Source organism: Hemibagrus wyckioides, linkage group LG21, assembly GCF_019097595.1.
Source record: "Hemibagrus wyckioides isolate EC202008001 linkage group LG21, SWU_Hwy_1.0, whole genome shotgun sequence".
NCBI lineage: Eukaryota > Metazoa > Chordata > Actinopteri > Siluriformes > Bagridae > Hemibagrus > Hemibagrus wyckioides.
In genome coordinates, this window is record NC_080730.1 from 3,798,843 (window position 1) to 4,087,200 (window position 288,358).

General features: G+C 38.4%; 13 protein-coding genes across 28 annotated transcripts in view; 9 read left to right on the forward strand and 4 right to left on the reverse strand.

Moving 5' to 3' along the window:
* Nucleotides 1–2,328, forward strand: part of ppp1r3db (protein phosphatase 1, regulatory subunit 3Db) — a 2,838-nt gene extending 510 nt beyond the window's left edge. The window contains exons 1-2 of one of the 2 annotated variants that reach the window (XM_058372914.1): nt 1–177; nt 660–2,328. The exon at nt 1–177 is cut by the window's left edge and continues 510 nt beyond it. In XM_058372914.1, coding sequence (XP_058228897.1) covers nt 671–1,588 — 918 coding nt within the window. In that variant the 5' untranslated portion in view covers nt 1–177; nt 660–670 and the 3' untranslated portion in view covers nt 1,589–2,328. The remainder of the gene's footprint in view (nt 178–659) is intronic. The other variant, XM_058372915.1, reaches the window with a different exon arrangement.
* An 11,872-nt stretch (nt 2,329–14,200) lies between these two features.
* Nucleotides 14,201–76,330, reverse strand: phactr3b (phosphatase and actin regulator 3b). 2 transcript variants are annotated; one of them, XM_058373925.1, is made up of 13 exons: nt 76,078–76,330; nt 42,455–42,616; nt 41,841–41,915; nt 40,927–41,076; nt 39,252–39,497; nt 38,962–39,160; nt 38,218–38,411; nt 37,262–37,415; nt 17,965–18,020; nt 16,215–16,276; nt 15,937–16,077; nt 15,424–15,500; nt 14,201–14,846 (listed from the first exon to the last, which is right to left on the reverse strand). In XM_058373925.1, exons 1-13 carry the CDS (start codon nt 76,181–76,183, stop codon nt 14,831–14,833), a joined length of 1,638 nt encoding a protein of 545 aa, XP_058229908.1. In that variant the 5' UTR covers nt 76,184–76,330; the 3' UTR covers nt 14,201–14,830. The 2 variants fall into 2 exon arrangements, with proteins under 2 accessions (XP_058229908.1, XP_058229909.1); XM_058373926.1 differs by lacking the exon at nt 76,078–76,330 and adding an exon at nt 49,175–49,370.
* A 941-nt stretch (nt 76,331–77,271) lies between these two features.
* On the forward strand, nt 77,272–82,141 carry acot8 (acyl-CoA thioesterase 8). The gene is made up of 6 exons (XM_058373927.1): nt 77,272–77,433; nt 77,686–77,822; nt 78,610–78,835; nt 79,214–79,371; nt 79,532–79,723; nt 80,936–82,141. The coding sequence occupies exons 1-6, from the start codon at nt 77,297–77,299 to the stop codon at nt 81,049–81,051; spliced, it is 966 nt and encodes a 321-aa protein (XP_058229910.1). The 5' UTR covers nt 77,272–77,296; the 3' UTR covers nt 81,052–82,141.
* A 937-nt stretch (nt 82,142–83,078) lies between these two features.
* Nucleotides 83,079–87,306, forward strand: srsf6b (serine and arginine rich splicing factor 6b). Its single transcript, XM_058373271.1, has 6 exons — nt 83,079–83,305; nt 84,251–84,411; nt 85,791–85,912; nt 86,016–86,218; nt 86,310–86,387; nt 86,740–87,306. Exons 1-6 carry the CDS (start codon nt 83,199–83,201, stop codon nt 87,134–87,136), a joined length of 1,068 nt encoding a protein of 355 aa, XP_058229254.1. The 5' UTR covers nt 83,079–83,198; the 3' UTR covers nt 87,137–87,306.
* Nucleotides 87,307–89,048: 1,742 nt separating this feature from the next.
* ift52 (intraflagellar transport 52 homolog (Chlamydomonas)) lies at nt 89,049–95,272 on the forward strand. 2 transcript variants are annotated; one of them, XM_058373269.1, is made up of 14 exons: nt 89,049–89,196; nt 89,548–89,703; nt 89,819–89,906; nt 90,527–90,656; nt 90,748–90,823; nt 90,913–90,984; nt 92,122–92,248; nt 92,346–92,432; nt 92,532–92,600; nt 93,097–93,251; nt 93,331–93,418; nt 93,520–93,628; nt 94,593–94,738; nt 94,835–95,272. In XM_058373269.1, the coding sequence occupies exons 2-14, from the start codon at nt 89,585–89,587 to the stop codon at nt 94,877–94,879; spliced, it is 1,311 nt and encodes a 436-aa protein (XP_058229252.1). In that variant the 5' UTR covers nt 89,049–89,196; nt 89,548–89,584; the 3' UTR covers nt 94,880–95,272. The 2 variants fall into 2 exon arrangements, with proteins under 2 accessions (XP_058229252.1, XP_058229253.1); XM_058373270.1 differs by having other exon boundaries at nt 92,349–92,432.
* Nucleotides 95,273–98,260: 2,988 nt separating this feature from the next.
* Nucleotides 98,261–106,372, forward strand: mybl2b (v-myb avian myeloblastosis viral oncogene homolog-like 2b). Its single transcript, XM_058372876.1, has 15 exons — nt 98,261–98,506; nt 99,271–99,358; nt 99,479–99,550; nt 100,005–100,097; nt 101,123–101,343; nt 101,741–101,888; nt 101,977–102,033; nt 102,267–102,470; nt 103,487–103,759; nt 104,198–104,340; nt 104,425–104,524; nt 104,611–104,721; nt 105,038–105,154; nt 105,239–105,391; nt 105,595–106,372. Exons 1-15 carry the CDS (start codon nt 98,487–98,489, stop codon nt 105,721–105,723), a joined length of 1,929 nt encoding a protein of 642 aa, XP_058228859.1. The 5' UTR covers nt 98,261–98,486; the 3' UTR covers nt 105,724–106,372.
* A 610-nt stretch (nt 106,373–106,982) lies between these two features.
* rpn2 (ribophorin II) lies at nt 106,983–116,058 on the forward strand. 2 transcript variants are annotated; one of them, XM_058373915.1, is made up of 18 exons: nt 106,983–107,096; nt 107,767–107,954; nt 108,047–108,142; nt 108,231–108,406; nt 109,051–109,126; nt 109,319–109,453; nt 109,999–110,175; nt 110,551–110,669; nt 110,826–110,931; nt 111,343–111,434; nt 111,526–111,640; nt 112,173–112,367; nt 112,457–112,543; nt 112,694–112,789; nt 113,104–113,179; nt 113,277–113,406; nt 114,137–114,231; nt 115,873–116,058. In XM_058373915.1, exons 1-17 carry the CDS (start codon nt 107,084–107,086, stop codon nt 114,186–114,188), a joined length of 1,929 nt encoding a protein of 642 aa, XP_058229898.1. In that variant the 5' UTR covers nt 106,983–107,083; the 3' UTR covers nt 114,189–114,231; nt 115,873–116,058. The 2 variants fall into 2 exon arrangements, with proteins under 2 accessions (XP_058229898.1, XP_058229899.1); XM_058373916.1 differs by lacking the exon at nt 114,137–114,231.
* A 110-nt stretch (nt 116,059–116,168) lies between these two features.
* On the reverse strand, nt 116,169–125,129 carry ghrh (growth hormone releasing hormone). The gene is made up of 6 exons (XM_058373917.1): nt 124,643–125,129; nt 124,138–124,237; nt 121,126–121,230; nt 120,032–120,136; nt 117,062–117,193; nt 116,169–116,777 (listed from the first exon to the last, which is right to left on the reverse strand). Exons 2-6 carry the CDS (start codon nt 124,215–124,217, stop codon nt 116,705–116,707), a joined length of 495 nt encoding a protein of 164 aa, XP_058229900.1. The 5' UTR covers nt 124,218–124,237; nt 124,643–125,129; the 3' UTR covers nt 116,169–116,704.
* Nucleotides 125,130–127,041: 1,912 nt separating this feature from the next.
* On the forward strand, nt 127,042–133,564 carry cdk5rap1 (CDK5 regulatory subunit associated protein 1). Of its 2 annotated transcripts, XM_058373580.1 has the most exons (13): nt 127,042–127,671; nt 128,621–128,724; nt 128,811–128,845; nt 129,675–129,775; nt 129,869–130,073; nt 130,333–130,453; nt 130,545–130,766; nt 131,877–131,974; nt 132,067–132,122; nt 132,212–132,342; nt 132,739–132,888; nt 133,040–133,180; nt 133,341–133,564. In XM_058373580.1, the coding sequence occupies exons 1-13, from the start codon at nt 127,383–127,385 to the stop codon at nt 133,404–133,406; spliced, it is 1,719 nt and encodes a 572-aa protein (XP_058229563.1). In that variant the 5' UTR covers nt 127,042–127,382; the 3' UTR covers nt 133,407–133,564. The 2 variants fall into 2 exon arrangements, with proteins under 2 accessions (XP_058229563.1, XP_058229562.1); XM_058373579.1 differs by having other exon boundaries at nt 133,040–133,564.
* LOC131342546 (bactericidal permeability-increasing protein-like) lies at nt 133,513–139,452 on the reverse strand. Of its 2 annotated transcripts, none has more exons than XM_058373581.1 (16): nt 139,301–139,452; nt 138,055–138,175; nt 137,750–137,861; nt 136,613–136,741; nt 136,375–136,530; nt 135,787–135,850; nt 135,641–135,701; nt 135,425–135,516; nt 135,175–135,351; nt 134,856–134,915; nt 134,544–134,711; nt 134,390–134,457; nt 134,237–134,279; nt 134,090–134,153; nt 133,936–134,012; nt 133,513–133,854 (listed from the first exon to the last, which is right to left on the reverse strand). In XM_058373581.1, the coding sequence occupies exons 1-16, from the start codon at nt 139,382–139,384 to the stop codon at nt 133,792–133,794; spliced, it is 1,539 nt and encodes a 512-aa protein (XP_058229564.1). In that variant the 5' UTR covers nt 139,385–139,452; the 3' UTR covers nt 133,513–133,791. The 2 variants fall into 2 exon arrangements, with proteins under 2 accessions (XP_058229564.1, XP_058229565.1); XM_058373582.1 differs by lacking the exon at nt 139,301–139,452 and adding an exon at nt 138,266–138,400.
* Nucleotides 139,453–141,378: 1,926 nt separating this feature from the next.
* LOC131342548 (bactericidal permeability-increasing protein-like) lies at nt 141,379–151,771 on the reverse strand. Its single transcript, XM_058373583.1, has 17 exons — nt 151,544–151,771; nt 150,585–150,672; nt 149,492–149,612; nt 149,122–149,236; nt 148,222–148,353; nt 147,989–148,144; nt 144,825–144,888; nt 144,690–144,750; nt 144,519–144,610; nt 144,271–144,447; nt 143,847–143,906; nt 142,783–142,950; nt 142,619–142,686; nt 142,491–142,533; nt 142,352–142,415; nt 142,193–142,269; nt 141,379–141,547 (listed from the first exon to the last, which is right to left on the reverse strand). Exons 2-17 carry the CDS (start codon nt 150,597–150,599, stop codon nt 141,506–141,508), a joined length of 1,455 nt encoding a protein of 484 aa, XP_058229566.1. The 5' UTR covers nt 150,600–150,672; nt 151,544–151,771; the 3' UTR covers nt 141,379–141,505.
* A 313-nt stretch (nt 151,772–152,084) lies between these two features.
* Nucleotides 152,085–154,690, forward strand: LOC131342549 (bactericidal permeability-increasing protein-like). The gene is made up of 7 exons (XM_058373584.1): nt 152,085–152,758; nt 152,859–152,926; nt 153,012–153,054; nt 153,130–153,193; nt 153,276–153,352; nt 154,324–154,379; nt 154,469–154,690. The coding sequence occupies exons 1-6, from the start codon at nt 152,576–152,578 to the stop codon at nt 154,366–154,368; spliced, it is 480 nt and encodes a 159-aa protein (XP_058229567.1). The 5' UTR covers nt 152,085–152,575; the 3' UTR covers nt 154,369–154,379; nt 154,469–154,690.
* Nucleotides 154,691–174,063: 19,373 nt separating this feature from the next.
* LOC131342293 (band 4.1-like protein 1) lies at nt 174,064–268,303 on the forward strand. Of its 10 annotated transcripts, XM_058373016.1 has the most exons (27): nt 174,064–174,222; nt 225,279–225,418; nt 225,823–225,990; nt 234,907–235,011; nt 236,955–236,997; nt 237,292–237,367; nt 238,375–238,593; nt 240,811–240,898; nt 242,430–242,582; nt 243,510–243,607; nt 246,536–246,711; nt 248,261–248,427; nt 250,045–250,068; nt 250,507–250,542; nt 251,775–251,924; nt 255,487–255,573; nt 255,704–257,239; nt 258,716–258,766; nt 260,202–260,507; nt 261,295–261,420; nt 262,538–262,630; nt 263,129–263,176; nt 263,283–263,372; nt 263,619–263,699; nt 263,897–264,013; nt 264,167–264,212; nt 264,500–268,303. In XM_058373016.1, exons 2-26 carry the CDS (start codon nt 225,299–225,301, stop codon nt 264,173–264,175), a joined length of 4,167 nt encoding a protein of 1,388 aa, XP_058228999.1. In that variant the 5' UTR covers nt 174,064–174,222; nt 225,279–225,298; the 3' UTR covers nt 264,176–264,212; nt 264,500–268,303. The 10 variants fall into 10 exon arrangements, with proteins under 10 accessions (XP_058228999.1, XP_058228996.1, XP_058228997.1 ...); XM_058373013.1 differs by lacking the exon at nt 264,167–264,212; XM_058373014.1 differs by lacking the exon at nt 264,167–264,212 and having other exon boundaries at nt 262,541–262,630.
* The last annotated feature ends 20,055 nt before the right edge of the window (nt 268,304–288,358 follow it).

Sequence of the window (288,358 nt, forward strand, 5' to 3'; positions counted from 1 at the left end):
AACTGTTAGATACGCAGCAATATGATCTACACTTCTGAAGGATATCTGAAGGGTAAAAATGCAATCTGTGAGGGAAAAGATTTTGCTCACATGATGGGGAAGTTAGAGTAGACAGTCCAACTGCATGTTATGGGGAGATAAGAGGAAACCGGAGAACCAGAGAAGAACCCTGAAGAGGTGAGGCCGCAAAATGGTTTTTAATAAATGTAAACCAAGTGTGTTCTTTAAGGAAAAAAAATTAATCTCCAAAAAGGAGATCTGTTCAAGATCCTGACAAAATGGTGGAGAGGGGGTGCCAATACTTTTTATGCATGAGTTTAGTATATACAAACAGACAAGTACTGTTCAAACACAGCATTAAAATGTAATGCAGAGAGTTTGCAACAGCTTGAAGACTGGCATCATCATTAATTATCATTAATATTAACATCTGGTTGCTTCTGCCAGGAGGTTAAGATGACATTTTAATTGGGGGTGCCAATATTTTTTAAACTAGTACTAGACAAGCTATGATTGAAAGTGATATTAAAGTGAAACTATACATTTCATGAGAGGTGCCAATCATTTTACACTTGACTGTCTCTATAATTTATAAAATATATAATATATGATCAAATCTTTAGATTTTAATCTGATGAGATCCTTGTCATATTTCAAAGCTGCAGCGAAGATGTCGACGTCTAGCAGTAACCGGTCTTCTGGAGATTCAGAGCCGTTTACGAGCGCGCTCGCTGAAGTGTCACGACCTGCGAGGACCATCCGCCTCCGTGACATCTACAACCCTCTGCCTCCACCTCAAAGGAAACCGGTGGCAATACGACCCCCAAGTCCTCGTCCTCCTCCTCGTCCTGGTCCTCATCCTCATCCTTCTGCACTGACAGAATGTCTCTCGCGGCGGAGTTTCTCCTGCAAACCTGAGCCGAAAGCCATCATGAGGAGAAGAGCGCACTCTCTCCCTCCCTCGGATGAGACCACGACTCGCAGATCCTCTCAAGTCCGGTTCGTCGACTGTTTGGGCCTCGAGCTGGAACGTGTGAAGTTCTTCCAGGCCGGGGAAGACCCCAAAGTTCCTGATCATGTCATAAACATGTTACTAGCCAGCTCTGAGCTTGCATCCGGGAGACATTTAGAGCTCTCTCTGCCATTCTTTCAGCCATATTTTCCTGAGAACATCAGCACCGAGCCTGATTTCCTGGAGCGGTTGTGTCATCGACGTGTTTGCCTCGAGCAGGTCCACTGCTCTGAACTGGGCATCACAGGAACGGTGCAAGTTCTCAACCTGGCTTTTGAGAAGCAGGTCAGTGTTCGGTACTCGTTCACGGACTGGAAAAGCAGCGCTGAGTGTAAAGCATGCTGGGTTTCTACTGTGCACCGAGACGATGTGCAATCAGACGTGTTTCATTTCCGCTTACCCGTGCCGCCGTTCATCCTGAAACCAGGAGCCAGTCTGGAGTTCGCTATCTGTTACCGAGTCCTCGGTTCGGAATACTGGGACAACAATGACGGACATAACTACAAACTGGCCTGTCATGCTTACAAGCTGATCGTGCCTAAGGAGTGTGAGGACAGCATGGTGCACTTCACCTAAAGCCTTACTCTTACTGCATTTTTACATCAACGGCTTCATCATTTTGTGTCAGATTTCTATTTTGTACATTTGTGGATTAATACAGTATCAGGTTCTAGATTTTCAAAGAGTTTTTAATGCGTATCACATTCACTCAACTGCTCCAATCCTTTCTGTTTATTGCATGCTGCCGCTCTGGCGGAATGATTGCGATTTCCTTTCCCTTTATAAGCTGAATCTGTTGTGTAACAGTTGTCATTTCCTCTCTGTGACTTCTTCACTCAGGAAGAATTCAGATTATCTCAGCTTGCAAGCACGCATTAGGAATTTAATCAACCGTCAGCATGCTGATGCTGACCCGGCTTCAGGACTGACCTTCAGGACGGCTATGAGGAATGAAATGTAATTCTGCCTAGCCGAAAGGGTTTGTTTTTTTCGTCCTGGACAGTGTACTGAAGGACATTTTCCGATAATTTTATGTTTAATGATTTCAAATCTTGACCTCTGGGAACACTATGTAGATCTGAGGGCTGTCCAGGAGAGCAAAACTGGGTGGGTCTGAGATGATTTAAATCGTTCTTTAAACCCTTAATTATTAAAAAGGAACCTATTTTCTTTGAGTCTAGTTGCCTTTTGTTGCTTTGTTCAATCTTTTTTACCCACAATGCTCTTGTTTAACGATTAAGTTTCCTGACTTCCTGACTTCCGAATTCCTGTATTTATGTATTTCAACCACAAGGTGGTGCTGCTGAGTATTTTGGGTACACCCATATATATATATATATATATATATATATATATATATATATATATATATATATATATATATATATATATATATATATATATATATATAGTATAAAAGATTTAATCTAGCATGTTATTTCGTCCTGCAGGTGGAATCCTAGTTATTTATTTATTTATTTAAACAGTGTTTGTCATACCAAAAGAATCCTTGTAGAAGCATTTTAGAAGCCTAGAACTGCTAAACATCCCAAGAACCCATTAAGAACCAGTTTAGTAGATATAGCAACTTTTATTAGTATTGTTTTTTTTTTTTTACTTTTATTAGTATTTATTAGTGATGAAACGTGGAAAATGCTTTATATAGAACCTTACAACATTTAGAAAGCTAGAACTTCCAAGAATCCATGAATAATATTGTAGTAGACTATGTACAACCTTATTTTTTAATATAAAATTGATTTTTATGTGAAACGATGTGAAAAAGGGGATTCTATTTGGAACCTTTCTGAATGAGAGCCCTTTGTTATACACTTCTAAACAGAAGAATTCAGGGTTTTCTCAGAGGAAGAAATCAAAGATCCCTTTAAGGTTCTAGATGGAACCTGTATAGTAGTTGAACTGACCTAAAAAAAAAAAAAAGGTTCTTCAGGTGTCTGAAATGTTGTAGATAGAACAACTCTAACTCTAACTACCACAGCCTCCATCAAGCACCATAAAGGAATCGCTTTAAATAAGAGTTCCCAAACAAAAGGGTACTATGTGGAACCTGTATGAAGAAGATGACCTGAACCAAATAATGGTATGGAATTAATTAGGTTTAAAAGAAATTGTTAAAATGCCTGTGAGTACATGTATACTGTTAGGAGAAAAGGTGCTGTGTGACCTTCTGAAGGTTCTTTGGTTTGTTCCTGTGGAAAAGGTTTGATCATAGAACCCTCAGGGTGCCACATGGGACCTAAATACAAATTCATACAGGTATTAATAACTTTTTAAAATTAATTAGGTAATTCTTTTTTGGTTCTGTTGATTGTCATCTTCACTGCTACAGGTTCCCTGTAGAAACCAAAACAAATATTTGATGCCTCCCTTATGAGCTGGAACAAACCAGTGAATCCTTTAGGGTTCTATATGGAACCTATAGCAATGAAGATGACTTCATATCATATTTATAGTGTATATAGGCTATGATGAATCATCATCATCACCAACATGATCATCTCAGGGATGTAACAATGACTCTGCTCTCATATCCACCACATGGTTGATTATTTTGGTCAGGAGGTACTGGGACAGTTCCCTGCCAGACCACCAGATAGATAGATAGATAGATAGATAGATAGATAGATAGATAGATAGATAGATAGATAGATAGATAGATAGATAGATAGATAGATAGATAGATAGATAGATAGATAGATAGATAGATAGATAGATAGATAGATAGATAGATAGATACTTTATTCATCCCAAAGGGCCATTCCTATTGTTCCCGTTCTCTTGCCACATCACCTGTTCCCCATTTACCCTAATTGTCCTATATATATATATATATATGCCAGCTCTTTTGTATCTGTCTTTGTCAGTCATTGTTGTTGTTTGTTGTTCAGTCAGATGCCGTTGTGTTTTTCAGGTCGCCATGTTACTGTTACTCACGTATTTGTCCCCTAGTCTCTGTAAGTTCCGTGTAGGTCTTGTTTTAGTCGTCTTAATAAAGCATCACTCTTAATTCCTCCTGCTTGTGGGTCTGATAAACTGCACACTGGTGATAGTGACTACCACAGAGATAAGAGATACTTATATAAACATGACTACTGTAAACATGGCAATTTCTGTGATCAGCTCTGCTATCTTAAAAATGTATAGCAACTAAAATAACAAAAGAGAATAAGGCAAGTGACATTTTTAAGGAAGGGAACATTTATTTCAAGGCAGCAATGTGCAATAAATAGCAGTCGATTAATGTGTTTAGAAAAAAGAGAAGGCCTGGCTCGCAGTCTCCGCTCTAATTCATCCCAAAGGTGTTCTATGAGGTTGAGGTCAGTCAAGTTCCTCCACACCAAACTCGCTCATCCATGGAGTTTGCTTTGTGCACTGGTGTTCAGTCATGTTGGAACAGGAAGGGGTCATCCCCCAAACTGTTCCCACAAAGGTGGGAGCATGAAATTGTCCAAAATGTCTTGGTATGAAGCTGAAGCATTAAAAGTTCCTTTCACTGGAACTAAGTGGCCGAGCCCAACCCCTGATGAACAACACCTGAATTCAATGATTTGGAGGGGTGTCCCAAAACTTTTGGCAATATAGTGTATATGCATCACTGGTCTACACCGATAAAAGAAAAACAGTATGTTTGCTGTTAGGATTTCTTAGCTATAATTCAATAACGCTGGACTTTTTCTAATTACATTATAGAATATACACAGTCTCCGCTTCTCATTTTATCGTACATTCGCATTGATCTGGAGAACCTGCAGTGTGTAGACATAATCTCTTCATTAGTTTAGCACAGTCTAAACAGAGCATTTGAATCTTTGCTAATCAGATCCGTTTCATTCCTGCGATACGGTTATACGGTTATTTGACCCGCCGGACGCTGACATTAGATTGTTGAAGCCTGACCTCCATTTAACCGGCAGCGATTTCAGCACTGAGTCGATTTTCTTTCTCGAGTGAGTCATGAGTCTCAGGGCTGATGGTGTTTCCTCACACAAATCTGTCCTGACCTGGAGAACTGGGGAAAGATTTGAGCTGCAGGTCAGGTCAGGTCAAGGGTTTGGACACGGATTAAAAGTCGCACTTGCACTTGTTCGGGTATAAAAATAGAAGCGGGGGAAATAGTCGAGGCAATAGATTTTGTGTTCTGTGTTGAGTGTGGAGGACATATTGTATGATTGAAAACGTTTCCATCCTCCAGCAACAGTTCAGTGCCTTGTTTGGGGGGATGGGGGCGGAGTCATCCTGGAAGAGACCACGCCCACCATGATAGAAACGTTGTAGTTGGAAGAACTACCCAAAAGATTTGTGGGGACAAAATGAAGCCAGGAAACAACTGAACACCTCTAGAGCATTACAGAAACACTATTTATTTTTGTTTTCATCTAAAAATTAAAGCTAGCATTATTCATTTTGTCACGAAATATGTTTTGTTCTACTAATTCATGTATAAAATAAATACTTTCATGAGTCGAATAGACTCATGGGCCAGTTACAGTACGAAAATGACCATAATAGCAAATGAATGTGTCGATTTTCTGAAATATTGATCAAATATAATTATTATTTGTCATCTGTCAGTATATAATATACACCAGTTTGGCAAATCTATCCAAATTTCAGCCTCATTGCTATCTAATAACGTCTTCCTCAAACATCTGTGTATGAACTCAGTGTGAACATATTCATATTCTCTTTTTCACTTCCACTTTATCAGCTCCTCAGTTCCAGGAAACATGACCAATATGAAATCTGGAAGTTTCTGTAATTTACGCTAATTTTTTTTGCTATTTTTTTTTTACCAAGAAATAGATTGTCCTCCTGTCGCTTTGAAAGAAAGTTGGATTTAACTCAGTCAAAGTCGACGAATATCAATACAGGACTTTAAAGCTGATGTCATGCATATTATACTGTTTCTATCCGGCCGAAAGAAAACACTTAGAATTGGAATAGACTCAGTGCTTATAGTCACTTTCGTATGCAATGACAAATTTCCAGTAGTAATGAGTCAGCACCAGACAGATTTCTGGGTCAGTATCTGCCCACGCCTCCATATGACGAGCTGACTGACCTGGTTAAAAGGATGAAGACTAGATGTAAGTCATACGCAAGTCTTGTATTAATATTAATCAACTCTGATTCCTATGAAGTCACCAGCTACATGTTTCCTGTATGAGTGATGACAGAAGAGATAGACAAGAGACTTAAATGTCAAAGCTATCACAAATACATAAACACTAAACAGCACGCCTTTGTGTAATGGAAGGTTCGCAAATTAGAGACTTACACACACACACAAACACACACACACACAACAAACCTAAGTCTACATCATGTAATTTGACTCAAACGTCACCTTCGTTAGACTGCAGTGTGGGACGCACACCTTCACCGTGAGCTAAAAATAAAGACCGAACCTGAAAAGGAACCACAGCAAAAGTTTGGCCTTGTCGAAGAAAACAGATTAAGAGAACCGCTAATGTAGGATCGGCTACACAAAGACGAAAACAGAGACGGCAGTGAGAATTTTTAGCGCATACAAGACGGAGGCAAACAGTTAAAGCCTGTCCTGCTTAAAGCTGTGAAAATAAAATAGCTGTTTTTCTGTAACCGAGGAACGTAGAGTTGGATGTATAGCTTTTTACTATTAATTAATCCTGAATTTTCTATAAATAATAAATTTTTTTACTTTTTTTTTTAAGAAATGAATGTTGTAAATTATATAAAAATATATTAAATAATATATATTGAGTATATAAAATATATGAAATAATAATGATATTATTATTATATAATAATATTAAATATTTCTTATTACAAGATTATTTCATGCAAATTGTAGTTCATTGAACCTATTCAACATTTTTTTTTTTTTTACAGATTTTAAGTTCATTTTATTCCATAGATATACATTTATTTTTAAAGAAATAAGTTTTGCCAAATTAAATGTGCAGAAAATGTTGAAATAATCTCATAATGAGAAATATTTCATGACTTTATTAACTTATTTGCAAAAGACTATTTCTTACCATTTACAGACAAACTTTCTAAATAAAAGTAATAACACGTTTAAAATTCAACTTTATTATTTATTCGTTTTGTTAACTTGATGAACATGAAGTTTTGATAGACATGATCTAGTTTTGCTGGTGTTTTTTCTCCATTTTTAACTCCACTTTAGATTGTTTGCTTTTGACAAAAAGTCTCAAAAGTGGATTTTTGTCCAAGCGAGCACAACATCGCCACCAACACTGGGTCATTGGTTCATTGGTTTTAAGTTTTAAGTTTTACTGTAAACATTAGAGAGGAACGACAGGAGTGTGGAATGGAGAGAAAATACAATTCTCAAACATTTAAATATAAATTTTATGGAATTTTAATCTGAAGATGAAGTAGCGTCATCGATCATGGTCATCTGTCACAGTGACGTGATCACGATCATAAAACACCGCTTAGCATTACGTGTCGTCTGTTCATTAGTGCGACAGCGTACGTTCGGTTTGCGTCACGTCCTATTACCTGGTATCAGATGTTGGTATTTGTATGAGCATGAGTAAATGAACACAGTATACATGATACACGTGTCTGTATTATATATACACCGATCATGCAGAACATTTTGGCCTAATATTGTGTTGGTCCCCCTTTTGCTGCCCTGACCCGTCCTGCACTGTGTATTCTGACACCTTTCTATCAGAACCAGCATTAACTTCTTCAGCAATTTGAGCAACAGTAGCTCGTCTGTTGGATCGGATCACACAGCCCAGCCTTCTTCACTCCCCACGTGCATCAATGAGCCTGACTCCAGTTCACCACTGTTCCTTCCTTGGACCACTTTTGATAGATACTGACCACTGCAGACCGGGAACACCCCACAAGAGCTGCAGTTTTGGAGATGCTCTGATCCAGTGGTCTAGCCATCACAATTTGTCCCTTCATCAAACACGCTCAAATCCTTACACTTGTCCATTTCTCCTGCTTCTAACATCAACTTTGAGGACAAAATGTTGACTTGCTGCCTAATATATCCCACCCACTAACAGGTGCCATGATGAGGAGATCATCAGTCGTATTCACGACACCTCTCAGTGGTCATAATGTTATGCCTGATTGGTGTAAATGAATAAAGGCCTTTTTAACTCCAAGGGGGTGTAACACTTTTGCATATGACTGATGAAATGGAATGATCTGTAGTTATTCGGCCCACAGTGCAACAGCATAAAAAAATCAAATTTAATAAAATATGATAATAAAATATAAAAATATTAATAAAATTAAAAAAAATTATAAATATAGAAGTCTAGTAACTTAATAGCTCCTTTGAGACAATGTCCCTTGTTAAAAGTGCTGTAGAAATAAACTGCATTAAATTGAATATGGAGAAATATTCAGAACTATACAGGAAAAAGGCATACGCACTACAGTGCACGTGTTTTACACACAAAATTACACCGAATTTCCCTTTTCTAGTGACTTTTTGCTCTGCTTCTTGTGTAGTTTTAGAGAAGTAGCACAGCTGCAATGCTGCTCTCAGGTATAACGAATGCGAGAATAGGTGACGCTCGATTGTATTTAGTTTATATATTGCATGTTTCCCCTTTCTAAGAAATGACTTAGAAATGTGTTTTTTGGCCCAAACATGAAGCTTGAAATGACTAACATTGTTCAACTCTAGTAGTTTCTTTATACAGCTATTGAAATATTGTTTCATGCTAGCTTTTATATCTGTCACAAACATGAATATAACCAAGTCTTTTGCAGCTGCTCTGTAAGACATTTCTTTCCATGATTTTACGTGTGTCTGAATTCTTTTTAGGACATTCTGATCAATCCCGGTCTCATCTTGCTGTTATATAAGCACCACCGAGACACAGTGATGTGCTTCCACCAGACCGAGACATCAACAGTAAATCAGACACTGATGAGGCTTATGTAACACATATTAAAGAGGTACTCTGTTACACAAACAGCTGATGACGTGTCCCAAACCCTTTTTTATAAGCACAATACTGTGCATTTCCTGAAGTTTCTGTGTGTGTGTGTGTCTGTGTGTGTATGTGTGTGTGTGTGTCTGTGTGTGTGTGTGTGTTTGTGTGAGAGAGAGAGCGAGCGAGAGAGAAGGAGTGTGTAGGTGTTCTTTTTAGACTTTATGGAAGGAAAAATAAAAAACCCTATTAGCTTCCCTTCAGGGAGAAAAGAGCGTGACGGTGGTGGAGATTCAATCTGAAATGGTCACTGACATTTTTGGGCTCTACAGCTCGCGGTTATATAAGAGAGTCAATATGCGTGTTCTTAAAAGAGGACTCCCTGCTGAACCGAACCATGGGATTAAAGTAAAAGCAATAAGATTACATTAAAAACATCCTAATAAATTCACTTCCCCGTTTGTCTCAAAGCCGGATTACAGAACATACACCGATCAGCCATAACATTATGACCAGTGAGAGGTGAAGTGAATAAGACTGTTGATCTCCTCATCATGGCACCTGTTAGTGGGTGGGATATATTAGGCAGCAAGTCAACATTTTGTCCTCAAAGTTGATGTTAGAAGCAGGAAAAATGGACAAGCGTAAGGATTTGAGCGAGTTTGATGAAGGACTAAATTGTGATGGCTAGACCACTGGATCAGAGCATCTCCAAAACTGCAGCTCTTGTGGGGTGTTCCCGGTCTGCAGTGGTCAGTATCTACCAAAAGTGGTCCAAGAACCGGCGACAGGGTCATGGACGGCCAAGGCTCATTGATGCACGTGGGGAGTGAAGAAGGCTGGTCCGATCCAACAGGCGAGCTACTGTTGCTCAAATTGCTGAAGAAGTGAATGCTGGTTCTGATAGAAAGGGGTCAGAATACACAGTGCAGGACGGGTCAGGGCTGTTTTGGCAGCTAAAGGGGGACCAACACTATATTAGGCAGGTGGTCATAATGTTTTGCCTGAAAAGTCAAAGTTTAATGATAGACAAAAAGTTTAAGATTAATTTTAGACTTATATTTAAATTTATTTGTATTAATCCCTAATCCCTCTGGGTTCTCCGGTTTCTGTCCCAGTCTAAAGACACGTGTTGTGGGATGATGTTTTTTGTACATCACACACTGAATGCTGCAAATGATTCATGAGTCATAACTGCTGCTATCATGTGTTTACAAGAATCCTTTTATTCTTTTGCACAATGGTCCAAACAGACTGTATTCTGGTCAGTGCTATTTTATGTATCTGTCCTGTAGCATATTGAATTCTCTTCCGTCTTGCACTCTTTTGTCTTGCTCTGTTTGCACTGCTAGTAACGTTAACGCACTTTTTACTCCTCAGTTCTCCTTAGTGTTATTTTATGTAACACCATGGTTCTAGAGGAGCGTTGTTTCATATCACTATGTCTTGCTTCAACTATATAGCGTCGAAATGACAATAAAAGCTTCTTGACTCTTGACTTGACTAGCATCTTTAAATTGCCTGCAGTGTGTGATTGTGGATGTGTGTGAAGTACTGGCACCCCCAGGTTTCCCATGACCCTGTGTAGGATATGTGGTACTGAAAAACGTCTGGATGTTTTGTTTTTACTCTGAATCTGCTAGGACTAAGATGTACCTTGCTAAGATTGCTTGATGCAGTTATCAGATATCGATGCATCCTGAATATACATATCAATTGTTTCATATTTTATATATGGAATGAGTTGCGTCTTTATAGCAAGGAATTATTTTTCTACGGTTTAATCTGAGACGAGGAGAATTCTGGGCTGGATGGCAAAGCTAACTAGCTAACTAACTAACAAACTAATCTGCATAAGCTTGCATTACTTTAGAGGATTTGATTGTTGGAATTGAGATTCTTTCTCTGAATCATTTGAATGCCTTGTTTTGTTGAGAACATGTTAAACAGACTCTGTGTTAGTAGCTCTAAGCTCTTCTTAGCCGTGCTGCTTTGCTAGTTAAGTCTCTAAAATGTTTAATATTTGTTGTTTTGTCCTCACTGAACATTTCACCCTAAGTTGGTTAAATAAACCGGGAAGTTGATCCTCTGCTCTTGGACACTGCTCTAACTCAGACTACATGGAGCTGTCAGACATTAGCTTTTTTAAGTTCATCAGTCACCTGTTGATGTTTTAGAAATGATCCAGCTTCCACTTTCAAAATCAGAACCTGTCATAATCTCAGTATCAAACCCTCACCATCATAGTCTGCTGAACGGCTTAATTAAGGAATAAACTGCTGTGCTTTTATGGGAAACTAATCAACAGCAGAGATACTCCTATAACAAAAGGTCGATTATTTTCCTATAACAACACATAATGTATATCTGAGAAATCTATCATTTTTATTATTCATATGACACATCATGCATTTTATCCATTTATAGTTACATTTTTTTGGTCAGGAATATCCGTAAATCTAGTTAATTCCTGTTCTCACTTACGTTAAAGCAGATTTAAGCACTCGTACCATCACCAGCGTCTAATTTCCTCTCTCAGTTTCTTCAACTCCAAATCTAGAGGGGTGTAAACTTTTGCTCCAGATTGTTTTGCAAATTTAGAAGGACTTCAAAGCCTAGAATTTTTGTAGATCAATACAGAGACCTTTACTCCTCTAAATCATGCTTCTGTGTCCACTTTTTACTGTGTGTCTTCACCAGATTTGATCACATGTGCCTGTTACCCGAGACACGTCCCAGACTCTTATTATCGCCCTTGTTTGCTTCCTAGAAAGTCTCTGAACGACGCTGTAAATAAATGATGAAACACGGCAGCTCTGTCCTCGATACACACAAAGGAGAGGATAAGAGATATGTTCCAGCTGAGGTCATGCTGCAAAGGTCGACTGAGAAGCAAACAAAAGCAGTTAAAGTGGATCGACGCTGATATGATTATGTGCGACTTGAGACTTTTACAGCACAGGTGATTGATTTATGGCTTTAAAACTTCGTTAGAATGTTTTCCAGAGTTTTATATTATTGATTAAACCCGAATCAAATGATTTAACTGCTTTATAGCACTGTTCGGTCATTTAACTCAGTGTGTGGTCATCTTTTGTTTAGTGCATTTCTGAAGTCATTCATCCATCTATACCTGCTTTATTCATAATTAGGGTCACGGGGATCTGCTGGAGTCTATCCCAGCACACTTTGGGCAAAAGGCAGGGGTACACCCTGGACAGGGTCACATATATAGACAACCACTCACTCCTATGGGCAATTTAGAATTACCAATCAACCTAACATACATGTTTTAGGACTGTGGGAGGAAACAGGAGAACCCGGAGTAAACCCACGCAGGCACGGGGAGAACATGTAAACTCCACACAGAAAGGCCCCTGCCTGTTCGAACCTGGGATTTGAACCCAGAACCTTCTTGCTGTGAGGCTAACCACTAAGCCACTAACCACTAAGCCACCATGCTGCCCTCTGAAGTAAAAACAAGTTTAAAGGATTAATCTTAAGACTCCTTGAGAAATAAAAAAGCTTTAATACCGACTGCATTACTTACAGGACGTCCTGCAGCTTCCACAAAATGCACTAGTGAGAAGATAAATTCATGCTATTAAACAAGATCACCGTTTTAGATCGGTTTTGGGATCACACCACTTCCTTTTTGCCCTGAACTTCAATTACTAGCATTTCAGTCTTTTATTTAATCCTTCATAATTCTCTGAATGTCTGATAAACCTTCTTCTCCAAAACCTTCTTCAAGATCATCTTGTGCTAGCCTTCTCCATATTTCATGAATGAAGCTTAAAAAGTGGTGGGTGGTGGAAGCGAAGATCTGGAGCACTTTACCATGAAACATTCATCAGCCTCCATTTACATAAAAAAAGAAAGCTAGAAACATATTTTTTCACTTTAGCTTTTTTGCTAGGTTTTGCTGCTTCACCGTTATTTTTAGATTACTTTTATATTAATTATTTCAATTCACATATATTTATTTTATTTGTATGCAAAATTTTTAAATTATTTTTTCTATATTTTATATTGTTTTTATTTTCTGTCTTCTGCAAGTTTTTTCTTGCATATGGCTTTTTAATATTTGAAATTTTTTATTTTATAAATATTTTTTTATGTACCCTTTATTCTATTTGTATGAACTTTTTAGAATTATTTTTTCTATATTTTATATTGTTTTTATTTTGTCTTCTGTCAACATCACTTTTTTTCTTGCATATGGTTTTTTAATATTTGAATTTTTTTATTTTATATTTTTTTCATGTACATTTATTCTATTTGTATGCATTTTTTTTTAGAATAATTTTTTCTATATTTTATATTGTTTTTATTTTGTCTTCTGTCAACATCACTTTTTTTCTTACATATGGCTTTTTAATATTTGAATTTTTTATTTTATAAATATATTTTTTCATGTACCTTTATTCTATTTGCATACATTTTTTTTTTCATTTTTTTTATATTTTATATTATGTTTATTTTCTGTCTTCTGTCAGCATCACTTTTTTTTCTTGCATATGACTTTAATATTACATTTTTTTATTTTATAAATATTTAATATTACTTCATGTTTTAATTATTTTATTAATTATTTTTACAATTTATTTATTTAGGATCACTTCTTGAAATGGCAAGATATGATAATACTGATATTATTAATATTATTTATATTTTTATTATTAATGCACTTATAAATTAAGGTAAATAAATAAAGGTTCTTAAGTGGTTCTTTGTCAGTGTTTATGGTTCTATAATGAACCTTTAACATCCATGAAATGTTTCCATTGCACACAAGATTCATTGTAGAGGAAAAAGGTTCTTTGGACTATAAAAAGCATTTATTGAAAGGTTCTTCTGAGAACCAGAAATGTTTCTTCCATGGCTTGCTGCTGGTTCTTCCTGGCATCTTTATTTTCCAGATTGTGTAAATGCCTCCTTCTTTAAAACATGTTAGAAAGTGAATCTTTTGAATGACCTGGACTGAGTTTCTGTGTAGTTTCCAACACTAAAAATGATTACAAGGTGAATTTTAAACCATAATTCTTTCTGGAAATACATTTCTGAAAGCCGGATCTTATGTATAGATCATTTAATGTGTGATTATTTCACCCATAAATTAAATCATCCCTTTTATTTATGAAGTACATTTTTTAGTTCACCAGTGCTTAAAGATGAATCAATTGAATCGTTCAAAAAATGATTCATGAGTCATAATCCTTACGCATCCCTTCCCAAGCCACAGAAACAACGACAGACACTTTTTCCTTTTTCGTAAAAATCCAAGTCTTGTATTGTGCAGACAATAAATAATGCTTACAAAGGTAAGACATGAATTTCAGACATATATACAGCAGATATGAAACTGGAGTCAAGTTTTAGTAAGGTGTGACTACAGTACCATCACCGGGGAGGGGAAAACGGTTCACATGCAGGACCTCGTCATCCCTCATCCCTCCCTTTTATTGGCACTGAAAGGTGTTTTTTCTTCTTTTTTTTGTTTTTAAAAAGAGTCTTTAAGAAAAAGGACCTGGGTTTGTTTGTTTGTTTTGTTTTTTTTTCTTCAAATCAATGTTCTTCTCAATCAAGATTCTTCTTAAGAAAGAAAAGAAATGAATACGAAACAAAGCCAGGTAGAGAAAAAAATAATCTACAGGTGTAGCTTGGCTGAGGAGTTTTTGGAGTTGCACGAGATTTTCCAGAGACACAGCCTCCGAGCTTCCCGAGATAATGCCCAAAAAATAAAAACACAAACCAAAACCTAAAACAAACAAAAAAAAACAACAGCAGGCCCTCCAGGGACCCATGGGCCACGGCACAGGATGGACCCTCCTGAGGTCTTCCTTCAACGTCCAGCATGTTCTTCACAGAAGAAACCTTGCTATGGCCGGTGGAACCTGAAGAAGAGGAAGAGAAAGAAAAGCACACATCTGTGAGGACTTCATAAATCACACAAGCTCCTAGGGGCTATTTTTAACCGGACGTAAGCTAAATATGAGGGTGCATTTGTTATCCGTGTCATGGGGTGCTAATGTGTGCAGAAATTTCAGCAGAAGGGGACGGGGCCTGCTAAAGCCACATAACACCCATAACACGTGTGTTTAGTAACAAAGGAGAAGTGAAACCCGAGCGGTTTATGACGTGGAGGTGTTTACTTCATCGTAATGACAAGAAAAACCCCACTTGCTCATTAAAATTAGTGCTGGATTCAATTTAATTTTGATTTTTTGTTATGATCAAATAAATCTGAGATGCAGAAATCTCATGGCTGGATATCACAAACTCCTAAATTAATTAAGAAGATTAACTTCAAATGTGTGATATCTTACGTCCATCTGATAAAATTCCTTTATATGAAATAAAGTTACCGGTCTAGATTTTTATAGGGGTCTGTGTCAATTCTCTCACTTTTAACTTTTTATACCCCAGCCCTATGTATGACATATGTATGACACACGTATGACACACACTAACCTGGTGAGGTGTTTGCTCGACGCGTGCACCTCCATCTCATTGCTCTTGAACTCGTTCAGCTCTTTCCGTATCGCCGCCTGCGAAGAATAAACCAAAAACAGCCTTTGAGAGACGGCAACGACGTGGGAAACAGCGATCAGGAGAATGATTAGTAACCAGTTAGTTATCCATCTGATGGGATTGTTTATTATAGTTAATGTGATTTATTTATTGTCATCTATATCCCTGTTTTTGTGTTGTATGTTGCCAATTTCTGAAGTTTTAAATCCTCCACTACATAACGATCACATAATCTAATATATAATATATTATGAATTGTGCATTGTTGGCCAGGGTTGCCATATTGTGCACGTTAAATCCCCAATTCCATTTCTCTAGCGTAAAAAAATTTAAGCAACAGTTTGTTATGGTTTTTTGCTCAAGTTTTATATTGTAATTGGATTGTTTACAATCTGGCAACCCTGATTTCTACACAATGTTTTTTGTTTTTTTTTTTTAAAGAGGAAGTTGTACCTTGTCAGCAGCAGACAGTCTGGTCCAGGGCTTGTCCGCTCTCCTGTCGTAGTCCTGAGCTTTGGCTACTTCGACGTAGTCGCTGAAGCGGATGAGGATCTTGCGGTCGCGTAGCTCGTCTACTGTGGGACGTTGGTTGAGCTGCACAGTAAAAACAGACATGTGTTTAGTAACTTGTTCGCAGTAGATGGCACTGTTTAAACATTTGTGTTCTTTGTCATTGCGTTAATCGGAGCACCTTGAGTCAAAACCACAGCGTGAAGAGAGAGAGCTCGTACCTTTCTGTTCAGTCTCTGTTTAATTTCCCGTCTCTCCTCCTGCTCTGTCTGGTCATTTCTCTCTGCGAAGAAACACAACGAGCCACGTTAGAAAAACACATCAATACAGAACAGAGGTAGGATCAGACAAAGACCTCGGCCTTTAGAGACAGGAATGACATCCTGTGTGTGCGTTTCATGTTTCTCCTTATCCCTTACTTATCAAAATAACTGAGATATTGTATTTTTTAATTGATTATTCAATTAAAACTCGACCACCAGAAGTTAAATGCTGTGGAGTTTCAGTGGACGTAGCATTTCTATGAGATAAGTAGTCATGCTCCGTCTAAAACAAGCCTCAGACCCAGAAGCTTAGCAAGGCATGTCAAACGTCACACAGAGAGAGGGACAGCTGCCCGGGCCATGTGCCCAGCAGCTCATGACTGACAGAGAGCGATGAATGAAAGCTTCAGCTACGTCAACAAAACCTCAGCACATGGTTACAGCGAGGATCTGCTACATAACTGAGAGAGCAGACACACAGCTGCTGGCTAAAAATATATATATATATATATATATATATATATATATATATATATATAATTCCATATAGAGACCACGTGACTTTGTTTTCATACCTTACATTTAAAACCAGTGAGTGATATCTATAATAAATGTTTATGGTTCTTTTCATTCTTAAACTATTTTTAGAGATACTTCTTTGGATCAAAGCAAAGCAAAAAGAGGTCCAGATTTAAAATAGGTGGAATAAACTACATCACTTCCTAAAACTAAAATCATGGAATAGTATCTATTTACATCGTATACACACGAGTCTATTCGATTTTATTCACATTATGCTCTTTATTATGTGTTTATTATATTTTATATATATATTATTCTTATTATGTGTGCTTCTGTTCTTTGTTGGTTCAGTTCATTGTTGCAGTGTGGGATGAGGAACTAAGGGAAAAAACATTTCATTACATCACATGCATGTAATATGTGTGGGATAAACAAAGAACCTTGAACCTTTTAATTTTTATTTTTTACTAATTTAAAGGCGATTAATTTTACCATGAGAAAATAACTGTTCAACAATCTTGATATTATTTTTATTTATTTACATTTTTTTGGTGAAGTTTATGCTCCACATACATCCCTCTGATGTAAACAAAATATAATTTTCTATTTTCCATGTCACAATTATGGACTTCTAAACTCTCTCAGAAATAAAATACTTGCTAGTCTGGTGCTATGAGTACTTTATATATACATTTGTACCTTTAGTATGTATTTTTCACTTTTTATTTCAGTATCATATACCTTAGAATTAAATATACACACACACACACACACATATATATATGTATATATTTAATATATATATATATATATATATATATATAGATATATATATTTATATATTTAGATATATTTATATATTAAATATATATATATATATTTAAAGCTTCTGGTATGTTTATTTCTTTTATTCTCAGTATTGGCATTGCCTTGTATGCATGATTATAAAGAGGAAGGTATTTCTGTAGAAATTCTATTATTTCATGTTCATTTCTTGCGTAATTAGTCTGTAATAACATTAATAAAATATTTTTTAGTTATTCCCGAAAGCATGATCCATTCCATCAAGCTCTAATGACTTTTTTTGTCGTTGTTATTATGATTATTTTTGGATGTAGTGAAATGGAGGTGTTCATGTCATTCTGCGTGGATTTGGTGCGCCTCTTGTTGCGCGCTCGGGACTTACGCTTGAGGATGTTTCTGCTCTCCAGCTCCTCCACCGCCGGTCTTTGGCTCAGTCTCCTGCGGAAGAAGACCAGAATCACGTTCTGCACCATCTTTACAATCTTCTCTCACTCTCAGACAATGTCTCTCATCAGATCAGACGCGTATTATTAAAGTCGGGAATTCCCGGCGATCTGCGCATCCCGAAACCTCTGAAAGTCCGGAGTATTTCCATCCACAGTGGGGGGGGGGGGGGGACACAGCTCCGGTGTGTATTATCTCCCTGATTTTGCTACAAAGCTCATGCTCTTGGGTAGAAAAATACTCGACGGCATTAAGAAAAGGCGTAAAAATGCTGAAAAAGGCGTTAGAAAGAGTATAAAAAGAGAGAGAACGGGAAAGGAGACGCGCGGTGCTTCGTTCTAACCCTGAGCGCTTCGCATTGTGTCGCGGCTGTAGTGATAGTGGGGCGGAGCTCCGCCAGCGGAGTCTTTTATCCCCCCCTCCCACGCATATGTAATGAGGGGGCGGGGCCTGAGAAATTCCCAGGCGCGCGCGGGTTGTTGCTGCAGTAAAGGGAAGAGCATCTCTCTCTCTCTCTCTCTCTCTCTCACACACACACACACCTTCTTTCTCTCTCGCTCTCTCTCTCTCACACACACATACTCTCTCTCTCTCTCTCTCTCTCACACACACACACACCTTCTTTCTCTCTCGCTCTCTCTCTCTCTCTCTCTCTCTCACACACTTTCTCTCTCTCTCTCTCACACACACACACAGACACACACAGAGACACTCTCTCTCTCTCTCTCTCTCTCTCTCTCTCTCACACACGCACTCTCTCTCTCTCTCTCACACACACACAGACACACACTCTCTCTCTCACACACACACACACTCTCTCTCTCTCTCTCTCTCTAACATAAACACTCTCTCTTTCTGTCCAAATCCACTGTTTCAGATCTAACCAACATTTTCAACATTCCTACTTAAACTACAGATGTTAAATATTCCCGAATGTTTCTCCTGGTCGGTGGAGTAGTGTTTGGATTTCTGGAAAATGGTGTGCTATATTTTTAACACACACACGTGTACGCTTCCCACGTATATTCCCTTACTCATACGAAATTACATAAACGTTGCGAAATTACATGTAAGCATAAGGCCAAGTCAACAGTTTCCAGACAATTGTTGCTCTGTATTTTTTCTCCATACAATGCTGTATATATATTTTTTTGCATTGCAGTTATTGTGTATTTTGCACTCATCTTACACTGTCCTATATTTCTACCTTCCATAGTCTTGTGTACTGTGCTGCACAATAGTCTTTAAGAAACGGCATTTCACTTCAACGTATATTGTATAGAGCTGCATGAAGGAACACACAAAGCAATGAAAAACCGATTGACCCTGAAGTCTAAAAAACACATTTCATACAGATAGTCTAGGCAAAAACTGCAAAAGAGACCACAAATTAAAGAAAGAGCAATCAACACGCATGTTTATATATTTTAATATATTAAAAAAATAGCTCCTTTTAGGCGAATTTCATTTTAAGAACAAAAATCTACAGATAATTTCCTCACCCCCTTGTCAGCCAAGATATTCATGTCTTTCTGTCTTAAAGAAATGATGATTTTTGAGGAAAACATTTCAGGATTTTTCTCCATATAGTGGACTTCAATGGTGGCCGTGAGTTTGACCTTCCAATGCAGTTTAAATGCAGCTTCACGGGGCTCTAAACCTCCATCCCAGCCCAGGATGAAGGCTCTTAGCTATCCAAACGATCGGCCATTTTCTTCGAAAAATAAAAAATTGTATACTTTTTAACTACAAAAGCTCGTCTAGCGCTAGCGCCCACGACGCTACGTACTACGTAATCACGTCAGAAGGTCACACATGACGTAGGCCGGAGCTACAGACCCAGTGTTTACTAGTGTGGAGCAGGAGGAGCGCTCCGAAGTTGTTGCGTGTGGAATGACACAAAGTTCTATGTACCTTTTTGTTAGTAAAGTGCGTTTGATTTTATTTGCACTTCCTTTGTCTTTGCACGTTCCCCTGTGGGTCTGTAGGTCATGCGTGACCTTCCGACGTGATTACGTAGCACGTAGCCTCACGGACGCGCATCCCAGAGCTAGCGCTAGACGGGATTTGTGTTTAAAAAGTATACAATTTTTAATTTTTCTAATGAAAATGACCGATCGTTTCGCTAGATAAGAGCCTTCCTGAAATGTTTTCCTCAAAAAACATCATTTCTTCATGACTGAAGAAAGACAGACATGAACATCTTAGATGACGGGGGGTGGGGTGGGGGGGGGATTATTGGTAGATTTTTGTTCTGGAAGTGAACTTCTCCTTAAATGTCAGGAATCCTAAAAACCCATACAACCCAAAAGAAAGTCTGTCTCAAAATTCGGACAAATCAAAAACAAAGGACCTTATAAAAATCCACGGACCGTGTATAATATCAAGAAGATCTCGAAAACACAGCATGGACAGCAGAAGGTTGCGGAAGCATTTGAAGAATATCTGATTTGTTCCTCGCATAATGGAATTACTGTATCACCCAAGGACTGGACAAGAATACCGAATAAAACAATATGAAAATTGATATGCAGCTGCTTGTTTCCTGTACATTCTGTGCTAGTATCCTGTTTCGAGATTGTTGTCTCATTTAAATCTCATCCTGCTCTGATCAGAAGAGTAAATGGAAAATGACTAAATGGGTACATTCGGGTTAATAAGCTAATATTCCTATTAACGCTAGAGAAAAATCATCCACACACACCCATACGCCCATCCTAAAGTAACACTGCTTAATCGGTGGCACTTAACAAAAACAGTCATATACCCGAATAAAAATGTTTATCATCCCAACGTTGTTTTCATGCTCCTATTCCCCAGTGACAGAATGATAATTAAGGCCAGTCATCAGCGCTCCATTGAACATTTTGTTCTCTTCTTCAATTGACAAGTGATACCAGACCGTGACAAGGATATGATGGCTATGGTTTACATGATGCATGTAGACAGCATGCATGAGCTGAGGGGGGGAAAAAGAAAAAATTGTGCTCACTAGCAATAAAATAAATCAAGACATGCAGGATATTTTTAGACTGCTTGCTGGCTCGGGTCCTAGTACATACTAGATGTATGATGGGACACCTGGGAGCTTAGTGCAAAAAAAAGAAAAAGACAGGGCCATGTGGGTGACGGCTCAGCTGTGGCTTTTCACAAGAGCTTTAATGTGATAAAGGAAAAAAATATCAAAGAAGAATGAGGCAGAGGCTTGTACGTCTTGATGGAGTGAAATTTATTGGGTCTGGAAGCAAAGTGTGAATCCTGAGTCTATTTAGTTGGCCATCATTTTCCATAAAAGTGTACAAAATTAAAAAGAAACAAAAGGTGAGTTTTGCTTTTTAGGGTACAGCTTGTTTTTTAAGCAACAAGATTTTCCATCCATCCATCTTCTATACCCGTTTTATTTCTAATTATAGGGTCACGGGGATCTGCTGGAACCTATCCCAGCACACATTGGGCGGGATACACCCTGGACAGGTCACCAGTCCGTCACAGGGCCCAGGATTTACCCTAAATGGATAATTGAAATGGTTGTTGAATTGAGCTGGAAATCAGAGGAACCTATACAGTTATAATGGAGAATCCTGGGAGAACCAGCGCAAGATCCATTTCAACAGTGTAGAAGTACAATCCTGGATAAAAAAGCCATTTAAAAGTTCTTTGGGTTGTTATTTATGGCTATTACAGCCTTAAAATAAACCAGTTCTGTTTAAAACCCTTGTTATGGAGTTGTAGGGTTCTACGTAGGGGGTTCTAGATGCAACAACGTTAAATTGCTGTGGTGGAAGAGGAATAAAACACCTCAGGATGTGCTGTTCTAGGATTGGTAGCTTCATCACATCACCTCGTCGCCGATTGTTTTCCTAAAACATCACAAATGTTCTATCCCGTACAAATCCTTCATCCTAATCGCCTCAACCACATTCCAAACGGAGAAGCTCCTGCTCTTTCGTTGCCGTCCTTGACTCTTCGACCCTGCTCCTTTATACAATCAGCCTGGATGTGCTTCACTTTTCAAGCATTAACCCTCATGCATTAACCTGTCAGAGCGATGAGACGGCTGTGCAACGCGGGATCTGAAGGGAGCGTCAGATGCGACTCAGTGAACTATGCCTTAATGCCCCGGCTCGGAAGCGCAGGAAGTCCGAGAGAAAGAGTACGCCGGAGAAGGAGTGTGTGCTCATGGTTTTGGGATGCCCGGAGGGCCGAATGTGCCGGGGACAATTAAAGGACCACCTACGTGACGAGAACAACAGGGACTGAGCTTTTATGTAACGTCGTAGCAGCGTTAAAGCATGCCGAGGATGTAGCCACATCGTTTTCATCCAGATTTTAGTCTTTCTTTCTTTCAACACAACATCCTTGATACAGAGATTTTTATTTCAGTGAAATAACGACTGCATGCAAGGCTTTCAGTCTCTTTCACTACCACCTCCGTACAGCCAAGGTCACAACGGCGGGCCTGTACCAGCAGGACAGGCTAAAAATTTCAAAAGGCATCCTCATGAAAGCCCACCTATTCTGAGCCAGAGCTCAATAATTCATCAAATCTTCTGGGCGACCTCGGGACTGCCCTTTACTGCGCAGCGACATGAGAGAGATCAAGGGCATCGAGCCTCGGTCTCTCTTTGTGTCACCGAGAAACGGAGACGACGTGAGTCCAGGTTCAAACGATTCCAAATCGCCAGTCACATTGCTGCGTCTTAGAAATGTGAAGACTTCTGAAAGGCAGGCTGAAAGGCCAAAACATGAAGCTTCGTTTAGGATTCTGTTAGCAAAGTACTTTTAAAATTCCTAGCACATTTCAATAACAATGGTTTTCTTTATATTTGCATGCGTACGCTAATCAGGTTCAAGGCTGATTCACGGTTTAGCGATACTCACAAAACTCCAGAGAAGTTAAAGGTGGCTAAAAAGCAAGAGCTCCTCCTAATCACACCAAATTATTGCCATAATTTTCCATATTACTTTTGTCCTAATGGAATGGCTAGACTTTCTGAATTTGTCCTGTTTTCTTTCTTTCAAGTCTTTACTATCGAATCCCATTTTTCTTCAAATGTTTGTGTTTTTCTGAAGTAAATAACAGATTTCAGCTTGACAGAATAGTCCATAGTTAAAGTTGCAGTACGTCACATTTATGGCCTTTTATACGATCTGAAGCCAATGAATCAAGACTCAAGTTAAAGAGTCCACTGAGGTTTCGTGTGTACAAGGACATTTGTTTGTATCCAGGTTGATAAATGAGGCCCGTCATTATCATATACAGACGTGAACAAAACAAAAAAAAAAATCGAACCCAGGGCCTTCTTGCTGTGAGGCAACAGTGCTAACCACTAAGCCACATTAAAATACTGTAAAAATAATCAATTATTTTGGCTTTATAAACATGTCAATAATTTACCATATAGTTCAATATCAATATGATGAAATGTAAGTGTTTACTTGTGGGGGAAGGACTTCTCCCGCGCAAGGCTGTGATGCAATCAAAATACGCAAAACGCACAGTAGCAACATTATGGCATCTAATTATTAGCAACCGCTTTCAAATGCAAATCTAGTACAGTGGATGTGGGCTGACAAAATGGCACACTGACAACGTGCAATTCCAAGATTTGGATTTTTTTTTCTTTTATCCGGCGATGGCGTCACTAGCGATACTACACATGGCGCCTGTGCTGTACAGGGTATTAGCTCGACTTGTGTTGGGCTGCTGCCTGCTTGTGAGGCGGCGCTTTATTTAGCCGGAGAGTACAAGCCAGGGGCACACCAGCTGATAGAGAGATAGTGTTGCTGTTCAGCCGGCCCAAGCTAGCGTAGGCATGAGACACCCGGCGAGTGAGAAGGATAGGGATAGGGTGTGCTTATTAAAACAAAAACAGGGCTAAAGGACATGAATCTGAGATCCCGACCCGCCCTTAGGATCATCCTCCAAGCCACGGCCGTGACTTTTGAACGGGAGAACGGCAATGAAAAAGTCATGAGAGCCAGGTTTTGTGGTTCGGTTGTTAAAAAATAAATGAGTCTCCTGGGTATCGAACAGGCTGTAGGACAAGACGCATTAAAACGCAATGAGCCGTGATTCTGGATTCACGACACATCCTTAAACAAGACGGAAATAAAACGTCAGAACGCCAGGAAACGAATTGTTTCGAAAAAACCTAATTGTTCCCAGGGAAGAACAAAGAGTGTGTCTATCACATAATGTGCTCTGATATCAGCCTACTTATGAAAGTCAATGTGTTTTTAAAAAAAACAAAAAGCACACTGTGACAGATGACCACAGATCACTCACGATCTGTGTGAACTCTACGTCCATGGACATTAAGTCCACATTCCTAGTCCTCTCTCTCTCTCTCTCTCTCTCTCTCTCTCACACACACAAACACACGCACAGAGGAATGTTTTCAGAGCTGATCAGCATGGGATGTGCTGTAGTATAGTACACTTCGTAGGGAAGATGTTACCCAGTGAATCCTTCATGAATATTTCAGCAACCTGAAATGGAGAGGTGTCGACCGCATCGCCAACCAAAAAAAAGGGAAATGAAAGAAGAGAAAGAGAGAGAGAGAGAAAGAGAGAGAGAGAGAGAGAGAGAGAGAGAGAGAGAGAAAAACACGACTACCCATTACTGACCCAACTCTGTTGCTTAGCAACTCCAGTTGCCAGAGAATGTGGCAGAGATGCTGATGATCGTAGAGGGGATTCGAGAGTCGTGAGTTGGGGGGGGGTTGACCGGGGGAACAGAAGCTGCACTGTGCTTTTTTTAGCAACACAACGTACTCTTGGGACTTCTGGATGAGGATAATTATAGAAAAGACACCACCTTGGAAATCACAGGCTTTTACAGATTCATAGAGAGAGGAAAACATATAAACACAACACAGATACAAGTAACAGCCCACAAAATCATTAACCTGCTGCTCATTTGCTGCATCAGTTTGTACCAATTACCAAGAAATATTCTTTAATTATTTCAAATAGGGCTTAGAAAATATGTGGAAAAAATCTTGTGATATTGTGTTAAGATATATCTTTTTTATCACAGATATAAGAATCGATTCCACTGTTACTCCAACTGCACTGTTTTCAAAATAATGAGCATTAAATGCAGTATTTAGAGCAGCAACTATATATATATATATATATATATGAGACTATATTTTTGTCAGAATTTCCGAATTTCCATCTAAACGATATTTAAACCCAGGCATTTTTCAAGTGATCAAAAATATTGGGACATGTAACCGATAGATATTTCTTTTTCAGCCAGGTTACGGTGATTGTTTAAACTATTAACAGCTCTGAGCAGCTCATCTTGGTACCTATTTTCTTTATCCTCTGAAGACTGCATTTGCTGTTAAAAAGGATACACCAACATGATGACCAGAGAGCTGTCTATGGGAAGCCATTTAAAAGGGAAATCAATTTTATGATCACTGAGCGCCAATTTGGAAAGTCTTGAAAAAGGAAAGTCTTGAAAAAGGAGGAAACCACTGGTGTAGTGACCACTGGTGTAAAAATCGCACAGGTCAGCCATGGAAACTTGAGCAGATGATGACAGAAACATTGTGAGAGGTGTGAATAGATCCCAGAAAACACTTAGTGACCACTAATAACATCTGCAGTGCAGAGGTGAAGGTCTCTAAATAGCAATATCAAAGGCCATACCACAAGATGCATCAGCAGTAAGAATCAGAAGATCAGACTGGAATTCAGAAGTATAGGAAGTACAGAGCTGAGACTTAAAAGTTCTGAAACCAAGATGAACCTTTACTGAAGTAAAGGAAAGGACAAAGTGTGGAGAAAGAAACGATCCAAAACCACTATAAAGCACGGTGGTGGTAGCATCACAGCTTGGGCTTTTGCATGGCTGCTTCTGGAACCTTTAATGATGATTCACGTAACTGGTACGAATTCTACTGAAAAACAGAAATACGTCCAAACTAACCGAGAGAAACTTTGAACCAAAACGCAGCAAAGGACTTCATCACAGGGCGAAAACAGTGGAAGGTTTTAGACTGGCCAGGTCAATCAGCAGATGGAGAGCAGATTTGAGATGAGTGAGCTTCAACAGCAGGAAACCACATCAGATTCCTCTCCTGACAGCCAAGAACAGGAAGCTGAGGGTACCGTGGGCACAGACTCACACGAGTGACCAGTGGGTTTAACAGTATGTTATTTCTAACATATTGCCCATCTCTAGATTAGGATTATGTGAATTTAAAGAATCATTTTTCATTAATAATTAATAAAAATTTGTTTTAATTCATTTAAATTTAATTTACTCTTCTTGATGTTTATTAGCTATATACATTAATAATAATTTTTAAAAAAATACATTAATCCTGTCTTTTTAATAAATAAGCTGAATTAATAATTAAATAAACTACATCAAATAATATTTATAAATTAAAATCATACAGAATGTTGACTGGAATGTCTGTAAAAGATTATCGAAAATTCCTGGGAGTGTAAAATGTTTACACGATAAAGTTTTTTCCTCTTTCTGTAACAATAATGTTTTAAAATGTTCTAGTTTTCAATTTAATTAGCACTAAATTGACTATCAATTCACAAAACTGACTAAATATTATTAGTTTTTCATTAATAACTCCGATCATTCTAATTCGCTTTTTATTTTATTTAATTGTGATACATTATTTAGCTCTTTTTGATGGTTATTAGCTACATACATTAATAATTAAAAATTTAAAAAATCTATTAGCTCGGTCTTTTCCATAAATAAGCTGAATAAATAATTAAATAAATTGCATCAAATAATATTTATAAATTAAAATATTTATTCAAAATGTTAACTGCGATGTCTGTAAAAAAATATCGAAAATTCCTGGGAATGTTAAATGTTGACAGGATAAAGTTTTTCCCTCTCTCTGTGGCAATAATGTTAAAAAACGTTCTATTTTTACATTTAATTAGCACAGACATGATTAATATTAATAGCAGTAGCAATAATAATAATAATGCAGTGATTGGGTTGTGTAGGTGTCCTATACATGGAAGTTCTTTACATGACACATCACCGTCTTGCCTGCACTACAGAATAGTGTGTAATTGCACGTAATTTAATACAATGCCGCTATATATAGACGTAGAATATTCTATCTTCTGCTTGAGCTAATATTAGCTATCAATTGCTAATCCCAGGCTGGTTAAAAACCCCTCAAAGCCAATGTGTCTGATTGTGTCGTTTGAAAGAACAGCTGTGAGTGGGCGCCTTGATATTTCGACGCCTTCCTGAAATGCCAGCAGGCGCAGAAACCCAGCTGCTTTTGTCTCTGCAGAGCCCTGTGCCGATTTGTGGCGGATTTCTCCATCCTCAGCTTGTCTTCGTCCTCCTCCTCCTCCTCCTCCTCCTGCTTCCACGTCTGAGGATGCATGGCGATGCATAAAACATCGAGTTATTTTTAGCTCATCGTGGAGAAAGATGGAGAAGCCGCTGACAGAAGGTCATCCCAGGAGGAGCTCAGGGATCTCAAGGTCTCTCTTAGGTTTGCTCAGAAGAAAAGCAGGACTAGGGGAGGAGGCTGGGTGAGTAGGTGGGATGCCGTTTTTTTTTTTTTTGCCTCGCCTTGGGTAGCAACAGCTTTCGTGATGTAGAGGATCGATCAGCCATCCTGTTGTAGGGTTTTTTTGCCTCGCCTAGCGACGCAGAGAGCTAAATATAGACACAGAGAGGGATCCCCCCTCTCTCTCTCTCTCTCTCTAAGCCCATCCCACACTCTGGTGCATTGTGCCACAATAAAACTGCTGATCTGCAAAATGTGTGTGAGAGAGAGAACCCATCCATACGATGCGCAGAACAAAAAAAGCAGGCCGCTGGAAAAAGATATTGATTGAAGCTTTAAATAGCCAGGAGTTCGCTGTTGCTATTTCAGACAACAAAATGTGCAGAGCATCAGCTCTACAAAGAGATACGAGGAGATAACAAGCCAGGATGGAAATAGCAGAACCCGAAGCACTGCGGTTAAACAACAGAATCTTAATCGAGAGCAGAATTACTGGCACCCTTTGGGAATGTAAAAATGTATAAGACAGGGATTTCTATATAAAAATAAATAAATCATCTGAATGCTGTATGCAGTGTATATTTATTCTGCAAATAAAATTCTATTACATTTTTTATTTGTATAGCTTCTTCTACGGGTGACATTGTCTCAAAGCAGCTTTATGGACATATAGAAATTCAGAATAAATATGACAATGCTTAATATTTATCCCTAAAACATTAATATCTTTCTGTCTAAAACTGTTCTCATGTCTAAAATGTCAGCTTCTTTAAAATGAATACCACAATTGATGGTTTTAATATTAAAATAATGACTTTAAGCTCTTAACCTCCAACCAGAAGCAACCAGGTGTTAGGACTAACACTTGCTTTAGTGTTATATTTTGTGTTTTATTTTGTATGCTCCATTTTTTTTTCTTTATTATACCGTGCATCTTTGTTACCTGTCTTTGTTTTGTTACCCTACTGTGTTCACGTGTTTCGTGTTAGTCTTATTTTCAAATGATTCTTGGAAAGCATTTTAGTTTACAGTCTTGTGTACTGCTTCGTATCAGAGACTACAGAACGAATTATAGCTTCATTACTAAGGTGAAGTGAATAAGACTAATAAGTGTTAGTGGGTGGGATATATTAGGCAGCAAGTCAACATTTTGTCCTCAAAGTTGATGTTAGAAGCAGGAAAAATGGACAAGTGTAAAGGATTTGAGTGAGTTTAACGAAGAGCCAAATTGTGATGGCTAGACCACTGGATCAGAGCATCTACAAAACCGCAGCTCTTGTGGGGTGTTCCCGGTCTGCAGTGGTCAGTATCTATCAAAAGTGGCCCAAGGAAGGAACAGTGGTGAACCGGAGAGAGGGTCATGAACGGCCAAGGCTCACTGCTGCAAGTGGGGAGCAATTAGAAGGCTGGCCCGTGTGATCCGATCCAACAGGCGAGCTACTGTTGCTCAAATTGCTGAAGAAGTTAATGCTGGTTCTGATAGAAAGGTGTCAGAATACACAGTGCAGGACGGGTCAGGGCAGCAAAAGGGCGACCAACACGATATTAGGCAGGTGGTCATAATTTTATGCCTGATCGGTGTATAAAGCTGCTCAGCTGACAGAGATGTACAACAGCTTATGTTATACAACAGCGTGAGCTTCTTCCCAGACTTTACTGCATAAAAATGAACAGATTGAAGGCAGACTGCACTGCATGTTCCAGCCAGTCCTTTTCAAAAGGCAAAGGATCGTGCTGTTCCATCTTTTTTATTTTTTTTCTTACAAAAACAAAACAAACAGGCAATACACAAGGCTAGGTCATCTTTACAAATAAGAACAGAACAGCTAGAAAAGAATATAGTGTGAATAAAAATGTGACTGAACCTCACGTCTCACTTTAGTCGTGCTGCAGGACAACGTGTCGCAGTATTCCATTATTATTATTATTATTATTATTATTATTAATACATTAATTTTCCTGTATATAGTTATAGTTAGGTGTTTAGGGTTTCAGTATGGTTTAAATGGCTAGAAACAGAATCCAAGCAAAAACAAAACCTGCCTGTTCAACCACATCATTCATCTTCCTACTGACAGGTCTGCCTTAAAAACAACTCGTATCCAAGCTCCTGCTGTTTTCAGATCCAGTTAAACAGCACCTGTGTTTATTCACTGCATGTAGCGCGCACACACACACACACACACACACACACACTAGACTCCACTCACGCAGCAGGTCTGACTCACTTTGGGGTCTTTCCCTGTTCCTCTGCCTCTGCCTGATAACTCACTCTGACATAACAATCGAGCGTGACACACTTTCAGCATCGATTTTAACTGTCCACTCCTAGGATTGCCAAAAAACGTCACTTTTTGCGTATTTTTAAAGGAATACTCCGCTCTTTTTTATTTCATTTTACTTGACCAGATCTATAGTACACACCTACCAGGCATAACATTATGACCACCTGCCTAATATTGTATTGGTTGCCCTTTTGTTGCCCTGACCCGTCATGCACTGTGTATTCTGACACCTTTCTATCAGAACCAGCATTAACTTCTTCAGCAATTTGAGCAACAGTAGCTCGTCTGTTGGATCGGATCACACAGGCCAGCCTTCACTCCCCACGTGCATCAATGAGCCTTGACCGCCCATGACCCTGTCTCCGGTTCACCACTGTTCCTTCCTTGGACCACTTTTGATAGATACTGACCACTGCAGACCGGGAACACCCCACAAGAGCTGCAGTTTTGGAGATGCTCTGATCCAGTGGTCTAGCCATCACAATTTGGCCCTTTTGGTCAAACTCGCTCAAAGCCTTACGCTTGTCCATCTTTCCTGCTTCTAACATCAAATTTGAGGACAAAATGTTCACTTGCTGCCTAATATATCCCACCCACTAACAGGTGCCATGATGAGGAGATCAGGTCTTATTCAGGTCACCTCTCAGTGGTCATAATGTTATGTTTGATTGGTGTATGCGATTCCCAAAGACAGGAATATCACTGTTTACATGATTTGAGAAATAAAAAAAAAAACTAAATATGTGTATTTCTATTATGTAACGAGTGTTTAATAATAACACTGATGGAAAAGGGTCTAACAGCTGACCAGTGGGCGTGTCCTCATGAATCCACCTGAAGACTCAAGGACTCGCCCATCTGCCCATTCAATAAACAGGGTTTTACAGCTGAACTCAAACAGGTTTTCTGTAATATCCTGTCAAGCTAGCTTATGTGATAAGGGGAAGGTTTTTGTGGAAATTCCTGAACAAATGGAATAAGACTTAATTTATAAATAAACATTGTATTTAATTGCATATTGTGCTGCTGGGGAATAAACAATTAAATTGAATTAAAGAATAAAATAAAATAAAATAAAATAAAATAAAATAAAATAAAATAAAATAAAATAAAATAATGCATGCCCTGTTTATCTATTTATTTTTTCTTTAAAATCTGACTTAACCACTAAGAAGAATATATATGGAATATAACATATTATATATGGAATCACCAAGACACGCCCACTCAGAGTTTCCTAATTAAATAAACCTTTATTTTATTGTCTTATATGTTGTATTGTTAGAGTGGAACTGCTGTAGGTTTGGATATAAATGTGCATCTAAAAATGTACAGATATAGAGATAAAAATAAATACACATAAAAGTTTAGTGTGCTCTGTGACAGTCCTGTTTTCTCGTGTCTTGTAAATATGTCGAATTGCATGTTTGTGGTAATCACATGTTCACTTCTCGTAGGTCCAGGGTTGGGGGTTTGATTCCTGTCTCTGCCGTGTGTGTGTGTGTGTGTGTGTGTGTGTGTGTGTGTAGAGTTTGGATATTCTCCCTGTGTTTCAGAGATTCCTTCCAGTTTTCTTCCTGATTGTAGGCTGACTGTCGTCTCTAAATTGTCCATAGTGTGTGTGTGTGTGTGTAATTGTTGGTACCTGTGTAGGATAAGCAGTACAGAAAATAGATGGATGGATGGTCCTTTCGAATGGACATACTTGAGCTGTTTCTCGCCTCCTCAGCCATCATGACCCCCATGTATCAGAAACCTTGCACGATTTTAACGTGTTGCTATTCTCAGACTGTTTAAAACACCGTATGCTATATTTGTACTCTGGTGTTCCGTGACATGAGACCGTGTGACGTAGCTTCATGATGCCTGTTTGCTGTCACGACGTGTTCCTCATTCAGACTGGCTGAAACCTGCAGTGATTTATCCTCACAACACCAGTCCTCATTCTATTAACAATCTCGACCCGAGCCGCTCCGCTCCACTCTGCTCTGAGTTGATTGATTACTGGGCCACTGGTTGTGTAAGCTGCAGCAGGGCAGGCACTGACAACTGTATGTGTGTGTGTGTGTGTGTGTGTGTGACACAGAGAGAGAGAGAGAGAGAGAGAGAGAGAGAGGGGCTGTTATGGATCACAGTAGGCCTGCAGTGAACCTCTACAGAGCCTGAGCTCCAGTTGCACCTGTGATAACATGACACAGAGTAAACCCCTGACCCGAAATCAGACATCAAGTTGTGTTTTTAGTTTTGAGCTCAACATTTTCACCATCTCTCACGCATCCCTGCATTTAGAATGGACTTGTGACATAATCCCCCCCCCCTATTTTATCCCCAAATCCCGCCCACCAGCCAGCTCTACGATGGCCGAGAAGTGCAAAACAAAATAACAAATACGAAAAAAATAATAATAATCCAAAAACAAAATATAAAATCCAAAAAAAAATAAAAATCAGAAAACAAAATATTAATTCCAAAAAAAATTAAATAAATAATAATAAAAATAAATGCAAAAACAAAATAAATTCACTAACAAAATAATAAATACAAATAAAAACAAAATAATGAATCCAAAAACACCATGATGTAAGGGTAAGAGAGAGAGAGACAGAGAGAGAGACCAGAGCGGCTGGTGAGTGTGTTAAAAACGTGTGCTTTTTTGCAGAAAACTACTTGACTTCGGTGAAACTGCCAGCACAGGATTCTCCTTTTAAACTCCTACACATACTTAGTGATCTGTACTCATTATTCACTCGTAAATGGAGGAGGGATTTGGCTGAATTTGGTTCGTCGTGTTGACATCATATGACACGTCTCGCTCAGATCTGCAAAAAAAAACCTGCGGTCATTTTGGAAAATTTCAAGTTCCTCTATATATCGCAGAGTTTTTACGTGATTTTGCGTTCACAAAATCGTGAAATCCTGAGGAAGCTTACAGTGCTGGTGCATTAGCATCACTGTTGTCTAATCGTGCTAGCATGACGAGAAAAAAGGGTGTCATCTAGCAGGAGCGCACACTTATTGAGTCTGTCTGCTAAGTGAGATTGTTTAACGCTTACCGGAGAGGAAATACGCGAAAATACGAAAATATTAGTAACGAAGGTGTGAAATGCTCAGGGTGTGGATCCAGGAAATCTCTCCCCCTTACGGCATCACGCAATTCCAAGGTGTGAAACTGCGAGCGTGGCTGATGTGAGACGGTGCGAGTGTTAAAGTGATCAATTTTCAAGATTTAACCCCCCCCCAACCCCCCTGGCCCCACCTTGCTCAGCTGAAACGTCCCTGCATTCTTTCTTTCTTCTGGATAATTCTTCTATTTTGCACTGGAGCAACACGGCTAATGAAGCTAACAAATAATGCTAGCTTATAGCTACCAGTTTAGTGTTAAGCACATACATTGTTTGCCACAGTTATTTATGTGGCTTTTGAAAAAAAAGACAATGCAAAATAAAAAACAATTTAGACTGAAAAATATCAGTATATTCTGAGCTGCATAAGTATTGGCACCCTTCACTATATATGAGTGGGACAAAAATTACAACAATAATTTTTGCAATAATTTTTATGTTACGTTAAAAAAAAAACACAAACATGACAAACATTCAAAAAGAGATATTTTTTGAAACATTTTTACAAAACAAAAATGCTGGTTTCGAAATAATCAGCATTGTTAAAATAAATATTTTAGAGGAGTCTCAGCCTTTAACGCCTAAAAAGTTCTTCTGTAATGAAAATAAAAATTAAAAGCTGTCTCCTATAGTGCTGTCATTGAGAGCTTATAATTTCATTCTAAGATTAAATAATGTCTACTATAGTTTGAACGGAAAATATGAGATGAAATTTTATATGATCCCTTATTTATTTCATACAACCATTTTTAATCAAGGGTGCCAATATTTATGGAAATCTGATCTTATCTGAGCTTAATGGTATTAGGGTGAGTTCTGAGATGAAATATTGTTTTTTGAGGCACTAAGTCAGCAGTACATCACTAACCTGACAGCTATATATTTTGCTTTTCTGTGTACGGAGAACCCAGGCGTCCAGCATGAAACAGTATAGATGATGATCTCTGAGCTCAGAGAGCCGAGCGTTCCCGATGAAGCTGACCGCTTCTGTACTCACACACAGCTGACTCTTCATATCATAAACCAGCCATAAAGGTTACTGCTGAGTGTATAAAACACAGTCGAGGTAAGCGCAGTACGTTCTCCTACAACCCCAGCCTCCCTTCTGTTTAGCTCTGCATATTTTTTCACTCACGCTGACTGAAATTCGTTTTGTCTCGGATTATTTTTAGCGCAACACTGACCGTGCAAATATTCGATGCCGCATCGAGGTGGACGTTCGTTACGACTGAATGCGAACTCGTTAGTTTACTCGAGTGGTTAAGGCTCTGGGTCGTTGCCCGGAAGATCAGGGTTCAAGCCACAACACCGCCAAGGTGCCACCGTTGGACCCTTGAGCTAGGCCCTTAACCCCACCTGCTCCAGAGGCACTGTATCATGGCTGACCCTGCGCTCTGACCCCAACCCCCAAGGATGGGATATGTGAAAAAAGAATTTCACTGTGCTGTAATGTATATGTGATAAATAAAGACAACTTAACTTAACTTAGTAGGTCGGTCATTTGGGTTGGTCATAGTATTAAATGTTGTGTTGTGTTTATAAGGAGATTAACAAGAGTGTAATCAGTTACATTTCTAGTATTTGGAAGATGCCCTTATCCAGAGGGTCTTACATTTTATAGCATTTTATTACACAACTGAGCAACTAAGGGTTAAGGGCCTTGCTCAAGGGCCCAGCAGTGGCAGCTTGATAGACCTGGGATTCAAACTCACAACCTCCTAAGCAGTTGTCCACCACCTTAACCATGAAGCTACCACATCACGCAATAACATTAGATTGGAAACAAATACTAAGAGATGATACATTTCTGAAAGCTGTAAGTACAGATAGATGTGTTTTTATTTTTAGTGATAATGTAATAAAATAAATAAAATAATTGTTTACAAATTCATATGCCGTTTTTTTACTATATTTTGTCTATTTGTTTTTCCTTGTACAGCTAGTTCCACTTTATTTCATTCATTCATTCATTCATTCATTCATTCATTCATTCATTTATTTATTTATTTATTTATTTATTTATTTATTTATTTATTTATTTATTAATTATTGTTTATTTATTGGTTTGTTTGTGTGTTTTAAAAATGTAAAAATGTATTCTATTTGTGATTAGTTTTATTTCATTCATGAATTTTATTATTACTGTATTTTTTATTATATTTTTCATGTTTAATGTTTCATTTTTTAAAAGTTAAATCAGTATTCAAGAGCAAACACAAAATAAATAAAAATAAAAAAGTAAAAAAATATATTAATAAAAAAAAAAAAAAATAAAAATAAAAAATAATAAATAAAATAAACTACAACAGTGCTAAAATGATGTTTTTGTACATTTTCCCCTTTCTGACAAAAAAAACTAAATGAGTATTATCTGGATTGTTGAACTATTAAATTAGCTGTCAGAAGTAAGACTGTTAAAATGGCCATCGTTACACAAAAGCCTATACTTCAGTTTTAATTAATTGACTCGTTGTGCTCTGAAACGTGCCACTGACTCTAAATCACTGCTGTTTTTCATAACACTTCAACAACTCCCTTAAATCTCTTCTCTCTGTGGGCGTCACTCGTTTAAACACACCGCCTGAGTGTGTGCTGTCTGAAATGAAACCAGATGAAAACGTGTGAAGCAACGTGGGCAGGAGGAATATTAATCACTCGCAAACGCAGATGTCCTCAAATTTACACACAACATTAAAGCAAATATTTGACTGTAGTATTCATAAGTGTTAAGATGCTTTAGTTATTGTATTCGAATCCTACAAGGTTGCCAGATTGTCTGTTTTGCACAATTTTTAAGTTTTATTCGAGAAAAAAATGTCAGCAAGCGACTGGGTGAAGACATCACGAGACCAAGGATAAAGCGTGATATGATGCTAACACCACCATGCTTCACTGTGCTTAGTTCGGTTCGAATCCTACAAGGCTGCCAGATTGTCTGTTTTGCACCCTTTTTTTAATGTTTTATTCAAGAAACGAGGTCAGCAAGCGACTGGGTGAAGATCTCAAGAGACCAGGGCTAAAGCTTGATATGATGCCACCACCATCATGCTTAGTTTTGGGTCTGATCAAACCAGAACCTTTTCCTGAATGTTTCCTGAGTATCCGATACGTCTGTATGGCAACCAGAAATCATTCAGCCTTATAATTGTGCATACATGTATTAGACAGCTGTATTTTTATATTTACTAACGATATATCATTTTAACATTAAACAGGTAGAAAAGTTGAAAGGAGGTCAATACTTATGGACTTAGTTTGAGATTAAACCTGTAGCTCCACCTACTGGCCACAAGACGACCTGCATGTCTTAAGGTCAATACACAACTTTATCAGATTGATCCGAATCAACTTTAATTTACAAACTCGACTTAAAATTTTCCAGATTTTATTTTGAGCTTAATTTTGAAGAGAAATAATCACTTTTAAGCTACACACTTTAATAAACAACCTGAAATCTCACTAACACTTCCAGCTCCAAACACAAATCTGGATGCTGTGTTCAATTTGACACCAACAACCTGCGCTGGTGTCACGGCAGAACAGTACGTGTCAGCGTTCTCACGTGTGCTGAGCTCGGATACAATGTTAGAGCCGACGACGCTAAATCATCTGTCTCCCTCTCCCTCTCTCTCTCTCTCTCTCTCTCTCACACACACACACACACACACACACACACACACGCACACACACTTTTCAGAAATCACAGTCAATCAGAGAGCAGTAAGGCCGAAGTGGAAATAAAATAACAAAACCAATGACACTCTGGAGACAGAGAGAAGGAGACAGAGAGAAAGTGAGAGAGGGAGAGAGATGGAGAGAAAGCAGAAAGCGTAAAGATAAAGCGACAGGAAGAGGAAGAGAGTGAGTAGAGGAACATTAGAAAGATGGAGAGGGGGAGCGTGAGACAGGCAGACAGATAACAGAAAGATGGAAAGAGAGAGAGAGAGAGAGAGAGAGAGAGAGAGACAGGGAGTGAGAGACAGACTGAGAGATAGACAGACCGACAAAAAGATGGAGAGAGAGAGTAGGGGAGAGACAGACAGAAAGACATAGACAGTCAGGCAGAGAGAGAGGGTGAGAGGGTAAGAGAGAGAGAAAGGAAGAGGGGAAGAGGGGGAAGAGAGAGAGAGAGAGAGAGAGAGAGAGAGAGGGAGTGAGGGGGAGAGAATTAGAAAGAGTAAGAAAGAGAGAGAGGGTAAGAGAAAGAGAAAGGGGGGAGAGAGAGTGAGAGAGAATGAGAGAGATAGCGAGAGACAGTGTGAGAGATAGAGAGGGTGAGAAGAGAGAGGAGACATCTCACTCACTTGGCCAGTTTCATCTCTATCTGCTGCCGGATCTCCTGACGCTCCTGGTCACTGCGCACAGGGAAGATGTTCCGGTCCTCCAGCTCCTGTTTACTGGGTCGGTTACGCAGCTTCACCGCCAACAGCTCTTTCCTTATCCGCCGTGGTAGTGTCCCTGCAAACCACACACACACACACACACACACACACACACTCATTGTAATGAGCTGAAAGAATATCGCTGCCCTTCAAATTTGCCAAATTGCTGTTTTTCTTTTTTTTGAAAAACATTTTAAACAGCAGTATGAAGCAGCAGACAGATTATTACACGTCCTGCTTTAATATAAAAAACACAGAAACACAATTTATAAAATATAAATAAAATTCTGTTAATTAAAGAATGACTTAATGGGAATAATGCAGATATCCCAGGACTGGCTGATATGACGATACGATATAATATCAATATAAAGTTAAATTACATTACAGTGACATTGCTATATATATATATTTTAATCTTGGCCAGGGGCAGTAGACTGGTCATTAAATTCTGATTTCATTTTTTAAAATTTTTTCTTTTTATGATGTAATTTTTCAAGAAAATATTTTACAGACATTTCTATTTCACAGTAAAATATTTTTTAAATATTACAAAAAATTACATAAAAATAATTAAGCAATTTATTCAAATAATAATTTATTTAGATTTTGTAAAAATAAAATTTAATGTCATTTTAATTGAATTTTATTTTACTTTTTAAAATTGAATTCCTTTTAAGTTATTTTTTATTCTGTTTTTTTCTTAATTTAAAAAAAAATACATTTATTTTTTCCTCATTATTTATGATTTATTATACTGTATTATTTATTACTGCTGTATGTATTCTCAATAAATTATTCTTCAGCACCACTGATATAAACAGCTTCAGCAGTGAGGAAGTTTTCGTATGACATCACGCAGTAATTGGCGTTCGTACCCGAGATCACAGACTCATTCCAGCTGTCCTGATCGCTGTAGTACTCGTCCAGACCCATGTTCTCTTTATTCTCCTCCGCCTTCTTCTTGCTCTCCATCTCTCCTCCCTGCTGCTCGCTGTCCATGTTGACGGTGCGAGAGACGTGACCATCCGAGCGCCGCTTCGGCGAACAGCGCACCTCTTTACTGTTGAAACTGTGTGAGAGCAAGCAAATAAATATGTTCAGGAATTCACAAAACTCCACCTACTTAACAGAATAAACGCACATGTGACTGAAAAACAGATAAAAATAATAATGTGTACTTCTTTAATATTGTATTTATTATAAATAACAAAAGTTAATCTACAGAGAGTAACTTTTGTTCATTAAGTTGTCTGAGTTTGGTTCGTCTGCCATTTTTTTTGGAAAGTATGACGTAAATTTCCTCTATGGGATGCTCCCTGTTTCGTTTTTTTATGGTGTATTGTGGGATTTTTTCAGGGAGCAAACATTCTGGAAGGATTTTGCGACTGAGAAAGACAGAACTCAGTATGGCCGACTTAATATGACTGATCAGTGCCCTGACTTGTGATCTAGAGAGCTGATTGAGACACACCGAATTCCTGTTAGATATTTATCAGAAGTGTGTGCACATGACACTGTTTCAAACCCAGAGACTAAGAGGAAGAAAAATCGTTATAAAAACATTCAATTCTGCAGTCTTTCTGTTGTTCAGGATGTGTTTTGATGATGTAACTCCTCACCTGTCCTGCCGGTGCTTGGTGGCCAGCGCTCGGTGCAGTTCCTCGATGATGCAGGTAGGGGGCAGCAGTGGGTGCATGTTGCCCAGGTGTGGTGAGCCTGTAGGGGTGGATATCCGGCCTCTTAGAGTGTCTTTGGGAAGAGTGAAGTTCCTGGGAAGCGTGGCTGGAGCTGGACGTGTCTGGTGTGTCGGGTGTGAACCTGTCATGCGGTGGGAGAAAAATCAACCTCAAGAAGAATCAAACATTTAGTAACTAGCTGGTCGACATTCTGAGCATCACTTGGTACTCACTGTCCAGACTCCCCAGCCTGGGCAGGAGTTTTGCAGGCACTCTTGGAGGCGGAGTGCGGACTTCTCTTAGCGTCGGCTCGGCTTTCAACTCCTCCACACACCGGACGACCTCGGCAACCGGAACTCTGTCATTGATGGCTGGTTCACACGCTGAAACCTCTTCCTCCTCCTCCTCCTCCTCCTCGTCTTCCTCTTCATTGTGGCTGTTCTCCTCAGCGGTCTCAGTGTATTCTGTGGTGTCTTGAACTGTTAATAGAAACGACGGCGGATTTTAGGATTCTGTGAGATTTGTCGCCACCTAGTGGCCAATGTTTACACTGCCGAACATCATCACATGCAATAGATTCTTCTTTTCTTCTGTGGTATTTCTTTTATTTTTATTTTCTAGTTTTACATTTTTATTTAAATTATTCTTCATATTTTCTATTCTAGTTTTACATTTTTATTTCAGTTGTATTTCTTATATTTTTTAAATTCTAGTTTTTACATTTTTATTTCCATTATAGGAGAGTCGTAAAAACATTTCACTACATGTTGTACTGTGTATGATTGTGTATGTGACAAATAAAATTCGAATTATAGAATACACCTATCAGGCATAACATTATGACCACCTGCATCATATTGTGTTGGTCCCCTTTTTGCTACCAAAACAGCCCTGACCCGTCCTGCACTGTGTATTCTGACCCCTTTCTATCAGAACCAGCATTAACTTCTTCAGCAATTTGAGCAACAGTAGCTCGCCTGTTGGATCGGATCACACGGGCCAGCCGGGCACACGGGCACGCTCCCCACGTGCATCACTGAGCCTCGATCGCCCATGACCCTGTCGCAGGTTCACCACTTTTTCCTTCCTTGGACCACTTTTGATAGATACTGACCACTGCAGACCGGGAACACCCCACAAGAGCTGCAGTTTTGGAGATGCTCTGATCCAGTGGTCTAGCCATCACAATCTGGCCCTTCGTCAAACTCGCTCAAATCCTTTTTCCTGCTTCTAACACATCAACTTTGAGGACAAAGTGTTGACTTGCTGCCTAATATATCCCACCCACTAACAGGTGCCATGATGAGGAGATCATCAGTCTTATTCACTTCACCTCTCAGTGGTCATAATGTTATGCCTGATCAGTGTAAACACCCTTTTGAGCACTTAAGTCACGACAAACTAAACTCATAATTAGCCATCGGTATCTCTGAGTCAATGGAGACTGACGTCGCATTAATACACACACCATTGTAAAGACGCCCATGACTTCCACAATATAATGTTAAAAATTTTGAAGGAAATTGGAGAAAATGCAGCTTGTTCTTGAGAAACTCTAAACTGTAAAATTGACAGCTCTGACTGTTCCAAAGCACTGACACTGGAGGCTCCTTCCCTAAACGTTAACTCTGTTACTATAGAAACCATAATGCATAAGAACGAGTGCATTTCTATAAACATATTTGATGCTGTCAGAGCTGCTGGCATAGAAAACTAATCAGCAACCTCTGACCAGTCAGACTGGAGAATTGAGCAGCACTGAGTTATAATGTATTTATCTTTGAAAGACTTTACAGTGGTGTTTTTGCGTTTCCATAGAAACAGCTCCAAGCTGTAATCTCGTAATTACTCTAATCACGACACGCGGACTCGTGATGTTCCTAACTCGGAGATCTACACCAGTCTTACTTGTGGAAGGATTATCCTCGTCTGACCCCAGGTCCTCTGTGTTACTGGCCAGCGGCGCCATGGCCTCCTCCTCTCTCTCCTCGCAGTCCGAATATTCCTGAGTCGGCATTTCTGGTTCCTCACAGTTCCCACCACACGCCAGGCCAGACCCTAAAACAACAGCCACAGGAAATAATCTCTAACAAAACAATTTCTTTTTTAAAATGACTTTTTCAGCAGAACGTTTTTAATTAAAGCCTTTTAAATGAATATTGATTGTGCTTCTTACCTTTTAAACCTATAAACATTATTTAAAAGGATCTTAAAATAAATGTTAAACTTTTATCGCTATAAAACTGGACGAAAAGAGAAGATCGGATCGGAGGAGATCAGGCGACGTTTGCGTCCATGAGAAGGACGACAGGTGTTCCTATTAAAGTGCCAGGTAGAATTAGGTTTACACTCTACGTTCCCTTACCTTGACTTACATTTTTATCTCATTTTTATACAACTGAGCCCTTAATTGAGGCTCAAGGGCCTTGCTCAGGGGCCCGGCAGTGGCAGTTTGGTGTACCTGGGATTCAAACTCACCATTTTCTGACCACTAGTCCAACATCTCCTCCATTACATCACTGTAACAGCAAGCATTATCTTTTATTTATTAACGTTATCGTAAAACAATAAAAATCAGCTGCTGGTAGTTATTATTCACACAACTGTGTATTCTTCAGTCTGGCGTCGGTGCTAAACGCCGCAGGAGAGCAGAGCGGACCTGCCTCCGCTGCTGCTGCTGCTGCTGCTGTCATCACTCTTTAATAAAGGTGTAACGACTCCCTCGGTGGCTGTAGTGTGAAACGAGTTGGCTCGTGTCGCTTCCCTGTACAACAGCGGAGAGTAACGGACACAGCTGGAGCTGTGAGGATGAGATTTCTCACCTGTCCCCGTCTCTGCTACGCTCTTCCTCGCCGGATCGTCACGGCTCTGCCGTGCGGACACTTTCCTTTCCGTGCCTGCAGGGGGCAGCACATACATAACATTGGGTTATGTGTGTAGGAGGTTTTTATATACACCGCATCCTCACAGCTGGGCTGAAAACAAAACTCAACAGCCACAAAAACCTGACACTGGTGACTTTTAGATCATTCCGTGTAGCTTTATGGAGTAAAATGAGCTTTCGTAACCAGTATGTAAGGAATAAAATACTTGGGGAAGTGCTGTTAAAGGAAAATAATCAGCAGCCAAGTGACGTGACAGTTGTTGAATCCCATATTTCTTTCTTCTTATTTCACCACAACAATTTTCTCAGTGAACAGAGTTATCATTATTCATTTATTAATGAACATGTTAGAACTTTTTTTTATCCATTTATAGTTACTTGGACCTTCTGCGAGACAAAATCTGTGATGCTAGAAACATGTTGTTCACTCAGTTTTGTATCTAGATCTCACACACACACACACACACACATTACCCTGTCAGTGTCATTGCTGTACGGAGAATGAACCCGATATAAAGTGCAGTCACTGAGTCTCCATGGATCTGCCCTCACCTGTCGAGCCTTGCCTCAACTTCTCGTTTTTCTTTTTCCTCCACTTCCATGGTTTAAAGATGCGCCCCAGACTGGCCAGCCTGCTGTTGCGGCGGATGGGCGGAGTTCGGACCCCGGTCACCAAACATCCAGAGTGAAGCGTTCTCGGCTGCTCCATGACATCTACGACAGAGACGGCGAGAGAGAGAGCGAGACAGAGAGAGAGAGAGAGAGAGAGATGAGTCGAATATGAGCACAGGAATTCATCAGATCTTCATCAGAGGGTGAAGCACATCATCACGAGGGCTTGAGTGCTGTTTTTAAAAAAAGAGTAGGCGTTAATTAAATATCAGGACGCTCAAGTGAGAAATGTTCTACTATAAGGACGGCACATCTGGGTCTTCTCCCCGAGGAGAGATTTGCTGTAATTAAGCATCAGACGTAACAAGTCCCTCAGCGAGATTACCAAGTGTCTGGAGAAAGAACTGTTAGAATACGGTTTGCTTAAATCCAGACAGAGACACAAGGACATTGAGAGCAGTAACACATGACCTCACATACCAGAGGAAAAACTTTCTCGTCCTTAAATTAACCACGGGAATCGAATCAGCTTTAGGTATGTGCAGCAAAATCGGTTATACCAGGGGTTCTCCAGCTACAGACACATGAAGACATTATTTTAAATCAAGTTATCCTTAAAATCTTAGCGTCTTTGACCTGCCAATAATTCCTTACGGAACTGCATGATGGTTTTTTTGTTTTTTTTTTTCATTTTTTAAAACAAAAAGACAAATTCTGACTTAATTTAACGATTCATTTGTTTTTGATGGATTGATGCTTGATAGAATAAATATTTTACATTTAAATAATTTTTATTTCATTTCTGAAGGCATCTTTGCACAATAATGACAAAAAAAATTACAAATCCACTTTTTCTATTATTTTTTAAATTAAATTAAATTTATTTTTGGAATATGAAAGAAATATTTTTAAATACATTTCCCCCCTTAAATCTCTTCAAATCAGGCTCGGAAACACAGAAGGTAAGAAAAAAAATCTTTTTTATTTTGTTTTTAAAAATTTTTCCTTTACGTTTTGTTTTGTCTTATTCCTAAGAAATATAGCATTACCTTTTTTGTAAATTCTTGGTATTATTTATTTAATTTTTTTTTAAAACAAAGGGTTATTTTTCTTTGGTTACCCCCTGGGTGGGGTGTGGATGGGGAGGGGACAAACTTTTGCACTGTATAGCAAGTAAAAATAAATAAATAACACATCTGTCATGTTGTGAAGTCAAACTCTACTCCCTCTTTTTCTCTCAGCAAACCGAAAGCTTTCCCGTATCAATCCCAAACCCTGTGTGCCAATCCGGAATACCAGGAATTCTCAGAGATGGATTGGAGAATGAGCCTGTGGACTGAGCAGCACCACAGGAACCCGGTTAAGTTGAGAGAAGCGAAGTGAGTTGAGGAGGGAGGGGAATGAAGCTCTTCAGCGGCGCTGCTGCACGATGAGGGACGGCAGCTCAGACAGAAATAGTCTCTCCCACGCAGTCTGACTGAGACAGAGAGCTGACGCTTTGGGAACACAGCAGATGAGCTGTGGGCTGCGCCAAGAGCCGACAGTTCTATCTCCGTCTCTGGCTTTGCATTATATGTCACACCTACTGGCTCATGGAGACAAAAACAACACCTGTTTGGATCTAATGAGAGGCTGGGATATGACAACAGAACTTATGAGACATTTAGTGAGAGATTGTGCTGTGGAAAAAATCCTAACCGTCCCCTAGACACTAGGGCTAGGGTTAAGCTAGCATTTTGTTAGCAAACTATTACAGATCATCATTTTGCATCTTTAAAAATAAACTAAAAACTCAAATCATCTCACAGCTCCACACATTTATTTCCTCTTGCTAGCGTAATGGAGGCCAGCGGTAGGTGCTGTGCAGGTAATCCTCACTCCCCTGATCTCAAGAGGCAAACTAGCGACTGACGCTAGAGGCTGCAGTCTTCAGCTTACTTGTTGGAGCACCCGCCTCCAATGCTGGAGACCCGGGTAGGACAAGGGGGGCTTTCACTGGTGCCGTGATCCGGATGGGAGTAAGGATCAGGGGGTTGAGTGTAATGGAGGCCAGCGGCAGGTGGTGTGCAGGTAAACCTCACTCCCCTGATCTCAAGAGGCAAACTAGCAACTGAAGCTACACTAGCATTTATGAATATACAAAAACTCCCACAAGTGTCATCCATAATAAACAAATATTGCTAAGATTAGCTACGTTTACTATTGTCACTACTCGATCCTTACCGGAAACGCGATTTGTACTCAGGTTTTGTTTAGTTGCTGCTGACAATGCATTATAACATTACATTATTAATAGTATTACATTAGTATTATTAACACCTGCTGTATAAATAAACTGCTGTAGATCATTTCGTCACACTTCAGACAAGAAGGAGACTAATTTCTGCACATGTGCAGTAAAAATCAAGTAGTGGCAACCACTGAAATTATTTCAAATGATCAGACAGGATTTTCTGATTTTGTGGCAACGCAAATAAATATAATAGAATGAACCACAGCAAATATTTTTCTTCACACTGTCGCGTTCTGTGAAGAGAAGCACAGAACATTGCAGAAACTGTAACTCACTTATATTAATTTAACTGACACTATATTTATTTACAGATATTTGTTACAGATGTTTACTCAAAGCTTTTTGCACTAACGGAATTATCCCGTTTATCATCATTACAACAACTGTATTTTGTTTATGTTATTTTATTTTATTTTGTATTTGCACTGATCTTTTTTAACTACTCTGTGTGCCTTAAATTGCCCCCTGGGGCTAAATAAGGTTTCTTTAATTGCACTAAATTGAATTCAACTACAACAATACCAAAGCGCTGTCCAATTCTCGAATCTGATTGGTCAGAATTTTCTAGAACAGCAATCTAGAAAGAATCTGTTGCAGAAACTCGAACTCGTCCCAGCAGAATAACGTAACCACATCCAATTGGACGAGACAAAACTCATTATATGTATATATAAAATAAGTGCAAATCAAATATATTTCATTAACTGACACTATAACAATACCAAAGCGCTGTCGAATTCTCGAATCTGACTGGTCAGAATGTTCTAGAACAGCAGCTCTGGCAGTGCAGCTGCAAATCACAGGTTTATGTTAATGCACAGGATTTTAATAAGGTTTCGATGGTTTCTATAGTAACAGCTCCTTCACAGGAACGTGTATAACGGACACTAGACATAACTTAACACTAATAATAAGCAAAATGATCAGTAATCAATAATCAATAATCCAACGTTTATTTAACATTATGGGAGGAGTCTCCAGTGTCAGTACTTTGTAACACTCAGTAGGTTTTCCACCTCACTTTGCTTTTTTTTTTTTTGTCTTTTTAACTGGAACTGGAACTTGCACACTGACCACAATCTAAAATATAACAATAAATGGATTTTTTGGTAAAAAAACCAAAACAAATCCAAATACACAAGGACAAGTCAGACAAACCGGAAAAGCTAGGTATAGTTTGTGAATGGAATTCTTGCCGCTAATTGGACGAGACATCGGTCACTCAGGATATACAGGAAGTCCAGCAGGCTGCAGCAGTAGATAGTGGATTGGTGTGTGTATGAACACAGCTCAGCTCTTATAGCACTCCTTACATCCTTTAATCTGGAAGTTTTGTCTCTGAAACATTCCTGCGTTCTTTATGTGTGTTTTAAGAGATTGCAAACCTTTATGCAATCTTTACGCCATGATACGCTATCAGTATATCCAAAATCACAGCATATGAACGTCCTTCCTCAAAGTAGCGGTGAATGAAATCCATTTTCTTATAAATGTAAATATATAGGTTTGTTATTTTCTTCAAGATTTATACCCCACACATGAACAAGAAATAAAGTTAGATACACAATTTCCTACTTCTTGTATATCCTGAGTGACAATCAGCGGTAATTGTCCTTGTGTTTTTGGATTTGTTTTTTGTTTTGTACTTCTAGGCCACCGTAGGTACGAGATGAATACAATGATTTTTCTTCAAACGGTGTCCAGTTATGGGAAAATAATTCAGTTCTACACTAACGCTGGCTTCATCACACCACCTCAGCGTTGATTATTTTCCCATAACAGCATTCCTTACTCATGTATCTACTGAAAAGGTGTCTTTAAAAATATGAACCAAGTTAGAGAACCTTTTTTTTTTTTTTTAAATAATGTGTAGTTCATTCAAAAGTCCAAGAATAGTCTGAACACAGTGGTCACTGATCCGTAACTCTGTCGCAAGGTTACTTTTCCTCCAGCCTGCCGCCAGAAAAGGACGAACAGTGCAAGCATCAGCATTCGCTGCTAAATTTCCAGCCTCTGCTTTTTTTTCCCCCCCTAAAGGACCCCCGTCTCACCTACACAGCTGCAGCTCATCCAGACAATCCTGTTCAAATCATTTCTCTAACCCAGACTGACCCAAACTGTCCAACCAAAAACACGGGAAACATGCTTCACGGAGCACGAATCAGCATTGCTAATTGATTTAGCCGGGATGAGTGGAAATGCCACACTCTGAATATGATGATGAATGCAGTCACTTCAGATTCGGTGATATTTAAAGTGCATCACCAAACACAGACAGATGCATGTTTCGCGCTGGTCTTTCTCATGAAGATGCTTGCGTGAAACACGATTTCGTTTGAACTCAGAAACCCTGATGGACAAGCGTGGAGTCAAGCAATTAAAAAAGCATGTCGAGTCAAGGCCGGAGTGTAAAGCAAAAATACAAACAACAATAAAAAAAAATCCAGGTCAAGCCTTTTAGCCGCAGCAGCCTGGGTCAGAGTGCCGTTGCCGTGGCAACCACTCTGGATGCTGCAGAAAAGCCCCTTGGAGGCACAGAAGCATGAGTGCATAAGGAAAATGGGGGGGATGTAGAAAGGGGAAAGAGAGAGAGAGCGAGAGAGAGAGAGAGAGAGAGAGAGAGAGAGAGAGAGAGAGAGTCGGGGGGTTGCTGGGTGGACGGAGAGGCTGTTGCCACGCAGAGTGACAAGGAAGGCCTGTGCAGCCAATCAGACGCCGGGAAGTCAGGAATACCTCTATTTTTAATCCGTGCATGGTCAGTGATGTTGGTTTGAAAGATGTGTAGACGTAAAGAATAGTGCCGACTTCTTCTTAATATTAGGGACAGGACTGTGTATGTAGATAATATTTAAAACATTATGTGCTGCTATTAGGTTACGATACTGACACACATGATTAAAAAATAATAGTGAAATAAATGGACAAAAACAATAAATATTGCAACTATATGTACATAGATGATAAAAGATCAGGAACGATGTATATTCGAATATTTGTTGTCATTTTTTTTTAGTTTGTATTACAGTTCTACAACAGACATAAAAAAAATTTTACATAGAAAATATTAGGTTTTATTCATTTCAAGATGGAGGGAGGAACAAGCTAACATGAATACAGTTAGCAGCCTAGCATTTTTATTTAGTAGATGAACTGATGAAGTCTTAATAAAGACCTGAAACCGATAACATCTATATTACGCACCAATAGTCAATAATAATCAATCAATCAGAGAAAATTCAACCACTCAACCATCACTAACGAACCACTGAACCATCATGTATGGCCATAGATAAGATTTCAGCATTTCCTACAAGAAGAAGCATCACAAGGTGAAGCAAACTATAACCGTCAAGGCCGAAACATTCAATTCATACTGCTTCAAAGCTGAATATCATTGAGAAGCTCAAAAAGTCCAAATAATGACCAATACCACTCTCACTCACTCTCACAATCTTCAGTAACCATTTGTCCTGGTCGTGATTTAGGAACACTGGGGGTGATGCGGGAAAACACCCAGTCCATCACAAGGTGTCATGGACACCCACAATTACAACTAGGAGCAATGTATCACAGCTAATCCACTTGTATAATCAGTACATCAGAGCTGCTGTGCCTATTTGGTGGTGTTTTCTTAATAACACAGCATTGTTGAATTCTCAAATCTGGTTGGTCGGAAGCTTGTTGAGTGATTGGTGATGGGTGCTCCAACATATTTGAGCACTAATGTGTTTTATGGATGTCGTTTTATGATGTAATGCTGTCCACAAATTTCCGTGATATACAAGGATTAACAAAATTTCCTCAAACAATGTTCCGTTATACAATTACAGCGCAGTACAAATGACCCAAACAATAACACTGATTATTTTCCTTTAACAGCATTCCTGTTTACATTTATTCTGTCTATAACTAGAGGAAGAAATCCTGAGAACCCTGAGGAAACCTTTTTATTTATATCTTCTCTACACTTACTTGCATTTCACTACAAGTTGTACCCTGTATATACCTGTGTTTTGTAACCTCAAACCTCAAACTCAGGCTCAAACCTGCGACCTTGGAAATGCGAGGCAGCAGCGCTCGCTTCCCACTGCACCTAACCACTGCCACTCAGTCAGAATAAATATAGCTCACAGACTAACTGTCTATTCAGCTAGAATAAATATCCATACAACCAGAAAATAAATTCACTCAGACTAAATAAATATCCATACACTCTTCCAGACATCCAGAGTATCTCCATAGACTAAATAAATATCCCCAACAATACCAACAAATAACCTATAAGCTGTCAAATTAAATATGCAAACATGCATGCAATAAATAAATGCATGCGTAATGCAACAAAATAAGAACAAAAACAAACTCACGTGCCCTTTGCATGCTCGTCTCGCGCGTATTAAAGCCCGAAGTTTTCTAACTAATGTACTCGAGACATTTTAATCTCCCTGTGCTCGGTTCGTCCCTGCTTCACGGGTTTACACAAAGATAATACAATCAATCAATAAATAAATAAATAAATAAATAAATAAAATAATAGTCTGCTACACAAGAGGAAGATATCGCCTCTCCTCTCTCCCTCTGCTTCGCGCGCGCGCGCGCATGTGATGCACGAGTCGCGAACGAATCGGTTCTTTTTCTCAGTGATTCTTTTAAGCGAGTCGAATAAAATAATCGATTCACCAACCTTACCACCAATTAGCAGTTAGAAGGAGCTGTCCAAAAAACTAGAGATGGCCTGCGTCGTGTATGCACTGATTTTACAAGATACTTATTATATTTACTTTTATTGTGTAAAAAAAAAAAAAAAAAAGATATAAAATCCTTATGTAAACTGTAGCTGTAAAACTTGAACATTTTATCATGAAATTAATTACTAGCATTAAATTCACTTAAATTTAAAACATATTTCTGTGGGGGGAAAAAGCTAATCTGAAGACAGTGAGTAATTTTCTGATTGCAAACTAATCACAGGTTTATATAAAAGTGCTTGATCTAAACAAACGGTGGTGGATCAAGTGGTTAAGCCTCTGGGTCGTTGACTGGAAGATCGGGGTTTCAAGCCCCAGCACCGCCAAGTTGCCACTGTTGGGCCCTTGAGCAAGGCCCTTAACCCTCTCTGCTCCAGGGGCATTGTATCATGGCTGACCCCAACCTCTAAGGCTGAGATATGCAAAGAAAGAATTTCACTGTGCTGTAATGTATATGTGACAAATAAAGGATATTTCTTTTCTTTTTTCTAATAAGTTAGCATTTCTGTAGACATTTGTGTTGCAGACATTTGGCAAAAAGTGTTTAATTGCCGATCAGGTGAATTTTTTGGTGAGGATATGTTTATTTAACATTCATGGTAGGTGTCTCCAGTGCCCTTTTTTGAGAGATAAGTCACAGATAAAGCTATTAATTTCAGGTTTTCTGTGTTGGGAAGTCTTCAAGACAAAGAGACTGGTAAAGGAAGCTTCTAAAAACTAACCAATTTGTTTTATGAATATTCCAACCTTAAAAATATAACCTATAAAGTAAATTTGAAACAAATCATTGTTGGCAACCTGCTGTGGTATAAGAAGAATAAAACATTTCAAAACCTGCTGTTGTAGAAGAATGAACTTCATATACATAATAAAGCTCATCATTGATTATTTTTCTACATTCTTAAGTGTTTTATTCCTAATATAATAATCCATAAGTTTAGGTGTTTCATTTATACTGCAAATCTTACATGAATTTATTTATTTTGAAGAATACAGGCATTTTATTTGCTAACGTCCAGTACGTGAATAATTATGGGACTACCACATTGCATATTTCTCTGGAATTCACTAATCAACTAAAATTGAATTTTGACATGTGACCAAGATGAAAACGGCAAAACGAAGCAGGGTATAAGGAAGCACTGATTCTTAGCCGAATCTGCACATTTCAGCACATCTTCACAGCATCAGTTCTCACAATGCCTGGCTGCAGACACACTGCCTACAGCGTTTCCTTTATCCCACACTGAGAGCGACTTGTAGCCATGGCACATAATGTTTCCCATTCATCACACATCTGGCCAGACACTGAAGACGGGTGCGTTAGTAAAATCCAGTCGTATTTGCAGTTGTGACTCTCAATGGCTATATATTTTTTTTGGATATCTAGCACTGTTTGTCTTGTTTACTTCATAATGTACAAAGCCCGCAGCTGCAGATCAGCAGGTCACATGGTTTAACCCAAATCGCAACCAACAGCAGGTCAAGAGGTCATGCGCTCACTTATACTTTGTGATCAAATGTAATTTCTCTCGCATTAGCTCTTCATGGTCATGTAATAGCCGTGTAAGCGTTGCTCGCTTAACACGTCTGGCCATGAACGCATTAACCGAATGTTTATTGTGACGGCGATCGATGCGGCTCTTGAAACGGGATCCTCTGTGGCTTTTTTAGGCAGCTTTCCAGCCGGCCAGCGTGAACGTTACTGACAGTGCCGAAGTGGCATCAAATATATACGAAACGAAAGGAACCGAAAGGTTGAATTAGTCTCCGGGGAAAGAAATGAAGAGGAGAACAGTTAATAACCGCAGTATCGCTTTCTCAATAGACTTGTGATCGTCTCGGTGCTGTTTAATGGTCTCATATAGAGAGATTAATCAGATCAGGGAGGAGGCCGGGGTCGTGTGGACAGGCTCGGGAGAACGCAGACGTCTTAAAGTGCTCCGTGATTGATTTTCCTGCACATGGGCCGCACAGTTTAACCGAATAACCACTTCGGTTATTGATAGTGCGTGTTGTATGTGGAGGGAAACAACAATTTTGATTACATTCTGCATTAAACATTTAGAATTGCTGAGGTTCTGAGTGTCTTTCCACGGAACCCAGGGGACTGAAGGTCATTTCTTAGGTCATTTTTCATGAAAATGTACAATGAGTACCCAGCATTTACACACTACTACTACTACTACTACCACTAAAAAATACACACAGCCTCAAAAGACATGTTTAAAAAACATCGGTATTGAATTCTGACCGGTTTCTGATCGGTCAGACGGTGTTAATTAGTTGTCTTTAACAGCAGTGGTTTTGATAGTTTAGCTACATTTATATGAAGGTGTTTATTCTGATATGTTATTGTTTGTATACTGCAGTAACAACTCACACTCAGGGATGATCTAGATAAATTTATATATAAAAAAGAAAACTAAGCAGGTATTCCTTGAAGATTTCTGGAAAGAGTTTCCACAAAGGTCAAACATCAAGTCCAGATTGATTCACTAAGACTTTCTAAATATTTTAAAATACAAACACGTGTGTCTTAACAAAGGTGTACGAAATTAGCCTCCTACAGTACGCAGTACATTAGCTGAATTTTATTGCTTGCATTTTTATACATTTTTTAATTAAATAACCTGTGCTTGTATAGTGAAAATGACACATATTTACATGTAAACAAAATGAATAATTATTAATTTTATTAATTAATAACTTGAATCACCCCTAAAGCATCCCACACGTTACCTTGGAAACTCAAAAACCTCTTACGGCACTATTAATTCAGTTGCTGAGATCAGTGCAAAATTGCTATATATTTATAGCATTTGGTTTGGTTTGTTGCACAAAAAATATAAGGTTCTCTGTCCTGTGTGCACTTAAACTTCCACTCGGTCCTTTCTCAGCTTGAGATTGCACCAATGCATCTTTCTGTCGCATCATCCCACCACTGCAATTCCTCCACTGGAGCTGCCCACATCAGATGCATATCTATAAATTCCTCTGAGCCACACGTAAGGCTGGATTTGACTCGAAAATTCCTTAAAGCATCTTGGCACCAAGGTGGTGTTATGCTCTGAGACATTGTCTGCATTTACATAAAAAAACCCGAAGACCTTGTTCACTAAATGCTTAAGCAAGCAATAAAGCTCCCTTTTAATAAAATCATAATTACTCCCCCATAATAAAATCCTCTCTTACAGAGATTTGGCTTTCTTTTATACCCTGGCCTTTTTTTTTCTTCATGACCACAAAACACTTCTGCAAGTTGCTTTGGATAAGGGCATCTGCCAAATGCTATAAATGTCAACATGCACTAGAGGCCATGTGAAGTTCACTTCTCTCATACACACTGCTTGTTCCCGTTCACAGCACTAGCATTAGTATTTACTGTATGAACATACGGCGTTTAGTGGTTTAGGAGTTCACAAAGCTGCATTTTATTAAAAGAAAATCTGTAATAATTCTAGAATATTTTAGGTGTTCAATAAAATAACTTCCCATGGAAGCTATGCATCTTAATATGGCTTTAACAGTATTGCACAGCCACACACTCAAACTGTTTGCTGGAATATAAAATAAACCCTGGTGCAAAAGTTGATCATCTATTAATTAGAGATCCTATTTAGTTCATATTACTGAATGGATTGTCATAGCTGCTCTTTATTATATTTATAAGATAAGAAGTACAGGCCCGTCTCAACACCGTTTGATGGTTTGTACAGTTGTAGAAGTGGATCATGTTTTAAATGGCGAGCCAGCCAGGAGTAGCAGGTGACAAGAAGAATAATCTAAGCTGATAAAGCTGATAAATGCCAATTACAAAGCTGTTTATAGAAACTGTGTGTTTTTAATACTGCATAGTATTACACAGTGCCCACACCCCAGCCACTGGACGCAGTGCCGGTCCCAAAACCAGATAAAATGGGACGGTTGCGTCAGGAAGGGCATCCGGTGTAAAACCTGTGCAATGTTGTTGTGCGGACCAGTTGGTCCACTGTGGCGACCCCTCTTACACGTAGGGAGCAGCCAAAAGATCAACAACAACATAGTATTGCACTGTGTGTTGCTATTAAGTTAAGAGTAATTTGGGTTCTGGTATTAGACTGTTTTTTGCAACAGAGATCTGCCAACCTTATCTCTAAGGAAAGCACACAGAGAAACTGCCACCATCAGTCACTCTGTCATGTCCGCCGAAGAAAAGTTGTGAAAGGTGAGTCAGAAAGTGCTGCTGTGCTGCATTACAGCAAAACCACAAGCTGACACACACACAAACATGCTGGGAAGGCTTTCTAATGAACCTCCAACGCTGCATCTCTTTAGAGGATTGGAATCGATTGCTGTTACAAAATATATCTTGTTCTATCCAAGGTGTTTATGTCACTGGCGTAGATCTGGGTCAGACTTTTTCCTACACAGTGAGGTTTAAAAGTGGAAGGAAAAGCCCTAAAGACTAAAACAGTCATGTGTTAATGCTAACACACAATGCTAGACTCGTGAAGGAAGTATCCTGGATCCTATTCAGTATCCTGGATCCTATTCAGTATCCTGGATCCAACAAATCAAAACATCGTATTCCTAATCCAGTATTAATTAATACTTGACTAGACTAACGTTGCAGCATTAACCTCTTAGCATCTGGGCATTTGAAAGAATCTTTTTTTCCTAATGCAAACAAGACCTTTCATAAACTTTTATAGCCAGTAGAACAAAGTAACACATGTAATAAATTTTTGAATTTTAGTACATAAACTCTGCAGTGAGTAGAAATAAATTTGTTGATTGGTGAGCCAGCCAGGAGTAGTATATCCAGTGTAGCATACTTTATGCTCTTTAGTGCCTTGAGACTTTCTCTTTCCTTAGAGCTGTAATTTTAATTTCTGTCTCTCCTCTATATGTTCGTAATTCCTGTTTCTCTCTCTCTTTCTCTCTCTCACTTACTCTCTCATGATCTCATCCTCTATGCCAGCAGCTGCTGATGGGTGGAAGCCTTCTGGTCTAATTACAGCTGGAGGAAAGGAAGAGGGATGCTTTTCTTCATCATTAAAACAAATACCCTCCATTTTACACTATTAGCATTTCGGTTTACTCCCTGTGAGTCACCAGAAAAGAATAGCGACCTGTGGAAATCTAAGAAATAACAGTCAAAATAAGCAGCAACTTTGACACGATATTTTTTACAGTATTGAATGAATCATATGAAGGATTAGATTCAAAAATAAATACAGTAACACATTTAATTAAATAAATAAACAATAAATATTTAAATATTTTTTATTTAATTTTAATATAATATAATTTAAATATTATATTATATATATTATTATATTAATATTATTAAATATTATTATATTCTAAATATCAGATTTTTTTTGTTATGGTTTGACTATTTGGGATGTTTTTCACATACAACAAATAAAGCAAAAACAAATTTACTACAGAAAGTAATAAAACAAAAATAAATAAAGCTGCAGTAGTTATTGCTTTGTTGTTTTTTAATCAGTTATATCTCATCCTCTAAAAAACACCCCCCAAAGACTCCACCTAGAATATAAATATGATTATAAATGAGACCACTGGATTTTGCTTGTCTCGTGTGGTGTTTTGATGTTTTTCAGCTCTGCACACAATTAGGTCAGCGCATAAAACATTGATGGGGAATATATTTTCTGGGATCATGTACACATGCGTGGACAAGAGGGAAACATCTAGTGTGGAAACGGTGTATATATGCGTATATATAAGCCATTCATTTACACAAATAAGGCAATTTGGCACAAATTTGATGGACAACATGAGGAAAAATCACCATATGGAGCTCTTTACCACTGAACTCAGTGACCTGAAAAGCAGTTATACCACTGGTATCTTAACGACCACCTTTACCCTATTCACATATATACACTATATTGCCAAAAGTATTCGCTCACCTGCCTTGACTCGCATATGAACTTAAGTGACATCCCATTCCTAATCCATAGGGTTCAATATGACATCAGTCCACCCTTTGCAGCTATAACAGCTTCAACTCTTCTGGGAAGGCTGTCCACAAGGTTTAGGAGTGTGTTTATGGGAATTTTTGACCATTCTTCCAGAAACGCATTTGTGAGGTCACACACTGATGTTGGACGAGAAGGCCTGGCTCTCAGTCTCCACTCTAATTCATCCCAAAGGTGTTCTATCAGGTTGAGGTCAGGACTCTGTGCAGGCCAGTCAAGTTCATCCACACCAGACTCTGTCATCCATGTCTTTATGGACCTTGCTTTGGTCACTGGTGCACAGTCATGTTGGAAGAGGAAGGGGCCAGCTCCAAACTGTTCCCACAAAGTTGGGAGCATGGAATTGTCCAAAATGTCTTGGTATGCTGAAGCATTCAGAGTTCCTTTCTCTGGAACTAAGGGGCCAAGCCCAGCTCCTGAAAAACAACCCCACACCATAATCCCCCCTCCACCAAACTTTACACTTGGCACAATGCAGTCAGACAAGTACCGTTCTCCTGGCAACCGCCAAACCCAGACTCGTCCATCAGATTGCCAGATGGAGAAGCGCGATTCGTCACTCCAGAGAACGCGTCTCCACTGCTCTAGAGTCCAGTGGCGGCGTGCTTTACACCACTGTATCCGACGCTTTGCATTGCACTTGGTGATGTATGGCTTGGATGCAGCTGCTCGGCCATGGAAACCCATTCCATGAAGCTCTCTGCGCACTGTTCTTGAGCTAATCTGAAGGCCACATGAAGTTTGGAGGTCTGTAGCGATTGACTCTGCAGAAAGTTGGCGACCTCTTCGCACTATGCCCCTCAGCATCCGCTGACCCCGCTCCGTCAGTTTACGTGGCCTACCACTTTGTGGCTGAGTTGCTGTAGTTCCCAAACACTTCCACGTTCTTATAATACAGCTGACAGTTGACTGTGGAATATTTAGGAGTGAGGAAATTTCACGACTGGATTTGTTGCACAGGTGGCATCCTATCACAGTTCCACGCTGGAATTCACTGAGCTCCTGAGAGCGACCCATTCTTTCACAAATGTTTGTAAAAACAGTCTGCATGCCTAGGTGCTTGATTTTATACACCTGTGGCCATGGAAGTGATTGGAACACCTGATTCTGATTATTTGGATGGGTGAGCGAATACTTTTGGCAATATAGTGTATATAGAACAGCAGGAACAGGGTTTGCGTCATGCGGCAGTGCACGTACTGCAGAATGTACTCCATCATATTTGAAAGCATTTACATTCGAGCTAATATACAGTATTCAGACAGACAGCTTTGAATGACAACTTCAACATGTAATCTCATCGCTCAGGCTTTGCGAGTTGCTCAGCGTTTTCCCTCTGCGTGGCGTTCCCCTGCCATCGATTAGCAACTGACCCATAGACTCAATCTCTCCTTCCTTCTGTCACTTAACTGAGTTAGTCGATCGCTGAAGCCCCAAACTCTAGTATTTGTGTCTAGTTATGGGGCTTTTTATTAGAATGGCTTAAAGAAAAAATCAATATAAATGTATTCTTTCAAGGCTTCCTTGAATGCATGCTTGCTGATTTTCGTAAAGGAGGATCGACTGATTCCAATCCAATCACAAGTTAAAATTAGATGACTGCAAACCATCCTAAAACGACTGCCGAAGTCATTACGTCTTTCAGCACTGTTGTTCATGCTGCATTACACGGCAGTTGAACCCACTTATGGTAGCTACCCACAATTGGCTGTTGCTGCTGTGATTGACAAGAGAGAGAGAGAGAGAGAGAGAGAGAATGTCTTCTTTCTTCTTCCCACTTACAGAGTATGGTCAATTTTCTTCCCATGGCTTGTCAGATTGTAATAATTTATTGTCCTTAATTACAAATAACGTATCCGTCGGTCATCAGGCATCTCATACACAAGGGCCATTCACTCTGCTGCCATGTTTACTATTCAGATTCGTCACGGCAATGTCACAAGATACTAGAGTTGAGAAACATGATGCTTGGGAATGAATATTACAGCCGCTTACTGTGAAGGAGAAGCTGAATTAGCTATATTTCCTCTGAACAGGTTATGCAGTCATATAAGTGTTATAAATGTATATAATCAGTGAAAGTACCAACCAATCAGTTGGTTATTTGCATGCATTGCTTATAGCCAACTTTGCCATAACTTGTCATAGCCGTGTTTGCTAAAGACAAAATAAATCCCAGTGTCAATAATCAAGGTGTGACCACAGCCCTGAGACGGAGCGCATCGTGCCGTCTGCCATTGCATCAGTCAGCTTTGTGCTCAGGTCTGTGTACATTTAAAGACTTTGTCAGGAAGGAATTAGTGTTAAATCTATAGTGATCTTAGTAACTACACTGACCGATTAGTTCCTCATGAGCTCTTGGTTGCACAATTCCAGGTGACTATAAGCTGTTGTAGAAAGAACATTATTTATATTTACATTATTTACTGTCCAGTGTCACCCAAACAAGGATGAGGTTCCCTTCTCAGCCTGGTTCCTCTGAAGGTTTCTTCCTCATATCATCTCAAGGAGCTTTTCCCTCCCAACCGTCGCCTCAGACTTGCTCATTAAGGATAAATGTTAGAAATAAATAGCTTAATTTTAAACTTTAGAATGTTTCTATACTTCTGTGAAGCTGCTTTGAGACAATGTCCACTGTTAAAAGCGCTATACAAATAAGTTGAACTAAAAGAACTGTCTTTACATTCACTAATTCCTCTTCCATTCAAGTGAACTGATATTAATTTCAGCCGGTTGATTTGAATCATTTCCTATGCGACCTCTGCTTGAAAGTTTTGCATGAGAATGAATTTTTATTGAACTACATTGTGGCACAGCGTTTTTTTCTAGGAAGTAATCAGTCAAAATTTTTTAGTGACAGGAAGGTTTGAAAGCTGCTGTCCATGGTCCTGGATCGTTACATAAATCAGCGACGTCTCCACATCGTACTGAGAGAGACACATAGAGGCTTGGACTTGCTCTTCTACTACAAGGGTGCATATTCAGCTCTGCAACAGTCTGTCAGCTTGACAAACCGCACCGATTGCAGAGAAAAGTGCCATTGTTAAGCCAAGAGCAGAGAGCGACAAAACGAGGACACTGACTGACACAGAGGTCAAAATGCATGGCACTCAAAAATGAAATTTGTTTGTGAATATACAGGGGTTGGACAATGAAACTGAAACGCCTGGTTTTAGACCACAATAATTCATTAGTATGGTGTAGGGCCTCCTTTTGCGGCCAATACAGCATCAATTCGTCTTGGGAATGACAGATACAAGTCCTGCACAGTGGCCAGAGGGATTTTGAGCCATTCTTCTTGCAGAATAGTGGCCAGGTCACTACGTGATGCTGGTGGAGGAAAACGTTTCCTGACTCGCTCCTCCAAAACACCCCAAAGTGGCTCAATAATATTTAGATCTGGTGACTGTGCAGGCCATAGGAGATGTTCAACTTCACTTTCTTGTTCATCAAACCACTCTGTCAACAGTCTTGCTGTGTGTATTGGTGCATTATCATCAATGTTTGAACCACTGGGTGCGCATGGTCCTGCAGAATGGTTCGGTAGTCCATGGCAGTGACGCGCCCATCTAGCACCAAGGATTGGGCCTAGGGAATGCCATGATATTGCAGCCCAAACCATCACTGATCCACCCCCATGCTTCACTCTGGGCATGCAACCGTCTGGGTGGTACGCTTCTTTGGGGCTTCTCCACACCGTAACTCTCCCGGATGTGGGAAAGACAGTGAAGCTGGACTCATCAGAGAACAATACATGTTTCACATTGTCCACAGCCCAAGATTTTCGCTGCTGGCACCATTGAAACTGACGTTTGGCATTGGCATGAGTGACCAAAGGTTTGGCTATAGCAGCCCGGCCATGTACATTGACCCTGTGGAGCTCCCGACAGACAGTTTTGGTGGAAACAGGAGAGTTGAGGTGCACATTTAATTCTGCAGTGAGTTGGGCAGCTGTGGTTTTATGTTTTTTGGATACAATCCGGGTTAGCACCTGGACATCCCTTTCAGACAGCTTCCTCTTGCGTCCACAGTTACTCCTGTTGGATGTGGTTCGTCCTTCTTGGTGGTATGCTGACATTACCCTGGATACCGTGGCTCTTGATACATCACAAAGACTTGCTGAACTCTGATATCTCACCCATAATGTTGTGTGCATTGCAATATTTTAAGCAAAACTGTGCTATTACTCTACTAATTAAACCTCAACACTCGGCTCTTACTGGTGGAATGTGCAATCAATGAAGATTGGCCACCAGGCTGGTCAAATTTAGCCATGAAACCTCCAACACTAAATTGGCCAGTTTTCAGTTTCATTGTCCAATCCCTGTATATCCACCATGCTCTACTGGTCATTGCTCATACTCAAGTTCATTTTAGACCGAGACTTTCCTTCTAACTACTTCGTCCTTCAGGTCAGGTTCAATTAAGTCTGCGTTTCAATTTGATCAGGGATCCCAGATGCCGTTATCGATATTGTGTACAGTATATACAGCACCACTTAGGGCTCAGGAGACAGTTTTAGTTTGCACAGCACCAAATGAACTCTGGCTATCGATTCGCTTCATTGAATTCCAACAAACCCTGAGTTCATTCTTTAAATTAGGCTGACGGCAGCAATTTAAGTATGCTTACTTACATCAATGCATTTGGCATCTGCTTTTATCCTAAGGTTTATTTAGGTTTTTTTTAAAAACCAAAATGGGGTTCTGTAAGGGTTTGATGGAGAGTTAAGGGTTCATCGATATCTTCCTTATCAGCTCGGAGGTCTGATAAGGAAAACTCTTTAACTGCTTTAAGACTTCTCCACAAGGAGAAGGCAAAAGATAACAGATAAAAAAACTTTCTAAAGGCCCACCTTAGCTCCACGTTCCATCCATCCATCTATTCTCTGTTCCACTACACAAACTAGATGCACAACCGTTTAACTAAGACATTTTTTTCTTCTCTTACTTTCTAACATGACAAGCTATGTTTTTCTGTATCTTATTAACCTCAAGAGGAAGAGAAATGCAAGACTGGTGAGGGAACAATTAAAAATTGATGCAGTACAAGACGAATAAAACACTTCGAGATGTGCTGTTATTAAAAATTCATTTAATAGTTTTAGGTTGATCACAAATACTTTGCTCCATCACACCAACCTGTGGTTGATTATTTTCCTATCACAGCATATCCGCATGTATCCGTCCTTCCTTATCTGTGTCACTCCTAGGGGTGTACATATTTTTGCACTTAAAGTCTACGAGTGGGTCAGCCCTGTGGGATCTTTTCAATGCACTTTGAACCGGAGGAAATGAATAAAATATTAAAAAACTAGTCACACATCAGTCTGGTGATGTACTAAAATTGCAGTAGCACACTTTTTCAGCATCTTTATTTAGGTATTGCGGTAAAAAAAAAAAGGACAAAAGGACAGGCAGTCTGGTGGGAGCAGAGACGACCTTGGTCAGGACTAAATGTAGCACACACACACACCATGTAACCATTGCTACGACGAAAAACGCTGCATTTGATGCTGATCCAGGCGGCCTTCAAGTTCTCTGTATGGGTCACTGCATTACTTCCTCTTTTCCCTAAAAGCCAAAGTGTTCAATACCCCGTACGAGCCAACAGCCATAACCACACCCCTTGTCTTATTAGTTTAACTGCATGAACTAAATAGTTTATAATACGACTTGTAAACAAAAAGCCTCAATAACAAGCAGAACCTTTAAGGGATTTGACTTTGCAGTACATTGTCTTGCTGTTACCTAATGCTAAAAAAGATGAGCCTTGTCATGTTCTTGGCCTTGTGAGGACATTATTCATCGCTGGCAGATACATTTTCCCTCTTTAACCCCAATCTTTAGCTCCGTTTTATCAGGAGACCAAGCCGGCAGGTGGCCCAGCAGAGTAGTTCTTTTTAGAGCAAGGTCCTTTTTTTTTTTTTTTTTGCTCATCCTCAGACAGATGACACTGCACTTTCATATACCGAGAGTATGACTAAGCATATAGAACCCTGGAATAAAATTACAATTCATAAAACCTTCTTATTTCAAGGCATTTTGATATATAAAGCACATCTCAACTCGCTTTTCCCATAATATGTAGTCTCCTGTAGTATATATAGTTGAATGCTTGGTTCTGATTACTCAGAATGTGATTCATTTTCTTTAATAGTGGCCCTGACATGAGCTGTAATTTCAATCCCAGGTTTATTTTTAATGTACTCGCTCTAATAAATGAACTTTTCATAGTAAATGACTTACACAGAGATTTATGTTGGAGGAGATTCCATAAATGGGTCAAAAAATAACGGAACTGCTTATACAGTGAAGGTTTCCTGTGAGATTTAACATTTATGAAAGAGTATGTAGGTACACATATATAAGGCATAACATTATGACCACCTGCCTAATATTGTGTTGGTCCCCTTTTTGCTGCCAAAACAGCCCTGACCCGTCGAGGCATGGACTCCACCAGATTCCTGAAAGTGTGCTGTGGTATCTGGCCTTCTCTCCCCACGTGCATCAATGAGCCTTGGCCGCCCATGACCCTGTCGCCGGTTCACCACTGTTCCTTTCGTGGACCACTTTTGATAGATACTGACCACTGCAGACCGGGAACACCCCACAAGAGCTGCAGTTTTGGAGATGCTCTGATCCAGTGGTCTAGCCATCACAATTTGGCCCTTCGTCAAACTCACTCAAATCCTTACGCTTGTCCATTTTTCCTGCTTCTAACACATCAACTTTGAGGACAAAATGTTCACTTGCTGCCTAATATATCCCACCCACTAACAGGTGCCATGATGAGGAGATCATCAGTCTTATTCACTTCACCTGTCACTGCTCACAATGTTATGCCTGATCGGTGTATATAATTATTACCTACAGCATTTGTACGTTACGTAATTTGGGACGTATATATTTTTTTTGTATTAATCACAGCCTTGAACTAATCACAGCTGAATTGGCCCTGTTAAATTCTCACTGCAGTTTAGGTAGAGCTTTCACATTTTTCTCTCTTGTCTTTTCCCCTTAAAGTCTGTTAAAAACCACACAGCAGACCAAGAGATGTCAGACAAATGACCCGCTTCCAACTGGCTGGACCTCATACAGACTCCTCAGTGATGCAGCCAAGTCAGTGGTGCACGTCTGTTCAGACTTTAGAAGCAATCAGGAAAGACAAGACCTAGATTTTTCTGCTGACACACAGGGTTAGGATCTGACTGGAGAAACCTCAACACGGCTGGCAATTTGCACAGATTGGAGAGAGAACATTGATATTCATGACGCGTTTATATTCAGAGCGATATTCTGAGATCGGCAACACGTCCTGCAACTCAAACAAACGAGAAATTACAATAGGAATACGGTGTACACTGTAATTATAAAAAACTGCTGCGTTACTGTCAGAATGTAGTTAAATTGCCAGGATGAGATGGTGCTCGGTGTTGTAATTCTGTCCAGGAGAGGATACAGCAGGGCGCTCTTATTACTCCTTGGACTGCACCGCGCTCCCTTAGACCTTCTAGCACTGCTTGACTAGTCCCACCATCTCTCAGGCTAATAGGTAGGTCTACATCAAGACTCTTTTCTGTTCTGGCACCGAGGTTGTGGAATGAACTTCTCCTAGATGTCCGATCAGCTGAGTCACTGCATTAGAGACCTACCTCTTCCTGAAACACTTAAACTAGCTCTTATGTTAGCTAAATATGAAAAAATAAATTGTGCTATATTTCCTTTCAATGCAGTTTTTAGGCTGATGGTATCCTAAGTCTGTGACCTGTTGAAACAGTGTTGATGTATTCATTGAGAAAGACTTCAGAGCACTTTTGCATGTCGCTCTGGATAAGGGGCGTGTGCCAAATGCCGTAAATGTAAATTTATAGGAGGTGCCAATACTTTTGCATTCAGGGTTTGGATTGAGGGGAAAAATGCACTTCAGCTGAAGTCAATGCTAGTCTCAGGTTTTGATTTCAGATCATTGCATATCCTTTTTTTCTACATTGTCATTGTTTTGTTTCAGTCTCCACACCTGTCCTGTCCTGTCTCTGCTCTGTTACCTAATCTCTTCACCTGTTCTGCGTTCATCCCTTGGTTAGTTTGTCTTTATATACCACAATGTCCTAAAGCATTTCCATGGTCAAGGCACGTTTCTGAGCCTTATCCCAATTTCCGCTGTAACTTCCTGGTTTCTAATTTTGACCCTTTTGTTGTATTCACGAACAAAAAACAAGCTAAGCTCAAGCACTTGCCCATCTCTTCCGTGCTAAAGATTTAGCAGATTAATTTAGCTTTGCTCATTTCCAGAATGGGGGCAAACAATTTTCCTGACTCAGACTTGAATAATAAGTCTCTAGCCCTTTTCTAGTCCTATTCCTATTCATCTTACCCTGTGCTCTTCTCAGAATATTACCAATTAATCACCACTGAATATCCACACGATGGCTAAACATAGCGCTCTGATGAATAAATCATGAATACTAGCTATTAGATTAACTAAAATTAGCCAGCTCAGGTTATGATATGAATTATAAAGTGGAGTACAATGGATTCATGACTGTGGAGAACAATGCGGAGAAATGTACGAGTGTTTTTTTTAATGTGTATTCAGTGTCCAGTCGGATCAAACGGAAAATTGAAGTCGGGAAGTTAATCCGAGTGAAAAAGCCCTGGAATATTAGTGCAATCCCTTTTACACTGATCTCGAAGGAAGGTTTATAGTTTGGCAAAAACCAATTTGGTTCATTTGATCTACACCAAATGTTTGACAGTGGCAGACCGTCAGGGCCAGCAAGGCCTTCTCTGCTGGCCTAAACAGCAGTGATCTGAATCACTAACTTGCATTTTAATATATTTAACATATTTTTCCATGAATGTGTATTAAATTATTCCCAATAGTCTATTCTCTACATTCCATAGCTTTTCTCTTGGTTGCGCTGCTTCCAGTAGTGTATATTTATGATAAGAGTATTTATCCAATCATATTTCAGCCAGTGGCTGACATCATGTGTTCCCAGAGTGAAAATCTGCCTTAAGGCCTTCAGAATCAATAGTGCAGGCGCCCGTAGCTTAAAATAAGTGGCAATGGAATTGTTACCTTAACCAATCAGATTTCGAGTTGGCGTCACTGGGGCCATCTAGCAGGCATACGATTACGTCAGCAATTTCCCATCCTTTGATTGGATAATTGGAGTAGTCAGAGGCAGCGACCCGCCCATATACATTGTTTCTATATTCACTCAGTCTCATTTCGGATGCTGCGTCCTCCGGAGATCGCAGTTTGCTGCATACTTCATCAAGAATGTCTTTTTTGAGAAAAGTAACCGTAATAAAATTGACTATTTCTTTTTTATTTTGTTATTTAACGGTTGATTAGTATCTATTGCCGTGGCGTCCAGGGGCGATTCTAGAATTTTCATTTAAGGGGGGCTCAGCCCCCAATAAGGGTATAATTGTAAAAAATAAATAAATAAATGAAATAGAATAAAGGTTTGACTAACAGGGTAGGATGGTAAACTTATTGCAGCATTCCACTGTATTGCATAGATGTGTATAACATTTGAGTACTGAACAAGCCAAATACGAGTCTTACTGATCACACACACATACACACACACACACACACACACACACACACTTGTCCTCTGATCCTCGCTCTGCACCACTGCGGTCTGTGGATTGAAGAACGCGCTGAAAGATGGGGAAGAGCCGAAGTCTGCCACCGTTTTCATATGAAATTTAAAGGGGACTGAGGTGATCACGAATTTGTCTAGAGTTTATGGAGAATCGCAGACTTTTAGGAGGGCTGAGTAGAAAATGGCCTAGCAATGCCCATGGTGGCGTCATAATGATGGTATAGAGGTGGCTTCATTCAGGATGGACCCCAGTGAAGGCCTAGGTGTGAAATGCACGGCCCGCCACTGATGTTTGATATCCAGTGTTTACATGCTTGCTTTTTTCTCAGAAGCTATAATGCTAATGTAGATTTAAAACCAAAGTAATGCATGAACATTCATCTCAACTCTTCATCGATGTCATACAGATGTGCTGATACTATTTAGGATCAATCCAAAATTTGAACTAGAGACGAATTGTAAGAGACTTCAGTAAAATTATGCGTTAAAAATGTACAAAATAAAGAGACTGCGGAGTTGGAAGCTTGGCTACATTGAAATACATAACTTTTACCTCAGCGAAATGCTGTAGCTAACTCCTCTAGCTAGCTAGTTCCTCTAGATTTGTTTCTGCTGTTGTTGTTTGCTTTTCATATACCATTAGAATGTTTTGGAAGATTTATAATTAAGTGAAAGAAAGATAAAATTCATCTTATCCCTGCGGAGATTAAAGTTCACTACCAGAAAAAAGACCCCCACAAAACTAGCCAGCTACATTGTAAAACATGCTAGCTTGGTTAAGTTCTGTGAACTTACTTCTTCTCAATTTCCATGATTTGCGTACTGAACTCATAACCAAAAATATAACTTGAAGTCTTCAAATGAGTTTAGTCACATTTTTAAGGCAGCAGGTGAACCTTTGTTTCTAAGTTTAACAGTCTAGACATTTTTTGCCGTGTAGCTCCTTAGCCAACAATGTTCACATAGTTTAAGCTTTGTTTTTGGTCTGATTATTTATAGACAATAACATCTAAAGTGATATTACATACTGATATTTATTTACAGATTAGAAATATAGATTTTTCTCAGATTTTTTTAGCCACAAAGATGCCATTTTTTCCCTTCTCAGATCAAAACTCTATACTGTAGCATTAAGAAGGCAGCCATTTTGGAAAGCTGGAAGTAAAATGTATGCTAAAACTGCTAAGATATGAAGATTAGGCACTGTATTTATCCACATTTGTACAATATCAGCCACACAAGCCTGATAACACACTAAACGTGTGTTTGTTTTCTTCATTTTGCGGTAAAGTAACCGATATAGATATTATATTGCTAAATATGCAAAGAATACACACACAATTGTCTGAACCTGTGCACTTAAGTGGTGTCTGAATGAATGCTTTTGCTTTAATTGTCATGGCTCTATGTAATTTCCTGTTTTGGCTCCATCTCTTCCCTTTCCATTTCATTTTAAATTATTTATCACTTATGTATTTAATGTTATTGTCATCAAATGTGGTGATATTTGTGTAATTTTACCCCTTTAAGTTAGGTTTACCCTTTTAAGTCTGGAAATTGGGGCACATGGCAGTTAAGGTATGTTCATTCTATGCAGAACATGTGAGGGCAGCTTGATTAAAGATGCTGCTTATCTGTGCATTTGTCAGGCTGCAGAACAATAGGTTCAGATGACCGAATGCCTCCGCTGCAGTATCTGTTCTGAGGTTTTTCAACACAACGCAGAAGAAATGGATTTTAACCGGTGGTCCGAAGACCAATTACACTAAGGGTGCACAAACATTTGCACTCTGTCCTACAATTCGTCATAAGGTCCATATGGTCTAATGTATAATGTTCCATGAGGTCTGTCTATGATTTCCAGCGAAGCTTAAGTTATGATATGAGTGAGCCTGAGCTTTTTACAAGCCCACACTCCATCCCTCTCTCCCACTCCTCCTTCGGTTGCCTGTCTGTTTCCTCGCGCTTCTGAGAGCGAGGGCTTCCGCTCTGGTCCTCGAGTGCATGTTGAAGAGGCGAGATCAAAGCGCTAGTGTGTGCGCTGCAGGGATGAAAGGTTTCGTTCGGAGCAGAGGGCCGGTACTCGTCGCATCTCCTTATGCTGTGTCGAGCAGTAAACAGAGAAATGGTGCAGGAAGCGAGTATAAAACGACTGCACTGTTTTTAAAGCATCGACCCGCGTTTCACTGCTGAGGTGAATTCGGCACAGGAAGTTGACTGTACGGCGGAACGTTAGCACAAAATGCTTTAATGAACGGAACTACAACACCAAAAACACAATGAAGACAAAAAAATGTCACTAAATACATCAAAGATAAGAATAAAAGCAAAGGCTCAACAACAGACAAACAAAAAAAAATCAGCAACTAAAACAAAAATGACAACAAATGTGTAAGTGCAAGAGCAAAAACAGAAAACACAACAATATAAACAAAGACTCAAAATAACGCAACAAAAAAACATCAACAGCAAAACCAAAGGTGCCACAGTAAGAGCCAAAATGCTACTACAAAATCAGACACAACTAAATCACACAAACACAACACCAAAGCCAAAAAACAACACCCCCACCACAAACACCAGAACGAAACCAAAAACATGCTAATAAACGTGAAAGACAGAAAACACAACAATAAAACCAAAGACTAAACAACACACAAACAACAAAATTAAAAAAAAAAAAAAAAAAAAACACAACACGTTAAATGTGAACAAAACCAAAAACACATCCAGAAATGCATTTGTGTAGGTCATATAATCATAAACTACGACAACAAAATCTCACAAAAAAACTAAACAAAGAAACCAAAGACTCAACAATAGATCTAAAAATTCAACAAAACTAAAAACAAGACAACAAACGTGTACGTGCAAGAGCAAAAACAGAAAAGACAAAAATAAAAACAAAGACTCAAAAAACTTGAACAACAAAACCAAATGCAGCTGCAAAATCACAACACAACAATAAATAAAAACACAACACCAAAGCCAAAATCAATAACCCACCACAAAAAAAAACAACAATATCTAAAACAAATTTTAACACAATATAAAAACATGACAAGAAATGTATAAGTGCAAGAGCAAAAACAGAAAAGACAAGAATAAAAACAAAGACGCGACACAACAAAAACGACAAGAACACAACAAAGAAGAAATGTGAGCGTGCAACAAGATAATCGTAAACGACATCGACATCGACAACAAAACCAAACACACATCAGCAGAACCAAGAACACAAAGCTGAAAACAACAAGACAAACACGACAGCAAATCTGGAAATGTAACAAAACCAAAAACATTACAACAAATGTGAAAGTGCAAGAAGACTCAACAACAAAGACAACAACATTGAACCAAAAAGGTATCAAATGTAAGCGTCCAACAGCCTGATCATACACTGCAACAATATCAAACACACATCACTAAATCTGTACTTTCACATTTGTTGTAATGTTTTCGGTTGTGTTAAATTTTTTAATTTACTGTCGTCTTGATTTTTGTTTATTTTGTTATTGTTTTCGGCTTCGGTGTTGTGTTGTTGGTTTTGTTGTTGTAGTTTACGATTATGTTGTTTTACGCTCACGTTTCTTAAACAGTTTTTCTTTGTTTTTGTGTTGAGTCTTTGATTTTATTCTTGTGTTTTCTGTTTTTGCTCTCGCACTTTCACATTTGTTGTTATGTCTTTGGTTTTGTTACATTTTTAGATTTATTGTTTTGTTGTGGTGTTTGTCATAATAACAAATCCGAAAACACAAAAACGAATCCGAAAACCCAAAACGAATCCAAAAACGCAATAAAGAATCCGAAAACGCAAAAACGAATCTGCAAATGAAAAAAAAAATCTGAAAAATCACAATAATGAATCTGAAAACACACAAAAATGAATCCGAAAACACAATAACGAATCAGAAAATGCAAAAACAAATTGGAAAACGCAAAAACGAATCCAAAAACACAAAAACGAATCCGAAAAAACACAATAACGCATCCAAAAACACAAAAACAAATCCAGACAAACACAATAACGAATCCGAAAAACGCAATAATAATTTCCGAACACACAATAACGAATCCGAAAACGTAAAAACAAATCTGAAAGCGCAATAACGGATACAAAAATGCAATAACGAATCCGAAAACACACAATAACCAATCCCAAAACACAATAACGAATCCGAAAATGCAAACACGAATCTGAAAATGCAATAATGAATTGGAAAACACAATAACGAATCGGAAAACACAATAACGAATCGGAAAACACAATAACGAATCCAAGAAAACACAATAACGAATCCAAGAAAACACAATAACGAATCCAAGAAAAGACAATAATGAATCCAAAAATACAATAACGAATCGGAAAACACAATAACGAATCCAAGAAAACACAATAACGAATCCAAGAAAACACAATAACGAATTGGAAAACGCAAAAACGAATCCGAAAACACACAATAACGATTTGGGAAACACAAAAACGAATGTTTTCAGATTTGTTATTGTGTTTCGGATTTGTTATTATTTTTTTGGATTTGTTATTGTGTTTTCGGATTTGTTATTGTGTGTTTTCGGATTTGTTATTGTGTGTTTTCGGATTTGTTATCGTGTTTTTGGATTTGTTATTGTTTTTTCGGATTTGTTATTGTGTGTTTTCGGATTTGTTACTGTGTTTTGTATTTCTCAGCCACTGTACAAACCCCCACAAAGTCCTACATTCCCAAATTCCCTCTCGAGTTTGTTTATGTATTGAAATGACCCGAGTTCAGCTATAATACAAGACACTCTCAGCATTTCTTTTCACAAAGGCGTACAGTTACATTTGGTCATTACGTTATAAACCTGCGCGGCTCCGGTGCTGACATGCCTACATGTAAAGGAATACACTCACAGGCAGATTGTAGCTGTCGCTATGCGCTAAGTCTTCCTTTATGAAACAGTATGCAGAGTGTAAAGGTGTGTTTGGGAAGGGGAAAAAATCCCACAGTGTCTCGCTCACTACGTCAGCTGTAATATTGGGGCAGTGTTAAGTGATTAGTTCTACAAAGCTCAACAAATTTCCCCAGCTGTACAAACACCGAGCTTTTAACACCCTTTAATTGCCTAGTCCAGAAGAAATTTCCGGAACTATGTGAACGATACAGGAGAAACTCAGTGAGCATCATTCACACGCAATGTATATATATACATTAATAATAAATATATATATATAAAAGACATGGACATTTGTAATACTGTAAGGTTAAATATGTGGAAATAATTATTAGACAATATATTAGAATTTGTTTATGAATTTGTTTTTGAATAGGAATTTTTGCTTTTGTTTAGGAATTTTGGTTTTGTTCATGAATTTGTTTATGAATTTGTTTTTGAATAGGAATTTTTGCTTTTGTTTAGGAATTTTGGTTTTGTTCATGAATTTGTTTATGAATTTGTTTTTGAATAGGAATTTTTGCTTTTGTTTAGGAATTTTGGTTTTGTTCATGAATTTGTTTATGAATTTGTTTTTGAATAGGAATTTTTGCTTTTGTTTAGGAATTTATCGTGTTGAAGAATTTGCTTTTATTTATAAATTTGCTGTTGTGTTTAGGAAATTTTGCTTTTGTTTAGGACTTTTGGTTTTGTTCATGAATTGACTGTGTTGCTGAATTTGCTTCCATTCATGAATTTGCTGTTGTCTTTATGAATTTGTGTTTTTGAATTTGTTTCTGTTTATGAATCGCTTGTGTTTGTAGATTTGTGTTCTGGTTTATGAATTCTTCAATTCAAATCTTCAATTTTGTTATTAGAAAGAGATATTTGTAAATATATTTTTGACACATTTTTGAAAAAAGGTTTTGTTCTCTTTAAGATAATTCGTTTCTCTGATGGTTTTAGTGACTAAAATAATTCTATACAATCAAGTTCTCTCACCAGCCACTCTTTTTCTCTCTCTCTTTCTTTCTTTCTTTCTTTCTTTCTTTCTTTCTTTCTTTCTTTCTTTCTTTCTTTCTTTCTTTCTTTTGTTCTCTCTCTCTTTCATTCTTTCTTTCTCTCTCGCTTTCTTTCTTTCTTTCTTTCTTTCTATCATTTTCTCTCTCTTTCTTTCATTCTTTTGTTCTTTATTCCTTTCTTTCCTTCTTTCTTTTTCTCTCTCTTTCTTTCTGTCATTTTTTCTTTCTTTCTCTTTCTTTCTCTTTCTTTCTTTCTTTCTTTCTCTCTCTCTCTCTCTCTCTCTCTCTCTCTCTCTCTCTCTCTCTTTCTTTCTTTCTATCATTTTCTCTCTCTCTTTCTCTTTCTCTTTCTTTCATTCTTTTGTTCTTTATTCCTTTCTTTCCTTCTTTCTTTTTCTCTCTCTTTCTTTCTGTCATTCTTTCTTTCTTTCTTTCTTTCTTTCTTTCTTTCGTTCTTTCTTTCTTTCTTTCTTTCTTTCTTTCTTTCTCTTTCTTTCTTTCTCTCTCTCTCTCTCTCTCTCTTTCTTTCTTTCTTTCTTTTGTTCTCTCTCTCTCTTTCATTCTTTCTTTCTCTCTCTCTCTCTCTCTCTCTCTCTTTCTTTCTTTCTTCCTATCATTTTCTCTCTCTCTTTCTCTTTCTCTTTCTTTCATTCTTTTGTTCTTTATACCTTTCTTTCCTTCTTTCTTTTTCTCTCTCTTTCTGTCATTCTTTCTTTCTTTCTCTTTCTTTCTTTCTTTCTTTCTTTCTTTCTTTCTTTCTTTCTTTCTTTCTTTCTCTCTCTCTCTCTCTCTTTCTTTCTTTTGTTCTTCTTTCTTTCTTTCTTTTGTTCTCTCTTTCTTTCCTTCGTTCTTTCTATCTTATGTCTTTCTTTCGTTCTTTCTTTCGTTTGAAGCAACTTCTTATGTTAGAGAAGAAATATGTGATTAAAATGGGATTAAAAATTAAAAATAGAAGATCTTGTACAGTGTACACACTCTATACAGGGGACTGTTCGGCGTTTGTCCTCTCAGTCCTCGTCAGTATAAACCTGGTGTCTGTTAGTAGCATCCAAATGTGACAAGACGAACTCCTCTACCTGTTGCACATACAGCAGAGTTTATCCTGACACTGATTGTTAGCAATATGAGCAATAGAAACATTTAGTATACTGTGAGACGACCGCAAAGCGTGCAGAATTTGTTCCCTCAGCAGGAAAACCCGTGCTTGTTGAAACGCTATATATAGGCAAATGCATGTCTCTTAGGGGTGATCCGTCCCACCTGCATCCTTTTTCATCGCCATAGCAACAGCTCATTACACCCGGACCTCAGTCATCGGTGCACTATAGAACACATTTATTCTCAAAGGCACACAAAAATCCCTAATTCTTCCACAAGCACATGGCGATCTTTATACACGTATAGATATTGACCGACATGAAGGACACTTATTACATAACATGAACATCTGGAATTTATACCTAGTGAGATAACTAAGCAGAACATCGCCATGAAATGTCCGTTCTCTAATGCAGGCTCGGTGAATCGCCCCGTTAGCTCTTCTAATTGCTGACAGCAATAGCAACACAGATGCTCATTTCTAAATGCGCAGCCCCTGAGCGTGCATTAGTCACAGAAAAAGGGGAAGCCCGATGCGTCACATCATCACCGGTTTATAAAGCCTGTTAATAAAATACAACACATCCACAACGATAATCACTGCATATTTGTAGAAAGAATCAAGCATGGCACCATAAAGGGGGCGGAGCTTGGGATTTATCACTTGTTGGAATTTAGTGTACAGTGTCTTATTACACAGAGTTTTTTATTTATTCACAAATAATGATGACGTGGAGAAGGACTAGTTTAAGTCCCGCCTTCCCTATCAGTTTTTACACACTGGTTGTCTGCCCTTTTGTCATTATCTATAATAATCTATTTACAATTCTGGAGTTTTTTAAACTGAGGCCTCGATCCAAGTCGTCTCATCGTTACAACCCTGACTGAAAGCTAAAAAAATGACCAATTAATCACTTTTTATTAATTAAGATTAATCATTTTGGTTGATTATGAGATTTCATTTTTTAAAAGTGTCTTGTTAATAAGTTCCGGAGCATAAAACCTAACAGTTTTCACTTTCTGTAAAAGGTTTTGCTCATTTTTCCATTACTGTAATAAACAACAGGTCAACATCTTACAATCCGGACATTACTGACCAATTATATGTTTTGTTCTTCAGCCCCTACACCAATTATTCAGCGACAGGTTCATACAATTATGCTGAAAAATATGACATACACTGATCTGCCATAATATTATGACCACCTGCCTAATATTGTGTTGGTCCCCCTTTTGCTGTCAAAACAGCCCTGACCAGCATGTGTGCTGTGGTACCTGGCACCTAGATATTAGCAGCAGATCCTCATCTCACAACTTACAGGACTTAAAAGATACTTTTAATAGATACTGACCACTGCAGACCGGGCACACCTCACAAGAGGTCTGATCCAGTGGGCTAGCAATCACAATTTGGCCCTTTGTCAAAGTCGCTCAAATCCTTACGCTTGTCCATTTTTACTGCTTCTAACACATCAGCTTCTAAATGCTGCCTAATATATCCCACCCACTAACACGTGCCATGATAAGGAGATAATCAGTCTTATTCATGTCACCTGGGACTGGTCATAATGTTATGCCTGATCTGTTTAAAACTCCATATATGTGTTTGAAATAGGAGAATTTGTATTGCTTGTCAAACCTAAGAATTTTAAAGTTTATAATTAAACAGCAGGAAAAACAAAGCTTGAAAAGTTTCTTCAGATTTCCTTCATGATGTCACATTATGTCCAGACTCTTTCTAGTGAAGCAGAGTTATTAACGATGCACTAAATACCCGAAGCTCCCACATCTGCCCTGAGTTTCTTACTGTTTCACAGTTTTTAAATAAAAATCAGCTTTTTTCCCCTAAAGCATAGTTATGCTATTAAAGTTTATTAAGCTTTATTACATCATCATAATGATCACCATGATGCCATACTATGAGCGTTAAATTTTTAGTGCCTGAGCTCAGCTCTCCTGGTGTTAATAAAAACACTGGCTTTCGCTCTGCTTTCGGAGGGAAATTGTGACCTTCGTATTAGTCTCCTATTCATTTTGAAACCACATAACACCTGTCACTACATTATAATTGGAAATTACATTTCCTCAGGTGCAGCAGTGCGGTGCAGAGAGTAGTGTTTCTCTCACACGGCTCCGGGTTTGATCCTGAGCTTGCTGTTTCACTCTGTCTCAGAGCCTGTGTGGGTTTCTTTTCTCTTTTCTCTGGTTTCCTCCCACCTTCTTAAAACATTCCAGTAGGTGCACTAAAGGCCACACTAAACTGCCCCTAACTGTGTGTCTAATATTTACTTAGTCCTTTCTGCTCATTCTTCAACAGTTTAAAGCTCCACTGTGTATGAGTGTGCCCGTTTATACACCGATCAGGCATAACATTATGACCACCTGCCTAATATTGTGTTGGTCCCCCTTTTGCCTCCAAAACAGCCCTAACCCCTTGAGGCATGGACTCCACTAGATCCCTGAAGGTGTGCTGTGGTATCTGGCACCTAGATGTTAGCAGCAGGGCCCCACCTCACAACTTACAGGACTTAAAGGATACATTTGATAGATACTGACCACTGCAGACCGGGAACACCCCACAAGAGCTGCAGTTTTGGAGATGCTCTGATCCAGTGGTCTAGCCATCACAATTTGGCCCTTCATCAAACTCACTCAAATCCTTACGCTTGTCCATTTTTCCTGCTTCTAACACATCAACTTTGAGGAACAAATGTTCACTTGCTGCCTAATATATCCCACCCACTAACAGGTGCCATGATGAGGAGATAATCAGTGTTGTTCACTTCACCTCTCAGTGTTCATAATGTTATGGCTGATCGGTGTATGCTTTGATGATAGAAATGTGACAGGTTTAACCTATTATGGAAATTTTGCTCTTTTCCTTCCTTCCAATTCCTTCTTTCTTCCTCTTCCTTTTTTTTCCTTCCTTCCTTTATTTCTATTTTGTGCCATTTGTTGCACAGAAACCAATATCTGTTTCCCCCCTGATATCGCATACATCATTTTTTTTTGCTGGTTTTAAACTCAGTACTCATACTGTATCAGTGCCGTATCAGCAGATCGGTGCATCTCTTATTGAAGTCTCCTTTTTTTCCACAGTCATCACAGACATCACTCATGAATTCTGAACAAAGTTGGACACATAATGATGAGAAGGTCACTAAATCCTACTGTATCATACCGGAGCAGATGCAGTCGAATGGTCATGAATCACATCCTTAGCATTTGAGATTTTTATCGTATCCTAAGGAAGCTTGTTTTTTATGCTCCTGGGGCATTTAAAGCTTTTCCCTGAACAGTAATTATGGTTAAATATGTATCTTAAATCTATGGCTCTCACAGCCACAAGTGAAAACCACATATTCGAGGTAAATAATAAATATAATACACGCAACAGTGCTGTTCTCATTTTATGGGAAGCTCCCAAAAAAAAAAAATCCAAATTGAATCCCAATCATAACAGCCTATCGGTTTAAATTTTTAATCACATTACAGTAGCAGAGCTCAGCTCTGAGCTACTCCCCTCTCCTCTCCTCGGTTTAACCCTTCCATGCTCTGACATCTCTAGCGTCTCACACCATCACAGCTCCAAGACAACACGATATTGATTATTATTGTTACCGGTCGCGTGCACCGTGAATTGTGTACCTGAAAAAACAACAACACCTTAAATACAGGAAGTGAGGGATAATAATTGCACGGTTTATATTCTTCTAATCCGTAATCTGAGTGCACGTCATCTCAATGCAATAACAGGTCTGTCCGGGATCAACAGAGCGAAAACGAACAGAATCGAGACACAGGCACCAAAGCATCATCATCATCATCATCATCATCATCATCATCCTTAACATCAACATCGTCTCCTCTCACCTGCGCGGTGTGCGAGCTCGGCACGAGCCTCGGTCAGGACGCTCGGGTCGCTCTGTGATCGGCCCCGCTGCGGCACGCGCTCCTCCGCGCCGTCCGGTGTAGCCATGGAGACAGAGGGATGGAGGAAAGTAAAAAAAAAAAAATAGATATACAATAATAAAATATTGAGAGGGAAAAACCGTGACGGAGAGACGAGAGGACCAGGGCGCGGGTCCAAACAGCCAATAGCAGCGATGGACGTTAATGCAGCTCGACTGTCTGTGTGTGTGTGTGTCTGTGTGTGTGTGTGTGTGCGTGCGCGCGCGTGTGTGTGTTCCTGCTTTAATATCTTGGTGAGGACGCGAATGACCCTACAACGACATGAATATGATAGCTTTGATGACCTTGTGGGGACATGTGGGTCTTTTTTAAATAAATTTTTGCTAAATAAATAAATAGTTAAGTATAAGTATAAATAAAAAAAATGATTACCTGAAAAGCAGATGTTTACCTGATAGCTAAATGAATTAAATGCATTAAATAATTCTGTCAAGAATGGTAAAATAAAAAATAATTATATATAATATAATGAATATAATATTATAATGTTGTCCTTTCTTCCTTCTGTCCTTTTTGCAACAGCGTTCACTTTATATTTTAGTGATCAGAAATAAATAACAAATATGTAACTGATTTTTTCAGTAATATTTTTCATTTTAATATTAAAAATAGCAACAATTAAAATTGTTTATGATGGTTATTTAATTAAGATCTATTCATATCTGATTCTACTGATAGGTGAAATATGATTACATTACATTTTTAACATCAAATTTGTTTCTAAGTGCATTTGTAATTATTAAAAAATGAATTTATTTGACAAAAAAAATCACCAGGATATCTCTGAATATATTGCCTCAGCTGTTTGTTGGTATATTCAGGCCATTCTGAGAACGCCAACTATTCCAAAGAAGGTTATTTATTTCCAGAATCAATTTCATGACTTATCATACATGCACAAATCGAAAAAAATCAACGTTTATGTTATATTACATAGTGAAATAAGTCGGTTTATCAACTTATTAAATAAAACGGCAGTATTTTTATTTTCACAGAGCTGCGCTGCCCTCGTGCGGTGTCATCATGACAGCGCGCGCTCTCCAAGGGAACCAATCAGGATTTAGCTTTGATGGTCACATGACCTTTCCATTCTTTCAGTTCTTCCTCTCCCAAATCCAAAATGGCGGAAAACGGCGCAGGGTCAGCGGATGTGACAGGAGATGACATTTCTATGAGCTATACGGAATCTCCAGATCTGAGAAGCGTCCTGGTGACGAGCGTTTTGAATTTGGAGAAGCTTGACACCGACCTTTACAGGTAAAAAAAAAAAAAAACAATAAATAAATAAATAATAAATTTTGTGGTTGTCATACAGCTTCCTATGTCATAGATTCCCAATCTGCTCCTGTACACTGTAGTGCGCATGCGTGTTGCAGCAGAGAAAACCACTAAAATATACAGAACAGGAGGTACTCCAGGACCAGGGTTGGGAATTTATGTCTCTTATGAAGATCCTTGACATCTCAAGTGCCTTGTTATTAAATCTGTGTCATGTTTGTGACTTTCCAGAGGGAAGCATCACTGGGTTCCTCGGACACAGCGCCTGTTTGGTGGTCAGATTGTGGGTCAGGCTCTGGTGGCTGCTGCCAAATCCGTCAGTGATGTGATGTATGCTCATTCACTGCACTGTTACTTTGTACGAGCAGGTAAAAACAAGCCATCTACACTGAAACACTACTTCTAACCAGTTTTTTCTTCATATTTTGTAGATACACCTTATGTAAGCATTCATAAGAACAGTGATGGCTCTGGCATAAGGAATCCTGATATTTTTGCACATTCTAGATCAATACAGGCTATGCCAGGCTGAATAAAATCTGATTAGTTCCCTAGCTGATTAAACGCATCTACAACATGACACTACCACCACCATGCTTCACATTGGGGATGGTGTTCACAGTGTAAAGAGCAGCGTTCATTTTCATTTCTAAACATGAGGACATCTAACTTTCATTTCTAAACATGGGGACATCTATCCAACATCTAAACCAGGGATGTGGTAGCTTAAGGGTTAAGGTGTTGGACTACTGATCGGAAGGTTGTGAGTGCCAGTCCCAGGTCCATCAAGCTGCTGCTGCCAGGCCCCTGAGCAAAGTCCTTAAATGTCAGTTGCTCAGTTGTATGAAGTGAGATACGTTGTAATTAGGGTGTCAGCCAAATATGTGTCAAGGCCAAAACAAAGCTATTATGAGACCAGAGCATGTATTTGTGAACTATTTGTTTAGATTAGATTCACTAATGACGGATCATTCCAGTTAAGTCTGTTTTAGTCCCAGGATCTAACACTGGGTAGTGTGAGAAAGATAATAAACTTAAAGAACGTGTTAGGTTATAGGTTCTTTTTGTGTGTATAATGCAAACAAACCCTCTATGAAAACTATATAGAAAGTGCTGCATGCCTTTTACCCATCTGTACTCTCCTTCATGCTATAGGAGACCCCAAGGTTCCGGTGCTTTACCAGGTGGAACGCACTCGAGATGGTCGCAGTTTCTGTGTGCGATCGGTAAAAGCCGTCCAGCACGGTCAGCCCATACTGATATGTCAGGCATCCTTTCACAAGCTGCAGCCCAGTCCGCTAGAGCACCAGTTCATCATGCCCAGCGTCCCCTCACCCGATGCCCTGCTCTCCATGGAGGAACTCATCCAGCAGTACCTCAGGTAAGAATCACAAGGAGAATATATAGATATATGTATACGTTACGACTTCAATCAACCTCATTTCTCTTGTTTGTGTTCCCATATAAGTTTCTCCCTTTTTTAAAAAATTGTGACTTATATACTGTATTTATTTGCTTCTTATATATCTTGTAGTTTTTGTTCTTAACATGCACTAGTAACTCCTGGTCAGTTATCACATTACCCTGTGTTTGCTGACTATTTGATATACAGTGTGCAATTTACAACCTGTCTTTGTGTTACTGTCTCTATTGCTGCTGGATATTTGGAATTTCCTTCGGGATCAATAAAGTATCTATCTATCTAGCTAGCTAGCTATCTAACTTGTTGTTCATGTTTTGCATGCGTGTGCTTTCACAGCAACCCGAATTTGGCTGATAACGCTAAACAGGGGCTGAATAAGATCCTTGCGGATGAGGTTCCCATTGAGGTGAAGCCGGTAAATCCTCCTGATTTTTATAGACGTCTCCCCATGGAGCCAAAAAAACTGTTCTGGGTACGCTCAAAAGGACATATAGGTAAGTCTGATGAAGTTGTCATTCGAAATATCTAATCAAAATCCATCATGCCGGAGGATTATTTACATATCACATCCAGTTACTTCACAGGAAACACTTAATGAATACAAATAATACCTTTAATACCTATAATAACTTTGTTTGTTTGTTTTTATCGCAGGAAAAGCAGACATGAAGCTTCACTGCTGCGTCGCTGCGTACGTGTCCGATTACTCATTCCTCGGCACCACGATGCTGCCGTTTCCCCAGTACAGGTCCCAGTTTGTAGCCTCTCTGGATCACACCATGTGGTTCCACAACAAATTCCGAGCAGATCAGTGGATGCTGTATGAGTGTGAAAGTCCATGGGCAGGTCTGTAGTCATTTGTAATCATGCATTAATAGATAATGACACAAACAAAAATGAACCATAACCTCCTTCAACGATTGACGTATATTAATTGCTGGTCAGATCTCAATAATATGGCGAGAGAATCTCTATTACTAACAGGAAGTATCCATTAGCTTTCTTTCGGGTGGAATAAGTGTCTAGTCCGGGTACTAAAAGTGCACTTCTTCTTCTTGTTAGAATTTTCAGTGTGAACACACTATGCACTCTATTTCTAGTACAAAAATCTGCTGTTACACAAGAATTTCCCTCATGGGATCAATAAAGTATATCTATCTATCTAAAACGATGTACAATAGTGTGCAATTTAGGACATGCCTAGTTTTTTGTCAGTCGAGATGTGCTTGACTGTTACAGTAGTTTCTATTTCTGTCTAAACTCAATATTTTCAAATAATCTCAAATTCCAACACGTATAAAGAAATTTCATACACCGATCAGGCATAACATTCTGCCTAATATTGTGTTGGTCCCCCTTTTCCTGCCAAAAACAGCCCTGACCCGTCCTGCACTGTGTATTCTGACACCATTCTATCAGAACCAGCATTCACTTCTTTAGCAAACTGAGCAACAGTAGCTCGTCTATTGGATCAGATCAAACGGGTCAGCCTTCACTCCCCACGTGCATCAATGAGCCTTGACCGCCCATGACCCTGTCGCCGTTTCACCACTGTTCCTTCCTTGGACCACTTTTGATAGATACTGACCACTGCAGACCGGGAACACCCCACAAGAGCTGCAGTTTTGGAGATGCTCTGATCCAATGGTCATCACAATTCGTCAAACTCGCTCAAATCCTTACGCTTGTCCATTTTTCCTGCTTCTAACATCAACTTTGAGGACAAAATGTTCACTTGCTGCCTAATATATCCCACCCACTAAGAGGGAGATGAGGAGATCATCAGTCTTATTCACTTCACCTGTTCATAATGTTATGACTGATAACATTATCTCACTATGGCTTATTTGTCTCTTAAAGGAATGTTAATTTAAGAGAACATTAACATTAAGTAGCACTGTCATGGTGACTAAGAGTGTTATGGTTTAAACCTGTAAGAAAAACTCATCCAGCACAATGTTCTTGTGTGTTTTGTTATACTTGGTATATGAATATCACCTTAAGATACTTACTTTCAGTATAAACTAACATCCTCTGCTTTGTTTTTATTTTGCCCAGGAGGCAGCAGAGGCTTGGTGCAAGGCCGCTTGTGGAGACAAGATGGTGTTCTGGCAGCTTCCTGTGCACAAGAGGGAGTGTTACGAGTAAAAGATATGACTCGGAGTAATCTTTAGATACATTCCCATTCAGCACCGGTAATTCCTACAGCTCTTTAAGTGCATCCGTCTAAGCCGATCACATGCTTGCAGCAATTAACAGTAATTAACATAGATTTACACAATCACAATGAGCTCCGAGGATGGCCCGTGATGGACCGTTCACAGAGCAGTCAGTGAGAACCGGGAGTGGTGATTTCTGTCACACTGGCATTGTTTCAGCAGCAGACCTCTTAATATAGGACAAAAGCACCTGAATAGAGTGTGTGTAATGGTCAAGCTCATGGAAATAAATCGCACAGACCCCGTCAGAGATGATCTGGGATAGATTAGTTTACGCTTTAATAACAGAATTTTTAGGTCATTCATTTTAGGACATTAATTAGGCTTACATTGCAGTACTGTTGAATACTTGGTTCTGATTGGTCAGACTGTATCGATTCATTTTCCAGTTCTGGCTCCAAATCACGAATTTATATTAATGCACTTCTTCTGATTTGTTATCGATTTTTATTTTGGTGATATAGCTATAGTGATTTTTGTAATGTGTGTGGGGACATTGATAATTTCTTGAAGAAGTTTCCAGTGTCAGAGCTTTATAATGGTCAACAGATAAGCTGTAACTTTTTTCCCAACAAGTCTTCCAGCACTTTTGATCAGTGAGGTTAAGATTTCTCGGTATCATGATCTTTTTGTCTTGTAGAGAGGAATAAGTGTGAGACTGGTAAGGAAATAACTGTTTATTGCACAACAGGAGCTTGTTTTGCGAACGCAATGTGACCTTAATTTTAAAAAATGTTCATTTTTGTGTACATTGTTAATTTTTCCAGTAACATCTCACCCTGATGTGCTTCATTCCTCATTCATGTAACTTATCCAGGGTTGATTGCCGAGCTGCTAATAGGTCCAACATCATTTAAAACACAGATTGATGCACGATAAGATTCATCTTATTCCTTTCTACGAATGTATGTGAATTTAACTCTTAATGAGTACAATTCACATGTACAAAGGTAACAGATGAGACTATTGGTAATTTTTTACGAGTGTCTGGAAAATGTGTTTGCAATTTATATACGAATAAAATAATATTTAATTTCTAGAACAAGTATCTCTGAGCGTGTTCAGTTTATAAATCAATGCTTTGCTTTGTGACTACTGATCATACATGGATCCACATAGAGTACACTGTAGGGACACACAGGCGCGTGTGTGTGTGTGGGGGGGGGAGGTATTATTTTTTTAATCAGTGTTTTTAGATTTAATATATATATATATGTTACAAAAATAAGAGATTTTTTATTTTTTTAATTATAAAATTATTTTTAAAAATGGTACAACCTATTTTTAGAAACCAGATATATTGTCATAAATTATGTTTTTAAAAAATGTAATAATTCTGTTCATTTTACAATTGAATTATGTTTAATTATGTTAAGTATACGTTACAAAGATAATACAAATTTTATATCTTGTTTATATATTATATACATTATGAAGATAAGAGGTTTTTATTTTGTTTTATTATTTAAAAATGATTTTAAAAATTCCACAACCATTTTTTTTTAAGCAACCGGCTATGTCGTCATCATATTTTTTTAATAAATGTAATAATTCTGTGTTATGTTAAAAAAAAAAATCAATTAAAAAATGAATAATGAATAAAAAAGAAATAAATGCATAAATAATTCTGTTATGTTAAGCATACGTTACAAAGATAATAGAAATTTTATATCTTGTTGTATATTATATATGTTACGAAGATTTCTATTATATATGTTACAAAAATATTTTTATTTTAATTATTTAAAAATTATTTCTAATTCTACAACCGTTTTTTTAGCAACAGGATATATCATATTTTAAAAAAAATAAATCTAATAATCTATCGTTATATCGTTTTTATATTATATATGTTACAAAAGTAATAGATTTTTATTTTTATTGTAAAATTATTTTACCAATTCTACAACCTTTTTTTAGCAACCGGATATGTCGTCATCGATGCGCGAGCGGCGTCACCGCTTCTATAAATAGAGCGCGGATGAGGGGGGATCCGTTTTATCCTCACTTAGGTGGTGGAGAACGTCGTTGTATTAAAGGCTAGAGCAGTAGAGCTTGTTGGGTTTTTTGTTTGCTTTTTGGGCTAAAAGTAAAGTTTGAGAATGCCTCGTGTATACGTAGGCAGGCTGAGCTATCATGTCCGTGAAAAGGACATCCAGAGGTTTTTCAGCGGCTATGGAAAGCTGTTGGAGATTGATTTGAAGAACGGGTAAGTTTCCACAGCTAGCGTGGCTAGGAGGCAGTCCGGCGCCATTTTTTTCGTAATTATTGTGTACAATAAACGTGTTTAGTTTTAACATGTTATAAACGCGGGTCAAACATTTTCTTTATATCACAGTGCAGAAAATAATCCGTCGAGAATATTCCAGAAAATATATTTCGCTCGGTTTGTGAAAACTTGTGCCGCGTGGCCAAAATGGCGGACTGGCTGAAAAACAATAACGTCGGCTCAATGTTTGCTCTACGATCTACCATCTTGATGGTTTTCTTGAGCACTTACCTATGCAAAAAAGCTTTAACACGAAACATTTTTTATACCTATCTCGCTTATTTAGTTTTAATTAAATGTCGCCTATTGGTTTTATTTTGCTTTTAATTGGCTTCGACGGTGTGGTTCGCTGCACGCGCGAGCGCCTAGGCCCGGCTTTAGCATTTAGCTAATCCTTGGAAATTTATATAGTGCTCAAAAAAACATGATGAACGTGACTTCGCATATTTTTGTTATTTTATGCAAGAATTTTGTTCTTCTAATAAGTTAAAAGTTTGATTGAATATGGCTCTGTGTGTAATGTGACGCAAGAGCTGTTTTCGGCACGCGGGCGATATTAACGCGGTGCCTGAAAATATCGAAGATTTGAGGTTGTGACTCAATGTGATTTTAGATGTAGGGTGGAGAAGTTTAGATTAGTAGTTTACACAAGATGGTGGGATTATAAATAACTTCGGTGTACAGATGTTGAAGAGTAAAGACACGCAGTACAGAGTCGTTGATTACAGCAGAGGCTTTTGGGTACAGATATAGTGTCTTGAAACAAGGGGTGAAACTGTGGTTTAGCTATTTTGGGGCGAGTTAGAATCGTGTCTGTAACAGAACATGAGTGAGAATTGCAGAGCTAAGCACTAAAATGTTTACCACCCTCCTTTTGCCCTGCAGGTACGGGTTTGTGGAGTTCGAGGACACCCGTGATGCCGACGACGCTGTGTATGAGCTGAATGGCAAGGAGCTGTGTGGAGAGCGCGTGGTCGTCGAGCATGCCCGGGGACCTCGCCGGGACCGCGATGGATATGGTGGGGGTTCTTGGGGTTCTGGGCGCAGTAAGTCCAGTCTCGTAAAGCTAATATGATATAAACTATTTATTCCTAGGTGTGATGGAAGGGACAGCGAAACGCAAGCCCTCACTCGCCTCGGTTTGAGTAATTGTCCAGCTGTTCGGAGAGGAAACGCGCTGCTGAAGTTGCTTACTGGCGCACACAGCAAAACCAGGCCAGAGATGACCGCGTGATGGTTTTAAAGTTTCTAGCAATTGGCCTATTCAGTTTAAATGTCTCATTTTTGTTTAATTGTGGGATTACATTTGGAAAGGATAAGACTTTTGCAAGTCTTTCACCAAAAAAAACAAATGGCTAGTTTTAAATTAGATTGCAGCCGTGTTTACATGTCGGGCGACTGGCATCGTCTCTGGAAGGTCGAGTGTGTGTTTTATGTGCAACTATCAAACAAAAGCAAAAAAAAAAAAAAATTAAACCGATGCCTCGCTGACATGTAAACAGAGGTTGTGACGTGTGATCATGCTGTGTGTGTGCGTTTGAAATCAACATTAACAAGTCCTTGATGTTTCAATTTGAAAGAGTCCAGTGCGGGCTGAGTCCGAGTCCATTGAGGCTAAGATGACTGCCTGTCCCGTTTGGCCTTGGCTTTCACCTTACAATGTGTGTGTGACCTTTGCCCTTTGACCCTTGGCTGACCTAACCGGAAGCCATGATGACAGCAGCCTTTTGCCAATAGACCAGGGTGATGGTGAGGAACCCCATTGGTTTTTATGTATGACGAAATATTGGAGAGGTTTTTATGGGTAAAAAAAAAATGTAGCAGTCCTCTAGACTTAAGTGAAAAGCAGTGGGCTTCCGTTGCTCTGTGCTGTCGATATGAAAGGTAATGCTTGTTCTAGTTGTGGTTATTTTACTTTTTACCTTTTTGGAGAGAGTAGTGTCTACAAGATTAAAAGATAAATTATAGAGAACTTGAACCCAGGAGGATACCTATGACATTTATTTATTATAGTTAAAATGTAAAGCTTAACATTGCTTTAATTATCCTACAACTAAATACTAGTCATGCTATCTAAAGTCTTTATTCATCATACATTCAGGTCACGTAGGTCACCTCGTGGGTTCCGCATTAGAGCATCAGTAATATTCAGGCTGTTGCTGTTGAATAAAAAATAAACTATTTTAATCTCTTATCTGTCAACGTCTTTCCTTTTTTCTTTTCTTTTTGTTCCCCTTTTTCTTTTTAAACGAACCCTTCAGAACTATCTGGTGCTGAGGTAAACTGCATCCAGGGGGTATTTGATTCCTCAATAAAAAGGCAGAAAGCTCAGACTTCTTGATTTGAGAGCGATTTGCCCTAAATTGGGCCGATTGTTGCCGTGTTCTCCGTTTTCTGACCGCTGCTCTTTACTTTGTGTCTAAAGGTAGTAGTGGTTACAGCAGCCGAAGCCGCTCCGGCAGAGACAAATACGGACCGCCCGTCCGCACGGAGTATCGGCTCATCGTGGAAAACTTGTCCAGTCGATGCAGCTGGCAGGACCTCAAGGTGGGCAGACTTTAGAAATTTGTACACCTATACAGTTGCTCTCTGGTGTCTAATATTTAAAGAAAGCAGATTTAATGTACGTTTCCCCCATCCGACTGTTCAGGACTTCATGCGCCAGGCCGGTGAGGTGACCTATGCCGACGCCCACAAGGAACGGACAAACGAAGGTGTGATTGAGTTCCGCTCCTACTCCGACATGAAGAGGGCCCTCGACAAGCTGGACGGCACCGACATCAACGGAAGGAAAATCCGTCTGGTGGAGGATAAACCCAAACGGCGTCGCTCGTATTCTGGCAGCAGGTCCAGGTGAGTTCAGTTGGCTCATGCAGGGTACAGTGGACTTTAATATTTCTTTAAATAAACCTTTCTGATTAATGATTACTGCTCTGGTTTTTAGGTCCCGCAGCCGACGCCGCTCTCGCAGCAGAAGCCGTAGGAGCAGGAGCTCACGAAGCCGATCAAGGTCTCGCTCTCGGTGAGTTTTTAATTTATGCTTTATAGAAAAGTTTGTTCTAGGAAGTTTAATAAAGCATGATGGGTGTAATGCATGGTAATAAAATGGTCAATTGAATATAGAGTGGTTGAACAAAGGTATTTGAGCTATGTAGTGGTTTCAGAGACTCCGCTTGTATGATGCCAGATTGCTGGCTAATTCTGAGGTTCTCCCTTTATTTAAAGGTATTGGTCTTGGTCTAATCGACTTCTAAGAAATGGTGGTGTTGAATAAAAGAAATTTACTACTTGGTACTATAGATGAGGGAAATCGTTATCTACTTGCGTAATGTTATTACATAAGTTACTAACTAAATTCCTTTGTCTTCCAACAGCTCTCGTTCCCACAGCAAGCGCCGCTCCCACTCCAGATCCAAGAGAAAGTCCCGCTCCAAGTCTCCAGCAAAATCCCGCTCCAAGAAGTCCCGCTCTCGTTCTCGCTCCCGGAAGTCCCACAGTCGCTCTGCGAGCCGGAAATCGCGCTCCAAGAGCCATTCGAAACCCCGGTCTGAGCGTGGGTCTCGCAGCCGTTCCAAGGAGAAGTCTGTGAGCAAGAAATCACGCAGCCGCTCGGCCTCACCAATGGAGAACGGCGACAAGAAATCTGTCTCTCGCTCTCCTTCTCCGCACGAGGATCGCCACCGTTCCAAGTCGCCCTCAAAGCGTTCTCCGTCTCGCTCTCCGTCCCGGTCCAAATCTCGCTCACGCTCCAGATCTGCCTCGCAGGACTGAGGCTGGAATCCTGTTTTGTAGCTCTGAAAGGCAGCACTTCATACAAGAGTGCATCACATTTAAATCAGTTCATACACGTTTGTGATATTGCATGAGAACTAAAGGGCTGAACTGTAAATATCAAATGGGTACCAGATTTGTAAATGAATCCTCAGTAGACTTTTTTTTTTTTAAATAGCCTAGTCTTTTTTTTTTTTTCTCCCCTCTTCCAGTTTTTCTGATGCTTTGCCTGTACTGCAGCTATTCAGTGAGATGTCATACTGACTGGAAAAATGTCACACCCAAGCAATCAATGAATAAACAAAGGCGTGTATTGCTTCTTAGCTAATGTTTAATTTTGATAAGACTAGCAGATTTACTTAGCCTGCCTACATGTGATTTGTGAAATTGTGTGGTTTAGCCTTAGTGACTTGTGCTTTGCTGCATCTGTATCGCTGTACAGTAACTTTTTTTTTTTTTTTTTAAATTGGAGCTTTAAATTTTTTTTTTTTTTTTTTGGATGTTGCTTCAAATTGTAAGAGTCCCATGCTGTGTGATGGTTTGGTGTATTGGGTATTCTAAAATATTTTAGTTAAATAAACATGGTTGATTTTTCTTGTTTGCAAAATGTGATTTTATTAGATTTTTTTTTTCCCCCTTTAGTTCCCTTGTTAGTAATTAATGTGAATGTTGGTGTTACTTTGAATTAGGTGCATCATTATTTAATTAACCAAGATGGCATAATTGCAACAAGTTTAAATGAGACATGAAAGTTTAATTTAAAAAATGTCAGTATAATTGTTTGGGTTTCCTCCCGCACTCCAAAGACATGCTTCTAGGCTGCTTGGAGTCTCTGAATTGGCTGTAGTGTGTGTGAGTGAATGTGTGTGTGTGTGTGCCCTGCGATGGTTTGGTACTCCGTCCATTGTGTATCCTGCCTTGATGCCCGATGACGCCCGAGATGGGCACAGGCTCCCTGTGACCAGATTATAGATCAGATAATGAAATATAATTGTTTGGTGATGACCCCTTTCTGTTCCAAGATGACTGCACAAAGACATGGATCAGTGAGTTTGGTGTGGAGGAACTTCACAGAGTCCTGACCTCAACCCCATAGAACCCCTTTGGGATGAATTAGAGCGGAGACTGTGAGCCAGACCTTCTCGTCCAACATCAGTGCCTGACCTCACAAATGCTCTTCTAGAGGAATGGTCAAAAATTCCTATAAACACACTCCTAAACCTTGTGGAAAGCCTTCCCAGAAGAGTTGAAGCTGTTAAAGCTGCAAAGGGGCGGGACAACTCCGTTACCTTCATGTGCATGTAAAGGCAGATGTCTCCATTTTGGCCTGGCTCACAGTCTCTGCTCTAATTCATCCCAAAGGTGTTCTATGGGGTTGAGGTCAGTCACTGGTGTGCAGTCATGTTGGAACAGGAAGGGGTCATCCCCAAACTGTTCCCACAAAGTTGGGAGCATGAATGTCTTGGTAAGCTGAAGCATTAAGAGTTCCTTTCACTGGAACCAAGAGGCCGAGCCCTGGATTCAAAGGGAGAAAAACCAACATTTAATGGGTGTAATTTTATGTAAGTAAAGTTTTCAAGTGATGTCTTCAGCTCCAGGAAGAATCTCTCCATATTATGAGGATCTCTGGAATATTTTTGAATATGAATTTCATTTCATGATACATTTACACATAAACCAAATGAAACTGCTTATACCACATTGTCTGTCTGTGTCTCTCTCTCTCTCTCTCTCCCTTGCCCCCCCCCGTTTTTCCTTTATTCATTGATAGTTCAGTGTTTTTGTTCTGCCATAAAACATCTACCCTAGATATTTCTGAAGTATTTCTCTCTGTCTCTCTCTCTCTCGCCACGATGAATATCAACCACTGAAATGGTTAAAAATAAATAAATAAAACCTTTGAGATGTGGTGTTTAATTTAAATATATTCTTTTTCTTAACACTGCTAGTCATTGAAAGCTGCAGTTGTTGCTATGGGGGGGGCGTCCCCATGGTTACTGTTGTTTACCCAGAATGCTTAACGGACATGCTAACAGCTCGGAGATATGATAAATCTTGAGGTAGGGTTATCTTTAACGATCAAAATGTGCGGCTTCGAGTTTTCTAAATTAAAAATTAGCAGCCGTGTAAATATTTTCCGCTGATTATGTGTAAGTTTTGGGGTAATATGGAGGCTTCGAGAATGTTTCTTTGTGGTTAGCTATGGGGCTAACTAGCACTAGCACCACCGCTAACACGGTAGCTAAGCTAACTAGTTATAATTAAGACTCTTACAGTTGGCCACTATTTATTATTGTGGTTATTATTATTACAGAGTTAAGAGGTTGTTTAAACCTTAGATATTTTTTTATATCGCAAAAAATATATATATATTGCAACGGATTGACATCTGTATCACATCTGCTCCACAGATTTCAGTCTTTAGAAGAAACATCCTTCAAGCACAAGATGGATAAAGAGCAGCGGAATATTGTCGTGTTTAATTCGTCCAAAAGAGAGCAGTTTAGTGCCAACACCGGCTACAAGAGTCTTCAGAAGAGACTGAGGACGCAATGGAAGATCCAAGGGTATTAATACATCTCACAAAGCCATGCAGTTCTGTGCTGATGAGCCTAGAAAACGATTTAGTGTCTCTCATTCACACTAACAGCCAGTCTTTCTTTGTGTGTGTGGTCTCACCAGCATCAAAGAGGAGATCACAGCCGAGAAACTGCATGGTGTGAAGCTGTGGATCACCGCAGGTCCTCGAGAGAAGTTCACAGAAGCAGAGGTGACATGATCATCCTGGCCTGGGAGATTGTTTTACCTCTGTGCCACTTTTACACTCATACACTCGCTCACTCACTTCTAGTAAGCTCTTCTCTGGTGGATGTAGAAGCTACACTATAATTCCAAAAAGTTTTGGGACACCCCTCCAAATCATTGAATCCAGGGCTCCAGTGAAAGGAACTCTTAATGCTTCAGCATACCAAGACATTTCGGACAATTTCATGCTCCCAACTTTGTGAGAACGGTTTGGGGGTGACCCCTTCCTGTTCCGACATGACTGCACAAAGCCAGGTCCATAAAGACATGGATGAGCGATATTAATATTATATCTATGATCTGGTGATATAAAGGTCAATGAGATATTAATATAAGGAGATCAAATGAAATACAATTTGGTGAAAATAATGCAGTCCAAGCTGAGATAGAACTTTATTAATCCTGAAGGAAATTCCATGGCCGCCAGAGACTGCTTCAGACTACACAAGAGAAATAAATATAAATGAAATATGCTACTTTAACCACCTGACATGACTTGCAGTCTGCCTCAGAGGCAGCAGAGGGTGGGAAATGTTACAAAGCGCTCCTTTAATGTGTGTGTTTTGTTTTGTTTTGTTTTTTTAGCTGCAAGTCCTGAAGCAGTATCTGGAAGGTGGCGGGAACGTCCTGGCCATGCTCGGAGAAGGAGGGGAAGTGAAATACGACACGAACATCAACTTCCTCCTGGAGGAGTTTGGTATCATGGTGAACAGCGGTGAGCGACCGAGAGCGCACATGCATATTAACACCATGATTCATTGAGGTCCGCTCAACGATTCAAACGAAGCATTGTTTCGCTTTTCCAGATGCCGTAGTGAGAAACGTTTACTACAAATACTTCCATCCCAAAGAAGCACTCGTGTCTAACGGGGTTCTCAACAGGTCGTTTTATTTTTCTTTATCTGAAACGACTCGCTGATGGCAGAATTGCAAGGTCATAGAAATGCTAATGAATGTATCGTCTCTCACAGGGAGATCAGCCGTGCAGCCGGGAAAGTGGTAACGGGAGTCATTGATGATGAAGGTCCGGGGAACAATACACAGTAAGTCTTCGCGGGGTCACGCCACAGCACGTTTACTTTCTCTCAACCTTAACAGACAGATAGATTGTGAAATAGGGAGTATGCTGTTTATTCAGTTCACTTCTTCTAGACCATTCACTGTTTTTTGTGTCCCTTAACATGAAGAACATCCTGTAACAAGTTCATGCTTTTAAAATAGATTTATTTTTTATTGCTTATATTTTCCTACCCTTGAGGAAAAACAACATGCATCTCAAACCCATTTTCATTTTAACTGACTTTCTTTTCATATACCCTCTATCCCAAACCCCAATTGGCCCCCTGATAATGCAGGTTGAAAATGAATGAATTGCATCACATTTTAATATTGTGTGATCAGCGATTTTGAACAAAAATTCTTAGCCAGACAAACAGGCTGGAAATTTTTCCCGAATGCTTGTTTGGATCAGCTTCTTGTCAGTATGTATGTATGTATGTATGTATTTATTTATTTATTTGACATTTTACTCTACAGGCCCTCTGGAAAGATGGGGGAGGGGTTTGGGGAATGTGGCTGGGGAAAGGGGTGTGGCTCAGAAGTGAACATGCCTATTTAATTGTTTATTCTTTAGTACCGTAGTAAATTTGCATTCTTACCTTAAGTAATGGAAAATATCGAATCAAATTTTCTTTCCTTTAATGCAATCTCTAATGAAGTCCGTTAGTTTTAATGATGGATAAAATATATGATTGTGTTTTAAAAGCAGCAAGAGAAACACACACACACCTAGCTACAGGTATATACACTGACCAGGCATAACATTATGACCACCTGCCTAATATTGTGTTGGTCCCCCTTTTGCTGCCAATACTGACCACTGCAGACTGGGAACACCCTACAAGAGCTGCAGTTTTGGAGATGCTCTGATCCAGTGGTCTAGCCATCCCAATTTGGCCCTTCATCAAACTCCTTACTCTTATCCATTTTTCCTGCTTCTAACACATCAACTTTGAGGACAAAATGTTGACTTGCTGCCTAATATATCCCACCCACTAACAGGTGCCATGACGAGGAGATCATCAGTCTTATTCACTTCGCCTTTCACTGCTCATAGTGTTATGCCTGATCGCTGTATATATTGTGAAGAGTATACTAATGCTCGTTTGTGCTACAATCAGGGCTCTCACGTTTGTGTACCCGTATGGAGCTACGCTAAATGTTATGAGGCCTGCGGTTGCGGCTCTGTCCACCGGTTCTGTGTGCTTCCCTCTCAACAGACCCGTTCTGGCCTTCTCCAAGGTCGAGGTTAGTGAGCGTGTAGCATTTTGTGTCTTCTAGCACTACATTAGCTTCAGGCTTTATATCTATATAAAGTTTGTCTATCCATGTGTTTGTGTAAAAGAAGAATGCAGGGAAGCTGGCAGTGCTGGGCTCATGTCACATGTTCAGCGATCAATACCTGGACAAGGAGGAGAACAGTAAAATAATAGTGAGCTTTCAGTGTTTTATAAGATTTATTGTGTTATCGTTATTGCTCATTATATGAATGGAAGAAGAATGTTTCACGTGCTTCTTTTCTATGCTACAGGACGTCGTGTTCCAGTGGCTGACGACTGACAACATTCATCTGAATCAAATCGATGCAGACGATCCTGAGGTGAGAGAGAGAGAGACTAATAATGTTTATTTTTATCTGATGTCCAGCACTGGTGGTCCCATTTAAAACAGGATTCACGCAGATAGCTGTTTATTCCTCGCTTTATTTCATCAGATACATTTCTACAGACTTACAGTGAACAGATTTCATGACTAATCCTTTAACCTTACTTGATTACATTTATATTTATAGATAGATAGATAGATAGATAGATAGATAGATAGATAGATAGATAGATAGATAGATAGATAGATAGATAGATTGATTGATTGATTGATTGATTGGTTTATAGATTGATTGATACAGATAGATATATAGATAGATTGATTGATAGGGTATCAATACCTATAGATAGATAGATAGATAGATAGATAGATAGATAGATAGATAGATAGATATGGAGCATTATTGACTATAAATAGTGGCTATGTCTCTAATCTGATTAAAGTGTGTCTCTGAGACAGATAGTAAAAATAAATAAATAATGTGTGTATAGATCACAGATTACACCATGCTGCCAGACACAGGATACTTATCTAAGAGACTCCGAGCATGTCTACAGGAAGGGGACGAGAATCCACGTGACTTCACCTCCCTCTACAACATGTCCCTCTTTAACCTGTCCACAGACTCCCTCCCGAGCGTGATCAGGTCTCTCACTCACCAGGCTTCATTACACATTAAACGCATTTGTTGACCATGGTGTTGACCTGAATTTTTCCCTTCTCAGGGCTTACAAGCAGCTGAATGTCAAACATGAGCCCCTTCAGTTGATTACGCCTCAGTTCGAAACGCCGCTTCCGCCCCTGCAGCCCGCAGTAAGCCGTTTTTTCCAAGATAGCGGTCACATTTTACACCTGAACTCTTTGTACCTGTAGCTCACGGTTACAGAAACCCGAGTGTCATTTTGTTCCTGCAGGTTTTCCAGCCAGCGTTTAGAGACCTGCCACCACCGATGCTCGACCTTTTTGACCTGGACGAGACGTTTTCTTCGGAGAAAGTGCGACTTGCTCAGCTGTCAAACAAATGCAAGTATCCGGTGTGATATTTTGTACGTCACAAAGGAGGAAAAGTCAGAGAATACTTTAGTGTCAGCTTGGAATGTGTGCTGTGTTTACATAAAACGTTCAGAAGTACACTTGAAAAGTGCCACCATGAGACAAAAATGAGAAAGTCTTACCCAGCTGCTGTTCTTACAGAGCGGTATTCAACTTTCCTTTTCAACTTGGAGCAACACAGAAAACTGAATCGGTCAGGGCTAAACCTGGAGCATTCATGGTTTAAAGTTTAACATTAACTTTGAGTGCATTTTATGATGCGGCTTTTACGGGGATTTTCAACACCAGGAAATGTAACCCATCCATCCATTTGTCTATACCCACTTTATTCCTAATTAGGGTCACAGGGATCTGCTGGAGCCTATCCCAGCACACACTGGGCGAAAGGCAGGGGTACACCCTGGACAGGACACCAGTCCATCACATATAGACAGACACCACACACACACTCCTGTGGGCAATTTAGAATTACCGGTCCACCTAATGTACATGTTTTTGGACTGTGGGAGGAAACCGGAGTACCCGGAGTAAACCCACGCAGGCACAGGGAGAACATGCAAACTCCACACAGAAACCCAGGACCTTCTTGCAGTGAGGCAACAGTGCTAACCACTAAGCCACCGTGCTGCCCAGAAATGTAACCATAACTGTACTTTTCCTTTTTTATAAACACAAAAATTGGCAAATAAACCACTTGGGATCATGCTGTTATGTGGGAAAATAATCATCATCAGGGAGGTAACAGTAACTACATCACCTCATTGTTCATTATTTTACTATAACAGCAGACTCCTTAGTGGTTTATTATTGCCTTGTTTATTGAGAGAGACAGAAGAGTTCAGACATCACGCTTCATTCCTGACACAGAGGTCAGTATGGAACATCATTTAAACGTGTTCAAAAATCAGTAATTTCCTCTGCGTGATTCCCACAGGCACCGACGACGACCTGGAGTTTTACGTGCGCAAATGCGGAGACATCTTAGGTGTCTCTGGGAAGCTAGATAAAGAAAAGCAAGACGCCAAGCACTTCCTCGAACACATCTTCTTTCAGGTGGTGGAGTTTAAAAAGCTGAATCAGGTGCGCTCTATACTCAGCAAACATTCTAGTTTACTCTTAAAAAATAAATCAAAATTTGTCTGATCTTGGTGTACTGCATTTTCTTTCTTTCTCTAGGAGCATGACATCGACACGTCACAGACGAGGTTTTCTCCTTGCTGAAGAAGGACGTTAGGGGACGGCAGAAGGCAGAACAGCATCAGCATCAGGACTGCTCTGGGATCAGGATCATCAACAGAATATTTTCAACACTAATTAGCATTTACAGGTACCATGTGTTAGTTTTGAAAATGATTTCTGTTTTCTTTCTGCTTGGAAAATTGTATTGTGAATTTTTTTTTTTCTTTTTTGGATTCAAACTATTGCTGGAATTGTATTTAATCGTTTATTATATTTTTGTACACTTATGTCCAATAATGCAATGTTTACAGGAGAAAGAACGTGTAGTAGTAGACAATGTGTAGACAATCCAGCACACATTAACAGGCAATGAGACAGAAATATTAATTTACTTGACCAGAATTCCAGTCACGAGTAAATAATTTGTGAAAATCATTTCAGGTCTTTTTTTTTTTTGTTTGTTTATTAACTTGAGTGTCTGTGTGTTTATTTGGAAAATAATCACCTTAACAGTAACTCCGTCTCATCCTACTACACCAGCATTGATTATTTTCCTTTTACAGCACATTCAGAACCATTTTATTCCTGTCCTACCACAGCAATTTGACAATATTAGACAATATTAGTTTCCTATTCATTAAACATTGCCAAAAGTTTTGGAACATGCCTCCAAATCATTGAGTTCGGGGGTTGGGCTCAGCCCCTTAGTTCCAGTGAAAGGAACTATTAATGCTTCAGCTTCATACCAAGACATTTTGGACAATTTCATGCTCCCAGCTTTGTAGGAACAGTTTGAGGATGACCCCTTCCTGTTCAAACATGACTGCACACCAGTGACCAAAGCAAGGTCCATAAAGACTTTTAGGATGGATTAGAGCGGAGACTGTGAGCCAGGCCAAAACTGACATCTGCCTTTACATGCACATGAATGTAATATGGAGTTGTCCGGCCCTTTACAGCTATAACAGCTTCAACTCTTCTGGGAAGGCTTTCCACAAGGTTTAGGAGTGTGTTTATGGGAATTTTTGACCATTCCTCTAGAAGCGCATTTGTGAGGTCAGGCACTGATGTTGGACGAGAAGGCCTGGCTCGCAGCCCAAAATGAAATTGTCCAAAATGTCTTGGTATGAAGCTGAATCATTAAGAGTTCCTTTCGCTGGAACTAAGGGGCCGAGCCCAACCCCTGAATTCAATGATATGGAGGGGTGTCCCAAAACTTTGGGCAATATAGTGTATATCTATTTATAGTTAATGAAGCAAGTCATCACTTATCACCAGGTTGTTTTTTGACACTAAATATGTTTATAAGAAAATAAAAATAGTGCAACATGAGTGAGTGACTATCCATCCATCGGCATTCATTTAAACTACATTCTACAATACAGCACTACTTTTTTGCTGGTCCTACAAATATGCTTGTATGTAAATGTGTTTATATAAAAAAAGAAAGAAAAAAAAAAATTTTGAATAAAAGTATTTTCTACAATCCCCTTAAAAAAAAAGAGCATGCAGTCATTAATATAAATACCACACTTTATTTCCAAGTACAAAACTTATATATATATATATATATATATATAATATTTCACACACACACTATAATAATTCTTCACTCAAGTCGACAAAGATCCTGCAAATGAAGGAAGGAAATAAATAAATAAATGCATAGAACTTTTAATATCATTTCAGCATATGATTTCTTTTTAAAAGTCTTACCTCACCGTGTACTACATGGCCACGCTTTGGGACAAACTCTTCTGTTGCTCGTCGGTCAGCTCCAGCACAGCTTGGCGCAGGTTGGAATCCTGAAAAGTGAACTCCCGGCGTGACCGCTGACCCTCCAACGGCGTCCCTGACCAGATCAGTGAGGAGATCTCTGCCAGCGTTTGAGGTGTAGCTTGGTTACTGGGACTCATTATGAACTCCACCTTACTGGGATCCAAGCACAGTTTGGGACTCTCCACATTAGGTCTGATGAGTGAGATTTCCCATAAAGGGTGTGAAGTAGTCAAGTCGATGGAAGAAAGGTCCGACGAGGTGGCTAGAACCGGTTTTTGGAAGGTCATCCTCTCATAAGGAGTGGAGGACATACCTTCCAGGAGACTGTTCATACCAGCAGCATGCATGGGGACAGTTGGGGACAGGAGGGACATCTTGCTCTGGGGATTGGAAGGAGATAGAACAGAAGAGGAGTATTTACAGGAAGCAGGAAGGGTTGAAGTGGGTTCTGTATACTCTACCACAATGCTTTTGGGTGCTTTCAGAGTTCCTTCAGATGGCAAAGCAGACAGGCTTCCGTCTGTGAAGAAACCTTGATCCAGCTCTGATAAACAAATGCTCTCATAGCTCTTAGCTGCATCTAAAACAAATTTATAAAAGACATAATCAACATCCTGTAGTACAAAAAAAGCATTGCATTAAAGACCTAAGGCTGCTTCTTGTTGCTTTTTTTTTTTTTTACCAGATCTGCCAAAGTTTCCCTCCATCATGCTGCAGGTTCATCATGTTAATTAGATCCAGCTTGTATTTATACACCTTGATTGATTTGATCATTATCTCAAAACACGAAATAAATGAGTAATGCTTGAGTTTGCATTAAAAAAAAACTGCAAATGTGATTGGTTTTGGAAATATATCGTGGAATGAAACGTCAACAAATTGCCTTTTAACTCCTTTTAATAGAAATCGTATCTGGCCACGCCCACCGCCGGTTTATCGGTTTTATCGTCTCCATCCTTGTTTTATTTTTTTTCTCCGTAAATTTCCTAATTTCCTAAAGCTATAACATATCTCAAAGATTTTTTTTTGAGTGGCCATTAAAAATGTGGTCATTAAAAATGTCTTCTAATTTAGGTTTAAATATATATTTAAATAGGTTTAAATTTTCCTATTTATATTATTAGTAATTATGCATATACTTATTTTTCGAAAAATATAAACATGGAGTCAAATAAATATATCAGAAAACAACCTTCTATAAAAAATATTATTTTATACATTAGGGTTTTTTTTTTTAAAAAAATATTTATTTATACATTCATAAATAAATTCATTCCACGTATACGTTCAACAGCATTAATAGATTAGCTTTCTATTTATTTTTTTTTTATTGTATTAATTTCTTTATCATTCTTCTCTTTGTTAATTTTTAGTTAATTATATTTACACATTAATAAAATAAAATAAAAAATAATAATCATATCGTCATAATATTAACGACAACAAGATTATTTAATATTTATTTAATATTCTATTCTGACTGTTCGTTAATATTGTAATATGTGTATTTAAAAAAAAAAAAAAACATTTGTTCAACTCCATTTTCATTTTTATTTTATTTTATTTATTATTTTTGAGCGTTGTTCTCATTTCTGCTCGCTTGCTGCGCGCGCAGGCGCTGCTTGATGACGTGCCTCCCGGGAAAGAGTGCGAAAAAGAAGCGCGAGATACAGAAACAGTGGAGGCGGCCACGGAGAGCTCGCGCCGCGCCTCTGCGTTTACTTGCTGTTTAATAAGCGATCTAACGACGAATCTTCGATCCATCCACGTGATTTACACATGGTGGAGAGTCGGACTCGACGTGAGATCGAGTTTAACCGGAAAAATCGGAGTGGAAAAGAAAAACAAAAAAACAGGCGGTTGCTTGGAGATGTCTTGGTGGGCGCGCGGGTAAGTTTCTTCACTTCATCTTTCGTGTCCGGTTGTTTTTATATATGTATTTATTTTGTTTAATCTGATTTAAACTCGATGTCAAGAATGATCAAAAGTCATGATTTTGATCCGTGTTTCAGTTTTGAGGATCATTGGGAAAGTTTGGGTGACTTTTTCTATATCAGCGCGCGCGCGCGCGCAATGAATAATATAGATCCTATAAATATAACCACATGCGCATGCGCAGAAATGAAAACAACTGGACTTGCAACTTTATTAATGCATTTTTGTGCGAGAAAAATCAAAATGGATCAGTAGTATTTGTTCCTCAATGACTGGCTAGCTGTAGCTTTTAGCTGGTGAGCAAGCTGACGTGAGGTCCAACAAAAGAATGCTGTTGTTTGTTTGTTTATCTGTTTATTTATTGATGTTGCTCTATAATTCATACTTCCATTATAAGATGTTTGTATTTAACACTCACAGGAAGCTGAATGAAGTCCTGCTCTTGGCTTTGCTGCTCAGGCCCGACTACGAATACTGTCCATTTTTAATCTGTGAAATAATAAAATACCTGATTCCTGTCCTCATGAGACAGACATTTGTTTAATATTCAGTTAAAATGGTTCCAGTCCTGGTCGTGTCGGAGTTTTGCGCCGATTTGTTAACACCTAGATGTAAACACCAAGTGGTGTCAGTAAATTCAGCGCCTTGTTGTTAGCTCCTGATGACTGGACTGACTTGTTTTCGTCCATGTTAACAAAGCTGTGTGTGTGTGTTTGCAGTGAGGACGGCGAGTGTCAGGACACTGACTCCGACGCCACTGACCCGAAGGACTGTGGGAAAGTCAAAGTGAAGTGGACGCAGGAAGAGGTGACGAGTTTTTGTCCCGAAACTTTTTCATTAGCCGAGCAGTTTATCGATAAGGGTCTCGATTGAGGGCCACAACATCGCCTCGACGTCTGATAACCCTCGTCTTGTCTCGTTTTTCAGGATGATAACCTGCGAAAGTTGGTTCAAAACCTAGGAACCAGTGACTGGAAATACATCGCAAGTTTTCTACCAGTAGGTTTGCTTTAAACTTAAACTTTTCTAAGTTGTCCTCAGCTCCAGATTTCTTCTCACTGACATTCCTAGCAGTTTTCCTCAGGGCTTTTACAACCCTTACAGCAAACAGAGGCCTGGTTTCTCTTTATGCGACTTCATTTTCTGTCTTTTCTTCAATCCCAGCTTAATGCATATCATATAATCTGTCTAACTAATAAATATAAGCTAGCACACTGATGCAGAGTTTATTAGGATCTTTTACACCTCTTTCTTTTTCTTGTCACTACAGCAACCTGGTATGACAGAGACACTTATATTTCTGTGTAATTTTCCCAGTTCTACCTGTATAGTTAAATTCTATAGATTTGGGTTTTTGTTTTGTTTTTTGACACAGACAGTGTCAAAAGAAAAAGCTGTGTGAATGTGACCGATAGAATTTGCAATCAAATTAAGTATGTGTGTTGTTTTCTAGAACCGCTCAGAACATCAGTGTCAGCACCGCTGGTACAAAGTTTTGGATCCAGACCTCGTCAAAGGGCCTTGGACTAAAGAAGAAGATGAAAAGGTAAGACTTGAGCATGAAAAGATGGTGCCAGGTAAATTGAATAAGACTGATGACCTCCTCATCATGGCACCTGTTAGTGGGTGGGATATATTAGGCACCAAGTGAACATTTTGTCCTCAAAGTTGATGTGTTAGAAGCAGGAAAAATGGACAAGCGTAAGGATTTGAGCGAGTTTTACCAAGGACCAAAATGTGATGGCTAGACCACTGGATCAGAGCATCTCCAAAACTGCAGCTCTTGTGGGGTGTTCCCGGTCTGCAGTGGTCAGTATCTATCAAAAGTGGTCCAAGGAAGGAACAGTGGTGAACCGGAGACAGGGTCATGGGCGGTCAAGGCTCACTGATGCACGTGGGGAGAGAAGGCTGGCCCGTGTGATCCGATCCAACAGACGAGCTACTGTTGCTCAAATTGCTAAAGAAGTTAATGCTGGTTCTGATAGAAAGGTGTCAGAATACACAGTGCAGGACGGGTCAGGGCTGTTTTGGCACCAAAAGGGGGACCAACACAATATTAGGTCATAATGTTATGCCTGATCGTTGTACATTGTGATGAGCTTATATAAGTAAGAGTCAAAGCAACAGGTTTGTTTTTGTTTTGTTTTAAGTCGTTCAAGCGACAAGCTCAAACTTTTAACATGGACGATTTCTCAGATTGATCCTCTGGTGTTTGTGGTCCGACTTTTCTTCAGTTCCCCGTTAACATTTTCCCTCAATTTGTTCTTGTTTAGTGTTTTACCTGCAGGAAAGCCTTTTAAATAAAGCAGATTTAATTAAAAGAGGATCAGTTTCATCAGAGTGGGTGTGGGAAAGTGGTCAAGGGATTTCGTTTCATTTTTGTTCACTGTCTTCAGGTTAGAATGTTTTTGTTTTTGTTTTTTTTCCCCCCAGTATGAAGGTATCCTCTTGTTTTGTGAAGAAGAAAAATCCAGAGCATGTCAGATTCGGAATAAAAACAAATCATTTTGTGTTAATCTTGGAAGGTCTTCTTTCAGACACCGCTTCACCTGGTGATTGTTCTCTGTGCAGGTGATCCAGCTGGTGAATAAATACGGTAATAAACAGTGGGCTGTGGTGGCCAAACACCTGAAGGGGCGACTGGGGAAGCAGTGTCGCGAGCGCTGGCACAACCACCTCAACCCGGACGTGAAGAAGTCCTCCTGGACTGCAGAGGAGGATCTGATCATTTACAAAGCGCACTGCATGCTGGGAAACCGCTGGGCTGAGATCGCCAAGCTGCTGCCTGGAAGGTAGACGTTTTGTAATTCCTAGCATCCATCCTTATCTGATAATTCCACTAATAATAATAATAATAATAATAATAATAAAGAAGAGATTCTTCATGACATGTTATAGGAAACTAATCAACGAATTAATTAAACAGCAATTTGCCATCTAGAGTCTTTTACTTATTAAACAATGACATGTTGCACTTTTGACACTGGGGACTCCTTCCAAATATTAAATAAACATTTTACAGAAAACAAAAAGTCCCCACATCCTGGTCAGGAGGAATATAAGCCTCTGTGTACATTGTTGCCATAGAAACCTGTGATTTATCAAAGCTGCCTTTGAATACATTCTGACCAATCAGAACAGAGTAAATGGATTTTCATTTTTTTATTTATTTATTTTTGAAACTCTCAGGACCGACAATGCGGTGAAGAACCACTGGAACTCCACCATTAAGAGGAAGGTGGAGCTGGGGTACTACACGGGCGTGGACACGACGCTGCACTTTATTCAGCAGCCTGAGGAAGGAGACGTCAGCGCTCAGCAAGACGCCGAACCACTGGTGGGCTTCACAAACCTTTTCTCTTTTCTTTGTAGCTTCTCATTTCCGCTGTCTCTGTGTTTGACGTCCTGATGTCTGATCCTCACAGGAGGATTTGTGCTACGCTGGAGAGATGGAAGCTGCCACTGCAGCCGTGGTCACGGAGGTAAAACACGACCGGACTTCTGCGCAAGTCGTTAAAGCGTATATTTATATTTATATGACTGTTTGTAATCAACTGATTTCATACACATTATTTTTGGCTTAAAAAAAGCCAATACTTCTGTTTTAGTGGAAAAATTAAAAGGAATGCAGGGCACACTGATTAAAAAATACAAGAAGAATATTTATAGACTTATGAATAAGTTTGGTGTTTTTAAGGAGGTTTTGGTCTTTCAGGAATCTGTGGACCCTGCACTTCGGGAGAAATCCGCTCCCACCACCACAGAGTCCCCTAAACCGCCTCAAGCTCCAGCGACGCCCCCCAGCGACACAGACAGCACCACCAACTCCAGCGTCCCTGCCTGGGCGAACGACGGCTCGGGCTTCCTGTCGCCTTCGGCCACGCCCGCGCTGAAGGAGGTGATGGATATGATGGAAGGGGTGAGTTCAGGATGAGCTTCTGCTCGGAGAGATGGGTTTGTAAGCTCGGGTCACTGAAGACGTCCTTCACTGGGCTTCAGTTATCAGAAAGGATAGAGGAATAGATGGGAAATCCTACATGCACTGACTCTTTCATTATATTTATAGATATTATGGCCAGAGAAAATTATCATAAAATCATAAATTTATAATAAAAAATAAACAAACCAAATGCATTGCGTAAATGGACAGAAAACAGATTGACTTTTTTCTTGATTATATGAATTGGGTTAATAATATGAGCAAAGATGTGGAAAGATTAAAAAGATGAAATTCCACTTAAAAATAAATAAATAAATACTTTATTTAAGCTTTAAAAAATTTTTTTCTTGTTCTTTAAAAGTACTGAAGAACTTTTACTTTACTTTTTTTATATTATATATTTTATTTATAAGCACTTATATACTTAAATACAGAATAAATACACAGCTTTCTGACACAAGCTATAAATAAAATAAAAAATCCCAAAAAAATAGAAATAAGCAAGTCTCTTTATTGTAAACTATTTCAGTTAAAAAATTCTAATCTTTTTTTTTTTTTTTTAATGTTTTCTTCCCCTTTCTCTATCCATGTCCTATTTCCGATTTTGGAACGAGTAAATATTTTTATTTAAGGTTTAAAAAAATAAAACTTTATTATGTATCTAGCTTAAATTTTATATTTTTCCCTTAGTGTATATGAGAGGAAATTTTTAAAAAAGTAATAAACACAGGGTCAGGTAAAGATCTGGGCTTTTGGATGGAGTTTCTTGGATTGTTCCTCTGAGCTGCGAGTGAGATGTAATGAGCGAAATAAAAGTGTCTGTTTTATCAGGATGTGGATTGAAGAGCAAAGAAGAAAATTTTGAAAATGGAGGATTTAAGGTAGATTTTATAGAGTGACTAAAATGAAGCACAGTCCTGAACAACATGCATGGCTTTCTGATGCTGTGGAGTAATCGTGTGTGTGTGTGTGTGTGTGTGTGTGTGTGTGTGTAGGATCTGGAGGGTTGGTGTAACCTGGCAGACTTTGAGCTGCCGGAGGAGAGTCAGAGCCCTGACGTGCTGCAGTTCCGGTTGGAGGGCAGCGCTCTACACGAGCTCAGTAAGGGGAGTAAAGGCGAGCTCATCCCCATTTCCCCCGGCGGAGCCACGCCTCCGTCCATCCTGAGCCGCCGCACACGCCGCCGCATCGCCCTCTCCCCCGATGCCAACGACTCCATGACCCCCAAGAGCACGCCGGTGAAGATCCTGCCCTTCTCTCCGTCTCAGGTACCACAAGACGGGTTTTGGTTTTACTGTAAACTTGGACTGAACTTTAGTCGAATTCAGGAGTTCATTTCAGTCGGTGAGGTGAGGTTGCAAAATTGCAGAGAAAATAAATTGAGGAAAGTTTGAATGCTTCAGCAGTTTTTACTCTAGGGGGAGAAAATATTGATTGTGATTTTTGTCAAGAAAATAAAACTCTATGAAGACCTTTCATTATAATTTGAGAGACATGATAGGTTTGAGCACCTGTGAAGTAAATATCAAGCTAAAAGCTAGCTTAGATAACTAGCTGTTGTTTCGTTTCTGTTAGAAATTCAGCCGCAGGGTTTTCATCATCTTAAATGATCGTCTTGTTTTAAATATAATCCATGATCCACCATAAAAGTCTTAAACTCCATGTAGATGAATAAAGTCTCATTTTGTGCATGAATCTTTTCCCAGTTTCTCAACCTGTGGACCAAACAGGACACGCTTGACCTGGAGAACCCGTCTCTCACGTCCACTCCCGTGTGCAGCCAGAAGGCCATCGTCACCACGCCGCTGCACCGAGACAAAACCCCGCTCACTCAGAAGGAGAACTCTGTGTACGTCCATCTTTTTCACGTAATTACATTTAAACACTGATGATGATATCGTACTCCTTTAACGTCATTTTTTTTCTCCCTCAGCTTCATCACTCCGAACCACAAGGCGGATCTGGACAGGACCCCTCGCACCCCGACCCCCTTCAAAAACGCCCTGGAGAAGTACGGGCCCATACGGCCGCTGGTGAGGAAACTTGAAATAACAAGAAAGAAAGAAGGTGCTGAGAGATTGTTTGTGAAGGTGTAAATGATGCGTGATGTTTACCGCAGCCTCCGACACCCAACCTGGAGGAGGACCTGAAGGAGGTTCTGCGCACCGAAGCAGGGATCGAGCTCATCGTAAAGGACGAGAGTCCGGCTGAACAGAAACCCAAAGTCGTGGTGAGGATTCCTGATTGACGACGACGCTCTCTTTCCGTATTAGAATTACACCAGGCTTTTTTCCTCAGTATTAAAAGAAATCTCGTTTTTGTCATTCACATCTACTGTATTTTTCAATCAATTTTATTTATCATCTTTAAATTGATGAAAACCGTAATACTGTGAAAGTTAGGTCATTTCTAAATTAGAACACAGTGAAAAAATATTAAATCAGAACATTTTCTATACAATCGAGATCTTTCTATAACAGTCTCTTCCTCCCTAATTCGACCTCCAGACCTGTATATTTACCTGATTTCATTTCTTTACTCTTTAGCACCGGCCTCCCATGAAGAAAGTGCGTAAATCTCTCGCGCTGGACGTGATAGACTGTAAGGAACCCCGCCCCGCCCGACGCCAGCACTCCAAGCCTCCTGCCAAAGCCAGCAGAAAGGTATAAAACAACGACCAGATGCTTTAATTCGGTCTCGTGGCGAGAGGACGATGTAAAAACTGCGAATCGTTTCTTGTCTCTCAGGCGGACCGTTCGCTTTCGTCCTCCTTCAACTCCTCGTACACCGTGAAGAAGGAGGAGAACGTCCTGGACCAGGGTTTCATTCTCGGGCCTAACGAAAGCGGACCTACGGTTCAACGAGCTCCATCGAACCCCAAACCTGTTCCACCTGCTCCTGTAAGTCAGAGTTTACTCTGGATTTAATTAATTTAGGACTTTCTAATGGTGGAATAGTTAGTTGCAGGGATTAATTAACACTTTAGAGCAATCCAGGACTACACCTTCATGCTTTCTAACCAAATGATATTACACTAGATGGAGTTTAATATGAAACAATGTGACTAACAGTCTCACCTCCATTTTTTTTCCTTTTCCTCTAGATGTCTCCAGCGTGGGAAGCGGTGGTTTGTGGCCGCACTACAGATCAGCTGATCATGACGGAAATGGCCAAGCGTTATCTCCGCTCTCTGAAATCGAACGCGCACAGCCGAGCCCTCATCCTGTCCTGAGCCTCTGAACTTCTCCGCCGTCTCCGATCAATCACTTTCTACAACATGAAAACATATGGCATTTGCTCCTGTTGTGAATTAAGATGTAAAAAATATTTTGTTAATAATGTAAGAAATAAAAGAAAAGATCTTGGGGCAATGTTTAAAGGTCATGTTAAAGGTGCTTTCCGTATCTTGTCTCAGGTTATCTCGAGAGTTTAACATACAAAAGGCATTCACTTTGTTCATATTTCAGGTTTTTGTTTTGTTTTTTTCGTCAGTGCTTTGTCAGGATATCAGGAATGTCAGTGGGAAGCGTCTGTGCTCTTAACTGGCACCGTTCATTTCTGTGGAAATCAGTTCATTACAGTTCAGGGTTCGTTTCACGTTTACATTTTTCACAATGATAGTATTAATATGTTTTTTTTCTGCCTCAATCAGTGCATAGTAACGCAGCATCCTGAAAACAGCTAGAGATTTTTATTTCCTTGCTATGATATACAGATTTTTTAAATAACCCATTTTCATACATAATGATTAAACCTGCTCCTCATGTCCACTGTGTGTTAATTGCTTCAATTTTGTACATGCTATAACTGTGGAATAAAAAAAATAACAAGGTTGCCTTGTTGTGTAAAATAACGTAAATAAATAAATAAAAAGCATTTAGAGGAACGTTTTCACGGAGTTTTCTTTGGAATAAAATGATGAAAATGTTATAAACTTTTACAAGGCTTATTAAATAGAAGATAAAGGTAAAGATTTGTGCATTTTTTTTTGTAATGTTTAATGCACTATCCACAAAATTAAACAATAAGGACTGGAATAAATCACAACGTTCCTGTTCGCCAAAGCGCTGGTGACGTCACACTCCTCACACCTCCTCTGATTGGACAGCGAGCAGCAACCCCCATGACCAATAGGAAACGGACACAATGCCAAATCAACACCCTTTAATAAAACAAATGACACGATTTGAAATGACAACACAATATATTTTAAATCAAAATCAATAATATATATATATATATGTATATACTTCATGTCATTATTAAACAGGTTATATTTGCAGATAGGAGATATAATATTTCCCGTATTATTCGGTCGCAGCGGTTGGGTTATACCATGTTCAGTTCACAGGGTTGAAGGTTTTTTTCATTCACTTTAATAGTTAAGTTTCGCTCAAGTTTGTGATATGAACTAAATATTAGTGGGATGTTAACCAGTAAATATGTTCGATCTTTGAAATTTTAATTATAATTAATTGTGATTAGACAACGGCACAAATCGACCCCCCTATTTTTTTTTTAAGTCAAAATAGGTTTCGCCCATCTGTCCCGGAAGTCTCGCGAGCGCTTTTGGTGACGCTGCATACGGCGACATGGCGCTATTCCGTAAGTCATTTAACTGAGATTAGAGTCAATTTAAAAAAAATAGTTTGTGTTATTTTCTCTTAAGAGCAGCAGAATTCTTTGTTGTCCTGTGCAGTTTGCACGAAACGTATATTTGTGTTGCGGGACGTTTAACAAATTCTCTTCTGTCAATTGTATCAGTGGCATTTTGCATAATGCTAACATGCTAGTTGACTAGCTAGCCGGTTTGCTAACTAAAATGTAGCAGTTTATCTAAAACCTATTTCTAACAATTTTAGAAACCGAAATTCACTCAAAAACCGCAACATGTCTTTTATATTTATTCTTGTTTCTCCTCTAGCATGCGATCTAACCAGGTATCTAACGTGGATACAAAGGCTGTGTTCCAAATTGCCCTTCTGTTTAACATTTAGTGCACTAGTTAGGGTTCAAACGTGTTTTATTTCGTGTGTAGTGCACTTATGTAGGGAGTAGTAAGGTATTTGTGACAGAGCCCTTCGTCAAATACTTTCAGCTACCCTGAGACAATAACTTCTGATAAGGTGTTCATTTAATCAGCCGTGAATAGATTTGCATGTGAAAAGCGAATAATAACACGATATATTTTATTCCATAGAATATGAGAGAGAGAGAGAGAACATGTATAGTGTTTTTACTATATTTTAATGTGTCTGTGCATTTGTGTTAAAAGGTTTGGTCAGCATTGTGGTCTCCCTCCTGGCTCTCGGAGCCTGGGCACTCAACCCGACACACCACCTGACCGCTTCAGATGTGGACAGGCTTCAAGATGTTCTGGAGCAGCCCTTCACAGACCTCAAGTCGGCGTACCTGTCAGTCGTCGGCCTGAGCAAGTTGGGAGTGCCGGTGCCTGACTCGGACGTGAGCTTGAATAAAAATTTCATGGATATCATACAAACGCACACAAAGTTATTTGCATGTCCGTTAACGGTTTATACTTTTTATATCTTTAGGAGGCTTGCAAGTTCATTAAGTCCAACGTGGATACTTCCAGCATCGAATCTCTGTTTTATGTGGCTGAGGCCAGTCAAGTGCTTTCCTCTTGTGGGGTATGAATGTCATTTTATTAGTGTTTAAACAACTGTCTAATAGATAACACTTTTGTCTGATTTCAAATTTGTTCCTTTATCCAATCAGATCCGTTTATCAAACGAGACTCGAGATTTGCTTCTCGCCGCCGTAAGTGAGGACTCCACCATCTCGCAGATCCACCAGGCTGTGAGCGCTCTTAGCTCTCTGGGACTCCCTCTGGCATCGCAGGAGGTAGTCAGTGCCCTTAAAGCACGCATCGCAAAGGAGGACAATGTCATGGCGTGAGTGAATGCTCATCTTTAATGTTGTGTATATGCAGACTGAATTAAGAATCCAGAGGACTAACCCCGTTAACGTATTTGGAAAAGCCGGCTCTAGCTTTTTCTTCAGCAGATTCTGTTTCAGTTCACCCAATAGCTCACATTTGTTATTTAGCTGTTGTTATGTAACTCATCACCTTTATGCCTGGTCTCTGGTGTGAAGGTTTTCACAGACCTTCATAGATTTGACATTTTATAAACTCTCTTTGTTTGTTTTGTGATTTGTGAACTACCAAAATGGATTGTTTAGGTAATTACATAAATTTGCATTTATTTTCCCATGTCAGCTTCAAAATCTGTTCTGTGTGGCGATATGAAACAAAACATAACCCATTTGAATTGTCTTGTAAACTAATAACCAACGGTTTGTCATGAAACATCAACTGTTGTCATATTTCAGTCATGTTAGTCACTTATCCAGACTTCTCTAAGCAAGGAATTTTATGTAACTGGATGTAGAACCCTCGGGCGTGTGATTGAGAAGTGGGACTCGTAAAACAGGCGGCTTTTTTTGGTGTTGCCACTGCAGTAGACTCAGAGCCGTCATTTTTTAATGCAACATGCAGCCAGTAACTTCATCTCTTGTGCTCATTTTGTGTACACAGCATCATTCAGGCTCTGCAGACCGCTTCCCGTCTCTCCCAGCAGGCTGAACTCGGAGATATCCTGGAGGAAATAGAGGTGAGATGACTAAGGTCAGGCTGTAGGTGGCGCCATTGAACAGGTTTAGAATGAACCTGAGTACATTTAAAAAAAAAAAAAAAAAATCACCAGTACACTTATCCGAATGCTTTCTTTCTTTCTATTGCAAGAGTACATGTTAAATGTACAGGTTTTATTTTCTGATCGTGTCGTGTTGTGTATCACATGCAGGATCTGGCTGCTCGGCTGGATGACCTGGGAGGTGTGTTCCTTCAGTTCGAGGAAGGTCTGGAGGCCACTGCGCTGTTCGTGTCCGCAGCATACGCTCTGTCCGATCACATGGACGTGGAGCCTCCACTGAAAGAGGCGAGACTGCATGACTGTCAAATAAAGAACAAAACACCTGGCATTGTGCTGCTGGGGAAATAATCAACGACTAGAAGGCTAGAAGAACTAGACTATAGTTGTTTTTAAAGTTATTCTTCTATAATAGGACATCCTGAATGATTTTATTTGTATTATATTATATCAATTTGCCTATGATTTACGATATTTGTTAATGAATTACACATCATAACTTTCATGGCACATCTGTGAAAGAAGTTATTTCCTGTTATCACTTGTGATATAGCAGCTACAAACCTCTCCTTACAGGAAAATTTTACCATATCAACAATTAGAGGCATTTTTAAACCCATTTCCTTGGTGTGTCTGCTATACAAGTCTCTTTTGAACAAGTTGTTGCTATAGAAACAATAACACATCAAATCCAGTGTGGTGTGCAGCTTCACTATTAGAAAATCGCCTTCGGAGACCTTCTAAAGGTCAGATGTGAGAATTGATTCAGCAGCACAGTGGTGTAGTAATCATCTGAATGTGGAGATAAATGCTGCTTCTTGGTGTTTTCTCAGGACCAGGTGATCCAGCTGGTGAACTCGATCTTCAGCAAGAAGTCGTGGGACTCCCTGTCTGAGGCGTTTAGCGTAGCCAGCGCCGCCGCCGCACTCTCCAACAACCGTTTCCACAAGCCGGTCATTGTCAAATCTCTGGGCTCTGCATCTGTCTCACACAGCCAGCCTCTGCTGCAGGTACACACACTGCCAACACGCTGGAACAAGACCACTGAGCTTCCTTTTACATTTTCTTTTCGACATAGGAAAAGTCAGTGCTTAAATTTAATGCATGAAATAGTTTGGAAGCCAAGAAAAATTTGTTTTGTGCCGTTACTTCACCTGTTTGTACACACCTGATGGTTTTACGCTTTGATAAACACCTAAATATCCAGAACCTGTCCCTTCAACGTGATTTGACCACACTCCGAAGAAAATAATGAATGGAATTATTTGATCAGTCCATTCCATAGGTGATGGAGTGCGCTTGTAATATGCACAAATATAATGACACACTTTTTTATTCGTCTATAATGTTACACTGTTGTTATGGTGAATAACTCTGTGTTACAGCTCCAGGTGACCGATGTCCTGTGCCAGCCTCTGAGCTCGGCTAACGTCCTGGTGGAATCGGCCACCTCTGTATCCTCCAAAGCTGTTGTCCTGAGCCAAACCCCCTTCACCTTACGAGAGTACGTTCCTGACTCATACCTTCTATCTGATGTCTTAGAATTGTAGATCCTGCCTTAGGAAATGATTGACTTGACCGTCATTATTCGCTGCTGTTGCCGTGGTAACATTCGAAGCTTACCAGTTAATTATTCAAATTTTTGTTTCTTTTGTTTTAGTGACATCTTTGAGCTGAACTTCATGGCCAGCCAGCCTGCGAGCGGTTACTACCAGTTCTCCGTGGCCGTCACTGGGGACAGCCGTCTGGTGGCCAACGAAATTGACGTAAGCAGACTGTTTGACGATATACGCCGATAAACCCTGTTGCGATGTAACCACGCAACACAAGCTTCTGTGTCTTTTTTTTTCTTTAAAAGAAAAAGAAGTGAAATGTTCCCCCTGACGCTTTGACTCTTAATTGTCTAAATGACTGCTGATTCATTCCCCAATGAGGCTTTTAAAAAAAAAAAAGCAATTATTTAGTTCACGTCCTGTCAAATTGTAAGGTCAACTCAGATGGTCAGAGGTCAAAGTCTCGTCTTTTGTAGACGTCTGAACCCTGAGCAATATGCTGTCACATCATTCTGTTCACCACACAAAGCCTTTTCTCTTTAACCACGCCGTAATTTTGTGGTCTCTAAAATTAAGTGTTCTGTTTTCCACTTAATTATATTCCCTCCCTTCTGTCTCTGTTAGCTCAAGGTAAAAGTCTCTACCAAGGTAGCCATCAACAACATGGACCTCTCTGTGGTCGACAAGGACCAGAGCATCGGTGCCAAAACCACCCGGTGAGATCCTCCACCGATTCCTCTAACATAATGTTGATTTAGTTTTTAACTTATTTATGTATATTAACTGATTTATTAATTTTTCTCCCAGAGTGGAATATCCAAACAAAGCCAAGTCCTCCTTCTTGGCTGACAGCCACCAGAACTTCGCTATGACCTTCCAGCTGGTGGATGAAACCACCGGAGTGGAGCTCACGCCTCACCAGGTACGGCTTTTAAACTTCACTTCACACATTTAACAGTGGTGGTCTCTGGAGCATCCAGGGTTCTGTAAACAGGAGGAGAAAATATTAACTTGGATCACTGTCATGTAATCAATCAGAAAGAGGAAGTGCCTCAAAAGTTCTGCTTTAAACACACACACACACTGAACACATCCTCACTGTAGGGTCCACTCACTCACTCTCTACTTTTAGACTCAGTGTTTTTACTCCTTTTTTATTATAAAATGGACAGTTTTCTTGTTCCCTATAAAATGAGTAAGTAGTCAACATGGTGTCTTTCTTTTAGCTTCAAGAAATGGGCAATACAATATTATTTCCTGTACTTTTCTGCCACATTAACTGTTTCCTTTGTATTTAGCATGGTTTAAATTTGATGATCATTACTGAGGCATGAGGACTCTTGGCTATTCCACGATCACAGTCATTAAAAAGGAAATTTTAGCATTTCCCAGTCAGTCAGTCACATTGCTTGAATACAACCTTGAACAAGCTTCTGATTTCTGCTTGTTTTCAGACCTTCGTCAGGCTGCACAACCAGAAGACTGGGCAGGAAGTGGTATTTGTGGCCGAGCCGGACAACAAGAACCTGTACAAATTCGAGCTGGACACAGCTGAGAGGAAGACCGAGTTTGACTCCATCTCAGGCACATACGCCCTCTATCTGATGGTGGGAGACGCCACTCTGGAGAACCCAGTCTTGTGGAACGTGGTATGGAAAGCTAATGTAAACTAATGGAGTGGAGTGACTCCGTCAGTGTAGTTGATATTTGAATGATCAACTCTTTTATTTCTTCAAAGGCGGACGTTGTTCTCAAGTTCCTCGATGAAGAGGCTCCATCTACGGTTCAGTCGAAGAACCTGTACGTTCCCAAACCAGAGATTCAGGTCAGGATTAGACTCGTTATTACATCATTATAACAGTGTTACGAGAGCACAGTAACAGGATTGTCATGATATTGCATGAAGGACATTTATTTTGTCTGCTGTGCCGATAAGTGATTACTAAATACTGAACGTTATTTTTACTCTGTTTAGCACATGTTCCGTGAGCCAGAGAAAAGACCTCCTACTGTCCTGTCCAACACCTTCACCGCACTCGTCCTCTCTCCCTTCCTGCTGCTGCTCATCCTGGTACTGACATTTCTCTGTTCTTAATGAAAGATAGCTTGAGTGCATGTGTGATGACCACAGACAAGCATTTCAATACGTCTTGAGAAAATGAGCGAGACCCCGTTTTTAATCATTTTAACTTAAGGGGTTTGGGATGTGATGAGGTTGTGAGAGTCTTTCCAAAATTAGAAAACCCTAACATAAGCACAGATTTGTCCTTCTAGAAAGTACAAATTCTACATCATGGATAGATATTAGAGTAACTAGATGGAATACCATCTTTTATTCCTTTAATGTCAATAGATTATTCAAGTGTTTTATCTCTTTCTGTCCAGTGGTTCAAGCTTGGTGCCAACATTTCCAACTTCAGTCTGTCCCCCAGCTGTGTGCTCTTCCACGTCGGCCATGCTGGTGAGTGCACTGATCGTTTCTGATGCACTAAAGACTTTTTTCCATCAAATACAATTTTTTTTGGTTCACTTTTTAATGATCTTTTTTTGCGATACAGCCATGCTGGGCCTGATGTACGTCTACTGGACCCAACTCGACATGTTCCAGACTCTTAAATACCTGGCTATACTGGGAAGCCTCACGTTCCTGGCTGGGAACCGCATGCTGGCCCAGAAAGCAGTTAAAAGGTACAGCGTGATTTTTCTTTTCGTTCCCTTTTCAATTCTATCAGTTATCGAGACGTACTCTCCTCAGTTGCCATCCTTTCTCACATGAATGTATAAAGTGCTCCAATACAACATTTAAAACTGCTGTTTAGAGATATTTTGGAATATATTTATGAAGACACAAACAGGCAGCAGATTGAATAAGTAAAGTCAAGCGCATGTACAGGATTAAAAGTATTTATTTACACCTTTGCCACTGATATTTTGCCTGATCTTTACGTTACACTAAATCCCAAACTGGCTTTCTAGCCACTATATTTATAAATACTCGCTAAAACACTGATGTCGTGCCTCATATCTAGAGCACTACATACCACTCGTTGAATTGAGACCTGACAGAAAAATGCACTCCTGTAGATTAAAGTATTGGCACCCTTGTCCTGATAATGCATCACTACTTATTTATTTATTTTAGTTTAAATCAGTGTGGAAAGCTGGAATGTTAACGAGAAATGTGTAGAGACTGGGATTTCTGCTGGACAAACTCCTTTTTCTGGGCTGGTGGTTTGTGCCTTGCAGAAACAAGGGTGCACAAACTTTTGCATAAAGCAGTATTCCTCTCCTTATCCCTGCTGTAACGTTTCCTCTTTTTCCTCCCTGTCTGTTCTTTAGTCAGTGCTCGATCCTGCTTTTAAAACTCTCTCCTGTTTGCTGCTTTTTCTTCTTTCTTTCCCCCGCCCTCGTCCTCCAGGATCGCCGCTGAGCAGAGTAGTAGGTTGGCTAAGTATAGGAGTCTGCGGTGAAAGCCCGGTTTATTAAAACAAAAGCCCAGTCTCCCAGGCTGAAGTAAGGCTCTGCATGCAGAGGGACAGCATGGTGTCCTTTTCACCACTGTAGTGTAAAGTGCATGGCTGTGTGATTTTTTTCATCCGTGAGCGTGTTTTCACATCAGCTTCAGCGTTCAGCTTTTATCACCAGCGACGACAAGCGTGTATTAATGAGTCGTTTTCAGACTCTGAAAGCTTGGAGTAATAAGGAAGCTCATTTTTGCTACTCAAACCAGTTCACCAGGTCATAATAATTAGCAGATTTGCTTTCTGTTTTGAGATATAATAACATATTACAGCAGTAAAGTTGGTTTTATCATCAAAATCTGCAACATTTTTATTTACTTATACCGTATAAACAAACCATTTTTATTCTTTAATTTCACATTCGTTTAGTCTTTTAACACAACAGACCGTCTTTAAGTAGCTGTAAATGTGACTCAGTAAGGGACCGTCATCCAAGTGTGGCTTACGTAAGAATAAACGGCTCAGTGTTGTGGTGTTATACAAGAAATAATAAACGACGAGGGAGTGTGATGAAGCAGAGGAACAGTTAAAGCCCTGATTGTTTCCCCCGAGTGTTTCATTCCACTTGCAAGACAGCAATTTAACGATTACAATTTATTTATTAAAAAACGAGACGGAGCGGCTAGAAACAGTCTCTCCTGAGGAGATTGTAGCTCTGAGAAACTTAAATGTAAATTGCAAATTAATGTGTCCTGAAGACTTTAATTCTGTGACACTTAAAGAAAAGAATTAGGTAAAATCTGTGAATGAACTTATTGAGCCCAGACCCATTTCCACTGATGTACACAAAGCTCCGCCCCCAAAAGTGTCGGTAAATATGCAAAACTCTCCGCATAATGATTTAAAAATTCTTGAGATAATAAGAAGGTGTTTGTGGGCGTGTCTATAAAGCATTCCAAACCAGAGGGTTGTCCCACCCCTTCACGCCACCCACAGTTACACCTACTTGACTTCTCCTCACTGACGTCTTTTCTTTCACGAGCGTTACAGCTTGTGCTATTGTTAGGTTTAACCGAACGAGATAAACGATGTAATAGAAGAGTGCATTCACATAAACGTCAGAGCTGCTGCTGTTAATAGAAAACGATTCTTCTGACCAATCAGAATCAAGAATTCAGCAGCACTGATCTACATTAAGCTGCAAAACAGCAGTGATTCACACTTCATTTTTTCTTGTGCTGATTAAAGACACAGAGATTTAATTTTTTTTAAATAAGCGTTCAGAATATTAATGAAGGGGCGGGGGGAAACGACATTGTGAGCTCATATTGTAATGATGTCAGTCATTTATGCCTCAAAGAAAGCAAAATCAGCTGTGCTTTCTGAGTGGGAGGGGCTTATTCTCTCTCTCTCCCCTTTTCAATCAGTCTGTGTATTCGGAAGAGGGCGAGCGTTTTCTCTACTGGAGACCTGGTTAAATTGCCGATGCTGGAAGTGCTTCACAAGTGCTTCATAAAAATAAAACCAGCTTGTGTTGTGATACTAAATGTTTTGTGTTTTGAACGTTTCGTGTAATCCCGTTCATCATCCTGTCTGTGGTGTGCAAGCGGAAAAAGTGCATGATCGTTCAGAAAGCTCTTTCAAAACTGTCCTTCGATTCACAATTCTGAACAACATCTCCTTCCTCTTTCAGACAGAAAAGCTAAACGATCACCGAAAGCAGTCACGAGGAGACCGGAGCTTCGTTTTGTTCTCGTCTTTATTTAAGTGAAGAAATCTGGCACGAAAGCATCAGTTCCATGGAAGATAAACGACAAGGCTGTGACAGATCATGGCAGTTTATTGGACTGTTCCCCCCAAAAAAAAAGAAAAAAAGAAATCAAATCTGAAAAGTCGAATGCAGTTGGATGTTTTCATTATTTTTTATTTTATTTTATTTTTTAACACACAACTGAATGCACTGTAAGTGATCCATTGGGGTTTTGACTCTTTGATTGTCGCTGTGTTTTGGTTTTTTTTTTCTCTAGGTGGTTTTTCCCTCATACAGTAAGCTGTAAAGGTTTTTCCGTCATGGGCGTAATTTGTTTCCCAAAACTCTCTTTCCAGGGCAGGTTTGGATTTTTTGCCGATCGATTTTGTTTTGTCTGTCTGTTTTTGACAGCACGTGTGACCATTTTTACAGCTTGTTACCACACCCAACACTCATCTCACCAAACTGTGGTTTTGTAAAGAAAACAATTTAAAAAAATAAAAACAAAAAACACAAATTCCAGCTTTTGTGTTTCCTTTTTACTCAACAAATTTTGTGAAATTTATTTTTATTTAATTTAATTTTTTAAATGTTTTTATTTATTTATTTATTTTCATATTTATTTATTTTCCACATCCCTCCTGTATTAGTTAGCATTTATTAGAAAGACACAAAGCACTAACACAGTTTTGGCTCAGCAGTTCTGATTTATTTAAAGAGATCTTTTTGCATAATCCTTTTTAATTGGCAAACCACAAAGAAAGCAACATACTGATCACTTTCTGCGCCGATTCTCCGGACACTTCCTGTTCAGCAGCACACCACAAGCACAGCCGCTGCACTGAAGACTGGAAGAACAACGAAGGAAAAGCATTAGTAGAAATAAGATGAACAGAATAAATAGAGAGAGGGAGACATTCTGAGATGATCAAGACTTCTGTCCTGTTCTTTCTCAAGGTGACGTCGTCCATGAAAGTCAGTATGCAGAACAAAATCAGAACAAATAGTCATGTAGGAGCTGAAAGAGTCGACTCATTTTGGTGATTCGAATCAAATGAATCGACTCACTGAAAGGTATCACTTTAATTTGGAAAAGCGGATGTGTCATTATAAGGTTTAAAATAAAATCTACCTAAAGCCTTGACGTCCTCTCTGCTGCTCCCTATAGCTGTGTTCCCTCTTGATGGACATCAGGTCCTGCTTGTATGTGTCCTCGAAAATTCCTGCCTGCCGTTTTACGTAGTGTTCAGATTCTGGCCGGCTTCTGAACAAACAAAAGTCAGAATGTTTTAAAATTGGAACAAAACATCTAAGCTAGATTGATCATTATGGCTTAAATGTTGCTCCAATCAATCAATCAATCAATCAAGTGGCACAAATGGTAACAGTTACATCCAGTTTACATCCAGACCAGTGTTATTGCATCATAAGATACAAGAGCCAATCACAGTTAAATATGCAAATGAAGACAGTGGAGGCCTATAGGTACATGTGGCTATTTTTTCATTTACATATTGATTAAAGCTTAATTTGTTTATTATGTCTAATAACATTTTACTTAATATATAACATATATATGTATACACATTGCCATTGTATTAGGAACACATGTATACATGTTCATTCAACTAATACAGTTATACAGATACAGATACAGGACAAGAGCTTTAGTTAATATTCATGTGATGGTTTGACGTGATTGGGCGAGTTTGTTTAATTTAGAATATTGGAATTTAAGTTAAGTTAAGAATTTAAGTCACATACCCTACATACACTATATTGCCAAAAGTATTCGCTCACCCATCCAAATAATCAGAATCAGGTGTTCCAATCACTTCCATGGCCACAGGTGTATAAAATCAAGCACCTAGGCATGCAGACTGTTTTTACAAACATTTGTGAAAGAATGGGTCGCTCTCAGGAGCTCAGTGAATTCCAGCGTGGAACTGTGATAGGATGCCACCTGTGCAACAAATCCAGTCGTGAAATTTCCTCGCTCCTAAATATTCCTCAACTGTCAGCTGTATTATAAAAACGTGGAAGTGTTTGGGAACTACAGCAACTCAGCCACGAAGTGGTAGGCCACGTAAACTGACGGAGCGGGGTCAGCGGATGCTGAGGCGCATAGTGCGAAGAGGTCGCCAACTTTCTGCAGAGTCAATCGCTACAGACCTCCAAACTTCATGTGGCCTTCAGATTAGCTCAAGAACAGTGCGCAGAGAGCTTCATGGAATGGGTTTCCATGGCCGAGCAGCTGCATCCAAGCCATACATCACCAAGTGCAATGCAAAGCGTCGGATGCAGTGGTGTAAAGCGCGCCGCCACTGGACTCTAGAGCAGTGGAGACGCGTTCTCTGGAGTGACGAATCGCGTTTCTCCATCTGGCAATCTGATGGACGAGTCTGGGTTTGGCGGTTGCCAGGAGAACGGTACTTGTCTGACTGCATTGTGCCAAGTGTAAAGTTTGGTGGAGGGGGGATTATGGTGTGGGGTTGTTTTTCAGGAGCTGGGCTTGGCCCCTTAGTTCCAGTGAAAGGAACTCTGAATGCTTCAGCATACCAAGACATTTTGGACAATTCCATGCTCCCAACTTTGTGGGAACTGTTCGGAGCTGGCCCCTTCCTCTTCCAACATGACTGTGCTCCAGTGCACAAAGCAAGGTCCATAAAGACATGGATGACATTCTGGTGAGTCTGGTGTGGATGAACTTGACTGGCCTGCACAGAGTCCTGACCTCAACCCGTTAGAACACCTTTGGGATGAATTAGAGCGGAGACTGAGAGCCAGGCCTTCTCGTCCAACATTAGTGTGTGACCTCACAAATGCGCTTCTGGAAGAATGGTCAAAAATTCCCATAAACACACTCCTAAACCTTGTGGACAGCCTTCCCAGAAGAGTTGAAGCTGTTATAGCTGCAAAGGGCGGACCGACGTCATATTGAACTCTATGGATTAGGAATGGGATGTCACTTAAGTTCATATGCGAGTCAAGGCAGGTGAGCGAATACTTTTGGCAATATAGTGTATGTGTTAGCTAAACTTCATTTGCATGCCAATAGATGCAAATGGTCATCCATCCTCTGGTCAGATGAGACTAAACTGGAGCTCTTTGGACATACGGATGTTGCATATCTTTGGCATAAGTAAGCAGAAGCCTTCAGTCCTAAGAATACCATCCAAACGGTCAAGCATGGCGGTGGTCACATCATGCTATGGGGATGCTTCTCTGCCAGTGGTACAGGGAACCTTAGGACTATGTCAAAATTCCTGATGAAAACCTGGTGGCGTCAGCACATAAGCTCAACCTGCCAGAGAATTGGACCTACCAGCAGGATTATGACCAGAAGCATACGGCACGAGTGGTCAAGCAATGGTTCAGGGACAACAACATAAATGTTCTGGAGTGGCTGAGTCAGAGCCCTGACCTGAACCCAATTGAGAATTTGTGGAGAGAGTTGAAGATCCAGGTCAGGGCTAGGAAGCTTTCCAATCTCCAACTTTTTGGAAGCTTTTGCGAAAGGATGACTGGGGAAAAATTCTGCAGCAGACCTGTAGATATCTTGTGGAGACCGACAATAAGTGTTTGCAGGCCATCATTAGGAACAAAGGCTTTTATATTGATTATTGAAACGTTGTAATATGAAGGGTATGAATAATTCTGAACATGGTGATTTTTGATTATTTGTCAATAAAAACCCATGAAATGTCATATTTCTTGAAATATCACATTGTTATTTCTTCAGTTGTTTGTCACAGAAGACAACTCAAAAACACTATAAAAATACCAAGGGTATAAGTCATTTTGAGCACAACTGTACATTACTGCACAGTGAAATGCATATCTTTGCATATCCCATGCTTGGAGGGTTGGGGTCAGAGTACAGGGTTAGTCTCATGACTGGAGCACTGGTGTTCTGGGGGCTGTGCTCAAGGGCCCAACAGTGGGAGCTTGGATACCTGCCTGTATAATTAGATCAACAGGTGTTCCTAAAAAAAACGACAAACAATAAGTACGCAACATGACTTACAACCTCAGTTGTAATGAACTTGAGTTGATTTGCTAAAATGATAAATATATAACTATAAATTAAATATCACTTTACCCAGATCCTTTTCCTGTGATCGTCTGGAGGAACTTTCTAGCAGATATTTGACCGAGAACTTTGCGGTAGCTGTTGGTAAAGATGGCGTCTGCATGCCTTCCAGACCTGAATGTGAAGAATTACAGAAAGAAAAACAATGTAATTCGCCATTTTATCCCAGGATTCATACACTATATTGCCTATATTGCCCACTATAAAAGTTTTGGGACACCCCTCCAAATCATCGAATTCAGGTGTTGTTTTTCAAGGGTTGGGCTCGGCCCCTTAGTTCCAGTGAAAGGAACTCTTAATGCTTCAGCTTCATACCAAGACATTTTGGACAATTTCATGCTCCCAGCTTTGTGGGAACAGTTTGGGGATGACCCCTTCCTGTTCCAACATGACTGAACACCAGTGCACAAAGCAAGGTCCATAAAGACATGGATCAGTGAGTTTGGTGTGGAGGAACTTCACAGAGTCCTGACCTCAACCTGATAGAACACCTTTGAGATGAATTAGAGTGGAGACTGTGAGCCAGACCTTCTCGTCCAACATCAGTGCCTGACCTCACAAATGCACTTCTAGAGGAATGGTCAAAAACTTCCATAAACACTCTCCTAAACCTTGTGGAAAGCCTTCCCAGAAGAGATGAAGCTGTTATAGCTGCAAAGGGCCGGACAACTCCATATTACATTCATGTGTATGTAAAGGCAGACGTCCCAGTTTTGGCCTGGCTCACAGTCTCCGCTCTAATTCATCCCAAAGGTGTTCTATCAGGTTGAGGTCAGGACTCTGTGAAGTTCCTCCACACCAAACTCACTCATCCATGTCTTTGTGCACTGGTGTGCAGTCATATTGGAACAGGTAGGGGTCATCCCCAAACAAAGTTGGGAGCATGAAATTGTCCAAAATGTCTTGGTATGAAGCTGAAGCATTAAGAGTTCCTTTCACTGGAACTAAGGGGCCGAGCCCAACCCCTGAAAAACAACACTTAAATTCAATGATTTGGAGGGGTGTCCCAAAACTTTTGGCAACATAGTGTACATTGGTACATAAGCAGCGTTTACATAGTTCCAGCTGATTTGTGATGGTTAAAGATAAAAACTGAACTGGACCTGAACTCGACATGCTGACTCCGGGCGGATCTGTAGTCTGTCGGGGGCTGCAGGGGATCGTCCAGCGAGGAGCTCATCAGTATCGCAGTGGCTCTCTGACCGAACCTGGGAAAGAAATCATTCTAAGATCATTTGATTTAAACATTTATTCATATTATATTCATATTCATAACAGTTCAGTGCTTAAGATTCCAGCTGAATGCATGGAATCAGATGTTATTCTGCCTCATATACAGTATTCAGTATACGTCACTAAATAAAATAAAAGTGGTTTCTAATTCGCAGAGTGAAGAACACTGCTGCTGTTAGACTCCTTGACACAAAAGCATCCTCGTCACTCGTCTTTAAATATCTTCCCGTTCTGCGAATTAGTCCGCTTTGAATTCCTGAAACTTTCGACCTGAACCTTTTAACCTTTTTAAAACGAGGTGTAATTATCCATTAATGCCTTGAAACGAATCTTAAAATCTCAAGGTGTTTTGATGACACCGTCCAACAAAAGATATTATTCCTTTACTTTATACTTTCTTTTGTATTTCTTTGTTTGTATTAATTTATTAATTTATTTAAAGTAAGTACTATTAGTACAATTGTGTTTAAATGATTAATAGAGCTTTTAAATCCACTTAAAGAAGAAGAACTACTGGTGCACAATTAGAAAAATTAAAAATAAAAAATATATATATATATATATGTATATTTTTAAATCTTTTAAATACAGAACCTTTATCTTTTTATGTGTTTTTTATTTCTTCATGTTGTAAAGCACATGGGCTCTCAAAGGGTTAATAATCATTTTAATGAACTTCTTTTCTTTTTAAAACCTTTTCTGAAATATTTTATACAGTACCTTTACTTTATAGTGTTCTCAGAATAAGCCAAATAATTCATAAAAATATATATTTTTTTAAACTTAAAAAATGGAAATAATAAAATATAACAATAATATATATATATATATATATATATATATATATATATATATATATATATATATATATATATATATATATATATATTTTATATATTATATATATATATTTATAATTTATAAAAAGGGAATATAAATATTAAATATAATCCATAATTTATGTATTAAATAATTTATACATAATTTATAAATGAAAAACTAAAACTAAAAAATAAATAAATAGACATAAAAGCTAAAACATTGCAATAATCGATCAGTTTGTATCCTTCCTTTACTTTTATTGTTTTTATAATGAAATGTTCAAAACCTTGTCAAATGAAATCACACTTATAGAAAATTCTCAACAATTTCCTATAAAAAGCCTCCAATGTTCCTTTACGCATTCACTCAGTAAGGAGTTGTTGTGTATGCTGACCTTCACCCTCAGAGAGAGAGAGAGAGAGAGAGAGAGAGAGAATGAAAATAGACAAAAATTGCAATACATTTAAAATGTAATCAAACTGCCCAGTGCTACTTAACACAACAAAAGCGCAGCGTTGCGTGTCGAGTGTCGTGACCTGTGTGAGGTGCTGGTCAGTAATAATCAGCGCCCGGCCTCTACAGCTGTAGAGGGAGGGACAGCGCTTTTGTCTGCTTTTTCTGCTTCATTCACACTCGTCTGTGTGAGAGCAGTGTAAGAGCGTAACAATATGGGTGTGTAAAATGAGTCAGAGGATGCAGTAATTAGACTTCAGGTCCAAATTCCTAAATTTGGAGTAAAGCACAATGGCGAGCATGCGAGGGGTCAGCTGCGGTGAAAACCCTGAGCAGGAGATTCGGGTGAGGTCTGTCTCACTCAGAGGAGAACTTCAGACATGTACGAGTTACAGATTAATAATAATAATAATAATAATATTGATAATAATAATGATAATTATAATGCAGACTCATGTGAAAAGAGACGAGTCATGTAAAGCCATCGTGAGTACATAAATGAATCATGTATAATGAATCATGTGTACATAAATGAATCATGTGTGAAGAATCATGTGTACATAAATGAATCAGGTGTACAGAATGACATGTAAATAAATGAATAATGTGTAAAGAATCATGTGCATATAAAAGAGTCATGTGAAAAGAATCATGTGTACATAAAAGAATTATGTGTAAAGAATCATGTGTATAGAATGACATATGAATAAATAAATCATGTGTAAAGAATCGTGTGCACATAAAAGAGTCATGTGTCAAGAATCATGTGTACAGAATGACATGTGAATAAGTGAATCGTGTGTAAAGAATCATGTGTATATAAAAGAAGCATGTGTAATGAATCACGTGTACATAAAAGAATCATGTGTAATGAATCATGTGTATATAAAAGAAGCATGTGTAATGAATCACGTGTACATAAAAGAATCATGTGTAATGAATCATGTGCATATAAAAGAGTCATGTGTGAAGACTCATGTGAACAGAATGACATAAATCAGTGAATCAAGCAAAAAGTATCATGTGTACATAAAAGAATCATGTGTAAAGAATCGTGTATAGAATGATATGTGAAAAAATGCATCATTTGTAAAGAATCATGTGTCCATAAATGAGTCGTCTGTAAAGAATCGTATTTCACAAAAACATAAAAATGAACATGAATGAACAAATCACCGGACTGTTATGTAATGTGAAAAAAAGGAATCATGTGCAACAAAAAGCACACGAGAGAAGAAAAATACATGCACTCACTATATATAAAAACCAAGTTTCATGTATAACGTTTCAGGAAGATTTAAATGTGTTAAAATAATATCAATATACCTTGTCCATATAGATACAATTAATCTAAATCAACATAATCAAAGAATGATAAAAAGTCCCATAAATGTGTGTTTATCCTGCAGAAAAAGATGACAAACCAGTTGTGTTATTTCTCATAGACAGGGTAGAGGGGTGCCAATACTTTAGAGCGCGTAACAGGTGTTCAGTGAGTGGACTGTACATCGACAAAAAAAAAGTGACCTACTTTTAAGTTTAAGACCAAAAACAAATGACCCAAACTCACACTAACAGCAGAGGAAATAATTATCACATGGACGTACCGTAGTGAAGGATAGAGCGGTGTGCAGAGTCCGAGCATCACCGTCCAGCACAACACCAACACGACAGCTCGCTCCATCATTCTGACCGAGCGGGACGAAGCTGTATGGAAAAAAGAAGTGCATTTCATTTCAGAAAAACGCTGACGTTTTATTCTCCGCCTTTTCAAAATTCACTGCAGTGAACCCTGAAACATCAGCTGGCACTGTTACAGCAAAGTGGTGCTTTTTAAAAATAATAATAATAATAAAAAAAACCCTACAATAATTATTATTTTTTAAAATCTTATTAAGAATGATTAAATTATAAATTAGAAATATTTTAAGATTAATTTAATACATTTTTCTAAACAAAAATTATTTAAAAAATTTAACTCCATGCAATGAAAACAAAAATCCAGGCATATCACACACACCTATGATGCAGGTAAAATAATTAAGATTAAATTAATAAAATTACTGTGAGAAAAAGGAGGAAAAAGAAGGTCGAGTGTAAGGATGAGTTCACCTGGAGGATGAGTGTAAGGAGTGGATCCTGAGTGCTCTGTCCTGCAGGTTTGGGTGTGAATGAAGGAGCAGTGAATGAGGTGACTGGGTTACTTGCAGCGTGTCATCCTCCTCTTCTCTCCGCTGATGTTAAGAGCAGTGGACGAGTGCAGGAGAAATCACCAGCAACAGGCTCCAGGGGCTCCTCTGTGTGTGTGACGGCTATTCCACGAAGACCTACTGCTCTGAGAGGCCACTTGATTGCTGAGTGTAATTTAGTCTCTCTCTCTCTCTCTTTCTCTCTCTCTCTCTATCTCTCGGTGTCTCTGTCTCTCTCTCTCTTGCTCTATCTCTCTCTCTGTCTCTATTTCTCTGTATTTCTCTCTCTCTCTGTCTCTCTCTATTTCTCTATCTCTCTCTTTTTCTCTCTCCCTCTCTCTCTCTCTTGCTCTATTTCTCTGTATTTCTCTCTCTCTCTCTCTGTCTCTCTCTATTTCTCTATCTCTCTTTCTCTCTCTCTCTCTCTCTCTCTCTCTCTTGCTCTATCTCTCTCTCTGTCTCTATTTCTCTGTATTTCTCTCTCTCTCTCTCTCTGTCCAGATTAAACTGCTAACTGCTTTCACCTCCTACAGCGTCAGAGGCTCGTGAAGGACTTCCATCTGATGTGTTCTCCTACACAAGTTTGTTTGCTGCAGCTGAATTTTTCCAATTGATCCACAGCCATAATTATTGGCACCCTTGACGGATTTAACCAAATAGTATTTTAGTACCTTACTCTACTTTGGAGACTAACAGGTTGATGGTTACACATCAGCTCTAGATCAGTCACTTTTACTTTCTATCTATCTATCTATCTATCTATCTATCTATCTATCTATCTATCTATCTATCTATCTATCTATCTATCTATCTATCTATCTATCTATCTATCTATCTATCTATCTATCTTTTCAAGCAACCAGTTAGTCTGCCTGTCTGTCTGTCTGTCTCTCTCTCTCTCTCTCTCTCTCTCTCTCTATCTATCTCTATTAATCTTTTTAACCAATCAATCAGTCAGTCTGTCCGTCCATCCATCCATCCATCTATCTATCTATCTATCTATCTATCTATCTATCTATCTATCTATCTATCTATCTATCTATCTATCTATCTGTCTATCTGTCTGTCTATCTATCTATCTATCTATTAATATTTTCAGTTAAGCAATCTATCTATCTATCTATCTATCTATCTATCTATCTATCTATCTATCTATCTATCTATCTATCTATCTATCTTTTCAAGCAACCAGTTAGTCTGCCTGTCTGTCTGTCTGTCTGTCTGTCTGTCTCTCTCTCTCTCTCTCTCTCTCTCTCTCTCTATCTATCTATCTCTATTAATCTTTTTAATCAATCAGTCAATCAGTCAGTCCGTCCGTCTATCTATCTATCTATCTATCTATCTATCTATCTATCTATCTATCTATCTATCTATCTATCTATCTATCATACAAAGACACAGATAGATTCAATTTAACAATCAGTTTAATTACAAAAAAATCTCTACAAGATTGATAGATAGATAGATAGATAGATAGATAGATAGATAGATAGATAGATAGATAGATAGATAGACAACACCAAAAGAAATGCATATTTTTGCACATATTGTTCTTGACTGTTTCACAGTTAATACCTTATATATTACTTTTTAAAATAAAGTAGAATCGGATGTAGAATAAATGTCTTGTTGATTTTGTTCTAGAAGGTGTACATACTTTTGCACCCGATTCCATCCATCTATGAGCAATTTGCATTACTGAATAACTACACACTATTTTCTATATTGCGTGTTAATAATTTGTCGAGTATATTTTGTTTTTTTTTTAAATTATTTGTTCTAAATAAATTACTAAGAAAAATTCAAGCAAAAAAGGATAAATCATAAAAGGTCACTACAGAATAGATCTATTTATATAGAGTTGTATATAGACAGATCTCTTTTTATTAAGGATATGTTTTAATACCTAAATATTTTATTTTAAATAAATAACCAAAAACAGGGTCGGCGGAATAATTCATTAAATTAGATTAAATAAGATTAAAATAATTAATAATAAACCTTATAAGATACAGTGGTTAGAGCGACTCAGAGTGTGGACCCCTCCAAAATGGCTACCACTTTATCTCGAAGTGCACTAAATTTGAACAATAGGGCCGACACACTAGCCACCCTAGACAGTGCACTTGAAGTCATTTGGGACTTGTCCTTCACAGGTGGCTCCTCGGCTATTCCTGCCTACAAAATAAAGTCTGATGCGTTGTGATAATAACGCGGATTATCTAAGTAACAAAAATAATTTTTCTTTCTTGCTCAAAAAAGAATTTAGAGTATTTAAGTGTTCAAAGTACATAAAAATGAGCTTTTATATCTTTCGGTCCATGTGTCATATATTATTGACTTTTATTTTGAAAACCAGAACTTCGTAGGCATGCATGTAAAGCTCAAATAGCAAGGCTACATGTGATTTTCTTTTTAAAAATATATATTTTCAGGACGTTACTCTAACGGCTGAGCTAAAAATAAGTGTAAATAATCGGACATGAATTTCGTGACGCTTTGAAAAAACATTTAACCTCAGAAATACTATAGAATCTTGTTAGCATCTTTGCTAGGCATTTAACCTTAACCACTCACCAGTGGGTTATTAACTTCCGGCCCATGACTGATTTTATTAATAATAAAAGTAAGTAAAAAAAAAAATTAAAATATTTAATTTAGAAATGGAAGCTGCAGGAAGTCTCAGGCTGTTTATGTTCAGCGTTTATAAAAATTTATCTCGACGTGCGCGCGCCTACCAGCGACGTTATTGCTCAGCGCGTGCGACTCCAGCGGCTACCGTTACCGATGAGGAGACCAGACTGAGGGAGTTTAAAACCAGACTGTGGTCCGGTCCGGGTTTAAGCGACTTTATTAAACATTCTTCGTCAAACAAGAAAAAGGTTCCTGAAGTTCATGAATATGAAGAGCCATATCTTCCAGAAAACTCCACTGAAGCAAATCTACGCAAAGGTGAGTGAACAGGTTGAAGACGTTAAGTAACATGGGATATGTCCTAATACACACTAGCATACTAAGTAGTATAGTACAATAGCCACCGTTCCTCACTAGCCTACTAAGTAGTATAGTAGAATAGCCACTGTTCCAAACTAGCCTACTAAGTAGTATGGTAGAATAGTACGCAACCATTTTACACTAGCCTACTAAGTAGTATGGTAGAATAGCCACTGTTCCAAACTAGCCTACTAAGTAGTATGGTAGAATAGTACGCAACCATTTTACACTAGCCTACTAAGTAGTATGGTAGAATAGTGCGCCTCTGTTCCACACTAGCCTACTAAGTAGTATGGTAGAATAGTACGCAACTGTTTCACACTAGCCTACTAAGTAGTATGGTAGAATAGTACGCAACTGTTTCACACTAGCCTACTAAGTAGTATGGTAGAATAGTACGCAACCATTTTACACTAGCCTACTAAGTAGTATGGTAGAATAGTGCGCCTCTGTTCCACACTAGCCTACTAAGTAGTATGGCAGAATAGTACGCAACCGTTTGTTACTGTATATACTAGCTAGAGCTATTTAGCTATTTAGAGCTGTAGTATATGGTTCAGCAAGTAGCTGTGTAATCAACACTATTAAAGCTGCAGTATGTAACTTTCTTTGTGTACACTTTTGTCAAGTTATTTTAAAGTAACTTCTTTCTTGCGCACTTTGTGATTTTGTAGTATTTTGGTGTACTATTTAAAACAGTAGTATGCTGTTATAAGTGATGCAGCAACTGCCTTAAAGCTCAATTAAAGCTGAAGTATGTTGCAAGTGGCTTGCAATGGCATGTTCTTACCAGAGAGGTCTCCAAATCTCCACATGCTGAAAAGTTCCATACTGCAGCTTTAAATGTACTTTTGAACTTTCATTCCTGCATCTAAACGTTTTCTTTCTTTTTCACTTTTTCTCTTAGTGTATTTTGAAACATACGGCTGTCAAATGAACGTAAATGACACCGAAATCGCCTGGTCCATTCTTCAGAAAGGAGGCTACCAAAGGACAGCTGAGCTCTCAGAGGTACCTCCAGTGCTTTTAGATATTTCCCTGTTTACACAAAAGTATGGTTTGGGTTAATTTTTATATCTATTTGAATTCTCTCACAGGCGGATGTGGTGCTGCTCGTCACCTGCTCCATAAGGTGGGAATTCTGCTATCATAAAAATCACTAACATGAAATGTATATTTTTGTATGTAGTGTTTTGGATTGAAAGTTCTTATCATTCTGAAATATAAAAAAAGCTTTTAGATATTTCTAAAAAAAAATAAATAAAAAAAATCTCTAAAATACTGATATCTGATATTTATCTATTCTAACATTATGTAAAAAAAAATTGTGGAAATAAATGTGATTATTTATTTATTTATTTACTTTATTTATTTATTTATTTGTTCATGTATTTATTTATTTATTTAATTGTTTATTTCAACAAAATTATGGAAGTTGGAAATAGATTATTTTTTATTATATTATTTTTTTTTACTATTATTTAAAATGTAAAACATTTTAATTTTTACATGTTAATGTTTGGACCATGACACAATTTTCATTTATATTTCCAATACGACTATTATTTCAGTATCTTTATTTATTTATTTATTGGCATTTCTCATTTATTAGCTCTAGTTCATTTTGTTCGAAATACTAATTTAAAATGATTTTGATTCATTATTCTGAGACTCAAATCACCACTACACTATAAAATATAAAGTACTATTTATTATAAGATACATGTAGATAATTATGCCAAATAGATAATTATTACTGTCATACAATTTCTAGACAATTTAATCATTTTAAGCATTTATATTTAGACCGAACAAAATAATCTGCCAATGCAGTAATAAAATTGGAAGCTCAAAGATGAATAAAAAAATTTTAATGAATAGTTTTAATAAGCTTATATTTTGTGTATTGTATCGTCATGGATGTGTAATGGCTTTTAGTTCTGTTTTGTTTTTTTGCACAGAGAGAAAGCAGAGCAGACGATCTGGAACAGACTCAAACAGCTTGGAGTGCTGAAAAAGAAGCGGCCTAAAGCTGATGCCCCGTTGAAAATAGGAGTATTGGGTTAGTCTTTATTTCTCGGCTTGTGTGTGTTTGTGGAAGATGAGTTTACAATTGTCTAATTGCTGTGTGTGTGTGTTCGTTCCACTCATTCAGGCTGCATGGCAGAGCGACTGAAGACCGAGCTGTTAGAACGAGAGAAGCTGGTGGACGTCATAGCAGGACCTGACGCTTACAGAGACCTGCCACGGCTCCTGTCTCTTGCTCACGGAGGGCAGAGAGCCAGCAACGTCCTGCTTTCCCTGGAGGAGACCTACGCTGATGTCATGCCAGTCCATCACGCAGGACACAGTGCTTTTGTGTGAGCGGAGCACATTCCCATGCTTAAGTTTTGTTTTGCATTTCCCATGCTCTCCTATAGTAAACCTGAATTTTACAGTACGAGTCACTGGAATAGAAATTTCTGTATATTCAAAAGGTTATACTGTATTGTGAAACATTTACAGATGTTTGAGGTGGAAAACAGTCAGCACATTGAAAGAGAGACTAAAAGATAGGATGTCATAATGTCTGCTCCATTGTGATCGTCACTTCATCTTGCGCTCCGTTTTGCTCCTCAGGTCCATTATGCGTGGCTGTGACAACATGTGCAGCTACTGTATCGTGCCCTTCACTCGCGGAAGAGAGAGGAGCCGACCTGTGTCCTCCATACTGGAAGAAGTGCGCAGGCTCTCCGACCAGGTGGCTTTTATCACTGTATTAAAGTTAATTTATAATCATTTCTTTTTTAAAACCTGTTCTTCACGTTTGTTTATTATTCTGGTGGCTGTAGGGGGTGAAGGAGGTGACTCTGTTGGGGCAGAACGTAAACAGCTACAGGGATACATCAGAGACGCAGATCAGCACCTCCGCTCTCAGTCGGGGTTTCAGCACGGTGTATCGTAAGAAGCAGGGAGGCCTACGTTTCGCTGATCTTCTGGATCGAGTCTCCATGATTGATCCTGACATGAGGATACGCTTCACCTCTCCACATCCCAAAGATTTTCCAGATGAGGTATCCGAGTTATTGACACAGTCGTGACTTCTGGTACTGCTGTTCCTTGTAGTACATATCTATGACACTCATTTGTCCACTATATTGCCAAATGTTTTGGGACGTCTGCCTTTACATGCACATGAATGTAATATGGAGTTGCAGCTATAACAGCTTCAACTCTTCTGGGAAGGATTTCCACAAGGTTTAGGAGTGTGTTTATGAAACTCTCTAGAAGCGCATTTGTGAGGTCAGGCACTAATATTGGATGAGAAAGCCTGGCTCACAGTCTCTGCTCTAATTCATCCTAAAGGTGTTCTGTTAGGTTGAGGTCAGGACTCTGTGCAGGCCAGTCAAGTTCCTCCACACCAAACTCACTCATCCATGTCTTTATGGACCTTGCTTTGTGCACTGGTGTTCAATCATGTTGGAACAGGAAGTTGGGAGCATGAAATTGTCCAAAATGTCTTGGTATGCTGAAGCATTAAGAGTTCCTTTCACTGGAACTAAGGGGCCGAATCCAACCCCTGAAAAACAACACCTGAATTCAATGATTTGGAGGGGTGTCCCAAAACTTTTGGCAATATACTGTAGGTGCATACTTACATATATTGAGTTTTCATGACTATTTTCCGGTCATAGTATACGATAATAAATATTGGTATTGTATTTAATAATATATCCCAGTTCTGTTAAGTTCTTTATTCTGATTGGTCAGCTCTGGCTGATCTATATTAATGCGCTGTTTTTAATATGTCATTGTTTCTATAGCAACAGTGTACATAAATGATCTGTTCCCTGTCTACGTGCTATGTTTATATCCTAATACCCTGTGTTAGAAAACTGTGTATGCTATCTTCATAAATTTAATTTAATTTATTGAATTTATAATGCATCTTCGAGCTTACTATATAAATATATAAAACTATTATTATTGCATTTATTAATAGCTTTTAGTAATAAAATCATCAGCTCTACTAATTTGATTACTATGAATAGATGAAAAACTCAACTATTCAGTTTTTTTTTTAAAGAAAAGTATGGACCCATGCATGAGGTTTATGGGGGTTAAATGGTGTGTGTGTGTGTGTGGGTGTGTGTGTGTGGGTGTGTGTGTTTGTGTTTATGTAGGTATTACATCTGATCCAGGAGAGGAATAACATCTGTAAGCAGATCCACCTCCCAGCTCAGAGTGGCAGCAGTCGAGTTTTACAGTCCATGAGACGCGGGTAAGACTACGCTAATAATTCACAGAGCCGTGAGAGTTTGTCTATAATGCCTTGAGCCTTACATTAACCATCTCACTCTGTGTTTTTAACAGCTACACCAGGGAGGCGTACCTCGAGTTGGTGGAAAACATTCGAAAGATAATACCAGGTCTTTCACCATCATTAAACAGTCACCATATAATTCAGAAATCCAGTTCAATTTATAAATGCTATAAAACATACTATTTGTTCACTCAGGGGTCAGTCTGAGCAGCGACTTCATTGCCGGTTTCTGTGGCGAGACAGAGGAGGACCACCAGCAGACGCTGTCTCTGCTCAGGGAGGTGGGCTACAATGTAGGCTTCCTGTTTGCCTACAGCATGAGGAAGGTGAGCAGACTTATCAATGAACAAAATTGCACTATTTTGCCAAAGGTTTTGGGACACCCCTCCAAATAATTGAATTCAGGTGTTGTTTTTCAGGGGTTGGACTCGGCCCCTTAGTTCCAGTGAAAGGAACTCTTAATGCTTCGGCTTCATACCAAGACATTTTGGACAATTTCATGCTCCCAACTTCCTGTTCCAACATGACTGCATGAAATTGTCCAGAATGTCTTGGTATGAAGCTGAAACATTAAGAGTTCCTTTCACTGGAACTAAGAGGCCGAGTCCAGCCCCTGAAAAACAACACCTGAACTCAATTATTTGGAGGGGTGTCCCAAAACTTTTGGCAATACATTGTATTTGTACCAAGCACTGAAAACCGATTTCTTCGATTCTTTACAGAAAACACACGCATACCACCGTCTCCAAGACGACGTCCCCACCGAGGTGAAGCAGAGGCGTCTGGAGGATCTCATATCCGTGTTCAGAGAGGAAGCCGCTAAACTGAACTCGGCTCTCATCGGGAGCACGCAGCTCGTCCTAGTGGAGGGAGTGAGTACTGCAGCGAATAGACTCTCCTCCAAGAGCTCTGTCTGAGAACCCATGAACTAGCAAAAAAACACTAGCCAGATAACATAGTGAAATCAAAGGAAGACATAGTGTTTCGCTTTATTTATATTTTTTATTGCCTTTGTATGTGCAGGAGAGTAAACGATCACCGGAGGATCTGTGCGGTCGGAATGACGGCAACGTAAAAGTGATTTTTCCCAGAAAGGATTTGCCCTCTGATCCCACAGGCACTAATACTGCCCCAGTTAAAGCGGGGGACTATGTACTGGTGAAGGTGAGTTCTAACCTTTGGGTCTTCTGTGTGCTTTTGCCTTTTTCTTTCCACATCAGTATTAAACATGATCTCCATTAGCACTGGTGAAACTACTAGGTCATGGCTGTGTTATTTACTGTATGTTGATGTAGTGCTGGAGCGCTCTGTTTTCCTTTTATAGATCACTTCAGCAAACTCCCAGAGTCTGCGAGGCCACGCCTTCAGCCACACCTCCCTGAACTTGTGAGCAGAATTGTAACAAACATGACGTTGTATGTTAATAAGAGCTTTGTGACCTTATGTGGGATCATTTGATTTACATATCGGGTTGGCGAGAGAAACTCACAAATCTCTTGTTTCTTTTGTTGTTAATTTATTTTATTAAAATATTGCTGTAAATATGAACGCAGATTTTGTGTGCTTCTATTTAATGATTTTAGTAAGAGTCGCATTCAATCAAGCTACATATAAATGAGGTCCTTCTACTGCTGGATGGACTCACTGAGAACTCAAAATTCAAGAATAGAAATAGAGCAGCCACCATTTTATCATGAACCGATAAGATCGTGATTAGTATCGATAAAAGAAGTGCTTATAATATGAGGGAATTAGTTTAGATAAAGAATCCACAGTTAGAGGACATCAGGTAACTCCAGTCCTAAGAACTGGACATCTGTCCCGATCAGCACGTAATCCTGGAATAACATTAGAAATTGAGTATTAGATCAAGTTGAAAGGAAATCCATGATGAAATTGGACAGATCGAATTCTCATACCTTCAGGATCTGAAGCTGGGTGTTGCGCAGGTTCATTTGTCCGATTGCAGGTAGAGGATAGCCTTGCTTTAGGAGAGCTGCCAAGAGCATTTTTAGAGATTGAAAAAATATTTCTATTAAATAAAAATCACAATTGATCAGATCATGTACTCACCGTTAACTTTGGGTATCACAGCAAAATTTAAGACGGTCCTTAGAACATTGTTTAGTAATTCCACCTGTTTAACATAAGGAAGAATTATTTAGATTTGTGATGATTTTCCTCAGCAGACATAGCACACTGGTCTGTTTGTCCTCATACCTGGATTGGTCCCACGTAGCTTGTGCCTAATGTCATGTTAATTCTATAGAAATAACGAAAATATATTTCCACAGATTGAATTTTTCATATTATTTTATTGCATTTATACTACCATGTAATAATAGGATTATATGTACACTTTGCATGACTTACTTGTTCAGAGTCACATTTCCAGCCACTTTGAGGCCGCTGACGTAAATCAGAGCGCTCACGCTGGCATTCTACACACAAAACATGTACATCATGCATGCTTTAACAAATATTTAACTCCTACAGAATCACATCACCTCATGTCTGCATTACTCACCATGTTGAGGATGAACAGAGGAGACAGCGTGGCGTTGGGCTGAATAGCGTAGGCTGTAACGGTGCCGCTCGCCTGCATGGTCATGTTGTTGGGTTCGAATGAGATGTTCGGCTCCTTCGCAGCCCTCACCAGGAGCTTCATCTTCAGGCCAGGATACTGCTTAGCAATCTGGATCCACATATTAAAGAGGTACTCATGATAAATTGAGGCTTTGGAGTTATCAGTGTAAGATCCTTAAAGATTTTTCCACAAAAACAAAAGTGTGTGTATGTGAGAGAAAAAGAAAAAAGAATGAATTGATATCTTTCGTACTTCTGGAATGAAAACCCCAAACGTCTTTGTGTCAAGTCGATAAGGAGAACCGGAAGGGATCTGTAATGAGGATATTAATGGTTAAAACTTGCTTAAGGACACTTGTAGAAGCTCCAGGACCCTACTCCATGCTCCATTTGTGCACATGGACATCCTCTTCAATTTAAAACCATTTCTGTGTTGATTTCAGTGTATGTTTACAGTCATTACCTTGTAAAAATCCCATTTCCTTGTCAACGAATCCAGGTCTTGAGCGCAAATATAAGACATAGACTATATTTCTACAATAACATGATGGCCCACAGTGGTTATAACTCACCATGTCGTCCGTTATGTAGAGATACAGCACTCCGGCCTTGTTGTACACGAAGCCGGCCGAGTTCATGGTGAAAGCTGACAATGCGATGTACATCATTTTGCTGTCCTCAGCAGGCAGGGAGAAGGGTGTCGGGGAGAACGGAGGCTCCTGGTGCCACCCGATGTTGTAGAACTCGCCCTGCAGAGAAAGAGTTGAAAAAAATAAATAAAACATATCAGATTTTCACACAAAGAATTGAGGTTCAGCTCACCTTTAAACCGAGATCAATGCCAGAATAAGAAACAAACGGCGACCCCACCATGGAATAGTCGATTTCTGCGTACTTGTCAACTTGTGCAAGAACTGAAACATATTAAAGCATGTAAATACTTTCTTTAAAATTCTTTAACAGTGTAAGAGACATATTTTAACATGCAAGTTGTCTCTGTATATGTGTGTGTGTGTGTGTGTTGATCATTGATCATACCATTGAGAGTTCTCAGATGTGGATTTAAGCTATTTATGGCTTCAATCACCAGATTACAGATCTGAAAACACCAAAGATTTTTTTAATGAAACGAACAGCACCTGATATTCTTCCTTTTTATTTTAATTTTGGAGTTTTGTAGGTACCTGTGGCTGTAGGGCATTAAGCACGGCTGAATTGATGTAGCTATCAAACAGCTGATACAGCCAGCTGAGTGGACAAGGGAGAGAAATCAAGTATTAGAAATAAAAATGATTAGAGGGCATATCAGTTTCTCTGTGCAGCTTGAAAACCGTGCCAGTGACGCTCCAGATTTGACTAATAACAGAGACTCCGTTGTCCATAGATCGTTTTCATCAGATGTTTGCTGTGGGAATGGTGTCATTGCGTTGAAACTGTTGAAATCATGTACAGTTGATAAAAGATAGAACTTTCCAGAAGGTTCTAGATACATTTTAAGTTGCTTTTACTGAATGAAAGTTTTTCAGCAGCCCAGCTTTTGTCAGTTTTCTGATGTCTCTAGGGTAAGGTTAAAGGTCTATACGAAAACAGATACAGATATTTTGACACGTAAATCCTCTACAAAATACAGGTAATGCCAATACACTCCTAATGAGCTGATCAACAATACAAAATGTTTACATGCATAACTTGATCATTGTTTATGTTGTTGTAGAGTTATATAAGATTTATTGTCTTATTTTTAATCCTTCGTATTTTTAATGGTGGATTACCTCAAACCTCCGTGAAGCGTGATCTCGACTCGACCGATAGAAGCGGTACAGTGAGCGGCGTAAACACTCGGACGCCCTTGACCATCGTTGTTCACGCCAATGGTGGCGCTGACACTGAGGCCGCCGATGTACAAACTGAACCAGCCGTCATCGTCTCTATACAATTTACACAGTGTTCAGGATTAACATGAAGCAATGCACAGAATACAGACAATCATTATAGATCATTTTTGCTTACACGAACAAATATTCGACTTTCCAGTTGCCGTTCAGGCCAATGTAGGCGTTGTTGATGGACAGACTCACCCCAGTACCAGGTACCAACCCCACAGATGACGAAAGCAAGTCGACTTCCTGGATCCGCATGCTGTCAGGAACAGTAATGATGGAATCTAATCAGTCCACAAGCAATGTGTTGGATCCAGTCATATTTCATATCTGCTTAAATCTGATTGATCTGAAGATGTTGATTAGTTTTCTATAACAGCAGCTCTGACAGTAGTGGAGATTATTATTCAAGTAATCTGTTATAGCTTTTATATAAGGACGATTAAACGGGATATGATGAATACTCTACATAAATAATTGTTGATCTTCTGCTTCTTTGTTGTTTTTTAGCATCAATGTAGGACGGATCCTGTTTCAGTGCTTTGTAAGAGGCAGAGGTAAAGGTCATGGATTGCTTTGAGGTGTCTGGGTAACTAGAAAAGCTTTTACCTTCAAGAGCGTGATAAAAAGAGAGGAGGATAAGGTAACAAAGGTAGAGTTCTGTAATGCCATAAGCCATAATACTCTTTAGAGTTACAACAGCAGAACAGCACAAAACCAAGAGCACTGTCACATCCCCTTTTCTCTCCTCATTCCCCTTCCCACCCAAATATTCACCATAACTCTTGCAGTCTTTCAAATATTGAGTCATTTTTCAATATACACTACAGAATATGGAGGGGGTTTCCTCAGTAAAATGAAAAATATCAAAACCCATCATTGCTGGCCCGTGTGATCCGATCCAACAGACGACCTACTGTTGCTCAAATTGCTGAAGAAGTTAATGCTGGTTCTGATAGAAAAGTGTCAGAATACACAGTGCATGACGGGTGTAGAAGGAGGACCAACACAATATTAGGCGGGTGGTCATAATGTTCTGCCTGGTTGGTGTTTTTAAAATTTAAGGCTTGAACTCTGTGTTAATTCTAGCATAGTTTGCTAGGATTGCACTGTGCAGCATTTTCCTCAGAATGTATGGGTGAAAATGATACCCCTAAAAAGTTTTCCCCTAAAAAATAACAGTACCGGCGGATATTATCAAACACCTCAATGACTTTTTGGCTTAACGATCCACTCGTATACACAAGAAAAAGATGTGCCTCCTCACTCGCTCACGGTGTACGAGACGTCCATAACTAAAACCTCTGCTTTGCCGCTCATGTCTGGGATGTAGATGGTTTTGAGCTTCTCCTGTAGGGGGACGATGCTAATCTCACGTTCTGAAACAACAGGAAATATGAGTTGGAAGGAGAAAATAGAAAATAAAATGCTGTCTTGGTTATTTAGAATAGTTATTTAGCTCACTAGGTCAGCCTAGATAACACATTGAGCTGAGCTTGATTTATTTTTTACTATTTCTACTATCCCATTTCTTTCTTCTATGTGAAATATTTAGATGTTTGTGGCTCTCACCATACTCAAGCCCCTTTTGAGTGATTCTCATTTGTACTCCTGGGTTGGTTCCTGAAGCCTCCAGAGAGAGGAAGGTGAGCAGAGACAACACATACCATAGAGACACCATGTCCACTCTGACCTGAGACACACACACACACACACACATGTAGTTTGAATAATCATTATGTGTGTAATCTGTCTCTTGTCAAGTCATTGCATTTACACCTACTTCAATCAGGCGTTACTTGTGTCTTTGCTGAAATGAACTATTTTTCTGATAGTCAGCTGATCTACCAGTTATTTTTATGCATATCAGATAGTGGAACTATTTAATACACTATATTTCCAAAGGTTTTGGGACATGCACATATATATATAACAGCTTCAACTCTTCTGGGAAGGCTTTCCACAAGGTTTAGGAGTGTGTTTATGGGAATTTTTGACCATTCCTCTAGAAGTGCATTTGTGAGGTCAGGCACTGATGTTGGATGAGAAGGTCTGTCTCACAGTCTCCGCTCGAATTCATCCCAAAGGTGTTGAGGTCAGGACTCTGTGAAGTTCCTCCACATAAAACTCACTCATCCATGTCTTTATGGACCTTGCTTTGTGCACTGGTGTGCAGTCATGGTGGCACAGGAAGGGGTCATCCCCAAACTATTCACACAAAGTTGGGAGAATAAAATTGTCCAAAATGTCTTGGTATGCTGAAGCATTAAGAGTTCCTTTCACTGGCCAGAGTTGGTGTAGAAATTAAAGGGTTAATGTCTAGGTGGAGTGCGTTGTAGGCTGCAAAATGACATGGACATGATATGTAGGTGGAATATAGGAAAAGGTAATGCATGCTAAATTTGATCATCTATCTTAATAAGCCCTGCATATACTTTAACACCATGTGGATGACTGAAATCTCTCTTAATGCCACAAAAAAGACAACTAATTAGAAATCTATCATCAGACACGGTGCTAAAAAAAGAAAAGAAACAATACTAATGTCACCAATGTTTGTCAACAGAACAAAGCAGATTCGGTACACAAGGACTAGAATCCTGTCTTATCAGTAAAGTATAACTCCAAAAATGAAATCCAAAACAAAACTGAAAGTACACTGTTGAGAAATTGGAGGTGGGCAAAACAATTAGTGCAGTTTTTATTAAACAGAAAAGCAACAGGAAAGTTTTATCTATTCAAACATCAACAAGATAGCAAATCTCAGTTATGCCTTAAAAATTTGCATCAAGCACAAGTTTGTGTTTAATAGACTTACCGTGTCCTTTACAGCATGTGACTTATACAGCTTCCTCCTGCAGAAGAACAGTATGTACCCCATGTTCAAAGTGAAACCAGTCATGTGATATTAGCTACCAGTTTCAAGAGTCACATTTGCATATTTTTGCTAAATGTTAAAGAAGAACAATTGGCTTAATTACGGAGTTGATCTTGAGCACTTCATCCACTTTATCCTAGCATGAATAAAATATAAGACATTATTATCCCTTCAGTCATATACACTATTTTATTTAACTTTAATTATTTATTAAGTGTTGTTCACTTCCTTTTCTGCATGGACATCCTTCCCACAGCAACTGAAAACTCCTTCATGCCCCAAGAGACAATCAAAACAATCAATCAAAATCACAAACATTTTGGACTTCATTCTGAGAAACTGATAGGTTTAATTTCCTAGAAAATAGACTGAATTATTTACATTTTCAATCCCATGCTCTGCTCATTAGACCATAAAATATTAGGGTGAATATTAGGACTTAAAACTAATCAAATTAACATCATCAAACATCCTGCCCACTCCTTTCCCAACACACTTCACAGAAAGGTTTATCACTGCTGCACAGCATGTAACTGAAAGATCTTTAATAAAACTGTGTACATTATGTTATGCTTGAAGTGTGGAGAGCAAACCTCTTTAAACAGGTTCTATAATTGAGAACAATTAATATCCAAATATTATATATGCAACTGTTTTGTTTGTATCTGTATTGTTAGTGTATAAGGAGTTTTCAGTTCCTTTTGGGGAACATGTGAAGTTCTCTCTATATATGCACAACAGGAAGTGAAAAACATGTGTGTATATATATATATATATATATATATATATATATATATTATATATTATATATATATATTTGTTATGGGACCCTTGTTGTTTTGTTTCCTGTTTTTTCTCTTACCAGGCATCTTGTGTCACTTTGTAACTCATGTAACACCTTTTCATGTCATTATTCTATAATAAAATAATAAAATCATTATTCTATTCTATTCTATTCTAGTCTAGTCTAGTCTAGTCTAGTCTATTCTGTTGTTTTTGTATTCTATTCTCTTCTTTTTGTTTTCTATTCTAGTCCATTCTATTCTATTGTTTACTGAGTACTGCAACTCGCGTTTTGTTGTCCGGCAACAATAAAATCATTATTCTATTTTATTCTATTCTATTGTAGTCTATTCTGTTGTTTTGTATTCTATTTGATTATATTCTCTTCTTTTTGTTTTCTAGTCTAGTTCATTCTATTCTATTGTTTTTTTATTCTATTTGATTCTATTCATTTTGTATTATAATCTCTTCTTTTCTATTCTCCTCTATTGTTTTTGTGTTCTATTCTATTCTATTCTATTCTATTCTATTCTTTATATATATATAGATATATATATCTCTCTTTCATTCTATTCTATCATATTCTAATCTTTTCTGTTATAGTCTCTTCTGTTCTATTTCTTTCTAATCTTCTCTATTCTGCTTTTTATATTCAGTCATGTTCTAGTATTTTCTATTTTTGTTCGTTCCATCATATTCTAATATTTTCTGTTCTATTCTGTTCTGTTTTTTTTATTTTTTATTTTGTTCCACTCTATTCTGATCTTTTATATTCTAATCTTTACTGTTATATTATGTTCTGGTCTGTTCTTTTCTAATCTATTCAGTACAATTCTATTCATTAAATAAAAATTAATCCCAGACTTTAATTTAATTGCCTTAGATTGATGTATCATATCCAGTTCAGCGTGTGAAATTTCTGAATTTATTCTTACAATGGTATGCACTGGTGTGTGTAAAGTGGGGTGTCGTAAACAGGGATTTAAAAGTGAGATGAAACTGTCTCTGAGGCCATCTAGTGGCTGGCTGCAGTACGCTCAAACCAGCTACAACTCCACCTTTAATATGTTAAGATGTCTATAATATCGTCTCTCATCTCAACATCTCTCTGCTGCAGATTACGTCAGTGAACTCCCAGAGCCTGTGAGGCCACGCCCTGAGCCACACCTTCAGAGTGACAACAGGAAATGGACTTGTGAGGATCATCGTAATGAACAGGTCGTTGCATGATAACAGCCAAAGAAATATCACATGTTTATTTATGTATACATGGACTCGTACAAAGGTTATGGATTGTTACACAGAAAGGATTTGAACAGTTGAAAACACAGGAGTCCGCCGTTAGAAGACATCAGATAAGGCTCATGGACCGAACTGGACGTCTGTTCCGATCAACACATGATCCTGGAAAATGTCAAGAAATCAAGACTTAACATATATATATATGTATAGTTTGGACACACCTTTTAATTCAATGTTTTTTGTTTAGGGATTTATTTTCTACATTCTAGAACAATACTGGAGATTTCAAAACTATGAAATAACACACATGGACTTAAGTAATCCATATGTAACGACAACAAAAAACAGTGAGTTGTTATTTTAAGACACGAAGGTCAGGTGTTCTGGAATAGTTCTTGCAAGAACAGTATTGTCAAGTGCATTTGCAAAAACCCGTCAAGCACCATGATGAAACTGGCTCACATGAAGACCATCCCAGTAAAGCAAGACCAAAACTTACTTAGGAGAAGTTCATTTAGAGTTACCAGCCTCAGTAATCACCAATTAACAGCACCTCAGATTAGAGCCGTTATGAAGGCTTTACAGAGCATCAGTAGCAGACATATCTCAATATCAACTGTTCAAACGACATTATTGTGGATTTCGTCCGCCTTCAGCATTGTTTTACAATGTAGAGAGAAATAAACATCAGGAAAGACCATGGAATTAGAAGGTGTGTCCAAACTTTTGACTGGTAGTGTATATATATATATATATATATGCATGCATCTATTATAACATTGTCTGATTTGTATTTCATTCTCATACCTTCAGGATTTGAAGCTGAGTGTTGAGCAAATTCATTTTTCCAATGGAAGGCAGAGGGTAACCTTGCTTCAAGTAAGCTGTGGAGAGCATTTTAGAGATTTATTTTATATGTTTTTAAATCAATACAATGAATCACAGTGGATCAGGTCATGTACTCACAGTTCACTTTGGGAATCACAACAACTTTCAAGATCATGTTGAAAACACTGTCCAGTGACTTCACCTGATGGACATGAAAACGATCGTTAAGATAAATCTGTGCTTCAGCAGATGTCATAAAATGTGTTTGTATTCATACCTGAAACGGTCCCACGTAACTTGTCATTAATGCCATGTCCATTCTATAGAAATATATAAACAAATATGTTCAAATGAAATACGTTCAGCTGGAATATTTTACAGTTTATTGCATCTCATATAACTTACCCATTGAGACTCAAAACTCCAGCCACTTTGAGGCCGCTGACGTAAATCTGAGCGCTCACGCTGGCATTCTGAACACACACACACACACACACACAAAACACACATCAGGTGTCAACAAATATTAAACTCCTCCCACAAAATCTCCTCACGTCCGTGTAACTCACCACGCTGAGGATGAACACCAGAGACAGTGTGGCGTTGGGCTGAATAGCGTAGGCTGTAACGGTGCTGCTCACCCGAACCGTCACGTTGTTGGGCTGAAATGTGATGTCCGGCTCCTTCACAGCCTTCACCAGGAGCTTCATCATCAGGCCAGGGTACTGCTTAGCAATCTGGAGTGACGTCATACATGCTAATAATAAATTGAGAGCTTGGAATTATATGATTTTAAGAACATTATGTTCCACCATGTTGCCCAATTAAACACACCTCTAAAAAGTCCATGTTTTAAATATTCCTCACCCAAATATACACCGACATAACGACATAACATTATGACCACCTGCCTAATATTGTGTTGGTCCCCCTTTTGCTGCCCTGACCCGTCATGCACTGTGTATTCTGACACCTTTCTATCAGAACCAGCATTAACTTCAGCAATTTAAGCAACAGTAGCTCGTCTGTTGGATCAGATCACACGGGCCAGCCTTCTCCCCCGTACGTGCATCACCCCACAAGAGCTGCAGTTTTGGAGATGCTCTGATCCAGTGGTCTAGCCATCACAATTTGGCCCTTCATCAAACTCGCTCAAATCCTTACGCTTGTCCATTTTTCCTGCACATCAACTTTGAGGACAAAATGTTCACTTACTGCCTAATATATCCCACCCACTAACAGGTGCCATGATGAGATCATCAGTCTTATTCACTTCACCTGTCACTGCTCATAATGTTATACCTGATCGGTGTAGACCTGCTAAACGTCACTCATTAAAGGGATATTCCACCCAAGTATACAGCTAATAAATTCTTTTCATTAACGAGATCTTTTTCCCAAACACTATACAACCAAAAACGTCCATGTTATGTTTCCACTTAAGAAAATATTTCACCTTAACCATGCTAATAATATTCTGCCATGTATGTTAGCTGCCATCTTAAAGGTGGAATTTAATCTTAACCTTAACATTATTCTATTACTATGTAATTATTAGTCTGTGCTTTACACGCAGAAGATGAGAGGCATGTCTCTGTGCTTGTAAGGGGAAAGAAAAGAAAAGTTTTCGCACTTGTGGAATGAAAGTCCCAAATGTCCTTGTGTTCAGTCGAATAGGAAAACCAGATGGGATCTGAAAGGAGAAAAGTTTAACAGTCAGTCAATCTATGAACAGGATTTAGTGCACTGCAAAGTCTAAAAATCTAAAGATATCTATTAACTTTAATGGCATCCTTTAAGAAAAGAACAAAAAACCAAGCCCTGTCGATCTCCACAAGTTCAACAAGATGATGTTTGTCTCCGTGGAAACGAACATCAGCCTTCACAATCCCTGACTAGTAGATGTCCTGTGATGGAGACAGATCCAGAGCTTCTTTAAGCTCCTGTTAGAGAAGCAGGTTTCATGTGCCAGTTCTTAAAGGGTGCCAATATTTTTAGTTATAGTAATAATCATATCCGATTAAATTTTTATAAGAACCTGTCAGGTTGTAACTCACCATGTCGTCTGTTATGTAGAGACTCAGCACTCCGGCGTTGTTGTACACGAAGCCGGCTGAGTTCAGGGTGAAAGCTGATAACGCGATGTACAGCATGTTGGTGTCCTGATCAGGCAGAGAGAAGGGTGTCGGGGAGAACGGAGGCTCCTGGTGATGCCCAATGTTGTAGAACTCGCCCTGCAGAGAAAGAGAGATATGTGATAAATATTACATCGACTTATTTCAGGTACAATTCAGCTTCAGCTCACCTTTAAGCTGAGATCGATGCTGGAATTCGAAATGAGTGGAGACTCCACCATGGAATACTCGATTTCGGCGTACTTGTCAACTGGCGCAAGAACTGAAAGCGTACGTAAAATCAGGGATAGCAGACATGTTGGTAACGTATTTAAAATATACTGAGTGCGTATCGATCGTACCGTTTAGAGTTTTCAGATGGGGATTCATCTCGTCTATGGCTTGAGCCACCAGAGAACAGATCTGAAACAAAAAGGCTTTCTGTTTAGAATGAAATGAAAAATCCTTTCTTTTAATTGACTTGGTAGTGTTGATACCTGATTCTGTAGCGCTTTGCGCAGAGCCTTATCGACGTAGCTCTTGAACAGGTTATACAGCCAGCTGAGTGGGGAAGAAAACAGAATAAAATATTACTGTTTCTCTGTGCGGGATAATAGGAGCATAATATTCAAACCATGTCAAAGGTAGTGACTGTTCCAAAGAATCCATTTCTTTTCCTATGCATCTGAGAACGAGTGAAATACAGCATTTCTTTTGTGGTCAAAACATATTTACTGGAAATAGAGAAATGTTTACTTTTTATTATGAGGAATTATTAGGAACCAGGCTTCAGATGTTCAGACTGGGTGAATCTCTGACAACTTTCTCCTCAGAGCCCTGTTCTTCCTCAGAGCCCTGTTCTTCCTCAGAGCCTTGTTCTTCCTCAGAGCCCTGTTCTTCCTCAGATCCCTGTTCTTCCTCAGAGCCCTGTTCTTCCTCAGATCCCTGTTCTTCCTCAGAGCCTTGTTCTTCCTCAGAGCCTTGTTCTTCCTCAGAGCCTTGTTCTTCCTCAGAGCCCTGTTCTTCCTCAGAGCCCTGTTCTTCCTCAGAGCCCTGTTCTTCCTCAGAGCCCTGTTCTTCCTCAGATCCCTGTTCTTCCTCAGAGCCCTGTTCTTCCTCAGATCCCTGTTCTTCCTCAGAGCCCTGTTCTTCCTCAGAGCCCTGTTCTTCCTCAGAGCCTTGTTCTTCCTCAGAGCCCTGTTCTTCCTCAGAGCCCTGTTCTTCCTCAGAGCCCTGTTCTTCCTCAGAGCCCTGTTCTTCCTCAGAGCCCTGTTCTTCCTCAGAGCCTTGTTCTTCCTCAGAGCCCTGTTCTTCCTCAGAGCCCTGTTCTTCCTCATAGCCCTGTTCTTCCTCAGAGCCCTGTTCTTCCTCAGAGCCCTGTTCTTCCTCAGAGCCCTGTTCTTCCTCAGAGCCCTGTTCTTCCTCAGAGCCTTGTTCTTCCTCAGAGCCCTGTTCTTCCTCATAGCCCTGTTCTTCCTCAGAGCCTTGTTCTTCCTCAGATCCCTGTTCTTCCTCAGAGCCTTGTTCTTCCTCAGATCCCTGTTCTTCCTCAGATCCCTGTTCTTCCTCATAGCCCTGTTCTTCCTCAGAGCCCTGTTCTTCCTCAGAGCCTTGTTCTTCCTCAGATCCCTGTTCTTCCTCAGAGCCCTGTTCTTCCTCAGAGCCTTGTTCTTCCTCAGATCCCTGTTCTTCCTCAGAGCCTTGTTCTTCCTCAGAGCCCTGTTCTTCCTCATAGCCCTGTTCTTCCTCAGAGCCCTGTTCTTCCTCAGAGCCCTGTTCTTCCTCAGAGCCCTGTTCTTCCTCAGAGCCCTGTTCTTCCTCAGAGCCCTGTTCTTCCTCAGAGCCCTGTTCTTCCTCAGAGCCCTGTTCTTCCTCAGAGCCTTGTTCTTCCTCATAGCCTTGTTCTTCCTCAGAGCCCTGTTCTTCCTCAGATCCCTGTTCTTCCTCATAGCCTTGTTCTTCCTCATATCCCTGTTCTTCCTCATAGCCCTGTTCTTCCTCAGAGCCCTGTTCTTCCTCAGAGCCTTGTTCTTCCTCAGAGCCCTGTTCTTCCTCAGAGCCCTGTTCTTCCTCAGAGCCCTGTTCTTCCTCAGAGCCCTGTTCTTCCTCAGAGCCTTGTTCTTCCTCAGAGCCTTGTTCTTCCTCAGAGCCCTGTTCTTCCTCAGATCCCTGTTCTTCCTCAGAGCCTTGTTCTTCCTCAGAGCCCTGTTCTTCCTCAGAGCCCTGTTCTTCCTCAGAGCCTTGTTCTTCCTCAGAGCCCTGTTCTTCCTCAGAGCCTTGTTCTTCCTCAGAGCCTTGTTCTTCCTCAGAGCCCTGTTCTTCCTCAGATCCCTGTTCTTCCTCAGATCCCTGTTCTTCCTCAGATCCCTGTTCTTCCTCATAGCCCTGTTCTTCCTCAGAGCCGTGTTCTTCCTCAGAGCCGTGTTCTTCCTCAGAGCCCTGTTCTTCCTCATAACCCTGTTCTTCCTAAGAGCCTTGTTCTTCCTCAGAGCCTTGTTTTTCTGCTCACCATGGTTGTAAAGAATGATTACAGTGTAACCTCGGGATAGGAATTCCCTCCCTTTAGAATTTTCGTCTTAAGAATTGGAATTTTGCAAGAAATTTGCATCGGCATACGAAGCATTTCCGGCATACGAGTGAACCAAACCAGTTGCATGTATATCTGCGAGCTGTTCATAACTTGTTAGCATCAGTGGAAAGCCAAGCGAAGCCAACCGAAGCGAGTTCACCAATTTTACGATTTTTTTTCAATCAGTGAAAGCTGTTTGGAAAGCGTCAACCCACAATATCAACGTTGCCTTCGGCATGCATTCAAAAACTAGGTGATTTTCCGGGCGTTTTTTTGTTTACAGATTGGTGGCGTGGGTGGTCTGTTCTATTTTTAGCCCAAGCTTGGTGACACGACTTCCTGTGAGGACCCTTGACCTGGAATGCTTGGCTTGGGTCAGTTCTTTGTAAGGAGCCATACAGTTTACATACGCTTCGTATTGGTAATATTGGTCATATTTTTGGGCGGCTGGAACGGGTTATCTGCATTTACATTATTTCTTATGAGAGAATTCGTTTCGCATTACAGATTTTCACCTTAAGAACTCACCTCCCGAACGCATTAAATTCCTGTGCCGAGGTTCCACTGTATTTGAGTTACTATAGACTACCTGTTAGCTCAGACCAGTCTGCTCATTGTCCTGTGATCTTTTTCATCAACTGGAGCAGACCTGGCTCTGACCTCTCTCGGCAACAATGCATTTCACTTGTAGAACTTTACCCAAAATCAGATGTAGTTAGAAAGTGAATAACAATTTGCTGATTTGGATTCTAATACCTTAGGACGATTTAGTAATTTTTTAAGCACAGAGCATGTAGCTCTATGCCGAAGCTGAATCACTCCACAGGCACAAGAAGAAGAGATGTCCAGTGTCTTAGTGGTTCAGTGTCAAATGATCATACTGTATTGTTTTCTATTTGATTCTGAAACTAAACTGTGAGATACTTATTAGCTATGTAGTACAGTATCCTGACATGAACCTCATAGATGTTATAGAAATTATTAAATTTGCCTTGTAAAACTGATGATCTTGCCTTTTAAAAATCTGATGTTATAGCAATACAACTTCTTATTTATATAGATAATTGCAGCCTCGCAGATGCGTCTGCTTACCTGGCACCTCCATGAAACTTGATACTGACGTCACCAACAGAGGCTGCACAGTTAGCGCTGCTGACCGTCGGCCGTCCCGTGTCATCGCCTTTAACCCCGATGGTGACGCTGATGCTGAGTTTTTTGACGGACAGGTCGAATGAACCGCTGTCCTTTCTACACAACGTACACCGTGTTGAGTACAAATGTCTTACAGTACACAGAAAACAGACCATGGTGTGACATTTGCGTACATGATTCTCAGGTACTTGACTCTCCAGTTGCCGTGCAGGTTAATGTAGGCATCGCCGATGAACAGACTCACCCCGGTGCCAGGTACTAACCCCACCCCAGACTTAGGCAAGCCGAGATCCAAGATCCGTATGCTGTCAGGAACAGAAATGATAAATATAACAAAGATTATCAGGATCAGTCCACACTTATTGTATCATATTTCATCATCCCTTCCATGTTTGTTTTTCAGCAGGATTATTCTTAGTTTCATAATTATTGGCACCTCTATGATTTTCCTCTGTAGAGAGTTACACAATACAATGCCAAACGTTTTGGGACACTAGAGCCAGACCTTCTCATCAGTGCCTGACCTCACAAATGCGCTTCTATAAGAATGGTCAAAAATTCCCATAAACACACTCCTATACCTTGTGGAAAGCCTTCCCAGAAGATTTGAAGCTGTTATAGCTGTAAAGGGCGGGACAACTCCATATTACATTCATGTGCATGTAAAGGCAGACGTCCCAAAACTTTTGGCAATATAGAGTATGTTCATAACAGTCTGTAAAAAAAACTAACACTATTACTAATTCATACAAAGTTACTGTCCAGACAATGTGTTTTGTTTTATTTTTGTTCAATTTTTCGGATCTGAAATCTCTACTTTACATATTGTTGGCTATCTACCTGACAAAAACTTTTTTTAAAAATGAAATCGAACCGGTTGCAATAAAATGTTTTTATGATGTTCACTTTTTTTAATATTTAAGTATATGCTTCATTTTTAAAAGAATTCTCTTGCAATTAATTCTAATAAGAGTAAAGATTTAAAAAAAAAAAATGCATTAGAATTAGGAACCTGGTCAGATTCGGTCCATTTTAAAGTAGAATATAGAGATCGAGTAGACTGGCCGTCTCACCCTGTCAGACTGTACGAGACTTTGCCGATGGGAGACACTTTCTCCGAGCCGCTCAGATCTGGGATTTTAAGGGTTTTCAGCTTCTCCTGTAAGGTGATGATGCCAATCTGGCGACCTGCGTGACAAACAAAAACTCAGAACTATAAAATTGTACAGAGGTGAAGAGGAAAATGAAGAGGAAACTAAAATGGAGTTCCTTTAAATATCAGGCCTGTTTATTGTTAATAATACAGCTGTATTAATGACAGTACAGGATTTCAGAATGGCAGTAGACTTCTCAGATTATGATTTCTCCCTCATATACAAATATATTACTGTATTTATGTTTGCTATATAAACTGTTCAGCCTTCTCTATAGTGCAGCTCTCACCATACTCCAGGCCATGCTGAGTGAGTCTCACTTTAACCCCGGGGTTAGTTCCCGAAGCCTCCGGAGAGAGAAAGATGAGCAGAGCCGACACATACCACAGAGACAGCATGTCCACTCCGTCCTAACACACACACACACACACACACACACACAGTGGGCACCAGGCCTGATCAGCAGCACGTGTGTGTAATCTGTTCCTCTGTAAACCCTTTATGCTATTTTGGAAAGCTGACACTTTCGCAAATGCTGTCTCTTGCTAAGTCAAGGCTTTTAATCACACTAGATAACACACACACACACACACACACTCACACAGGCAATTCTGTGGCCTGTGCTGATAAAAACACTGACTAAATTTATCTTTAAGCTGCACTATATGACAATCCAGAGCGGTATTCAGTGGATTATAACAGCATATATATTTTTATAATAATAATAATAATAATAATAATAATAATAATAAATTATTAATAATAAAAATGTAATAAATTATTAAATAAATTATATAAATAATATTTATATATTCTATAAATATTAATAATTATATATTATATAAATTATATTATAATTAAAAAATCAAAATAATTTAATTAATTTTAATTTAATTAATTTTTTAATTAAATAAGTGAAATAAGTCAGAGAAAGAAAATAGAGTTTAGAGCTGAGTAAATGTTTTTGCATTTTATTTTTTATAGAAAAGCAACACTTTTGTCTGATTATCTGATGATATTCATATACAGAAATCACATCACATGAATTTACAAAGTTAAAAAGATTGTTTTTGTGTTAAAATTCATTTAACATCCAGCACAGATTAGGGAATCTTTTTTTTTAATTTATTTTATTTATTTTTCATTTTATTGACCTAGCTTATCCATTTGCAGCATGTGACTAACAGGAAATTCATGAACTTCCTCATGCAAGGTTATGGAACTTCGTTGAATGATTCACTTAAACTCCTACCCTTTCCATTTCAAAGCCGAAAACCACAAATGAATCGAATTCAGCTCTTCGTGTACATTATAGTACAGGTTGCGGATGTGTGTGGATTGTTGTGGGTGTAAGAGGGAGTTATATGGAGCTGCCAGCGTACCCAAACACGCGCCATGTGACATGTAATACACTCTGTCTTCAGTGATGTTTAAGACGAGCCGTCTCGATTTACTGAAAGAGCTGTGTGTCTGGAGAAAAATCCCACATGACTGCTATTAACCTCTGAATTGAATCAAGGACTTAATTACACAAATCTACAAACCAAGCATCGACATGACCTGAGAATTGTTTGCAACTTTGATATGACTGCTGGATCAGTCTTCATGAAGACTAGAATTATTATTTATTTTAAGGATCTTTAAAAAAGTGCAATCTGTATATACACCGATCAGCCATAACATTGTGACCATGTGAATAACACTCCGAACACACTGAGTATCTCCTCGTCATGGCACCTGTTAGTGGGTGGGATATATTAGGCAGCAAGTCAACATTTTGTCCTCAAAGTTGATGTTAGGAGCAGGAAAAACGGACAAGTGTAAGGATTTGAGCGAGTTTGACGAAGGGCCAAACTGTGATGGCTAGACCACTGGATCAGAGCATCTCCAAAACTGCAGCTCTTGTGGGGTGTTCCCGGTCTGCAGTGGTCAGTATCTATCAAAAGTGGTCCAAGGAAGAAAAAGTGGTGAACCCGCCGACAGGGTCATTGATCACAAGGCTGACCCGTGTGGTCCGATCCAACAAACAAGCTACTGTTGCTCAAATTGCTGAAGAAGTTAATGCTGGTTCTGATAGAAAGGTGTCAGAATACACAGTGCAGGACGGGTCAGGGCTGATTTGGCAGCAAAAGGCGGAACAACTTAATACTAGGCGGTTAGTCATAATGTTATGCCTGATCTGTGTATAGATATATTTATCTTGTAACAAACATCTTTTTAAAAAACAACAATAGATTTTTGCATCTGTGCTATCATGAAGAATTGTTTTTTAAATAATAATAATAATAATAATAATAATAATAATAATAATATGCTAAAACAGATTTGCATGCAGATTTACCTTGAAACGTTGCAGTAATGCCTTCCTTCTCTGTCTCTGCTTCTCTGTTTGTCAGGAAAGCAGCAGCTCCTGAGCTGGAGTGAAAGAGGGAAGTGAAACCTGTGACAGATCATTCACCAGACCGTGAGAGCAAATCCAAATTGATTTACAGCCCTCGTGCTCCTAACAAGGAACTAGTTGCAGAATGTATTGAACGTCTAACTCCCCCACTGAAACACTCGGGTCCAAAATGTCCAAATCCTGGTATGAGACATTTGTGCAATCACAAACCACGAGCAAACAGTAGGAGTTGGGTAAGAAAAGAAAAACCACATTCCAACTCAATAAGTGCAAAAAGTGGGTGTGGCAGAGATGGAAAAGCTTTCAGCTCACATGACGGCACATGTGATTTACAGGTGATATAATTCTTTAGTTATGAAACTATTATGAAAAGTGACCAAACAAACTTCACATCAAATATTAACCAAGCATGCACCGACCACACATAACATTATGACCACTGAGAGGTGAAGTGAATAAGACTGATGATCTCCTCATCATGGCACCTGTTAGTGGGTGGGATACATTAGGCAGTAAGTCAACATTTTGTCCTCAAAGTTGATGTTAGAAGCAGGAAAAATGGACAAGCGTAAGGATTTGAGCGAGTTTGACGAAAGGCCAAATTGTGATGACTAGACCACTGGATCAGAGCATCTCCAAAACTGCAGCTCTTGTGGGGTGATGCACGTACGGGGGAGAAGGCTGGCCCGTGTGATCCGATCCAACAGACGAGCTACTGTTGCTTAAGTTGCTGAAGTTAATGCTGGTTCTGATAGAAAGGTGTCAGAATACACAGTGCATGACGGGTCAGGGCAGCAAAAGGGGGACCAACACAATATTGGGCAGGTGGTCATAATGTTATGTCGGTGTATATTTGGGTGAGGAATATTTAAAACATGGACTTTTTAGAGGTGTGTTTAATTGGGCAACATGGTGGAACATAATGTTCTTAAAATCATATAATTCCAAGCTCTCAATTTATTATTAGCATGTATGACGTCACTCCAGATTGCTAAGCAGTACCCTGGCCTGATGATGAAGCTCCTGGTGAAGGCTGTGAAGGAGCCGGACATCACATTTCAGCCCAACAACGTGACGGTTCGGGTGAGCAGCACCGTTACAGCCTATGCTATTCAGCCCAACGCCACACTGTCTCTGGTGTTCATCCTCAGCGTGGTGAGTTACACGGACGTGAGGAGATTTTGTGGGAGGAGTTTAATATTTGTTGACACCTGATGTGTGTTTTGTGTGTGTGTGTGTGTGTGTGTGTGTTCAGAATGCCAGCGTGAGCGCTCAGATTTACGTCAGCGGCCTCAAAGTGGCTGGAGTTTTGAGTCTCAATGGGTAAGTTATATGAGATGCATTAAACAGTAAAATATTCCAGCTGAACGTATTTCATTTGAACATATTTGTTTATATATTTCTATAGAATGGACATGGCATTAATGACAAGTTACGTGGGACCGTTTCAGGTATGAATACAAACACATTTTATGACATCTGCTGAAGCACAGATTTATCTTAACGATCGTTTTCATGTCCATCAGGTGAAGTCACTGGACAGTGTTTTCAACATGATCTTGAAAGTTGTTGTGATTCCCAAAGTGAACTGTGAGTACATGACCTGATCCACTGTGATTCATTGTATTGATTTAAAAACATATAAAATAAATCTCTAAAATGCTCTCCACAGCTTACTTGAAGCAAGGTTACCCTCTGCCTTCCATTGGAAAAATGAATTTGCTCAACACTCAGCTTCAAATCCTGAAGGTATGAGAATGAAATACAAATCAGACAATGTTATAATAGATGCATGCATATATATATATACATGTGATTTACTGGTGATATAATTCTTTAGTTATGAAACTCTTATGAAAACTGACCAAACAAACTTCACATCAAATATTAACCAAGCATACACCAACCACACATAACATTATGACCACTGAGAGCTGAAGTGAATAAGACTGATGATCTCCTCATCATGGCACCTGTTAGTGGGTGGGATATATTAGGCAGCAAGTGAACACTTTGTCCTCAAAGTTGATGTGTTAGAAGCAGGAAAAATGGACAAGTGTAAGGATTTGAGCGAGTTGGATGAAGGGACAAATTGTGATGGCTAGACCACTGGATCAGAGCATCTCCAAAACTGCAGCTCTTGTGGGCTGTTCCCGGTCTGCAGTGGTCAGTATCTATCAAAAGTGGTCCAAGGAAGGAGCAGTGGTGAACCGGTGACAAGGTCATGGGCGGTCAAGGCTCATTGATGCACGTGGGGAGCGAAGGCTGACCAAAACATGAGCTACTGTTGCTGAAGAAGTTAATGCTGGTTCTGATAGAAAGGTGTCACAATACACAGTGCAGGACGGGTCAGGGCTGATTTGGCAGCAAAAGGGGGAACAACACAATATTAGGCAGGTGGTCATAATGTTATGCCTGATCAGTATATTTAATTCAATTCAATTTATTTGTGTAGCACTTTTAATAATGGACATTGTCTCAAAGCAGCTTTAGAGAAGTATAGAAACAACAGAAAAAATGCTTAATGTTTAAAGTTAATTTGCTAACATTTATCCCTTATGAGCAAGCCTGAGGCGACGGTGATGAGGAAAATCTCCCTGAGATGATATGAGGATGAAACCTTGAGAGGAACCAGGCTCAGAAGGGAACCTCATCTTCATTTGGGTGACACTGGACAGTAAATAATGTAAATGTTGACAATGTCTTTTTTTTTTTTACAGCAGTTTGTAGTCACGTGGAAGAATTGTGCAACCAAGAGCTCATGAGGAACAAATAGGTCAGGGAAGTTAATTAGCACTAATTCCTTGATTGAGTCAATGGCAGTTCAGAGACGGCGTGATAGTCTCCGAGTTGTTCTATCCACAGCTGTCCACTGGGTCATGGGATGTCCATGCAGATCTATCTCCAGCAGCAGTGAGCACCACCAAGTGACGAAACCCCAACTAGGGGTAGAGCATCTGGATGGATCAGGGAGGTCCGGAAAGAAGATGTTCCCAGTCACACTGGGAACTCAGAACACTGGGAGCTCAGGAGTGTGACGTTCAACTCGACAGAGAGACAGAGAGAGAGAGATAAAAAAAAAAAAAAGTAGGTATGCCTGTGATCATGTGATATTTAAAGACAAAGTAGATTATATGCATATTTATTTACTAGAGTCAGAGCTTTATATTCCTGAGCACAAACCAGGTGTGTGTTATGAAGATAGAAAGCCAAATTTAACCCCCTTTTAAAGCCTTTAAACCTGGAAATAAAACAGACTGGTGGGAAACAGTCACTGGTCCTGAAATTGGATTAAAAATCAGTGTAAAAGTTGTTTCTGTATGAGTGCTCACATCAACCTGATTCTACCACCACCGTGTTTCACTGTAGTGATGGTGTGAGGAGCAGCTCTGGGATTCCACCAAACATAACATCCCATGTCATACTAGATGTCCTCATGGCATGAGTAGACTGACTGATTTCTATAACTTGTGCCTGTTTTTATTGTGTCCATGTAGATTACTGAATGTCTTTGTCATGTCTCACTCCACAGAGGTGGCTAATATGAAGCTCATATGAAAGTAGACACTCAGGACATTAAGAATTTGTCGTGTTTCAGAAGTATTTCTGTTTCTCCCTAGCCTACTAGGTGCAAAATATTCACAGAAAAGCTCCAAACCCCCCAAATTGTTCATTTCTTTTCCCCACGCAAATGTTTGTATCTTCGAAGTAAATGCTGATCTCAAACCCATTTCTGCTCTTGGAGATGCTCCAAGTGGCTTGTTCATCTAAAAAGCAGCCCAAATTTGACCTTCAGCCAGTAAAATTCTGTATAAGTAATTCCGTCTAAAACACACTGCCTCGTTTTATATCACACTCCTGAACATCATTCGTTTTGTTTACACTGACTGAAATGGCCCTATATTGTGAAATGTCATTGGAAAAAAGTTTACTGTAACTTGATGTCATGAATGGAATTAAACTATGTACGATTTCAATTATAAATAATTCGTAATGAATAATCCAAAGACCATGCCAGATTTATGAGCATGGATTTTCTTTTTTTATCACTTGGAAGAAGACACGTCTCGGTATGGAGTCCTGCTTATTATTTATTATTTCCCTTTGATCTAAAATGCAAGCCGGAGCAGCAGCTGTCCCATCGAACCCTCCTTAGATGACGTGTGATGTAAACGCCTTACCTCTCCACCAGATGGCAGTAGAGACATTTCACTCAATCTGGCTCCACACGCCTCGTTAAAAAGCCATTACTGGGCTCTGAAATTGACTTGTGTGGTGCTCCAGGTGCCACTAAACAACATCGGAATATTAAACGGTTAGATAGCCTGAATCACCTTTTTATTCGACATCCTCACTAACTGCCTGGAACACGCTCAACGTTCGGCCTGCGTGCTACACGATCGATGCCCCTGGCGTTTCTCGTCTATTGATTGCTATTTGCACCTTTCTTTCCCCCTTAAAGTGCAGCATTATAGAGACGAGCACAATGGTATCACCATCATGGCTTCATCTATCTAGGAGAGTTGAGAGACAGCACTGCAGAGGAGCGGCAGTCGTATTGATGGATGACGCAGAGTTATTACAGTAGAGGAATGTCACAGTGTGCACAGGGATGCTGCCATGACGGCGTTGTTTATCATGTCACAGCTCTACTGTATACAGTGCTGCATCAGTCAGCTCCGACCGGGCATAACATTATGACCACCTGCCTTTATAATATTGTATTGGTCCCCTATTTGCTACCAAAACAGCCCTGACCCGTCCTGCCCTGTGTATCCTGACGCCTTTCTATCAGAACCAGCATTAACTTCTTCAGTAATTTGAGCAACAGTAGCTCATCTGTTGGATCGGATCACACGGGCCAGCCTTCTCTCCCCATGTGCATCAGTGAGCCTGGACTATCCATGATCTTGTCGAAGGCTCACCACTGTTCCTTCTTTTGATAGATACTGACCACTGCAGACCGGGAACACCCCACAAGAGCTGCAGTTTTGGAGATGCTCTGATCCAGTCGTCTATCCGCCATCACAATTTGGCCCTTCGTCAAATCCTTACGCTTGGCCATTTTTCCTGCTTCTAACATCAACTTTGAGGGCAAAATCCTCCATTGCTGCTTAATATATCCCACCCACTAACAGGTGCCATGATGAGGAGATCACCAGTCTTATTCACTTCACCTCTCAGTGGTCATAATATTATGGCTGATCAGCCACCCATGAACATGTGGTGTGTTACATTCCAACAAAAACAATATACAAGACACGATGCAACTGAAATCCTTAACAGCTAATTAGAAAGAGTAAAGGAGCAATAAAGGAGTTATGGGAAATGATCAACGAGAGGGCTGCGTGACGAAGCGATGTTACTCTTAGCACCCCAAAGATTTCCAATAACAGCACATTAAGAAGTCTTTTATTGCTGTTATCCAACCACAGATCATAATCTCTCTCGGAATCTTGCATTTATCAATTAACATGGCATGTTTTTATCACTCACATTATAGCAGCTATAAACAGTCGTTCCCTCACCAGTCTATCTTTTTTTTATTCTGTCACAGGACATCAGCTATCCAAACAATAGACTCTGGTCAGAGAAGTGCTTCTGCTCCCTGAAGGCCAGCACAGAGAGAATGAGGAAGAGCTTCTTCCCTCAGGCTGTCCAGGTCCTCGACTAGGACGAGGCAGAAAAGTACAACTTGAACGATTCTTGGAGTTTTCTGCACCACACACACACACACTAGCTCAGGCAGATTTTTTTTCTTACACAGCATAAATTCCATATCCTATAGATGGTCACCTCCAGCAAATAAATCACCACAGATGGGTTTGTTTAGTCAACAAACCTGAATATTTGCACCACACGTGGTCATTTGATCATATTTATTTATTCGCATCATCAAATGTCCAATGACTAAGAAACTCGTAGTGGTCCTCCTTCTTCCTGACTTTCTATCATTATTTCTATAAAACGAGACGCTGCATATGAATATAAAGTGGCTTTATCCTGTATGTAGATATTATAATAAGTTCAATTAATCAGCCTTCAGTATCTGACTTTGTCCCATATCGTTCTTCTGCTTTCAGTGTAAGCAGTATGGAGGATGGACAGGAACCGACTCAACCCATAGAAAGTAGGTTGAACCTTTTCTGAAGCATACCTTTAAGCATTTAATATGGATATGGTGCAACTAAATAAATAAATCAAACTCATCACATGAAATGAACATATTTTCATAATGATCACATTATAATAAATATAATGATAAATATCACATGGGAACGGAAGAAAAATTTAAATCCATTTAAAAATAGGGTTTATTATTCACCAAAACCACAGCAGCATTATTTATTTATTATTTATTTATGTAATTTTTTATTTATTTATTTTTATTATTATTTTTATTTCAAACCAGCTATCTTCTTACAGGATACATTTGTTATCTGAGAATAATACAAAAAACAAAACAAAACAGAAAGTGCAAGAAGAAATAGATATATAAGAAGAAATATATATATATATATATCAGTGGTGGGCCGTCAGGGCCAGCAAGGCCTTCTCTGCTGGCCTAAACAGCAGTGATCTGAATCACTGACTTGCATATTAATATATTTAATATATTTTCTTATGAATGTGTATTAAATTATTCCCAATAGTCTATTCTCTACATTCCATAGCTTTTCTCTCGGTTGCGCTGCTTCCAGTAGTGTATATTTATGATAAGAGTATTTATCCAATCATATTTCAGACAGCGGCTGACATCATGTGTTGCCAGGGTGAAAGAAATCTGCCTTAAGGCCTTCAGAACCAATAGTGCAGGCGCTTGAAGCTTAAAATAAGTGGTAATGAAACTGTTTCCCTAACCAATCAGATTTCGAGTTGGCGTCACTGGGGCCATCTAGCAGGCATACGATTACGTCAGCAATTTCCCGTCCTCTGATTGGATAATTGGAGTAGTCAGAGGCAGCGACCCGCCCATATACATTGTTTCTATATTCACTCAGTCTCATTTCGGATGCTGCGTCCTCTGGAGATTGCAGTTTGCTGCATACGTCATCAAGAATGTCTTTTATGAGAAAAGTAACCATAATAAAATGGACTATTCCTTGTTAGGTGTGAAATACTGTAGACTAATTACTTTTTTACTTTGCTATTTAATGGTTGATTAGTATCTATTGCCGTGGCATCATAATGATGGTATACAGGTGGATTAATTCAGGAAGGACACCAGTGAAGGCCTAGGTGTGAAATGCATGGCCCGCCACTGATATATATGTGTATGTATATATATATATATATATATAATCACAAGCAAGAGTCTATTAAATCCCACTCTTATGAAGCAACACAAACGCTCGTGAATTGTTATTCCAGAGGATCCTTACAGCCATCAATTTCCTCTTGCCTCGCCAGTCTTTCCAGTCCAAGTCCCTCTGTGCATCACTGTAATCAGAAAACTTCCGTAATCAGATCTCTGAATATTAAATATGACTCGCGTTAAATTTTACTCACATCCATGGTTTTTTATTTTTTTGTAAACAACGCCACACTGACGCGATGCGCTGAATTGTGCAGCGTTTCCATGTGGAGCCGTGATCAATGGCTCAGTGTGCTGAGGATAAAGAGAGCAATGTGTGTGTTGGTGAAGGCTTTTCTGTGCCCATGTCCTGCAGTTGGCCGAGGCTTCTCCTCCTCTGCTACATCCAAAATGGAGATGAGATGAGATGGTGCGGGCCAAAATGGAGGAGCGGTGCTATCGGGAAAATCGAGGTAGCTGGGAAAAGGGAGATGGAGAGGGCACAGTGTTGTGAGAGAGTAAGAGAGAGAAAACCTGTGTGTCTGTGAGAGTAAGAGAGAGAGAGAGAGAGAGAGAGAGATACACACCCCACTGGGATTTCAGGTTCCTAGTGAATGCACAAGGCCACCTGTCACCAGTTAAAGGGGAGGCGAGAGACTCGTGTGAAGAATGCAATGAATTCACACTGTGACAAAAACACACACACACACACACACTCATGCACACACACACACATGCACATGCACACACACAGTCCTCCTCTTATTAGATTACAATACATGTTTGCACTTCTGTTTGATCTGCTCACTAAAGCCCTGTTTTCATCTCCATAAATATTGAACAGTCATTTAATTCTCTCTCTCCCACAGCAGAAAGAAACCCCTCACCAAATATTTTATTTAGTTATTTTCCTTCACAACAGTCAGACATTTTTTCCTGTAATGATATCCTGTTTTTTTTTTTTTTTTCATCAACGCTGCTCCTTTTCTTCCTCTTCCTTAACCACATCCTCTCTTTTTCCCCCCTCTTCCTTTATCTGTCCCTGTGGCCTTTTTTTCTCTCAGGCGTTTTCCATTTCAAAGAGCTTCCCCGACTACTATTTTTATTTATTTAATTCTTTATTTTTTTGGTAAATCTACAGTATGTATTTATTTAAACTTCAAAATCAGGTCACATTGTTAGCTCTTAAATCCTTAAGACTTAACTTAAGGAACAAAACACTTAGGGTCATGGTGTTATAGAAAAATAAGAAAAGATGCGATTAATATTATCACCACAAGGTTTATAGAGATTATATTTACGGCATCTGGCAAAAATCCATGTTAATCCAAGATGATAAGATTGTTACATAGTGCTTCCAAAAATGTTAAATAAACTTCTCCTTACATCCTGAAGATTGCACGTTCCCTGTGAACGAGCTGTTACTATAGAAGCGGCAGCATATTAGATCAAGTGCATTAATTGCGGCCTGTTACAGGAAACGAATCAACAGCTTTTGACCAATCAGTATTGAGAATTCAACAGCAAATGTTGCCACAAACCTATACATTTTTCCTTTAGACTATGCTTAAAGTGTCAGCTTTTAGACAGTGAGGCCAGTGAAGTGAGTATACACTATGTACATGTATATACACTGACCAGGCATAACATTATGACCACCTGCCTAATATTGTGTTGGTCCCCCTTTTGATGCCAAAACAGCCCTGACCCGTCCTGCACTGTGTATTCTGACACCTTTCTATCAGAACCAGCATTAACTTCTTCAGCAGTTTGAGCAACAGTAGCTCGTCTGTTGGATCGGACCACATGGGCCAGCCTTCTCTCCCCACGTGCATCAATGAGCCTTGTCTGTCCATGACCCTGTCACCGGTTCACCACTGTTCCTTCCTTGGACCACTTTTGATAGATACTGACCACTGCAGACCAGGAACACCCCACAAGAGCTGCTGTCTTGGAGATGCTCTGATCCAGTGGTCTAGCCATAACAATTTGGCCCTTCGTCAAACTCGCTCAAATCCTTACACTTGTCCATTTTTCCTGCTTCTAACACATCAACTTTGAGGACAAAATGTTCACTTGCTGCCTAATATATCCCACCCACTAACAGGTGCCATGATGAGGAGATCATCATATATATATATAATATGTTGCACAACCAAATGAATATATGTGACATATTAAAAGAAAAGAAGAGAGATGTGATTAATTATGCTTACAAGTGCAGAGAGGTTTGCCAAAGAGGATTATAAACACTGCATCCATACTTCAGTAGAGAGGTCTCTGGTTCTCAGATGAGGAGGAACTGAAGAGAGGGGAAGATTTAAAGACACGCGACACATCTGAGAGACGACGCCCTGCAAGATTAATTACAAGCTCCGAGTCTCACTGCATGTCTTTTTTCTGCATTTGCAATCCAAATTGAGAAAGCTGCAGCTCCGAGGGAGCGCGCTCGCAAACACGGCTGCCTTCTGTCCTGTTTTCATTTTCCAAATATGATAATCACTGAACTAGTTTATTCCTGTGCAAGGGAAATTACAATACATTCTTCTTTAACTGACAAAGCTAGAATTATTGGCACCCTTTTGGCAAAGGCATCCTTTTAGGGAAAAAAAATCTTTCCACACACACACACACACACACACACAATGCTGCACAGTCTGAGCTCAAGACACTCAGAATACAAGAATGCCATTCGAGTCCATTATTAAATATATCAATTTATCCTCACGCTAATTAATTCATTAATTATTAGTGTGGTGTTTATTAATTAACCAGTTAATGGTAAAAATTACCTACAAATGAATCCATTAACCTATTACATGGGCTAGGAATTAAAGTAGGAATTAATTGAGATTAATTAATAAATATTGAATAATTTATCCAACTAACCAGTCAATAATTAATTAATCATAATTAGTGAATTTTTTAAGTAATCCATTACACATATTAGGAATAATGACAAAGAATTAAAAATAGGACGTTACTTCATCCAAACCAGAATAATAAACACTGATAATGAATTAATTATTAGTATCATCTCTATAAAGTGCCTTGAAATTATTTTTTTAATTGTTTTCCCCCCGAGACGTTGCGTATCTCCATGAATGAATTTTTACTGCTAAATTTATATACAGTAGCAGAGGAGTGCTGAGTCAGCTTATCCTTCAAACCACAGACACTGAACTAAACAAAAACTTTGGTGAAGTGTATTTAAATAGTGTAGGCTAGCCTACAACACACACACTTCACGACTTCATGATGTAGACTGAGTTTATCATGGCTGCATCCACTTTCCTGTGCCAATATTTAGTTATAGTATTAGTGTATAGTTACCACTGTACTAGTCTCTAGTCCTTCAGGTCATGGATACTTAGAAATATAAAGCCTTCTATCTCAAATTAGTTTGTTAGGTCAGTATAATGTGTAATGCCCAATCCTAGTCCAAGTTTTGGTTGAACAATGTCCTATTTTTATTCCTCTTCAGTATTCCTAACCCATGTAATGGCTCCAGACTGGGCGTGTAATGTGAGCTGATGTGAGAAAGACCGAGCGCAGGATGAGCGAGCTCACTTCCTCTTCAGCTGCAAGGGCGCGAGGGCCATCGTGCGGAAATGTGACCGCCGCGGGGTCACACACGGGCAATGGTGCATGGGAGGGTGTGTCCTTGTGCACTGTTGCACTATCTGTGGAGGGATGTACACACCCACGATCCTGACATGACCTCCTTCTGGGAGACGACGTGGCTTTATTAAAAGTCCTGATCTGTCTGCTCTGTCGGAATTTGATCTTGTGGCACAAAAGTTGTAGAATTTTCATGTATTTGATAATTATTTAAATATATATTACATACAGTATACAGTGATTGTTTTTCTTGAACAGGAAAACGTGGAGTGTTTTATTTCTTCAATACTGAAGAAGAAGGCTTCCACATATACATTACAGAACAGTGGAATTTTTCCTCACATTTCCCAGCTGGGGTCAGAGTGCAGGGGCAGTTATTATTATTACAGCACCTCTGAAGCAGAGAAAGTTATGGGTTTTTTGATCAAGGGCCCGACAGAGGTAGCTTAGCAGTGCTGGGGCTCGAACCCCAACCTTCAATCACAGCCTTCACCACTCGAGCTCCATAACTAATGAAAACGGATCATACTTTTTTTTTAATCTGTTTATAGTTACATTTATGGTTGTGGAAAAACTGAGTTCCTGTTATAGAGCGCTGCAGTTTTGCACTTCCTGGTTCCATCGTCCTAAGGTCAACGTTTTTCTTGGATGGGTTTTTGATTAAATGCCTGAAATAAAAAAGTCTGTGGTTAACACAAGTTCGAGATATTTCCAGGTTTAATTCTACAACACAACATACATCAGTAATATGTGATTTTTGCTAGCTTTTTGTACAGAGGTTGTCAGGGTCAAGGCGAACAGGAGAACTCGTCTATAGCAGCCCGGCTGTGTAACTTCCAGCTCTAGCTTTTTATTCCTTCAGATTTATCCACAAATAACAGCAGAGTGGATTCTTATTAGAGAATGTTTTCTTTTTTTTAAATTGAAGATTGTTTGGAAGCTTAGCGCTGGTGACGCTGAAGTCATGTGACTGTTCATGTTCTTCTCCCTCAAGTCCAGTCCTGTCATGTCATGTCATGTCATGTCATGTCATGTCATGTCAAGTCAAGTTAGATCAGATCAAGTCAAGTCAAGTCGAATCATGTCAAGTCGAGTCAAGTCATGTCAAGTCAAGTCAAGTCAAGTCAAGTCGTGTCGTGTCGTGTCCTGTCCTGTCCAGTCGTGTCGTGTCGTGTCGTGTCGTGTCGTGTCGTGTCCTGTCCTGTCCTGTCCTGTCCTGTCCAGTCGTGTCGTGTCGTGTCGTGTCGTGTCGTGTCGTGTCGTGTCAAGTCAAGTCAAGTCAAGTCAAGTCAAGTCATATCAGGTCAGGTCAGGTCAGGTCAGGTCAGATCAGGTCAGGTCAGGTCAATGTCATTTCAACCATAAATAGCTGACACAGTACACAGTGAAATGAGGCAACATTTCCAGGGCCCTGGTGCTACATAAACAACATAACAACATAGAGCTACAAAAACAAAACAACAAAGAGAGCTAAGGACAGAAAGTTGTCCTAGCTACATAAAGTGCAACGTGTGCAGCCTCCAGCTTCAGCTTTTTACTTATGGTGAAGATTATCTGGATGAACACAACTAAGAAGAATCCTAAACCTTTGTTGGTGTGCAATAATCCAAAAGCAAAAGGAAAATCTCTGGCATTTTGTCGAGGGAAGCAGAGTGATGATCACTTCCAGGCTGGTCTACAAAGATCTCTCATCCCTGCAGATCGTTATACACTGATCAGCCATAACATTATGACCACTGAGTGGTGAAGTGAATAAGACTGAAGATCTCCTCATCATGGCACCTGTTAGTGGGTGGGATATATTAGGCAGCAAGTCAACATTTTGTCCTCAAAGTTGATGTTAGAAGCAGGAAAAATTTGCAAGCGTAAGGATTTGAGAGAGTCTGATGAAGAGCCAAATTGTGATGGCTAGATGACTGGATCAGAGCATCTCTGCAGCTCTTGTGGGGTGTTCCCGGTCTGCAGTGGTCAGTATCTATCAAAAGTGGTCCAAGGAAGGAACAGTGTTGAACCGGGGACAGGGTCTTGGGCGGCCAAGACTCACTGATGCACGTGGGGAGCGAAGGCTGACCAAAACATGAGCTACTGTTGCTGAAGAAGTTAATGCTGGTTCTGATAGAAAGGTGTCAGAATACACAGTGCAGGACGGGTCAGGGCTGATTTGGCAGCAAAAGGGGGAACAACACAATATTAGGCAGGTGGTCATAAGGTTATGCCTGATCGATGTAGCAGCTACAAACAGTTGTCCCATCAGCTGCATCACTTGAAGTTAAATAAGAAATAATGAACACAAACAGATTGTCGTGATCCCGAGAAGTCCACTGTTTTGAGGAATGAAAAATAAAGATATTCGGCTAGAGAATAGAGGAGTGGAGACATCACAACACGTATTTCCAGTTCAGGAGGCAGAGCAGAACAGGAGAGCAGACAGGGAGGATGCGGCAGGCTGCTTCTGAGTCTTTTGAAAACAGTACAAATGAGCAGACCCAGCTGTCCTTATCGGCGGCTGCCAGGTTCCTGAAAAATTCCCAAATGCAGCAGCGGCTGTGGATTAGAGCCAAGAGATGCACGTCAGCTGATGGTAGGGACGGCGCAATGTCAACCGGCTGCGTTCTGTTGCCAGGGTAATTTCTGATGCAAAAAAAAAGTTTGACATAATATTCTAATCTCCAAGGATTTCGCTGTTTTAAGAGTAATCCTGATTTCCACAGAAAGCGGGAATCAGAGCTTGTTAAAAATGTTTTCAGATTATTCCTCAGTTGATGATAATAATTAATAATGAATTAATAACATCCAATTAATCAAGGAATAATAAATGAATTAATAAATAAATAAATAAATAAATAAATAAATAAACCCAAAGGCACCATTTTGAGGAAAATTAACATGACACACACACACACACACACTGACATGTTCTGCCATGCTTAGCTGCTCAATGTGATCTGTTAACACATTTAAAATACAACAGAAAGTGCAAAATTAAATATATAAAGCAAACATCACAATAAATTATCCTCTTAATGATAATAATTAATAATCAATTAATTTATTAGCTTGTTGCACAGGTTACGAATACTGAGGAAGAGTAAAAAGAGGACATTGTTCAGCCAAACTAGAAATACTGTGTGAAGAATGCTAATTAATTAAATTTATTAATTACAATTATAATAATTAGGGTTAATAATTATATAAGTAATAATTATTATAATTAAAAACAATATAATAATAATAATAATAATAATAATAATAATAAATAATAATAATTACCATCCCTAAACATCTTAATTAGAGAAATCTCCAAGAAAAAATTTATTTATTATTGATAAAATGATAGAAGACACGTAGAAGCAGAATGCTAGGTCAGCTTCAAACCATAGGCTCATTTTCTTTAAAGGAGAGCGAACTGAGCTAAATAACAACACACACACACACACACATTACAATTTCATGACCTTACCTTCCTCAGTCAGTGCTGTAGAATGAAAGTGTTGATTAATTTCTCTCTGTCCCAGCAGCTCCGACAGACAAAAATCACAGGGTTATATTCATGCGCTTGCTCTAATGTGTTATCGTCGCTATAGTAACAACTCCTTCGTAGGGACTGTATTTTTCAAATTAATTTAAAAATGTGTGGAATTGTTTATTTCGCATTAATGGAAGGAGTCTCCGGTGTCAGTGCTTTGGGAAGGTGGAACTTGACTCTTCTGAGGAGTTTGGGATTTCTCATTCTGGTTTCGCAGAGAAATGATTTTTTACTGTTAAACAGGATGTTTGCTATAAGGAAGTAATAACAGGAGCTTTTCTTGGAGTACAGAATGTATCTATAATCGGATAAAAAAGTAATCGGTTTTGAAAAGAATGTTGGCGAATTCCTGCGCTAGAAACGGACACTGGGTGTTATTGGAAACTAATCATCTTTGGCTTGATATCATACCACAGTATCCTTTATTATTTTCATATAACAGCACATTCTTTCCTTATGCAGTCATTTCACTGAAACTAACCGGACGTGTGCGACGGAGAGAAACGTAAATCTGGACTCGATAATTCCCGAAGGTTTAAATCTTTTTCTACTAATCATCAAAATTTCTGTTTACATAGACCTGCCTTCAATTTTTAATACGAGATTAATACCTTCTAGGGAAATCCGATCAACATACTCGCTCTGATTTAATGTGAAACTTTTCATATTATAGATGTTTCCTTCGTCTTCTGCTAATTGAACACAAAATGATTGAAAAATGTTAAAGGATCAACTGCGTATCTCACTCGAATGCCGAATCAGTTTAGCTTTGCTGAATAAAATGGAAGGATATTAAATATGGGCAGGTTGATCACGCTAGTAGAGAATGTAAAAATGTAGAGACTTCAGTTTGTGAGGATGTGGTAGCATAGCGGTTAAGGTGTTGGGCTACTGACCAGAAGATTGTGAGGTTCACCAAGCTGCCCCTGCTTGGCCCCTGAACAAGGCCCTTAACCTTCAGTTATATAAAAATGAGATAAATTGTAAGTCACTCTGCATAAGGGCGTATGTTGAATGTATGGGTGAATAATTGCCCTTACATAACCCTCAGTTTTTGTCCTGTTGTCCTACACTGGCATCTGATAATTTGTCACTTTTTAAAATATTTTATTTAATTTTATTATTATTTTTTAAAATGATATTTCTTATATTTTTACCAATTTTTTCTTATAATTTATTTTATTTTATTTTTATTACATTATATATATATATATATAGCTTTTTTTTAGAAAAAAATAAAATCTGATCATTGATTAATTAACTGTGACCAGGATGCTGTCATTTTAATGAAGCCGAATTGTTGTAATTAGCATTATTTATTTATTTATTTATTTTTTACAGCAGGACACCTTTCCTGTTCATCGCAGCCTGACACTAAGCAGCACGTGAATTGTTTTCCAAACCCACTGAAGGGTACGGCATCGATCGGCTATTCATCCGCGCTCGCAATTGAGAGTCATCAGGTTCGAGTGAAAAAAGCTTGGCTGGAGAAATATTAAAGGTGTGAGCGAGAGAGAGAGAGAGAGAGAGAGAGAGAGAGAGAGAGAGAGAGATGCATTTAATCAGCATTCGCCTTGCTTCAGCACTTCTCCATGCTGCACTGCACCCAAACGAAAAAAACCCCAGAGACAAGCTGTCCGTTTACGCTGATCCCTCACCTGCCTATCATTACAGACAAGCTGAAGTCTTCAAGTCCGAGACGCTGATGTTAGATCAGTGCAAAATGGCAGCACCTCAATGTCTCATAACTACACTACATTAATGATATTAAGACAGAGGAGACAAAAAGTCTTCTAAAACATGACGTTCCCCAGCCACAGAGTCGTCTGACCATCCTGAAACAGGAATTGACTGGTGGAGGCGAAATTTCGGACATGTACTCGGATATGTCCGGCGTCGCCACACCTGGAAGTATTACAGCTGAGGATTTCTGGTACGGTTTCACGCAGACAAGACTTTCCCTCATCATCAAGGGCCCTAGGTAGCTTGATTAATTTACAAAATAGTCCATTGTTTCATTTGCCTGTGGAAATTTTTCCTCTTGGATTTGGTTTTGCAGATTTCTATCCACCAGCCAATCATGTAACAGCTACCAAAAGGCAGGGTATTAAAGGCTAACAGCATCATTTCAGACTGCTGCTCATGCTGTGTCACTGGGAGAGGTAAAGTGTGTTCTATTTACCCTCTTCCTAATACTTCATCTCACAGACACTGTTGATTGGCTGGTGTCAATGTGATTGACAGGACAGGGATAGTTTGCCCTGCCCACAGGTCTGGGTCTGGGTTTTTGATCAAAAGGTCAAACTGATACTGCTGGGCAATTGAGCAAGGCTCTTAACCCTCTCTGGTCCAGGAGTGCTGTGTCATAGCTGCCCCTGTGCTCTGACCCCTAACTTCCTTAGCTGGGATATGTGAAGAAAACTGTGCTGTAATATACACCAGTCAGGCATAACATTATGACCACATACCTAATATTGTGTTGGTCCGTTGGGAACTGGATCGCACGTGAGCCATGACTAAGATGCTGCTTCTCCTTTATCTCGTAAATCTCCCTCCATGAATGTTTAATATTTCATTTGAAACACTAGTTGCTCCACCCACATTATTACTATGGCAACCAATAGGATAGAAAAGCCTAATGATGACTTCACATTACAGAGACTGGAGACAAAATCACAGCAAAAAATATTCTCACACAAATAGATTTCAATAAAGTTTTTCTACCCGAGACGACCAGAGAGGGTATAATCTGACCCCCCAGCACCTTTCACTTTGTTTCAGACGGCAGCGATGACGTGACTGTGATGCTGAAGCTCTTCGTCTGTGATCTGATGAGCATCGATCTTTGAGCTGCTCAAGCTGTGTCTGTTTTCTTGCTCTTCTAAAACCTGACCTCTGTGACCGCTCGTGGGGATTGGATTAGAGAATCGGACCTGGTTAATACCTGCTGAAGGGCAACAGGAATCAAACACCGCTGACACGACCAGTTAGTGTTGATAAACTTCAGTGCTCTTCTTCTGTTCGGGTAATATTTATCTATTTATCACTGCTCTTTCTGTGTGTGTGTGAGTGTGTGTGTGTGAGACACAGAGCACAGAGATGTATTTGGTCAGCATTTTCCCACATTAAAGAAAGCACACATTAGTACCTGGGGCTTAGATAATGAGCTGTTGAGTGTGTATCAGGTGCTCCTCTGGGAAAAGAAACAGCTACTGTTCCTCTCTGTCTGGTTCCATGTGTGTGTGTGTGTGTGTGTGTGTATGTGTGTGTGTGTGTGTGTGTGTGTGCGCGCACATATTAATGTACACTTACAAAGCCTAAAAAAGCACTGATATTTAAGTCATTTAAGGTGGTACAGTAACTCTGACCTTCTTAAATCCCATATTTTTAATTGCAGCTGTTGCTGACATTTTGCCTCAAATCCCTCATTAATTAAGTCTCTGCCCTGTTTTCACTCTATTAAGTCCATATTTTGTCCATACATAGACAACATAAAAGGTAATAAATGTATTAAAATTGAAATGTATAAAAAAATATTTTAAAAAGATTTCTATAGACCTAATAATAATAATAATAATAATAATAATAATAATAATAATAATAATAAATGATAGGAAAAAAAAATAATAAAAAATTATTACTATTATTTGTATCATTCTTCTTTTTCTTCTTCTTTTTATTATTCTTTTATTAGGATTACTTCAGAATATTATTTCTATGGTGTTATTTCAAGCACGTAGCCCTAGGAAGAATTCAAATATAAATAACAGAGGTTATTTATTTATTTCTTTTTGTATATGCTGTATGCAGAAGCATTGGCCTTCTGTAGAATGAAATTTTCTGATACTTTGTCTTGTTTCTCTGGAACATGACAAGCTGCATTTTTTCTCTTATTAACATCAAGTCAAAGAAACATGAACGTTTTACAGTATTTGGCAGACTGCCTCATCCAGAGCGACTTACGGAAGTTCCTAGTTCATGGAAATGAAGGTGTCAGAAAGAATGTATTGATAAACAGCTATGATCACAGTGTGACATACACTATATTGCCAAAAGTTTTGGGACACCCCTCCAAATCATTGAATTCAGGTGTTGTTTTTCAGGGGGTGGGCTCGGCCCCTTAGTTCCAGTGAAAGGAACTCTTAATGCTTCAGCTTCATACCAAGACATTTTGGACAATTTCATGCTCCCAGCTTTGTGGGAACAGTTTGGGGATGACCCCTTCCTGTTCCAACATGACTGCACACCAGTGCACAAAGCAAGGTCCATAAAGACATGGATGAGTGAGTTTGGTGTGGAGGAACTTGACTGAGTCCTGACCTCAACCCCATAGAACACCTTTGGGATGAATTAGAGTGGAGACTGTGAGCCAGACCTTCTCGTCCAACATCAGTGCCTGACCTCACAAATGCGCTTCTAGAGGAATGGTCAAAAATTCCCATAAACACTCTCCTAAACCTTGTGGAAAGCCTTCCCAGAAGAGTTGAAGCTGTTATAGCTACGAAGGGCGGGACAACTCCATATTACATTACATTCAAGTGCATGTAAAGGCAGATGTCGCAAAACATTGGCAATATAGTTTATCTAATAAATAATCATATATAATAGAAATTTGCACGGATATGATTAGAGCAGATAATTCACAAACATTCCCCAAACATTTCCAGCCAAATCTACACATTTGACCGATATAACCTGCTGAGGTTATATTGGGGTACTTTCACATCTACAAGTAAGCAGAGGTCCTCTATCACACACATGCCAAACACAAGCACATGAGCATTTGTTTATACTACAACTAGGACTTTAGTTAATCATGACGCTCGCAGTACACAACCTGTTTGTCTTGTAAAGAACGAATTTCCGTCGTTCTTCAGTGTCTCGGCTGGACGCTGTCGATGCTCGCTGTACTTTTCCACCGAAGGCTCATCTGTAGGTAAACACACAGTGACGCACGGGGGCTAAACTGCTAGACACAGGCACTTGATTTTGTTTGCACGAAGGACAAGCTGTTGTCGCAGGCCCGAGACGCGTCCTAGAGACGGAAAAATCAATCAGGGATGCACTTTATGACGGTCCAAATGACCCATTTTTTCATTGAAAATTGTTGTGACATTTCCCCGACATAAAGGATCTGGGAGTGACTGAAGGAGTTTTGTGTGTCTCTTTGCATATACAGGATGTCATCCATCTGGCTAATAAATAAGCTGAAATATCAGTAAGGCCTGTCTGTATTTGGCTGCGAAAATATTGACACCCTTTTATTATCATTATTATTATTATTATTATTATTATTATTATTATTATTAATAATAATAAATTGAACAACGAGTAATAGTTCGAGTTAAAGGTGTTACATCATCCTTAAGGTTTTTTGAATGTACAATATTACTGGAAAACAACCCACTGTTTCCAAAAATATTGGCACCCCAGCAGAAAACAACACTGTTATATGTGGGCGCGTCCAGTGAGTTGAGAAAAGTTGAACTTCATGCAAATATGGAGCGACTCGGTGCAGCGACTACCAAAGAGAGTAAAGACACTAGAGTTCACAGTGTGTGCTCTTTGGCAAAGAAGCTTGTCCTTCATCCCGTATGATATGATGCTGGATTTTTCGATCCAAACCAAATCTCCCTCCAGAACGATTCACTTCAGCGGCAAAGAAAAGCGATTTGGAATGCCAGTTGCGCCACACGCTGATAAACGTTATTACTACGGCGACGGCTAGAAAGGCGACTTTATAGTACTGAGACCGGAGTCTATGTGCGAACCGTACTCAGACTCTTCATGTCGCATCAAACAAGATTGGAAACACTTGTAGGAGCTTTACTTCATGGAGAGCATTTTTTCATTCGAGCTTATTTGTATTCATAGGTTTGAGCATGCGAAAGCCTTCTCCCCATTCAAACCACAGCGTTCCAATCCAGGGAGGAGTTCAAATCAAGTTCAAAGACTTATTTTCTACCCATGACCATTTCTCTGTTAATCTGGTGTATTCTTCAGGGGCTGAAACATGTCATCATGATGTCTTAACCAGTATAAAAAAGGCCAATTCATCTGTGATCCACGTCTTTATTTTACATTTGCCTCGAGGCCATTTTTCTTTGATAATTTTCTCATTTTTTTCCACCAAATGTGATTGTATTCAACCAACAAGCCTGATGTTGCTCACGTCTGATAATGTCAGACGTGTGTTTTGCTTCTTTTGTGTTATTTCCCCATCTGTGATGTCTAAAAAAAAAAAAAAAAACCCAATTTCAATCTGAAATTTGATCAAAGCCTATAACACTACAGGGCTCCTGAACACGTGTGATTTTTTATTATTTTATGGTTATTTCTTGGCTGAATTCTGTAACAGACGGTATAATAACGTCAGATTATACAATAGCAGTCGCTTAGCGATAGACCCACAATTAACCAAAATGTCCTCAGCAATCGGCGTAATCTGGGTTTGTGTATAAAAATGGTAATAAGGATCATTTTCTGTCTGTTAGCAAGGTTTTATTATGAAGAAAAAAAAAAAAAGCAATTCCACAGCACTGTAAAATTACAGACTGGTTACAAGTCTGACCTTTTGGTTGAATGACCAAAAACGAACCAATTTACAAACACTAATTCAAGTAAATTTTGGAGCTAATGTTTGTCCCACAGAGATCTGATGCCTGGTTCTCTTAGGTGTGAGTTCCTCAGGTGTGGAAGATAACCGTCGCCGCATGCTGAGTAACGTGACTGGTTCATCTCGTCACGTTACTTTCTGTTCCTTCTTTCGTGATGCATGGGAAATGGTTATATCACTGATCAGGCATAACATTATGACCACTGACAGGTGAAGTGAATAACACTGATGATCTCCTCATCATGGCGTTAGTTAGTAATACTAACTAACATCACCTGTTGTGAACCAAGTGAACATTTTGTCCTCAAAGTTGATGTTAGAAGCAGGAGAAATTGCAAGTGTAAGGATTTGAGAGAGTTTGATGAAGGGCCAAATTGTGATGGCTAGACGACTGGATCAGAGCATCTCTGCAGCTCTTGTGGGGTGTTCCCGGTCTGCAGTGGTCAGTATCTATCAAAAGTGGTCCAAGGAAGGAACAGTGGTGAACCGGTGATAGGGTCATGGGTGGCCAAGGCTCATTGATGCACGTGGGGAGAGAAGGCTACTGTTGCTCAAATTGCTGAAGAAGTTAATGCTGGTTCTGATAGAAAGGTGTCAGAATACACAGTGCATGATGGGTCAAGGCAGTTTTGACAGCAAAAGGTGGACCAAACACAATATTAGTCAGGTGGTCATAAAGTTATGCCTGGTCAGTGTATATAACCGAGCACATTTATGGTGGGGAAAAAGGCATGTCTTGTGTATCAGCTCCGGGTTTGCAGGTGACATTAAAAAAAAAAAAAAAAACAGGAAATGAATGAACCTAGCGTTTCGTAAACCTACGTGCAGAAAAGTGCTTCACGGAATTGCATCACGATTCAGAAGGATCCTTGTATCCGAACACCAACCTGCGTTAATGAGCTCCTCCATCCGAGTGCACACTCGAGTAATCAGAGTATTCAAGTGTGAAAACACCTTCAACCTCATGGCAGAGGCAACCTGACTACACAGGAAGCCTAACTGCACGTGTTTCTTTAGAAAGGTCAGTCTTTTCGTGGTGTTAAGAGAAACTGATTGTAAAATTGTCATCACTGCTGCCCAGGATTGGTCAGTTTTCCTGTATCCATGATGGTGTAAAGGATTAAAACATGACGGTACAGATTCCGAGGGCTTACAGAGTGCATTAGGGGAGCTGTGTGTTTTATGGAAGTCTGTTACCATAATCGCGATATTCTTCCTCGTCTTGGGTTTGATCGATTGGAAGATTGCGCCGGTCGGTCGCTGTATTCTGATTGCACGCGCAAAAAAAAAAAGAAAAAAAAAAAGGACGGAAAATCGATGAGGCGCAGAGGCACGCGGAGAGAAACGCCTCATCCCTCCTACAGTAGATCCTCCTCCTTCTCTCTCTCTCTCTCTCTCTCTCTCTCTCTCTCTCTCTCGGCGATCTGCTCCTCCTCCGGTGCTCGCGGGCTCGGCAAGCAGGCAGGCGCGCGCGCTCTTTGCCACCGCAGCGTCTCTCGCGCGCAACACTTATCTGGTCGCTCGTGCTCACTCTCCGCGCCCGGAGGAGCGCGTGATATCAGGTAGGTAAATAAATTCTAATACTAACACACTGATCTTTGCTGCTCCTTTTTCATGCAGTTATTTATTTATTATTTTATATTTTTATTTATTCAAATCATCTGTACTTTAAAATCGTTGTCATGGAAGTCGCGTATTTGAATATTATGTCATGTTTGGATGTCGGTGTGTTTGCATGTCGCATCTTCCGCCTGCGTGAAAGACCAGATTGTCAGGCTAGACAATAGACAAAATGCATCCAGGATTGAACAGCTAACACAACACAAACTAGTAGAAATTCAGTTAGGGACGGAAATGACAGTAGTGATGTGTGTGTGTGTGTGTTTGCCTTGTTGTTCTTGTAAGCTGTTTAACCCTGACGTGTGTGTTTACAGAGCTTGTGTTGATCACACTGTTGCCTTGATTATAATAATATCCACCGCACACACTGACTTGCTGTAGTAACACAGGAGCTACTTATGTAATGCAGGAACATTAGATGAAACATCTAAAGGGCTCGAGCATGACTCCTTAAAATCATCATACTACTAGGTTATTATTATTATTAGTAGAAGTAGTTTTGCATTTACTGTCCACTACATATGCAACTGTATAGCTCTCAGAAATAAATGTAAACTGTATACAGTATGTCTCACTTGGGAACGTGTATACAATACAGTGCACCTTAGAACCAAACCAAACCAAAACATTGCACCTTACATAATTGGACCTCAGGGTAAAGCTGGGTGAGACGAGACATACGATCCATATCGTGATAAATGATTTCACAATACACTTTTCGGAGATATCACAGCTATTGTGATAACACTATATATATATATATAATAAACAAACAACCAACTCAATGGAAGCAGCTGATTTTCGGTTGTGGTTTATGTATGAGTTTATATACGTACGCTATAGAACGTAAATCCTGGAGATCCCAAGGAATTTATAAATATCTCCCAAATACATCCTGAAAATGATTCTAAATGGAAATATTCGATTATAAAACATTTCAGCATTTCAATCTCATGCAGTGAGATTAAGGCATGGCTTGTATACTGTGAAGAACTTTTCGCGCACGTGACATGCTTTTACTTTGGTACACAAACGAACCTTAATGTCAGTTTTAAGTGCAACCCTAAAGTTTTGCCAGCAGGTTGTTAGTAAATGTACGTCATCACCCACCCTTATCACACAAAGTGACTGTGATTACGCATTCTTTCGATATTGCTCTTATAAAACATGTTTTGGAAAAATCAGCATAGAGTAAATTATATTTCGGACACCAGGTTGCCAAATGTGTTTATTTTTGCTCCGTTGTGGAAATAGATCACGAAGAAGCCGTACTCACTCACTAGCTAGTGGGTTAGCTAGATCACAGTGATTCGTGCCTCCTTTCTTTGGGACAAGCTTTAATATTTTGAGTTAAAAGTCTGCCATGTTTTTCATGCTGATGATTAAAGTCGCTAACTCTACTTTAGCAACCGAGGAATTACCGCAGTAGGAGGTGGGGTTTTATATACAGCCAACACAAACGATCATCCTGGTGCCGTAATAGTAAATATAAACACACTTGGAACTCCGCTCATCCAATCAAATTTGTGGATCATTGTATAAATCTGTTGAATTAAAAAAATATTCATATTTGCATAACTATGATGTCACTATACAATTTCCCGGGGGTGGGGTGGGGTCACTTTTAAAATTGTAAAAAAAATTTAAATAAAAAAATAATTTTTGGATTTTGTAATCAGCTGGTTTGAGATGGGATCCTTCTTTTATTCATTTATTTATTTTTTCTTATCAAAATGTCACCCCCCCCCCACAGAACCCATTACTACTGAGGATGCACGAGGGAATATATAGTTAGATGTGTATCTGATTTTAACCTGCCATATTAGAAGCTGGGTTCTGATCCAATAAACTAGAACTTTATCGATCCTGAAGAAAACATACTGTAGATGTAAACATAATGGAGCTATTCTCATTGTCATTCTTATAATAACTTAAAATAAAATAGACACGCAGTAATATTACCGACTCAACAGCTTCTACACGATGATGTATGATACAACACGTAAACACAGAGACATCAATCATGTCTCATGTTTCCTGTAACTCGGCGACGCTGAGAATCGGCCCAGTTACCAAGAAGATGTCGCTACGGGATCGATACCCGCTCCCATATTTAGAGCTCGGACACTGATATTGTATCTAAAATGGAAAGAAAGAGAGATACGGATCAGTTCCTAATTACATCAGAGGTCTGCTATCAGCTTCACTTCTGCCAGATGTAGGTACATGAGAGGATTGGGACTCTTCCACCAGATCACTCTCTCTTATGTAATTACGCAGGCATAACATGGTGAAGAAGAAGATTTCTTCTGGTTTCCTTCTGTTCAGGGACTAGAATGAAAACCTGCGTATTCGTCTCTAGCGTTGAATGTGTGTAATAAATGTGTTCCAATAAACTCCGCCTCCTGGGCTGGAATTGGCTACCGGCTTTGTAAGACTAAACATCACCGGCTTGACCATCAGATCTGGATCGATGCATCAATTTAAAAGTCAACAATCATAAATAGATGATTAGAGCTGATAATGAATCAGATGATGAAGTAATTCATGAATCAATTGATTAATTAATCAACTGATAATCAAGGTGTTGAGTGGTAGGTTTTTGGTTCTGATGTTGGACTACTGATCATGAGGTTGTGAGTTCGAAATCCCAGGTCCACCAAGCTGCCTCTGCTGGACCCTTGAGCAAGGCCCTTAATCCTTAGGTGCTCAGCTGTATAAAATGAGATAAAAATGTAAGTGGCTCTGGATAATGCCAGAATTGTAAATGAAAAGCTACTGATTAAATCTAAAAATGAATTAACAATAAATGAGTTAACAATCCTGTTCAAGATACATCGATCAGGCATAACATTATGAGCAGTGAGAGGTGAAGTGAATAACACTCCTCATCATGGCACCTCTTAGTGAGTGGGATATATTAGGCAGCAAGTCAACATTTTTGTCAAATTGTGATGGCTAGACCACTGGATCAGAGCATGTCCAAAACTGCAGCTCTTGTGGGGTGTTCCCGGTCTGCAGTGGTCAGTATCTATCAACAGTGGTCCAAGGAAGGAACAGTGGTGAACCAGGCGACAGGGTCATGGGCGGTCGAGGCTCATTGATGCACGTGGGGAGTGAAGGCTGACCAAAAGATGAGCTACTGTTGCTCACATTGCTGAAGAAGTTAATGCTGGTTCTGATAGAAAGGTGTCAGAATACACAGTGCAGGACGGGTCAGGGCTGTTTTGGCAGCCAAAAGGGGGAACAACACAATATTAGGCAGGTGGTCATAATGTTATGCCTGGTCAGTATATTTGTGCAGTAACCTGAAGTCTAAAACATCGTTACTGATTATTGATACTGATAATTTCTTAGAAATTGAGAAACTGCACTACAGTTAAATTATGATTAAAAGCTGACAAAATTAGTTAACAAAGTTGAGCTTCTATATTATTTCAGGGTTTCATAATACTGCGGATTCTTTCTTCTTGACTGCACTTCAAGGCACTGGAAGCTTCTCTACGGTGTCAGATTGAGCCGAGGCAGTCTGGAAGTTTCCACTCTGCGATTACATTCAGACCAGCCTCGAGAAACGTTCTGCACAATTCAGCATGCAGGCAATTATCAGCTTGTTTTTGTTCTGCATGGTACGCTGCGATAAGGAGCGATAAGGGGTGCAGTGAAGTTTACAGATGGGTGCAAAGCGAAACAGGTGTTCCCTAATTCACCAATCTCACTTCAGTAAACTGAAAAAAAAAGAAAAAGCCGACAGCGACGGCGATATTTAACCTCCTGCGGTGCTTTGTGTTTCACAGCAGCTCATGGTGAAGCCGAAGACATGTTTGGAAAAAAAAAAAAACGATTCCTCATTTACATCCTGTAGCTTTGATCACCCTCGTATCGCTGTAGCTTTGTTGTTGAAAGCTTATTCTCATTTACATGTGGAGAAAAATAACACTATCGTAGCAAAACGATTACCTGACATGGTAATATTTTGCACCGTAAAAGCCTCTGTGTGGAAATATGCCAGATGTTGTGTTCTGTTACAACTGAAATATGCCCATATTTAGACATAACTGAGTAAAAGGTCCCACCTGAATGGCTTTGTTTGGTTTTTGTCATCCATCCCCATTGCTTAGCTGATGCGACAGTGGCAAAGAATAGAAAGAAAAACTTCCTAAAACCATAAGAGTTTAAAAGACCAAGTATTCAAATCTGTGCAGTTCTGTCAAAGCTCTAGCTCAGATTCTTAGTTCTTGCCTGAACCTTTTTTGCTTTTGTAGCTCATCAGACTCTTAAGTTTGACATTTTGAGATGCTTCTCTGCTCACTAAGAGTGATTACAAGAATCAGGAATAACATTATGACCACTGCCAGGTGAAGTGAATAAGACTGAGTATCTCCTCATCATGGCACCTGTTAGTGGGTGGGATATATTAGGCAGCAAGTCAACATTTTGTCCTCAAAGCTGATGTGTTAGAAGCAGGAAAACTGGATAAGCGTAAGGATTTGAGCGAAAAAGGACCAAATTGTGATGGCTAGACCACTGGATCAGAGCATCTCCAAAACTGCAGCTTATGGACAGGGTCATGGGCGGCCAAGGCTCATTGATGCACGTGGGGAGCGAAGGCTGGCCCGTGTGATCCGATCCAACAGACGAGCTACTGTTGATCAAATTGTTGAAGAAGTTAATGCTGGTTCTGATAGCAAGGTGTCAGAATACACAGTGCAGGACGGGTCAGGGCTGTTCTGGCAGCAAAAAGGGGACCAACACAATATTAGACAGGTGGTCATAATGTTATGCCTGGTAAGTGAGTTATCGTCAGCTCGATTCAGATCGTCAAACTAGCCTTTCTGGCACTGACAAGCTAATAAATCGAAATGTCAATTTTTGATCAATGATCAAAAAATGATCAATTTTTTCCCATTCTGATGTTTGATATTTGAACTAGACTCGTATCGGCATGATTCTATGCATGAAGCTGCTGCCACCTGATTGGCTGATTGGATAATTACATGAATGAACAGGTGCAGTCAGAGCTTTGAGACTTTTTTTTGGTTCTCTCTTTATATTTCTCGACAAGCTTCCAGAGTGTGTGTATGTGTGTGTGTGTGTGTGTGTGTGTGTGAGGTCATGTGGTACAGCTCTTTAGGGATAGTGCCTCTTTTTTATGCAAATACAACAGAATGGATACTATTCTTCAAACAGAAATCACCAACAAACACGCTCGCATGAATGTCCCTCACGATCACATGACCATCAGGAGCCAGTCACAGGATGAGACACAACCATTTCCATTCATATTATAATACGAAAATGACATTTTCAGATATAACCTGCCCCGAGAGCACTACCTGAGTGGTTGGGAGGCCAAAAAAACGGAGAAAAAAGTCATGTATTTTAATATAACCTGTATTAGTTTGGACAAGGCCCGTGGCTGCGGGTCAGTGGGTGCTGAATTCCTCATCAGCGCTTTTTGATCTTTCCATCTTTCATCTCACCTCTTGCAGATGAATGCAGCCGAAGCTGATGTAAGACTATTCAGCGATCCGATCCCCGCCAGCGGAGAATTGATTCGTTTTTTCCTCACCAGCTGGAAAACGTCTCTCAGTCCAGCTGTTAGGCCACAACAGATCTCGGGATATGAAAGCATTATAAGTACATCTCGCGTGGTTTGATACATTAAATACCACCACGTTTATCTGATTTGGCTTCATGCAATTTGTGTAACACAATCTTTGGCTTATCCTTTTAATGTTATCGACCGGCATACTGACCGAATCAGAGGATCTCTGACCATCACTGAAATCCTTGTTCCAGGAAATGTTTTTCCAATACGTCGGTTAAATATCCAGCAATAACTAGCATGCTGTTGTGTGAAGTCAGGCAGCCTACTGCTTGTTATCCACACTGGAGTAAGTTTTTAATATACTGTATATTTATATAATGCTAATTCTTTGACGTTATATACAGTCAAAAGTCTGATCAGGAAAACACTCTTTAACTTTCCCTGTCACACAACTACAACATTTTGCAGACGCCCTTATCCAGAGGGATTTTATACAACTGAGAAACTGAGGGTTAATGGCCTTGCTCAGGGGCTTAGTAGTGGACTTTCGAACTCGCAACCTTCCAGTCAGTAAGCTACCAATAAGCTACCACATCCCTATAAGGAAAGATTTTGGGGCTACCAGGTGCTGACGCTGGATGGGGAAAAATTTCAAGATAGCCGATGCCACTCCGGTCGACGAAACGTCTCTCTGTCTTTTAACACACTGCACTCACGTTGTGTGATTTATTTGTGAACATTTTACAATTTCAGCGTATTCGTTTGCTAAAGCTACTCAAGCGGCGTCACGTTACACGCATCTGACGTCATTTGTCATCGATTGGGAAACAGCTTATACTTCCGGTTACTAAAAAACGCTTGAGACGGTACGACCTTTCTAACATAAATACGCTAGACTCTAGGGTGCATAGTGAGCGGAACGTAATTTGGGACGCAGCAAACTGTCTTAGCACATGTGACTTGTTTCAAAGATATTTACAGCCTTCGAGGGGGAAGGGAGCCAAGCCTCGCCGTGTAAATGACTCTAATGTTTACATCACTGTAGCAGCACACACCAACACACACACACACACCAACACACACCCACACGCTCTCAGTGTTACGCTTTAACAAACACCTAGAGGTAGGGAGGGAGGGAGGATAGCTCAGGTCCATGTTCGCACTGGAAAGCAGTACATCTGGTTTAAGTGAACAGGGTGTTGACTCTCGTTCCCAGTCTTAATAAACGTTTAATACAATTTATTTTAGCCTTTTGGGGAAGAACATCACATGTCACCAAGCCAGATCCTCCAGTCATGCATGTTTCTGTATTCGTACAGCCTGTAGGGACATGTCCAGACACACACACACACTTGGAAGAACTGGTGTCCTATCTTTTTTTAGACTTCATGCTGTCTTCTCCTCACTTTTGTGTGAAAGAAAACCACAACTATGGCAGTGTTTTTCCCACAAAAGCCCTGACGTCACTTTCCTTTTGTGTTTCCCCTCCAAAATAAATCCTATTGTACGAGGAAAGCAGACGGCGCTTACACGCGTATTTATTCAATTTAATTATTCATCAGCCGTCCCTATTTAGTTAGTCGTTAATCATTTCTCGGGTCCGGTTTGTCTGTTATCGCTTTTGGCCATGCTTGGATTTGGGCAAATACATTCACATGGACTTTCAATTCATTTTAATATGGCTTTACTTGTGTATGTTTCCCTCTACTAATTTGATTTGAAAAGCTGAGCGGCACACTTCCTTTCCTTACTTTCACCTCCTTTTCTATAACGTACGTGTATGCGCCGCATTTGAACCAAACCAAAAATTTATCCACTGGCCTTGACTTCAGATTTTAAAGCTTTTGCTCAGATCTTTAGAGGAAATGTAAAGACCCTTTTTCCAGCACTTAAGCACAGGTATTACTCTCAAGTAAGCTGTTTAATTTTATAATAAAGAAATCTAAACACCTTGGACGTCACTTCTATCATTTTCCAGTCTGCCTCAATGATACTCGAACATGATCCAGTGTTACTTCAACCATAATCCGAAGCGATTCTGTATTAAAGCACATTTTTACACAATCAACCCTCGGGATTTGATCTGATTCTGATTTACAGTCTTGTAAATACAACTATTTCAGAATCGTTATGCTATGACGGCGCATTTGCAAAAGTATTGACCCCCCCCCATGAACCTTTCCATCCGCATTTTGTACGGTTCTGGAAGTTAATTGGACTTATTTTGGATTATACGTCACAAATACACACAAAACAGCTATTATTTTCGACAAAGTTTTCAAAATGATTTACGATGAAGAAAGTTTTTGTAAGATTGCGTAAGTATTTGCCCCTCTAAATAAGCTATAGAAGATATAGGAATGTGATTAGAACATAAAGAAACAGCATTATAGTGCTAAGAATGTTTAAATCATTGGTGCTTTATATATATATATATATATATATATATATATATATATATATATATATCATAAAGTTGGAAAATCCTGCACATTAAATCCATTATTTCTAAAATGGGTAGAGAGAAGATGTCAGAGTCTGCCTACAGGAAGCTGTCCAAAAAAGTCAGGGGGTGAATACTTATGCAACACTCTGCATTATAGTTATTTTTAGACAGTGGTGTAATGGATTTAAATAGAATTCTTTTTTTAAAAACTTCATGGGGTGCGTTTCTTCCTTCCAGAAATTGATAAAAAAAAAAAAAAGTAGAGCCATATCTCTCCATAGAACTGCACTGTTTTACTGTATAATACATGAGACGTGAATAGCTGCTAATGCTGGCTAGCTCTAGTCCTAATCCTTGTGGAACAGGTACTCTTGATTGGTGAGAACTTGTTTAAACCCGTCCTGTCCCAGAACTCTGAAACTAGCAGTGTGTTTGTGTGTGTATGTTTAAGGTGTGGGAGGTGTGGCAGCATGGTTAGAAGCTGACATTTGTGTGTGTGTGTGTCTATGTGTGTGTGTGTGTGACCTCCAGATCGATTTGCAACACAGCTTTTATTTGCAACTCAAATCCATGAGGCAGCAGTTCACGGTATTTGAGCGCCAGTGAGAAACGAGTCAGGGCGCTTTTTCGAGAAGCTCTGCTTCCATTGCGGCCGCTCTCGAATTCTCATCGCTTGTTTGCACATTAGAGCGCATTAGAGGTCTGCAAATGTTAGGATCATTACCTGAATGCCTTTTGGGGCTTGTTGTCCTGCTTCTGTAATGTTGGTGAATGAGAGGGGGGAGGATTGTGTGTGTTTGTGTGTGTGAGGATTGTGTGTATGTGTGTGTGTGTGTGTGGAGTCTAAAGCCTGTGGTCTTGCTCACTCTGTGTGGAATGTTCCCAAGCTTTCTGTTTTTTCTAGCCAAAGGGCAAATGCGGTCATGTCCAGTGCAGAAATCATCACAGAGAATAAAAATCCATTCTCACAAAGAATAGGGGATAAAGAGATCGAGAGATAGAGAACGAGACCATGTGGCCTTGTCTTTGTGCATCAGTGAACGTGGCCCAAGTGAGGCTTCCTTCTGCCATTTGAGAGATCGAATTTTTCAATTTTGTTCAGTTTCTCGACTCGAAAATCTACTACAATTACGGCTCTCGCAGCTCTATAGAGCGCTGAATGGGACGCCAGGGACTCGTGTGATTACGATAAGGAGTTACATCAATTTCACGAGGTTAGGATTGTGTCTTTAGGCCTTCCTGCAGATGTCTGATGAGCGTATTTGCATTTTCCTTACACGGATGGATTCCTTCGCCGACTTTAATGCTTTTTAAGATACTAATGCGAGCGATTCACGCTAATTCCTTTCAAAGCTCATCCCGGCCTGCCGTCGGTGTGAAGTCAGCCCTAGAACAAGCGCTGCTGATTATGGGACATGGGGGCTACTCTGTTGCCATGGTAATTTTAAAGAGGGTTGAGTAGGTGGTAATGAGCAGCGGCGCTTTAGTGACATCATCAGCGTTATTATAGATCCATTCACCGCACTGCATCTCCAGTGGATTCGGTGGACCCACAGACCTCTGCACACATCCTGTATTAAACTGTTCGAAATGTTAAAATGACAACAACACACTTCAATGACAAATAAGTGGCGAAAGCAATTAGCCTGACATTTTTTAAACGACCTGGTTAGTTAATGGAAACCTGCAGGGTAAGTCAATTATCAAAGTCTTTATCTAGCCTGTTGTATTCATGATACATGGGGAGAGGACACAAAGGAGAGGAAGCTCTTCATCCTGCTCTCTGTCTCGAAACAAGCCATTTTCTAGCATGACTCAGTGCGTCCTCTTGGCTGACCCTTCTGCAGTGTTTTGGCTGCTTTCGTTCTCTAAGGCACAGTCGCTGGCCCTCGCCTTCCCTTTGGACCTTGGCTGGGTTTCTATAACAGCAGCTCTGACTTTTATATGAACGCACTTGTAATTTGTTATCGATCTGTATTAACAACATACACAGGGACTTGTACAGCATGCGCTAAATGTAAGCGTGTGCAATCGTTAATATGCTGAAATTTGATTTAGTATTAATAGAAGGAGCCATAAGTGTCACAACCATGCCTCTCTGTAGGTCCAATCCCTCACCATTAGCCACGCCCACTCTATTTAGCCTCGGCTACTCAGGGCTACACACACATTGCAAAGTTGTTTGCCTTTTAATTGTCTGTTTTGACTTACTGGATTACTTTTTCTTACTGTTTTTCCATAATAATAAGTATTATTATGATTATTTTTTATTATTAAAACCTCTGAAAACTTTAATTCAGAAAGTCTTTGCTAGTTTGTCCAGTTCCTGACCATCAAAGTGAGAGTTAAAGCTGTAACTTTATACAATTCTACCATAAGACTCTTCAGAAAAGAAAACTTTATGCTTTGTTTATGCCTAATTGCTTCTATACTATACTATCATAACTATAAACTGTGTGTTAGAGTGAAATATACTTTAATAGATGATAAAAATGGTTTGCATCGAGAGATTGTTGGAATAAAATGTAGTATAATAGGAAATAATCTACTTTAAGGTGATTTGCTTTTTTTTATCACACTGTTGAAATAATTTCCTATAACAGAACCCAGTACCCTAAAGTGCTCTATTCTTTACTTAATGATTTATCATTATGGAGGAGGAAACCACATTAGTGTGCCTCATCAACAAACAAATTTGTTTTGATATCTATTACTCGAGGTGTCCCTCAGGGCCTTGCACTTAGACCACTTATCTTCCGAGTCGAAATGCATTCTCTTTATCTGAAAGCATACAAAAGCTGTAAAAAGTGTCTTGCTTCACAGCTCTACGGTACATACTTCTCTGTTTTGGTGGGTACTTGGGGGTGATATCAAGTAGTCTTCATGATAACAATATTGTTTTGTGAAACATCCCAGGCAGGACGGCAGCTTCAGGCATCGTGATTGATAGGAAATGAGATGGTGTAGTGTAAGAGCCAGGATGTTGTGGTGAGCTGCAGCTCTCAGTGTGATTGCAGTGAGTCAGCACATTCAGGAAAAGCTGGGAGGCTTTTAACCTCCATCTATCCCTCCTCAGCATCAACACTGTTTTTTTTTATATATATATCTGTTCTTTTCTTGTTGTCCTGGGGAATGTTTTAAGCGCTCTGCCAATTCTAGGATGAGATGTGTGAAGTGAAGCGGTCTTGTGATCTGGGACTTGCTGTGCTGTGTTGATGTTTGTTTTGGTGTTTATGTGCTGGTGTTGATTTAGCCACCTTCACAGCAAGCAGCATGCGCCCAGTGCGGACCAGTCTGGATTGTAGACCTATAGGAACTTTTCTTGGGGGTAAATACTACTGCATGGGGTTGTAGCATGTAGATGGTGTTGCAACCTTACTGCTCAGGCATTGAACCCAGATGTTCCGATCTACAACCTAGAGCTTTAACCACTTGTGTCGGGTTTAATTGGAGACCTTTTTCAAGCATTTAAATCAAAGATATTGAATAAATACATCTTGAATTGTCACAATTCTAGGTTGCTATTTAAATGTAAACAAATTTGTGATATCGATCATGTTCACTGATCACGTCTAATCACTTCTGTTGATGCAAATGATTTGATCTAAAATGTATCATAAGGTTTTTGCACCAACTTACACTGAGAAAAAGGGAAGTACCAAATACTACAAACCTCATAGTGGTCTCAGACATTTGGACTCTACTGTGTGTACTTCTATACATTTACACTTACAGCATTTGGCGGACGTCCGTATCCATGGCGACCCAAGTGCTTTTGAAGTCTCTGTCAATGAAGACATCCTGCTACTTGTTCAATAGGTCACAGACTAAGAGTAGAAAGTCTTTTGAGAGGAAATACAGTAATAAATTCACAGACATTAAAAAAAAGAGAAGTTTTTAAGTGTTTCAGGAAGAGGCAGGTCTTTAGACGGTCAGTGACTCAGCTGTTTGGACATCTTGGGGAAAGTCATTCCATCACCTTGCTGCCAGAACTGAGAACATTTCTTTTTGTTTTTCTAATACATACAAAAGGAGATGCACAGTCTGGTTGACAATACACGACAATACAAAGGATCCAGGATAAAATTTTTCTTTTTCTTTTCACTCCTGACTTTTCAGAGGCTAGACTATATCAAACCGTATCACCCTGAATGCACAGCATGGCTGATGTCAGGCAATAAACACATTTTTTTAAAGGTGTATTCTAGGGAAAAGCCGTTAGTCGTTAATGAATCTGGCACTGAAAGTGGCACCACCAAACTGTGAGCATGACTCAAGCTGAAAACATATTCACAACCCATCTCAGATCGGACGTGTTGACAGACGTCGTACCGAAGCTTTCAAAAGCTTCAGATCTCGCAAACTTTGAGGTGTTGCTTCATCATCCATTCAAATTTAGGTCTGTGTCAAATGCTGTCCATATTATATTGTACTGAATCTCCGACTCCAGGGATAATTGGAAGAGCATTTATATTGAAAGATTCCTTATTCAAGGAAGCCCTGCTGATGGATCTGTCTCATGGAGGAGGCCGTGCTTGGGAGGTCTGAGTAATGTTTGGTGTTTGAGTGAACCTGAGCCTCCTCCCTGTCCCTCAGGGCTTGTGCTTGCAAACTGGCCTGACTTGTTCTGTGCAAATGCAGACGCTTTTTAAATTCGGTAGAAACTGGGATCAGCTGTGGCTTGTTATAGACACAGTACACACAGCTGTACGGGACAAACTCTGTGTATGTGTTCATCCAAAACGTTAATATCTGTAATTGTTTACACGATTGATCGTTGCTACGACAACGTTATGCTCGTGTTGTGGATCCTGCAGAATATTTGATTTCACAACCGTGCTGTAAATCCAGTTTAAAGTCTCTGCCAGATGTAATTTATTGATTATGAGACTTCCCGTGATCCGTCAGTGCTTCCTCGCTCATTTACGGCCGCAATTAAGAACTTGGGGGCACGGTGTCTTGGTCCGGACTCCATTAAAAGCGATCCGTAGGGATTTCTAGATTATAACCGTTAATATGATTCTATTAGGGAAGGTTTATTTTTTCTCATGTTTTGGGCGTAAAGAAAAAAAACAGTTAATAATCTGCATGAAACGTTTGCTCACTCAAGTGTCGGCTGTTGTTGTTCTTCCACGTTGTTAAACCAGGCCTTCTTCCCTATTCGAGCACCTGCAGTTTATACCCGAATGCGTTCTTCAAAAAACACGCCTCTGCCCTCTCATTAGCGTGCATCGCTGTGTACCTCGGCACGCTGCGAACGTTCTAAACATACACTCTGCACGGCGGTAAACCAGCCCCTGCTGAGATGTCATGCATACATTTTTAATCGAAACCTCTCAGGAGCCTCTGGCGGTTACACTGCATTACACTTTCGCCTCAGTGTGTGTTTAGTCTTTTATATAAATACGGTATTTTTTTTTTTTCAAAGACTCAGACAGGACGCTGTTAAAACCACAGTTATTGTTTCTATGCAGAATTTAGCTGGATGTTTGGAAAAATACTGAATTTATCCTCATTTATAGTGGAACCTCCTTTATGAATTTTTCGCCTTAAGAATTGAAATTTTGCATCAACATACGAAGCCATATGAACAAACCAAACCGAACACCAGCCCACCGAGGCAAGTTTGGAAAGAGTCAACCCACGATACCAATGTTGTCTTCGGCATGCGTGCAAAAGCTAGGCGATTTTTTGAGCGTTTTTTTTTGTTGACAGATCGGTGGCGTGGGTGGTCTGTTCTATTTTTAGCCCAAGCTTGGTGGCACGACTTCCTGTGAGGACCCTTGACATGGAATGCTTGGCTTGGGTCAGTTCTTTGTAAGCAGCCGTACAGTTTACATACGCTTCCTATTGGTAATATTGGGCATATTTTTGGGCGGCTGGAACGGATTATCTTTATCTTTATTTCACAATCTCGCCTCCCAGAACAAATTAAATTTCTATGCCCAGGTTCCACTGTATCTGAAATATTGTTTTCACTGATCAAAAATACGGTAGAGAAGCTGGAGTTTTAGAGATGGGACAGTGGAGTCAAGTGCACCAAAAGATCTGAAATACTGATACGGGTCAGAAAAACAATCGCTAGTGATCACTGTTTGCTTCATTCATTAAATAATGAATGAACTACAATAATGTAAAAAAAGGTACTAGACTTACACAAGCTATGCACAAAATACTCAATAAGTTCAAGCGCAGCTTCAAGATATTTACTAAAAATAAAGTTCAAACTTCAACAGTTTCAGCGAAGACAGTGCGAAGATTTTTGTCAATTTCTTATAAACGATCTGTGACAAATTCAAACAGTTCAAATCTCAAAGGACTTCCCAGACCAATCCGATAACATATCTGGTCTGACGTTTTATTCAGTTCCCAGCTCGCAACTTAGTTCCCAGGTTCTCAGTTACTGTTTCATGCACAAGAATAAAAGACTTTACAATACAATAAAGATAAGATAAGATAATAAGATAAGAAATACTTTATTGTCATTAGAACAGAATACAGTGGCAGCTCTCAAAAAGCAAAGCAAGGACGTTTAAATATAATGCTTGTAAAAATAATTGAATGAAAGGTTAACAAAAAAGAATCAAGAATAAATAAAAAAGGAATATATTTCTTTGCCTTGGTTATTGAGATGTATATATTGCACACTGAAATGGATATAGTGTTTATTGCACATAATATAATGCCATTTACAGGCATATTGCACAAGTGTTTAACTGTAATTATAGAAAGTGTACTGTAGTGTGTATAAATATCTACATACAGATTAGTATTAGGGTCAAATTGGTCACTTTTTTCCATTAAAATCTGACTGGGGCTGAACCGAATTTGTCATAACACTGAAACACTTCCATCCACGATTAGAGGAGGACTAACACGTAATATTGAATATTTAAATCGAACCTGCATGATAAGTGAGCTAGCTAGATATCTCGCTAGCTAATCTACCTAGCTAGTCTGAGTGCTAAACAAAATCAAGGTGGAAAAAAGGAAAGACAAATGCTAGACAATGAGTGCTGTACAAGTCGTGAGTTAAATACTAGTGCTCGTTAAAGAGAAATGTAAATCAGGTCATGCGACGCGAGCGTCATCATCAGGTGAACATGAGCTAGCTCACTATGCTAGGAAGTCGGCTAAGTCTGCTAATCTTTAAGAAGGCAGCAGAAAAGGTGGGGGTTTCCTAATTTGTATAGTCATGCAATTTGCATATTCATGCATGTTCATATACGATATTCATATATATACATATTCATGCATATTCCATATTTAGGAAGTATTATGAGATGTGGATTTTTTTAATGCTTGTAAGGACATGTTCTTGGGAACTTTATATTTACTGATGCCACCTTTAAGACATTTAAACAATCTTAAAATAAAGCTGTAACATAAACGTTTCCAGCTGTTGTGCTGTTTCTGTTGCTCATGAATACGAGCGCTGAGCTTTCTGTCAGTGACATTGAGCCTAATAAGGGCATGAATAGTCCTATACAAACAGAAGAGAGACCTGAGGAGGCACTGGAACAACGCCCATTACCCACACACACACACACACACACACACACACACACACTCATTCCCTCTCTGTCTATATCTCTCTCTGTGGTTCAGTGCACTTCAGTTATCGTCGCTTTCCTCTCTTCTTCTCACTTACAGATTCTCTGGATCACTTTCTGTCTGTCTCATGCATTTTTTCATTCTTTCTTTCTCTCGTTCCTCTTTGTGGTTCGTTCTCACAGCGTAGGTCTGGACTCTCTCAGAGAATCACGAGCAGGTCCCATGTGGCACGCTGCTGCCTGCTAAAGTGGTCAGTAATGGGAAAGGCAACAAGGACACAGTGGAAAAGTGGGAGAGGGACTGAAATAACATCGCCGTAAACGACAAACTCGATTTCCTTCACTTTTCCCCTCGTTCTTTCTCTCCCACTTAACGCCGCCTGTGGGGGGAAACTTTTTTTTTTTTTCTGTTTGCGTAAGAGTTTCATAAGTGCTTGTCAAGTAATGACAGGCTCAGTGTAAGGAACTCATTGTTTTGGAGGGTTTTTTGTGCCATTTTGCCCTCCATGACAGGATCTCTGCTTGGAGACTGACCATTTGCCAGTTTTCAGAAGTTTACAAACTAGCTCTCCCCAAAACAAACCACTGTTTGTGTGTTTATCTGTTCATTCACTTCAATGGCTGCTCTCTGAGCTGGAAAACCGCCTCAGTTTACCGGGTTAAAGCAACACAGATTAGATTTTTTTTCCAGGACTGTGTGGACACAAAAATCAGATTTATTTTCAATCTTTATTAAGCGATAAGATCGGATTTGTGCGATGAAGCATGTAATGTGAATGTCGTGGTTTTCGCGTGTGTGTGTTAAAATCCTCTACGATTAGCGTTCATGATTTTTGACCTGTTGCTACGCCGATATGGGGTACATCTGAAAGCTTTTCTGTTTTTTCACTAGCGCTGTCATGGCTGCTCTCTGATTTGGAAAACCGGCTCAGGTTGAAGTGACCAATGTGTAGAAAAGAAATCCAGTCTTTTTTAAGTCACTTTACTGTGTTGATTATTTTGTATCTCGGATCGGATACATATCTGATAATTGGCGACACACAGACTGCAATTCCTAGTGCATTTTAATAGGCATGTGCACATCAGCGTCATCCTCATCCTCATCCTCATCATCGTCGATTGGCAAAACAACCAGCGATTCAGTGGAAAGTTGCAGAATTGTATATTCTTTTCGAGGAATCGATTCAAAGCAAAACTGAAATGAAGCGAGAACTGTTCAAAAGACTTGAATCAATCAAGCAATCACGGTCATTCGAGTGTGTTTCTTTTATGAAATTCTTGAGTGCATTTTGGTTGATAAACACACTTGTGCTTCTGTATAAACACCCTAAGAATCCTGTACACATCGTGGTCCACCGTCGCCGCTATTTCTGTGGATTTTCGCAGTTTTTTGGATGGCGCAAATACAGTAAAAGCATCTGAGTGATGAATTTGAAGGGGTAATGTGAATGCGGTCTCAGTGCTTGTTATGTTAATAAAAGTTCTCTGTACTCACGTGAGTGCCAACGTCTATGGTTATGATGTGGAATTAACTATTCTTTTACTTGTTGCTATGGCAATACAGAAAACAAGACAGTGGTGAACAAAATCTTCCGACAAGTCACATCAAGTCAGTTCACTGAAGAGGAAAGGACGTGAAAGACGAGCTTCTGGTAGAAGGTTATTTTACTTTGCACCAGTTGTATCTGGGTTAAATTTGACATGCAAGTTTTCAACACTCCTCTTTGTGAAGCAATAGAAAACATGTGGGCGGAGATGTGACTTGTTTGGTCAAGGAAAAACTGCTTAAACTTGGGTCACACCGGACTTTTGCCTCACTGTTGTTACTGTTTACTGCTTCTTTGCACATAAAATGTGTTTCATCCACTGGTGTATGCTACGTTTTTAGTTGCAAAACTCATACTACATGCTATGTAGCTATGTTTAGCCCTCGGTGTATGAGATCACCTGGGAAAAGTCAGTGGTGTTGTGGAGTAATCATTTATTAGCCATCAATCCACAGTCATTTCCTGTTTCTTGATTAATCCTCTAAAACTTTCAGCTCTTTTCTGACTTCTTGTAGGAAGCAGTTCCTGAGCAGTCATTAATTCCTAAAGTCGTAAATTACAGCTATGATGTCTCGAACAGACGGTAGCTCCAATTTTTTTAACAAAACAAATGACATTGTTGATTACCAGAGCAACAGAATTAATGTGGCTAATGATGGAACGGCCAATTAGCGGTTTGCCATTTTGACAGCACAACTTTTAGTCACTGTAATCCACGCTACGTCTCTCTACTTTGTTTCGAGACATGACAGACCTTAATTATGGTTAGCTTAAATGTAATGACAGTGTGCTAAAAACAGCTGAACAAGCAAACAGGGTTTTCTTTTTATTCTGACATTTCCTGATATGAGACACCACGCTCAGAAATCATCTGCTGTTTATAAATGTGTGTGAGTGAGTGTTTTTTCTGAAAGCCACAATGTTTCCCACAATGCAAATAACCAGTGTGTACCTGCTCAGGTGCACAATATCTTCCATTGGAGATTGGAGGCTAAAGATCAAATATAGGCGGTGTAGCAGTACACAATAATGACCTTGTATAAATAAACTATGTATACAAAAACAATGGATTTAATTTGCATTTTCTCGTTCTTTATACACGTCCAGAAAAAGACCATTTTTGGTTCACGAAATCTTAATTATGTATCTTAATTACTCAAATAACTAATTATTTGTCTTCAGGTTGAGACAAACACCAACTGCTAGACAAGTCTCAGCTTAAACTGTATTAAAACACAAGAAACTACGTCTGTTCACTCACTTTTAAGTGGTAGTATACTGTATACACAGTAAAAGGCCCACCAAAGAATTTACGATAAATCACATTAATGGAACACTCTATAATTGTTAATAAATGAAAATTTAAATCTGGTTTTAAAAATTTATATTATAAAGCAATAGAGCATTGCTGAAATTCTCTGTAACAAATTAGTTTTAAAAAAGTGTAATATAGCATCTCACAAGGTTTTACATATAGCCTAAATGTTACATATATATTGGGCCTAAAGCTGAACCTTGAGGGATACCATATTGTAGTAGCTGTTTGGTAATGAAGAATTTCTGTCTATTCTAACAAACATAATGTTCAAGTATTAAATATCATATTATATACTATTCTGACTCGCAACCTGACAGGTGAATATTCATTTGCTATAGACAAGGTCACAATATGGAGATTTCAGCAATTTTGGATGGAATGACTCCTCGGACCAGTCCTATGGCATGTCCTATGTGTTAAATGAAACTTCAATACATTTTCAACAAACATGGTGTATAAGTTGTATATATATAATGGGCTATAGGCTATTTATGAAAAGTGTCACAAGCAAATTGTCAATACTGTGAATGTAGGATGAGATCAAAGCTGAGCAAGAACATTTCCATATAAATTGACCACGTCCTTGTCTGTTTAGTAAAATTTCATGGTCCGTGTTTTAGAGTGTTTGACCATAGTATTATAAAGACGTACCTGGATTATGAATGAAATAGAGAGGATGATGAATTTCCACAACCAAAGACACTATGAATGATACGATTTTACTCTTTAAACAATAACAACATAGTAACTTGGAAACTTGGACTGCACTGTTATCATTTAATGTCATGCTTGTTTAATGTTACAAAGCCGAACCCTGACCTGCTTCTACATTTGTTTGCTCTGTAATATGTTTTAAGCCCTATACTGTATATATCAGGTATCTGATATCGTGAGTATTTTTGCTGAATCATTGTTCTATAAGATTCAATCATTTTCCAGCTCTGCTTATCAGTAGTACTGGATATGATTAGACTCTTATACACGCTATATACTTAGCACTATAAGCAAATTGAATAAGCCTTATCTAGGCTTTGAGTGGCAGGGTGAGCGATCTCCACTGGGCGGTTTCCACAGCAACTGGGATGATTTGCAGTTTATGGTCAGTGAAGCACTATTTGCATCCGCAGCATGAACTTTCTCTTCTCTATCCAGTGGGCTGAAAGTGGTGTTGTTTTTTTTTTCCACTATTGTGGGTTTGAGTTTATTTCCATGCCAAAGCCTTTCAAATCAGAGGAAGTGCAGAATCAATGGGAGGCCTGGTCCGCCCTGGCGCTCGGTGTTCAGAGCTGGAAATATTCCATTGTGACAAATGAAGCGACCAACGCAATGTTTAAATGGAAGACGGTGTCGGATTACGGCGTGTACAACATAAGATGGATTGTTGAAGTAGGTTCACTTCTATAATCGATATGCAGTCACTTGAACCCTACTAGAAATTATGTGCCTAATCTCCATTTAGAAGGATGAATTGCATTCATGAGGCATAATTCCATTGTGGCAACACTACGATTAACATGATTCCTCTCTCTCTCCATCCTTTTCCTACCATCCTTCTTTCCTTGTTGCTTCTTGTCACAAAGAATGGTGTTGCTACTGACCCGGCATTAATCTTTTCTTGAAATACAACTTGTACAGAGACCAGAAGGTCATTGATTGCTTCAATGACAGACCATTAACTCTGGCTTTGTTTACCCTGGCAAGAAACAGCCTCAGATCAATTCTCTGGAATTGTTTATTTCATCATTTTATTTTTTTTATTGATATATATTAATTTCTTGGTCCAATTTAGGTTGTCTATTTCTCTCATCCTGATGCACGTTCTCTAATCCTCATCCTCTGATTTACGCACAGTGAATTACCCATGCTGGATTACGGTTGTTTTTTAAAAGCAGCTAAAATGATAAAAATGCTGGTGTTTTCGGATATGGCCACGTTTTCACCATGTGTATGAGAAACTTTCACGTAAATGACTTGGCTTGTGGCATCGTGTTGAAGCAACTTTTTAACCTGTTGGCTCTTTCACAACGTTGAGCTTTGGCTAAAGGTTGATGCTAAATGTGTATGTAATTTTAGTCATACTGTGTCTTTTCTCAGATATACCAACAAATCTGAGGAATTTGTTAATACCCCCCCCCCCAAAGGTTTTTTTTTTCTTTCCACTTTCATTCCCCGTTTCTGTTATCTGTATAACAGATTTAACAGCTATGTGCTAGCTAGTTTGGCTGAAACGAAGTGTAATTACAGTGTAATTGTAGTCTTTTCACAACATAACATTAATTCTGAGGAAAATGTTAATATTTCCAGAAAGTTTCTGCCTTTCTGTTGTCTGTCCAACAGACTTAACAGCTATGTGCTAGCTAGTTCAGTGAATGCTGAGTGTAATTAGATGTTTTTTTGTTTTTGTTTTTTTTGTTACACGGTGGCTTTTCTTCATAATGTTTTGACAAATCTGAGGTAAATGTTAAAATTTCCAAAATGTTTGTCTTGTTTCCAATCATTCAGCCTTTCTGTTATTCATAAAGCAGACCTAACAGATATGTGCTAGCTGGTGGTGTTGATGCAAATTGAAATTACGTGTAATTTTAGTCACATTATGCCTTTTTTTCACAATATAACAATAAATCTGAAGTAAATAATAATATTTATAAGTAGTTTGTCTTGTCATTCTGCCTTTCTGTTGTCCATATAACAGCTTTAACAGCTGTGCACTAGCTAATTTGGATGATGCTATGTGTAATTACAGTGTAATTTTAGTCACATGATGTGTCTTTCTTCACAATATAACAGTAAATCTGAGGTAAATGTTAACATTTCCAAGTAGTTTGTCTTGTTTCCAGTCATTCTGCCTTTCTGTTGTCCATTTAACAGATCTAAGAGCTATATGCTAGTTTGTTTGGTTGAAGTGAACTGCAATTACAGTGTAATTTTAGTCACAGACTGTGTTATTTCCAAAATGTAATAGGACATCCGAGGAATAGATTAATATTTCCAAGATATTTGTCTTGTTTCCAGTGATTCTGGCTTTCTATTATTTATATAATAGACTTAACAGCTATGCGCTAGCTAGTTTGGATGATGCTATGTGTAATTATGGTGTAATTGTAGCCACATAGTGTGTTTTTTTTTCCACAATATAAAAGTAAATCTGAGGTTAACGTTTCCAACAGGCTTGTCTTGCTTCTACTTTCATTCTGTCTTTCTGTTCAGCCTTAACAGCTATGTGCAATATAGCTAGAGTCTTAGCCTCATAGATAGCTTCTTTACTTGGCGTTCATCTTTCAGGTGTTTTTCTCTCTGTCGCATTTGTTAAAGTTTAGGTTTTTAAACTAAACCGGAATATAAATCGACTCCTTGTGGTCTGATGAGTTAAATCATAAAAGATTTCTACAGTTAATCAACTGGTGAATGGAGTTATAATGTACCGCAGAGCGGAAAAAATCCAGATCAGAAACCTTGCTTGCTGCACTGAAAGATAATCCCAAGCCCTCCACGGCTTAAATTTTACCATCCTCCCTGAAAGTCTTTTACAAATTGGCCCCAGGCGGTTTACTTGAAAGCTACACTTGTCCACTACACTGACCGCTACACTTAGACTAACCTTCAGACTTCTCCTAGTTTTATTTCAGCAAATATAATTAAATAATTGTCTGTTCACCTTCGAATGATCCTGTGCTGTTCATTTCTTATTTATATCACTTGAAGCTTGCATGTGTGATTTCTTAGAATTCTCCAAGGAACAGGAAACATATTTAGCAAGACCTTGACTGCCAATCACAGGCTATTTCATGTGGAGAGACACCATTGCCAGCTGTATGAACACCCAGAGCCTGACAGGTAGCACCTGAGGAGGCTGGGACATGAGAGACGTCTGGTTTCTGAAGGACGCCTTTGGGTGACCCAGACTTCTGAAATGTCTAGACACATTCAAGTATTTTATTTATTTGTAGTGTCAAGCTAAGATGGACTATCAGGTTTTACTCAAGTGATGTAGAAATTCTTTCTGGTCATGAATAAGGGGGGAAATTAGCTGTTTTGAAATGCTCCAGGAAATTTGGCTGGGGTCAGCATCCAACTGGCACTAAATTTAAAGTGGCTTAAGGTAAGGCATTAATGAGTTTGGTTAAGATTCCGGATGAGTAACTGCACTTCTTATTCCCTTTTATGAATATTTACAGCAAAATGCATAAGAAATGCTACAACAGCCTATTTCTTTCCCGTTTGTTCTCAGTAAAGGTAAATAAAAAACACCTACTTGATTGACTTTGGTGCCGTATCAAGCTAGTAAGCGTTATATAACCCTGACTAGATGCTACAAAAAGCACACAGTTGTTCAAAGGGGAATAAATAAAGAATAAAACACTTCGTAGGAAGAGCATCACGTGAAGCGCATCTACTGTTACAGCAGCAACGCAATTATCACAATTACCTCACAGTTACATCCCAGCATTTTATATCTTTCATGATTACTCATTAATGAAAAAGAAGATGCTGTACTTGTATCCGTTTATAGTTATTTTTAATAGTATGGAATGATTATGAAACCAAGTTAGCTCTTGTTTGCAATGGACGTTTTGTTTGTAATTACATTTAATGTTAGGGAATGACTATACAAGTTCCTGTAATCACTAAAGTTACACCAGCTCACCAGCCTCTTCTTTATTCTTACAATTATACACAAATGCAGCTTTTTAAGAAGAAATCATAACTGCAGAGTGAGAGCAAGAAGATGGGAAAAATCTGAAGTAATAGTATTTCTTTAATTCTTTGAGTAAAATGCTTGCATTTGATTTATTTTGGTGAATGTTTTGTACAAGCACTAGGCTTGGGTCTAACTCTGAATAGTGGTGTACCTTGAAGTAGCTTGTGCTTTGGAGATCATTTATAATATATCAGCTTTAGGGACCATGTGAGAAAATAAACTAAAAGCAAAAATGAGTCAAAGGATCTCTAGTTCATTGGCTGTTGTACGGTCTCACCACTCTTTTTTTGTCTCAGTGATGGAGTTTTCTTCTGCAGAGCTTCCTCCTCCGAACCTCTTGTTAAAACTTGTTGGTTTTCACCGTACTGAAACAGTTATGAAGTGAGTCATTGACCGATTGCTAAAAACAGTACATTAAGACACACCTTCTTTACTCGTACCTTTCTGTATTAGAAGGCAATTTCTCTCACTAAACAGCACACATCTTATGCATGCATGTTGCCAGGTTTCTTAGATCAAGTAGATCTACTTTAGATCAAAATAGATCAATATACTGCACCACCAAAATAATGTGTCAATGATGCAGAGTTACTGTTAGCACCCTGAAGTTGATTATTTACAGCATGTAACAGTAAGTAAAGTAGTTATTCCTCTTATTCTTTTTTATTCCACAAATATTTTGCGATTTTAAAAAAGTCACCCCATCCTTTTTTTTAGCCATTTAGAGTAACGTTAAATGTTGTGGAATGTCTAAAAACCTAGCTTTTTTTGCAGAGTCATTCCCTAACCACAATTTATTTATTTTTTCTCGCTCGAAAGTTAAAAAACTGCAGCTGGTTACGCTACCGAGAAACCGGAAAGCATAAACTCCTCTGTTCTGAAGACTTTCCCATGAAGGAAAGTCTTACTAACACTGAAGACTCATTATATCAACAATTATTTCGACATTACATCGACACGCTTTAAAATCCAAGAAGAAACAATAACGTGTTCAAATAAACCTTATAGCCTGAGCTACTGGTAGCGCTGCTGATGTAGGAACTTGGTTACAAACTAAACCATTTAAACAACCCGCTAACGTCTCACACCATATTTTTTTGGATGAGTAGCACGGATATCGGCTGTGATTTCTTTTTATCTTATCTTATAGTACTGCGCCACACGTGTAAAGACACATGGTAATGCGAGAGGACAGAAACACCATTTCCCGTATAAGTCGATGGATTTTTTTATGACATGTTGGAAATGAACAAGGATCATATGATAATCGGCGGCTCGTCTTAAGAACAAAAAAAAATTCTAATGAAAAATGACAATCATCCAGGAAGCTTTGGAACGACTTGGAAATCTGATAAGAGACCGAATGTGTATTAAATATGTATATATATTAAAAGAAAATCATTTGGGTTATTAAATATTGATTAAGCATCAAATGACAGAAAATATATTCAAGGGTTTAGGTACTATTATTAAAATAAAAATTTAAATTAAAAAATTGTCAAGATTTAGGCCCCCTTTTTGGTATTGTGGTAGAATTTTTACCATTATAATATCTATCTATCTATCTATCTATCTATCTATCTATCTATCTATCTATCTATCTATCTATCTATCTATCTATCTGTCTGTCTGTCTGTCTGTCTGTCTGTCTGTCTATCTATCTATCTATCTATCTATCTATTTATATCTATATTTCATAATGACATGCTAGAGTATGTAATAAAAGGATTCTCAGTCTCTTGTTGTTTATGTAACAGTTTCATTGCTGCATTGATTTGTATCATGAGTTGTATAGATTTAGTACCAGGCGCCTATTTAACACTGACAACTGACAAATAAAAGGAAAAAGTAATATAAAGTGTTTGAGGAAGGTATTTCTTAAGCCACCCCGAGCTGCCAGAACAGCTTCAGTGCACACCAAGTCATCTATTTATTCTCTGGGCTAAACTTGCTCCAAAATATCAAAAATCCCCCGTGGGGTTGAGATGTGGTGAGTGTGAAGGCCGTAGTGTATGATTTATACCATTTTCAGTGTTATCAAATCGTCCAGTGAGCCCTCATGCCATGTGGATGGGGAAAGGCAGAAGATGCGGGGCCAACTTGGAGGAGGCCACACCCACTTGGATAGAAACGTTGCCTAATTGGAGCAATTAGTAGAACCTTGCAGAAGTTTTTCAGTTAACTTCTCACTCATCAGTATTTCTACATAATGTTGCATGGTTTTATTGGGAAATTTTTTACAGGCTGAAAAAATTTAACACACTTTGTCTGTGTATTTCTAATTGTAAGATAAATGGATTCATTTTCTTTCAAGTTCATTTTCATGAGTATTTTTATATTTGGTGTTTCGATGCTGCACATTTAGCTTTAAAGTGACACAAATTTAAATTTAATTTCAGCTGCAAATTTTCTATAATCTTTATTTTCCTGTCAGTTCTCCTCAATATGCTAATATTTCTCAGTGTGAGATTACTACCCAGAAAAGATCCTTAAACCAATTTTCGGACTTGTGTATTTAATTTACGCAAGAAAAATGGTCTCATTCTTTTCCCGTCTTTGGAGAAATACGTGCTTGAAGTGACTAAAATGATCAGTCGGTGAAAAAGACGAGCTTCGTGAGCTGCTGAACGTACGAGGTGAAAGGTTAATTTATCGCTCTACATAATCACGTCGCAGATTTCCCGCCGGCAAAGTGAAAGGGCTTACGGGTTACGGTGTGTGTGTGTGGTTTTGATTTACCCTTCCTGTCCTGCGGTTCATCTTTCATTCACAGCGCGCTGATGTCTTTTAGAAATGGCAGCGTTTTACTAAAAGTCCTAATTACCTCTAATACGAGAGACGCATACTGAAAAGGCAAGAACACAGCCTGAGATCATCATCACACACGCCTCTCATTTAAGGAGGTGATATATGGACTCATTAAGGGCCCTAAACAAGAAGTCAGGCAGTGTATAGCTTAAGAGTGAAGGCTGCCTGAAACCTGGCTTATTATCCAAGACGTGAGCGTTAGAAGAGAAGCCGTTGAGCCGTTCGTCTGTCTATCACAGTTATTCTTAAGTCTTTATTAGAAGTGGACTCCCTTCTCAGAGCAACATAAACATGATGTAGCGCTTGAAACGTTACTGCGTATTTGTCAAGGCTTCTTCAAGTTTGCCGCAGGTTTCACGGTGATCTACGGCGACTGACTTGGACACATTAATGAGCTCTTTTATCGAGTCGCTGTCTGAGATCTGTCTTTTGTAGCTTGTAGCGTGAGCTGGGCCGCTGGCTGGAGGACGATGGGGAGGATTTTCGAAAAGCGAGGAGGTGAACGAGGTCTCACAGATACACACCACACACTGAGACTTTCATATCGCTCTCTGTCGTATGATATTAATGTCACAGTTAATACGAAACTGCAGATATTCAAGCGCCACAAATTTTATTTTATTTAAATAAATGTGGCTGATCTGAGCTGAAACTAAATGTTTAAATTATATTTACTCAATTTTGCTCAATATATAATATAATATAATATAATATAATATAATATAATATAATATAATATAATATAATATAATATAATATATAAAGAAAAATACATAATTTGTTACCTTAATTTATAAAATCCACAATATTCTTTGTAATAAAAAAAAATATCAAGGTTGGTATAACATGGTAATTGTAAGCCAATAGTAAGTCATTTGTTATAATATTTTAATAATTATGAACTATTAATAAATATGAGTCGAATTAAATACTATTTAGATAATATAAAATATAACAGCATTTTACATTAAAACCTTATTTGAAATGATTAAAAAAATAAATAAAATATTATAAATGAATAAATAAATAAATAAATAATTTATTTCAATATTGCAATATTGTTTATTTGTTTTTTATATTTTTTCAGCAACATGAGTATATTTTTTTATTATCTTGTTTTTTTTTAAAAAAATACAAAGTACAGTATATAATAATAGTAATAATAATAATAATAGTAATAGTATAGTCATATTTCTTTGTGCAACTATGTAAAATTCAGACAATTTACTATTAAAACTTCATTATTGTATTATTTACTTCTCATGTTACAGAGTAGACAGAATGAGTAGCATTAAATCAACAGAAAAAAAATCCAAATTGTTGTTTTAATCAATGTTGAAATTTGTAACTGTGAGCATTGAGCGTATTCACTTATTATTTTTTCCTATTACTGAGGTTGTAAGTGTAATTTAGGAATATATCCCGTGACAGTATGTGTAGATTTGATTAACATTTCGAGCCTGTAGCTGCATCAGTAACAACATGCTGAATTCAGTGGGTCTCATGAATGAAGCAACTGACTGTCAGCTCAGTAAGATGAATGAGTGCTATTTTTATGTCCTGAGGTGACCTTGAGCCACGTGCTCTTGACTTTCTCGCATATTTCCCCTAGCTCTCTCAGTCTCAGAGTGTTTTCAGCGTGTGAACGTGTGACAGCAGGAGAATTAGCGAGGCAGACGTTAGCGACACAGATCCTGACCTGCTATTTAAACGCATACGTGAATATTTGGGACAGATCCTTCTGGCGAGCGAACAAAATATATACGTGAACGTGCCACTGCGAATACTGGCAGGAGTCAGAAGATGGAACTGCGGTTCCTTCTGGCTGGCCAGGCACAGGGCCAACAGCACAGAAATAGTAGAGTCTGTTGCAGAAGTGTCCATTCGTCCAATTACTCAGATTTAGTGACACCTAAAGCACTGAAGCAGAACATTTTCAGCCATTTAAAGTTTCCCTGTAGGAAACAAGGCTGTGCTAAATGAGATGTCACTGCTTAATGCTATTAAATTTGCCTGCGTGAGGGCTGATCAGCGATGTTAATGAATATAAATCTAATCAATTAACACAATTCTCAATAAGAGTTTCTCGTCCAGGCAGCTCTCATGTTTACCTGCAGTAAAGCCCTCCATATTAACCGGATTATCTGGATTAGATTATTAGAGCGAGGTTGATTTGGTGGATATTTTCTTAAGCACCGCAGGAGTGATGATGAGGACTCATGGTGCGACATCTAAAAGAATCTGAGCAAAATGGAAAAATAATGACACCGACCAAATATCTATCGTTTGGATGGTCAGAAATGAAATTGACCCCAATCACTGGAAAAGGCTTGAGTGTTATATGAGTCTCAAACTCATTGACCAAAATCAATAATAGTCTAACTATTCTAAAGGCACTAGAAGTCTATAAAAGAAATCTATTTCACTGTCACACTTTAAGACTCCAAAAATATCACCTGGTCCTTTCCCAGTCTTCATCTTTCCAGTTTCAGATTCATGTCCTTATCTGTCAAGACTGAAATTGTATTCGATCCACCTCAAAATTTCACTATATTGTACTTTTCTGCTCACCATGGATGTAAAGAGTGATTCTTTGGGTTACTATTAGTCTGAGCATTTTCCTTTGACCTCTCTCATCCACAAGCCTTGCAGAACTACTTCACTTGATTGTTCATCTTTTGATTTTTGCACCAAACTCAGACAGTTTTCTGTGTGAAAATCTTAGCAGTTTCTGCAAAACTGGCACCAACAAACAAATCATTAAGATTTTTGTCTCCGTTCTGATGTTGGCTTAAACTGAAGCTCTTGAGGCGTATCTGCATGATTTTAAGCAGTTATTTCCATTAAAGTTCAGAAATGATCAATACTCTGGCTCTTATATAAAGCCAACATGCTTTTTTCTGAAATTCCATTACTTTCATTTAAAGGTGTCCCTGACTGTATAATCCTAAGCACTACATTACTTAAATTCTCTGTTATGTTTTAAGATATTAAAGAGGGTGCACTATAAAAGATTAGGGGTTTATTCACCAGAATGTTGACCCACCGATATATTGGCCAAGCCTAAAAGCGTAAGCCAAGTAACAAAGCTGATGTTCTGATCATGCTCCGAGGATCACGAGGCTCGTCTTGGAGTGGTCCTGACTTGTTTGTATATTTGCTGCAATATCACAACACTGGTATCAACAGAATGTAAAGAGGATCATGGCGAGCTTTCATGCTTTTTCAGTAGAATAACGTGTCACACATCACTAGCGAAAGTTACCCACATGTGTCAGGTCGGTTGCTTCATCTTCAGACAGGGAGGAAGTGCTGCACCTCGTCTTACAGAGTTACAGCGAGAACAGAGCGTGTTGCATCACCACCTGCCTTCACTGAAGTGCTCTTAATGACGATAATGACACTGCCTTTAGAAAGCCGGAGGACTCTTCATCATGACGTAACAAGCACAAAACAACACAGAGAGAAGGACGCAGTGGACATGTAGGACACAGAAAACCAGACAGACAAGCAGGGACATGTCCAGGTGTTAGGAGACACAGCACCTGTGGCATTTGTGTGTTTGCAGAATATATATTTTTTGTTTATTTTGTTCTGTTTATTTAATGTTTTATTTTGTTTTGTTCGGTTTTGTGCATTGTTTTGCATTTTGTTTCGTTTTGTGTTTTGTTTGATTTTTTTTTTTTGCTTTGAGTTTTGTTTTGCATCTTGTTTTGTTTTGAGTTTTGTTTTTTGTTTTATAATATAATTTATTGCTAGAAAATAAGTAAAAGGATCTAAAATAACAAATAAATTATCTGAATATTTATCTATATTTGATTGATATTACTGTCATGATAAAAATATTAGATGTCTTTGTTCATAATCAAGATATTTGCTAAGACACTTGCTAAAATATATTTATTTATTATTATTTTTTTAGCAGTAAAGATAAGCTGGCTTCATGAGTAGAAGTAATTTGAGGTCAAAGTGGGCGTGGCAGGGTGCATTTCACTCACGTGGTCACGCCCGTCTGTAAAACCAGTCCGATTTTGTTGTTGCAATATCCAGTTCTGTTGTTTTCATAAATCTGTCTATGTAATATAAACATAGATTTATTTTCTTTACAGCACGGACGGTAAACTCTCAGGGTTTGTAATAAGATCGTGTCATCATTTTGAGGCTCACTTGGCAGTCTCCCAGAGTGCTTCGCTCTCACCACGCCCACTTTGTAAGCAAAACCTAGAGCCAAGTATGAAACAGCGCATGTGGTTATTGCGTATCGCATAATTGGCTTCCTCAAATCGCTTTGTTTGAGGATTAACTTACAGAGACACAGTATGTGAAAAACAAACGACGCCCAATGAAGGGATTATCTGCCCTGCCTGCTTTTTTTTTTTTTTTATTATTGAGAAGCACACTTTTGAGAAAGTCTTCCTTTTTCTTTTCCTCACACGTCCTTCAGTATGTAAATGAAACTTGGGGTCGGGCGTGTGTTGTGGCTCGAATGTTATTCCCAAGTGTGTCGGGGTAGCAGAATGACCTTGCGGGTTTATTCCTTGCTCTCTGTAACAGCTTGTGACACAGATGTCTCTCAGAGATTCAGTGATTTGTGAAAATCCACTTTTCTTTTAAACACAGTCGAGAGAAGGGAAGAAGGTGCAGGCTGCAGTCTTTGGATATGTCTGTGATGGTAGGGGTGTGGATGATAATGAGCAGGAGCCAGATCTGGCCAGAATAAGTAATTGGTGAGACGTTCACAAAATGAAAGGTCAAGACTTCTTTTAAATCCTGAAATCTCGTTATGTGATAATATTTAAAGAGGGGCCATGATGGATTAATGGGTAGCATGTCTGGGGTTGAGGGTTCGAATCCTGCTTTTTGTCCTGTGAGTCTGTATGTTCTCCTCATGCTTCAGAGGGTTTCCTCTGGGTTCTCTGGTTTCCTCCCCTAGTCCGTGTGTTGTGGCCTGATTGGCAACTCTACATAGCTCGTAGTATTTACGACATTTACAGCATTTCGCAGATGCCCTTTTTTTCGAGCGACTAACATATCTACAACTATATAGCACTTGAAGGTTAAGGGCCTTGCTCAGGGGCCCAGCAGTGGCAGTGGACCTGGGAGCATTCCTAAGCTACTAACCACTAAGCTACCACATCCCATCCATTTGTGTGTGAGTGTGTGTGTGTGTGTGTGTGTGTGTGTGTGTGTGATTGTACCCTGTGATGTGTTGGTATCCCGTCCAGGTTGCCAACTGCCCGGTGTCCCGAGTCTCTTGGAAAAAGACTCCAGGCTTCTTGTGACCTTGTGTAGGATAAGCGCTACAGAAAATGGATGTTAGGATCGATAAAACTGGAAACATGTAGAACAAACAAACCATAAAAAAGTAATGATGATCTAAATTAACCTTTGAAAGCTTTCTGGATTTCACTATAAGTTGAGTTTACAGGAATTTAACTATAGAGTTGAGTTTATTGGAATAAAACTATGTTTTTTAACACTGTATAGCATTTAGCATTTAAATGACAGTAATTATTATGTATTTATTTAAATGATTATTATTTAATTATCTAATTATTAGATATTTCACAAAATGAAATAAAGTATGACGCATCTTTTAAAAGATATCTAGATCTAAGTTTCAATGAGAAAAGGCCAAATCATTCGATCTAACACTAAGTGGATAAAAAAATACATCTCGCTTTTAGTGACATTTTTTAATCTTATTAATTCCAAGAGAGAAGCTCGTGAAGGATGGACAGTTTATATCTGCTGTAACGTGAATACTGCAAAATGCAGTGTAACAATTAATGTAACTGTAAATGTGGGTAAAATTCCTGTTGAATAAGAGAAACAAAAGACTTCAGTTCGTAATGTTATTGAAAAACTGTCAGCTTCTGGGTGGGAACTCATCAGTTACTCATCTTCATGGCTCCACCCTGTTGTGCATTATTGTCCTGGAACAGCATTTCCATTGTTTTCCTCCTTTCATTTTATATTTATATCAGCGCTCATCATGGATCATATCTCATAGATGACTAAATCTTCTGTCTCACACAAATCTGGCCCGTTTTTTTTTTTTTTTCAGAAAAGAACCATTCTGTTGCTTTCATCAAGGGGCAGTTGGCATCATATCCTTATGTGGTGTTTCTGCAGCAATAAGGATCGCATGTGACCTTTTTACTCCTCCAGCACGGCTCAGACAGACCGCCAAGCCGGATTTGTCATTATTTATCGGCTTTGTGTTTTTGGTAATTATGATACAATGTCATTTCCAAAGACACACTGTTACTGTTTGTGCTGCAGCTGCGAAAAGGCTCTCTGTCTTTATCGGCTCTCTCTGTGAAAGGCAGAGCTGTGGAGACATAACTGCTTATTACGAGCCATCTGTCAGATGACCTTGGCAAGACCAGCCATATTAGCCATCTTGGAATTTAGCTACAGGCAGCGCTTACAATCTTATCTTCCATCAGCTGTTGCTGCTGTGAACCGATCTCAAGCGGTCGCCGTCAAAGCCAGATTTCTCCCCTTCGCGTAATTAGCTCCTTACGGTTATCTATAGCTTATGTGGGGAGTTTCGAATTTACGGACTTTGCGGAATTGCTGCATTTAATCTTCCCCTTTTTATAGGTGTACTTGCCGATTTAGCCGAGTGTTTATATCAGCGGCGTTTGTAGCGTAAACTACTCAATTTACCTACGCTCTTGAATTCTCGATTCTGATTGGTCAGAAGGGTTTCCGTAACAACAGTTCTGACAGTAGTTCCTTCTCCCAAGGCAAATCATAGGTATTTGTTTCCATAGCAACTAATTGACATGGACTTGACATGACCTAAGCTTCATATATTACTCAATAAAAACGTCTAATCACCGATACTGTTATATTATTATCACTTGGAAGGAGTCTCCAGTGTAACAGCGCTTTGTAACAGTAAATATTTCAGGTTTGGAACTAGTTTAATTAACAATAAATGTAAATACCAAGAGATAAATCGTATGAGGTTTTTCGTTTATAGAAAAATAAGAGTGATATTTGGAAAATTGCTATGGTGTAAGAGGAATTAAACACTTTGGTGACATGTAGTTTTAGGAAATTAATCAAACACGCTGCTTTTGATAGTTTAACTATAAAAACATGCTTTGAAGTGATTTCTTCCTTACCTCATGGACTAGAAACATGACGTCCCCCGATACACATTATACCTCTGACCGTCACACAGACTTTGCTTCATGAATTGACAAAACTAGCAGCGAACGTTAGCGAACTGCATCCCCTCAGCTCGAAGTTTTAGCATCCCAATCACAAGCCCAAAGCATTTAACCACTTTGCCTCATTCACTACCTGCTTAATAAATGACAGATCTCTTGTATTGTGCATGAAATATTTATTTTTCCACAATACTTTCTTCTGTGCTTCATAAAACGCACCAGTGAAGCGCGATAGCAGACCCCCAGCTGTGCGGTGTGGAAACCGAGCTCATTAGACCGAGCGGGAAATCTTTCCATTCAACCAGAATATGTGAATTTAATGCGCTCCTCATCAAGCCACTAATAAAACCGGCGCAGTACTGCTGCGAACGTACATATCCTGAGGTCCTCTTCTATTTCCATTTTCCTTCTCTGACGAAAATCCAGACTGTTATATAAAGTGTAGATAGATTTAAGTAAGTAAGTAAGAGGCATATCCTTCTTTATTTTCCTCCGCATCCTTTCCTCTGCATCATATCCTGTTCAGCGGCGCGGCACAGATTCGCTCGGATAAATATTCCCCAGACTGGAAAATAAACCAGCGTGACGGATTTTGACGGACTTTAAAGACTTTATTTAAATTCATTAAACGAATTATGGTCTTAATGTGCCCCTGAACTCAAAAGCTGCCCTTTGTTGTTGATTTTGGGTCACTGAAGTCACTCATTTACACCAGAATCTCTTACTATTTCAATTTAAAACTGATTTGTGGGCGGAGCCGGATTGTGATGTCACTAGATAAGCTTTCTGAATTTGGACGGATCTGTGGAAATATTAGCATGTTGAGAAATTATGAGCTGGATCAGGTTGCGATTGGTAGAGAATCAGGTTTTTATAGGTGATATCGTCGTCTTCATCATCATCATCATCATCGTATTTGTCATCGTCATCATTATGGATTTGTGGAGTTGCATGGTGGTGTATAAAGCTAAAGAATTACACATAGTTCTGCAGAAACTCTCTCACACTCACTCACACACACACACACTAATACACAAATACACAACCTGTGCATCTCTGCATCTGTATAGCTGGAGGAATGTGTTGTCTCTCTCAATCAAATCATTCGCAGTGTTTACAGCAGATCTGTGACTGGTGCAGAAGCATGAAGCAGCAGGCACAGCAGGGTGTGTGTGTGTCTGTGTGTGTGTCTGTGTGTGTGTGTGTGTGTGTGTGTCCCAAGTGACTGTACATTTCAGCAGCCATGCCCCATGCACTGGACTCTTGCTGTAATTGGGTGATGCAATTTTCTGACTCAGGTCTCATAAAACTGTGTGTTTGTGTGTGTGTGTGTGTGTGTATGTGTGTGTGTGTGTGTGTGTGTGAGCGTGTGAGAGAGAGAGTTTCTGTGAGAATGAAACGAGTTGTATGAGAATAAACACAATTTTCTCACGCTGTGTTCTCAGAAAGTCACTCTGCCATGAGACACTGGAGTGACAATGCGGCACAACTGAAAAGTTTCAGCATTAAAGGAAACAAATATTATGAATTAAGTATTTTTCTTTTTTTGATCCAGCATGTCTGCCTTTCAGATCACTATTGATGCAAAGAGATTCATTTATGGGTGATTAAAACACTGGTTCTAGACTTGAGAAACGCTTTTAAACTCTGTTTTGGTTCGATCCAGCTAAATGTTTCACCCTAGCATATGTCACGATGTTTAAGTATCGGTGGATGAAAACAACATGAACCTTAAACATCACCACAGGCCACGCCCACTTGCTTTAGTTATGGCAGGATTCTAAAAAGCAGGCTACGAGCGCGATGATGGCCCCTGAGCCTTTCCTTTTAGATAATAAATGCCTGTGACAAAAATATGTTAAAAAGTGTTTATTCAGGTGTTTATAACCCTGTGAAATTTTTATTGGGTATGAAACACGCCCTGAGATGAAGAGCACGATGATTTATACAGTCTTGTTCCGTATTTCAGTGTATAACAATAAACACCTAAATATAATAAACATTTGAATGTTTCTAATAACAACTTAGTCATTAACAGTAACGTGTATATGCAACGATAGATAGATAGATAGACAGACAGACAGACTGTTTGATTGATTGATTGACTTTCTGACAGACTGATTGATTGGATAGATCTATCTATCTATCTATCTATCTATCTATCTATCTATCTATCTATCTATCTATCTATCTATCTATCTATATATACATGTTACTGTTAATGACTTGAGTTGTTACTATGGAAACCCTGGAATATCACGTACTAGAACAATCGCATTAATATTAGAAACATAAATATGTTTATTATATTTAGGTGTTCATTGTTATACACTGAAATGTGGAACAAGACTGTAGAAGTTTATTTCTAGTCATCGTGCTCTTCATCTCAGGGCGTGTTTCATACCCAATAAAAGTTCACAGGGTTATAAACACCTGAATAAACACTTTTGAACATATTTGTCACAGGCATTTACCGTCTAAAACGAAAGGCTCGGGGGCCATCATCGTGCTTGTAGCCTGCTTTTTAGAATCCTGCCATAACTCTCTCCGCCTTATCCCACCTGATCCTTTTTCAGAAGAATACGGTGAAAGCTTGTCACTATAACTCAAAGCCGCTGCCCGGGGAATGAAATGTGCCGCGGAGAATCTGACAAGCTCCATTTTCATCAGGATGTATCGTTCCTGCATGTTCAGAAAGCAAGCCAACACAACAACCCGAAAACCAGTCGAGGCATATTCGCCACACAGCTCGTCACAAACAGGAAGCGCGAGCTCATCGAGCATCGTGTCATCCGGCTGTCACGACCGCGTTGTGTGGCATCACTGCCGAAGTGCACGAGTCAGTATGCAGTGCGCTAGCTTTGTTAATACACACACACTGTCCACTTTAATAGGAACACCTGCATATATTGTAGCTCATCCATCTCAAATTTTGATGTCTTACGCTTTTCTGATCACCACGGACGCGGTGAGTGATTACTCGAGTTACTGTTTGCGCAGACAAGGCTAATCGTTGTCCTGATCTCTCTTATCAACAAGGTGTTTCAGCATGTAGATCCTCCACTTACAGGATGTTGTTTGTTTTTTGCACCATTTTGTATAAACAGTTTAATTGTAGAAATTTCCAGGGGATTGGTAGATTCTGAAATATAATGATACTGTCGGCTATGTCACGTTTAAAGTCAAAGAGATTTCATTACTTCTTCTAAAGCTCTTCACCTGTATCTGCAGGATTTCTTGGACTGTGCATGACTGCCTGACATGATTTTTATAAATGCATATATGAGCAGATGTACAGGTACAGGTGTTTCTAATATATTGAACAGTATATATATATATATATATATATGGCCACAGGAAGCTGAGTGTCATGTCAGATTTGTGTGAAGTCACAATAGTTTCATTTTTTTCAACCACTGGAAATTTGTCCTCCTGGTTGCATCAGCTCGAGTGTGTGTATGAGTCACTGCTGCTGTTTTTATAGACTTGCATGTACTGTAGCTACAGTAAGACCAAGCTCTAAAATAAAGCAGCTGTACTGTAGCTGGGGAGGAAGTTAAACATTGAATTAGATGCATGAATAAAAGAACAAAAAGAATGAAAGTAATAAAACCAAACCGGATGAAAAGAAACTAAAACATTCTGGATCAACATTAAACCAAAAGCCAGATATTTAATAATAATGTTTTTTTTTTTTGTACGTGCAAAATTTGGTAAAAATGTGTTGTTTAATTTAAGCCTTTAAAAGCAATTCATTCATTCATGAATGTGCAAATGTAAAGAAGGTAATGAAAAGATTATTATTACATTAAATATTATTACACTTCATGTTGCTTTGTCATGCTGTTGTTTTTTTACACTGTTGCTTTGTTACATTGTTACACTGTGGCTTTCTTTCTTCATTACATGGTTGCTTTGCTACATTTTAGCTTCATTACACTGTTGCATTGTTATACTATTGTTTCGTTACACTGTTGCTTTGTTACACTGTTGCTTTGTTACACTGTTGCTTTGTTTGTATGTTACATTGTTGGTTTGTTACACTGTTTCTTCGTTACACTGTTGCTTTGTTGCACTGTTGCTTTGTTACACTGTTGCTTTGGTGCTTAGTTACACTGTTGCTTTGTTACACTGTTGCTTTGTTACACTGTTGCTTTGGTGCTTAGTTACACTGTTGCTTTGTTACACTGTTGCTTTGTTACACTGTTGCTTTGGTGCTTAGTTACACTGTTGCTTTGTTACACTGTTGCTTTGTTGCACTGTTGCTTTGTTGCACTGTTGCTTTGTTTGTTTGTTACATTGTTGCTTTGTTACACTGTTGCTTTGTTTGTTTGTTACACTGTTGCTTTATTTGTTACATTGTTGGTTTGTTGCACTGTTTCTTCGTTACACTGTTGCTTTGTTGCACTGTTGCTTTGTTACACTGTTGCTTTGGCGCTTAGTTACACTGTTGCTTTGTTACACTGTTGCTTTATTTGTTACATTGTTGCTTTGTTGCACTGTTTCTTCGTTACAATGTTGCTTTGTTGTACTGTTGCTTTGTTACACTGTTGCTTTGTTTGTTTGTTACACTGTTTCTTCGTTACATTGTTGCTTTGTTACACTGTTGCTTTGTTTGTTTGTTACACTGTTGCTTTATTTGTTACATTGTTGCTTTGTTGCACTGTTTCTTCGTTACACTGTTGCTTTGTTGCACTGTTGCTTTGTTACACTGTTGCTTTGGTGCTTAGTTACACTGTTGCTTTGTTACACTGTTGCTTTGTTTGTTTGTTACATTGTTGCTTTATTTGTTACATTGTTGCTTTGTTACACTGTTGCTTTGTTACACTGTTGCTTTGGTGCTTAGTTACACTGTTGCTTTGTTACACTGTTGCTTTGTTTGTTTGTTACATTGTTGCTTTGTTACACTGTTGCTTTGTTTGTTTGTTACATTGTTGCTTTATTTGTTACATTGTTGCTTTGTTACACTGTTGCTTTGTTACACTGTTGCTTTGGTGCTTAGTTACACTGTTGCTTTGTTACACTGTTGCTTTGTTTGTTTGTTACATTGTTGCTTTGTTACACTGTTGCTTTGTTTGTTTGTTACACTGTTGCTTTATTTGTTACATTGTTGCTTTGTTGCACTGTTTCTTCGTTACAATGTTGCTTTGTTGTACTGTTGCTTTGTTACACTGTTGCTTTGTTTGTTTGTTACACTGTTTCTTCATTACATTGTTGCTTTGTTACACTGTTGCTTTGTTTGTTTGTTACACTGTTGCTTTTTTACACTGTCGCTTTGTTTGTTTGTTACACTGTTGCTTTGTTTGTTTGTTACACTGTGGCTTTGTGACACTGTTGCTTTGTTTTTTCGTAATGCTGTTGCTTTGTTACACTGTTGCTTTGTTACACTGTTGCTTTGTTACACTGTTGCCTTGCTACACTATTGCTTTGTCAAGCTGTTGCTTTGTTATACCCATGTAGGATTCCTTAGTTTTATTTGGCACTGTTGCTCTATGGTGAGAATTAAGACGTATCTCTTCAAATGTCCAAATGAAGACATGCAGTAAAGAAACCTGATCTATTTCCTTACTGTAAAAGCCCATCCCTCAACAACGAAATATAAATAAGCGATTGATTCTCTTCCTTTCTTACTTCCAATCCCGACTCGCTCCCATCTACTCACTACACATCAGAAACAACACATCTGAGTCGAAGCCGTCACTCATCGTAACGCTGACACAGTAGCACTCGCTGTCTGAGGAACTCTTCCTGACAGATTTCTGATTCTCTGACGCAGCGCCTTCTCTCTTCACAGCCTTTTTTTCTCCTTTAAGATGTAATATATGTGCTTTCATTCGGCACTTTCTCCTTTGCTGGCTGTTGTTTTTTTTGTGTGAAGTTCTCCAAGAAGAAATGAACCTTCACTTTTTTAATGGCTGCATCACAAACAAAGATGTCATTGTTTCCGTGTGTGAAGTCAGGTCACAAGAAAACTAACGCCTGTGAACTTTCCCCTCAGCTATCTCTGGTTCATATCTACAGTCGAACAAATAATCCATTGTTAAAGCTATGTTTTGTTGATGATGGGAATGCTGGATAAACCAGAGAGATTGCCAAAAAAAATCGGAAAGCCACACCCTGATTTTAGGAGCCGTTAGACAGTAAGTAGATGATTGGAACTAAATAAATGTCACTTTCCAAATCCTCATCATGTGAAGGTGACACTTTAGACAGTGATTGCTCAGGTGTTGATGAGGGGCAGAAAACTGTGAGAGTTTCGAGTGTTTATCAGCGTCAAATCATCAAAGGCAACCTGTTAGTCGATCACAGAATAGAAAGTTTACTATATCTTACGTATGGATTATGTCACTTTTTTGGGTGTGTAGTTATTGCTTAAATGGGAACAGGTAGAAGGTGTAGGTGTGTGTGGGGGGAATTGAAGAAACGTCGGACCACAAGAATTAAAATTAGTTGAATTTTTCACTTTATAGCATTGTGTGTAATTTGCATGGAACTGAAAAGGTCTCACTTTAGGTCTTAGGTTGTTGTGCAGTTGCTTTGTTGCTTTGCTGCATATATGAAGCATGTTCATGGCTAAGACATGAGCTACTAGCTTGTCCTGATTTCCCCCTTTAGTTTATTTCCAGTTTTCAGAATGACTTCAGTGTCACGTTTGTGCCCAGATCAGATGTGTTAAAGCCGTAAATTATTCCACGATGCTTCAGTTCACACTCACACATCTGCCGAGTGCTAGCTCCTGGATTAATTGAGCAGATCTACACCTCTCTCTCTTTCTCGTCGGCTTCGCTAACAGGCTCTTACGTCACATCTCACAATCACATGGCGGTGTTTGTGCTCACACGGGCAACGGGAAGCCGTCCTCCGTAGATTATAGATGTTGCACGTCCTCTCAAGGCACTTTGGGAAGCGCATCTGTGTTGGAAGTCTCTCATTAGGCGTGACATTATGAAAGCTCCGAGCGGCGCAAATTATACAGCGCTGCCTACAAAAAATGTGACGCTAATGCCGAGTGCTGTTACGCACGATCCGCGCTTCTTTTAGTCAGTATTCCTTTTGTAGGGCTGCAGAATAAAACTGATGATGCCGATATTTCCCATGCTCCATTGTGTGAGAAATAGACCAGAACAAAAGTAACGAGAGGGTTGAGATGATAGAAGGAAAATTAACGCACTCAGATTTACATTCCTGAAAAAAGAAAACAGGAAATGAAAGTGTTTCACGGCTAAGGCTTTGTGATGAAAGTCGACGCTTTTCATGTTTTTGCACACATTTTGTCTTTAATTACAAACAGGAGAGTTTTCTCATGTGTCCAGAAGCTGTTTTAAGGGCTTTCTTGTGGATTCATTTTGCTCTGGAGTCTGATTAAAGCTGACTTTAAGGAACTCAGTATGTACAGATGGATCCTTATGGGTTCTTTGGGAGCTAGATGGAACCATTTTTTCCCCCAAGAATGTAGCTTTAAATGTGAACTACAGCTGTTATAATTTCCATAAACAAACAAGAACCCTTTAGAGTTTTGAAGAGCCACTTCTGAGTACCAATACACAGAACTTTTTGAATTTTTAATATTCAAATGCATAAAAATGGTTTTTAATGGTTTAAAATATTTATTTATTTATTCATTCATAATTGTTTTTAAAATAATAGTTTCACAATGTACTTTTTATCAGCACTATTTTGACCTTTTTTTAATCATTATTTTATTTACTTTTATTTATTTTTATTTATTTTTTTCTCCAAAAAAGTTTTCCTGCTGGGTTCTTTGGGTGCTAGATTGAACTTTTTTTTTTTTGTTAGATTAGATTTTTCAGTATCTTCAAAGGTTCTTCAGATGGGTTCTAACTCTACTTAGAATCTTTTCTTAGAAGAAAAAATCCTCTGTTGTAGGTTTCTACATTCAGAATTTACGAGTTGTTCCTAAAGTACAAATTGAAGAACCCTTTAGAGTGATTGTAGTATTGAGACATTGGGGAGATTTCAGAACAGAACCCTTTACAAAATAATGGTTTTGGTGGGTTTTTTTTTGTTAGACGTAAGGGTTTTAGCATCCCAAAACTTGCAACCATTTACAATAAACTCTGTTATTGGATCACATTGAGGATTTAACCTGTTCAACGAAAATAGTTTTCTAAATTTAAAGGATTCTTAAAGGACTGACTTCACTACCTATAATTTGTGGCCTACTTTTGGTAGGTACTAACCACTACCCACCCTTAACACCCCACCTGCCAAGACCTGCCATTTTGAAGATACTCTGATGCTCCTAGTCATCTAGCCATCACAATTCAGTCTTGTTAAAGTCACTCAAATCCTTGCACTTGCCCATTTGTCCTGGTTCCATCACATCAACTTTGAGAACCCTCTGTTCTCTTTTTGCCTCATGAATGCCACCCTTTAACAGATGCCATACCGAGATAATCAATGAAATTCACTTCACCCATCAGTCGCTTTATTGTTAAGATCGGTGTAGCATCTTTAATTAACGTTCTTCATGAAACCTTTTCTTTGAAACTTAGAAAAAAAGGCTCAATCTAGAACACTTACCCTTTAACAGACTGTTCAAGAACACTACTAGCACTTTGTTACTGGTCCTAGTGCCTCATCTGCACATTTTAATACACCAGGAAACAGTTCTATAAATAATTCTTGTAATTTATAAATAAATAATTCACACTAACTGCTTTTAAACCTCACATTTTCCGTAATTTATGAAGAAACGACGAGGAATTATTATGCAAATCGCGTTCCAGTGAGGAAAACAAGGTGAAATTAGAAAAAAGAGACGGTTGTTTGTGTCCTGAGGTGCCTGTGTGAGGAATATGGGCTGAAGCTCCTCTGGTATGTGTGTCGTATTTCCCTTCACAGTGCAGACCTCGGGGCACATGGTACTCACCGAGTCCTGTCAGGATCCGTCAGCGTGATAAGAACCTATGCTTCAGTGTGTGGAATGCTGAGCACTGAATGAAGGCCTGTTCATTCATCATAGTGTTTGTTTTTTTGGGGGGGGTAGTGTTGTTTGTTCTGCTGTGATGTATTGCTCAATTCTTTCTACACCTTCTCAGTGGAATCATGGCGTGAAATGACGGGATCTTGGAGTTTATTCCCCGTCTCACTGTCAAGATTTACTCGATCTATGACGTGTGCTTTCTCTTTCTTGGTTTTTGTAAAGATGTGGAATTATTCAAGGTGCGTATTATATTAAAACTACTTCCAAAATGTCTTCACATCTCCAGCGTGTGTATGTTTATCATCGAAAATCCGTTAGTTGTGTCTGTGTCTGTCTCGAATCAGTTTGCTTTTTCAACGCACTTAAAGGGATTAAAAGGGTCTTCGGTAGTTATGCGAGACACGACAATGTCATGCTGGTGAAGATGTTGTAAAAACGTTGAAGACACGGTCAAGGTCAAAATGGTGAAAGGCAAAAAAGCTAAATCAAGCAACAATAAACTGATCAAAGAAAACAGGGTTCGTCACAGGTTCTTCGGCTAGACGGCGGATTAATGGCTCCTTAAAGCATTTTATTTGGATTTTTTTCTTAAGACTCTGTTGTTGGTTTTCACACCGAACATTTAAGGAATCCGTCAAATCCAAGAAGTCCAATTAGGGTGTTTTTGTACATGGATGCAAAATCTTTCAGGAGAAAATCGGGACACATCAAAGAATCCCTTTTCTTTTATCTCTAATGCTGTCATACCGTGATAGTGTTACGCAGTGAGTCAGAAAGCTGGTCTTCATACAGTCAGGGGTAACGTCCCTTTGAGAATCTGATCTCCTCTCAGGAGGCATCCGACGCCTTTTAAGCTTCTGATAGCTGTTATGATGCTGTTATTACGCTCAGAGGCAATCTGCCAGTCTGTTTCTCCATCACACTCTGTTCCCGATCTCCAATTCTCTCTCTTTTTCTCTTTTAAATGTGAGTGCATTCCATCCTTCTTCTGGACAATGCATATCGGATTATATGGAAAAGCAGCCGTACTGACTACTGCGAGATTTATACTTGCTTTTATGGTTTTAATGGAAGTTTATTGGGGTTGCCAGAAATTTCTTGATTGGATTGATTTGGACAAAAGGTACTGCTGTTAATTGTAATATGGTATAAGTTTCACTCTCAGCACTAATCACTGATCACCACTGTTCCGATCAACCAGGCACTTATCACCACTGCCCCATCGACTAATCACTGATCACCACTTCCCCCATAGAACAATCACTGATCACCATCATTCCCAGCACTAATCACTGGTCACTACTGTCCCCATTGACCAATCACTGATCACCACTGTCCTCACTGACTAATCACTAATCACCACAGTCCCCATCAACCAATCACTGATCACTACTGTCCCTAATGACCAATCACTGGTCACCACTCTTCCTAATGATCAGTCACTGATCATCACTGTCCCTAATGACCAATCACTGATCACCATCATTCCCAGCATCACTGATCACCAATGCACTCAACAATCACTTATCACCATCATTGCCAGCACCAATCACTGATCACCATCATTGCCAGCACCAATCACTGATCACCATCATTGCCAGCACCAATCACTGATCACCATCATTGCCAGCACCAATCACTGATCACCATCATTGCCAGCTCCAATCACTGATCACCATCATTGCCAGCACCAATCAGTGATCACCACTGTACTAAACAACCAATCACTGATGACCACTGTCCCCATCGAACAATTACTGTTCACCATTGTCCCCAGTGACCAATCACTGATCACTATTATTCCCAACAACCAATTACTAATAACCAATATTCCCTAGAACCAATCACTGATCACATTATTCCCCATGACCAATGACTTCATTTTGTCTGTGTTCTTGATAAAAATGATATTCAGTAAATTCGTAAATACATATTTGTTATTGTGATAATTGTGGTATCGTTGCCAACAACTTCTTCTTTCTCCAACATAAGAAAAACATAAACTATCAATTACATTTCTGATAAACACCTCAGAAATCCTCCTCCTTGTAACACGTTTTGATAAGCAAATGATCCTGACAAGCCATGACTATGCAAATTAGCCGATGGCTTCGTTTGACGTCATCTGGCAGATTCTAGAGACTTTCGGTGCAAGCGTTAGCTTCTTTTGCCTGAAAAGCTTTGGCAACAGTGCGCGCGGGCGACGTGCTGAGTTTGTGTAAAGGCAGTCAGCGTGGAGTGAAGTGTAGAAACAAACAGACGGTGTTTACTGTGGTCCTGCAGACGGCTGGGGATAGAGGATAAAACCCAGCGCTGGTTTGAACGCTTTGTGCGCACTGTGCTTAGCCTTTGTGCTGTTGTAGACGACAGACTTGTAGGAGGAGGAAAAAGAGAAGCAACGAGGCGTTCGATGGCTTCCACAAGCCTCCGAGAGAACCGTGGGCATGTCCGGCTGTTCGGGGTCCTGCACCCACTGAGGGATCCGGCGCTAAGCCTCCAGCCACGTTTACTGCCTTTATCTACCCCTCTGCACTCCTCTCCCCATGATAGCATCCCGCTTTTCTATTTCCTTTTTCTCTCTTTCCTCTTGACTGTTTCCTCTTCTTCCACACAGACCCACATCTCTATCACAGCTTGGCCGATGGAAATTGTTCCCCGCTGTTTCCATGGTAACTGAATCTCAGGCAGCCCCTCCCACCCTTCATCCCTCCCTTTTCCCCTCCCTGCTTCTATCTAGCGTTAAACAAGACAAGAAACAATTAACATTCTGTAAAAAAAGAAAGAAAAAGAATTTGGTTTGATGTTTGAAGATTCAAACTATTCTCTGGTGGATATAAAAAAAGTTTGCTGTATTGCCTTGCTACACTAAAGTTCCTTTGTCTATCTATCTATCTATCTATCTATCTATCTATCTATCTATCTATCTATCTATCTATCTATCTATCTATCTATCTATCTATCTATCTATCTATCTATCTATCTATCCGTCTGTTCATCTGCCTTCATTTTTCCTTGCATTCTATTGTGTTCTTTCTTTCTTTCTTTCTTTCTTTCTTTCTTTCTTTCTTTCTTTCTTTCTTTCTTTCACATGATCTATCTATCTATCTATCTATCTATCTATCTATCTATCTATCTATCTATCTATCTATCTATCTATCTATCTATCTCTCTTACTTCTCACTTTGACATATTTTCTTTCTTTCTGTGAAGTTCATCATTGAAGCTTCACAAGATCTATCTATCTATCTATCTATCTATCTATCTATCTATCTATCTATCTATCTATCTATCTATCTATCTATCTATCTATCTATCTATCTATCCGTCTGTTCATCTGCCTTCCTTTGTCCTTGCATTCTATTGTGTTCTTTCTTTCTTTCTTTCTTTCTTTCTTTCTTTCTTTCTTTCTTTCTTTCTTTCTTTCTTTCTTTCTTTCTTTCTTTCACATGATCTATCTATCTATCTATCTATCTATCTATCTATCTATCTATCTATCTATCTATCTATCTATCTATCTATCTATCTATCTATCCGTCTGTTCATCTGCCTTCCTTTGTCCTTGCATTCTATTGTGTTCTTTCTTTCTTTCTTTCTTTCTTTCTTTCTTTCTTTCTTTCTTTCTTTCTTTCTTTCTTTCTTTCTTTCACATGATCTATCTATCTATCTATCTATCTATCTATCTATCTATCTATCTATCTATCTATCTATCTATCTATCTATCTGTCTGTCTGTCTGTCTGTCTGTCTGTCTGTCTGTCTGTCTATCTATCTATCTATCTATCTATCTATCTATCTATCTATCTATCTATCTATCCGTCTGTTCATCTGCCTTCCTTTTTCCTTGCATTCTGTTGTGTTCTTTCTTTCTTTCTTTCTTTCTTTCTTTCTTTCTTTCTTTCTTTCTTTCTTTCTTTCTTTCTTTCTTTCTTTCTTTCTTTCACATGATCTATCTATCTATCTATCTATCTATCTATCTATCTATCTATCTATCTATCTATCTATCTGTCTGTCTGTCTGTCTGTCTGTCTGTCTGTCTATCTATCTATCTATCTATCTATCTATCTATCTATCTATCTATTTCTCCGTCTGTTCATCTGCCTTCCTTTTTCCTTGCATTCTGTCGTGTTCTTTCTTTCTTTCTTTCTTTCTTTCTTTCTTTCTTTCTTTCTTTCTTTCTTTCTTTCTTTTTCTTTCTTTCTTTCACATGATCTATCTATCTATCTATCTATCTATCTATCTATCTATCTATCTATCTATCTATCTATCTATCTATCTATCTATCTATCTTTCTTTCTCTCTTACTTCTCACTTTGAGATATTTTCTTTCTTTCTGTGAAGCTCATCATTGAAGCTTCACAAGATCTATCTATCTATCTATCTATCTATCTATCTATCTATCTATCTATCTATCTATCTATCTATCTATCTATCTATCTATCTATCTATCTATCTATCTATCTGTCTGTCTGTTCATCTGCCTTCCTTTGTCCTTGCATTCTATTGTGTTCTTTCTTTCTTTCTTTCTTTCTTTCTTTCTTTCTTTCTTTCTTTCTTTCACATGATCTATCTATCTATCTATCTATCTATCTATCTATCTATCTATCTATCTATCTATCTATCTATCTATCTGTCTGTCTGTCTGTCTGTCTGTCTGTCTGTCTGTCTGTCTGTCTATCTATCTATCTATCTATCTATCTATCTATCTATCTATCTATCTATCTATCTATCCGTCTGTTCATCTGCCTTCCTTTTTCCTTGCATTCTGTTGTGTTCTTTCTTTCTTTCTTTCTTTCTTTCTTTCTTTCTTTCTTTCTTTCTTTCTTTCTTTCTTTCTTTCTTTCACATGATCTATCTATCTATCTATCTATCTATCTATCTATCTATCTATCTATCTGTCTGTCTGTCTGTCTGTCTGTCTGTCTGTCTGTCTGTCTATCTATCTATCTATCTATTTCTCCGTCTGTTCATCTGCCTTCCTTTTTCCTTGCATTCTGTCGTGTTCTTTCTTTCTTTCTTTCTTTCTTTCTTTCTTTCTTTCTTTCACATGATCTATCTATCTATCTATCTATCTATCTATCTATCTATCTATCTGTCTGTCTGTCTGTCTGTCTGTCTGTCTATCTATCTATCTATCTATCCGTCTGTTCATCTGCCTTCCTTTGTCCTTGCATTCTATTGTGTTCTTTCTTTCTTTCTTTCTTTCTTTCTTTCTTTCTTTCTTTCTTTCTTTCTTTCTTTCTTTCACATGATCTATCTATCTATCTATCTATCTATCTATCTATCTATCTATCTATCTATCTATCTATCTATCTGTCTGTCTGTCTGTCTGTCTGTCTGTCTGTCTGTCTGTCTGTCTGTCTGTCTATCTATCTATCTATCTATCTATCTATCTATCTATCTATCTATCTATCTATCTATCCGTCTGTTCATCTGCCTTCCTTTTTCCTTGCATTCTGTTGTGTTCTTTCTTTCTTTCTTTCTTTCTTTCTTTCTTTCCACTATGATACCCTTCTTCCCTCTAAGCTATCAGTTTGTCATTGTTGAGCTTCAGAAGATATGTGTAATAAAATCAGACACTTCAGAAGGTCAGTGTCGAGTCTGATGATGAGTTATGAATCTCTGAAAGCGCTCCCAAACTTTCTTTAATAACGGCTTTTTCATCAGCACTTTATTACCCGGTGTTTTCCGGTCGCTTGTCTGCCGCTTGGTGCTGCAGCATTTCAGCGCATGACTCTGCGACTCTGTATTCCAGGACACGGCTGGGTAATGGGCTGTGACAGGAAATGGATAGCTTCAAATGCTGCTCACTCTCTCTGTGGACGATAACAGCCCTCGCTAATTTGGTAATTAATCTGATGCTATTAAACATCTCCAGACAGGAGACCCACTTCCATTCAGAGTCAGAGGCAAACTTAGGAATTTGTGGGAGTTTGTCTTCATATCTGAGTCACGATTGTTGCATCTCGCTGCTTTTAAGAAAGGATTAACACACGTGTGGGCATGCTGGTGTAGGAAGAATAACCGACAACAGAGTGGTGTGATGAAGATTGATGCAAGCATTTTATGCCTCTTATACCACAACAATGTGCTAATGAGTACATTTATTTATTTATTTATTTTGCATTTTGCTCATGCTCTTTTCCAAAGCCACTTTTACCCAGAGCAACTGAGGGATAAGGGTCTCTGCTCAAGGACTTAGCTTGATGTTTTGAACTTGTAATAATTATCTCAAGGCCTTATCCAGTGAGGCAGCATTACCCCAAAGCACTTAACCATTAACCTTTTATATAATTGAGCAGGGTCACATCCTTCCACATACAGTACATTAAGTGTGGTACTTCAGATGATTCTGAACCGCTTCCCAGATGACAGAACATTTACGGCATTTGGTAGACGCCCTTATCCAGAGCAACTTAAATTTTATCTCAACTGAGGGTTAAGCGCATTGCTTAAGGGTCCAGCAGTGGCAACTTGGTGGACCTGGGATTCAAACTCACAGCCTTCTGATCAGTAGTCCAACACCTCATGTTATAGCTGGTGTGCGGTCTGAAATGATTCCCTTAGCTTCCTTCTGTTGTAGGCCCCTGATAAGTGGCAAAAAATATTCTGAGCCACTTGTACGGTTTCTCCTGGAAATATTATGACCTCATTCTCCTAGCTGGTGTGCAAAACGCATTTGCATCTCATTTGCATTATTGACTAAACTGAACACTCATGTTTTTGTGTGACAGAAGAAAGAGGTTAAAAAACCCATTTTAATCAGAAATATGAGAAGAAAGACATGTTCAATCAGCTACATAAGACTTTGTATACGTCCTTGTTTTGTTTGATTTCTGTGCGAAATCGGCTTTACAGTTTTAGACTGCACTCTGTTAAATGACGAAGCGTTGTTCAGAGAGTTTGTCTCGTCTCTAATAAAGAAGCTGAGAGCTACTTTTGTAGATGAAGATGGATATCCCTTGAGCCTTTCACCGGAGTTCTACACTCAAAGGAAATCCGCTACACAATGGCAGGTTTACAGCCTCGTAATTTTAGCGCCTCAGACAAAAAAAAAAAAGATGAAAAATTGATTTATTGCCATAGCGGTGAGCTCAGCTGTAGCAGGCAACTTGAAAAATATGAGCTGGCACAGGAACAGATGTTTCTCTTAGTTTTGTCCGTGTGGAATTTGGAGTGTGGTAGAAGTTGCGCTTCTTTTTTAACGGGCCTGAAATTCACCCTTGTTGCAGTCCCTGCAGTCCGGTTTCAATAGTTTTCTCTCCGTCGCTTTAGACTTGTCCATGCCTAAATTTTGTTGCATTATGCTGATGTTATTTGTTTCCTGAGGCCACTTGGAAGAGCTCGGATGTCAGTCCGTGAATGGATTAGACTAACTCGAAAAGGTGTGAGACGTTCAATTTAAGTGATGGACATGCGTGTGAGGAGAAGGGAGAAAATGAAAGGGGATGTCCATGAAGGGCTTTACATGTACGGATATGTCTGGACTGATTTAATGAACCCGGAGTGTGTTTGTGAATGTCAGGAGTAGCATGTGGATTCAAACGAAATACAAATTTCTTTTGGTGATTGTGGAGTTTGCTCCTGTTTTTGTTGTCTCCATGTTGATGATTAAATGTCTTTGTCATGTCCGACTCCACAGTGGTGGTTAACATGAAGCTCATAAGAAAGTAGACACTTAGGATTTTTAAGAATTTGTAGTGTTTCATAAGCATCTCTGCATCCATTCCCTAACCTACTAGAGGTGATATATTCATAGAAAAGTTCCAAAAAACCCCCAAAGATGGTTATTTTTTCCACACAAATGTTTGTATCTTCAAAGTAAATGTTGATATCAAACCCATTTCTGCTCTCTGAGATGCTCCAAGTGCTTGTTCATCTACAGAGCAGCTCAAATTTGATCTTCAACCAGTAAAATTCTGTGTAAGGTTCTCCAACAGAGGGAAAAACACACGTCTAAAACACACTGAACGCCAACTGACTCATTTTATATCAGACTCACAGCCAAAAAATCATTCATTAGTTTAAACTGATTACAAATATCCCATGAGTCAATGGAACACCAGTGTAGTGGTGAAAAGGGTTGAAAAATTGTAGAGTAGAGTAATTTTATAAAATTCTTTCATATGGAAAATTCAGTACATTTGAACGAAACCCTAGTGTGTTCTCCTGCTTGGTTTGCTTCTATAGGCAGGCAAGAACCCAGAAATCTCACTCTGTGTGAACCAGAACAACATCCTAGAGCGTCTGAGTGAGATGATTTCCAAATGAACTCCAGGAAGTGAAGCAAACATGCTATAGAGTTGCTATAGAGTTTTTTTCCCCCCAGAAATTTGGTCTGATGAAGGGAAAAAAGAGAAAATAATACTCTAGGGTTTGATAAACAAAACATTTTAAGCAGTTATTATTTTTCGTATTGATAATCATCAGTAATTTATTTGGGGTTTGGCTCTGCGTTCACCATCCTTGGATGATTCTGTGCTTTCTACACACACTTTTCTGAGCAGTAAATGAAAGTTTTGTGTACAATCTCAGCCTTACTCGACCGCCAGCCAGAATTTTCTTGCTTTTTGCTTCCAAAACAAATAGTGAATGACCCACAAGCATAAATTTTGGACACAGCAACTGGATTAATAAATGCAAAAGTGCGTAAACTTGGATCAGTAATGACCTGTAACCAAACCGTCCTTGTGTCCTGCGAGCTTTCCTGAAATCTCTCCAAATATAATTTATGGTTTTGATTAGATCTGATTGACAACATTAATGATGTTGAACTATTTTGGAAATGGCATTTGTAGCAGTTCGATGTAGCAGCAGTTCAGTCAGAAAAGCCTCAATGTTTTTAATAATATAAAGCTATAGTTGGAATTGTAGGTTGGTCGTTAAATGGAAAAAAAAAATGCTGAATGGAAAATAACAGCTTTTTCATGTTGATGTGTTTTGTAGGGTAAAGTGAAGAAGAGAAAATGACCACGGAGAAAGGTCCTGAGTCGGAGGTGAAGAAGGCAGCAGAGGAACCGTCTCAACAGAAAGCGTCCGCAGGCAGAATGTCCGAGTCTTCTTCGGACGGCAAAATGGCCAAACAGGTACAGAACCAGAATTTTACAGCATTAGATAGAAAATATATTCAAATTTTTACTCGCTGTAATCATTTTAATTTTTTTTAAACAATTCTACATCTGATGAAATCCAAACATGGCACAATTATGAAATGAAAATAATCTTCTAATGGAAATTTTATTTTTAAAAAAGTCTCAAAATGTGACAGATTTACAACAGTGGTGTAGTGTTCTACCTTCCCAAAGTGTTTTTAAAGATTCCTTTAGTGTTCCAACAGAGGAACCAATCAAAGAACCTTTTAGCATCCAAGACAGAACGTGTTTCTTTTCTTCAGTCCAAGGATTTTTATTTATTGCCATCAAGTTTTTATTTATTTTTTTTTTTTATCTGAGACATCCATCTTCACGTATTTGACTTACTGTTTTTTTAGGACCAAGATGGCAAACGTCCAGACGATCAGAAAGATCCGGACGATGAATCCGAACGAACGACACCGGGCAAAAGCCCCAAATCGCCACAGAAGTCGTCCAAGCGTGTGAAGACTTTCCCCTTCAAAGTGACTCTCCTGGACAGCTCTGATTACGAAGCTGGTATTGAGGTAAGATAAGATATGTCATCAGTGTAATCCTGGAGCAGGTCATAAATCCACTGCAGTTATGTTTCTGTCTTGTGTACAGAATAAAACGAGTGAAGTAAACGATAGCTCTCTGAAGTGGGTCGTTTTAGAATAACAATACGTGCCAAAGTATTGTTTTTGTCTCTTACGCCACAGCAGATTGCCAAAGATCACAATTATTTTTTAATAAAAAAAAGTCAGATTATATTTGTATTCAGTAATAATTCAAGTTGTAGAATGCCTGTTAACATCTCTCAGATTTTCCTGTGCTGGAAATTCCAATTTACGGCTTTATCTCCAACTAATACACAACACTGACACTGGAGACTCCTTCCAATCCAAAACATTTCTCTTCTCAGGAAATCATACTCTTTCACTGTTTTTGTTCAGCCTCCACTGTACAATTATCCTAGGGTAGGCTGTTGCTATAGAAACAATATTATTATTGAATATTTTTGAATTAATGAAAGCATGCCTCCTGGTGATCCAGTGACAGGATCCTGTGCTCTCATTGCCGCCGCTAGGGGTTTGATTCCCGGGCGGGGCGCTAACCCAGCCACTGAAGAGCTAACTCTCAGTGCAAATCCCAAGCCCGGATAAAATTGGGAGGGTTGCGTCACGAAAAAACCTGTGCCAAATCAAATGTGGGCCAATTGACATGCTGTGGTGACCCCAAACAGGAAGCAGCCAGAAAGAACAACAAGAAGAACAACACTGAATTAGTGAAAAACTTCTAACCAATCAGAATCGAGAATTCTACCAACTAGCGCTGTGGTATGAATATATATACACACAAAAACATTACACAAACCAGTGAATCTTTCATCTGTGTTGATCTACCTTTAAGTGACCAAATGAGAGTTTTACGTGCTGTGAGTGCTTCTTCATAAGCAGCGGAAATTTGACCAGTAAAATTCTGTGTAAGGTTATGCAACTACTGCGAGAAGTGCAAAACACAATAACAAATCAAACAAATCAGACAAACTGGTAAAAGTAGGTATAGTTTGAGAATGGAATTCTTACCTCTGACTGGACGGGACATGGGTCACTCAGGATCTACAGGAAGTCCAGCAGTAGCTGCAGCAGTAGAAAGTGGATTGGTGTGTGTATGAACACAGCTCTGCTCTTACATCCTTTAATCTAGAATAGTTTAGTCTCTGAAACATTCCTGCGTTCTTCAGGTGTGTTTTTAGAGATCGCAAACTAACTCTTTACGCCATGATACGCTATCAGTATATCCAAAATCACGCCATATGAACGGCCTTCCTTAAGGTAGCGCTGGATGAATTCTATTTTCTTATAGATATGAATATATACAGTATGTTTGTTATTTCATTATATTCAATGATTTAAAGTGAGATATTGAGTTGCAGATTTATTTCCCTTAGAAATTGTGGTCTGATAAAATAAAAAAAGAGAGAGAAAATAATTACTAGGATTTGATTTGCGAGACTGATAAACATTTTCAACTGGTTATTGTTTTTCATATTGATAATGATCAGGAATTTATTTAGAGTTTGGCTCTGTGTTCGCCGTACTTGGATGACTCTGTGCTTTCTACACACACTCTTCTGACCAGTAAATGAAAGTTATGTATAATCTCAGCCTTACTCAACCTTCAGCCAGAATTTTCTTGCCTTTTTGCTTCAAAAACAAATAACGAACATCATTTAAGTGACCAGTTAAGAGCTGCTGTGAGTGCATAATGTGCTTAGGTTTTTCTTCATGATTTGATGCATAAATAGCATAAGGGTTGTTACGTGGAGCTGGCTGTGGCACTCGATGTGTGTGGGTGTGTGTAAGAGACTAAATCTTTGCATATGTTTACGTGACCTAAAGACAATTCTGTACCGCTGTTATTATTATACGCAGCTGTAGAAATGAACTGCAGGTAAATTAATTGCACACCTAGCTCTATTGCAGCAGTCTAAATAAGGATTAGCATACAAATACTGTATATTATATTAATATTTTTCTTTTAAATTTGCAAATTTTTCCCTCATGGGTTTCTAAAATAAAATGCAAATGTCATACGCGAAGTACAATTAAGATTTGACATGAATATGGAGTCTAATTGTGCCATAATATCATCTAATTATATGAGATTCATTAAATCTAATAGTTTGAATCAAATATTATTATGGGAAAGTTTATAATTATGTTGCTTTGAAGCACTGAAATTATTTTAGTAATAATACAGTATTATAGCTTTTTTTTTAAATATAGTTTTCTTGGGAATTAAAGTGGAAATGATGTCCTCTTTATTGACTTAAAATTCATAATATTATGAATAATTAAATATACAGTATAGAAATTCCCATTTTATGGATCTGGATTCTGGAAAGAAAAAAAAAAAAAAGCCAGTATTTAATTCCTGGAAAAACAAATCATCACTGTTTTTATTTTGAAAGCGTGGACTTTTTTCCGGAAAAACGAAAAAGAGAGCCGCTTTACAGAATAAATATAAAGGTCCACAGAAAGGAGAAAATGATTACAACATTGGACATGAAATCTCTTTCAGAAGATTAACCAAAGCTCTTCACACACTCGACTATCCTCCAAGAAAGCTTTTGTGATTTGGGCTCATTAAAGTGAAGCTGTTCCATTTCTTTCTTTAATAAGGGTCTCATTCACCCCGAGTGCTCGCAGAGTTTCAATTTAAAAGCTGTTTTTTGCCTGTAACAATGTCCACTGTCGGAGCTTCCTGTTGCGAACAAAAAAAAATCGTCCGGCCCTGCCAGAATATTTTGTATGCGCTTCAAATATACCATGTGAAAAATAAAATAGTGCCCGAGGCAGAAGCTGGAGTCATTTTTAGAGTAATAAAGCCATTCCAGGATTTGAAAACGAATCAGATTGGAGTTCTAGGGCTGAGGATTTACTGGAGTCCTTGGTAAAGATGAATAAGGACGGGTGAATTTTTCAGGATAAAAAGATTTAACCACATTCTGAAAATCCGAGAGAGACCTGATGTGTGTAGTTTTCTTAGAATTAATTGACTTTCAATTCAATTTCACTTCAATTTGAGACTACTGAGTCATTATTTATGTGCCTGGCTGTATATAAAATAGTAATATATGAGCAGGATCTTATTCAGTGTGAATGATGCGTTCTTGAACATAACACATGAATTAAACGAACATTAACAGGGTATTTAGAACGCGAGGTTGTTTTAACGTTCGAAAAATAACGATCCCGCGACATTCTAATAACTTCCCATGAAATAACGATTTACTTTACAGCGTCATTAGAGCGTTGGCCACTCAACCAAACACAAAAGATATGGAAATGTTAGTGTTTATGTTCCTATAACGTTATCAGAACGTTCTCCTAACAGAGCGCTCGTATGGATGTAGCGTAAAACGTTTTGCTAACCTAAAACTCTAGCTGTCTTATCTACAGTATGTGTGCGGAGATGACGAACGTGGACCTCCTTCTCTCCGGGCAGAAGCACTTCCATAGATTTTAAATCCGTGAAACTTGGAAGCTAACTTTTTTTTGGGGAGGGGTTGAGAAGCTCGACTGGACCCTGAAGCAAGATATGTAACTCTCACCTGTCCAGCTCTCAGATCTGGGCTTGACTTGTGTTTTATTCTCACTTGTATTGGATGCAAACCCATGGTGGAGATTTCAGAGGAAAAAAAAAAACAAAACAAAACAAAACATGAAATATAATACACACTTGTGACCCTGGGGACAGGTTTGATAACGTTGCTCCTCGTTCTTGCTGTGAGTGTATTTTTAGTCATATTAATTATTCACCATGTTTTAGTGGTCATTCTATAAGAGCCTGATGGACGATTAATGGTCAACAGCGAGCAGCATGACTGCAACGTGTTGAGGAAAATGAAATAGTTAGGAAAAAATAGTTATGGCCGGTAAGTTTATGATTTAATTAAAAATAACACAAATCGAGATTTAATCACTAAAGTCTCACAAGAGTCAACCTGCAGATAAAAGATAAAAAAAAAATAAACAAACAAAAAACCCTATCTCAATAATAATATTGTGTAAAATAATATTAGTAACAGTAATAAAGTAAAAAAAAAATTACAAAATAAATAAACAAAAAAAAACACCTCAATAATAATATGAATAAAATAATATTAGTAATAGTAAAAAAAAATAAAAAATAAATAAATAAATAAAATAAATAAATAAATAAATAAATAAATAAATAAATAAATAAATACCTCAATAATAATATTGTATAAAGTAATATTAGAAATTGTAATAAAGTAAAATTTGTGTTTTATTAGATCTGAAATGTATTATTATTATTATTATTATTATTATTATTATTATTATTATCATTACCAGCGTTTATGTACTGAAATGCAAATAGTGATGTTCCTTTAAAGAAACCTTCAAATAAAAGTCATTATCTCAGGCTGAGAGGATCAGAGGATGAGGAAAGACCCGATAAGAACCTAATATAATTACTGTCCTGCTTAATCAGTTACTGCTTCCCGGACGACGTACAGCACGGAGGTCGAGATCCAGACGAGCGTGGACGCTTAGACGACAAGCCTCCAGCCCTGACATTTGCAGAATGTCATTATCTTCATTCATTCAAGCAGAAGAATCAGGGAATGTTGCTGTTATCAGCTCTTTCAACACATATATGAGGACCAAGCAGGGAAAAGAATTCACAATTTACACATACAGAGCTCGTGTGACGGTGATATATTTCTGCCTAAGCCACATTTTTGCCATTTTTATGCCTGATTGTGTAAGTTAACATGGAGAGGGCATAACCGGGGATGAGTGGTGTTGGTGGGGGGTGTAGTGTGACATTTAAAATCCACCAGTGCAATAAGTCAGTCCAAAACTTCCGTCTGTCAGGAACTCTTTTAGCTCTGATGTAAAGGCCAAATGCTATTTTCCTGAGTTCAACAGCTTTATGATTACTCACCATTTATGTCATAAACAGGCAGAACAAACAACTCATAAATGATGTATAAATGGGAATCAGCTGATTTTGAACTGAAAAGCACAATTCGACTTCTCAAACCTGATTGGTCAGAAGGTGTTGATTCATTTCGTTTAGCATCGTTTTAATAGAAACCACCGGACTATTATGATGCTGTATAGTCCACAAAAAATGATTCAAAAAGTTTTGTGAAATGTTTATTTACTATTTCTGAAATAAAGTCTCGTGCTTTCCAACAGGAGAGAGAAATTTATGATTTATTAATAAATAAAAGCTTATGATGAACTCATTTCATTTCCATGTACAAGGCAGAATGGAAATCGACTTATCAGACATTTTTAATTACAACAACAACAATCAAATTATTGTGTTTTTCCCTCTGTTGGAGAACCTTACCCCAGACTTTTACTGGTTGAAGATGAAATCTGAGCTGCTTTTTAGATGAACAAGCACTTGGAGCATCTCAGAGAGCAGAAATTGGTTTGATATTAACATTTACTTTGAAGATACAAACATTTGTGTGGAAAAAAAATAACCATTTTCTATAACTTTCCTATGAATATAGTACCACTAGTAGGCTAGGGAAAAACAGAAATCCTTCTGAAACACTACAAATTCATAAAGTCCTGAGTGTCTACTTTCATATGAGCTTCGTATTAACCACCACTGTGGAGTGAGACATGACAAAGACACTCAATCATCAACATGGACACAATATAAAAGGAGCATTTTGTGGATTAATAATAACTGGATTTTTTATTTCTCAAAAGCTAAAAATGATTAGCAATGGAAAACTACTGTGGTGTAACAGTAATTAGACATGCTTTGCTGATCATGAAAGGATTTTATTCCTTACAATGGTGGCAATTTGTGTTCATGGTTCTTGTTCTTCCCGCATGACCATGTTTGTCCATGCTAACTAGTTATTAGACAGCCGCTTTACCTTTTAACCCAGCAGCCTGAGTAATAGGATTATAACCAGGTCAACTGTTTAGTGGCTGTTTATATAAAGCACTGGACTGCTGTGGATCTGGTTTCCTGACCCCTCCTTACCACTCATGATCCCAGCATCCGAACTAAACCCTGTTATTCGTGCCCACAATCTGATCTGTACTATTACCGTCATGCGCGTTGGATCAGCTTGGCCTCTTTGTGTCATTAATGATAGGGTTAGATAGAACCGTGCTGTGCGTAAGGCTCCTAGTGGATAATGACAGTCTGGGTGAAGCTGAGCCGTACTTTGTGTCAACTTTCGCTGTTGAAACAAGACGATCCCGTGGAAAATAAGCCGCTTGGATTCCTCGCATTCTGCTTACACTGAATTAGCTTTAGACAGGGATGTGGTAGCTTAGTGGATGGACTTCTGATCAGAAGGTTGTGAGTTTGAATCCCAGGTCCAACAAGCTGCCTCTGCTGTACCTCTGAGCAAGGCTTTTAACCATCAATTGCACAGTTGTATAAAATGAGATCAGTTGTAAGTCACTCTGGATAAGGGCTTCTGCCAAACGTAGGTAACTTTCACTTTAGAAACAAGACAATCCAGTGGAAAATAAGCCGTTTGGCTTCCTCACGTTCTGCTACACTGAATTAGATGGGGCTGTGGTAGCTTAGTGGCTTTAGGTGCTGAACTACTGATCAGACGTTTATGAGTTTGATCCCAGGTCCACCAAGATGCCACTTCTGGACCTGTGAGCAAGGCTCTTAACTCTTAATTGCTCAGTTGTATAAAAGGAGATAAATTGTAAGTCTCTCTGGGTAAGGGCGTCTGCCAAGTGCCAGAAATGTAGACAGGAAACATGTTAGAACGGTGTCATTAACATGTATACATTCTTATTATTCATTAGGATGCTATCTAGCGTACCGTCGATTAGCCTGGATGAGAATTTCCGCTCTGCACTGCGGAAAAAAACAGAAAAACTTTCACCGCAAAATCACTTCTAATCACTTCTAAGACCAGTCGAAGAATTCTGTCAATAATTGTTATTTAATCAAACACTTAAATACTTAAATGAGCTTTTCAGTCAATTCTGCTTCTAAGGCTTTAGGAACACCCAAATAACTAGAACTATTTATTTATTTATTTATTTGTTTGTTTGTTTGTTTGTTTATCTATTTATAAATTTTTTTAAATGATGTTTTTTCTTGATTTATTTTATTTTTTTGTGTGTGTTTGAAATAGTTGTTCAATAAAACGCCATTAAGGACAAGATTTACTTGGCTTTATAATTGGTTTTTATAATAATAGAAAGAATTTAAATTGTATTTAAAAAAAACGTCATAGATTTGAACTGTAAGGATTTTAATGGCTTAAGATTTTAATGACTTTTATTGTGAGTGGGACCGGAGAAAACTGGATTTTCGCAGTCCAGGAAAACACTAAAACGACTCTCTAAAGGTGGGCGGGATCTGGTGCTTTTCCCCTGTCAATCACAGCGACACTAGCCAATCACAGGCATCTCTAAGGTCATGTATGTGGAAGATGGTAGAAAGTGTTTCCCCATGTGATGCAACACGGGCAGCAGTTCGAAAATGAGATGCTCTTATCTCCTCTCACGTGTTACGGAATAATCCGAGCGTATCCTGAGTGTACTTAAAGATAGTTCCAGCTCTTAACTTAACAAAAATTTAATTTCTTATCTTTTTTTTTTGCTTAAAGACATGTCAGTTTGTATTTCTTCTCTATCAGAGTAATAAGAAATTTCCAGATGAAGCTGGCTAATGCCTTTAGGCAAAAATGACAGAGGATTAGGAGCGCACATGTGCTTTTCGTCTCTCATGTCGTTAAAAAAAGAGGAGAACTTCTTTAGGAGCGTTTAAGCAGCAACACCCTTCGTCTGTTTCCATGACAATGACTGATGTCACTATGAAGCAGAAGCATGTAAGGCTCTTAGAGGGATGCTTTGTGTGTCTGTGTGTGTGTGTGTGTGTGTGTGTGTATGTTTATCTTTGTGCCAGATAGTAGTACTCCACAGTGTGTGTATATTCCCCTGGAGAATAATACGACAGAGCTGAGTGATGATTAAAGCTACAGTCACAGTGTTGTTACAGTGTGTAGAAAATAAATAAATGCATTTTTTAGAAATGGCATTTACAATTAATCAGTTAGTACACACACACACACACACACAACGGTCAAAGCCTAGCGAAACAGATCATCTAGTGAATTTTTTTTATTGAAATCCTGGAAAGATGAGAGAAATAGTCAAGTTTGCACAATTTAATTAATTAATTAATTAATTAATTAATTAATTAATTATGAATTTTTTTAATACTTTTTTAAAAAAATCTACAGTAAAACAAGAAGTCGTAGAAGACAATAAATAAATAAATAAATAAATAAATAAATAAATAAATAAATAAAATACATTAAAAAATCACCAAAGGAAAAAAAAACAGTTGAATAACTACATAAGTAAATAAGCAAGTAAATAAACAAATAAATAAATATAGGCTTTTTTTCAACCATGAAATTTTTCTAAGCCAATTTTTCATGCAAAATAAAATAAAATAAAATAAAATAAAATAAAATAAAATAAAATAAAATAAAATAACAACTTAAATACAGCCTCACATTGTTACCAAAGAGACAGAAATTGTTACCAAAGAGACAGAAATGTGGGAATGTGTAAAGAAAAATAAATAATTAAATAATGCACGTTTTTTCAGTGATTTTTGTTTTTAGAATAATAAGCGGTTTATTCTCTTGTTTTTCCAGAAATCTTTAATTACCCAATTTTGTTACATTTTATTTATTTTTGAAAATTCTCAATAATCTTGGACCAATGACTTTAGCTCATCAGCATGCCAGTTTTACAGCTTATCAATTTATTGTCTGTTTTTATTCCTGCATATTTTTCCTGCACCCCATTCAATCTCGCCACCTCTTCAACGACTTTACAGACAATACACGAGACATTGTTCTAGCTGCTGGATTTTATTTCATCTGATTTGCTCTTAATTTACAGAAGCACTGCAAGGGTCAGGCACTGCTGGACATGGTGTGTGAACATCTCAACCTGCTGGAGAAGGATTACTTCGGCTTGACCTTCAGCGATTCGGACAGCCAGAAGGTCAGAACCTCTTTCAGATGGACAGATGTGTATAACGTGTACTAATGCTGATACATGTTTCGGGTTGTGTTATATTTCTTTTGTGTAGCCATGAAGAAAATACATTCTCGGGAATAAACGAATAGAAAGCTTCCTGGTCAGGATCATGGCTTTTCTTTAGAAATAAAGCTAACTAAATTAAACTTAACACAGATAGCTCCTCAGACACTTAGAGCATTAAACCGATCCAGATGGTGACGTTGTGTTACAGTGCGAACATCCAGAGTATAAACTTTAGTAAGTAATTTGAAAGTTAACATCCGAGGGAACGTTGCGGCGGAACAAACAGACCTCCTGCAGAAAAAAAACAAAGTGCGATGCATGTAAAAGACTTGTTTATTCACGGCGGGATGGTGAGAGCCGAGTCTAGAGGGGACAAGCAAATTGTTCGTAAGAGAAGCAATTTTGGGGTAATTATGCCGTTGGCAGTGGTGCAGCCAGCTGTTGTGTAGAGGGTTTTTTTGTTCAGGATTCAGGATTTTTTTTTTTGCTCAACTAAAAAAAAGTTTCAGTCACCGGTGCAATTAGTTCATTAGTGTGGAAGAGCATGAAGGAACCTGATTGTTGACATTTTCTGTCATTTTCTTCAAAGCTTAGAAGATGTCTAAAGTGTCCGTGCAACAAGTTCAATCAATCTAGTGGATTTTAATTCAGAAAAAATAAACAACAAGAAAGAAACCAAAAAAAAGCTCTATTTTAAAAACATTACACTGCATATGCATTATATTATGTTCTATATAAAAAAATCATTACATTATACTTTATATAAAAATAATTGTTATATTCCATATAAAAATAATTACATTATACTTTATATAAAAATAATTGTTATATTCCATATAAAAATAATTACATTATACTTTATATAAAAATAATTGTTATATTCTGTATAAAAATAATTACATTATACTTTGTATAAAATAATTTTATCATACTCAATATAAAAAGAATTATATTATACTCTATATAAAAATGATTATATTATACTTTATTTAAAAATATCATAATATAATATTATATAATATATTGCACGTTGCTTCAGTCTTTACTTTCTTGTTAAGTTTATATTCACGATTCAATTAAAAATGACTAAACTTCCCAACACTTTTGAAGTTGTTTTCTCACTTTTCTATAAAAGCCAAATGCCATATGGAAACCACATATAAACCATCCGTTTTAGCTAACTAAAACCACTGATTAGCATCAGCCTAGATATAAAGGTTAATGAAGGTGAGGCTTGAATCGTCTTTGAAGAAATATTTGCACTAGGTACGGTTTACAGCTCACATCCTGAAGATCGCTCCAGGGCAAACACATTTGTGTTTATTTCTTTGGAAATCTAATTTAGTGTTGAAGAGCTGTGCTGAGCTGTGAAACTCGGATAATGCAAGCAAACAAATCCAATCCAGTGGATTTGTGTGTCGTATACACGCTTCTGTCTTTGCTCGAAATGCATATTGGCTTTTTTAAGTTAAATCAGGATTTGTGTGAATTGAAGAGGAAATGCTTTATGTAGAATTTTCAGACTAGAAGCTTTTACTTTGTCGGTGAGGAAGGCGTAAGAGTGCGGCGAAACGCTAATACTCTGCAGTCTGGGATCTGTGCAGAGTGGCCGAAACGATCAGCTAAAAATGAAGCTGATTTAAATTTACAGCATGGTGTTAAAATTATAGCATTAAAAGTGCTGAGATTTTGGTTTCGGTTCTGCCCGCTGCATCGCCCAGTGTGTCTGAGAAACGTGCTGCTTTCCTTCGATTAGACATACGGACAGGCTTCGAGCTGGAAACCATGCAATTAGTGAGAGATTGTAAGGGAAACAAAGGCAGTGTGGTGTAAATTTGCCATGTGTCAGGTGGAAAAAAGCACAAAAAGGCAGGGCTAAATGTTGGTGGTTTGTCTTGCAGAATTGGCTGGACCCTTCCAAGGAGATCAAGAAGCAAATGAGAAGTAAGTGCGTGAGAAGGACCTTAAAAAACAAACCTGTTACCTGTAAAAAAAAAAAAAAAAAAAAATGAATGAACGCTATATGAATGAATGAAAAAAAAGGATAAAAAAAATCCTGTCATGTTAGCTAAAGTTAGCCTGCTAGTGATTCTAAGACGTCTATATACAGCGTCTTCTTTTAAACTTACCGAATCTTTCAGAGAATGAATAAACAGGAATATAAACACACACTTATTCTCTCTGACCTTAACCTTTATGGCCACGCTCGTATGATGCAATATGTCTCTTTGTCCTCAGCTTCTCCTTGGCATTTTGCCTTCGCTGTTAAATTTTATCCTCCAGATCCTTCGCAGCTCACGGAGGACATCACCAGGTAAGAGCAGGATGCTGCACTTGTTCTTGTATTAGCTTGTTCTCCGTATTAGCTGTAAGGTTTAGAGATTAAAGGGGCAGTATGTAATTTTTAAAAGTCTTCCAAGACCTGGCTTAATCATATCATATATCAGAAATTCCGTGTGGAAATTATGACCTGAAATATTTCCATGTAGTGGATCATTGAGATCAGGCCACTGGTTACATTTTTCTGGCCCAGATATTGCACAATTTCCTTAGCTGAAACAATGCTGTCCTTTCACATTAAACCAAAACAAAAATACAGTGAACATATAAATCTTTATATTTTTACGAATGGATAGAAGCAGCTTTTATTTCTTTTCTTTGCAGTTTATTTCACAAGCAGAAAATTACGGAATGCTCCTTTAACAGAATATTTCTGTTGCACATTTATAGCCATATTGACACACTAATATAATAGAGTGATTCAGAGCTTGACAGATTCTTGAAAGAGTCGCAATCTGACAATTATCTTAGACATTTAATTTAAGTGATTTAATTTTGGAAACAATATACAGACAGGGATTTTATTATTTTTATTTTTTAATGACTAATTAGCCAAAATTGTAAGAGAAACAACAGGAAGTATATAAAAAAAAGTTATTTAAGCACACTTCACAAGGAGAAGAAAGGCAAGGAAATCTTTCTCTGTAGAAAAATAACCCACATGAAACAGCTAGGTAGCTATCATGCTAACATATAAGCTTTATTAAAAGATCTGAGGTGAAAATGTGACATAAAAATCCTACATCATGAATCCGGTTGAAATGAAAATAGGAAATTTACAGTGTTAACATGTCCTTTGTCTTTTATTGAATCTCCTGTTCCTGAATTAGCATCAAATTAAATGTCTGTAGTCTAATGTGAGTGTGTTATCTCACATCAGGCTGATAAAGCCTTTCAGATAAATGCCAAACACACACACACACACGTCTCTGAGTTTCTACTCTGCTGGATGACTGAAAACATTCTCCCTGTCTCTCCTAGGTACTACTTGTGCCTACAGCTGCGTGATGACATCCTGTCCGGTCGGCTTCCCTGCTCGTTCGTCACTCATGCTCTGCTGGGTTCCTACACTGTGCAGGCTGAGCTCGGAGACTACGACCAGGACGAGCACGGTTCAGACTATGTCGGAGATTTCCGCTTCGCCCCTAACCAGACCCGAGAGCTGGAGGAAAGAATCACGGAGCTGCATCGCACCTACAGGTGACTGATTATCCTCTGTATCTGTTATGAGAAGAATTCTCAGAGTTATGTCTAGCTCTAGCTAATATCTGTTATTATTAATAATAAATTTTTCAGAAACTACACTATAGTTACTGAGTAACTGAATAAAAAGGTGTCTAGTTACAAGTTTTTCTGCATAAAAGTTGTACAAGAGAACAACTTTTATGTGGAGTTCACGAGAAAACTTTTGTAATGTCAAGATCATGAGAAAGTTGTGATATCTGCTGTGGTATGCTTCCACATGTGCTTTCAACATGCTAATTTAGCACGGAAGTCCTAAGATAGCTTTCTTTCTTGTTTTCTCGTGATCTCAACACAACAAAAAAACTCTCGCACCTTTTCGAATGTTCCTGGCGTATATCGTACGTGCCTCCTTCTCAATTGTCAGACATAATTATGTGGATGCTGTCAATCACTGACATACACAGAGCTATTTCAATGAATTCGAATGAATCACTGATCGAAGAAGCGAATACGATCGTCCATGATCATCCATGATGCTGCATTACTGCGCTTTTGCTTCCTCTAGATCAGGGGTCCCCAAACTTTTTTTCTGTGAGGGCCACATCATTTTTCCTTTTTTTATTGGGGAGCCGGGTCAGTCGGTACCAGAAAATTACATAGGCCGGTGTGACTACTAGTACTATTGTAGAGATGTTATTATGATTTGAAATGTATTTGTTATGCTTCCTAATGCTAGAATAGGTTCTTATTTTGTTGCTGTAGTTTGGGGACCCCTGCTCTAGAACATACACGAATACACAGAAAAGTGATCACGAGAAAACAAAAAAGAAAGATAATAATAATCCATGGTGCTTTAGGACTTCTGTAAGAACATGTTCTAGAGATTCTGATCAGTGAGTTATTCAAACTGAGATAGTGTTATGTCTGTGCGAGATTTTCCCACGATACAAATACCTCGCGAGAAAACTGTTGTTTATTTTTTTTAACGTCAAGATCGCGAGGAAATTAAGTCATGATAACGAGAAAACAACTTTTTTATGTCATAATAACGAGAAAAATAAATCGCGATAACCAGAAAACAGCTTTTATGTCGAGATCGCGAGAAAATTAAGCCGTGATAACGAGAAAACAACTATTGTTAAGTCGTGATGACGAGAAAATTAAGTCGTGATCATGAGAAAACAACTTTTGCTATGTCGTCATCATGAGAAAATTAAGTTAACGAGAAAACAAGAAATAAAAAAATGTTATAATTTCAGGACTTCCGTACTAAATTAACACGTTTAAAGCACATGTGGAAGAATAACATCAGTTTTGTGTGGTTAATGCTAACAAATGTTTCTTAGCATTAACCACACAAAGAGAGTTTGAAGACACCCAATCAAATCAAGTTGCATGACCGCAAACAAATTGTGTAAATGCAACTCACGTGGAAGCGGCGTATGCATTGGTGAATGTAATGAGCTGCTGTTATGAATAATAATGAATATATTCATACATTTATGGTATAGTGATGAAAGTCAAATGCGTTCAAAGGCTCCTTTTAGTAACATTAATGAAAATATGAGGTACTGGAATAAATTTGAAAGCAGGATATTTTCATTAAAAGGTCTGAGCCACATTTTTTTTTTGTACATTTTTAATGTGTGCTTTTCCACACTGTTTAATGAAATGATGAGTCTAATGAAATGTGGCACAGAGGAGGTGGTTAATTTGATCTCAGCTTGAGGCTTTCGTCAGGATTTCCCACAGCTCGCAAAACACTTTGCATTGTGTTTAATATTCTGTGCTTAGATCCCAGACCTGACTGTCTGTAGTTTCACAGTTTGGGTTATGCAACCTCTCCCTAATGGACCTCTTATGGAACCTGTGTTTGTGCTTCTTCAGCATTATCCATTATTTTCACTTACACATACACACACACGTACACACACATGGATGCTGACGAAATCTTGCGTTGTTGCTCAGCATCTGTTGGCCTGGTTTGATCTGAAACCAGTTCAGGCTGTTTGTTTGATTCCTACTAAGTCAGACAGTCAATAAGCTTCACAGTCAGGTTCTCAGTGATTGGCAGGTAGTGTTGAAGCTCCTCAGGCACAAGCCGAGGTCTTGGTTCCGTATTAGAACTGACTCAGACCCCCTGGCCCACTTATTTATTCTGTTATCAGCCGAACCGAATGGAAGCTTTCCTGCTGTTTTAATGTAAGGTTCTTTTTTTATCTGGTGGTTCAGGGGCATGACGCCTGCTGAGGCAGAAATGAACTTCCTGGAGAATGCCAAGAAGCTGTCCATGTATGGGGTCGACTTACATCATGCAAAGGTACAATACAGGAGCAACTTTTGCTGGCTCGATTTCAGGTTTGTTTGTCCAACTCTGTCTGCTGTATAATGCAGCAGTTTAGGATCTGACGAGGTTACAAGACTTCTGGATCTCTGGACACTTTTCAATGCTGCTACAGATAGATCTGAGATTTTTTTTTTTCTTCACTATGTTGATATTTTTTGAAGATATCCTGTTGTGCTGGCTAAGTGTGAACTCTGTACTGATTTGTAGTGTAAATTGAGGAAAATTGGACAGATTTCAATTCAACTACAAAGTTTATGACTCGTAACTCGAAATCCTACAACTCTTACTCATGAAATTTCAAAAATTATGATTCACACCTCTACTCAGGCTTAAAATCTTATGCCATTCAAGTTGACTTGGATTGCAGAGCCAATGACTTTGATTTGAACTCCCAAACTTTATGACTTGCAACTCAAATCAGACTTCAAAATGTTTGACTCGCATCTCAAATCAGACTTCAAAATATTTGACTCACAACTCAAATCAGACTTCAAAATATTTGACTCACAACTCAAATCAGACTTCAAAATATTTGACTCAACTCAAATCAGACTTCAAAATGTTTGACTCAACTCAAATCAGACTTCAAAATATTTGATTCACAACTCAAATCAGACTTCAAAATATTTGACTTGTAACTCAAATCAGACTTCAAAATGTTTGACTCAACTCAAATCAGACTTCAAAATGTTTGACTCACAACTCAAATCAGACTTCAAAATGTTTGACTGGCAACTCAAATCAGACTTCAAAATGTTTGACTGGCAACTCAAATCAGACTTCAAAATGTTTGACTCGCAACTCAAATCAGACTTCAAAATGTTTGACTCGCAACTCAAATCAGACTTCAAAATGTTTGACTCGCAACTCAAATCAGACTTCAAAATGTTTGACTCGCAACTCAAATCAGACTTCAAAATGTTTGACTCGCAACTCAAATCAGACTTCAAAATGTTTGACTCGCAACTCAAATCAGACTTCAAAATGTTTGACTCGCAACTCAAATCAGACTTCAAAATGTTTGACTCAACTCAAATCAGACTTCAAAATATTTGACTGGCAACTCAAATCAGACTTCAAAATGTTTGACCTGTAACTCAAATCAGACTTCAAAATGTTTGACTCAACTCAAATCAGACTTCAAAATATTTGACTGGCAACTCAAATCAGACTTCAAAATGTTTGGCAACTCAAATCAGACTTCAAAATGTTTCTCACAACTCAAATCAGACTTCAAAATGTTTGACTCACAACTCAAATCAGACTTCAAAATGTTTGACAAGGCCATATCGTTCCATCGAATATTCACAAACACTCATGCTTATAAATGTATTCTATCAGGATGTCCGTATCTGCACATGTGAGCGTGAACAAGGCACAAACAATGCGAAAGGTATCCAGGAAAAAGTAGATCTAGCACAGGCTATTCCAGGCCTCAAATACATTTCAGAGATTGCTGATACTTTACTCTCTTGTTTTGTGTCTTGCTGATCCTCTGAGGTAGGATTCAGAAGGGATTGAAATCATGCTGGGCGTTTGCGCCAACGGCCTGCTGATCTACCGCGACCGCCTGAGGATTAACCGCTTCGCCTGGCCCAAGATCCTGAAAATCTCGTATAAAAGGAGCAACTTCTACATCAAGATTCGCCCAGGAGAGGTCCGTCTCTTTTGATCTCGATTCTGTTCTCTGCCTATCATACTTATCCTACCAGAGTGGTGAAAGTTCTTCCAGAACAACATGAACTTTGGGAAGTAATTTTTCCTTAAAGGTAAAATAGAGCGAAAATGGTGCAGTAAGTGCTAGTTAAGTTTATAGTAGATTAGTGAGGAATTAATTACTTAAAAACTGTCATGCTGTTGCAGGAAAATAATCAATGACAAGGAGACATATCAGCCCACTTCATATCACGTCACATCCTTATTGATTATTTTCCAGTAACAGTATCCTCTGTCATGTTTTCTTCTTGATTCTGTGTTTCTTAAAGGCATGTTACCTGATCTTAGCATCTAGGAGCATAATGACAGAGACGCAAACCCCATTTCTAAGTGCTTTCTCGAGTCTCCGAGCTATTATGTGTTGCATGGTGTGGCTGATGAATGTCAATAAGACTGGAGGGAATAAGAGGATGACCTCTCTGATTTGTGAAACCCTCATGAGTCCTCTCTCAGCATGTCGGTCTTCTGAGTGACAGGCTTGCTGATGGTTTGCTGGCAGAACAGAGCCACATACATACGCACACATAAAGAGCTCCTTCATTTCCCACATCACAGCTGCAGATCAGTACCCAGAAAAAGGGATGAGATGGACAAATTTAGAGCGCCGCCTGAATGCCACGCTCCTGTTAAATGAGTCTGATTTGTCTCCTAGCTTAGCTTGGGAATCTCTCCTAAAGGTAACAGACCTGGAGTCATTCGTTTTATACGTTTTAAATCGTTTAATTAGGCCCTGGAGCAAAACAGGGGGCTGTGTGTGTGCAATGTTTTGTTAAATTAGCAAAGTCATTCATGATGTCATTGAAGCTTGATAATAAGTCAGTCGAGGACAGAATGAATCATCAGAAATGATCCTGTCTTCTATTCACAGTATGAGCAGTTCGAGAGCACCATTGGCTTCAAGCTGAATAACCACAGAGCTGCAAAACGACTCTGGAAGGTCTGCATTGAGCATCATACCTTCTTCAGGTACACAATCTTGCTTATAGATGGTAAGCCTTGGGTGGACCAGTGGTACAGCTTGAGAGTTCTTATTTACATCCTTCAGGTTCTCCGGTTTCTCCCAGAAACGTTCCAGTTGTTGGATTAGCGACTGAATCACCAGCCTCACACCTTCTGATAGATCAGGATTAAATGCTTACTCAAGATAAATGAATAAATATACATCCCAGCCTTGCTCATCACACCTTTTTGCACAGCATTCACTCAAACTTTAGCTGTTTGAACGGAGCCCTGGTGTGTTTAAGTCCACTTCAGTGCAGTTGATTAGGCAGGTGAGAACCCAGCACTCATGCGCAGGTGTGTAAAAATCTCAGTCTTATTCCAGCTGAACTCTAGTGCGATTTGAATATGAATCACTGAATCAAGGAATCGACTCACCAGCATGACTACAAATTATTTAGTTTTGTTCCACCGATGTTTAAAATATAGTTAGGCAATATTCTTCCCGACATTTCAGTCAGCTAATGTATTTTTTTCTTGTTGATGCAATTTGAATATGAATCTCCGAATCTCTGAATCGACTCACCTACATGACTCACCGGCACAAAACAACAAAAAAGCGGCACAAATTCTAGGCATTTTGAGTGAAGAAGAAAAACTAAACTAAACTAAAAATGAAAATAATCACTGGATGTGAGAAATGTTTAAATTTATTTAAATTTATTTATTTTGTGCGATTTTTTTATTTATTTATCTGTACTAAGGTAATTTTTTGCTAAAGATTTGTTTGCTTTTTTCCACTGATTTTTTAAATAAAGTTACGCAATATTTTTCCCATTTCCTTCAGCTAATGTATTTATTAGTTTTTGTTGATGCAATTTGAATATGAATCGAGGAATCGACTCACCTACATGACTCACCAGCAAACAACATAGCAGCAGACATTCTAGGCATTTTGAATGAACAAATACACAAAACAAAACAACAATTAAAATAATCACTGGATGTGAGAAATGTGTACATTTATTTCAAATTCAAATGACTTTTTTTTATCTATGCTAAGGTCATTTTTTGCTAAAAATTTGTTTGCCCCCCCCATCAATTTCTTAAGAAAAGTTAGCCAATATTCTTCCCAACATGTATTTATGTGCTGTATGAAACCCAACCAACCAAACAAGCCTAAAGTACCAAGACTTGAATCAAAAGTATTTAGACTTGGCAGATGGAAAAATTGTAGTGAAATTTTCCGGAGCTTCTTGGATATCCGAGGTGTGGTTCAGCTCGACTCTGTGATTTAAGCCTTGCTCTACTCTCTCTTCCTCTATTCGTGGGCTGTTCTTCATCTCCGTCTCTGTCTCCATCTCTGTATAGACTCGCTTTTAAACACTTGTGTTTCTTTTATTTTGTTTACACCGCTGAGAAGAAAACCAAGCACCTTTATTAGTAGTCATTTGTTCCAGGAGTGGTGATTTGTAGAATTGCAGCTACAGTTGAGGAATTCTTTCATCCTGCTTCACTGGTTTTCACGAAATACTTGCCTTTGGGTTTTATTTTTTTTTTTTTAGTGTACAGTTCACCACAGAGTTTATCGAGTACCTTCAGAATGTGGATTTAATCTGGGAAAGTGCACATTTAAAATCATTTACGCTATATAATTACACCTCAAGAGCAATAAGAGTCATTAAATACTTTTTAATAGTGTGCTACATTCATTTTCCCAGGAGTTTGATAAACAGTGTACATATTAATGGTTCAAATAACTGACCCCTGAGGGTCTCACACTAGTGACAAGCAACCGTAAAGTTTCATTTATTTTCAGAGACTGTAAGAGAGCATAAATAAATTATTTAATACCATAAATAAATGTACTGAAGTGTATAAATATACATAGTGTTGCCTCCTGTATTTATTCTTCTTTTTCTTCTTCTTCTGCTTCTTCTTCTTATTATTATTTAATCTAATTTAAATCAGTAATTATTATAATTGCTTTACATTAAATAAAAATAGTTATTATTATTATTTATTTATTTTTAAGTAATTAATTTATTTTTTATTTACCTGAAATAAAATAAAACTATGCTCTTATTATTATTTTTTTTTTTTATTATTAAATTTTTTGTATTATTTTTTTCCCAAATGAATCCTTTGAAATGTTAATTATTTTAAACGGGTTCTAGGCTAGGTTTTCATATAGAACCTTTAAAGGTTTATCCAGAGGGACTGAAGGTCCCTTTAATGTGGTACTGTAGATGGAACCTTAAAAGTATCAGAGTAAAATGATTAAATTAATCAGACTAAATAACTATTTTACACTTTTACAAAAGGGTTCCTTAGATGGATAGGGTTCTAAGCTTTCTAAAATGTTTTTACATGGAAGTGAGCTGGTTCTTGTGCTTCTGTTTGGTATTTGTTTTCGGTTTTTGATTCTGGGATCTGGATTTATTTCAATGGTAACAATAGGTAATAATTTACACTTTTAGTAAAAAAGAAAAAATGTATTCTGTGGTATATGCTAATAGATTTGTACATGGGTTGTAATTCACTGGAACTGTGTTCTACAGCTCTTCACAGAACCCTTGACTGACCTACTAAAAAACCCTTTGGAGCTAGATGGAACCTTTGCTACTTAAGAGTAAAATTATAATAAATAATGGCTATATCACTCCAAAAGCATTGTTCTAAAGGGGCTACCTCAAGGGTTCTTTGGGTAGTTAAGGGTCCTAGACTTTGTCCTTTGTATTGTTTTGTGTAAAGAAACATTCAGTCAGTTTTGACTGATTAACGGCTGTAAATTTATCAACTTTGGCTGTAGGGTTCTACAGAGAACATCTACAGAGGACATACTGTAGATCTCTTAAAACAGCCATAAAAAAGTAAAGAACCTGAATTAAAAAGAACCTGAATTGTACTGCATGTACAACCTGCTACCCGCTGATGCCTGATGTTTTGTTACAGGTTAGTGTCTCCAGAACCTCCTCCTAAAGGGTTCCTCGTTATGGGCTCTAAGTTCCGGTACAGCGGACGAACACAGGCCCAGACGAGGCAGGCGAGCTCCCTGATCGATCGCCCTGCCCCTCATTTCGAGCGCTCCACCAGTAAGAGGCATCTCCTCTCCCGCAGTCTGGATGGAGGTCTGTACACTTCCTTTGCGATCCTTCTGTTCTGCATCGAAACTGTTCATTTATTACAGAAATCAATTGCATTTGGAGTAAAGCTAATTTTCCAAGACGTGATTTTTCAATCCTCTTTCAAGCCGTTGTTTCACCAGCAGGCAATTAGAACTCGTGAATTAAACATGAATTTGCTGCATCCCTGAGGTTCTGCAGATACAAAAAGCTCATTAAAATTTTAAGGTCACTAAGCATCATTTTTTTCACCTTGTTGTCAGTACTAGCTGGTACTTTTTTCTTTTTTTTTTACCTTCCGTAAAGTGGTTCTTTTTTTACGATGTCTTTTTTACTTTAAGTGGATATCCACTCTCAAGCCTTAGGAAGTTGACCAAGATCAGGTTCAGGTCACTGTTAAGATGGGATTATGTTGTACTGTGAGCTATATCTTGTCATCTGATGACAGTCTTTCAAATCAGCAAAACCAATATCCAATATCAGTGACATCACTATCAGTTCAGTGTGAATCACAAGAGGTAAAAATGGAAAGAAACAAAAGGCTAAAGAAATGGGCCTCATATGAGAAAACAAGGACACTACAGTTTCTTCTAAAAGAGCTGAGAGTAGTAGCGACATTCCCCTATGACATTCCGTCATTTCAGATGTTATTAAAAAATGTATGGTAATAATAATAATAATAATAATAATAATAATAATAATAATAGTAATAATAATTTATTAATTAAATTTAATAATTTGTATTTATTTATTTATTATTCTATTTTTTTTTATTAAGCAATTATCACTGAAAATGATAATTTTTCATATTTACCTAAAATACAATGGAAATATTATTTTAAACAAAAAGGTTGAGTAGTTTATTGTTTTAATTGGGTTCTATGCTCAAGTTCTCAATAGAACCCCCAAAGGTTTAACCAGAGGGCCAACTGTACATGTCTAGAGGGTGCCAGATGGAACATTTATTTTCTAAGAATACGAGTAAAAAATTTTTTTTAATGGTCAAAAATCTGCTAAATAGCTCATTACACTTACAAAGAGGTCCCTCAGCGGGTTCCTTAGATCTGGTTCTAAAGAGTTCTAAAGTGGTTTAATGGGGACTACAGTGGTTCTTGTGGTTCCTTAAATAGAGCTGATTCTGCAGTGGTTTTAATTGGGACTAAAGTGGTTCTTGTGGCTCTGTAAATAGATCTGGATCTAAATTGTTTTAAAGTAGTTTTAATTGAGACTGAAGTGGTTCTTATAATTCCTTAAATAGATATGGTTCTTAAGCATTCTAAAGTGGTTTTAATTGGGACTAAATTGTTCTTGTCGTTTCTTAAATAGATCTGGTTCTAAAGCGTACTAAAGTGGTTTTAACTGGGACTAAAGTGGTTCAAGTGGTTCTTTAAATAGATCTGTTTTTAAATTGTTTTAAAATGGTTTTAATTGGGACTGAAGCTGGGGTTCCTTAAATAGACCTGGTTCTAAAGTGTTCTAAAACAATGAAATAATTTTTGCTCATTATTGTGCATCAGTGAAAATTGTGGCCTTTCTTCTGCTCTGGATCCATCAGAGTTCTCCAGGCCGCTGTCCACAATGTTGGAACGTCAGGACGCCATATCCCAGAGGAGCGAGACGCAATGTTTCTCAGGAGACGAGGACGGAGAACCTGACCTGAGTCTCGACCAGGACCAAGAAGATTCTAGTGTCACCACCCCAACCAAGAAGAAAGAGATAAAGGTAAAGAGAGAAAATGTGGCTGTGGTTTGAGGCACAGCTAAACATAACATCGAGCCGAGAAGAATTTATGACACGAAGAGTCAAAATAATTTAAAAAGAAGTCAAAACAATTTAAACCAAGAAGATTGGGGGTAGAAAAAAATACAGAGAAATGAGACTTAAGTGAAAGTAACGTAGCCATATATTTATGTACCAATATTTATCATTAGCCTTTTGACTTGCTTGCCTGCCCAGCTAATTAGATTAGCTGCTGGAATCAATGCTAACCTGGCAATCGTGCTAACCTGGCATTATATATAAACAACTGTTAGTTGTTTATATATCCAATTAAAGTTAGCAAATAACCAAAAAATTGACCTCATCATGCTTTTTAAAACAGATGACTCTGAGATTTTATACTAAGCTTTGCTAAACGAGAGAAGAAGTACAAGTATTCAATTTGAACAATTAAAACAATACTTAAGCATAGCAATGAACCCTTTTTACCAGTACACTAGCATACCAGTGTGGAAATCGACTCGTAGGACGTTTTCAGTTTTAAGAAATCAGGCTGTGAGTCTGATATAAAATGAGTCTGTTGGCTTTCAGTGTGTTTTAGAAGTGTGATTTTCCCTCTGTTGGATAACCTTACACAGAATTTTACTGGTTGAAGATATATTTTAGCTGCTTTTTAGATGAACAAGCACTTAGAGCAATTAGAGCGTTTTTGTTTTTTTGGAACTTTTCTGTGAAAATATCGCCTCTAGTAGGTTAGGAAAAAACAGAAATACTAATAAAACACTAAAAATTCTTAAAGTCCTGAGTGTCTACTTTCAAATGAGCTTCATATTAACCACCACTCTGGAGTTCCTTCCTCCTTTATTGCCCATTCTTCATGTTTGTTTCTTTCTTGCCCTTGTTTTTTTTTTTTTTAAATAATTCCCTAAGCAGCCATACTGGAGTTTGTACTTTTTCCACTGTGTTCTATTGGACAAGTCAAGATGAGTTTATTTATATCCCACATTCCTTAAAACAAAATAACTATAGAAGGAAATATAAAATATACCATATTTAGGTTACAAATAATAAGAAAAGAAAGTACTTTGCAAATAGGATACTGTCAGTTATAATAATAAATGAATTATTAGCTCAGAGAGATTAAAAGGGAAATGAGAATGGTCAATAAATTGACGTTGTTTCTAATCAGTTTCCAGAATAGTCTTTAGTCCTGAAATCCAATTAACTATAGGATGTCAGAGCTGCGTGCTAGCTATGCTAACATTCTTTTAATCTCTATTTAATTACTAAAACAACGTGTGCTCCTAGATTACAGCCTGGAAGCTGTTAAAATTAAAAACAAATAACGGACTAATCCAACCAGCTAGAACAGTATTTCAGGCTATTAGCAACGTGCTACAGGTACAACACGTTATGATGTCACTATGGCATTAAACTGCATACCACTATTTTGCATTCCAAACCTGACAATGAGGAACATTTATGTATATTTATTACATTACTTTATGGAATCTTTGGTTCCTAGACTAATTCTTCACAATGCTACTCCTACACCCTGCTTTTCACGTCTCATCTTAGGTGATCTCTGTCTTTCTTTTGACCCCATTTTGCTGACGAAAGGAGACTCATGATGCTAAACAGGAGGTATCATTCCCTACTGCAGTTATTCTGTGGCTCTGTTCATTCACATATCATCAGCGTTCGAAGAAACGTCCAGTTATCAACACGTGTAATTACATTCTGTGCTGCGGACGGTTCAGCGTTTGGCCCATTTATTACTCTGGCAGAAAAAATGAGCTTATGCTGTCACTCCAATGCTTGGATTAGCATTAAAGGTTTTATCAGCAAAACCTTTTTAAAGCAGTTCCCCCAATTTCTCATTAAAATGCATGGCAGAGGAAGAGAGGGACTTCATTCTCTCGTTATTCACTTGTTTTTGTCATCTTAACACATTCACTAAGCACATCCTGTCCTCTTTGTCCTCCATTTCATTCTATCTGTCTTTGAATGCTCTTTTTCTTTTTACTTACTGCCTCAATCTGTGTGCTTCTCTTTATTCTGCCTCCACCTGGGACTTGTCAGTTGGACATGGAGTCAACTCCTCGACACAAACAGGAGGTAACTCTTAGTCCAGGGGTTTCATTGATCTGCTATTAAAATCTGTCTTAAGACCAATAGATTTTTTTTACAGTGTGAATGCTTGCCAAACAGGGTTGACTGGCCAAGATAACTATAACTACAGTGGAACCTCAGCATACGAATGCCCTCCCTTAGGAATTTTTGTTTTAAGAATTGAAAATTTGCCTCGTCATACAAAGCATTTTTGGCATACCAACAAACTAAATGCTAGCTAAGTTGTATGTATGTCCAGGAGCCATTCAAAACTTGCTTGCATCAGTGGAAAGCCAACCAAAGCAAGTTTACCAATTTTACAATTTTTTTTCCATCAGCAAAAGCTGTTTCGATAGAGCCAACCCACGATACTAAAATTACCTTTAGCATGCATGGGTGGTCTGTTCTATTTTTAGCCCAAGCTTGGTGGCACGACGTCCTGTGAGGACCCTTGACCTGGAATGCTCGGCTTGGCTCTTTGTAAGCAGTTTACATACACTTCGTATCGGTAATATTGGTCATATTTTTGGGCGGCCGGAATGGATTATCTGCATTTACATTTATCTGCATTACATCAAAAATTTTCAACTTAGGAACTTGACTCCAGAACGAATTAAATTCCTATGCCGAGGTTCCACTACTGAACTTAACAAATGGCGTTGTTGTGTATTACGGAAATAACAGAAGATGAAAATTGTGTTGCTTCTTAAGCAAAGAAAATCATAAATTTGGGCTGTTGAGGGGTGAAACAGAGAGGTGTCAGGAGATTGCAAATATGAATCATGATGTTCTGTGGCTGAGAGACCCAAAAAAACCCCAAAATTGGGAGGAAGGGGTGCCATTACTTTCTCCTCTGTTATTCAGAGCAATACTGGAAAAAATTGGACATCTGTAATCTTAAATACTACTTGTTGTAGAGGGATGTTAACAGTTTCATTACTATTTTACAATCTTTTCCTTGACTTTATCTTTTCCTTGAAGATCTTTTCCTCGGCTAATTGACTTAAGTGTCCAAGCTGTCTGTTTAGATCAGATCATTTGGCACTGGAAATTAACACAAGCTGTGAATAAGATAAAAAAATATAACTGTGTAGTTAATTTTTGTCATTTGTGGTCATCGACTTTTTTCTCTTCAATGACCAACAGTTTTTATCTATCGCGCTCCTGCTAAACCCTGACCAACCTTGACTCCTATGAAGCAGTGAAAATCCTCTTGTCTCATCTTTCTCACTCTGTAGTTTCTGGATAAATCAGAAGACATGCTGCTGAAGCACCAGGCGAGCATCAACGAGCTGAAGCGAGCCTTGAGGGAACCCAACAGCAAGCTGATGAATCGGGAAAAGCGTCTCTCAGCGACCTCACCGGGTGACACGCCCGAGAAGAAGGCTGTGAGTATGAGATAACGTTAGGGTTGAGTACTGGAGCTGAAAACCTGGATCGTTCATGTGTCCTTTCTTTTATTTTCGACAGGTTTTATTTTTAAAATCCAGCAATGAAATGCATTGATGAAATTTGTCTAAATGGTGATGTGCATTACAGAATTGTATTTTCTTTTTGATAAAGGGTATTTTTTAAACTCTTTATATCTATCTATCTATCTATCTATCTATCTATCTATCTATCTATCTATCTATCTATCTATCTATCTATCTATCTATCTATCTATCTATCTATCTATCTATCTATTTATTTGTTTGTTTGTTTATTTATTTATTTATTTATTTTTATTATTTATTCATTTATAGGAATAAGCGGGTATAGACAATGGGTGGATGGATGGATTAATTTATTTATTTAGTTCGTTTAATTAACTTTTTTTTCTCATGAAACCGCTTCTTAAAAATCTCATCTTTTTGGTCAAGGTGCTTTGTTTCACTTTGGGATATTTTGAGTCATTTTTCATTGGCTACTGCCAATGGCATGTTCTGCTTTTTCTTTTTTTTACCCCTCATATTATTATTTTTTTATGTCAAACCAGCCCTGAAAGCTTTTAAAATGAACTTGTTTTTCTCCTGAGAAAATTGTACCAGTCTTCTATTAAAGGACTACTCCAATGATAAACTTCAAAAAAACAAACAAACAAAAAAAAACAACAAAAGCCATGATTGAGCGTTTGGTACTCTTTAAAATAGCTGAAGGGTGTTTTTATTTATTTATTTATTTATTTATTTATTTATTTATTTATTTATTTATTTATTTATTTATTTATTTTTTAAATAAATGCATGTTTTTAGAGTTTGAAATGACAAAATAATATTTTCCAATAGACTTCCTTGGGGCATGTTGAGTTCAGGAAAAACATTATAGACATCATGCTGTTTGGATATTTTGTGAATGATTGCTTAACAAAAAAATCTAACAATGAATCATTATGATATTATATGTTAACCGTTACCAAAACCTATCAGGTCCAACTTTCCTGCATTACTACACTGAAGGTTGTTTAAGGCTTCAGTTACAGAAATGACATGATAATGAGGAAGGAGGAGCTTTATATAAGCACGTATAAGGGAGTTTATCAAGAAAAAGTGGAAGAAGGTGAATCCCCCAGGTCAAACACAGAGAATAGAACTTTCCTGGTGTTGATGATAGCTGGTATTGTTGATGTGGAAAGTTCCAGACAAAGCCTTTGGACATCATTTGAGCACGTTGCCGGAAGTGAAAACTTATTCTACTACGTTTTGAAGGATTGTGAACTGACAGCCGATCAATATTATCTCCTTCAGCTATGATTTGAGAAATGGCAGTGCCTCCTTTCTTCAGAAATAATGTTGTCTGATGAAACTATCCTGGAGTCACTGGGTAGCATTGCTGCCTCACACTACCAGTGTGCCTGGAGAGGTGGAATTTCTGCCAAAGTTCTCTGGGTTTCCTCTATGTTTTCTGGTTTCCTCTAACCTTCCACTGGGATTGATAACTGGCAATACTAGGTGTGTGTGGTGTGTGCAGTAGACTAGCATCCCATCCAAGTTGTATTCCTGGCTAGACTCAGGTAGACTCAGGTGTTTCCACCACCACCCTGATTAAGATGAAGATGAATGCATGATCCAATTCTCCAGAATGTTCTGATTGGAAGCAAAGTTGTATCTAAAATTATCTAAGTTCATTAACTGCACCATAGAATTAATGGTGAATTTTCATTACAAGCTGCAAAAACAGCGTCTCTGAAGCATCATTAAGGATTTTATGAACTTGAAAGACATCAGATTTTATTTGGCACTTTGGGGCAGTAAAAACATCTTACAGTTTTGTTGTTCTTGCCAAACACCCTAGTTATCTGCATGGGAAAGCACAGAGTTGTAAAAAATCCCAGATTAGTTATCAGGGCTTCACATAAAATATAATTTATAGTCCAATTTGTAATGAATTTTTCATTTCTGCGTCCGTGGTGTGATTGTAATCATTTCCTGTGGAAGACTTACAGCACTGATTTCTTGCCTTACCTCTAAACTCAAGCATTTGACAAAAAAACACACTTATTTCACAAACATCTGAATGATGAAAAGTATTAAAAAGAGTGTTTAAATTGGAAAATTCCTTGGAATTAAGTTTAAACGTATCATGGTTAAATATCACAATCTTTAAAATGGTTATTTATTGAAATGGTTTCCAGTTCTGGCTTTGTAATTGGGTTCTGAAAGGCAAACAGTCGGTTTTAGGAGTCTACATAGAATTTTTAATGGTTCCGCCAGAAAAACAGATGATATTGAACACTTTAGCGATATTTTTTTCCTGATTAATCAGGAGTCTAAAATGCAGCTTCTTATAGTTCCAAATTTTAGTGAGTTCAGTCAGTTGTTGAAGGGCATTTGAAAGACATCTTATAATTAGTTTTGCATTAAAAGAACTGACTGCATCATACCTTCTGAAGACATATCATAATCCTTGCTTTGTCATGTTGATTAGCTGGCAAGATTAGCCTTAGCCATATGAGACTAAAAGAAACCCGTGGGACTTGAAGGGAACTGAATCTCATTGTGATCAAACTTCAGATTAGATTTTCTCCATTAAACGAGGCCCTTATTTATCACCTCACTAAATAGGATTGCACCAGATCACTCGCCTTTAAGCTTTAGGATATTGACTATTATCTACTGTGAGCCTCGATTTGTGTAATAGATTGTTAAACTTGTTCTGGAAATCACAAAGTTTTGGATCTTAGCCCTAAAAAATCTTCTGTGTAGCACTAAAACTAATTTGTGACTGGGAGTTTCTACTTGTTCCTAAGCCAAGAGAAAAGGCAGTGTTGACCCTGTTTCTACAGTGATTTCCTGAATTAAGCATTCAGACCTGCTTTTAACTTAAAAAAAAAAGTCATAACAAATGTCTGTTTTAAAATGGGTTTCTCCTAAATCCTGCAGTTAGGATCTATAAGAGTTTTTCCTAGATACCTACAACTCAAAAACCTCAAAAAAAAACAACAAAACATTTTATTGCAATTTTTGTTCAAGTAAAATCAAAACAATTGATTTTTCTCAGGCACTATTAACACAAATGCTTCCTTCTAGCAACCTCTATGCTCTCTCTAGGGCAATCTTTGAAGGTTTTGAAGAACTCTACACCATAAACCATCAATCATCCAAAAACCCTCAAGGAGCCCATTTTTCTTAGAGTGTATATTATTTTGAATTGGTTCTGTGATGGAAACAGGATATCCAAGTATGTGTAGGTGTATTGACAGGAAAATTGTTATCTTTTTCTTGATAATGCTAACTCTAACAGTTGGTTGCCAGGATTTTTCCAATTAAGCCAACTGCCGGAATTTCGGTGTGTGCAAAACGTGTATTTTTCTCATAATTGTTTGTATGTTAGTGTTTACTTGGTTTCAGTGAAGTGTCTAACAGAGTCTCCTATTTTTGAATTAACCTTAAACTGTAAATGGAGCATAGTGAGATAGCGGTTAATTACTGTTCTTCGCTCTCTCCTGCTGGTCTCGGGCATGACCGTCAGGAGGCAATTGGAGCAGGTGGAAGGGAACCTATTAACAGCCTTTCAATGGAGGACTTCATCCAGAAGACATTGGTGATTTCGCCCGAGGTCGCTTTGCTTGCAAATATTTAACTCCTAATGAAATAAGCTTTAACTGCCATACTTACCTTACAAAACTTTATCTTCGCCTTCTTTTGACAGTAAAAGCTAACGATCTTCCATTTGTATCAACACATAGGGTTCTGAGGAGTGGGTGTTAATTGAAAAACAGAACACTTACCAACTTGACTATGAAATAGAAGAGAAAGATAAGAGCAAAGCCAATGTTTCTTCCCTGCCTTTGGTCGCTGAAGTACCTTTAGAACGAAGGATGATACATATTGAAGTAACTGGTGAAGATGGTAAAGAAATGCAGGTTCAGATGGACACTTTTCCATCTCCGAAGATACCAGCAAAGGATGAATCAAAGCATGGTATCGACCTGAGCGAAGAAATAGTACCAGAGGTGTTGATTGAACCAAAGACCACAGAAACCCAGGTGGACATATTACAAGAATCAAAAGAGGAATACACTTCAGACAAACCACATAAAGAAACGAGACCACAGAGTCTGAATTTGGGAAGACCAGAGTTTGTGTATGAAACTAAAACCGAGACATCAAACATACAGCAAGAGGAATCTGATGAAGACAATAATACATCCGGAAAAGAGGTGACGCCAACCAGGAAACCAGGAACTGAAAGCTGGTCCGAACCCCTGCCTGAGAAGATAAATGAACAAATGAAAGAAAGGCCACTAAATGAAGAGAAGGAGAAGGAGCTCAACAAAGCCATGGAAGAAGATCAAGAGGTACCTGATCTGGACAAGACAGGGTTCGATGATGCCAAACAACAAGTAAGCGATCAACTAAAGGACGTGTTGGTTGAGGCAAAGAGCATTAATGTTGATGATCATCAAGATGCCTCTGACTCAATCAATGGTCCCATAAAAGATGAGGTTAAAAGAAGATCTGAGATCAAGTTTGAGGTTACCAAAATCATCATGATTGACAACAGTGAAAACGAAGAAGAGCCGGAGAACGAAAACAACCAGAGAATGGATGAATTTGTGCCTGAAAAAAAGATCAGCAATATTGAACAGGAGAGTCTTGAAGAGGTCCTGGCAGAAAAGGTGCAGAGAAGGACAAAGGTTGCAGGGCATGTTCGTACCGAAATAACAAGGATAGTCCCATTAAAACCAGAGAGGGCAAAGAGTCAAGAGTACAGAGATGACATAGATATAGGTGAAGAATCGAGACAGATGAAAAGACATTTTAAAAGACATAGCATGTATGAATCTCTAGAAAGACAGTTTGACCCGAGCAGGTTTGATTCCAGAGACACAAGCTCTTCGTATACTCTATTTACTTCCAACAAAACCACCAGATCTCAAGAGGCACCACCTTTATCCATGGTGGAAGTAGAACATAACATCTTACAAACCAATGAGCAGCAATCAACCACATATACCGAGTGTCTGCTCACAGGAAACACTATCCAGGATGAACAGATGATCAAATATACCCCTAAATCAGGGTATGAAGGTCTTCCCCAGTCTGATGAAATGGCCATGGATGTTCAAATGTTCTCCCCCAAGAACCAAGCACTGCAAAAAAGTGGTCCTCCAACTCCTCCGGTCAAAACCAAGAAGGTCAGAGAGTCAGGACTGATCCTAAGAAACAGCCGTAATACCAGCAAAGAACCTGCAACGGAAGCTTTGAAGAAACAGCACGGGGTAACTCTGCTTGGCATCTTCTGTTTTCAGTCATTGGAACAAAGCATCGCATGAGCTTCCAGTTGACTCACACATTCCATCATGTTCCTTGCTATTGCTTGAAAGCTCGTTTAACTTCTCCACCAGTTTCTGTGAAGAGAGGGGTTGGAGAAGGCCACACCGGTTTAGTGTTTTTGTAACATTGCCTGCGCATGAGACCATTTGGAAGCCCTGACTCTCCCATTCAACCCAACACCTTTGCTTTCCCCTCTCTTCAACCATGAGCTTTGCTTTTTCCTTCCAACCCAATTTCTACAGCTCCCATTTGTTGAGTTGTTGCAAGGAAATCAAGGCTCTCACATACCGCTTTGGCTCTGAGGTACTCATGATTTCTCCATGCTGTTTGTTTTGCTGAAGTCAGTGAGTTTCTGAAGTGGTTTCTTGAACAATTTGCATTGTGTTAATAACTCTATGACATTTTTGCTTGGAATTTCATAACATCCATGATGTTCCTGTTGGAAAACAGTAGTCCTAATTTATCACTAAGGTCTCTTAATTGCACCGGCTGAATCTTTAACATTTTTGAATTATAGAAACCCAAAATTTATGGCTAAGCAATCGGCCAGTCTCTGTAATGAAAACCATTGATCACAAGACCACTTTTCTCTTACAGCACATCATGTGATGATTGAACTCATAAAGAGAAATGTATGCTGCATGAGGTTTGCATCAAATATGTAACAGGCATTTGTAAATCTAAAAATGACTGTCATGAGACTCCTTGCCCTTCTCACTCCAACACAGAACCTGTTATTTATTTCACACTTTGCTTGCACTTTGAGGTGCAAACAGATTTTTTTTGGGCTGTGAAACAAATAAAAGGAATTTGAATTAGGCCAAGATCAGACGCAAAGAAAAAAAAAAGATCTACAGACACACTGGCACAAAAGAGTGTGTGGAGCCAGTGCTATGATAAGCATGTGAGAGCAACGTAATCTCACAATCTCTCACACTGTGATTGCCGAAAACAGTGTGGCTGCTGTCGAGCTTTGAATCACAAGGTTTTTGCTGTTGGTTTGTTTTGATTGCCCAAGGCAGGCCCTGAAATGGCCAACAAAAGCAGATGGTGTTTTCATGACAGTGATATAGGATGTTATTTTTTCCCCTCTTTTTGACCACTAGACAACACTGAGATCATGGCTGGAATGCAAAATGTTTTAATCTCAATCTAGAAAACCAAGCTTTGGAGAATTTAACAAGCCAAATGTAAACTGTGTTAATCAATTCAATGAAATGATTTGAATTCCAACTATTCCATGCACTCCATCCAGTCCTGTGCCAAAAGCTTTACCAGGTGCTTTACAAGTGCTTTTAAACAATCTGTCTTGCAGTATGCACTTTGTAAAGTGTCAAAAAAAAGTTCTCACTCGTTCCGTCTTTTTTTGCATTAATAGCACTAACTCAAAGATGCTTTCTTTCTCTTTCCTGCTCTTACAGGAACCTCTTTCCACTCCTGCCATTTATGAGGAGACAATAGATGAAGTTAAGGTCTATTATATTCACTAACTCCATGGTTATTTGTGCATCTTAGCTGTTTGTTTTTGCATGGCTTTATTCCTCATACTTATGTGAAAAATTCATAACATCAAAATGCTTCCACTCATCCCCAGTAATAAATCCTTCAATCCTGTTGGCTGTATCCATTTAATTTCCATTTCATGTTTAGATTGAGACCTCAAAGTTTTCAGTGTCTCCTCCAACAAGATAATTCATTTTACAGATAGCCTGAAAGACTAGAACCATTCAGATGGGACAGCCCTAAGGCTGGAAATTATTAAAACAGTTGAATACACAGTTAAAATAAGAAGTCTGAGACTAAACCAAAAATTAAGCATCCTAAACCTTAGAACTAGAACCAACCAAGAGGCAGAAAACCTGGAGTTAACAAAGAGTATGGTCCCTAAATAAGGCTTATCCAAAATAAAACCTTAAAGATTGAGACTAACCAAGAGGCGGTAACCTAAAAACCAAAAAAGTTAATGGACTAACCAGAAGGCAAGACCCTAAATACTAGGATTTGCCAAGATTTTGAGTTTTAAAGACTGAGACTAACCAATAGGCAAAACCATAAAAACTAGGACTAAGCAAACATTCCTTTAAGATTAAAATTAATCAGAGGGCAAGATCCTAAAAACTACGATTAGCCAAGAGTGAGAGCCTTAAATACTGAGACTAATTGCAAGTGTGTCCCTTAAAAATTAGGACTAGCCCAGAATTAGCGACCTAAGGACTGGAGTTAGAGATTTAGAACAAGGACATCACAATTGCTTCCACCTCCTCAGTATTTTGTTTATGTCACTCAAGTAAACAGTTGATTTTGTGGTTTGAAGTGGAACACAACCATTTCTTCTACTTTCCCAGTCTCTCATCCCCAGAGACCACAGAAGACTAACCACTAACCAAACATTACAGTCCTTTAGACTGGGATTAAGCAAGAGTTATAGCTTCATATCCTAGACCTAATCAGTATATTTAACCCTAAAAATAGCTAGAGATAGAGCCTTAAAGACCCCCAACATTTATAACCCTAAAAACTGGAACTAACCATGAGTTAAAGCGATGCATACTAGAACAAAAAACAAAAAACTAGAACTAAACATTGGAACAAAGTGAAAAACAGTGATATACGTAACTCTATATCATGACGACTGAATAAAGTTTGGACTTTTAGCATGCTATTGCTACATGGAAGAATATGATCCTGCTATGTTAGCTGAATTATAAGAACTGTCTCTTTCCCCAAGCCCCTTGTCACTTCAGTAATCTTGCTCCACACTTCCCCTTGTAAGTTGACTGACCAACCATTAAAGTTGCATGTTCAAATTCTAGAGAAACAGCACCACCTCTTCCATTCAGTCCTGTTCTCTAAACATCGGTGGAGTAACACTGCCTTTGCTGCTCCTGGTCTTTCTGTGTCCCACAGCGACGACCACTGTCCTCCAGCGAATACGAGTACGATCGCAACACAGCAGTGACTCTGAGGGAAGCCCACCTGGGCATTGAACGGAAGTGCTCCAGCATGACGGTCAGTTCTACTTCCAGCCTGGAGGCTGAGGCTGACTTCAGTGCGTTCATGGAGCTTCAGGGAGGAATGGAGGAGTCTTCCAGGGGCATGGCTGAGCTCGGTGTTTCAGAGGATTTCAGCATCACCCGTATCACAGGATCTCATGATGGGCTGCTCACAAAGGAGAAAGTACATGAAGAACGCGTCCACTATGAAGTGGAACCTGTAAGGAACCATTTCCGCTGATCTGTTTCCAGACACCAAGCTGTGGATCTACAGAACTCACAAATATGTCTTTCATCCTTTTTGTTGGACATTTTTATTGTGTTTGGACATTTTCTTTTCAATAATATCATTGTTTTTTTTTTATTTATTCATTTCAGGTCTTGAGAATATTCATTTATTATATATGTTTATATGGTTCACTTAATATTTTCACATTTTTTGCATGAATTCTTTGTTTTTTGCTTATTGGTTGGTTGCATCTTGGTTGCTATTATTTCCTGGTTCGTTGTTCATCTTGTTTCATCCATTCACTACATCAAGCATCTTCACACCATTCAGCCTTAAATCCATGTGTAAAATGTTAAAATTTGCCAAGAAATTTTCATAGAACAGTGCTAAATATGACAAAACAACCATCATTAACCTCACTAGCTAGGAATCGAGGCAGGTTTGTGCTAGCTAGTTAGCACATATTTGTGCTAGGTAGCTAGGTAACACAATTTTAGTTGATGCATTAATAATTTCATAACATAACATATATATATGTTGCAGGAAACAGTTAGCTAGCTAGTTTACCTCAGGAAAACTCATCTTTGGTGCTGCTTTCTCTAGTCAGCATGAGGGAACATGTCTGTTGTGAGAATATAATTCATATATTTGTTTTGTTCTGTGGTACTTTTCTGCCAGTTTGGTGTAGTTGCAGTCAGATGAACATAAATCATTGTTATTAAAACAGTGACAGAAGTAAGTGCTAAAGTAATACATGTTTAAATCTGTTTCTGTTCAGCCGCCTGTGGCCAAGAAAGATCCGACCGCAGTGAGCATGGCGCATATGTTGAGAAAAGGAGACTCCAGAGTGGAACCTCAATCCAACGGTTCTGGGGTTCCTCACATTACAGACATCCCAGATCAGGTAAGAGATAAGCTGTAGGGTATTTCCTCTTCCGTCCTGAAAAATCAGTACAGTTCTGATCATTATTTTATACTTTAGACTCACTGTCAGATCCTAGCACGCTAGTGCTGTGGAAAAATGTACAGAAAAATTTACAGAATATTCTTTTTGGTGCAAAATGCACAATAATTCGAACCACGAATTCTATTCACTTAATTCACCTCAAAAATAAATAAATAAATGCCCCCTCAGTGAAAAAGAACTTTTGGCACTGCTCTAGAGAAATAATGAAAATTTATTATTAAAAAAAATATATATATATATAAATATATATTTTGTATAAATATTTATTATATTTATTATTGACGATAAATGTAAATTAAATTTATATTATGAAAGTTTTTAACTGAATATAAAACAAATAGCAAAGTATAAAATATCTTTATAATGTTAAATAAATACAAATAAAGTATGATTTTTTCAAATAAATAGAGTTTTGGTATTCTGTTGTTGCCTTTGACCAAATAAGAATTTGCAAGGAAAAAAAAACAGCAAATATTTAATATTCTATAAATTGTATCGCCTAATATTTAGGTGCTAATATTTATAGAATTTTTTTTTAGAAAAAAAAAATATATGTCAAATTTAGTTTAATTGAGATTAAGTTTAATCTCAAATTTCACTCATTTCTTAATTTGCAAGATGGCCAAATGTGTCAGTAATTCATTCATTTCATGAATGTTTCATTTTCTTGCTCTCGAATTTAGAAATTTGTTCTGCTGGATGACGTTAGAATTAGTTGAGTGTTAGATAATCAGAAAATCGACAGGAAATTAATGAGATAAAAGAAGGAAGACGATTCATTAATCTCCAGCGTGTGTGTGTGTGTGTGTGTGTGTGTAATATAGCGCGAGCACCTCCTGTCTGTGTACCCCCACAGGTGTCTTATTAAAATTTAATCACAGCGTTCTGCCGTGCCATTCATCTCGCTCACCCGACGAGCCGAGACAATTATTTTTAGAGCTTGTCTTTAAAAGTTGGCTTCAGGGAATTTTTCGGGGTGTCCTTATAAGAGCAGGCTTGTGTGAAAACAAATGTGTGCTGTCCTAATGTGGACAATGCGTGTGGTGTGTACCAGCAGCCTGTGCAGGAGGTGGGTGGCAGTGATGTTAACTGTGAGGAGACCGTAGTCTCCGACAATGATGTCATCCAGCCGCAGGAGGGAGATCCGGTACGTTCTGTCTCTCCTCTCTCTGATGGAGCCGTGTGTAGTCTCTATTCATCCTGCATGTGATGCACAAAAACCAAACCAAACCAAAAAAAGCCCGGCTCTGTACGTTCTCTGTCGTCGTTCTTACGTCTGTGTTGGCTTTATATCTTTATACATGTTTGGTGTACAGAGGCTTAACGAGACACAATCTATTTCTCTCTGTCTTTTTTTTTTTTTTTTTGGAAATAACACTATTGCTTTGATTTTCCTGGGACGATCTCATCTGTAACCACACACTGCCCTCTACTGCAAAACGTCCTGAACTGTCGCTTTTCATTGATTGATTTATTTATTTATTTATTATTCATTTTAATAGCGATTCGATTCTGCCATCTGCTGTCTCGACACCGTCTTTGCACCTTTTTCTTTAGTGTCGCTTTCTCTAGTGTCGCTGCTTCCACACTTAAAGCCTTCAACTAACTAATTCGCACACTCACGCCGTCTGATCGTCCGTTGCAGATGCAGAAAGAGATCAGGCTAAAGGAAGCGAAAGAGAACGGCTCTCCCGTGAGTGCACGCAAATATTTATGCAGATCTTCTGAGACGTTCACATATCCTATTCCGTTTAACAGGAAATGTCTGATTTTCGGGGGTTGTGTTGTTTTTGTTTCAGCTTAAGACAGCCAGCATCGGGAAGGAATTTATTGTGTCTCCTATCAGCAACGAAAACGTCACTTCCACAACTACGACGCAGGTCACAAAGGTGAAGATTTAAATAAAATAAAAAATGCAAATAAAAATGCAGTAGAAATGCGAAGCCTGGTTCTGTTTGATCATTTTTCCATTTTTTTTTTAAATATTAAAAAATAAAAATTTATTTCAGTTTTATTTTGTTTTGCCTTGTGTTTCGATACATTTAAAAAATAAATATTAGCATCTTTTTTTAAAAAAATTGGTTTGGATTAAAGTAAGTCTAAATGTATAAATCGGTGACGTTTTCCGTTTGCAGACGGTTAAAGGAGGATACTCGGAGACAAGAATCGAGAAAAGGATCATCATCACAGGAGACGACGCTGTGGACCAACATCAGGTGAAAACAACATAAAGCGAAAGCTGAAAATAAATGCATTTTTGAGTAATCATGACCTTATTCAAGTCTCACTGAAGTTTGTTATTGCTGTAAAATTGCTGAGGCGTAAGAAGAATGAAAAAAACTCCTTGTTACTGGATATGAATCAAATTCAGAAGGAACGAATCACCGCTTTAAGGAGTTCGACTCTTTTCCAGGCTCTCGCGATGGCAATACAAGAGGCCAAACATCAGCATCCCGACATGCTCGTGACCAAGGCTGTAGTGGTCAGAAAAACAAACGCTTCCTCTAAAGAGAAACACAGGACATCCGAGGTGAGTCGAATTCTCTGAGTCGATTCGTCGATTCCTTTTTTTGTTTGATTCTTCAAAATCATAAACAGAAACGTTTCCATGCTGAACTCCTCACTGAACAAACTGTAGCTTGTTCTTTATGAGCGTGTCATAAATCTGCACCTGTTTTTATAGACTCGCTAGTGCAAAAGTTTGTGCCCCCTTTGCTGCAATTTTCCCGGTAGGAACAATTTTTCCACTTCTACAAAATATATTTAAATTTATTGTAGTTTTTCAGTTCAAACAAAATCCCAATTTAGGAGTTATCTTTATTTGCAAATTCAAATTTTTGTTTTACTTAATTGTGCCGCAATATATTTTCTACTGAAAACAATAAAGACAGTGAGAACCAGAAAACAGAGAGCAGGTCAGCAGTAGAACGCTATGACTATTATGAATAAAGTGATGACGGGTGCAATTATATGCTTGTGTGTGTGTGTGTGTGTGTGTGTGTGTGTGTGTATGTAGTCATCACAGACAGACTCATCAGACTGAAGAAAGGAGCCTCACCTTCAACCCCATCTTCTACAGCCAGCTACAAGAAGCTAACCGTTGCTACTTAGACGATCCCCACAAACCCGAACACACCCAGTCTGTGGCTCCTTCTCCCTCAGACTCTGATGTCATAACCCCTTCAATGCAGTGCACTTCCTCCGAATTGACCACTGCGCACAGTGCTTCTCTTTCACCCCTCTCTTCATTATTTTACCAATGAACTGTATAAATGTTGATAGCAATCTCCAGTTTAGCCTCTTAAACTGTGAATAGCAGAAACTTCCGAAAACTCTGGGGTAAAAAAAAGACAAAAACAAAAACGGATAGTAACCCAGCGTCCGTCTCGTGTGTGGCGTCGGCGTCGTCTGTTACATCCGGAGTATACATCTCGCTCTAAAATACCCATAATCCTTCATGTTTACTGTGGAATATTTCTTTTTTTGGTGGAGATACTTTCGGTTCCTCTTTCACGCATGACTTTAGAGGAGATTCGAGCTCAGACATGGCCTGGAGTCACGCTTCTGCTTTTTCTGCTTGCGTCACTTATACGATGTTCACCTGCTGTCTTTTTTTAATTTATATATATATATATATATATATATATATATATATATATATATATATAAAATAGATTATTAAAAAGTGTTTGCTTGTTAATTACAACTGGGCGTATTTATCGATTATAAACATACATATGCATGATTAGCTGGTGTGGATGGGTAAAGAGTCCAATGTCCAACTAGCAGCATTTTCAGATAAATAATATTAATCACGGACATTACGTCTGTCATGTCCACTCAGATGCCATGTCGATTAATTCTATATTTGCACCATGCATTGAAAAAAAAAAAAAAACATTTTTCATTTTCATTGCATCCGTTTCTGGAGTGTGAGTTCTTGAGCCCCAGCGTGTCCTACTGTATCCTTACTGAATAATATTAATAATAATCAGAACAATTCTAATGATAATAATTATCACAATAAGAGCTATATAAACCATATATAGAAAGAATTTAGGGGGGGGGAGATTTTAATATAAATGTTGTATCTAAAAAATGTTTGATGTGATGTTTTATTTTTATTTGATAAAATGTATGAATGAGATTTATATATATATATATATATATATATATATATATATATATATATATATATATATATGTGTGTGTGTATATATATAAATATAAAAAAAATATTTAAATGAATTGTGAATGTGAGCTTGTGGGTTTTCTCACTGTAGCACTGACTTCTTCATAGTGCAGACGCATACAGACACAAAGCCTGGCTTCAGAAAGGAGGAACAGAACAACTTAAAATTGACTTTATTTTACTAGGAATTTGGAAAGACGCGTGATAAGATTTCTTCACGTGCGTAACCCATTAAAAGTTTGCTGACACCTTGCTTTCCTTTCTTTTTTTGTTTTGTTTTAGAGTTTATTTCAAAATGCTCAATTTTTGCTAAACATGCCTCAAAGCTGAAGAAGAGATATTTCAGGATAAAGGAGGATGCGTTAAACCGTCTCCCTCTCACACTACTTGATCTTGACTACGATGATCTGAATCTGTGAGGAATCGAACGTTACTTGATTTTAATCTTACAGCTGCTTGAGCTTGGAGCTATGCTGTGATATATCGAACAACTATCTTAAATATAGGCGAATATATCCGGTGTTTCTGATTATAAGATCATTTTTGTAATATAAAAGTGTTTATTTGTAATTAGAATAGAATGGAATAGAATATAAGTGAAAATCTATCATATCCCAACTGTGGAGGTTGGGGTCAGAGCAGAGGGTCAGCCATGATACAGCGCCTCTACAGCAGTGAGGGTTGAGGGCCTTGTTCAAGCTTTGCAGTGCTGGAGCTTGAACCCTGATCCTCTGATCACCAATTCAGAGCCTTGACTGCTTGAGCCACCTCTGCCCCCAATTAGGCAATAGAGTAACAAAATATAAAGCTTGAAATAAGTAGAAATTTCTAGAAACATGTTTGGAGGCTTCATGTTTATGCTTCGGTTTGGGGTTCGATTCCCGTCTCCGCGTGGAGTTCCTTGTGCTTTAGGAGTCTCTATGTATCCTGGTTTCTGCCCTCAATCCAATCACACAGTGATTAGCATCTCTAAACTGTCTGTACTGTAAATGTGTGTGAGATGGTTTGGTTCTCTGAGATGGTTTGGCCTCCATCTTGTGCCCTGAGATCTCAAGGAATACAGTAGATTCCAGGTTCCCTGCAGATCTCTGTAGGATAAGTGCGACAGCTCTGAAAATGGATCTTAGGTTTTAGTTTAATCGAATAAAATGAACTAATTAACCTGTCTGACTACAGATTATCCAAGATGTTTTAATTTGATGTCATGTTTTTTTGCAGTGTAGTCCAGTTTCCCCATAAAGTATTATTTTTATTATTATTATGGCCCAGATTCCAATCACCATTGAAGAAAATGTGGCCCATGAACCACTTATATGATATTAATACACATTAAATATGCGCAAATAGAAAGTTGAATATTTAAGCAGTAAATAAATAAATACTCTCTAAAATGCATATGGGAGACACCATATTTTTTTCCTTTAATATGTCCTCCATCACACACGTATATGAAAAAAAATGGAAATGACACCTTTAAGTTTTTATTTTTAATTTATTAAGAGATTTATTAAATTTATTTATTTTAATTAAGAAATGTATTAAACCGTATTTTCTCAACATTTAAACAAACGTCCCAAGTGCATGTTAAATGTTAATGTTAAAATTCTCTTTAAATTTATTACTGGTTAGATTTTGTTCAATTCGCTAAAACCCCAGACGTACATTTACTTTCACATCAAGAAATCTGTTTCCTATTTATTTTATTACACACTATGAAGTTAAAAGTGCATGTCCTGTCTCTTTAATATCTTTAATAAGCTATAACAGTATCAGTGATCCCTCAAGGACCTAAAAAGCATTTTTTAAAGCTACTATAAAGATTTTCATGTTATCAGTATGTATAAAGGCATAAAGGATCACGTTGTCACGGTAAACAAGAAAACGTACTTATTAGTATTTCTGACAGTGTCATATTTTACATGAAATTATTATAAGAGCAAATATGAAAAAAATCAATATAGTTAGTGATTGATTTCTTTTCTGATGAAAAAATAGAACCGTATCTTTTCCTTTTAAATAATTTTTTATTTATTTATTTATTTATTTTTTATAATTTAATATTATTTTGATATGCTTGGTGTCCCCAAACTTTTGACCTAAAGTGCACAGTCCCTCCAAAATGATCCTGTCCTGTAGTTATAATGCAACTATAGATTTAAAACAAAAAATCACGCAAAAACCCACAACTCTGTGTAAAAACTCTACTCAAAACTCTACTCTTCTATTTAAAGCTTTACGTGTTCGCCTCCGTCTTCAGCCACGGCTTTCTGTTTCTCTTACAGTTTTCTCGGGGATGAGAGACGTCTCACATCTGCTGTTTGAGTTGTGTTTATTATTTTTTATTTTTTTATTTTATTGCCGATTTTTTTCAGCCTGTCATCACTGGATTTCCTGAATAATGTCTAAAGACTGTCTGAAATGTCACCAGGCTTCCACAGAGTTGTGTTCAATACACTTTTATTTTGATTTTGTATTATTATTATTATGATGATGATGATGATTATGTTAGCTATTTGCTTGTGTGTTTTTGTTGAAGGGAGTGATGGTTTGGTTGCATTTAAAAAGAAAAAATAAGCAAAACATGTATGGTTTCTGCCAATTTACTCAACAGTAAAATTCAAAGCTGCAGTCTGGATCTGATGTATAAATGCGATCAAGGTGTAATTTAATGTCTGTCGAGTCTGCGGAGTGTCTTTAAAAAAAATATCGGGTGCCTTACTGTCAGAGTCACTGCCACTTGAGGCAAAAGACGAACAGTTTTTCAGTTTTTCGTCAAAGGAAATAAAGAGGTATAGGGATATGGGATGGGAGATAAACAGGATATACACTGAAGTAAGGCAAAGTGCCTTGTATATATTTGTGTAGAGAGATTCTGTGTTTTTTTCCTTTCTTTTCTTTTTTATTTTATTAATTCACAACCTATAATATGGTCATTGCCATATATTCTGGCGTTTATAACACATGCATAACAGTTGTAAAGCAATGCTGATGAATTTTTCTTTTTTTGTAAATGAAAGCTTTAAGTTAAATCCAATGAAAGCATTTAAATTTTTTAAAAAGGTTCTTGCTTTGTTTTTGCATTAAATGATTAAAAAAGTTATTTTAAAAATCATTCTATAAAAGTTGATAGTTAAGCAAAACCAGCTCTCTAAATAAAAATCTCTTTAAAATAAAACCCCTGTTCTACACTGAACCTTCAGGGATTCTTCCTGAGGTACGTACAGCACCACAGGCCCTTCAGGAGCTTTTTAAAAAAAATAAATAAATAAAAGTAAAAATCACTTAATCCCTATCTAATAAGTAGGTTTAATCAAGAACCTAAAACTCTTCTGTGGTTTATTTGTCTGGAGAAATCCTTAAAGGTTTCATGTAGAGCCTTAGAATAGCCGGTTTTTCCTTCTCAGAACAAATTCCGAGGCCCTTCAGATGCTCGGAACCATAAACCATCCAAAAGATCATTTGAACACATGAAGCTTATGTGAAGTTCTCCTTCATCGTATCGCCTTTGAGGATTAAATATCAGTCTGGATCTTTCCCTTTTAGAACTGAAGAACATTTAATCGAAGCAAAAAACCCTTAGTTGACTTTATAAACAAACCAGTCGATTAGAATTAAAAAATCTAAACTAAACTTTTTAAAGCAGCATTCTAGTTCAGCATTCTCCAGGGGTTCTCTAGGGATTTTTGGTTTTCTAAATAATTTCATTGAAATCCTCTGTTGTAGGATTTCACATAGAACCTTAATAGTTTGCTCATGTGGTACAAACCATAGAAGCTTAACCAGACGTTTCTAACTAAATAAGATGTTTTGTTGTTATCCTCTGATCTATTGTCTTAAAATAGTTTAATCTAGAACCCTAAACTGTTCTTTGGTTTATCCATGTTGCGCTTTTAGAAATTTATTTAGGATCCTCTGAGCCCATGAAGATCCTAGTTTTCCTATTGGCAAAGCACATGAATCATCTTATTAGGTTGTGTTTACTAGAACACTTTAAGTTTAAGCTAGAATCCTACACTGTTATTCGCTTTGCCTCTATGGAAAAAGCCTTTATTTAGAACCTTTATTTAGATTTATTTAAAATAAAAGTGCCAGAAAGAAGCAAATAGCATTTTTTGCTGTGAAGAACCAAGACTGGTTCTCCAAAGAACTGTTCAGTACATGCTTCTTAAAAGAATTTTTTTCATAGCACCATAAAGAATTTTTATAGTCTAGAGAACATTTTTCCACTACAAAGAAGTGCAATCAAAATGTTTCATGGATGTTGAAGGTTCTTTATTGAACCACACGCCCTGACGTGAAGCATTTAAGAACCCTTATTCTTAAAAAATCTAGTGACAAAAACTATAGAAAGAATCCTTGAGGTACCATCACACTTTGGAATACATCTTCTATGACATCTACTTAAGTAACTAATAAAATATACCCCATAAATACCACTTCACAAATCCATCAGCATTGCTTCCCAAACGAGTTATGCAGCACTTATAAATGTGTTATAAAGCCCTGTGTACCCTTCATAGCAAGTGTTAGCGATGTTATCTTGTCTAGCATAAAGCTGAGCGAGCCTGTGTGAATATCCAGCTTATAAACTATAAGAATGAAGCCTGAGCTCCAGATCAGTTCCACTTCAGGACCTAATGATCTGTGCATGGCATGAAGCATCCACCCTCCTGAGACTCCCATTCTCCATCACCTTCTCCGGGTTCTTCATGGCCAACCCTGTGCTTGATGGCGTGTTTCTGCTGTATGTGCATTCAGTCAATAAATTCCTAAATCCAGTTCTAGATTTATTTCATTTAATTCTACAATAATTCTAAATTCATTTTCTGACCAGAGGCAGTTAAACTGTTCCAGAGTTTCAGAGGCGGGGCAGGTGAGGTGAAGATGTTAATATTCATGAAGTCTTTCCTCACCTTTGTGAGTGACCAATGATTTATAATATTAATAATAATAATAATAATAATAATAATAATAATAATAATAATAATAATAATAATAATAATAATAATTGTTTTATATGACAAGTCAAATTTCTAAAATTGCAAAGTCAGATTTAGATCACCTTTCTGGATAATGCACAAAGCTTCTTGCCTTTTCTAGATCTTCTACAAAGCCAGTTGCTTTTCTAGATCTTTCACAAATTCAGCCGCTTTTCTAGATCTTCCACAAACAAACTTGCTTTTCGAGATCTTTCACAAATTCAGCTGCTTTTCTAGATCTTCCACAAACTCACTCCCTTTCTAGATCTTTCACAAACCCACTCGCTTTTTTTAGATCTTTCACAAACCCACTCCCTTTCTAGATCTTCCACAAACCCACTCGCTTTTCTAGATCTTTCACAAATCCAGCCCCTTTTCTAGACCCTCCAAAAATCCACTCGCTTTTCTAGATCCTCCACAAACCCACTCGCTTTTCTAGATCTTCAACAAATACACTCACTTTTCTAGATCTTTCAAGAATCCACTCGCTTCTCTAGATCTTTCAAGAATCCAGTCACATTTCTAGATCTTTCAAGAATCCAGTCACGTTTCTAGATCTTTCAAGAATCCAGTTGCTTTACTAGATCTTCCACAAATCAACTCACTTTTCTAGATATTCCACAAATCCACTCACTTCTCTGGATCTTTCACGAATACAGTCACCTTTATAGATCTTCCACAAATCCACAAATTTTTCTAGATCTTTCTAGAATCCAGTCGCTTTTCTAGATCTTCCACAAATCTACTCACTTTTCTAGATCTTTCATGAATCCAGTCACTTTTCTAGATCTCACTTTTCTAAAGCCACTTACTTTTCTAGATCTTTCAAGAATCCAGTCACTTCTCTAGATCTTCCACAAATCTGGTTGCTTTTGTAGATCTTCCACAAATCCACTCACTTTCTAGATCTTTCAAGAATCCAGTTGCTTTTCTAGATCTTCCACAAATCCACTCACTTTTCTAGATCTTCCACAAATCTACTTAGTTTTTTTTTTTTTTTTAGATCTTTCATTAGTCCAGTCACTTTCTAGATTTTCACAAACCCACTCATTTTTCTAATTTGTATATAGACAAATGTATCATATATAGACCTTGTATATAGAACCTCTTTATAGGCTACATATAACCCTGTAGAGTCCTTTCAATTAAAAGGGTTCTTTAAAGAACCTTTTATGGGTTCCAAATATAAAGCACGTGATAGAACCATTTACGGCTCTATGTAGAACCTTTTCTTCTGAGATTGTATTGTGTCTTTGATGTACAGAGCCGTTTTTATTGTAAATTATATTGTAAAGATGTGGAGAAGGAATATAAGATGATTGAGTGGATAAAATGTGAACGTCAGTGTGATAGTCTCTCGACTATCTCTTCTACAATTATTCTCACATCTCGTGGAAGATCACAAGATCTTAACACGCACACACACACACAGGCTGCAAATCCTTTTTTTACGAATGACGAATCTTTAATCTGTGTCCAAAAAAACCTTCACCTTTGGCATGCCACGGTTCAGTTTGCATCATTCACTCACCACTAGATGGCAGCACTATGCTTTCCGAACAAACCTTGGCCTGCAAAACCATGTCAGCACTGGCACCAGTCTCTTGATCTAATCACACAAGCAGATTCAATTGAAGAAAATATTCAGTTCAGTGAATCAGAGAGTCCCTGCAGACTGCAGAATATACTCACTTTTCTAGATCTTTCAATTATATACTCACTTTTCTAGATCTTTCAAGAATATACTCACTTTTCTAAATCTTTCAAGAATATCCTCTCACTTTTCTAGATCTTTCAAGTATCCTCTCACTTTTCTAGATCTTTCAAGAATCCTCTCACTTTCTAGATCTTTCAAGAATCCTCTCACTTTTGTAGATCTTCCACAAATCCACTCACTTCTCGAGATCTTTCAAGAGTCCACTGACTTTTCTAGATATTTCAAGAATCCAGTCACTTTTCTAGATCTTTCAAGAATATACTCACTTTTCTAGATCTTTCAAGAATATACTAACTTTTTTTTTAGATCTTTCAAGATTCCACTGTCTTTTCTAGATCTTTCAAGAATCCACTGACTTTTCTAGATCTTTCAAGAATCCTCTCACTTTTCTAGATCTTTCAAGAATATACTAACTTTTCCATATCTTTCAAGATTCCACTGTCTTTTCTCGGTCTTTCAAGAATCCACTCACTTTTCTAGATCTTTCAAGAATCCACTCACTGGTCTAGATATTTCAAGAATTCACTCACTCTTCTAGATCCTTCAAGAATATACTAACTTTTCTAGATCTTTCAAGAATCCATTCCCTATTCTAGATCTTTCAAGAATCCATTCCCTATTCTAGATCTTTCAAGAATTCACTGACTTTTCTAGATCTTTCAAGAATATACTCACTTTTCTAGATCTTTCAAGAATCCAGTCGCTTTTCTAGATCTTTCAAGAATCCACTCACTTTTCTAGATCTAGAATATATACTAGATCTTTCAAGTATATACTAACTTTTCTAGATCTTTCAAGAATATCCTCTCACTTTTCTAGATCTTTCAAGAATATCCTCTCACTTTTCTAGATCTTTCAAGAATCCTCTCACTTTTCCAGATCTTTCAAGAATCCTCTCACTTTTGTAGATCTTCCACAAATCCATTCACTTCTCGAGATCTTTCAAGACTCCACTCACTTTTCTAGATATTTCAAGAATCCATTCGCTTTTCTAGAACTTCCACAAATCCACTCACTTCTCGAGATCTTTCAAGAATCCACTGACTTTTCTAGATCTTTCAAGAATCCATTCCCTATTCTAGATCTTTCAAGAATTCACTCACTTTTCTAGATCTTTCAAGAATATACTCACTTTTCTAGATCTTTCAAGAATCCAGTCGCTTTTCTAGATCTTTCAAGAATATACTAACTTTTCTAGATCTTTCAAGAATATACTAACTTTTCTAGATCTTTCAAGATTCCACTGTTTTTTCTAGATCTTTCAAGATTCCACTGACTTTTCTAGATCTTTCAAGAATATACTCACTTTTCTAGATCTTTCAAGAATCCACTCACTTTTCTCTATCTTTCAAGAATATACTAACTTTTCTAGATCTTTCAAGATTCCACTGTCTTTTCTAGATCTTTCAAGAATCCACTGACTTTTCTAGATCTTTCAAGAATCCACTCATTTTTCTAGATCTTTCAAGAATATACTCACTTTTCTAGATCTTTCAAGAATCCACTCATTTTTCTAGATCTTTCAAGAATATACTCACTTTTCTAGATCTTTCAAGAATCTGTCCACTTTTGTAGATCTTTCAAGATTCCACTGTCTTTTCTAGATCTTTCAAGAATCCACTGTCTTTTCTAGATCTTTCAAGAATCCACTCATTTTTCTAGATTTTTCAAGAATACACTCACTTTTCTAGATATTTCAAGAATCCAGTCGCTTTTCTAGATCTTTCAAGAATATACTAACTTTTTTTTTTTTTAGATCTTTCAAGATTCCACTGTCTTTTCTAGATCTTTCAAGAATCCACTGTCTTTTCTAGATCTTTAAAGAATCCACTCACTTTTCTAGATCTTATAAGAATCCACTCACTATTCTAGATCTTTCAAGAATTCACTCACTTTTCTAGATCTTTCAAGAATATACTCACTTTTCTAGATCTTTCAAGAATATACTAACTTTTCGAGATCTTTCAAGATTCCACTGTCTTTTCTAGATCTTTCAAGAATCCTCTCACTTTTCTAGATATTTCAAGAAACCAGTCGCTTTTCTAGAACTTCCACAAATCCACTCACTTTTCTAGATCTTTCAAGAATCCACTCACTATTCTAGATCTTTCAAGAATTCACTCACTTTTCTAGATCTTTCAAGAATATATTCACTTTTCTAGATCTTTTAAGATTCCACTGTCTTTTCTAGATCTTTCAAGATTCCACTGCCTTTTCTAGATCTTTCAAGAATCCACTGACTTTTCTAGATATTTCAAGAATCCAGTCGCTTTTCTAAATCTTTCAAGAATCTTCTCACTTTTCTAGATCTTTCAAGAATCCACTGCCTTTTCTAGATCTTTTAAGAATCCACTCACTTTCTAGATCTTTCAAGAATATACTCACTTTTCTAGATATTTCAAGAATCAAGTCACTTTTCTAGATCTTTCAAGAATCTTCTCACTGTTCTAGATCTGTCAAGATTCCACTGTCTTTTCTAGATCTTTCAAGAACCCACTGTCTTTTCTAGATCTTTCAAGAATCCACTCACTTTTCTAGATCTTTCAAGAATATACTCACTTTTCTAGATCTTTCAAGAATCCACTCACTATTCTAGATCTTTCAAGAATCCTCTCACTTTTCTAGATCTTTCAAGTATCCTCTCACTTTTCTAGATCTTTCAAGAATCCTCTCACTTTTCTAGATCTTTCAAGAATCCTCTCACTTTTCTAGGTCTTCCACAAATCCACTCACTATTCTAGATCTTTTAAGAACCTGCTCAGTTCTCTAGATCTTTCAAGAATCTACTCACTTTTTTTAGATCTTTCAAGACTCCACTCACTTTTCTAGATCTTTCAAGAATGCAGTTGCTTTTCTAGGTCTTCCACAAATCCACTCACTTTTCTAGATCTTCCACAAATCCACTCACTTTTCTAGATCTTTGAACAATCCACTCAATTTTCTAGATCTTTCAAGAATCTACTAACTTTTCTAGATCTTTCAAGCATCCAGTTGCTTTTCTAGAACTTACACAAATCCACTCACTTTTCTAGATATTTCAAGAATCCACTGACTTTTCTAGATCTTTCAAGAATCCACTCACTTTTCTAGATCTTTGAATAATCCACTCACTTTTCTAGATCTTTCAAGAATCTACTCACTTTTCTTGATATTTCAAGAATCCAGTCACTTTTCTAGAACTTCAAGAGACTATTACACTGATGTTCACATTTTATCCACTCAATCATCCCATATTCCTTCTTCACATCTTGACAATATAATTTACAATAAAAACGGCTCTGTATGTCAAAGACACAATACAATCTCAGAAGAAAAGGTTCTACATAGAGCCTTAAAAGGTTCTATCAGGTGCTTTATATTTGGAACCCATAAAAGAACCCTTTTAATTGAAAGAATTCTTCAGGGTTATTTGTAGCCTGTAAAGAGGTTCTATATACGATACGTTTGTCTATATACAAATTGAAAAGCGGGTGGGTTTGTGAAAATCTAGAAAAGCGACTGGATTCTTGAAAGATCTAGAAAAGCGACTGGATTCTAGAAAAGTGAGTGGATTTGGCTTAAGTCCCATGAACTTATACACAATCTGTGTAGAGATGTTTTCCTCCAATTTTTTTGAGGCTTAACTGAAGCACCCAAAATAGAGATTCTGAATTAATACTGAATAGGTTCTGATCTGCAGCAATCTGTTAAGCTCAGGCTAGGGTCACCTGTGTCTCTCAAGGCTAAAGAGGACAGAAGGATGACCTGCAGTCTGCAGGGACTCTCTGATTCACTGAATTGAATATTTTCTTGAATTGAATCTACTTGTGTGATTAGATCAAGAGATTGGTGCCAGTGCTGACATGGTTTTGCAGGCCAAGGTTTGTTCGGAAAGCTTAGTGCTGCCATCTAGTGGTGAGTGAACGATGCGACCTGAACAGTGGCATGCCAAAGGTGAAGGTTTTGTTGGACACACAGTGTGTGTGTGTGTGAGTGTGTGTGTGTGTGTGTGTGTGTGTCCAAAACCTGACCCTAGGTGCCTATCAGGTTACATACTGATTAGCAGCTGCTCAGGATCATAGATTTTTTGGGAGAGAACATTAATAACAATGTGTCCTCAAACAAAAATGAAGTCGAGAGACTATCACACTGACGTTCACATTATATCCACTCAATCATCCCATATTCCTTCTCCACATCTATACAATACAATTTACAATAAAACTCTGAACATAAAAGACACAACATAATCTCAATAGAAAGGGTTAAATAGTTCTATCAGGTGCTTTATATTAGGAGGCCATAAAAGGTTCTTCAAAGAACCCTTTCAATTGAAAGAACTCTATGGGGTTATTTATAACCTGTAAAGAGGTTCTAAATACAAGGTCTATATACAAATTAGAAAAGCGAGTGGGTTTGTGAAAATCTAAAAAAAAGCGACTGGATTCTAGAAAAATCTAGAAAAGTGAGTGGATTCTTGAAAGATCAAGAAAAGTGAGTGGATTCTTGAAAGATCTAGAAAAGTGAGAGGATTCTTGAAAGATCTCGAGAAGTGAGTGGATTTGTGGAAGTTCTAGAAAAGTGACTGGATTCTTGAAATATCAAGAAAAGTGAGTAGATTCTTGAAAGATCTAGAAAAGTGAGTGGATTATTCAAAGATCTAGAAAAGTGAGTGGATTCTTGAAAGATCTAGAAAAGTGAGTGGATTCTTGAAATATCTAGAAAAGTGAGTGGATTTGTGTAAGTTCTAGAAAAGCAACTGGATTCTTGAAAGATCTAGAAAAGTTAGTAGATTCTTGAAAGATCTAGAAAAGTTAGTAGATTCTTGAAAGATCTAGAAAATTGAGTGGATTGTTCAAAGATCTAGAAAAGTGAGTGGATTTGTGGAAGATCTAAAAAAGTGAGTGGATTTGTGGAAGACCTAGAAAAGCAACTGGATTCTTGAAAGATCTAGAAAAGTGAGTGGAGTCTTGAAAGATCTAAAAACGTGAGTAGATTCTTGAAAGATCTAGAGAACTGAGTAGATTCTTAAAAGATCTAGAATAGTGAGTGGATTTGTGGAAGACCTAGAAAAGTGAAAGGATTCTTGAAAGATCTAGAAAAGTGAGAGGATTCTTGAAAGATCTAGAAAAGTGAGAGGATTCTTGAAAGATCTAGAATAGTGAGTGGATTCTTGAAAGATCTAGAATAGTGAGTGGATTCTTGAAAGATCTAGAATAGTGAGTGGATTCTTGAAAGATCTAGAATAGTGAGTGGATTCTTGAAAGATCTAGAAAAGTGAGTATATTCTTGAAAGATCTAGAAAAGTGAGTATATTCTTGAAAGATCTAGAAAAGTGAATGGATTCTTGAAAAATCTAGAAAAGTGAGTGGATTCTTGAAAGATCAAGAAAAGTGAGTGGATTCTTGAAAGATCTAGAAAAGTGACAGGATTCTTGAAAGATCTCGAGAAGTGAGTGGATTTGTGGAAGTTCTAGAAAAGTGACTGGATTCTTGAAATATCAAGAAAAGTGAGTGGATTATTCAAAGATCTAGAAAAGTGAGTGGATTCTTGAAAGATCTAGAAAAGTCAGTGGATTCTTGAAATATCTAGAAAAGTGAGTGGATTTGTGTAAGTTCTAGAAAAGCAACTGGATGCTTGAAAGATCTAGAAAAGTTAGTAGATTCTTGAAAGATCTAGAAAATTGAGTGGATTGTTCAAAGATCTAGAAAAGTGAGTGGATTTGTGGAAGATCTAGAAAAGTGAGTGGATTTGTGGAAGACCTAGAAAAGCAACTGCATTCTTGAAAGATCTAGAAAAGTGAGTGGAGTCTTGAAAGATCTAAAAAAAGTGAGTAGATTCTTGAAAGATCTAGAGAACTGAGCAGGTTCTTAAAAGATCTAGAATAGTGAGTGGATTTGTGGAAGACCTAGAAAAGTGAGAGGATTCTTGAAAGATCTAGAAAAGTGAGAGGATTCTTGAAAGATCTAGAAAAGTGAGAGGATACTTGAAAGATCTAGAAAAGTGAGAGGATTCTTGAAAGATCTAGAATAGTGAGTGGATTCTTGAAAGATCTAGAAAAGTGAGTATATTCTTGAAAGATCTAGAAAAGTGAGTGGATTCTTGAAAGATCTAGAAAAGACAGTGGGTTCTTGAAAGATCTAGAAAAGACAGTGGAATCTTGACAGATCTAGAACAGTGAGAAGATTCTTGAAAGATCTAGAAAAGTGACTTGATTCTTGAAATATCTAGAAAAGTGAGTATATTCTTGAAAGATCTAGAAAGTGAGTGGATTCTTAAAAGATCTAGAAAAGGCAGTGGATTCTTGAAAGATCTAGAAAAGTGAGAAGATTCTTGAAAGATTTAGAAAAGCGACTGGATTCTTGAAATATCTAGAAAAGTCAGTGGATTCTTGAAAGATCTAGAAAAGGCAGTGGAATCTTGAAAGATCTAGAAAAGACAGTGGAATCTTAAAAGATCTAGAAAAGTGAATATATTCTTGAAAGATCTAGAAAAGTGAGTGAATTCTTGAAAGATCTAGAATAGTGAGTGGATTCTTGAAAGATCTAGAAAAGTGAGTGGATTTGTGGAAGTTCTAGAAAAGCGACTGGTTTCTTGAAATATCTAGAAAAGTCAGTGGATTCTTGAAAGATCTAGAAAAGTGAGTGGATTTGTGGAAGTTCTAGAAAAGTTAGTATATTCTTGAAAGATCTAGAAAAGTGAGTATATTCTTGAAAGATCTAGAAAAGTGAGTGAATTCTTGAAAGATCTAGAATAGTGAGTGGATTCTTATAAGATCTAGAAAAGTGAGTGGATTCTTTAAAGATCTAGAAAAGACAGTGGATTCTTGAAAGATCTAGAAAAGACAGTGGAATCTTGAAAGATCTAAAAAAAAAAAGTTAGTATATTCTTGAAAGATCTAGAAAAGCGACTGGATTCTTGAAATATCTAGAAAAGTGAGTATATTCTTGAAAAATCTAGAAAAATGAGTGGATTCTTGAAAGATCTAGAAAAGACAGTGGATTCTTGAAAGATCTAGAAAAGACAGTGGAATCTTGAAAGATCTACAAAAGTGGACAGATTCTTGAAAGATCTAGAAAAGTGAGTATATTCTTGAAAGATCTAGAAAAATGAGTGGATTCTTGAAAGATCTAGAAAAGTGAGTATATTCTTGAAAGATCTAGAAAAATGAGTGGATTCTTGAAAGATCTAGAAAAGTCAGTGGATTCTTGAAAGATCTAGAAAAGACAGTGGAATCTTGAAAGATCTAGAAAAGTTAGTATATTCTTGAAAGATAGAGAAAAGTGAGTGGATTCTTGAAAGATCTAGAAAAGTGAGTATATTCTTGAAAGATCTAGAAAAGTCAGTGGAATCTTGAAAGATCTAGAAAAAACAGTGGAATCTTGAAAGATCTAGAAAAGTTAGTATATTCTTGAAAGATCTAGAAAAGTTAGTATATTCTTGAAAGATCTAGAAAAGCGACTGGATTCTTGAAAGATCTAGAAAAGTGAGTATATTCTTGAAAGATCTAGAAAAGTGAGTGAATTCTTGAAAGATCTAGAATAGGGAATGGATTCTTGAAAGATCTAGAAAAGTCAGTGGATTCTTGAAAGATCTCGAGAAGTGAGTGGATTTGTGGAAGTTCTAGAAAAGCGAATGGATTCTTGAAATATCTAGAAAAGTGAGTGGAGTCTTGAAAGATCTCGAGAAGTGAATGGATTTGTGGAAGATCTACAAAAGTGAGAGGATTCTTGAAAGATCTGGAAAAGTGAGAGGATTCTTGAAAGATCTAGAAAAGTGAGAGGATATTCTTGAAAGATCTAGAAAAGTGAGAGGATATTCTTGAAAGATCTAGAAAAGTTAGTATATACTTGAAAGATCTAGTATATATTCTAGATCTAGAAAAGTGAGTGGATTCTTGAAAGATCTAGAAAAGCGACTGGATTCTTGAAAGATCTAGAAAAGTGAGTATATTCTTGAAAGATCTAGAAAAGTCAGTGAATTCTTGAAAGATCTAGAATAGGGAATGGATTCTTGAAAGATCTAGAATAGGGAATGGATTCTTGAAAGATCTAGAAAAGTTAGTATATTCTTGAAGGATCTAGAAGAGTGAGTGAATTCTTGAAATATCTAGAACAGTGAGTGGATTCTTGAAAGATCTAGAAAAGTGAGTGGATTCTTGAAAGACCGAGAAAAGACAGTGGAATCTTGAAAGATATGGAAAAGTTAGTATATTCTTGAAAGATCTAGAAAAGTGAGAGGATTCTTGAAAGATCTAGAAAAGTCAGTGGATTCTTGAAAGATCTAGAAAAGACAGTGGAATCTTGAAAGATCTAAAAAAAAGTTAGTATATTCTTGAAAGATCTAGAAAAGTGAGTATATTCTTGAAAGATCTAGAAAAGTGACTGGATTCTTGAAATATCTAGAAAAGTCAGTGGACTCTTGAAAGATCTCGAGAAGTGAGTGGATTTGTGGAAGATCTACAAAAGTGAGAGGATTCTTGAAAGATCTAGAAAGTGAGAGGATTCTTGAAAGATCTAGAAAAGTGAGAGGATACTTGAAAGATCTAGAAAAGTGAGAGGATATTCTTGAAAGATTTAGAAAAGTGAGTATATTCTTGAAAGATCTAGAAAAGTGAGTATATAATTGAAAGATCTAGAAAAGTGAGTATATTCTGCAGTCTGCAGGGACTCTCTGATTCACTGAACTGAATATTTTCTTCAATTGAATCTGCTTGTGTGATTAGATCAAGAGACTGGTGCCAGTGCTGACATGGTTTTGCAGGCCAAGGTTTGTTCGGAAAGCATAGTGCTGCCATCTAGTGGTGAGTGAATGATGCAAACTGAACCGTGGCATGCCAAAGGTGAAGGTTTTTTTGGACACAGATTAAAGATTCGTCATTCGTAAAAAAAGGATTTGCAGCCTGTGTGTGTGTGTGCGTGTTAAGATCTTGTGATCTTCCACGAGATGTGAGAATAATTGTAGAAGAGATAGTCGAGAGACTATCACACTGACGTTCACATTTTATCCACTCAATCATCTTATATTCCTTCTCCACATCTTTACAATATAATTTACAATAAAAACGGCTCTGTACATCAAAGACACAATACAATCTCAGAAGAAAAGGTTCTACATAGAGCCGTAAATGGTTCTATCACGTGCTTTATATTTGGAACCCATAAAAGGTTCTTTAAAGAACCCTTTTAATTGAAAGGACTCTACAGGGTTATATGTAGCCTATAAAGAGGTTCTATATACAAGGTCTATATATGATACATTTGTCTATATACAAATTAGAAAAATGAGTGGGTTTGTGAAAATCTAGAAAGTGACTGGACTAATAAAAGATCTAAAAAAAAAAAAAACTAAGTAGATTTGTGGAAGATCTAGAAAAGTGAGTGGATTTGTGGAAGATCTAGAAAAGCAACTGGATTCTTGAAAGATCTAGAAAGTGAGTGGATTTGTGGAAGATCTACAAAAGCAACCAGATTTGTGGAAGATCTAGAGAAGTGACTGGATTCTTGAAAGATCTAGAAAAGTAAGTGGCTTTAGAAAAGTGAGATCTAGAAAAGTGACTGGATTCATGAAAGATCTAGAAAAGTGAGTAGATTTGTGGAAGATCTAGAAAAGCGACTGGATTCTAGAAAGATCTAGAAAAATTTGTGGATTTGTGGAAGATCTATAAAGGTGACTGTATTCGTGAAAGATCCAGAGAAGTGAGTGGATTTGTGGAATATCTAGAAAAGTGAGTTGATTTGTGGAAGATCTAGTAAAGCAACTGGATTCTTGAAAGATCTAGAAACGTGACTGGATTCTTGAAAGATCTAGAAATGTGACTGGATTCTTGAAAGATCTAGAGAAGCGAGTGGATTCTTGAAAGATCTAGAAAAGTGAGTGTATTTGTTGAAGATCTAGAAAAGCGAGTGGGTTTGTGGAGGATCTAGAAAAGCGAGTGGATTTTTGGAGGGTCTAGAAAAGGGGCTGGATTTGTGAAAGATCTAGAAAAGCGAGTGGGTTTGTGGAAGATCTAGAAAGGGAGTGGGTTTGTGAAAGATCTAAAAAAAGCGAGTGGGTTTGTGAAAGATCTAGAAAGGGAGTGAGTTTGTGGAAGATCTAGAAAAGCAGCTGAATTTGTGAAAGATCTCGAAAAGCAAGTTTGTTTGTGGAAGATCTAGAAAAGCGGCTGAATTTGTGAAAGATCTAGAAAAGCAACTGGCTTTGTAGAAGATCTAGAAAAGGCAAGAAGCTTTGTGCATTATCCAGAAAGGTGATCTAAATCTGACTTTGCAATTTTAGAAATTTGACTTGTCATATAAAACAATTATTATTATTATTATTATTATTATTATTATTATTATTATTATTATTATTATTATTATTATTATTAATATTATAAATCATTGGTCACTCACAAAGGTGAGGAAAGACTTCATGAATATTAACATCTTCACCTCACCTGCCCCGCCTCTGAAACTCTGGAACAGTTTAACTGCCTCTGGTCAGAAAATGAATTTAGAATTATTGTAGAATTAAATGAAATAAATCTAGAACTGGATTTAGGAATTTATTGACTGAATGCACATACAGCAGAAACACGCCATCAAGCACAGGGTTGGCCATGAAGAACCCGGAGAAGGTGATGGAGAATGGGAGTCTCAGGAGGGTGGATGCTTCATGCCATGCACAGATCATTAGGTCCTGAAGTGGAACTGATCTGGAGCTCAGGCTTCATTCTTATAGTTTATAAGCTGGATATTCACACAGGCTCGCTCAGCTTTATGCTAGACAAGATAACATCGCTAACACTTGCTATGAAGGGTACACAGGGCTTTATAACACAAGTGCTGCATAACTCGTTTGGGAAGCAATGCTGATGGATTTGTGAAGTGGTATTTATGGGGTATATTTTATTAGTTACTTAAGTAGATGTCATAGAAGATGTATTCCAAAGTGTGATGGTACCTCAAGGATTCTTTCTATAGTTTTTGTCACTAGATTTTTTAAGAATAAGGGTTCTTAAATGCTTCACGTCAGGGCGTGTGGTTCAATAAAGAACCTTCAACATCCATGAAACATTTTGATTGCACTTCTTTGTAGTGGAAAAATGTTCTCTAGACTATAAAAATTCTTTATGGTGCTATGAAAAAAATTCTTTTAAGAAGCATGTACTGAACAGTTCTTTGGAGAACCAGTCTTGGTTCTTCACAGCAAAAAATGCTATTTGCTTCTTTCTGGCACTTTTATTTTAAATAAATCTAAATAAAGGTTCTAAATAAAGGCTTTTTCCATAGAGGCAAAGCAAATAACAGTGTAGGATTCTAGCTTAAACTTAAAGTGTTCTAGTAAACACAACCTAATAAGATGATTCATGTGCTTTGCCAATAGGAAAACTAGGATCTTCATGGGCTCAGAGGATCCTAAATAAATTTCTAAAAGCGCAACATGGATAAACCAAAGAACAGTTTAGGGTTCTAGATTAAACTATTTTAAGACAATAGATCAGAGGATAACAACAAAACATCTTATTTAGTTAGAAACGTCTGGTTAAGCTTCTATGGTTTGTACCACATGAGCAAACTATTAAGGTTCTATGTGAAATCCTACAACAGAGGATTTCAATGAAATTATTTAGAAAACCAAAAATCCCTAGAGAACCCCTGGAGAATGCTGAACTAGAATGCTGCTTTAAAAAGTTTAGTTTAGATTTTTTAATTCTAATCGACTGGTTTGTTTATAAAGTCAACTAAGGGTTTTTTGCTTCGATTAAATGTTCTTCAGTTCTAAAAGGGAAAGATCCAGACTGATATTTAATCCTCAAAGGCGATACGATGAAGGAGAACTTCACATAAGCTTCATGTGTTCAAATGATCTTTTGGATGGTTTATGGTTCCGAGCATCTGAAGGGCCTCGGAATTTGTTCTGAGAAGGAAAAACCGGCTATTCTAAGGCTCTACATGAAACCTTTAAGGATTTCTCCAGACAAATAAACCACAGAAGAGTTTTAGGTTCTTGATTAAACCTACTTATTAGATAGGGATTAAGTGATTTTTACTTTTATTTATTTATTTTTTTTTAAAAAGCTCCTGAAGGGCCTGTGGTGCTGTACGTACCTCAGGAAGAATCCCTGAAGGTTCAGTGTAGAACAGGGGTTTTATTTTAAAGAGATTTTTATTTAGAGAGCTGGTTTTGCTTAACTATCAACTTTTATAGAATGATTTTTAAAATAACTTTTTTAATCATTTAATGCAAAAACAAAGCAAGAACCTTTTTAAAAAATTTAAATGCTTTCATTGGATTTAACTTAAAGCTTTCATTTACAAAAAAAGAAAAATTCATCAGCATTGCTTTACAACTGTTATGCATGTGTTATAAACGCCAGAATATATGGCAATGACCATATTATAGGTTGTGAATTAATAAAATAAAAAAGAAAAGAAAGGAAAAAAACACAGAATCTCTCTACACAAATATATACAAGGCACTTTGCCTTACTTCAGTGTATATCCTGTTTATCTCCCATCCCATATCCCTATACCTCTTTATTTCCTTTGACGAAAAACTGAAAAACTGTTCGTCTTTTGCCTCAAGTGGCAGTGACTCTGACAGTAAGGCACCCGATATTTTTTTTAAAGACACTCCGCAGACTCGACAGACATTAAATTACACCTTGATCGCATTTATACATCAGATCCAGACTGCAGCTTTGAATTTTACTGTTGAGTAAATTGGCAGAAACCATACATGTTTTGCTTATTTTTTCTTTTTAAATGCAACCAAACCATCACTCCCTTCAACAAAAACACACAAGCAAATAGCTAACATAATCATCATCATCATCATAATAATAATAATACAAAATCAAAATAAAAGTGTATTGAACACAACTCTGTGGAAGCCTGGTGACATTTCAGACAGTCTTTAGACATTATTCAGGAAATCCAGTGATGACAGGCTGAAAAAAATCGGCAATAAAATAAAAAAATAAAAAATTGAGATTATGTTGTGTCTTTTATGTTCAGAGTTTTATTGTAAATTGTATTGTATAGATGTGGAGAAGGAATATGGGATGATTGAGTGGATATAATGTGAACGTCAGTGTGATAGTCTCTCAACTTCATTTTTGTTTGAGGACACATTGTTATTAATGTTCTCTCCCAAAAAATCTATGATCCTGAGCAGCTGCTAATCAGTATGTAACCTGATAGGCACCTAGGGTCAGGTTTTGGACACACACACACACACACACACACTCACACACACACACACTGTGTGTCCAACAAAACCTTCACCTTTGGCATGCCACTGTTCAGGTCGCATCGTTCACTCACCACTAGATGGCAGCACTAAGCTTTCCGAACAAACCTTGGCCTGCAAAACCATGTCAGCACTGGCACCAATCTCTTGATCTAATCACACAAGTAGATTCAATTCAAGAAAATATTCAATTCAGTGAATCAGAGAGTCCCTGCAGACTGCAGGTCATCCTTCTGTCCTCTTTAGCCTTGAGAGACACAGGTGACCCTAGCCTGAGCTTAACAGATTGCTGCAGATCAGAACCTATTCAGTATTAATTCAGAATCTCTATTTTGGGTGCTTCAGTTAAGCCTCAAAAAAATTGGAGGAAAACATCTCTACACAGATTGTGTATAAGTTCATGGGACTTAAGCCAAATCCACTCACTTTTCTAGAATCCAGTCGCTTTTCTAGATCTTTCAAGAATCCAGTCGCTTTTCTAGATTTTCACAAACCCACCCGCTTTTCAATTTGTATATAGACAAACGTATCGTATATAGAACCTCTTTACAGGCTACAAATAACCCTGAAGAATTCTTTCAATTAAAAGGGTTCTTTTATGGGTTCCAAATATAAAGCACCTGATAGAACCTTTTAAGGCTCTATGTAGAACCTTTTCTTCTGAGATTGTATTGTGTCTTTGACATACAGAGCCGTTTTTATTGTAAATTATATTGTCAAGATGTGAAGAAGGAATATGGGATGATTGAGTGGATAAAATGTGAACATCAGTGTAATAGTCTCTTGACTTCATTTTTGTTTGAGGACACATTGTTATTAATGTTCTCTCCCAAAAAATCTATGATCCTGAACAGCTGCTACTCAGTATGTAACCTCAGAGGCACCTAGTGTCAGGTTTTGGACACACACACACACACACACACACACAGGCTGCAAATCCTTTTTTAATTTAGACAAATCTTTAATCTGTGTCCAAAAAAACCTTCACCTTTGGCATGCCACGGTTCAGATTGCATCATTCACTCACCACTAGATGGCAGCACTATGCTTTCCGAACAAACCTTGGCCTGCAAAACCATGTCAGCACTGGCAGCAGTCTCTTGATCTAATCACACACGCAGATTCAATTTAAGAAAATATTCAATTCAGTGAATCAGAGAGTCCCTGCAGACTGCAGGTCATCCTTCTGTCCTCTTTAGCCTTGAGGGACACATGTGACCAGAACCTGAACCTAACAGATTGCTGCAGATCAGAAACTATTTTAGTGTTAATTCAAAATCCCTATTTCGGGTGCTTCAGTTAAGCCTCAGAAACATGGAGGAAGACATCTCTATTCAGATTGTATATAAATTCATGGGGTGTTAAGCCAAATACAGTTCAGGGCTCTTAATGGTGTAGTGGGGGGGATGGGAAAATCCTTGTTGTGGTAAATTTTTTACATTTTCCTTCATATACAGTTGTGGTCATAAGTTTACAGAATCTGCAAAATGTTACTAAGTAAAAAAAGATACAGGTGTTAAAAGTAGAATATTGGATAATAAATCTTCCACAAAAATCTTCCACAAAGTTTCTCACATTTCTAGATCTTCTGTGAAGCTTCTCAGTTTTCTAAATCTTCAACAATACTTCTCACTTTTCTAGATCTTTTATAAAGCTTCTCACTTTTCTAGATCTTCCACAAATGCACTCACTTTTGTAGATCTTTCATGAATCCAGTCGCTTTAATAGATCTTCCACAAATCCAGTCACTTTTCTAGATCTTCCACAAATCCACTCACTTTTTTAGGTCTTTCATGAATCCAGTCGCTTTTCTAGATTTTCACAAACCCACTTGTTTTTCTAGATTGTATATACAGTAGACAAACGTATCGTATATAGACCTTGTATATAGAAACTTTTCACAGGCTACAAATAACCCTATATTCTTTTAATTGAAAGAACCATTTATGGCTCTATGTAGAACCTTTTCTTCTGAGATTGTATTGTGTCTTTGATGTACAGAGCCATTATTATTGTAAATTATATTGTAAAGATGTGGAGAAGGAATATGGGATGATTGAGTGGATAAAATGTGAACGTCAGTGTGATAGTCTCTCGACTATCTCTTCTACAATTATTCTCACATCTTGTGGAAGATCTCAAGATCTTCCACAAAGCTTCTCCTTTTGCTGGATCTTCCACAAAGCTTCTCTCTTTTCTGGATCTTCTGCAAAGCTTCTTGGTTTTTTTGTAGATCTTCCACAGTGATTCTCACTTTTCTGGATCCCTCACAAAGCTTCTTATCTTTTTGGATCTTTCACAAAACATCTCCCTTTTCTGGAACTCCTGCAAAACTACTTCTTTTTTTCCCCTAGAGAAAAGCTTCTAATCTTTCTGGATCTTTCACATAGCTTCTCACCTTTCTAGCTCTTTTGTAATGCTTCTAGCCTTTCTAGATCGTCCCCAAAGCTAGTGTCTTTTCTAGCTCTACCTCAAAGTTCCTAATCTTTTTAGATCTTGCACAATACTTCTCACATTACTAGATCTTCCACAATACTTCTTACTTTACTAGCTCTTCCACAAAGCTTCTTATCTTTCTAGCTCTTCCACAAAGCCTTTTCTCTTCTAAACTTTTTCTTCTGACACAACAGTGATCTGTCCATTTTGTAGATGTTAAACAGTTCTGTAAAACAGTTTTACAGAAATATATAAATTCAGGATATAAATGATACATTTCAAATTTAAATGTGTCCCTAATGAGCACGCCAGAGGTGACAGTGGTGATGAGAATCT

Excerpts from the sequence above, each read along its gene's own strand:
- cdk5rap1 (XM_058373579.1), top strand. The coding sequence starts at position 127,383 with ATGGAAGCTGCAGGAAGTCTCAGGCTGTTTATGTTCAGCGTTTATAAA. Across the intron at positions 130,454-130,544 it reads TGCGCAGGCTCTCCGACCAG|GGGGTGAAGGAGGTGACTCT; the intron begins GTGGCTTTTATC and ends TGGTGGCTGTAG. Across the intron at positions 131,975-132,066 it reads TTACAGTCCATGAGACGCGG|CTACACCAGGGAGGCGTACC; the intron begins GTAAGACTACGC and ends TGTTTTTAACAG.
- srsf6b (XM_058373271.1), top strand. The coding sequence starts at position 83,199 with ATGCCTCGTGTATACGTAGGCAGGCTGAGCTATCATGTCCGTGAAAAG. Across the intron at positions 85,913-86,015 it reads GCAGCTGGCAGGACCTCAAG|GACTTCATGCGCCAGGCCGG; the intron begins GTGGGCAGACTT and ends CCGACTGTTCAG. Across the intron at positions 86,388-86,739 it reads CGATCAAGGTCTCGCTCTCG|CTCTCGTTCCCACAGCAAGC; the intron begins GTGAGTTTTTAA and ends GTCTTCCAACAG.
- LOC131342548 (XM_058373583.1), bottom strand. Across the intron at positions 149,237-149,491 it reads TCAGCATGGCCTGGAGTATG|GTCGCCAGATTGGCATCATC; the intron begins GTGAGAGCTGCA and ends TTTGTCACGCAG. Across the intron at positions 148,354-149,121 it reads GTCTCGTACAGTCTGACAGG|CATACGGATCTTGGATCTCG; the intron begins GTGAGACGGCCA and ends TGTTCCTGACAG.
- acot8 (XM_058373927.1), top strand. The coding sequence starts at position 77,297 with ATGGCGGAAAACGGCGCAGGGTCAGCGGATGTGACAGGAGATGACATT. Across the intron at positions 77,434-77,685 it reads CTTGACACCGACCTTTACAG|AGGGAAGCATCACTGGGTTC; the intron begins GTAAAAAAAAAA and ends GTGACTTTCCAG. Across the intron at positions 78,836-79,213 it reads CTCATCCAGCAGTACCTCAG|CAACCCGAATTTGGCTGATA; the intron begins GTAAGAATCACA and ends GTGCTTTCACAG.
- rpn2 (XM_058373915.1), top strand. Across the intron at positions 107,955-108,046 it reads TGCCGGTGCCTGACTCGGAC|GAGGCTTGCAAGTTCATTAA; the intron begins GTGAGCTTGAAT and ends TTATATCTTTAG. Across the intron at positions 108,407-109,050 it reads AAGGAGGACAATGTCATGGC|CATCATTCAGGCTCTGCAGA; the intron begins GTGAGTGAATGC and ends TTGTGTACACAG.
- mybl2b (XM_058372876.1), top strand. The coding sequence starts at position 98,487 with ATGTCTTGGTGGGCGCGCGG. Across the intron at positions 100,098-101,122 it reads CTAAAGAAGAAGATGAAAAG|GTGATCCAGCTGGTGAATAA; the intron begins GTAAGACTTGAG and ends TTCTCTGTGCAG. Across the intron at positions 101,889-101,976 it reads AGCAAGACGCCGAACCACTG|GAGGATTTGTGCTACGCTGG; the intron begins GTGGGCTTCACA and ends TGATCCTCACAG.
- LOC131342293 (XM_058373013.1), top strand. The coding sequence starts at position 225,299 with ATGACCACGGAGAAAGGTCCTGAGTCGGAGGTGAAGAAGGCAGCAGAG. Across the intron at positions 246,712-248,260 it reads CTCCCGCAGTCTGGATGGAG|AGTTCTCCAGGCCGCTGTCC; the intron begins GTCTGTACACTT and ends TGGATCCATCAG. Across the intron at positions 260,508-261,294 it reads TCCACTATGAAGTGGAACCT|CCGCCTGTGGCCAAGAAAGA; the intron begins GTAAGGAACCAT and ends GTTTCTGTTCAG.
- phactr3b (XM_058373925.1), bottom strand. The coding sequence starts at position 76,183 with ATGGCTACACCGGACGGCGCGGAGGAGCGCGTGCCGCAGCGGGGCCGA. Across the intron at positions 18,021-37,261 it reads ATAGAGATGAAACTGGCCAA|GAGACTGAGCCAAAGACCGG; the intron begins GTGAGTGAGATG and ends CTTCTTCCGCAG. Across the intron at positions 15,501-15,936 it reads GACTGTCTGCTGCTGACAAG|GCGGCGATACGGAAAGAGCT; the intron begins GTACAACTTCCT and ends TATTCTTCGCAG.
- ghrh (XM_058373917.1), bottom strand. The coding sequence starts at position 124,217 with ATGATGGAGCGAGCTGTCGTGTTGGTGTTGTGCTGGACGGTGATGCTC. Across the intron at positions 117,194-120,031 it reads ATCACAGGAAAAGGATCTGG|AAGCCGGCCAGAATCTGAAC; the intron begins GTAAAGTGATAT and ends TTGTTTGTTCAG. Across the intron at positions 116,778-117,061 it reads AGAGGACGTCAAGGCTTTAG|TCTTCAGTGCAGCGGCTGTG; the intron begins GTAGATTTTATT and ends TTGTTCTTCCAG.
- ift52 (XM_058373269.1), top strand. The coding sequence starts at position 89,585 with ATGGATAAAGAGCAGCGGAATATTGTCGTGTTTAATTCGTCCAAAAGA. Across the intron at positions 90,985-92,121 it reads GGTCCGGGGAACAATACACA|GGCTCTCACGTTTGTGTACC; the intron begins GTAAGTCTTCGC and ends TGCTACAATCAG. Across the intron at positions 93,419-93,519 it reads TTCCGCCCCTGCAGCCCGCA|GTTTTCCAGCCAGCGTTTAG; the intron begins GTAAGCCGTTTT and ends TTGTTCCTGCAG.
- LOC131342549 (XM_058373584.1), top strand. The coding sequence starts at position 152,576 with ATGACGTCACTCCAGATTGCTAAGCAGTACCCTGGCCTGATGATGAAG. Across the intron at positions 153,055-153,129 it reads GTTACGTGGGACCGTTTCAG|GTGAAGTCACTGGACAGTGT; the intron begins GTATGAATACAA and ends CATGTCCATCAG. Across the intron at positions 153,194-153,275 it reads TGTGATTCCCAAAGTGAACT|CTTACTTGAAGCAAGGTTAC; the intron begins GTGAGTACATGA and ends TGCTCTCCACAG.
- LOC131342546 (XM_058373581.1), bottom strand. The coding sequence starts at position 139,384 with ATGACTGGTTTCACTTTGAACATGGGGTACATACTGTTCTTCTGCAGG. Across the intron at positions 137,862-138,054 it reads TCAAAAGGGGCTTGAGTATG|AACGTGAGATTAGCATCGTC; the intron begins GTGAGAGCCACA and ends CTGTTGTTTCAG. Across the intron at positions 135,851-136,374 it reads ACGCTTCACGGAGGTTTGAG|CTGGCTGTATCAGCTGTTTG; the intron begins GTAATCCACCAT and ends TTGTCCACTCAG.